Raw genomic sequence first — 288,358 nt, forward strand, 5'->3', positions numbered from 1 at the left:
CAAGGAAAGCTACCTTAGTGAGGTCAGAACATGTAGGGATAAAGTGAGAGAGGCTAAAAGCCAAGTAGAGTTGGACCTTGCAAAGGGGATTAAAACCAATAGTAAAAGGTTCTATAGCCATATAAATAAGAAGAAAACAAAGAAAGAAGAAGTGGGACCGCTAAACACTGAGGATGGAAAGGAGGTTAAGGATAACCTAGGCATGGCCCAATATCTAAATAAGTACTTTGCCTCAGTCTTTAATAAGGCTAATGAGGAGCTTAGGGATAATGGAAGGATGACAAACAGGAATGAGGATATGGAGGTGGATATTACCACATCTGAGGTAGAGGCCAAACTTGAACAGCTTAATGGGACAAAATCGGAGGGCCCAGACAGTCTTCATCCAAGAATGTTAAAGGAACTGGTGCATGAAATTGCAAGCCCGTTAGCGAGAATTTTTAATAAATCGGTAAACTCAGGGGTTGTACCGTACGACTGGAAAATTGCTAACGTAGTTCCTATCTTTAAGAAAGGGAGAAAGAGTGATCCGAGTAACTATAGGCCTGTTAGTTTGACATCTGTAGTATGTAAGGTCTTGGAAAAATTTTTGAAGGAGAAAGTTAGTTAAGGACATTGAGGTCAATGGTAATTGGGACAAATTACAACATGGTTTTACTAAAGGTAGATCGTGCCAAACCAACCTGATCTCCTTCTTTGAGAAGGTGACAGATTATTTAGACAAAGGAAATGCAGTAGACCTAATTTACCTCAATTTTAGTAAGGCATTTGACACAGTTCCACATGGGGAATTATTAGTTAAATTGGAAAAGAGGGGGATCAATATGAAAATTGAAAAGTGGATAAGGAACTGGTTAAAGGGGAGACTACAACGGGTAGTGTTGAAGGGTGAACTGTCAGGCTGGAAGGAGGTTACTAGTGGAGTTCCTCAAGGATCGGTTTTGGGACCAATCTTATCTAACCTTTTTATTACTGACCTTGGCACAAAAAGCGGGAATGTGCTAATAAAGTTTGCAGATGACACAAAGCTGGGGGGTATTGCTAACACAGAGAAGGACTGGGATATCATACAGGAAGATCTGGATGACCTTGTAAACTGGAGTAATAGTAATAGGATGAAATTTAATAGTGAAAAGTGCAAGATCATGCACTTAGGGATTAATAATAAGAATTTTAGATATACATTGGGGACGCATCAGTTGGAAGCAACAGAGGAGGAGAAGGACCTTGGAGTATTGGTTGATCGCAGGATGACTATGAGCTGCCAATGTGATATGGCCGTTAAAAAAGCTAATGCGGTTTTAGGATGCATCAGGCGAGGTATTTCCAGCAAAGATAAGGAGGTGTTAGTACCGTTATATAACGCGCTGGTGAGACCTCACCTGGAATACTGTGTGCAGTTCTGGTCTCCCATGTTTAAGGAGGATGAATTCAAACTGGAACAGGTTCAGAGACGGGCTACTAGGATGATCCGAGGAATGGAAAACCTGTCATATGAAAGGAGACTCAAAGAGCTTGGCTTGTTTAGTCTAGCCAAAAGAAGGCTATGGGGGGATATGCTTGCTCTTTATAAATATATCAGAGGGATTAATATTAGGTAGGGAGAGGAATTATTTAAGCTTAGTACCAATGTAGACACAAGAACAAATGGGTATAAACTGGGCACTAAGAAGTTTAGACTTGAAATTAGATGAAGGTTTCTAACCATTAGAGGATGAAGGTTTCTAACCATTAGAGGAGTGAAGTTCTGGAACAGCCTTCCAAGGGGAGTAGTGGGGGCAAAAGACATATCTGGCTTTAAGACTAAGCTTGATAAGTTTATGGAAGGGATGGTATGATGGGATAGCTTAATTTTGGCAATTGATCTTTGATTATCAGCAGATAAGTATGCCATGTGCACGGTGATGGGATGTTGGATGGGATGGGATCTGAGTTACTGCAGAGAATTCTTTCCTGAGTGCTGGCTGGTGAGTCTTGCCCACATGCTCAGGGTTTAGCTGATCGCCATATTTAGGGTCGGGAAGGAATTTTCCTCCAGGGCAGATTGGCAGAGGCCCTGGAGGTTTTTCGCCTTCCCCTGCAGCGTGAGGCATGGGTCACTTGCTGGTGGATTCTCTGCAGCTTGTGGTCTTCAAACCACAATTTGAGGACTTCAATAACTCGGACATAGGTTAGGGGTTTGTTATAGAAGTGGATGGGTAGGGTTCTGTGGTCTGCTTTGTGCAGGAGGTCAGACTAGATGATCACATTGGTCCCTTCTGACCTTAAAGTCTATGAGTCTATAAGTGGAGTTCAGTCCCTCACTCCTTTTGTTTAGAATGAGAAAGGAATGGTGGTTTAGCTGACCACATCTGCTGTATTGTTGAGCAAATTCCTTGTCTCAGAGGAAATGCAGTAGGAACTGAGGAACTGTTGGGATTTTGATCATCTAGATCAGGCGTAGGCAAACTATGGCACGGGTGCTGAAGGCGGAACGCAAGCTGATTTTCAGTGGCACTCAAGCTGCCCGGGTCCTGGCCACCGGTCCAGGGGGCTCTGCATTTTAATTTAATTTTAAATGAAGCTTCTTAAACTTTTTAAAGACCTTATTTACTTTACATACAAGAATAGTTTAGTTATATATTATAGACTTATAGAAAGAGACCTTCTAAAAAAGTTAAAATGTATTAATGACACGCAAAACTTTAAATCAGAGTGAATAAATGAAGACTCGGCACACCATTCTGAAAGGTTGCCGACCCCTGATCTAGATTTTGACCTTTGAGTTTGTGGTGCACATTAAATAATAAAATATCAAATCATGTAGATTTCCCTTTCTAGCTACTGAGTAAAGTTTGCAGAAAAATCAATAACTTGTTCTTGGAAGACTCTCTATTTGGTTGTTGGTTTTTTTGTTTGTTTTTTGCTGTCTGTTGGATAGATTGTGAAAAAGCTATGTGGTAACAAACTGTCATATAATGATAAGGATCTTTCCCATTCTGGTTACGGTTTTAAATGGAAATTTCTTTCAAAAGTTATTGCATTCCAGTTTACAACATAACTGTTTTTTTGCTCTATGCTGCTTAATGTCCCTTCTAGAAACCAAAAATATGTTTCCCAACTTGTAGGACAGCAGCTGGGGTAGGTGGTCTTTCCATTTCAATTAATTGAATTAACTGTGAAGATTTTTTGCTTCCTCATGACCCAATATAATGGAAGTTAGCCCAGCACCCTGGATAAAGGGGCTTCCAGTTGAGACAGAAGAAACCATGAATGTGTTTTGTATACTTTAAATCCACTACTTTTTTTTTTCAAACATCCTGTATGTATCTAATTATATCAATTTTAAGGCAGATGAAATCAGAGTGCAAGCTACTTAACAGTGTACTCTCCTTCTAAATTCTCCATATATTCAGTTTCTAGTCTTCTTCTTGTCTGTTCTCTTGCAAAGACCTGTTGCTAAGGAAGGGGGAATAGTACACGAGGTTAGTGCACTAGCTTCAGGTCAAATCCTGACTTACACCTCAGGTGATCTCAGTCTGGTACCTATTTTGTGTGTATTGCACAATTTTAGTCTTAAAAGCAGAGATGTTGCTGGTCAAAATCAAGATATATTGGGGAAAATTCTGAGGGAAGCAAGAGTGTACATCCTTCATGTAGTTTTACATTAGGGACACTAGGGTAATCACTGATGAGGTAAACCTGTGAGTCAACTTGCTTATCTTAGTTCCTGGCTGCTGTCAGGTGGCAGGGGAAAATTAAAGTTATTCAATGAAGGTCACCCAAATATTTGCATATTGTAATGATATGGTGATCTTGTAAAGTGGAACCTTAACATGGTCTTCTTATCACTTAACTTTTTTCAGAGAGAAAATCCATTTCTGAGAGATTTTTCAATTGAAGGAAGTGTCAGATTCTTTCACCATTAATTCTAGGTTATCTAAGTGTTGGGTGTGTGTGGTTTCTTGTTTGCTTAGGAATTTCATTATATGGTTAACTCTCCAGTACTTAGAGGTAATACAGTGAATAAGGGTGAATCACCACACCCAATGCTAAATCCAACTGGCTATTGGATGACGATAATGTGGACAAAGGAGCTGTGCCAGTTAGTTAGTCTTCCCAAGAACCATTACCCAAAGTGTTAGGTTTTTTTTTGTTTTGTTTTGTTTTTTTGTATAAGATCTATATACAGTATCTTAACATAATGGAACCTTTGTCAATAGTGTGAGTTTGCATGCAGCTTTTATCATGCCAAACTGTGCATATTTTGCTATCAGACTCCAGTTAATAGCTTTGATAGAGCTACAATGCACTGTGCTGCTTAGAAACTGATTCCATTTAACTTCAGAGGAAAGGGTGAACATTTTAGTCAACTACTTATGATGGACCCTGCCCTTCCTCACTTCTAACAACTCTTCATCCGCTTCCCCTCATGATGGCTCAAGTTCATGCTCCTCCACAGACTTCCTGTGAGACTTTTTGCAAGTCACTTAACCTTTTTGTGCCTGTGTAAAATGAAAATAATGGTACTTCCCTACCTCACAGGATAATTACATTGTGAGGATAATAGCATTAAAAGAATGAGGCACCCAAATTCGGCAGCAACAGGGGCTTTATAAGTACCTTAGATAGATATATGCAAAATTGACAAATACAAGTGTGACTTGGTAACTTCTGCTTCTCAGGTTGGCAGAGACTAAGAATGTTTTGAAGATGACTGGCCTGATTCTTCACTGCCTTGCACCTCTGTATGAGCATTTAAACATGTGCAATGTGAGTGCAGAACACTACCAAATCAAATGATTTCTTTGCACAGAGATAAATGCTTACATAAGATGTAAGACTGTGAAGAATCTGGCCTGATACTTTTAGGCTTTGGAGATGGAGTATCAATTTGTGCTATGACAACTGTAATTTTAACATGCCTATTGCCAAACACTTTAGTGATTTTTTTTAAAAAGAGGAGAAAATCGTGATACTCCAGGCAGTTTAATTGTTTCTTTTCGGGGTGGGCGCCTTTTGTGATTCTCTATTGGATTCAGAAGAAGCAGTAAGCAGAGGAAGCATTTGATAGCTAGGGTAGATTGAATAATTAATTTATATATTTTCTTTCTATTTTTAGGTGTACAGATTCTGGACTCGCAGCTTGCAAATTACAACTCAAATGGAAACTCTCTTTCTTCACAAGCAGCTCGCTTTGACCTTCCTAATCAGACAGGTCACCTGAATCATACGGTTGCTTTGCAGAAATCTATTACTTCTCAGATGTCTGAACTCATTGACCATATAGAAGAACATTTAGATAAGATTGAATTGCACATACAGTTTCCTGAAGACCAAGAGAAAAAACATCCTGAGACCTTAGATTCTTTCCCAAAACAAAAAATAACCAAGCTATTGCCTACAAGGGCTGCTCGAACGTCTCAGCTTAGCACCTCCACTCCACCACCACCTGCCATGCTTCCTACCACTATCAGTAGTGCTGTACTCAAAAACACGAACACTAGCACTCAGATTCCTACCAGCAATGCTTTTACCACAACTAACCACATGAGCTTGAATTCCAGAACTGCTACAGAATTTGCAAGGCTAAGAACATCTGCCACCACTATCAAACCAATAGCCACCTCTACAGACAGTACTAGCAGCATCGGCCTCTTTTCTTTGTCAGTTGTTGCTTTGCTTAGTAAGGATTCCTCTGCTCCTTTTCAAAATATGCACCAGGATAATAGGCAGCGTGATTCAGAAGCCTACCTATTAGATGATGTTCCAAAAAGCAAGCATGCCCCTCAATCTGGTGACAAAAGTGGTCTCGTAGCAGCTTTACTTTTTGGGATAGTATTTTTGCTATTAGTTATTGTGCTAATAGGCAGAAGAATGTCTCAATCTCTTAAAAGAAGACGTTATAATAGGCTAGACTACTTGATCAATGGAATGTATGCTGATGTATGATGGGAGGGGAAAATGAAACAATACATTGGTAAGAAGTGCAGTCTTTGTTAGAAGCTGTAGCCTGCAACTGAACTGCAGTGCTGAAATCTTTGAGGAGGGTGTGTTCTCTCTTAGGGAAACAGGTGGGAAAGGGGCAAGCAGCTGTGGATGTGTTCTTTTCCCCTCTCCCCACCCCCCAAAAAGTACACTCTGAATTGTGTAGTAAAATTCATTTAACTGCTAAATCATAAAATATACAAACACCGTCTAAGTTAAGCAAGGTCGTTTTTAGATTTAAAATAAAAAATCAAGATCCTAACATAATATTTTGCACCTTGATTAGGTTGTGAACAAAACTTATTGTGTGCATCTGTACAGCCCATCCCTGTATTCTGTTAATATTTTGCATAAAAATATCTGTTAACCAGTGTGTAAACACTACTGTTTTACCTGACAGTCCTATTTAATACATTGCCTCATGACTTAGAGCAGGGGTCTCAAACTTGAATGACAACGAGGGCCACATGAGGACTAGTACATTGGCCTGAGGGCCGCATTACTACACCTCCCCGCAACTGCCCTCGGCCCTGCCCCCACTCCACTCCTTCCATGAGGCCCCGCCCCTGCCCTGCCTCTTCCCACCCCTTCCCTGCCCCCATTCCAAACCCTTCCCTGAAATCCCCACCCCAACTCTGCCCCCTCCCTGCCCCCAGGGGGCACAGGAGGGATGTGGGGTAGAGCGGGGTGTGGGGTGCAGGAGGGGTGAGGGGTGTGGCAGGGAGTCAGGTGCAGGAGGGGTGGGGCAGAGGCTCAGGGAAGGGAGTGGGGTGTGGGGTGCAGGAGGGGTGAGGGGTGTGGCAGGGAGTCAGGGCAAGGGATTGGGGTGTGGCAGGGGGCTCAGGGCAGTGGGTTGAGGTGTGGGGTGCAGGAGGAGAGAGGGGTGTGGCAGGGAGTCAGGGCAGGGGATCAGTGCAGGAGGGGTGCAGCAGGTGGCTCAGGGAAGGAGGCTGGGGTGCAGAAGGAGGCTCAGGGCAGGGGGTCAGGGTGCGGGGTATGGCAGGGGATCGCGGTGCAGCGGGGGTCAGGGCAGTGGGCTGGAGTGCAGGAGGGGTGTGGTAGGGGTCGGGTTGCAGGGTGCGGAAAGGGGCTCGGGGCAGGGGGTTCGACTGCCAGCCCTGCCCCTGTGCCTCTCCGGGAAGCAGCTGGAACGTTGGGGAGCAGGGGCACAGGGGTGTGTGTGTGTTGCTGTTGCTTCAGGCACCGCCCCCAGCATCTCCCATTGGCCAGGAATGGGGAACCAGAGCCAATGGGAGCTGCTAGGGGTGGTGCCTGAAGCAATATCAACACACACCCCTGCACCTCTCCTTCCCCAGGTTCCCTGGGCTTCCCAGAACGGCATGGGGGCAAGGCAGGAAGGGAGCCTGCCCTCCTCCCGGTGCACATCGGGCCGGAGCCACTCTAGGTAAATGCTGAGGGAGGCCGCAAGGAGCTTACTAGCCACAGAAAATAACCTCATGGGCCACGTGTTTGAGACCCCTGACTTAGAGGGACACTTCAAACTTTACAAAGAAATCATTCATATGAAAATCTTCATGGTGTAAGAGTAAAGGTTGCTACACACATAAACATACCAGATATAAAATCAAGGAAATGAAAGGCTAAGTCACCTAACACCATATATCTTCTATTCAACTGCTTGCAGGCATGGGTCTTGCCACTGCCGCTAATTCTCCATCACGCACAACAAATTTCACTCTGCCCCTTCCATAGGGATACTAATCTCTGACTTCTGTTCTTTGCCGTGTCAGAGAGAGAACCTGCTTTGTCATTGCAAAGTAAAGCAAGCTGCATTCAAGTTTCTTCGGGACAAAAGCATGACCTAGTGTGCCTGTAAAAGATTCTGCTCTATCCCTAAGTTGGTATGACTAAACATCTAATCAAAGAGCATGCACAGGCTTCTGATGGAGTTCACAGCAACAGGGTTGCTATCAATAAAGAGGACAATGGGAGATAGGCAATCTTCAGTTTCATAACTATTGCTGGTAAATAAGAACATTTAAAGGACAGCTATGACTACATCACACAGATCTGTCCAGCTGTCAGAAATGCCTCCTCCAATCAATAGAAACGTCTCAGCAAGCCCATATATCTTTTGAGTTTAGCAGAAGAAGCTCTAAGCTGTCTCAGCACACTAGGGAACCCAGGCAGCACTGCTGTCCCAGTGCTGAGCTCACATTTCATTCCAGGCCCACTGCACAACCCTGTCCCCTCATTCCCAGCACTCTTATACCCCCCTCCACACACGTATTTTCATTCGCATAGAGTTGTCACTTCTGAGGTACAAAAACCTGGAACATCCGAAAGGATCGTGAGCCCATAAAACTAGACAGCTGGCAGTGTGTACTGAGCATTCTTGCAGATTTCCCAGGATAGCTACTTCAAAATAGGGATGATCCTGGGAAAACCTGATCAGGTGGCAACCCTCCTCTCATGCCTCTACTACATGACTGTTAACACCCACAGGCATTCAACACATGGACTTTGTGGGAGTGAACAGCCACATTCAGGAGGCATAGCTGTGAGACGCAACGGTGAGTGGGATGGGATGACAGGGTTTGTAGCATCCAATTCTTGTTTTTAAGGCTTGTCACAACCATGAAGTCTAGAATCATTTTTTTTTTAAATAAAAGCCTAGATCCTAGAGCATCCATTTGACAGCCAGTATAATCAACAACAGAAAAATGGGATTATCATCAATAAGGGGAAATAATTCATTTTTAAATTTAAAAAGTAACCTATATCCAATTAGTTCTTAGGCTGTGTGTGAAATTTGGTGCTTGAGATGAGGTTTTTTTGGATGGGATTAAACGAGTACAAAAATAATTTTCTTAGAATAAATTTCTTAAAGCATCCATCTTTAATTTTAACTCAAACTAACAGATTTATGAAGAAAAATTAATTTATGCAAAACAAAGAAGTTGAAAACTTGCTCTAAGTGAACTTCATTGTATGGAGGCAAGACCAGCTTCTTCATGATGCTTAAATCTGCACGTGTCACTGTAACTTTAGGTAACACCTTAGATCTGTGGTTTTCAAACTGTTTTTCTGGTGACTCAGTTGAACAAAATTGTTGATGTCCACGACCCAGCGGAGCTGGGGATGAGGGGTTTGGGGTGTGGGAGGGGGCTCAGGGCTGGGGCAGAGGGTTGGGGTGTGGGGGTGAGGGCTGCAGGGTAAGCCAGGAATTGGGGGTTCAGGGTGTGGGAGGGGGCTCTGGGCTGGGGCAGGGGGTTGGTGTGGGGGGGTGTCAGAGCTCTGGGCTGGGGGTGCAGGCTCTGGGATTGGGCTGAGGATGAAGGGTTTGAGATGCAGGAGGGGGCTCTGGGTTTGGGGGTGGCTCAGGGTTGGTGCAGGGGATTGGGGCATGGGGTTGGGGCACGGGCTTACCTCCAGTGGCTCCCAGTCAGCAGCACAGACAGGGTGCAGAGGTACGCTTCCTGCCTGTCCTGGCACCATGAACCATGCTGAGCCCCGGAAGCAGCCAACAGCAGGTCCGGCTCCTAGGCGGAGGCGCGAAAGTGGCTCTCGCCTGCAGGCACACACCCCCAGCTCCTATTGGCTGGTTCCCGGCCAATGGGAGTGCAGAGCCAGTGCTCGGAGTGGGGGCAGCGCGCAGAGCCCCGTGGCCTCCCTACCTAGAAGCCGGACCTGCTGCTGGCTGCTTCCAGGGTGCAGCACAGTATCCGAACAGGTAGGAACTACTAGTTTTTACTGGCCGACTGCCAGGGTCCCTGGATGCTGAACAGGGTGACCCAATGCCTTGCATTTGTCGCAGCCTGAAGTTTGAAAACCACTGCCTTAGATTATGGTAAATGAAAAACATTATAGAGAGAACAGCATTTCCATTTTATCAGCTCACTTTGTGTAGTTGACAACACTATGTCTGCAATCAGTTTATTTTTTTCCACTATTTATATGAGGCTCTTAGCAAGGAATATGGGTGAAAAACATTTTTCGAAAATCTGTTTGTGAAGTGATAAATATAGTCAGAGAGACATGGGAGCAGCAGAGCCTGAAACTACTTCTAACTTTCTTCTTAAGATGGCTGACTAGATTTGAAGTTGACTATGTTCCTTTTAAAAGGACAGTGAGTATTTATTTGAAGTCTTGAATATGGTCTGTGACAGCAGACCTTGTTAATACATCATATGTGCTTAATAATAATCCCTATTTGCATATCTCTTCGTGACAGACAATTTACTCATACACATGCTGTGGAAAGAGCTTAGCTTTTACTGTCTGGGCCAGAAGGAGGCTCCCTTTTAGCTCACTTGCTGGAGCAGCTGTCCAAAGCAGGGGTTCTCAAACTGGAGATTGGGACCCCTCAGGGGGTCATGAGGTTATTACATAGGGGGTCGCGAGCTGTCAACCTCCACCCCAAACCTCGCTTTGCCTCCAGCATTTATAATGGTGTTAAATATAAATATTTTTAATGTATAAGGGGGGGTCGCACTCAGAGGTTTGCTATGTGAAAGGGGTCACCAGTAAAAACAGTTTGAGAGCCAATGGTTTAAAGCCATGAAGTTCCCAGTGTGAATCTTTATTGTAGTAAGGAGGTTGTTGGAGGCAGGTGGGGAAGGGGTATTAATTGGGATAGCCTTCTCTTTGGAAGAAGCTGATAGTTGGCAGACACAGTATGTATTGTCCAAGGCTGGCTCTGGCCCAAGTGGTAAGTTAATGTAACTAAAAATACAATCTTAAAACATTGCATCTAAATGAGATAGTAAACAGACATTTGACATTTTAACAGTACACGCATGGAAATTAGCTGCATGTTGGCAGTGACCAATATGGTAAGGAAACAGAGTTGAGATTTGAGCTTCTACAAGAAGTGGAACAAGTTATTTTAAAAATTCTTAGTTTCTAAAAACTGCTTGCAGTCTATGAGATTCATTTTGTTCCAGGTACAAAAGAGAAGCCATTGCATAACTTGTATGGATCATTCTTCTATTTAAACTAGGTTCGACGGGGACAGGTGAGCAAAGCCCACAGGTAAGTGGGGAACAAGACCTGGGAGATGGGTTGGAAACAGGAGGGAGCACGGGCTATAATGGCAGAGAGGAAGGAGGGTCAGGGCGAAGCTGGGAGGCAAGATCAAACCAGTATCTTAGATGCCTTTATACAAATGCAAGAAGTATGGGTAATAAGCAGGAAGAACTGGAAGTGCTAATAAATAAATACAACTATGACATTATTGGCATTACTGAAACTTGGTGGGATAATACACACGACTGGAATGTTGGTGTGGATGGGTATAGTTTGCTCAGAAAGGATAGACAGGGGAAAAAGGGAGGAGGTGTTGCCTTATATATTAAAAATGTACACACTTGGACTGAGGTGGAGATGGACATAGGAGACGGAAGGGTGGAGAGTCTCTGGGTTAGGCTAAAAGGGGTAAAAAACACAGGTGATGTTGTGCTGGGAGTCTACTACAGGCCACCTAATCAGGCGGAAGAGGTGGATGAGGCTTTTTTCAAACAACTAACAAAATCATCCAAAGCCCAAGATTTGGTGGTGATGGGGGACTTCAACTATCCAGATATATGTTGGGAAAATAACACCGCGGGGCACAGACTATCCAATAAGTTCCTGGACTGCATTGCAGACAACTTTTTATTTCAGAAAGTTGAAAAAGCTACTAGGGGGGAAGCTGTTCTAGACTTGATTTTAACCAATAGGGAGGAACTTGTTGAGAATGTAAAAGTAGAAGAAAGCTTGGGTGAAAGTGATCATGAAATCATAGAATTTGCAATTCTAAGGAAGGGTAGAAAGGAGTACAGCAGAATAGAGACAATGGATTTCAGGAAGGCGGATTTTGGTAAGCTCAGAGAGCTGATAGGCAAGGTCCCATGGGAATTAAGACTGAGGGGAAAAACAACTGAGGAAAGTTGGCAGTTTTTCAAAGGGACGCTATTAAGGGCCCAAAAGCAAGTTATTCCGATGGTTAGGAAAGATAGAAAATGTGGCAAAAGACCACCTTGGCTTACCCTTGAGATCTTGCGTGACCTACAAAATAAAAAGGCGGCATATAAAAAATGGAAACTAGGTCAGATCACGAAGGATGAATATAGGCAAATAACACAGGAATGCAGAGGCAAGATTAGAAAAGCAAAGGCACAAAATGAACTCAAACTAGCTATGGGAATAAAGGGAAACAAGAAAGACTTTTTATCAATACATTAGAAGCAAGAGGAAGACTAAGGACAGGGTAGGCCCACTGCTCAATGAGGAGGGGGTAACAGTAACGGGAGACTTGGAAATGGCAGAGATGCTTAATGACTTCTTTGTTTCGGTCTTCACTGAGAAGTCTGAAGGAATGTCTAGTATAGTGAATGCTTACGGGAAGAGGGTAGGTTTAGAAGAGAAAATAAGGAAAGAGCAAGTAAAAAATCACTTAGAAAAGTTAGATGCCTGCAAGTCACCAGGGCCTGATGGAATGCATCCTAGAATACTCAAGGAGTTAATGGAAGAGGTATCTGAGCCTCTAGCTATTATCTTTGGGAAATCATGGGAGACGGGGGAGATTCCAGAAGACTGGAAGGGGGCAAATATAGTGCCCATCTATAAAAAGGGAAATAAAAACAACCTAGGAAACTACAGACCAGTTAGTTTAACTTCTGTGCCAGGGAAGATAATGGAGCAGGTAATCAAAGAAATCATCTGCAAACACTTGGAAGGTGGTAAGGTGATAGGGAATAGCCAGCATGGATTTGTAAAGAACAAATCGTGTCAAACTAATCAGATAGCGTTCTTTGATAGGATAACGAGCCTTGTGGATAAGGGAGAAGCGGTGGATGTGATATACCTAGACTTTAGTAAGGCATTTGATACAGTTTCGCATGATATTCTTATAGATAAGCTAGGAAAGTACAATTTAGATGGGGCTACTATAAGGTGGGTGCATAACTGGCTGGATAACCGTACTCAGAGAGTAGTTGTTAATGGCTCCCAATCCTGCTGGAAAGGTATAACAAGTGGGGTTCCGCAGGGGTCTGTTTTGGGACCGGTTCTGTTCAATATCTTCATCAACGATTTAGATGTTGGCATAGAAAGTAGGCTTATTAAGTTTGCGGACGATACCAAACTGGGAGGGATTGCAACTGCTCTGGAGGACGGTCAAAATTCAAAATGATCTGGACAAATTGGAGAAATGGTCTGAGGTAAACAGGATGAAGTTCAATAAAGATAAATGCAAAGTGCTCCACTTAGGAAGGAACAATCAGTTTCACACATACAGAATGGGAAGAGACTGTCTAGGAAGGAGTATGGCTGAAAGAGATCTAGGGGTCATAGTGGACCACAAGCTTAATATGAGTGAACAGTGTGATACTGTTGCAAAAAAAAGCAAACATGATTCTGGGATGCATTAACAGGTGTGTTGTAAACAAGACATGAGAAGTCATTCTTCCGCTTTACTCTGCGCTGGTTAGGCCTCAACCGGAGTATTGTGTCCAGTTCTGGGCACCACATTTCAAGAAAGATGTGGAGAAATTGGAGAGGGTCCAGAGAAGAGCAACAAGAATGATTAAAGGTCTTGAGAACATGACCTATGAAGGAAGGCTGAAGGAATTGGGTTTATTTAGTTTGGAAAAGAGAAGACTGAGAGGGGACCTGATATCAGTTTTCAGGTATCTAAAAGGGTGTCATCAGGAGGAGGGAGAAAACTTGTTCACCTTAGCCTCCAATGATAGAACAAGAAGCAATGGGCTTAAACTGCAGCAAGGGAGATTTAGGTTGGACATTAGGAAAAAGTTCCTAACTGTCAGGGTAGTTAAACACTGGAATAGATTGCCTAGGGAAGTTGTGGAATCTCCATCGCTGGAGATATTTAAGAGTAGGTTAGATAAATGTCTATCAGGGATGGTCTAGACAGTATTTGGTCCTGCCATGAGGGCAGGGGACTGGACTCGATGACCTCTCGAGGTCCCTTCCAGTCCTAGAGTCTATGAGTCTATTTCTAAAGTATTTTGAAACTACACTTGAACACTAGAGGGCAACATAAGTTTATTAAATAGTTTAATAAACTGAAAAATGTTAATACTTCAAGGGTGAGAGAGGATTTGCTTTAACCACATTTTAATTGCATAAATAACTTATTCCTCTTAGTAATATGCATTTTTCATACTTAAACTTAATTTATTTTCCTGGACATCAAAAAGAGTAAATGTGTGAGACAGAGCAGCTGTTAAAAAAAGTAAAAATCCATTATATTTATCTTGTGCTTTTTCATCATAGGTTTTTATGGACTACTTTCTTTTTGCACTGCATGCTCATAAAATATGACATGTTCCGTGCCCCCTCCTCCCTTCTTGTTATGAAATTGCCAACCTGTAACACACTTCAACAGACAGGTCAAGCAATGAACAGATCAGGTAGCAGTAGAAGTCCATGAGAAAGTAAGTTGGGTTTGTCTGCAATACATTAATTTTAATATAGGAAAACAATACCAGAGCCATATGAAGAGTTATCAGCCAATATGACATGATATTTTGTGTCCTTCTGGGACTCTTTAGCACATCTCAGGTTATGTTGCAGTGCAAAGTCAAAAACTGATTGGCTTGAATCACATGAGAAATGTAGTAATTACTCTAGTCTCTAGGAGTGTTTCATATTATTATTATCTTTTATTATGCAGAACATAAAAAAGACATGTAAAAAATCCCCATCAAGTTATATAGACTGGCACACATAGATGTTGTAGGGTGCCATATAAAAAGGGAAATAGAAAACCTAGTTGTGTGATAACTAATGCAAATAATCATAAAAAGAAAATTACACTCTAGAACTCTGTTTGGGGGCAGGGAAACCACATGTCAAACTATTGGGAATTCGATATTGTATGTTTTCATAGGCTAGCAAATCAGATGCTTATGATTTCAATATGACCTTGTGCCAAGTATGAAACCTTGGTACTTTAGCAATATTGCTGTGTAATAAGAAACTTCCAATCACCAACTAAAAAAGAGTAGAATGACATGGAAAGGCAATTAGAAAACTCTCAGTTCACTTCATTTTTCTCTAATCTATAATTTTGAGCTTGGTGCAAACACCAGATGTCAGTGATATGAAGGATTTTCGCCCCGCAACTAGAAAAATTATTGATGGTATTAACACTTCAGCGTTCCTGACACTGGTGGTATCTCTTAGAGCATGGAATACAGGCCCTTCAAGCCACTTCTGTGACCCTGACACTGCCAGGTTCGTGGATACTTTCTGGTTATTCTTCCTCACATAAGAATAGTTTTTCTCATCTCCCAGTTTGTAGCCAGTTGCTGTGGGAAATCCGGCACTTTTTGTCTCCCCGAAGGTCTGCACCTACCTTGAAAGGCATGTTCCTCTATATGCAAGTTCATCTGTGTTGCATTCCCCTTGTAGTGTTGATCTCCCACTATATTGTCTTCTGTCTACATTCTTGGAGTATGCCTGAAGTTATTCTTTCTAGATGCCTCCTTTTTGGCCTTCAGGAAGTCATTGTCTATAGAAAATCTCTAACTCATGCTTGAGAGAGGAAGTTTTCTATCATATGTAATTCATAAGGATATTAATATGCAGACCATAAATTCAGGTGTAGCCATCCATCACAATGCTCACTACTGTGTTCTTCATTTATTATCTGGATTAAATATTCTTTTCCAGTTTCAGGACATCTATAATGTACTGTGTTATCCTCTGTAAAATAGTGTATTGGTTCAGTTAGAAAAAAGATTTTAAGCTAGCAAGTTAAAACCACTTGTTCTGCTTCTCCCTCCTTTAACCTTTTGTGATACCATTGACTTCAGTCGCATTATTCCATATTTACATTGGTGTAAATGAGTCAGGCACAGTGTGAACATAACAGCAGGATACTTTGATCACCCACCTTTTTTTTTGTTCTTTCATTTTATTCATAGAAAATTGACAACTGCATCTGATTGGCAGAAAAAAGTCCCTAAATAGTTATTGTTTAATCTTGTGCACTCAGTATTTCCTTAAAATGAAATGAGCAAGAAAATAAATTTTTTGCTGTTCAGCACAAATTCAGGAGATTGGGGGCTAGATTCTGTAATCCATTTGCTCATGCATAGAGAGACAAGTCCTCCGTGTTAAGGATAGGTACTTTTTAATAGGTCTGGGGTGATTCAGATGCTGAGGTACTCTGTTTAACCTGGCTGAAAGATCTGTTGAGATTGGCACAGGAAAGACGTTTGTTATTAGCTGCATGACTTTAAAGTCATTCCCAGTTTTACTCTGTCTCTACAGTAATTAATGACTGACTGATTTTTAGCAGATTGGGAGTGGTATCCTTAATGTTAGTGAGCAACCAAAGATGCAGTCTGCCTCTATCAAATACAACTCATTCCAGTATGTAATTTTGATATCTGCTACTTCACAGTGGCACTTGATCTTTATGGTGGAGGATCTAGTAGAGTGTTGAAGAGTAACAGGGAATAGGAACGGCTTTTTTCTGTGCCTACTCCAGCTACTCTGTGTTGAGCGAATTCTTTGATGGACACTGTCCAAACTTGTAGATCATGCATTTTACAGTGTTTTCTAATGCCTTCTAACTAACTACTTTCACACTCACAAGATTCTATCTGTTCTGGGGTTAGAGAGGTGTTAGAAGAAGCTTTATTTTGGACATTCCTGCATTAGGGAAGACATTTGGTGTGTGTTTTGAGTGAGTTTTCCTAGTTGCTCTTTCCAATGGACCTGTTGTTTCCATCTGCATCCAGCTCCCATTGACACTAAATTCTCTTCTTGCATCACGAGTAGTTAAGGATAAGATGGCCATTTTATTGAAATGGCCATGTGCTGCTCTGTCTTTGTGTATGCATCTTCCGTTTATGTCAGTTGGAGTCCCACATGCAGATAATTCATGGCCCTAAGCCAAGTCCCTCCATTGTGTGTCATAACTTTTCAAAACGATTGCCTTAAGGAGGACATGATTTCTCAATCCAGCAGTGAAATTTTTGGAAAACTCCAAAAACAATCTTCCCAACTGTTTCTGATTAGCCAGCTATGTCAGTGTTTCGCTTGTTTTGTTTCAAGGCATGAAATAAATAATACAGATGCATTTTATTTTTTCGTACTCCAATAACTCAATCACTGCTTTGGAAAATGTTCAGATTTATCACATGCTATTGTCATCCTTATTGAGGACTGTTTGTTTTGGAAAAGGTCAGAAATAATTGGCTGTGAAATATAGTTATAATGGCCAAATCTTGTCCGAACCTGAATTTCTTGTCTCAAATTCAGCTGAGCTGTAAATTTCCCCCCTTGTTCTTTGTATTCTCCCTATTGCCATCAATTTAAACACTGGTTAGGGGACACATTCACTCCTTTTTTCCTGCACCAGAATCCCATTTACACTGTTGTAAATGAGAGGATAGTCAGCCCAGCGTGAACATACAGCATGATACTTTGATCACACACCTTTTTTGTTTGTTTGTTTTATTCATGGAAAATTGACAACTGCATCTGATTGGCAGAAAAAAGTCCCTAAATAGTTATTGCATAATCTTGTGAATATGCCCTTAATTTGTGTTTGGTATTCTTTTTATGGTTTTATCTTGTTTTGAATATTGTACCAAAAGGAGAAGAAGGACTTGGATCACAGGGCTCTAAAATGTAGGTCTTCTGAGATGGCTTATATAAGTTATATTTAATGAAACTAGTTAATGGATAATTCACATGTAGGGGACCAGAGGGAAGGCTGTAAGGTGCTGAGCATCTTCCACTCCCACTGAAGGCAATGGAAGCGAAGGGTGTTTTGCCTCTCAATAATTGCGCTTGTAATTTTAATGTCCCAGTGTATTTGCAGCCAAACTCTGGGCCCACTGAAATTAAAGTTCCATTGACTTCAGTGAAATCAGGCTTAGTTCCTTATAGGCAGTGGTCCACCAACTATGTAGACTCAGACCTCATATGTTTTGTGCTCATTTAAGTATCCATAATGCAATTGTTCAAGAAAGAGACTTATCAGCTGCATAGTAGGTATGTAAATATTGCACTGAAACAGACTCATGGCAGTAGCTGGGTCTGTAACTACACAGGCTGCTAGTACAATGATCACCCAATCAGGAAGATCAGATATAGAAAAAAGGGAGCAAGTACACGCCTTAATTTTTTTTTAACAAAAGCAAATTGGGAGCATATATATATGTATATGTGAGGGGTAGGCTAGGGCAGTGACTGAATAAAATAGATTTTGTGTGACATTTCACTCATACTTCCTTTTCTCCATTAAAGAGGTCTGGGCCTGGGCCTTCCATTGTTTTTTAACATAATCCCATGGAACTTGACACATTTTGGTAAACAAGGTAATGGTTTATTGCCACAATGTGCCATAGGAAGCCCATAGGTTCATTAACAATTCTGGCAATTTAATGTGCCAAGATTCATAAACCACAAATGAATATGTGGCTCTAAATCTCTACCTTTTGTTTTTTTTCCTTTTGGAGCTTTGCTTAAAAAAATGTTTGAGGGGGAAAAATAGCATTTTAAATGTATTGTTCAAAGAAAAGATCTCTTAATATGCCAAGATTAAATGGGGATTTTGTTCTGTGTAAACTCTTTTCAGATCATTCTAAAGGTATTAGATTGTTCACAATTGTAGTAAGTTAAAAATAGTACAAGTTGCATCAACTGCAAAGTCCTGACACTGGAAAAGGCATTGGAAGGAACTTTACAAGTCAAGGCTATTCAGGCATAACTCAGTCTTTTGAATTAAAAGGAGGACTCGTGTGACCAAGTACTATTTATGGGCTAGGGGAGAAAGACCTAATGGATGTTCTTGCTGTAATAACTTATTTTTCCTTAAAAAAAGAAAACAGAATCTATTTATTCCAAAACTGAATGCACCAATTCTATATTACTACCTTTACAGCACGGGTGACTCTTATAATTAATACCTTTTGGGAGTCTCTTGTAGTGTCTCCCATGTTATTTGTCTTTGTTTTATCCCCAGCTGTACTTGAACAATCTTCATCAGTGCCCAAGGAAATTATTCAAAGAAACTAATGGACATGGAAAAACAGCAAATGAGTCTTCAACCATATATAATTGCATCTCCCGCCCTCTCATCTTACAAAGAATGAGTTACAGACTGTAAAACGGTGGAAATCATTATACACGCAATCAGTGCAAACTTAAGGGCCTAGCTTAATTCCTGTTGTAAGCAGTTGTAACTACCTTTGAAGTCAAAGTGCCAGTTTATACCAAGGCTGAATTTGTCTAACTTTTTGCTGTCCTCTGCCTACATGTCGGCTTTCCTTTATGGCATGGAAGAGATGTATGTTGTTATGGTACACCCTGCACTTAACACTGCTGCCAGTTGAGAGGGGAAAATACAGGCTCAGTTTCCATTTCACTCAGTCTCACAAAGGTCCAAAATTATATCAATTAAACAGGGGTTTTCATTAGTTACTCTTGGTTAAGATGTGGGCAACAGTAATTTTGAACTTTATCTTTATTATCGGCATTTTGAGTATGTGCTCTTCAGTATAAACAGGAAAAAAGGTTTTTTAAGGAATTTGCCTTAATGGAACAAATATGAGGTAGCATATAGCCACAATGTACACACTAGCATTTTATATGCCTAAAATAAACTGGGGACATATGTTTCCTATAAGCTGCCCTTACAGGACCTGGGACACACTAAAATAAAAACCTATGGTGTTCAGCAGTGGTGGCATCTGGGCATTGCCAAGTCTATAAACTTAGCTTACAAAAATCCCTGTTAACGCTAACGGGTTCATCGAGAATGCACCATAGTTCTTTCTTTGATTTTTATCACTGCATACAAAGCCCTCAGTGGAGGAAGAGCTTGGCATCTCTTTAAATACGAATGGCTCCAATATCTTCTCTTTATTGTGATCCTGCCTCACAATCTAAGCAGAGATGGACTGTGTGAGATGAGGCACTGCAAGTAATGGTGTTGAAGATCCAATAGGGGGCACACTTTCCTCCGGTGAATCTGGACTGAACCAAAGTCTCAGCTTGTTTTTAGGGGGTACTGTAATGCTTCTGTAAGGGGACTGTTGCCCCCTTACTAACATTCAGTGGGGGTGTTTTGGTTGCCTAGCTCCCAGCACTAAAAGGGGAAGGGTCGATGGGAAATCAGGACCCTGAGACTGACAGTCCCCAGGAACAATGGGGAGAGGCCAATGCTCCAGGTCAGCCTGATTGACAGAGCGGGCAGGCTAATCAGGGAGTCAGGAGGCCAGGGTGGGTCCCATCCTCCGTGTGAGTTGGAATTGCCTGGATCAGACAGAGTGGGGCTGAGCTAAGGAGAAAGCAGGGGCCCAAGCTGAGCTGGGGAGCAGAGCTGTTCCAGATCCAGAGGGGCCTGAAAAGCAGCCAGGGAGCCAGAGACACAGCCCAGGTAGAGCAGATCCTGTGCTGCGAGCAGAGCTGCAACCATAGAGCCAGGTGTGGTGAGCAACTGGGGTCAGCAAAGGGGAGACCTTGGGAAAAGAGCCCAGCGCAGAAAGACACCCCTAGCCAAGGGTCCTTGCAGGCCAGACTGGAAGGGGGATCATAACCCAATGTGGGGCTGAGGCTGGGAAGAAGGGTCCCACCACCCAAAGCCTGGAGGTGTGTGGCCACCACTATTGCAAGTGTCCAACCTGCAGCATCCCTGCAGCACAGCCAGGACCTGAGAAGGAGACCTGGGATCTACAAGGAACAGACTGCAAAGTGCCCTTATGTCCAGAGACACTGTTTGTAATGTTCCCTGCCACAGAGCAGGGTGATGTTTTTCTTTAACCTTTCCCATTTTTCCTTATTTTTTTTAATTAATTGTTAATTGAACAACTTGTATTTGCTTTAAATTGTATGATGTGATCAGTGGGTCAGGGAGGTACCAGTGCAGAGAGAGCACCCCGGAGTGGGGACATCCTAGCCCCTGTCCTATGTGACCACAGCAGGATTGGGGGTTGAGCCCCTCAGGAATCCTGGGCTCAGCCTTGTTGGGGTTACGAGGACTCTGCCAGACAGAAGTGTGGAAGGGGAGCCCTCAAGGTCAGGCAGACCTCTTGGTAAAGGAAGTGGGAGCGAGGACTCAGATCCTTTTGCTAGTCCACTTCACCAGGGTAGTGCAGAAGCCAGGAAAGTTCCACACAATAGCAGGACCATTCCCCCGTTTACACTACCCTGCAGGTGTCGAATGGATGTAAAAAGCCCAAGCCTCTGATGAGAAACTGCTACTGAAAATCTCATAATAATTTTCTTGAGAGGTAAGGTGTTAGCCCTGGTGTCCTGACTGAATTCCAGTTTGAGTGATTAGATTCTGATTAGCTACATTCCCTCTGCAATTTGAACTGGATAAAACAAGAGAGTGTTGCTGTGCACTGTTAACTATTGCATTTCATCCCAGAAGTGGCTGTGTTTCTAGGGTTCAATGAGACATCCCTGTGTAAAGCTTGTATTTCGTAGTTTTTAAGGCCCATCAGAAATAAAAGCCACCATATGAAAGTTGTTGTGTGTTTGTTAACTACTCCCTGAAATGGTGACCTCCCTTTTTTAACCATAGCCATAAACTTCAGCCACCAATCCCTGTGACTAAAATAGTGTGAACAACATGTACAATGTTTTACCAATAGCTAATTCTTAAGCTTCAAAGGATTCAATGCAACACTTAATTGGTAAATACTGAGGATATGTATTGCAAAATATTGAACTCCATAAAAGTGTTCTGAAAAGGAAGTATTTCAAAATTGTTGTTGCTTTAAAATGCATGCATGTTATACTTAATGGGGTCCATATGCTGACTGGGTTTGAAATTTTTTAGCAAATTAAAAGAAAACAATGCTTCAGTGCGTGTCAGTGTAAAATGTGATCCCTTTGAAATGGATGTTTTAACTCATCAATGCAGCATTAAAGTACTTAAACATACTAAAACTACAACTTTCCCAAATGAAATTTTCATAATTTGGCTTTGAAATTTAGGCATGTTAAACATTAATAAATATTGGGCCTGCCTGGTGGTCCAATGAGTAGTGTAAATCTGGAATCAGAATCCTGCATATGGGGAGCTGAAAGCACTACAACAGAAGCATGCTCTGAGGGCGTGGGACAGAGAATTTTCAGGCTTGAGAGTTAGAGGAGGAGAGGAAGGGAGCAGTGGGGGGCTGGTAAATCACATGATCTCAGATCCACCCTGGCCACCATTACAAATATGCTCCTCCTTCCCTCTCATGTCCCGCTGCAAGTAAGGTGATGGGCAGGTTCTTGAAGGCTTCCATACCTACTCTCAGGGTATCTCCATAGAATTTTTATTGAAGTGGCTTATATATATAGGGCTGCGATGGGCTCAGGCACAGCCCAAGCTATTGCTTTGGTTGCAGTGCTTGGCTGTGGGAGGGCACTCGTGGTCTGGTTATCTGGAGATGCAAATAAAGGCTGAGCAACCGGCCACCTCTTCTAGTAATAGGGAAGCATAGGTGCCGACTCCATGGGTGCTCCAGGGCTGGAGCACTCACGGAAAAAACAGGTGGGTGCTCTGCACCCACTGTCAGCCAAGTTCCCCATACCGCCCCACCTTCTCATCCTCCTCCTCCCCTGAGCGTGCTGCGCCCCAGCTCCTCCACCTACCTCCCAGCACTTGTCGCCGCCAAACAGGTGTAGCAAGTTCCGGGAGGGAGGGGGAAGGAGTGTGCTCAGGGGAGAAGGTGGGGAAGAGGCGGGGCCAGGGCAGGGATTTGGGGAAGGAGTCGAATAAGGGCAGGGAGGGGGTGGAGTTGGGTCTGGGACGAACCCCCACTGGCGCCGTTAGAGGTCGGCACCTATGTGGGGAAGAGTAAAAAAGAATCAGGGAAAAAAATAAGATGAGAACAAAAAGGATGGAAGGAGAAAGCGGAAACTTTGATTGCCCCTTCAAGTCCCCATTTGCCATATGATCTGCCACAAAGAATAGGTTCTGGAGATGAAGGGAACAATTACTTTGCTGTGTAAATGGCTTCCTCTGGTAACAGCAGTGGCACTGACGGGCTCTGGAGAGAGATCCTTCTAGTTTTTCCCATCTCAAGGTTTATTTGAAGAAGAGAGGAGATGAGGAGGATTGCTCTGAAAGGACCTCTGGGGATCACGGGTGGAGGTGGTGGCTTAGAAACAAAGAAAACCAAAATGTTCTCTCTCTCAATCCAAAGCAACCTATTTGTGAGCTTCCTATTTCCTGCTGAAAAGTTGAAGGCACCTCCCCATGGCACGGGAGAGTTGGTAAGCGACAAAATATCTCCTGTTAATGTTGACTCTAATTATGGACAAGATAATCTAACCCCTTTCTACCTGGTTGTTGATGTAGCTCCACTTTAAGGAGTCATTTTATTTCAGAAGAGAGCCTCATGGCAAACCTCTTCCCAAAGATTTGTCATTAAATGATGGTAAATGCACTTATACTTGAACTGGGGTTGGGCTCAGAGTTAGGGAGGACAAGAATTAAGTCTGTTTCTTTTTAAACAGTGAGTTTAGGACTTGTGAAAAGTTACAGATTGACAGCGCTGAAACCCAGGGTCTTCTGTTAATGCCCTGAACAGTATTAGCTACAACACAGGCAATAGCAGTATAAGCCTTTGTACATAATGCTCTATCCCCCGCATAGTATTGTGCCTCAGCCTTGCTTCGTGGTCCTACTTCTAGGGGTGAGCTAGAGTCTTGGGGCAAAATCCTGGCCCAACTAAAGGGGATGGGAGTTTTGCCATAGACTTCAATGACGCAGGATTTCACCCAGCGTGCCCATTGAATTCTTGGACTCATTGAGACTATCAGCAAATAAATCAATTCTGATGGTGGTTTCTGTGATGTGGTAGACACAAACTCATTTGCTGAGCAGTCATAATCCATTAGTTGCTTTAGATCACTACTGACTTGGGCCCCAGTCTTACAAGGATCCCACTGATTTCATCAGGACCTTGTGTTGGTGTAAGAGCCTGCTAGCCTACACAGATCTCATTGCAGGATTGGGGTCTTGGACAGTTTTTGAATCTGTGACCCAGAAATTCTACTTTGAGGCAGAGATTAAATATTAATTAACATGAGGAATCCCTATTAAAATTCAAAATGTACCCTCTTTCCACGCCCCTTTATTTTATTCTGACTCAGCTTAAATCAAGTGACATACTACAAACAGTATGAAAGACCCGCAGGTGCTAGCGAGGCCATTTGTCTCACCTACTTCCTTTTGTGGTCCATCTTAAAACCTAATTTCTGTGCATATAAACTGCAAGTAAAGCAGAGAACTTGCCTTGGTTTTTTGTTTGTTTTACTGTCTTTACATTGTGTAGTAGCCATGTTGGTCCCGGGATATGAGAAAGACATGCTAGGTGAACCAATAACTTTTTCTGAACCAGTTTCCATTGGTCGAAGGGACAAGTTTCTGAGCTTCACTGAGCTCTTCCTGAAGAAGATTGGGAGCAACACCAACAGAAGTTAGTCCAATAAAAGATTTTACCTCACTCACCTTGCCTTTCTTATATTGTCCTCGTAAAATTGCACCTAGAATGTTGCACACAATTCTGGCCGCTGCATTATAAGAAAAAAAATGCAGAGGGTGGAGAGTAGGTTCAGGATAGGACTAGATATGATAGCATTGATGAAAGGAGATTGAAGGATCTGACTTGATACTTGTGGGAAAAGAGGGCTAAGCTGAGGTGGGGAAGCCAATAACATTACTTAAGTCTCTCCAAGGAAATAATATCAGGAAAGGAGAAGACTTGCATTACAATGACACGGTGAAGGGATGGAATGCTGTAATGTTCTAATGCTAAAAATAAAACTAGCCTGGACCTCAGAGAAGATGTCTTTAAGAGTGAGAGCAATTAGGGGCTCAGACTCCCAAGAGAAGTAGTCAAGACACTGGAGTTTCACCAGCAAATGATTAGATAACACACTAGAGAGAATAATGTAGGGAAATGTGTTGCATGCTTTAGGGGGTCAAGCTTGATAGCTCTCAGGATGAGGGTTTTCTCAGCTCTACTTTATGTGATTATGATAGGGAATTCACAGATTCCAGATACTTGTTTTAAAAGGCTAATCACTGTTATACAACATTGATTTTACAATGTACTTTATATTGTAAAATTATAGTCATTTTTCTGGAACAGTTTAAATAATATTGTGTTTCCCCTGCAGGCTGTTGCCTCAGTTAACTGTGCTGACTGGGGCTGGATTAAGGGAATTCAGTGCCTAGATACATCATGGCCTGTGGGCCCATCCCCTAGATGGAGTGGCAGAAGCAGGAAAGGCCATGTCTCTTAGATGAGAGTCAGGGAGAGCAACATTAGCCTTCCTTATTTCCCCAGGAGTAGTAATAGGGGCCTCCTCTCCAAGCCCCCGGTAGGCAGGGGACCTCCCAATATTTACACTGGCAGCTGGGGAAACCAACTTGGTGGCTGGGCAACACAAAGTCCACCACTAGGGGTGATGTTGGTGGGGTCACCCAGGCAGCGGGTCTTGAAGTTCCCTCACCATTCAGATGGATGAGGCAGTTCACAACTCAGAGCTAGTGTTGCAGATGCAGGGAGATATTATTGCTTTGATTTCATTCTTGTTTAAATGTTTAAGCTTTTCTTTGCAACCATATGGACAAGAAACTAAACAATGCATTTTTCTTTTCTTTTTTTTCCTGTTTTTTTTAAATGAAAGTGGAGATTCTGATGTAATCGCAAGACTCAAGAAACTGGGGCCCTAGGCAAGGATCTATAAGGCCTATACCCTAGTCTGTCTCCGGTGCTGACATCCTACTATAAATGATCACCAGGAAAGAACAAAGTAAACTATGAAATTAGAAGGGTTATTTTTCTTGTGTTTGTAGTAGATCTGAGAATAATACGACCCTTTAAATTTAATATGGTATTTCTCTCAACTTCTGCCCTAAGCTGTTGTGTATTGTGTCTGTGTGCTATTAAACAGCTGCTGCATTCCTTGGTGGGCAAAGTGGTATGTATGTCTCTTAGTACAAATCATTAAGTGGAGTTTGTAAAGTGGATGAAAGAAGCTATGCAAATGCAAGAAAACTTTCATTCACTGTTTCAAAGTAGGAAAGAGAAAAATATGTAGAGAAATAAACTTTTTAAAAAAGCGTCTAAGAATTAATTACTAAATATTTAAAAATCTGTTTATAGTAGTTGACAGAGAAAGGGGGGGTGCTTAAGTGGCTATCATTTGGGAAGTGTTTATTGTTACATTTAAATGTGAAATGTTTATTATGTGTTTTATGTTTGTGTTTTTTTAAATTTTTGTTCAAAACCGTTTATTGCATTGATTTGGTGAAGGGGACAAAAAACCAAAACCCAGTGACTTTTGGGAAATGAGACATGCATCATTGCAGCAATTAAGCAGCAAAGGTCTGTTAAAAAGAATAAATAGTCTTTTTGCACTGGGAAAGATTAAAAAAAATTCCTCTGCAATCCATAGTAACCTCACACTGTAGCTTCATTTTACAATGCTGCTCAACTTTTTCTAGTGATACTGATACTTTAATATAACATGACTCAGCCATTCCCCTAGGGGGTTTCTAATTCAATCAGGAGGCCAGCTCAGGAAAAGCGTATAGGAGACTGATAAATATTTAAATATCAATATTATTCCACCCTCTTGCATGACTGACTGGCAGAGATTTTATTTCGGGGGTTGGCTTATGTGGGATTGTAAGGATTTTTTTAAAGGATGCTGCAGTCTTTAGGCAAAACTCTCACTGAAGTCTGTGGAAGTTTTGCTGTTTAAGGAGTGCAGGCTTGGTCCCATAATTTATATTGGAGATCCCTGCATATCCAGCTGGTTCAAGGGCCATTAGTACTGATTCATTCACAGTGTGTGGTTAATGTACTGCTGCAATAGTTAGACAAAGGGGATTAGAAAGGAAAGAGGCATTGGCCCTTCTGCTTGTCTCCCTCAGCTTTTCCTTGGCTGCAAACACGTAGCCTTCCTGAGCAAAGGCTGCCTTCACCTGAAGCAGGAGCAGCAGCTCTGAGTTTCCTTTGTGCTGCTGCTCTTGCTCTGTGGCTGAAAGTAGGTCCGGCACTCCCAGGTCCAGTGGTATATCGACAACCGCATCGCACCCCCCTTTTCCCCCCAAAAAGAGGGAGGAGGGAAAGGGAAATAGTCCCATTGGAATGCGATAGTGGCTGCAGGAGTGTCCCTCCCCCTCGCTGGGGACGGTGCCTGTGCGAAGCGCTGCCTCCCTCCCCCCGGCCGCCGCGCTGCCTGGCTCGGCTCCCCCGCCCGTCTTTGTCGGGGAGGCGCGGCGGGCACCGGAGGAGGGCGCTGCATCCGGGCCTGGGGAGCCGTCTGGGGGAGGGCAGGGGGAGGAGGCTGCTGGTGAGCAGAGAGGGGGGGGGCGTGTATCCTTGCGCCGCTGTGCACGGGAGGCGGAGGCGGCGGCTGGCCGAGGAGTTGGATGGGGGAATTGCAGCCGCCTTTGCACGGCGGCGGTGGCGGCAGCATGAGCATGGAGGGGAGCGTTTGCGCGGCTGGTGCAAAGAGGCCAGGCGCCTGCTAGAGCCAGACAGCGGGAGGGGACGGACCTGCAGCTGCTCCCCCCCGCCTGGAAGTATGAACTGGCAGCAGAGCTGCTGCTGCTGCTCTCCCCCGCCAGCGCCGCCGCCGCCCCCCCGCCGGTGAGCGAGCAGAGACGGAAGATGGGGCCCGGGCTCCGGAGCCTACTTCTCTGCAGTTTCTGCGCCCTGATGCGAGGTGAGCGGGGAAGGGGGGAAGTTGCGGGGGTCGCTGCCCGTGGCCATGTTCCGCGCGGTGGGGGGAGCGGCCAGGCCTGGCCGCCGGGGATGGGGAGAGGGGCCCAGGAGAAGGGGCAGCAGCGCTCCTTGCAATGCCACGGAGCCAGCCTTTCCCCCCGAACTATCTTTCCGCAGCGCAGCGGGCGAGCCCCGCACTGGCCGGGGCGGGTGGGGGCATCGCACGCTCTTGTGCACCCCGCCGAGTCGCTTTCAGAGGCAGTCACCTGGTGGTGAAATATTCCCTGGGCTTCGTGATGCTTGTGTGGGGGTGGCTGGAGTTATTTTTGTTTATCCTGTGTGCTGAGGAGTCATCTTAAAAATACATATTTTTTTGTTTTTGCAAACTTAAAAAAAAGGAGAAAAAAAAACCGCTCAGGGTTTGCAGTCCTCGTTGCACATAATCCAGGATGGGAGGCAGAGGGGTGAGGAGACTCTGGGCAGCGTTTCAAGGAGCAAAGCATTAAAACATCGTGGTGGTGGTGGTGGTTGTTTTGGTAGCCCCCTGTATCTATCCACGTTTAGAGATAATTGAAGTCCTGTACACTTCACTGGAAAAAAGTGTATGTAATAATCTCGCGTTTCATTGGATTTTATATGTACCGGATTAAGTGCACACTTGGCAAGAAGAATCCATCCATCTGAAGTGGGGTTTTCACCCATGAAAGTTTATGCTCAAATCTGTTAGCCACAGGACTCCTCGTTGTTTTGGTAAAAAGAATAACACTCTTCTGATCTGTATTGGGTCCATTCTGGGACTTGAGAGAAGTTTGTGTTTTAGAGGGCTGATTGTAAAGGATGTTGATAGACTTAGCTAAAATATATTGAATGAATATTGATATCTTTTTCAAATAAGGGATTCAAAATAAAGAACTGCCAAATGACATTCAGTGTTTTTAACACAATATAATATAACATTTAATCCCCCCCCCCTCAATTTCCTGTACTGGAGAGAACAAAAAGATAACTGAAGGTTTTGTATGCAGTACATTTTGATTATAGTAACCATTTCTACTTGTTTAAAATCTTTTTTGGTGAGAAGAGACCTGTATTTATATCCATCACATCACTGTCCTTTTCCATATATCAGAAAAAAGCAATCATTTTCTGATTTAAAAATTGGCTTGCAACCATTAATTTGTTTTGATGGGAGCTTGGGGGAAGGGGATTTGGGTTGGAGGAAGAGCTTGATAGCCAGTTGCTCACTGCTCTGGAAGAGGAAAGATCCCCCCCACCCTTCCTTGCATCTGTTTGCCATATTGCATCCTGTTGGAGAAATGTAAGTATACTTATTTAAATGGGCTGCTTAACATTTCATACCCCACTTGTGGCTGTAAAGTTAAATTTTAAGGAACTAGTTTTCAGGCAAGGAGGAGAAGTAATGTATTTTGAGCAGTACACTTCATTATTTGATACCCAGAGATTTCCTTAATAAAAATTCATCTAGCACTGTAATTGTTGCCTTAAACCAGATATTCTTCAGTTTTTTCCCCCTTAAGTTGCAATTTGAGCAAGAGTATACAAGTCAGTGGGATATTGGCACCATGACTGTCATTTTTCCAAATCAATCAGCTCTTAGTTATATATGCTTTGCAAGTCTTCACAGACCTGCTGATGCTTTGTAGGGAACTTTGAAAGACATTCAGTTTATAAACCATTCTGGATTGTCACTTTTTTTTTCTCTCTTCTCTTTATCTTTTGCCAAGTATCTTTTTATCAAAACAGCATCTTTGTTTCTTTAGAGTTCATCTGCTCCTGTTGTTTGTTTCCCCCACCTGAAATCGTAATCTTCTATCTCTGACATTACAGTAATTTCCACCACAGTTAATTGTTACTTCAGGTAGGGATGAGCAGCAGGAGCAGCTGAACTTGGAGGAAACAAAGATCGTATTTTTATGCATATGTCTTTCATAATAAAAGAATGTACATGCTATGCAAGCAAAATTGGTTCCGAAGAGAATGTGTTCAATTTCCAGGAGGTGTCGGCAGCCCTTTAATGAGGCAAAGGCAAGCATTGCCCACAAATACTATTGTTCCAAGTAAGACTGTTTTTACATGAGTAAGAGTGAAGTTTTTTGTGCATTTGTTTACTACTTGGTTCGTGAATTTCGTGCTGTGAAAGGTGCCAGGCTGACAGGGTTGGAAACTGAAGCCCCTCCTTTAGACACAGGAATGCAACTGTAATGCATTCTTATTTTGCTATGTCAATTTGCGGCATTTGGTCTTCTAAGAGCATTACTTAGGGATGCCACGTTTTGATGCTAATCTTTGATTTGGATACTTGATCATGATAAACTGCACAGAGGCCGCTGATGTATCACAAAGGTTACCCAATAGCCAGGTGACAGTAGGAATTTTTGATAATTTGTTTCAGTCTTGGCTGAGTTAACACCTGGTAACATTTAAATACAAAATCTAGTTAATTAGCAAATTATACCTTCATGATCAGACCTTGGGAAGAGTATCCTAGGCACCTATTAGCTAGAGGTTGATGCATAATATGTGGGGCCTTTCCAGTGATGAAACCCTGGTCTCACTACCAGCGTGGGGGCGAATGTTGGTATTCATAAGGGGGAGAGCGGACCCCTGTCCCTGTCCCAGAACCTGTCACTGCTAATGTACGCCTCCTCCAGCTTCTGGTTTATTTTTGGGATTGGGGCTTCCTCTTTTCTGAACATCAACAATGCCTGCTGTTGCTGTTGCTTGGAGCTTTCCCCAAGGCACAGAGGAATGAGGTTGACCTGATTGGTGTCAGCTTCACTGTTGCCTGCAGTATTTTTAACAGTAGCAGTGAAACTGATCAGAATCTTGTTAGCTCTGCTAACTGTTTGAGGGCAAAGCGGTGGGTAATAGGTCTGTCTGTTAACTAAGGAAAATGACACCACACAGGTTTAAATTTGCAAAGTTACCTCAGTCATAAGTGCTAAAACTTAACTTTTCTTTTACAAAAGAACAGATTAGATTCTGCTGGAACTGATGACTTACCTCTTCTTCCCTTCTGGGGGAAAACTTCCTAACTGCATCTGATGAAATGGGTTCTAGCCAACGAAAGCTTATGCCCAAATAGATTCGTTAGTCTGTAAGGTACCACAAGGACTTCTCATTGTTTTTACTGATAAGTAAGAGTTACTCTTTTTTCAATCCTGCTCGTGCAAGGGGTGCATCAAGAATTGATATGACTAGGCAGCTTATAAATTATATTTGTGCAAATTTATCATGACATTGTGTTGGACAGACCTTCAGCTGTCCTGTGTTTAGAATCAGTTCTTGAAGGAATGGAAATGCCTGTTGGGTAATTGATGTTTTGACACTCCTAATGTGCTAAAAACACTTGTTTAAAAAAAAAATTTGTCCAGTGGTACCATTGTGTAAAGACTCTTGTTTTTAATTTAGAAAGGCTAGCAGGTTCCAGGCTCCTTGGACTAGTAGAGACTAAGGGTGCTGCTCAGACAACATGCTGGGAGCAGAGAGGGGGGAAGAGGCATGCTGTACCCTGTAATATTTTGAAACAACTAGGTGGGGTCTTATAGCAGCATAGAATTGTTCCAATAGGAGTGTCATGGAGTCTTCAGATAAAAGATTTCTTGAGACTCGGAGCCCCAGTTTTGGAGATCAGACCTTAGAGGATTGTCCCCCAAGTTATCACAATACATTTCCCCCTGTCCCTCAATCCCCGTATGTATAAAAGATAGCCCATTTTTTATTGGCTCTGTATCATTCCATTTGTTCATGCCATATTTTCCATTTGGTTTGCCTTGTCTTTGCCATATTTCAGCTGAGAGCTTTCAGAAACCAGCATGATCTAAGGTTTGGCAAATGCCATCATTAATACAGTATTTTCCACAGTTGTATCCCTCACCCTCATCAAATCATCACTGAAAGATTTTTTTAAATAAAGTATTAGGAAGGTGATTATAGCACCTGTGGCAGAGTTTAATGTGGCTGGGAGCAAATATAAAGTAGCTTTGTGGCACAGTGTGTTCAAATATGATGGAGTTTGCTGGTTATTTTATTTTTATTTATTTTGGTTATAGTTGTAATTTACTTTGTCAGTGGTTCATGAAGGTGATGCCGTACTTGTATCCCCCTGTTACTGTAAAACTATTCAACTGAAGAACTTATTGTAATCATCTTACAGAAATATTGTTCAGAGTGACATTAATAATTTTCTGGTTTCCCTCCTCTCCTACGTCCCAGTAAGTCTGCTCTTCATTTGTTAAGTTTTAGCTGGAAGTGACAATCTGACTGCAGGGATAGCAGGTTGGGCTGGGGGTTTTGTTGCAGTTGTGCAAATTTTTCAGCTGGAAGATAGCCACTCAGGAATGTGTTCCTCTGCTTGAGTTCCTACTTGCGTGCTTCTGGGAATCAGAGAATTTCCACCCTTTTTGACAAGTATTTCCACCCTTCTGGTAATATTGCATCCCATATGTGCCTGCTTCAAGCAGTCCACCTCAGTGCACTCATTGCTATATTTACTTCTTGATTTGAAGTCAAGTAGTGCATAGCACTGTGTGTGTGTGTGTGTGTGTGTGTGTGTGTGTGTGTGTGAGAGAGAGAGAGAGAGAGAGAGAGAGAGAGACACACACACACACACACAGACACTCATCTCCTGATCTGTCGCCATCCGTTTTCTCTGGCAGCCAGTGTTCAGACTTCAACACTGTCTTCTTTGTCCCCAGCATATTCATCCTCATTAGCTTCCTGGCAAATGTTAATTATGTGGGTTGGCTTGCTGGTGAGTTGTTTTCCAAGGGAGCCTTTTCTCATACATGGGAGAGATGATTTTGGAGTGGCACCAGAAATTCAGTTGTTATCCCTGGCCTTCTTGTACAGGACCACTCCCAATTTGGCAAACTGCCTTGATACCTTCACGTACAGAGGTGTACTGCACCTGAACAGACTGATAGTTCTAGTTCCCAACAGGGGCCCCTCATAGACCTTGGGCCAGCTTGAAGGATTCCACAAATACAGCTCTTGTAAACTGCGGATAACTTGCTAAATTTTATGCTACCATCCGTTTCTATGAGGTAGCGCATCAGGGACATGCTTTAATACCCAGCTATTGCTAGAGTGACCAGATGTCCTGATTTTATAGGGACAGTCCTGATACTCGGGGCTCTGCCTTATATAGGTGCCTATTACCCTCCACCCCCACCCTGATTTTTCACACTAGCTATGTGGTCACCCTAGCTATTGCTGCAAATAAAAATACTGGTAAGGGATTTCCTGTAGCCACAGATGTTTACCCCATGGTTGCCTGATGTAGGGTGCTTACTGTGAAATGAAGGAATGCTGCTGCACCAATGGTGGCTTCCTGTTTACATCAGGCAGACTACACTTATTCATCTAAAGCCCAGCTAAGCCACTTGTCCCAGCCATTGACTTAGGGCACGTCTTCACTGGCAATGTTAAAGCACTGCCATACCTCTCCCAGCTCTCTTAAAAAAAAACAAACACCTCCATGAGGGGCACAGCTACCAGCGCTGGTGCAGTGTCTACACTGGAACTCTACAGCGCTGAAACTTGCTGCGCTCAGGGGTGTGTTTTTTCACACCCCTGAGTGAAAAAGTGGCAGTGCTGTAAAGTGCCGGTGTAGACAGGCACCTTGGATGGCGGTTGGTGTGTAGGACACGATGATTTGTACAAGTGTGGCATGGTCCAGTTGTGGCATGTGATGGTTATTTATTATTCTTCTGTGCCAACTGTAGACAGGTCTTTTTGGGATTGTCTCTGTTCTTTACCTAGTTATTACTAATAGTTGATTTGGGTGAAAAGAGAGTATTCATTTTCTTCTTAAATAACTACCAGTATTTACACAGTTTGGGCAATTTACACAATTGGGCAGTTTAAGCAGAGTTGCATAATCATTTTCCAGTGTAAATGAAAATGCAGTATAGTTCTGTAAAAACACAATTTTCCAGCTTTTGGGAGGGGAAAGCATTGCATCTACAATTCTATAAAAGCTGGGTGATGACTGCCCTAAAAATTAAATAGGAAAAATCTATTTGTACTTGGCAGGCAAATTAACACACTAATAAAGACTTAATTTAACTGTCCAAATGTTCTTCTTGTTCATAAATATTTATGGAAAGGAATTCACAGTGTGAGAAGATTAGCTATTTGCTCCAATTGGGCAGAGCTCAGTTTGACTGAAATGATGGTATTTGCATTAGAAAGTAGCTTGTCATACTTGTTTTCTCCTTGCCATTATGTCCTTGTGTGTGTTGCTTACTAAAGTTGTTTGTTTCTTTTTATGGTGATTAATTAGCTACTGTTTAAAATATAAGCCTGTGCATTTCAAGTCAGTTGGCAAGACCCCTAAGCAACTTGGAAATTAAGTCAAACCTACAAATCTAAGGGTAGAGTGTGAATACTGTATCATTTTTTTCCAACTGGATTAATAATATGCATTTGGGATTATCCCACTTAAACTATAGTTTAATTATTAACATTCTTTTAGTTAAACTTATTGTATTAATTTTGGGAGAAGTCCCCAAAGTTTTAACATAGTTTATTATTATTTATTTTATTTTAAAGATAGAATATTCAGTGGCTTCTGATGTGCTAATAATGAATGCTTTTATATATAGGGGTATGGAAAATTGGCTACATCTGCAAAGATTTTTTTTTTGTTATGGGATTATGTTACCCAAATAGAATTACTTTGTATTACAATGAAATCAATGTAACAGAAACGATAATATCATTTTAATTCTGTTTGTGAGGGCCATGTGTAAGCACTGTGTGTCAAATTTGAAAATTAATCATCTCTGAGAGAGGAGAGAAGGGAAATCTACAGTCTTAACTAGCTACATGAATAATTCTGCTAATAATAATTCTGTCACTTAGCCAAACTATTTTTCCCACGACTCAAATAGAAATGTTAATTAATAAAAGGAAACACAGTTTTCCTCTTCAGCCTCTTCCCCCTCATTGCCTGCTGCCAAAAATAAATAAATTAAAAATAGAGGTGGGGGGAAAGAGATTTGCTTCATATTATTATCTTTACTTATTATACTTTGGTTGCTTTCCATCAGCAAACTTTTTCCCCAGCTGCCCTCAGTTGTCAAAGATTCAAAATACTTAGAGGGAGTGTCATGTATTTGCTGTAATCCTGGCCATTGTTGGCCAAATTCTGGAAACTTCATGTAAAAGTAGCAGAAACGTATGATTATTCTGAATTTCAGCTTCTCTCCTTTCACTGTGTAGATAGAACAATAACAAATAAAACAATTTGTACTCACAATTACTCTTAGTTCATTGAGGAAGTCCAAGAGTCCTCTTACTCACAAATGGATTAATGGAGAAAGTAACACATTCAATAAAGAAATAGAACATAGTTTAATTGGGAAGCCTTGTATCCACTTTATTAAGTCCATGTGGAAAATCAGTGATGTTATAATTAAGGCAGCAACTTAACTAAGGCTTAATAATCACACTGTATACCATGCAAAACAGCAAAGCTTATAAATAGATGTAATACTTAAAACTTCTGAAAACTGGGTTTGAACTGTAGTGATAATCTGAAAAGAGACAGATGTGAATTACATGCTTTACAAAATAGTTTTTATATGATTATTGCTTATCTGTAAAATTTTTTACATATTTTTGTCACATGATGTGTAAAATGATTTGTATGTGTGCACTGGAAATACAGTTGGATCTGCATTACATTACTTGATCAATAACTTAAAAAAAATAAATTAAGCTGCTAGTAATCATAATTGCTAAAGTAGATTCCTCCCTTCCCAGTTCCAAAACCTGTATCTGTTCATTTAGAGTAGAAATTCCGTTCCCTTAGTTAACGCCATAGCAAACTTAATGCTTTTGAGGCATTGAAATGTAATCTTTGGTAATTTACAGTTTTGATTTACTGAAAGCTAATTTTAAACGTGTACATTTAAAATGTACATTTTGTTTTGGCAGTGTTTTGTTAATCTACATACCAGGTTCTGGTGTGTGCTTCAGCAAGTGGTCAAAGATGGTTCTCCTGTGTTGCATAGAAAATATGTAACTGTTCAAAAACTAAGAATTGTGATGCTGTGAAAATGAATTTCAGTAGCAAAGGAAGTCCAATCTTTAAATTCGCAGCATTCAGTGTGGTGGACGAGCTGGCAAACTTAGGGCACAGCACCTTTTAACTGGGAAGTGTACTGAAAATGAAGTGACTTTGGATCATTGGGTGATTGATGCCTTTTTTTTTCTTTACTATTGAAGAGAATGCTGAGCTGCAGAGAAGTGAGGACGACAAGCCCTGTATTTTTTCTTTTCAGCAAAAGTCAGTTGCAGTCTTGTCGCTCTGAGTTTGCCTTGCAGTGGTCCAATCTATGCTGTCAAGTCAATGATATCTTTCTCTTCTGGGGGTCATTAGGAGAATAGCTGAACACCTGGGTTGCACATGCTAACTTCTGAATTTATAGCTCTTGACAGCGTCCTTCAAAATCGGAAAGAAGAGGAAACGACTTGGTTTCTTCTTTGCACTTGTGAAGACAAACTGTAAAGTTTTCTACTGTGTCCAACCTTAGCATTTAGGCTAAGCATGCCAGAATAAGTCAATGAAAGTGTCTGCAAAGGAAGAGAGCTAAAAATTGAGGGAAGTGTGCAGTTTTGTTCATGATTCAAATCTTGTAAGCATTTTTCCTCGTCATGTCAGTATGAAAGAGGAGTTAATGGTAAGGGAAAGCCATATCATCACTGAGCAGTGTACAGAAGCACAAATTCAGTGGCGAGCCTTTAATTAAATGCATTGCTTTTACAGCTTCATGAAGGATTAGGTGTGAGTTTTTAGTTACTTCCTTGCTGGCAAAAAGCTTATGTAAGAAACAGTGAAGCCATAAGGTGGTAGGTGTAATGATTTGCATTGATGTGATCGGACCACTATTCTTACCAATCATTGAATGGCTCCAGACAGGCAGATTGCAAAACTTGTGGTACTATGACAAACATTGTTTTTGCGCATTAGTTCTATTGAACGCTTGCTTCAGCTATCAGAAATGTAACTTGCAAATAATCAAAACATGCATGCATGCACACACATACACCGGCTGACTCATCAAGTTGAATTGCTAAGTAGTTGCTGCTATTTCTGTGTTCTGAAAGCAGTTCCTCTTGGATATCTTCCACCATGTCTCTAATAAAGCATAGAAGAGTTTTGTTTGAACAAAGGCATGCTTTTCAGTATGATAGCTTCTTCAGATTCTGTGTCCCTAAAAGAATCAACCAACCAAACCCCATGTCAGTTACACAGGGAAAGATGAATTTTTTTGCAACAGTTTTCCCTTTCTACTGCCATCTGATTTAAATGGGTACCCAATAAGATGCTTAAAGGGCATTTCCTATTGATGCTGCCAGTTTGAGTGATCAGGTTTTGTTGACTTATTCAAAGTTTCAAGTTTTCTCGAGGGGGGGGGGGAAATCCTCAGATTTATTGTTCACTGAGAGATGCATGGTTTCTAAATGTCACAGCAACTTGGAAGATTTAATACTCTCACCAGCCAGCCCTACAGAACGCACTACAAGTTGTGGTTTTGAATCAGTCTATGTTTAACTGTGTGTCATGCTTGTAATCAAATTTCATTCTGAAGCATAATTCGAATAACTTGTATGACTTTGCGAAAAGGACATATTTCAGAATCATTCCTCAGCCAGAACTGAGCTCCCCCAAAGAACAAACAACCTATGCAATACAGTTGTGTTAGACTCAGCAGTGCCTTCATGATTACCCTTGACATGCCTGTTGTTCCAATTTGGTGTGTGCTATGTGCCTTAGTACTCTCACTTCGTGTTGTACATAATAATGGAACTTGTACTTGTTTGTGCCTGGATTTGCCTTATTCAAACGCAGTGCATATTGTCTTATTAGAAACGGTTCTGTCAGTCTGCTGTATGCACTTATATACTGCACTGTACCACTAGCTGAATTTCTCAGTTTACGGTAGTATGGTAATCTTTCAGAGTACTGAATAACTTATTTGGAAAATGTGTATGTGTTTTTTGTGTTGGTTTTTTTTTGTGTGATTTCTTGTGACCTGCCCAAGCAACTTTAGACCTAAAGTTTGGGAAACTTTCTTTTAAATCGTTAAAATTAATTTTTTAGACTTTTTTGCGGGGGAGAGGAAGGTAGAAAGATAAGGTAACAAATTTGTTACTTAAAATGGGGTTCCCCTCATTCTGTAAAAATGCCGCCTCCTACTCCCATAGAAGTATTATGCCTGCACTAAATATTTTGCTGTAAATCAATAATGTGGGTAGATAAAGATGTTAAGTTTGAAATCTGACTTTGTTAGAAAAAACACTCAATGTTATGCAGAGATATGAATGACTGGGTGTGAGGGATATTTTTATGCAGTGTTTGCAAAATGAACCTAAGCAAAATTAACTGTTTAAATTTGATTAAATTTTTTTGGGAACACTTAAATATTCCCTGACACTGAATTAAAAATTTATTTTCTTTTCTGTCCCCTCCTTCTCTCCCCATATGAATTTCTGAAGGACATGGCATAGTACACATGCAATGAATAGTCTTGAGAGAGCTGAACTTCTGAGGTGACATTTTAAAGTGTAGATCGATTTAACAGGCACATGGATTTCTAGTCTCAGTGTAAGACTTTTTTATATAAGAACTGTTTCTTTTCTGGAAACAAAAGTGCTATCTTTTTGTAAGAATCTGCAGACCTATACAGACACAATGGCCATCATCAAACCATGTGCAATTTTTGACTCCATAAAAGCAGGCCTCTCTCTGGTGACTTAACAGGTTTCTTTAGCCTGTAGGGGAAACTTACAACTATAGGTAAGTCTACAGTTTTTTGTTGATAGCAATGTTATAATGGCATATATATGAATATATTTAGAGGGCCAACCTCAGTGCCTGGCTAGGTATTTTATGTGCCCTCAACACAGTAGTACCTGAGCAACCGTAGAGAAGGCTAGTTGCATTTTGTTATAGCAGTTTAAAAGGGGATTTCGTTTGTGGTGTTTCTGTTTTAAAAACCTTTTCTTACTAACTTCCATTGCAGTGCAAATGATGCTGGAAAGTTCATGATGTGTGATACCGGTGGTTGAGTATAATTAAATGGATATGTTACAATTTAAAATATCTCTTGGTTACTGCCTTTCAATAGTTTTATTCGTGGGTTACATATGAAAGTTATACCAACTGTGCAGAAACAAGTATGTGGTAGGCAAACTAGTCATGCAAAAAAAAAAAAAAAAAAAAAAGACATTAGATCAGATAACTAAACACGCCATGGTGTGGGCCTTAGTTTGAAAGAAGACTTCACACAGTTTTTGTAGCTCTGCTTTTTCCTCTCGCTTAAGTACTAATTAACATTTTATATAATAGCTTTCATTCCAAGCGGCTTCAGAGTGTGTATGTGCAACACTGTTAAAAAGGAGCCTATTTTAGATTGGAGGGCAGCAGCAGGAGAGCAAATGGTGCACATCACATTGGCCTCAGTTTCCCCTTCAGGTACTATTTGAACACTGCTCTCCTAGGAAAAGGTGTCCATGTGATCTTCAGTGAATGTATTGAGACCTGTTTTCTTTTTTGAACATCTTATCTGAACTGCACACACTGTAGGATAGTGAGTGGCATGTTTAGTAATTTATCTCCTTTGAAAGAGCTGAGAGGATCTTGCTGAGATTTAAATTCTGACTTCAGGTTATCTAGTTAACTTCCAAAGGGTGTCTTTTCTGGAGTCATTGAATTAGCCCTTTTGTACCATGTCTGTGAAACTACTGATGCCTTAAATTGTAATAGCCTGACTTACATTAACGTATGTCATTTTTCCCCTCCACCTAAAGCTGCACCGCTGCTGCTGTATGCAAACCGACGTGATCTGCGATTGGTGGATGCTGCAAATGGGAAAGAAAATGCTACAGTTGTAGTGGGTGGTTTGGAAGATGCAGCCGCAGTGGACTTTGTGTTTTTCCGGGGGTTGATATACTGGAGTGATGTAAGCGAAGAAGCCATTAAGCGAACAGAATTTAACAAAACTGGGAGTGTACAGAATGTGGTCATTTCTGGGCTTTTGTCACCTGACGGTTTGGCATGTGATTGGCTGGGAGAGAAACTATACTGGACGGATTCTGAAACAAATCGGATTGAAGTTTCCAATTTAGATGGATCTTTGAGAAAAGTTTTATTTTGGCAAGAATTGGATCAGCCCAGAGCAATAGCCTTAGATCCTGCAAGAGGGTAAGTCTTTGGTGTTTTTTTTTGTTTTTTGTTTTTATTTTTTGTCATGTCTTGGTCATTAGTTACTTAAATTGTGTGCTTATTAAAGAGATCTGAATATTCCCAGTTATGCATACCAGGTGGTGGTCTTGTTTTTCTTGCACTTAATGTGAGATGTGAAAATAATAATCTGCAGTATTGCTGATTTATTTTTGTGTATGTGTGAGGTAGCTTGCTCTCCGGACAACCAACTGTCTGTCTCTGTTTAAAAACATCAGATGTGCAAGCAAATATGTGAGAAGAAACTGTTCTTGTTCTAGTAGCAGTGCAGAGGATGATAATTCATTTGGTTCTGATTAACATGTGAAAACAGATGCAGTCTGTTTGTAAAGCCAACACCTACCTATGGAGCTATAATATACTGCATTGCTGCTGTGGACTGAGCAAAGACAAAAAAAGGTTATTCAGCATTTTTGTTACAATATAGTGTTAACATTGCAATAAGTGAGAGAAACCAAAAAAATAATGTTGAGAGAGAGGTTTCAGCACTCAGTTAGAAAATACATTTATTGGAAACATGTGATCCTAGTGCTGTTGGGAAATTCCATTGTAATAAAAACAATGATGCAGTAGAACTGGCTAAGGCTAGGCATAGTACAAGCTTTCTTCTTCTTAACTTCCATCTCAAGGTCTGGTAGTGGACCTTAATCATGACTTGCAGTACTCTGTGTTTATTCCCTTTTGAGGTCCTCTCCTGAACGGTGGCCATCAAGCATGCTGAATTCAGTGGTAGTTTTGTCATGTAGATGAATGTCCATTGAAATTTAGGATGAGTTCACGAAATGCATGGTTAGTTGTGATGTTCTTTCTAAAATCTGATGGTCTCCAGAAGTGAGACTGGTGCAATAACCTAGTGGCCCGCTTAACCCAACGTTCATTTTCTTAAAAATTGAATAGGGTCTATTACGCAGAATAGCTTACAAATTTAGAAAAGAAGTGTGTGTTTTTTGTCTGAGCAAGAACGTTCATCTGTATCTGCAGTATTAAGAAGACTGACAGAGTGGATGCTTTTATAGAAGGGTCTCTTCCGCACCTTTCTCAGTTTTAGATGTTTGGGGGTATTATTGGGTAGAATGTTGGATGCTTTGGTTGCAGGTTTTGAATTTGTTCTTATAGCCATACTACAATTTAAAGAGAAACAATCTCGTTTTTAGTTTATTTGATGGCATAGTTTGGTTTGCAAGTATAGGAATCTGTATAGTAAAATGTGCTGTCATATTTAATTACTAAACTTCATAGATAAATTGTAATAAAATGTTTTCAAGTTCTTTCCTCATATAATTTTGAGAGGCTTATAGACAAAATATAATAAAAGTACTTTCTCTACATTCCATGCACACACACACGAACAGGTTTTGAAATAAATGAACACAGTTGTAAACAGCAAAAAGAAGATGGAGTTCTCCTCCCTGTCCACTAATTGCTTCGAAAGTTTTTAAACTCTGACACTGAAATAATAAACTTAATACACTAGTTATCTACAACCCTCCAAACAATAAAAATACTGAAGGAAGCAAATAAAAATATAAAGCCCACTCGAAAACAAGAAGGGGGAAAAATAAGGCATATATGTTTGGGATAGGTTTGCCAACAGTTGGTTGCACTAGTGTTTTCTTTATAAAAATAGTTAGAATTCATATGCAGAACATCAGGAATGAAATTTGTATAAAAGCAGAATTGACAAGCCAAAAAAAGCTTCCTAAGGTTAGTGTGGTTTCTGTTGACTTAGTCAAAGAGTGTGTCCGTGCGGCAGTCACGTTTAGCAATTAGTTTTGCAGCAGAAGGGAAATTTCGTCCAAACGAATGGAAACCAAACTTTAGCAAACCATTTGGGCTTTGCAAGAGGCATACATATTGTCCAAGTATGCACAGTAACATTCTTGGTGGCTAGAATTGGATGAGTACGAGGATTATTTCTCACAAGGTTTCTGTGGGAGTAGAACTGTAAAAAAGAAAAATTGAAGGAGCCAAAGATACACTTTTTTGAGGGGGGGTCCATTAGACCAAAAATAAATATCAGGACAGGTCCACTATAGATGGGCAAAAGTGCTTTCCGTAACCTTTCCGAAAGTCTGACTCCTAAGGGCCTAATTAATAATTTATTCTCTGATCACAATTGTTCAGTTTTTAGTTTAAATCTTCATGTAATTGAAAGGCAAAAAAACATTTCCAGATCTTACTACAGTTCTTGTCAGTAAAAGTTCAAGACAAGAACCCTTTCAAAGACTGAGTTTTAAATATAAAGGAATATTCTCTTCTGACTCTCCAATAAAACTGTTCCTGGTGAGATTTATTGATATACTAGTAACTAAGTTGTGAAATAAAGGACATGTTTCATGGTGATTTATTTAATATTTTGCAGAGATTGATCAGTCTAAAAACCTGAAAAATGCTAGCAGTAATTTTATTCTTTAAAATCTGAAGAGATGCCATTTTTGCAAACTGATCATATGTCAAAACTTTCTCCTGAGCATGAGTGGCATCAGCACAGGGATGGGAATATAGCAAGTATGAAAACTATCTTTTCTGTTTCAGAAGCATTTATTAATTTATTACTGCATAGATAGAAATACCAGTGTGCTGTCTGAGAGTTTTATATTTGTGTCCATCAGCTGGTGTGTGGAACCAGCAGCGAAGAGGACTAAGAACAGCAGCCTAACAGTAAAATCTAGAACTTGAAAAACAAAGCATTCTCTTCTCCTTAGAATCCCAGCCTGTGACTTTTCTTTTTAAATTGCAAACATTTACAGATTATTTAATTTGGAGTAAGAAACACCTATCTATCTCATCTATCTCATCTATCTATCTATAAAAATAAAAAATGTCTTGGAATTACGTAGGGCTTAATGAAAAAATGAGTTTAATGCATAATGATCCTTTTCGTAACATTAATAAATCCATCTAATATAAAGTGGCACACATAACAAGTTTCTGATTTTAGCAAAACCTTTTTTTAAAATTTCTCTGGCAGAGTTGTGAACCTTCTTGTTAATACCTTGAACAGAAAAGTGATATTGACCATTCTGGCATTCTGATCAGGCTGAATTAGGTAGTGAAAGATGTTTGTTTTTATATACATATAAAAGGTAAAAAAGGACTAAATTGACTGTTTGTGTGCAGTTAAAGCAATTCAATTTTTTTTAGCTGTTTCATCATGACTTCCCATTTAATAGAAGTTAAATTGTAATAGGATTTTAGAGTTTTTAAACCACAGTTCTCAAAACAAATCATCCCTACCCCGAATTGCCCTAGTTTTTCAGGCTAAGAACTTTTGAATGATGCTCTTTGTAGTGTTGTCAGCCATTGGTCAACACAGCTTTGGGGAAGACAATCTGGGGAATGGCATGCTCTTGTAGGGAGTGTCACCGCAGTGGTAGAGATGGTGGGAAAATTAATGGTAATAATGTATATTATATAATATATATTTATAATATATATTATGGATTGGGTAGTAATGTATATTAACATTATTGGTAGTTTATACATGGGGACAAAGTCTGTTGTTTTTTTTTAAACTTGGGAATTTTTACTTAAAGCCAGCATAACTTAAAGTGTGTAGAGATCTTGCTAGCCAGTTGTGTGATCATTGGGGCATGGCTTAAGGTTTTCATTTCACATGCTGCAATTTACTGTTTGACAGTTATTTTTCATTCTGACAGTGGAATAAACTGTGTATGTGTGGTTTGGAGGAAGGGGAAAGGGATATTCTAGTCATTTAAAATCAGTGGGAGTTTTCAGTACTGTTTCAAAAGATTATCTTTGACCAAGTCCCAATCGCCCTTTCTGGAACTGTGTTTTCTCTCTGACCTCCATTAAAACTTACACTGTTCTTCATAGTGGTGCAGTTGATGATAACGTGTAAAAATGTTTTGGTTTAGACAGTTTTATAACACAAAAAAATCGACACCACAAAGTTGGTCGTATAGTCTCAAGAAAAGTGCTATTAAGACAGCTAACTTATCTCGCTTCCAGGTATACTGTGAGGTGAAAAGGAACTTTGAGTGTCCTCTGGAAGCTCTGACTAATGTCTTACATTTCAGTGGTATTTTTTTAATTCAACTAACTCTAGAGTTAAAATAATTGCTAGTGAATAAACTCTTAAGTAAAACTATGTAATCAGTTCACATTGTAAAGATTTTTCAATAAATGGAGGACATTAGAGTACAAAGATTAATAATATACTGTTTTTCATAACAATGTAGTTTGATTTCTAGATATAATGTGTTGGGGGAAGCTCTTAAGTTTAAACCTCCTCTGAAGGAAGGGAGTGATTTTTCTTATACTCCAATTTGCATATGATACTTCTCCAGTTATAACGTGTTCCTCTTTATTGACCCAAATTATGTTTGACTACAGTGTCTCTCTCTACATATGTTATAGATCATATGCCATAAAAGGTAGTGAGGACTATGGTTTTTACTAGTTTCCTTGGGATTGTGTCATTTTGTTAAGTGGCCATTGGTTATATTTTCTGGACTTGTTTTTTTGTATTGTATCTTCTTTATAACAGTCATTTTGGTGCTGTCACTGAGGTGACAGAACTTGCCAATGAACATGTATGCCTGGTTTACATTAGAGTTATTCCAAAATACACCTCTACCCTGATACAACGCTGTCCTTGGGAGCCAAAAAATCTTACCGCGTCATAGGTGAAACCTCATTATATCGAACTTGCTTTGATCCGCCGGAGTGCACAGCGCCTCCCCCTCCCCCCCAGGAGCGCTGCTTTACCGCGTTATATCTGAATTCGTGTTGTGTCAGGGCAGAGGTGTACCTATTCTGCTTTAAAGTCATACTCTCCCATATTCAGAATAACTTTAAAGGTTTCTCTACAAATTAATGTTTGTGAGATAAGGATCATAAATGTTACAATTTTTGTATGTGTTGTTTTTAGCAGTGCAGTAAATTTCATATAAGAGATCCTATCTGTAGGGGCATCGACACACAACCCAGCATTTATAAGTTTTAATTTGAAGGTGTACATTTTCAAATTAATTTTATAAAGCCTCCAGCTGATTTTAAATCAGTGATTTGTTTAAAAATCAAGTAATTTAAATCAATTATTTATATCTTATCTTACTGATTTGGTTATTGGAGTCTCTCCCCTGGGGAGAAAAGGGCTACATAAATTTACTGATATACCAATAGACAGAGAACAGAAGTCAAACCTGAAGAAGAGCTCTGTGTAAAATCAAAAATTTATCTCTTGCATCAACAGAAATTAATCCAATAAAAGGTATTACCTCACCTATCTGGTGTCTCGAATATCATGCGACCAACAAGGCTACAACAGCACTACATAATACAATACAGTACAGACCCGTGGCAAAGGACCCTGCAGCGCTTTGAGGTCCCTGCCCATTTTCCCCGCCCCCACTGACGGGGGGGGAAAGGGAGTAGCTGCTCCGGGGCCTGCGATTTTAAAGGGCCCGGGGCTCCAGACACCGCTACCGCAGCAGTGGAGTCTGGAGCCCTGGGCCCTTTAAATCACCACAGGAACCCCAGGCAGCGCGGACCAGGTGCCCTGGAAGGGCGGGCTGGCTGAGGGATGCTGACCCCTAGCCCTGCCCCTTCCATCCGAGGCCCAGCCCCTTCTGGGGGCCAGAGCTGCCCCCACACTGTACCAGTAAGTGTCCTGAGTTGCTTTTACCCCTGTGTAGTAGTGATAATGTTTTTATTAGATTACACATTTGAATTTATATTCTTGCAAAGTGTCATTAACAGATAGGCCTACAGTATTTGGGACACTGTGAATACGTATGTAATCCTAGATAATTATACGTGTGTGGGTGGGTGGATGGATGGATGGATAGATAGATAGATATCTTAAGATATTTCAGCATGGCCCTCTTAACCCACAGTCCGTTATTACACGGTCATGATGGCTTGACTCCCAACATCTGTGCCTAAATGGGTCTGTACTGTATATGATGTTTTGATGTAGTGCTTGCTCAATAAGTTAGAACTAAACATTTTAACTGAAGTAGTAATTTTTAGTTTGCAACTTTTGTATACCATTTGAGGCATTGGTATACATGAGCAAAGGGTTCTCTAAACCTTGTAATGGCTTTAACTGGATTATTTTTTCTAATGAAGACTAGGCATACATGTACATTTACAAGATATGTCAACTCAGTAACAGATGCAAAGTGACTGTTGTAAGAAGGTAGAAGTCAAATAAAGTGTAATAAGAGTACCTTTTTCTGATTTAGATTAATCCACTTCCAAGGTGGTAGAGTAAATTAATTTGGAAAAAAGGTGGCCTTAATCTGGAATAAGAATGTCCACATATGGATTTCATTCAGGAATAACTCCATGTGTAGACAAGCTCTTAAGCATATATGTAAATTTTGTTTGCATGACTAGTCTCATAGCCTATGTCCTTGAAGTTAAGCATGTATATAAACTTTTTACCTGAGTGGCATAACATTAAACAAATTTTTGTTTTCTAGTTTCAAAAATGTTAACAATGAAAAGTTATTTAGACCTTGAATACAATAACAAACAACTTTTTACACACACACACACACACACACACACACACACACACACACACACACACACACACACACACACACACACACACACACACACACGTTTTCTACAATAGGAGTGTAAAGTTAGGCTCCAATGTGCATATGAGAAACTGGAGGGAGGCTAAAGGGCACAGCAGCACTGAATGAAGGGGCAGGATGTCGTCTCAGGTGCCCCTCCACTCCACCCCTTATCTGTTGCACCCCTCCCCCACCCCTGTTACTCCTCCCCCCACTCTCTACCATCCCCCTCTCCCCAATTGCTACAGGCAGGAGAATTTCTGGCACCCCCTTCTGCTGTCAACACTATCAGTCAGCAGCTTTCTCTCTCTCTCTCTCACTGAGTGTGCAGTGGTCTGTGACTCTCTAGTTAGGCAAAGCTGCTAGGTATCTCAGAAACCCAAGTGTGGCCCAGTAGAAGCGCTTCACTTTTCTTGACTTGTGGAAGTTAAGTATTTCAGAAGGTGGTGTGAGTTGCCACTATAGCACAGGCTACCTGCTTGTCAGTTTTGTATTTGGGTGTGTGCTGTTTTCATAGAAATGTTTAATGAGGTGCTGGATTTGCCTTTTTTCAGTACAAATGAGCATTTTAAGTGTGAAACTTTTTGGAATTTCAAAGTTCAGAGATCCCCTCCCGCGCCCATGCTTGGGGGGAGGGATAGCTCAGTGGTTTGAACACTAAAGATTAGTGGTTTGGCCTATTAAACCCAGGGTTGTGAGTTCAATCTTTGAGGGGGCCACTGAGGATCTGGGGCAAAATCAGTACTTGGTCCTGCTAGTGAAGGCAGAGGGCTGGACTCAATGACTTTTCAGAGTCCCTTCCAGTTCTATGAGATAGGTATATCTCCATATATTATTAATTAGGAAACTAATTAAAGAAACAAGCACAAAGCATCCATGTAGCAATCTAACATGAATAAAGTGGAAAGAAAGTAAAGAAGTAGTAACATGTAAATAAAAATTTTGATTTAAATTAGGGTTGTCAATTGCAGTTAATGCCTGTGACTAACTGAAAACAAAATGTGTTAATTTTTTAACCACGTTAGTCACACACTTCTGGGCAGGGAAGGAGGTATTGGCTGTGGAGGGGACCTGATAGTGACCTTGCTGCAGTAACTCAGTATGCCTTGAGAAGGTGGGAAGAGGCTCCCATCCCAGGTCCGGCAGAGAAGTAGGGATCTTGACCCTGCTGTGCCCCATTGCCCCGGCCAGCCTCCCTACAGCGTGTCTCTCCTCCCTGCCACATGCCAAGATCCTGAGGTAAAATCCATCCTCCATTGCAAACACCTAGCTCAGTAAAAGGAGATGAGCCTGGCAAGCCCAGTACCAGAAACCACCCTTCCAGAAGCACCAGCAAGACACCTCCGTAACTCTCCTCCTGCACAAATCTTTGCTTGCTCCCTCCCCTGTCATCACTCCCTGTCCTCCTGGAACCTCCTCCTGCACTATAGTTCTACATTTGTAAATTTAACTTTCATGATAGAGATTGCACTGCAGAACTTATATGAGGTGAATTTAAATACTATTTCTTTTTTATCTTTTTTACCTTTTTTACAGTGCAAATATTTGTAATGAATAATCTAAAACGAGTGCTGTACACTTTATATTCTGCATTGTGATTGAAATCAGTATTTGAATATGTAGAAAACATCCAAAAATATTTAAATGATATTGTTATTTAACAGTGCAATTAATCACAATTAATTTTTTTAATCGTGTGATTAATAGTGATTAATTTTTAAAATCCCTTGACAGCCCTAATTTAAAATTAAGAAATGCATTTTATTTTGTAAATCATGATTGTTATCCACTGGTTAGAAAAGACTACTTTTTTTAACAGGCATAATAACTGATTAAAACTAAACTGGTTGAGTCTGAATTAATTTAGTGTTGGCATGGACACAGAGAAATTGAAATGGTTCAACTAGTGCTACCACTGCTGTCCTATGGCTCACCATTAGCTGGTAAAAATCCCAGAATGCATTGATTCTGGAAGCCAAGACAGGAACAATGAGATACATAGTGAGAATATCTTGTCATCAAAACTGTTAAGGACAGTTCTAATGTGGATATGCAGTGGTAAACCAGTTCCTCATGGCTGATGCAAGCACACTACTTGAACTGGTTGAATTACAAACTATTCAGTTCTCTAGTGTAGGCAAAGCCACATTAATTGTCTTGATAAACTGTATTGAGGGAAGTTGGGTCCTAACCATTCTATAAGTGGTAAAAACCCATTGATGTCGAACTTGAAAGCAATTTTTTCAGAAGACGCTGCATAGCACGGGATATGTAATATGTGAATTAGTATTTGCCTCTGATTTCTAGTCAATTGCCAGAATATTTCTAGGTAGCTGTGCGCTAAACTCGTAGAAGAAAGAAACCAATTCTATTGTTCAGACCTTTGAAAATGGCTTTTTAAAAAGTAACTTAATTTCCCAATATAAAGTACAAAGGCATGTAGATAACTTGCTTTTGTAGTTTGAAAAATTCTGACTTACTAGCAAATCGTTATACACAGTTACTATAAATCAGTACAATAATAGTCTAAAGTAGTATTAATTACATTACATTTTAAGATGAATTCCCTTCTTCATTACTCATTCAAATCAGTGCACATCCACACATCTCCTCCCAGAAAATGTGCAAGATGGTATAAAGCCCACTCATTTTGTTTCATGTGCGGGTTGGGTTTTGGTTCTAGAAGGCCTTTGGGCTAAGACATGTGGCAACTACCAAATAAAGTCACCTTCAAAATAACTTGTTTGTTTGAAATGTTTGCATTCAGTGCACCTAGTTGCTGTGGTGATAAGGCAATATAAATTAATAAAATAACTGTCAACTGAACATAAAAGTTAATACAAACTTGAGATGTTTACATACAATGTTTGCTCAATAACTTGGGTTAAATATTTAAACCAAAATAGTAATTTCTGTTCTGTATAAATTGCCCCTGGTGATGTTCTTATGCTCATGTTTTATTCCTGCTTTCAATCCCTACAATTAAAACTAACTTCTGTGGGAAGTCTAGACTATGAAGACAGGTTGAATTTTTAAATTGTGTTGGTGAACAAATTTTAACTAACATGATTTAGTAAAGAGTACTGACTGAATTAGCTGAAGAAATCTCTGCATCACTGGCATTAATATTCACAAACGTGTGGATGACAGGAGAGGTCCTGGAAGACTGAAGAAGGTAGTGCCCATGTTTAAAAAGGAGGAGCCAGGAAACTATAAACTAGTCAGGCTGACTTAGATACCTGGGAAGCTACTAGAGCAATGTATAAAACATTGAATTTGCGAATACCTGTAAGATGAAGGGATGATCACTAGCAGCCAGCAGGCTTTACCAGGAAAAAATCCTGCCAAGCCAGCTTGATTTCCTTCTTTGATAGGGTAATTGATTTGGTGGATAAAGGCAATGTGGTGGTCATATACTTGGACTTCAGCAAGCCTTTTGACACAATCCCACATGACATTCTGTTAAGTAAGCTGGAGAAATGCGTACTCAACAGAACTACCTTTAAGTGGCTACATAATTAATTAGTTAAACAACCACAAACGAAGAGTAACTATCAATGGAATGATGTTGAATTGGAGAGAAGTCTCAAGTTGCATTCCACAGGGATCTGTTCTGGGTCCAGTGTTGTTTTAACATCTTTATTAATGATCTGGATGTAGGTAAAGAGAGCATACTGATCAAGTTTGCAGATGTCACAAAGGTTGGGGAGGTTACCAATACTTTGAAGGGTAGAGCTAAATTTCAGAGGGATTTTGGTAAATTGGAGAACTGGGCTATAGACAACAAAATGAGATTCAACAAAGGCAAGCGTAAGGTGCTACTCTTAGGGAAGAAAAAACAAACGCACGAATACAGAATGGGGGAAACCTGGCTTGGCAGTAGCACTGCTGAGAAGGATCTGGGAGTTCAGGTGTCAGTTGCAAAAAAAACAAATGCAATTTTAGGTTGGATTAACAGAAACGTAGTATGCAGGTCACGGGAGGTGATGATAGTGCTCTGGTCGACACTGATTAGGCCTCAGCTGGAGTAGTGTGTCCAACTTCGGTCATTGATTGTATAGAAAAGATGTAGAGAACCTGGAAATGATCCAGAGGCAAGTAACAAAGATGATCAAAGGGATGGAATGCAAGCCCTCTGAGCAAAGGCTGAAGGAACTGAGTATGTTTCATTTGTAAAAGAGGAGATTAAGAGGGGGATATGATAGCAGTCTTCAGATATTTGAAAGGCTGCCACAACAACAACAAAAAAAATGATGAAGAGTTGTTCTCTTTGGCCCTGGAGGGCAGGACAAGAGGCAATGGGTTCAAACTGCAATATAGCAGATTTAGATTAAATCTCATGAAAAACTTCCTGTCTGTAAGAACAATAGGGGCATGTCTACACTAGAAAGCTAAGTAGACCTAACATAGTAATTACTGTAGTGTTTCATGTCCACACTGCCCTCTTATCTGTGGTGCGCATCCTCACTGGGAGGAGTTCCACTGACTTAAGAGGGACAATGAGTGGGGAGAGATGAGGTGGCTGAGAGCCTGCAACTCCCTGCCAGGAGCCTGGCTGCACCCCAGGTTTTCGGCTCCTTGGGAGCCTGGATTCTCTGCCTCTTTCTCCCCCCGCCCCCCCCCCCCCCCCACCCCCCCCGGCAAGCTCTCGGCTCCCTGCCCCTGGGAGTCTGGCTTCCCCTCCCCCCGGGGTCTTGGCTCCCAGCTGCCTTGGGGAAGCCAGGCTCCCAGCAGTGGGGAGCCAAGAACCCAGGGTGTCATTTAAAAAAAAAATCCCTGTGACCATTATTAGATTGTTCTGAATTAGCTTGGACAAGTCACTCCCTGGCCCCTTCTTTTTGTAAAAAGTTGTGGCCATGTTGCCATCTTTCCTTCCTCCTAAAACACATGGCACCTTTAGCAAGGCAAGAGGAGTAGCAGACAGGGATGTTTCAGAAGGAGAAGCTGCAGATCCTGTCCTGAACGGTAGAGGAACTTGTTGAGTGGTGGTTTTGGCCTGTTGCTTGTTCTCTGTGACAGTGGTGAGGCTGGACTGTGGGTCATGGACAGCCAGCCAGGTGAAGCAGGTCTGTTTTTTCCACTGAGGGCCATGTGTCTGTGACCTTTGGATATTTGAACAGAAGCAGTGTTTAAAGTCTGAGTGTTTAATCCTTCCCTTTAGTATGGGTGTGGAGCTGAGCAGCAAGTCTGATTAGTATATTAATCGGTTGCCAGATGAACAGGAGCAGCAAATGGGAGTTTTGGAGGGAGTTTAGAGAGAGACTGTAACTGCTGTTTTAGGTATGGCTGTACACCAGGTAACACACATGGACAACAAAGGAACAACTGCTGTGACTTACCTTCGATGTTCTATGTTGTCCTTTCTGCCAGAATATGGAAAAGATTTCTGATGTATGAAGTGCAAGCTGGTGGCCGTAGTGGAGGAGAAGATATGTGGTCTGGAAGCACAGGTTTCAATAGTGCTCTGCTTCTGAGAAAATAAAAGGCTTCTCAAGCAGCTAGCTTTGGAAATTCTTGCCATAGGCACTACAATGGGAAGGATCAGCAATAAGGGAATTAGAGTTGCTATCAAAGAAGTGGACTGGTAATTTGTGGCAGACGGGAAAGAGCGCCAGGAAAGGCAGTCAGCAAGACTAGAAGTATCAAAACATTATCAGATATTGAGTGAGCTGGGTTTTTCCATACTTATCCCTAGAGGAAGGGAACAGAAAACTACAGGGGACATACCTGACTGGTCATCCTTGGGGTGTGAAGCAACCAGCCACCGGGTCACTGTTGGCTGTGTGACTAGTATGAGGGGGGTTTGGGATTCTGGAATATTGGGCTGTACTAATGTATCAAACAGGTGAGGTGATGTGGGAAGTGATCTTCATTGGAGCAGGTAGGAGGGTTCAAGCTCAAATTCATCATGTCACAAATTGAATTAAAGCAGGGGTTCTCAAACTTCACTGCACCACAGCCCACTTCTGACAACAAAAGTGGCTACATGATGCCGGGAGGGGGACCAAAGCCTGAGCCCACCCAAGCCCTGCCAAAGCCCAAGGGCTTTAGTCCCAGATGTGGGGCCTGTAACCTGAACCCCACCACCCAGCACTGAAGCCCTCAGGCTTTGGCTTCAGCCCTGGGTGGTAGGGCTTGAGCTTCGGCTGTAGCCCTAGCAAGTCTAATGCCCGCCCTGGTGAACCCGTTAAAATGGTATTGCAATCCACTTTGGGGTCCCAATCCACACTTTGAGAATTGCTAAACTAAAGTAACAAAGCATGTGAAGAGAATAAGTTTCTCACTTGCTTATGCCACCAATGCTGGGAGTCTGGGTAACAAACAAGAGGACTTGGAAATTTTCAGTGAGGAGAAATTTGATGTAATTGTCATTACTGAAACCTGGTGGGATGACTCTCATAATTGGAATGTTAAAATTATTCGTTATAACTATGGGTGGCACATGAGCCTGCCCTTTGGGGAGGCTAGCCACAGGGCCCAGCCCCTTCCGCCCAAGCCCACCCACTGGAGCCCTGACCCCCATCCACTGCCCCCTCCCAGCCCCAAGGCCTCCCCATGGCTGGACAGCCCTGGGCTGCCAGCCAGGTCCTGGTATCCAGCCAACCCCACACCAGGCCATCTGCCAGCACCACCCACCTACTGGCCTCTGGCCAGAACTGACCTTTGGCCAACTTAGAGGAGATGGCGCAGTGTGGTGGAGCCAGGGCTTGGCTTAGGGGAAGCTTAGCCTTCCCTGGCCTATTACACCTGCCGCCCAGGTTTTATAACTTGTTTAGGAAGAACTGAGTGGGTAAAAGTAGGATGGTGGCACTCAGCATTAAAGACACCATTATCTGTTTTAGGGTTATTGATAACTCAGGATCTTGAATGCGTATAGATCAGTGTGCTAACTAACACCACCCAGGAGGGTATTGGTGAGTGTCTGTTACAGACCACTGAATCAAACTAGAGAACAGGATGAGTTACTCATTAAACACCTTGTCTCTAATGTGTGGAAAGAAAAATGATGGTGTCATATGGGAATTCAGTATGAAGAAGACATGCTGGAGGTCTCATGCAGCCAGCAATAAAACATCATTAGAGTTTCTAAAAGTTACAGATGATGATTCTCTAATCTAAAAGATATTGCACCCAACAGGAGGTAACTCTCTCTCTTTTGGACTTCATGAAGATGAATTAATCACTGGACTGGAAGTTGGTGGTTGACTACAGGCCAATGATCATGAGTCAGTAGGTGGAAACAGAGGACAGTCCAAACCAGTAACACATGTACTTTTACTTTAGAAGGGCTAATTTCCCAAAGCTGGCAAAATTTTGAGCAAAATTGATTGAGAGGGAAAACATTAGATAGAAAAATGTCAAGGAAGCTTGGGAAGACTTAGAGAAGAAATTATTAGATGGCCCCAATCGAGAAAGGGGACAACACTGGCTAAAATTGCGCCTTGGTTCAGTGGTGAAATGAAGGCAGTGATTAGAAATAATAATAATAAAGCAATATATAACATATGGAAAAGGAAATAGAATCCATATAGATTAGATATTATGATGTGGAAAATTGATAAGGGAATCTACAGTTGTAGGGAAAAAATCATGGCTAATAGGGCTAAGGACACCAAAAGTGTGTTTCATATTAGGAACAAAAGTAATGTTAGCAATGGTAAATGCCTTAATACTAGGTGGAGATGATAAAATTGAGAATAGCGATACAGAAAAGAAAATACCACATCCTGAAATTTTGGGAATGTTCTCGGCATTAGTGACCAAAATCCTGTTGATTTTGGGTAAAATTATCAAGCAGAAAGGGGGGAAAATGGGGGAGAGATTCTGCTTTGCCAGCTTTTTAACACAGCCACTGTTTTCAAGCAATTGTGTATAGATCAAAAAACTGATGGCACCAGTTAACACTTCCAGCACAACAATACTTCCATCTCCTCTCTGTTTGTTCTCGTAATACAGTTTATCATGTTGACACCCTCAGTGATTTATCTCCCAAACAAGAAGAAGAAATAGTTGTGGGGGAGGGAAAAGGGTGGGGTGGGGTGATGTGCACAGTCCCTAGCTGCATGGAGGGGGGAATCCTCTGCCATGGGGTGGGGATAGGGGAGAAAGGGGGACCTTGGATTGTGGAGGCACAGAGCCCCTGCCATGGGCAGAATGGAGAGTTTGGGAGAAGATGGGGGGTGCACACAGAATTGCTGAAATGAAGGGGAGAATGGGGAACCCTGGTTTGGGAGGAAAGGGGACACACACAACCCTGGTAAGTGGGAGAGTGAGGGGAAATAGAGGAGGAAGCGAGGGATCAGAGAGGGAGCTATGAAGGTGGGAATGCAGTGATGCAAAGAGCCCCTGGCAGGGTTGGCTTTAGGCCGATTCCCCTGAATTGGGCCTTGCGCCTAAGAGGGCCATGCACCCAGCCAGAGCACGGCAAGCCTGTGGCCCCACAACCCCAGCTGGAGTGCCGGCCAGGGCCCTGCAAGTCCCACGGCCCCGCTCCCCCATCCTGAGCGCGGCAAGTCTCGCGGCCCCGCTCCCCTGGCCTGAGGGCCGGGCAGTCAGCCCTAAGCATGCGGCCCCACTCCCCCCGGCGGCATGCCCCGTGGCCCCCCTCCCCCGGCCAGAGCGTGGCAATTCGAAGTGCCACCGAAGACTCGGAGCACCACCCGGTGAGTACAGGCCCCACGAATCGGGCCCCACACTTGCTAAAGTCGGCCCTGGTGCATGCAGTGAGCTCAACCTACTCAGCTAAGAAGCACGTGACCTCTTAGCTCAATAAAATTCATAGCAATTATATGTGTAAGCAGCAGTTTATTAAAGCACAGATGCTGCACATTACAGGGACTACATTGTTGGGATAAATACAACACAGTGAACCATTTTGTGTGTTTCCATAAACTTGGTCACTTGCATGTCCGTGATGGGGCTTTAGAATTAAAAAGGAAAGGATGGAAGTGGAGATACCCCAACCAGAGTTCTCCAAATTCTTTGAGAAGGGAGGCCTACTAAGCCACCTTGCTGCTGTTGCTCACAGCAACACTAAAGGCCCTGTCTGGTTCAAGCAATTGTAGCATGTGGGAACAGGCTCCTATCTCTTTAAGTCATTTGTAGCACATGTAGTGTGCTGTTTTTTTAGAAGCCGTCAGAAATGAGGAAAAGCAGCAGTATGCATTAAGCTAGACCTGGCATGTTTGTATATAATTATGTCGGCGCCAACTGTGCTCGTGCCATTTCTTTATTTTTGTTGTCTAATAAGCAAAAGGGTCGACACTAATAATAACTTTTATTGTTTGTAACACAGTTCTAAAAAAATGATAAATTTACCTATTTTCTTTATTTGTCCAAGAAGAAACTAGGGTTTCTACAGACATCTTAATTTCTAACCATTCATATAATTTCTCTGAAAATGTCACAGCTGGAGTTGCAACAGATTGGTTGAAGACTGTTATTGGTTGGTTTTTACATATATATTGTAGGTTTTGCAGAGTTTTGCCCAGAAATGAGGCTTCAGCTCTGGGAGTTGCATAGCCTCGTCTCTCCATAAAGGTCACTGGTTTGTCAGCTGGGGTCACCTGAGACACCATTTTCATTTACAGTCAGGGCAAATCCAGTTCCTTATTAAAATATCGTTTACGAACAAGAAATGGGGTACGACCATGTGGCTACATATTGCTCAAGAACCAAGCTTTGAGTCAAGAAGTGACACATCCTAGGTACCTCACACAGTCTCCTGGTTGTAGGGTCATGTCACTTGGGATGACCCCAAGACACATTTTCCTCATAGTCAAACCCCAGTTCCTTATTCAAGTGCCGCATGCAAAAGGGAAGTGGGGATGGGAGTGAGGTAGCAGTAAATTGTACAGGACTAAAGCTGTGGATTAGGGAGTGACTTCTCTCAGCTATTTCAGAACAGTCTGATTATAGGGTGACCCAAGAAGTATTTTGTCACAGCCAGTGAAAACCCAGGTCATTATTTGAAAATTAGTTATTTGAATAAACAATAATTTAATATAAAGTTATAAAATGCAGTCACTCATGTATGGTGAAATTTGTAAAAAAACAACAAAAACTTACTGTTTTATTAATATAGATCTAGGAATAAGGGACTCATTTCAGCCTCCTACATTTTCAGTCAAACAAAATTGTTTTGGTTAAAAAGCCAGGGTGTATGGGGAGCTTGGTGTTTTGTTTATTTGTTTGTTTGTTTTTGTAGGAGAGGAGGGGGAGAGTTTAAAAAAAAGTTTTGACCCAAAAGCTCTATTTTTACAGTTCTACCTAGTTGGCTACCTTATATATATCTCATCACAGTTCAGACAGTTTTGTAAATCAGTCCTGAAGTGTATGAGTGCAACCTGTTTTAAATTAGAAAATTAATTTTTAAAGGACAGCATCAACTAATTTTTTGATAGATTTGATGGTATTTTCTGTTCTTACTGTCCATAATATCCTTCTAGATGCTTGAGAATCAAATGTTAATTAAAAAAATTTTTTTTTTGTCCTCTCCTTTTCGTAAACATTTTCCCCATTCACCACTACTCTTTGGGTATGTCTATACTACCCGCCAATCTATTGGGGATCGATGTATCACATCTTGTCTAGATGCAATAAATCAATCCCCGAATGCTCTTCCTGTCGACTCCGGAACTGCACCAGGGCAAGAGGTGGAAGTGAAGTCGACGGGGGGAGCGGCGGCCATCGATCCTGCACCGCAAGGACGTGAGTTAAGTCGATCTAAGATACGTCGACTTCAGCTACGCTATTCTCGTAGCTGAAGTTGTGTATCTTAGGCCAGGTCCAGACTAGAGCTTTAAATCGATTTTAAGCTGTAACCGTCCACACTACAGAGTGCATAAAATCGATTTTAAGGGTCCCTAAAATCGATTTTGGAACTCCATCAAAACGAGAGGAGTAACCCCAAAATCGATTTTTTAAAATCGATTTTATGATAGTGTGGACGGCCATCGAAGTTAATGGCCGCCGGGACGTATCCCACAGTGCTCTAGTGGCCGCTCTACACAGGTAAAGGTACTCTTCTGCTGGCCAGGTAAACAGGAAAAGCCCCGGGAACTTTGAAATTCCATTTCCTGCTTGCACAGCGTGGAGCTCTCAGCAGCAGAGAGAACAATGCAGTCTCCTGAAAATAGGAAAAGAGCTCCAGCATGGAGCACACAGGAGTTACAGGATCTGATAGCTGTATGGGGAGAAGAGTCGGTGCTTTCAGAACTGCGCTCGAGCAGAAGAAATGAGAAAACCTTTGAAAAAATTTCTAATGCCATGCGGGAGAGGGGACATACCAGGGACTCGTTACAGTGCCGAGTGAAAGTGAAAGAGCTCAGACAGGCGTATCAGAAGACCAAAGCAGCAAAGGGCAGGTCAGGCTCTGCCCCCAAAACGTGCCGGTTCTACGACGAGCTTAACGCAATATTGGGGAACAGCGCAACGACGAACCCCCCCTTGTCTGTTGATTCAGAGGTGGGCGTCGTGATTCCTGCAACTACGGAAGATTTATTTGATGGCGATGATCAGGATGATGAGGACCAAGAGGAGGAGGCTCCAGCAGAGAGCACAGAGCATTTTATCCCCCCAAACAGCCAGGATCTTTTCCTCACCCTTACTGAGGTTCCCTGCCAGCCATCTCAAGGCAGTACTCCAGAAAATGAAGCTGAGGGACCGTCCTCTGGTGAGTGTAATTTTTTTTTACCTTTCCTAAAACACTGACCCATGAGGTGGTTTTTAGAAAAGTCTCCATCCTGCTTGTTGGGGGAACGCGAGAGCAAACCGGGGAAGGAGAGTAGCTTCGCCGCGGTTTGCTCTCCCGTTCCCCGAACCACCCAGCAAACCGCAGGCAAGGAGACCTGCTTGTTCGGGGAACGCGAGAGCAAAGCAGGGAAGGAGAGCAGCCTCGCCGCGGTTTGCTCTCCCGTTCCCCGAACCACCCAGCAAACCGCAGGCAAGGAGACCTGCTTGTTCGGGGAACGCGAGAGCAAACCAGGGAAGGAGACCAGCTTCGCCGCGGTTTGCTCTCCGGTTCCCCGAACCACCCAGCAAACCGCAGGCAAGGAGACCTGCTTGTTCGGGGAATGCGAGAGCAAAACAGGGAAGGAGAGCAGCCTCGCCGCGGTTTGCTCTCCCGTTCCCCGAACCACCCAGCAAACCGCAGGCAAGGAGACCTGCTTGTTCGGGGAACGCGAGAGCAAAGCAGGGAAGGACAGTAGCTTGATTACCAGTACAATCTACTACAGGGATTACTAGCCATTATTAACTTCCCATTTTCTCCGGACAAGGTCTGTGTGCTTCCCTGACCTGCGTCTGAGCAGAACTCTCTGTCCTCAGCCACAAGCAATAAGTATTAAAGGAATCCTAAGGTGACCTTGTGGTAAAGTAAAATGTTCAAGGTTCGGTAACAGGCACAGGTCAGTGAGGAGAAAGACTGTATGAATGGTTGTGTGAAATGTGTCTCATGATTCTTTTATCACTCTTTCCAAACCCCACCCCCCCACACACAGCTGCACATTTCTCCAGCCTCCCTCTCGCTTCTCATCCACGTGGGGGGGGTATCATAAGAAGACTGAGGAAAAGGAGGACGCGTGAGGACATGTTCACCGAAATTATGGCAGTGACCCGTACAGAGAGAGCTCAGCAGGGAGACTGGAAGCAATTGGTCGCAAAGTACAGGGAGGCTGCCAGTCAACGCGAAGACAGGAGGGACCAACGCGAAGACAGGAGGGACGCCAAAAATGATGTCAGGTGGCAGGAAGATCAGCGCTGGCGAGCAGCAACTCTGGATCTTCTTCGTGATCAGACTGACATCCTCCGTGATATGCTGCAAGAGCTCCGTGGTTTCAGAATGCCCCTACAGCCCGTGTATAACCTCCCTCAGTACTCACCCTGTCCCACACCTTCCAGAACCAGGCGTGTAAGAACGCGTGGGGGAAGGCTCTCTACACCAGCCCCCTCCACTGCTGCGGACACTCCAACCAGAAGGCTTTCATTAGATTGAAAAGCCCTTTGTGTCCTGTTTTTTCCCTCCTCTAATGATCCAAACTTCTCCCATGGCACCTTTGCCTATTTTTACTCTCAGGTCATGCTATTAAGGAAGTGTGACTGTAGTTTGGTAATGAACTGAAGCAAGCAGCTTTGGAAAGCTGCACGGAAGCTAGTTATCAGCATCAGGATTTGACAATTGGGGATATGGGTAATAAAGGGAAAACAAAGAAAGCAGCCATACCGTACCCTGGTCCATGAGAATTCTTGTTCTGTCTACTCTGATGCACTTTCTTCTTTCAAACCTCCCTCCCCCTTCCTCCAAACCTCCCTCGCTCCGTCCCCCATAGAACGCTGAGTTATGAAATTTCAAGCACAGTATTGTAACAACAAGCATGATGCTTGATTGATGAAAGGATCTGATTTTAAATAAAGAACACAATTCTTGTAACACATAGTAGTAACTTTATTTTCAATAAAAAAGCAGTTAAGGAAGGTTGCAGGTCCTGTGCCTAGCAGCAGACGGAAGCAGCTAATGGTGGAGGTAGGTAATAATTGGGAAATACAGAATTATTTGTTTTCCAATGGACAGCTCTCGCAAGTAACCTAAGCAAGCAATTGAGGAATGCTGCAGGCAAAGTATCTTGCAGCAGCAACACCGCATAGACGGGGAGGGCAGCAATCAATTGAAAGGAAAATCAGCAGTCAAACTGTACCCTGGCCCATGAGGAAGCTACTTTTCAGTGCTTCTCTGATGCGCACAGCATCCTGGTGAGATCTTCTAATTGCCCTGGTGTCCGGCTGCGCATAATCAGCGGCCAGGTGGTTTACCTCAGTCTCCCACCCCGCTATAAAGGCCTCCCCCTTGCTCTCACAGAGATTGTGGAGCACACAGCAAGCAGCAATGACAAAGGGGATATTGGTTTGGCTAAGATCTGAGCGAGTGAGAAGCGTTCGCCATCTCGCCTTAAGCCTGCCAAATGCACATTCTACCACCATTCTGCACTTGCTCAGCCTGTAATTAAACAACTCCTGAGCACTGTCAAGGCTGCCTGTGTATGGCTTCATTAGCCAGGGCATCAAGGGGTAGGCTGGGTCCCCAAGGATAACTATAGGCATTTGGACATCTCCAACTGTTATTCTCTGATCAGGGAAGTAGGTCCCTTGCTGCAGCCGTTTAAACAGTGTAGTGCTCCTGAAGACACGTGCGTCGTGAACCCTTCCTGGCCATCCCACGTGGATGTTGGTGAAACGTCCCTTGTGATCCACCAGGGCTTGCAGAACCATCGAAAAGTACCCCTTGCGGTTAATGTACTGGGCACCCTGGTGTTCCGGTGCCAAAATAGGGATGTGGGTTCCATCTATGGCCCCCCCACAGTTAGGGAATCCCATTGCAGCAAAGCCATCCACAATGGCCTGCACGTTTCCCAGAGTCACAACCTTTCGAAGCAGCAGCTTAATGATTGCTTTGGATACTTCCAGCACAGCAGCCCCCACAGTAGATTTGCCCACTCCAAATTGATTCCCGACTGACCGGTAGCTGTCTGGCGTTGCAAGCTTCCATATGGCTATTGCCACTCGCTTTTCCACTGTGAGGGCTGGTCTCATCCTGGTATTATGCCGCTTCAGGACAGGAGAAAGCGAGTCACAAAGTTCAAAGAAAGTGCTCTTACGCATGCGAAAGTTCCGCAGCCACTGCGAATCGTCCCACACCTGCAGGACTATGCGGTCCCACCAGTCAGTGCTTGTTTCCCGTGCCCAAAAGTGGCGCGGAACGGGTAGAACCTCACCCATAACCGTAAGGAGCTCCAACGTGCAGGGGCCCGGGGTGTCAGAAAACTCGTTCTCCAGTTCGTCATCGCTGTCGTCCCCGCATTCAAGCATTCTCTCTTGCATTTCTGCATCATGGGTCAGCAGTGATAGAACGAGAATGCGTGAATTATTTACAGCATTCGCGATCAAGGACAAGAGCAGACCTGGATCCATGCTTGCTGCAAAATGGCGTTTCCCTCACTGCAGCCAGTAAAAACAGCGCGAACTGACTGTGTGCCGTTTACAGGAAGGGGGGGGGGCTGTACCCAGAACCACCCAGGACGGGGACTTTGATCCCATCATGCACTGGGCTAGTAACCCATAATTCCAAAGGGCAGGGACCCGTGCAGGAACTGTGGGATAGGTACCCAGAGTGCAACGCTCAGGGAAAACATGGACGCCAGGGAACATGGACGCTCAACATCGATGTAAGTAGCCCTAGTGTGGACGCGCAAAATCGATTTTATAAAGCCTGCTTTATAAAATCGATTTTAATAACATCGATTTTACCCTGTAGTGTGGACGTGGGCTTAGATTGATTTCCACCCTTCTTCCCCCCTCCCGACTGTAGACCAGGCCTTTGTTTCCACTAATGTCCTGTTCCATCGAGATTCCCTTGTTTACCTCTTTGCCACCATTGTTATTAAGGATAACCAGACTATACACACTTATCTAAACCAGGTTCTAATACTGTGCCCATCGCCTTTAAAAACTTAGGAAGCATATATGTCTCTCTCCAACCTGACCCTATCTCTTCTCATCTCTCTCTCTTTTGGGGGGAGGTGGAGGGAATTATTGTGAGAAGTTGGTCTAAACTGAGTTTTGCATTTTGTTCATAGATATCCCTAACTCTTCTAGGAACGAACTGCTTTTTTTGTGAGCCATTTACTGTGGCCTGCTCTATGCTATAGTTAGGTCAAAGTAATGCAGCTTACATCAACTTAACTCTGTAAGCGTGTACATTAAAACGTTGCTCCCGATGATGTAAGTTTCCCACTACACTGACGTAATAATTCCACCTCCATGAGAGTTATAGCGCTTAGGTTGATGTAGTTAAGGTGATGCTCTGTCTATGTAGACACTGTGTTACTTACATCACCTGTTGGCTGTCAGCCCCACATGGGGCTGACAGCTGGAGCAGACAGTCTGGGGCAGCAGGGCTCTGGCTGTGAGCCTGTGTGGGGCTGACAGCTCAGCCTGTAAGTCCCTTACACTGTCCCACTTAAGTTGGTGCAAGTGTGCCTGGTGAGGACATGCAGAAGGAGATTAGCATGGACATGAAAAACTGCAGTAATTACTGTAGTGGCCACCAACCTAACTTAGGTGGAATTTTGTAGTGTAGACAAGGCCTAAGAGTATCTCTTCACTGCAGAGTTAGTGGTGCCCAGGTGAGCCAGCCCACGTGTGAGTGATCACACTTCAAAACTACTGTGTCCTCACTGGTGCTGCGCTCACCTGTGTCTCACTGGGAGCGCTGAGGCCATGTTCCATGGGTCTATGAGCTGCAGTAAGCTTCGATTCTTTCCCAGCTAATTGTGGAAAGCTTTGTCTGTTTTTCTGGGCATATGGGGGGTGGGGTGGGGGAATTTTGGGGTGGCAGTGGAGAACTGTCAGCACTCGAGTGATTTAGCTGTGTCCTCATTCCAAAGTGGAGGGTTACCAGCCTGAGTAAAAGTGGAACCTGGGGCTTTCACTCATATCTCTGGCCAGGGCAAGCTAGCCTGGATTGAAGGAACCACCGAACTTGTAGAAGTTTTCATGTGTGGACAGGAGGGAGATTAGGGGCAGCACACTGATGAGAGCTGCATTAACTCAGCAGTGAAGACACAGCGAGAAAATTCTGTTTCTTGCATATATGAGTCTCACATTTCAGTTTAATAAGTTCAGCTTTTTCCAGCGAGGAGTAGCTGTTGTGGGAGCTCATGATTACACAGTGTAAATTGGCTCTTTCACATAATCTAAACCATGATTGCACGGAGAAGTTGTAGATGAGGACAGAAATGTTCAGTCTGGCCTGATATTCAATAGGGAGGCAACAAAGAGAGCGAGCGCTGAAGTCTATGCTTTCCATGGCTGTGGAGTTAGGCTGTGGTGCTTTGGAGCAGTTGCAGGGTTGAGTCTGTTTTATTTATTTGTTTATAAAAGGTCAGCATTTCATTCCTAGGCACAGAGTGTTAGTCATCAAGCCTGGAGGTTGCACATGCCAACCTTGCTAAGAAAGTGTCTGATGTGAGAGGGCGAAGTATTCTTGTCAGCTGTGAATGGAAAGGGGCAACCCTTAAGAGTAGGATTTGTTTGGCCAGGGCTGCACTAGTAGCACTTTGCTAGTATATGCTGTGACAGACCCAGTGGGGTACAGTAGTCTGGTAGAGGGTAAATATGCTGGTCACTGGATGAGTAGTTTTCTGTTCCCTGAGTGACCAGAGCAGGGGCTTTAATAGAGTAATCAAGAACCTGCTAGAACCAATTAAGGCAGACAGGCTGATTAGATCACCTGCAGCCAATCAAGGCAGGCTAATCAGGGCACCTGAGTTTAAAAAGGAGCTCAGTTCAGTTTGTTGTGGGTGTGTGAGGAGCTGGGAGCAAGAGTCATAAGGAGCTGAGGCCATGTCTACATCTAAAATTTTGCAGCGCTGGTTGTTACAGCTGTATTAGTACAGCTGTATAGGGCCAGCGCTGCAGAGTGGCCACACTTACAGCAACCAGCGCTGCAAGTGGTGTTAGATGTGGCCACACTGCAGCGCTGTTGGGCGGCTTCAAGGGGGGTTCCGGGACGAGAGAGCAAACCGGGAAAGGAGACCAGCTTCCCCGCGGTTTGCTCTCTCGGTCCCGGAGCCACCCAGCAAACCGCAGGGAAGGAGACCTGCTTGCTCGGGGTTCCGGGACCGAGAGAGCAAACCGGGAACGCCGCGGTTTGCTCTCTCGGTCCCGGAGCCAGCCAGCAAACCGCAGGGAAGGAGACCTGCTTGCTCGGGGTTCCGGGACCGAGAGAGCAAACCGGGAACGCCGCGGTTTGCTCTCTCGGTCCCGGAGCCACCCAGCAAACCGCAGGGAAGGAGACCTGCTTGCTCGGGGTTCCGGGACCGAGAGAGCAAACCGGGAACGCCGCGGTTTGCTCTCTCGGTCCCGGAGCCACCCAGCAAACCGCAGGGAAGGAGACCTGCTTGCTCGGGGTTCCGGGACCGAGAGGACAAACCGGGAACGCCGCGGTTTGCTCTCGCGTTCCCGGAGCCACCCAGCAAACCGCAGGGAAGGAGACCTGCTTGCTCGGGGTTCCAGGACCGAGAGAGCAAACTGCGGCGAAGCTGGTTTCCTTTCCCGGGTTGGTATCTCGGTCCCGGAACCCCGAGCAAGCAGGTCTCCTTCCCTGCGGTTTGCTGGGTGGCTCCGGGACCGAGAGAGCAAACCGGGAAAGGAAACCAGCTTGATTACCAGAGGCTTCCTCCTTCCACGGAGGTCAAGAAAAGCGCTGGTAACTGTCTACATTGGATTACCAGCGCTGGATCACCAGCGCTGGATCCTCTACACCCGAGACAAAACGGGAGTACGGCCAGCGCTGCAAACAGGGAGTTGCAGCGCTGGTGGTGCCCTGCAGATGTGTACACCTTCAAAGTTGCAGCGCTGTAACTCCCTCACCAGCGCTGCAACTTTCTGATGTAGACAAGCCCTGAGAGTGAGAGGGTGTACTGCTGGAGGACTAAGGGTATGGCTACACTTGAAATTTCAAAGCGCTGCCGCTGCAGCGCTTTGAAGTGTGAGTGTGGTTGGAGTGCCCGCGCTGGGAGAGAGCTCTCCCAACGCTGCATGTAAACCACATCCTCTATGGGTGTAGTTTGCAGCACTGATTACACTGAGGCTTTACAGCGCTGTATCTTGCAGCGCTCAGGGGGGTGTTTTTTCACACCCCTGAGCGCGAAAGTTGCAGCTCTGTAAAGTGCTAGTGTAGCCAAGGCCTAAGGAATGCAAGCGTTATCAGACACCAAGAGGAAGGTCCTGTGGTGAGGATAAAGAAGGTGTTTGGAGGAGGCCATGGGGAAGTAGCCCAGGGAATTGTAGTTGTCATGCAGCTGTTACAGGAGGCACTATAGACAGCTGCAATCCACAGGTCCCTGGGCTGGAACCCAGAGTAGAAGGCAGGCCCGGGTTCCCCCCCAAACCTCCTAACTCCTGGTCAGATACAGGAGGAGTTGACCCAGACTCTGGGTTCTGCCAGAGGGGAAGATCACTAAGGCGTGCAAATCTGCCAATAAGCGCAGGACCACCAAGGTAGAGGAGGAACTTTATCACAATGTACTTTTTTGCTGGTATAGTTCATTCAGCTTTCCCCTCCTTCCAAGCATCATAATCTATCCCAGCAAAAGTGCTGTATTGATAGTATAACTATGCACTGGGAAGTTTTGTCAGCATAGCTATGTCGATCACACATCACATTTCATCGCAACCCTGCTGACATCTGTACCTGCAAAAGTTTGTAGTGTAGACCTGGCCTTACTTGCAGCGTGTGAGGGGAGTTCAGTCATTTCTGGTGTCACTTCTGGTGTCACAATAAAATGACCATTCCTGCCTTTGTTTCTCTTGTGTGTGTGTGTGGGGGGGGTAGGGGTGAGTAGGGCATAATTTGAGTAATGAGTTTTTAAATCTTCTCTGGATTTTAAACTAAAATTACAACTACCAACTAACACATTTAATAGGAGGTAACTGTTCTGCACTGGCCAAACACAAACCTAAACCACACTTTCGATATGTGCTGTAGAAAATGGACCAGAGAAGGATAACCAATTTTGTTTTTCTTTTGGGGGAAGTTCATTTGTTTTAAAGGTCTGATGTTGTATCCACTTCAGTAAAACCAATATGATGAAAATCCTAGTCTGCTGTCAAGCTCTTCGGGGTGGGATGTGTCCGTTACATACTTTCTGTAATGCACCTAGCACAGTTGTGGGTGTTCCAAAATAGCAAAAATCCACATGGTCCCTGGGAGAAGAGTTACTTCCGATAGATCAATAATTCTATTCTAGGTCAAAGCAGTACCCCAAAGCTTAAATTGTGAGGGCTTAAGTTAGCACTAATTCTAAAAAAAAATTGCGTCTTAAACCTAAAATATGCAAAGAACACAACCCGTGTGTAACCTTAAACCAGAAACATTAAACAATGGAAATGTTTTTCACTAGTATTGTTGAGTAATAACTTAAAACAATAGAGGCACGTTGTATGAACCTTAATGCTGCTGTTAGGGTATGGCTACACTTACATTTGTGCAGCGCTGGTAGTTACAGCTGTGTTCGTACAGCTGTGTAGGGACAGCGCTGCAGTGTGGCCACACTGACAGCTATCAGCGCTGCAGTGTGGCCACATTTGCAGCATTTGCAGCGCTGTTGGGAGTGGTGCTTTGTGGGCAGCTATCCTACAGAGCAGTTCGTCCCATTTTGGCGCTGAGAGTTGTGGGAAGGGGACGGAAGGGTGCAGGTCATTCCGCTTCCTGTCCCAACGCCTCGTGGTGCTTCGCTACACATTCCAAGCAGTTTGGCGCCATTGTGAGTCTGCAGCTCGATTTCTGTTACAAATGGAGCCCGAGCTGCTGAGGACCTTGCTGATGAATGTTGCCAGCACATCACGTTTGGCAGTGGAGCTATTCCTTCAGCTCCAAAGTGACAGTGAGGAGTCAGACGATGATATTGATTCGCCTGACGCGCAAGACACTAAATTGCTTGTGGCAGTAACGGACATGCTCAGCACCGTGGAACGCCGCCTTTGGGCTCGGGAAACAAGCACTGAGTGGTGGGATCACATCGTCCTGCAAGTCTGGGATGACGAGCAGTGGCTGCAGAACTTTCGGATGAGAAAAGCCACTTTCATGGGACTGTGTGCTGAGCTCAACCCCACCCTGCGGCGCAAGGACACGAGATTGAGAGCTGCCCTGCGAGTGGAGAAGTGGGTGGCTATTGCAATCTGGAAGCTGGCAACTCCAGACAGCTACCGATCGGTAGTGAACCAGTTTGGAGTGAGAAAGTCGACCGTTGGAATAGTGTTGATGCAAGTTTGCACGGCCATTAATCGCACCCTGCTAAGAAACACCGTGACTCTGGGGAACGTGCAGGACATTGTGGATGGCTTTGCACAAATGGGTTTCCCTAACTGTGGAGGGGCGATAAATGGGACACATATTCCTATTCTGGCACCACCCCGCCTGGCATCCGAGTACATTAATCGCAAGGGGTATTTCTCTGTGGTTCTCCAAGCGCCTTTGGATCACCGTGAGCGTTTCACTGACATTTACTCAGGATGGCCTGGAGAGGTGCATGATGCACGCATCTTTCGGAACAGTGCCCTGTTCAGGAAGCTGCAGGCCAGGACTTTTTTCTCAGACCGCAAGATCACAATGGGGACGTCGAAATGCCCATTGTGATCCTCGGAGACCCTGCTTACCCCTTAATGCCGTGGCTCATGAAACCGTATACAGGGAAGCTTGACAGGAGCAAGGACCATTTCAACTACAGGCTGAGCCGGTGCAGAATGACTGTGGAGCGTGCTTTCGGCCGTTTAAAGGGACGCTGGAGGTGTCTTTATGGGAAGCTAGATTTGGAGGAAAGCAGCATCCCAGCTGTTATATCCGCCTGCTGTACCCTCCATAATATTTGTGAAGGGAAGGGTGAAACGTTCAGTGAGGAATGGACCTCCAAGGTTCGATGCCTAGAGGCTGAATTTGCACAGCCAGAGAGCAGGGCTACTAGAGAGGCCCAGCACAGGGATTCAAGGATTAGGGATGCCTTAAGGGAGCAATTTGAGGCTGAAAGGCAACAGTAATGTTTGGTGCCTTGCACGGGTGTGAAGTGCAATGGTTACAATGACTTGCTGTGCCTGTTTTTCCTTTGGGGTACAGTATTTCTCACTTTCTGCAATAATAAAAAATGTTTTAAAAGCCAAGAAATCCTTTATTCAAAATACAGTACATAAAAGGGTAGGGGGGTAGGGTGCTGGACTGTACATTCAGAGGTTTGAATATGTCCTGCCTGGACTGCTGTGCAGTGCCTGCTGCACTTCAGGATTCATATGCTGCATGGTGATGAGGGTTGAGTGCATAGGGTAAGGGTTGTAGTTCTCAGGGCTGGTAGGTGAACGTACAGGTGTTGGGGGCAGCTGGTGGTGGTAAGAACCAGGCTGCTGGAGAAAGGTGTTTTGAGCAAACACTGGGGAACAAGGGAGAGAGCTTTGGGAGTGGTGGGGGGGGGGGGGGTTAGCATGGTACTGATCTGCCTGCATGGCTACGAGAGACTGCATACATTCTGTTTGGCGCGCCAGGAGGCTTATCAGCTGCTTTGTGCTTTTCTTGGTAGCCAATTTCTTTCTCCTGCTTTGTTTTTCCCTCCACTCATGCATTATCTCTCTCCAGTCCTGCAGCCTCTTGCTCTCTCTGGCATACTGATTCATAACTGCTTTCACCAAATCTTCTTTGCTTTTCCTTGGTTTACGCCTCAAGTTCTGTAGTCTTCGCACAGGCAGTGATAGGGCCAGAAGATTCAAGGACATTTAAAAAAACAGAAATAGAAACATTTAATACAGAGGCTGCATTGTTTATAATCATAGTGAAGGAGTTTGTAGACTATCTGTAGCATCATTTACACATACCAAACATAGCACAGAGAGGCCACGGCAGCGAAGACATGGTGAGTAATGGGGTGAGTGTTTCTGCCGCGACTCACCTGGGAACGGGAGCTGCTTGAGTCAGGGCTCACTGGGGTTTCTGTGCATTGGGGAAAGCAGAGATCAGCTGGGGGGGACCTGCACTGAACACGATCCTTAAATTTTCAACAGGATTTTCTACTGCCGGATATATCACTGCTGCGGGTCACCTGGGAAGAGAGGGAGGGTCTTCTACAGCAAGGTGGATTCCGCCCTGGTCCCTATGCAGCTTGCCTGTGTGCAGCCATGGTCCCCCCACCCCTTGCTGCACAGTGGCGCGGACGCGTTAGCCTGACTGGGACAAGGACCATGGTGGCTCTCCCTATAAACTTGCGCAAGCACATTGCCCACGCTCTGGCTGCAACTTTTGAAGAGATTACTGAGGCCAATTACAGAGACGTGATAGACCAAATCAATGGGCTATTCCACATCTAGGCATGCATGCATGCAGCCACAACACCCCCCCCCCTTCCTCCTCTCCCAAAACATTTCCGTCCTTAAAATAAAAGCTGCTTACCGGGAACACGCTCCTCTGCTGCTTCTTCACCAACAAGTTCCAGCTGCTGTGACTGGCTAGCCTCCTCCTGGCTTGAGAAGAGCTCCTGGCTGCATGCCTCCTGGGACTCCGAGGTGTCTCCCTCCACCTCAGTAGCCTCACTCTCGGCTTCCTCTACACCCTCCCCCACTTCTCCCTGCTCTGAACTCTCCATCGTGATCCTTGGATTGGTAGTGGGGTCACACCCAAATATGGCATCCAGCTCCTTGTAAAAATGGCAGGTTGTGGGGGCAGCTCCTGAGCGGCGGTTTCCCTCACGGGCTTTGCAATAGGCACTCCGCAGCTCCTTTACTTTAACCTTGCACTGCAACGCGTCCCGTTCATGGCCCCTTTGCAGCAAGGACTTTGATATCTGCCCATAGGTATCATAATTTCTACGGCTGGAGCACAGCTGTGACTGCACAGCTTTCTCACCCCAAACACTGATGAAGTCCTGCAGCTCGGAAGTGTTCCATGCTGGGGCTCGTTTGGGGCGTGGAGGCATGGTCACTGATTGATTGATTGATTGCACTCCACACCTGGCTGAGCAAACAGGAAGGGGATTTTTTAAATTCCCCGGGCATTTAAAGGGCGGGTCACTTGAGCCCAGGGCAGTGGAGTGCGAAAAGATGAGCAGAGTGGCTGAAAAGGTATGCTGGGATACCTCCTAATACCCTGGAGGCCAATAAAAGCACTTTTGGTGGCCACACTTGATGACCAGCGCTGCATCGCCAGCGCTGGAATCGCTACACCCCAAGCAGGCCAGGTGTACAGCCAGTGCTGCAGCCAGGGAGTTGTAGCGCTGGCCGTGCTTTGCAAGTATGGACACAGAGTGAGTTGCAGTGCTATAACCCCATCACCAGCGCTGCAACTCTCCAGTGTAGCCAAGCCCTTAGAAACCCTGTTTCTTAGTTTCCCATATTAAAAACTGTCAACAGCATTCTGTGGGACTATGTGATTTCTCCTCCTGCTCTCCCCCCACCCCCTTATTTAACACCTACTTTACATTTTCATTTCCCAGGGGTTTCTTCACACTTTTTACTTTTACGTCTTAATTTCTGTGCTTCAGCATAAAGTACCTTTTGTGTATTGGGGAGGAGGGGAAGAAAGCATTGAGGGTTTGGCTACACTTGCAGCTGTACAGCACTGGGAGTTAAAGCTGTCTCCGTACAGCTGTGTAGGGAAAGCGCTGCAATCTGGCCACACTGACAGCTGCCAGTGCTGCAGTGTGGCCATATTTGCAGCAGTGTTGGGAATGGTGCATTATGGGCAGCTATCCCAGCATTCAAGTGGCTGCAACGTGCTTTTCAAAAGAGGGGGGTGGGGTGGAGTGTGACAGGGAGCGTGGGGGAGACAGAGAGAGTGGATTTTTGGAGCTGACACTGTGTCAGCTCCCTGCCTTGCAAATTGTAAGGACTTGAAGATACACAGCACCAACCTTCAATCATTTTAAAAGTTTCGACCCCTTTCCCCACCCCTCTCTCATTCATTCACTAAATGCAAATAGCCTTCAGACCAGATAAGCAGCTGCTCCAAAACGGAGCCCCCCTCCCACCCCGGGTCCGGGCTGCTTCTGTCCTCAAGCAAACACTAGCTGTGGACATTCATCCCCTTGCCTGCCTCTGCTCGAGCAAACAGTGGCTGTGTTTGTTTTTTAGATAAGCAGCTCCAGAGCCCTGAGTTCACAACAAAACAGAGAGGCATCACAACAAAACAAACAGTGTTATCTTTACTTAAAAAGCATTATGGGAAGGTTCCGGAGGTTGGTTACAGCGTAGTAAGATTAATCACTGTTTTCACTGGCACCCCAGTGCTGCAAGAGCAGCACTGTTCTCTTTATTCCTCTTGTCGAGGCGGAGTACATGCAGCGCTGTAGCCAGGGAGATACAGCACTGTATGTGCCTTGCCAGTGTGGACGAGGAGAAAGTTACAGCACTGTAAAGCCACCGCCAGCGCTGTAACTCTCAAGTGTAGCCAAGCCCTAAGTTTTCTCTTACTGTAAGCAAGGAACAGTAAAGATGAGATTGTGCAGCTAAAAAGTTAAATCAATGCTAGTTTCCAAATGAAACTGTGTAAGTGTGAAATTACTTTTAAAATTTAACTTAAACGATAAGCATTATCTCAACTTTTGCATGTTGTTGTTAAAAGTGGTACTGAAATTAAAGGAAGGAACTGTCTCACTTTCTTGCAATGCATTCACCAGGCATGTTTTTTCCTGCTTTATTTTTATTGTATTGGTGTATTGAAAGATCTTCTCTCTGAAAACACAACAGCATAAGAAATTTCCATCTCTTCCTTTATCTCTTTCTGTTACTTAAAATCTATGGAGTGTTTTCTGGAGGGTACAGTTAGAATAAAAGATGCCATCCATCTGTCATAATTCTGACTGTTGTGATTTCACCTTGTTATTGACCTAGTTTCTTAAATGTGTGTTTCCAAAATCTTTATATTCTTCATTACATTTCATACTTCTCTTAATAGAAGATCACTCACAGAAGTTCCATAGTTGGGTAAAGCATACATTTTCTGTGTTGAGCTTCATCGTATGTAGTTGATTAAGCAATTTGCCATCTTACTGTGGCTGTTTGAGACCTTTAAAAACATTAGAAAAGGTGAAAACACATAAAGTCTCTCTTAAAATATGCCTCAGAGATCGTTGCCATGCTAGGTGTAGGTTGCTATGCTAGGTGTAGTTCTTCTTTGTAGGTTCTGAATGGGAATTTCCATTGGCCCCTAAATCATACAAGGGATTACAATTATATGGATGAGAAAAAAATATTGGCATATACAGGGTTCAAGCCAGCACGTCATCTTGCTGGCAGACTGAAAACTACTTGGCTAAACAGTCAATGGTGAAATAAGAGATTCGTTTAATTAAAGGTTTGGCCATTATTCATAGCCACTAAAAACACTAGTACTTTACAGATTACACAGTCCCAATCAATGGTTTATAACTGTAGACGGGATTTGTGTTGAAACAATCTATGGTACTATAAATATACAGTTTAATAGTGAGATGACAGGAATTCATTGTTGGGAAAACAAAAGATACATTTTTCACATAAAAATGAACCAATTAAACATTCCTGGACAGATCCTCAGTTGGTGCAAATTGGTGTAGCTCCATTAAGGTCAGTGTCGCTATGCCAGTTTACACAATGGAAGGATCTAGCCCACTGTAATTTCACCTCCTATAAGCAGGTGAAGGATGGCTTTATGGATAAAGCACAAGTGTGAAAGTAAAGAAAGTTGGGTTCTAGTCCCACCTCTACTTGCTGACCTTTGTAACTGCAGGCAGTTCTTACGTTCCCTGTTTTCCCAGCTATAAAACAGAGATGATATCTGCTCACCTCCTGCACATTGAGTTAATTACTGAAGTTTTTAAAGAGATCTGATCCTCTGACAGGTAATTTAAAAAAAAAAGGTTAAAAAATACTAGTAAATTTTGCTGCATCTGACATGGAGGCAGAAGATTGATGTGACAAGGGGACATTGGCAGCATTAAATTCTGACAGTGTTTGATACTTATCTGCACTAGGCATTAAACACCATAGAAGTCAACAGGAGTTGCGCCATTTCCTTCAATGAGAGTTGGATTCGGACTATGGAGGCAAAAGGGCAGTCCTTGGAATAGAGTTGGAATATTGACTTTGTAGAGCTCTGGTTCCTATTTAAGTTCTTTGCCTCTGTTAGTCTTCCCCTTTTTGAAGCCTGACCCTGTGCAAACAACTGGTAGTAATCTAAAGTTGAAACAGTTTAAGCTGGAATTCTCATCAGAGGCTGTGAAAAAAAATTGGTTATGTGTGTATGTCTCCAAAATATCAAAATGGGGGACAGATGCACGTATTGGCATACTTTTGGACCCCCTCCCTCCCTATTTCTTTTTTCTTTCCAGATGGTTGGTAAATCTCCTAAACCACCTCACCCATCTCCTTCATCTCTGTTACAAACAGCATTAGAAGAGCTTCCTCAAGAACTTAATGTGTTGACATTCCGAGCTTGGAGTAAGCAGTATAGTTGTAACCGTGTTGGAGCACAGACTGAGAGTATATCTACACCTGGCAAGTTTCTGAGCCACAAGTTACACTACTTTTATTAAACTGCTGAAATTAAACCGCTGTTGCGTGCCCACACTGTGTTCCTTGTGACGCTGGAGCGCATCCACATTAACAGCTCTTGCAGCGGCAAAGACAGCAGTGCGTTGTGGTAGCTATCCCACTGCGCAACTGGCCGCAGGGTGCTTTGGGAAGGTTTTGCAATGCCCCATGGGGCAGGCACAGCGTTATGTGAGGCAGGTTTCCCAATCCCGTTGTTCCATGGGCATCCGACTACATTGCCAGCTGCTTTTCAACTTAAGAGTGTGTGGCCTTGGCTACACTCACACTTTACAGTGCTGCAACTAGGGTGTGAAAAAACACCCCCCTGAGCGCTGCAAGATACAGCGCTGTAAAGCGTCAGTGTAAACAGGGCAGCAGCGCTCCCAGCGCTGCACGCCACACCCGTAAGGGATGTGGTTTACATGCAGCGCTGGGAGACCTCCTCTCTCCCAGCGCTGCCGCTCTGACTGCACTCACACTTCCGGCAGCGCTTTGAAATTCCAAATGTAGCCATACCCTGTGTGTGTGTGTGTGTGTGTGTGTGTGTGGAGTATGTAACGGAGTGTGTGTGTGTGTGTGTGTGTGTGTGTATGTATTGATGAGGGGAGAGAGACAGTATGTTTTGGGGGACAGAGAGTGTGCATGCTGTCTTGTAAGTTCAGACGGCGGCAGGAAGCAACCAGTCCTGGGGGAGGGAGTAACCCCTCATATCTCCCTCTCCAATGTGTTCAAGAACATGAGCATTCCACATTAATGATTTGTTTTGTATCCCGGAGCAGATCAGCACAGCACACAAGGGCTGTCAGAAACAGTACTTTGAAAGGGGAGGGGTGCTAGGGTGACCAGACAGCAAGCGTGAAAACTCAGGACGGAGGATGAGGGGGTTTATAGGGACCTATATAAGGTAAAACCCCAAATATTGGGACTCTCTCTATAAAATCGGGACATCTGGTCACCCTAAGGGGCGCATGTCTCCAGGGCTGCTGTGTTCAAAATAATGAGCTGAGCGGTCACTTGAGGCATTACGGGACTGCTGTGGAGGTGCAGAAAGCAATCAAGTCTACGCTGGCAATACAGCGCTGGAGCCTCTGTGCAAATAGCCTTATAACTCTCGTTGAAGTGGGTCTTTTTGAAGTGCTGCAGCTGAGGAGTTTCTGCGCACAAAGTGTCTGGGCAGTGTGTACACGGCTGAAGTTTGAGCGCAAAAAACTGCTTTACTGCGCAGGAACATGCCAGTGCATACAAGCCCTGAGCTAAGGTTTGGACTAGAGGAGTGACTGTATAAGGGTGCTGTGTTTAGTGCTTACCTCCTCTCATCCTATTCCTGCTTCTCTCTTCCTCTTTCCCTTCCTTTTCCTCTTTGGTTTCTGGGTGTTTTGAATTTTTGCTGACTCTTCTGTGGTTTTTAATGTTGATTTCAGAGATTTTTGTGTGTGTGGAGTTTACCAATGTAAGTAAAAGACCTCTTGTTCCTGCAGATACCTATAATAATATTGATTATTCTGAATACCCGTTACAGAAATAGTCTAGTTCTAAACCAAACCAACATTTTATACCTTTTTTTAAAAAAAAAAAGGGGGGGGGAGGGGAAATTTGATTCATTGCAGGATTGAGCCCATAATATTTAAGGCTCTCTGACCCAATCTAGCAAAGCACTTAAGCACATGCTTAAATTTGAGCACACACTTCATTGATTTATTCAGTGGAATTCTCACTTGCTTAAAGTTAAACATGTGCTTAAATGTTATGTCGGAATGAAGCTGGAGTGGTCAGCACCTCTCAGTGTTATAACTGCCTGCCATTTTAAAACAAACAACTGCTACTTAGATTTTTAATTTGGATGGGGAGAATCATCAAGGCAAAGATGTGAAAATTCTTGTCTAGATATGGTGAGCACCATACCTAGCATATTCAGAAAGGTATTGGCAAACAAGCAGGAATTTATAGAAAGACGACAAATCACTTGGGAGCAGGCTTAAGACTCTGGCAAGATTGATTGCATTTAATATAGATTGGTAAGCAATAATTAAGAGGGGAAATAAACTTTGAAGGGTGTAAACATGGAGGATGTGGAAAAAAAAATTGGTCTCTTATAAGGGAGTAGGTATAAGTAGGGAGAAATGAAATGAAACTAAGGGCTTGTCTACATCAGAAAGTTGCAGCGCTGGTGAGGGAGTTACAGCGCTGCAACTTAGGAGGTGTACACATCTGCAGGGCACCACCAGCGCTGCAACTCCCTGTTTGCAGCGCTGGCCGTACTCCCGTTTTGTCTCGGGTGTAGAGGATCCAGCGCTGGTGATCCAGCGCTGGTAATCAAGTATAGACACCAGCGCTTTTCTTGACCTCCGTGGAATAAGCAGGTATCCCAGCATACCTGAGGAAGCCTCTGGTAATCAAACTGGTCTCCTTCCCCAGCTTGCTCTCGCGTTCCCCGAACCCCAAGCAAGCAGGTCTCCTTCCCTGCGGTTTGCAGGGTGGTTCGGGGAACGCGAGAGCAAACCGGGAAAGGAGACCAGCTTCGCCGCGGTTTGCTCTCGCGTTCCCCGAACCACCCTGCAAACCGCAGGGAAGGAGACCTGCTTGCTCGGGGGTTCGGGGAACGAGAGAGCAAACCGGGAAAGGAGACCAGTTTCGCCGCGGTTTGCTCTCGCGTTCCCCGAACCACCCTGCAAACCGCAGGGAAGGAGACCTGCTTGCTCGGGGGTTCGGGGAACGCGAGAGCAAACCGGGAAAGGAGACCAGCTTCGCCGCAGTTTGCTCTCGCGTTCCCCGAACCACCCTGCAAACCGCAGGGAAGGAGACCTGCTTGTTCGGGGAACGCGAGAGCAAACCGCGGCGAAGCTGGTCTCCTTTCCCGGTTTGCTCTTGCGTTCCCCGAACCACCCTGCAAACCGCAGGGAAGGAGACCTGCTTGTTCGGGGAACGCGAGAGCAAACCGCAGCGAAGCTGGTCTCCTTTCCCGGTTTGCTCTCGCGTTCCCCGAACCCCCCTTGAAGCCGCCCAACAGCGCTGCAGTGTGGCCACATCTAACACCACTTGCAGCGCTGGTTGCTGTAAGTGTGGCCACTCTGCAGCGCTGGCCCTATACAGCTGTACTAATACAGCTGTAACAACCAGCGCTGCAAAATTTTAGATGTAGACATGGCCTAAGAAATGAAATGTATCATATTACAAAAAGTCCCAAGAGAGTGAGATCAGTTAAATAGTGGTGGAAGCACTACTGTGGTGGGATGCTTAAACTTGACTAGGAAAAAGTGCTAGAAAATATAGAGAGAATTTTTCTGAACTAATGAGAGTCTCAAAGATCAGGCTGTTTATTTAAGTGCCTTATTGTGGACAAAAGAATTTCACCATAGGGGCCTGTTCATGAAAAATTTGTCCTCAGTCGTCTCCATCTCTAAACCTAAACATGCTGTGTATGTGTGTGTTGCTAACCTTGCATTCCTAATGTAGGCTGGATGTTCATATAAGAATAGTGTCTGCTATGTTCACTCTACTTCGATGCCAGCTTCAGAATTTTATAGAGTCACTTCGTGTGAGAGGGAAAATTTGGAAGCTCCTTTTAAGTTTCCACTTGTCCTAAAGTTGTAAGCAAGGAATAGAAAAATTAGTTGTATTAACTGTTCACGGGCAGTGGCTTTAAAATATCCTTTCTCTTTTCCTAGGAAATATTTTTTTAAAGCTGCAAATGCTTATTTTTTCTTAGCTCTCCATTTAATATGCAGAAGCTTGTATTTTTCTTCTCCTTGAACTTGCATACACACCCCTTCCTTCTAGATAAGAATTTTAGATTCTGAAGTTGGCTTTACTCTGTTTTCCAAGGAAAAATTTTGTCAAAAACCTTGTTTGTGTTTTTTTAAAGTAAATTTGATTTTTAAGTCTGAAGTTCTGTTTTCCAAAGAAGATTAAAGATAATTTTTGGAATGTTGCATCTGAAATCCAGGTTTTTTTTTTTCCCTTTGAGTTTCATTGTGTCACACCATAAAGCCAAGGAGGACAAAATCACAGTAATAGAAGCAGTTATGTCATTAGCTTTGGGGTAACTGAAATTGTTTCCTTAACACAAGATCCAGCTGATTTTTAAAAAGTCCTCTTCAGATAGCCATCTGATGTTAATACTCCAGCAATGTCTAATCTTCAGCTGGTAAAGAGCATACAAGAGAATTTAACTTATATATATATATTCCCCCTGGTAAGTGTTTTTGGTATTAATGTATCTATCTAGATCAGTGGTCTCCAACCTTTTTATACACAAGATCACTTTTTGAATTTAAGATGAACTCAGGATCTGCCCCTTTCCTTCCCTGAGGCGCGGCGTAAGGGATGCAGGTTCTGGGAGGAAGTTTGGGTGCAGGACAGGGTGAAGGGTGCGGGCTGTGGAAGGGTGTTTGGGTGCGGGCTCAGGGCTGGTGTGGGAGGGGGGTTGGTGCAGGTGGGGGCTCTGCACTGGAGCACAAGAGGCAGTGCGAGATGCAGGCTCCAGATGGGAGGCACTTACCACATGCAGCTCTCAGTTGGTGGAGCAGTGGGGCTCAGGCAGGTTGCCTGCCTGCTGTGGCCCTACGCTTCTCCTGGAAGTGGGTGGCTGCTGGCATGTCTCAGCGGCCCCTTAGGGGGAGGGGGAAGCGGGTCTCCATGCACTGCCTGCGCCCGTAAGCACCGCCCTGCAGCCCCCAGCCAGTGGGAGCTGCAGGGGCAATGCTGGGGGCAGCATGCGGAACCATCTCACCACTTCCCCCCTCTTCCCAGGGGCCACAGAGAAGTGATTTGACTGCAGTCAAAAGGGTTACATGGAGGGAACAGAGAAAACAGCATGTCCAACACATGTGAAATGGCTGTCTGAAGTGACTAACATTTCTCTGGTGGAACAGCATGGGCTCCTTGGTAGAAAGTAGTATGGGAACAGTTGGCCTTTTTATGACTGACTTTGAAGGTACTCCATGACATGGTTCTTCCTTTTTAGACTCCCCCTCTGGAATTATTCTGGCACCTATATTCTGGTTTTGTTAATGTTGTTAGAGTTGTACTTTATTTTTACACACAGTTCAGGGTTTTAAATTGACTAGGTGACTGAACTATTGACAAGCTTTAAATCCACCTGCAGTTTTCATTCTCCCAAGCAGGAGAGTAGCATCCAGCATCTGGAATAAGATTTACTGAGTAGTGATGTCTGCTTTGCCTCAGCTCATTACTTTGGCCAATTAGCTAGTCACATGGAGCTGTGTCAGATCTGTTTCCCAACCCCATACTCTAGCAAGTGTGGCATAATTGGCTACAGAAATGAGTGGATTCTCTGACCCTCTGAAGCAATTCTAATTTCTCCCACTCTTCTCGTCTCTTCCACCCCCTGAGACTGGTGGCAGAATGTGTATGTATTGCTGCTTTGAATTCTGTGCATCTTCTAAAATTTTATTAATATCTTGCATTATGCTAGCATCTAGAGATCCTGGCCCCATTGTGCTGTACATTGTACAACCACAAAAACGGTAATCCAGTGATACAGCGTGCTTGAAGACAGGTTTTTTGGTGTCATTCAGATTTTGACACAAGCTCAAAGCTGCAAGAGATTTGCAGTCCAGTTGGAAGTCATTGGAGATATTCACTCAGTGTGATTACTCACTTCAGGAATCGGGATGGGTTGGTTTTAAATCAAAGGGACTCAAATCATGATTTATATCAGCAAGCAGGAAACTTGGATTTAAATAATCAACTTGTGCTTTTTAGTAATTTTCATAAAGAAAGGTTGATTGTTATTAGTTTATTGGTAACCATTAATGCCTGTTGATTTGCAACTGAATATAGCCTTTGCACTAAATTAGGTGCTTCTTTTTGCTAACTATGAGGATGCACTGTATATCTACGCATTTATTTAAGCAATTGTATAGCTTAATTTATACTTACTGAGATTCCTAATTTTAGCATTTTTATTAAGTTAGTAAATGATGAATGATGCATTTCTTATTTACTAGATTAATTTCTTCTTATGGTTTTTGTCAAGTTCTATTTGGATGGAAATTAAAAATGGACAAAGTATTATAAATTAGTTTATTCAGTACGTCTACCGAATGTGTGTGGGATACTTAAAAAGTTTTTCAAAAATGATTTTCATTGAAAACTAGCTAATTTATTAAAAAAAGGAAGTATTTTCTGTAGTTAGTGAATTGAACTAATTGTTTCTGGCCACCATGTACTCTGATTCCAGGTGCTTAGCCAGTGACTTCCACTAGTTCAGTGGATTGACTTTCTTTAAAATTTGGCAGCAGATATGTACTGCTTAATATTATTTTTTGTATTACATTTAAATTAATATAAGTTTAGGCCTTAACATAGGTTGTCCCTTTCAAATTTAATTTTAAATAGATTAATTAAAAAAACCCTATATTTAATTTAAACAACCCAATTTATTTAAATAAAACCCATCAATTTTTATCTGCTCTGTTGGGACATTTCACAGAAAAAAGCAAACAACCAAAGTAAACGTATTAATTTAGACAAATACCTACCTGGAAAACCTGACGACTTCCTACGGCTAAGTGTATTGCACAAATGACACAGCTGAACTGAAAAGAAATAGCAAGGGTGGGTGGTTGTTTTTTTTTTTAGCTGTACAAAAAAATCCCTGTGTACTGATGACTCTGGTGTGGCCAAAACAGTGCAGTGTGAACTAAAGACAGTACTTAGTCAAATTTTAAAGGCGCTTAAGACATTCCATGAAGTCTCTCTGTTCCTTAAGTGAAAAAATAAGGCAGAGTTCAGAGCTTGTGGTTACAAAGATGGCCTTTTCTAGGAAAGGTGTGTCTGTGGATTTATGGGCTGAGAGGAACTAATTGTGTTTTTTATGTTGGAAAAATCCACTTTGTTGCAATTTTTTTTTCTTTGGACATAAGTAGATATTTTTGTCCATCTGTATGCAGACATGTTAAGTATAAGCGATAACTTTTTTGATAACCAAAGACAAGCTATAAATGTTGAAATTTAGAAAGTTTAGCCTTGTTGAAGACACTAAGATTTCAGGAAACCAGATAGCGCCGATTAGCTGCTGAAGTGGAGCTGTATGGAGAAAAATTCAAGACTGAGCTCTTTAGGGTATGAAATGTCTTGCTGTATCCTGATTTGAGGCCTTTGGGCACTACTGGTTATGAATATAATAAACAGTGGTCACTTCTCAACGTTTGAATTTTGGTTTGGACTCTGTCATAGCGTGTAATAGGCCTTGAGTGTTAAGAGATCCCATTAATACATGAATTTATACAAGCTGTGATGAATTTACCCTTCAAGACACAATAATTAGTTGAGATAAACAAGAACCACATGCTAAATTATGCTGAACTGCTGTTGGAGAAGTTCTGGTTGTTTGGGGGGGGAGGTGTGAGTGGGAGGTGGAGCCTGCATGCCCAGATTGGCCAAGAATGTATTAATGTTGTCATTTCTAGCTACACTCTTGCACAAATTGAACTTTTAAACTGTGATAATACCAAAGCATTAGGGGAAAAAAAACACCCAAGTTGTGCTGTCAACCACTGGACTAAGCAGGTATGTTTTAAGTAGCAGGCTTGATTCTTCCACTGATTTTTTTTTTTTTAATTTAATAGAATCTGGTAACAGTGAGAGAGTAATTTCTAATACATTCGTTCTTTCATCTGGCATAATTCCTACTCTGGATGAATCATGGCCTTGCCACAGGCAAACTATCTTGATGTGAAGGAAAGATAGGAAGAGTAGCAAGAAGCCAATATGGCTCCAGCAGGAGCTTTTCAATTACCTGAAAATCAGAACAGACCCCCCGCCCCCCCCCAAAAAAAGTGGAAAAATGAAGAAATAGTTGAAGAGTACAAAAAATAGCACAAGCACATAGGGACAGCATGAGTTACACCTAGCAAGGGACATAAAAGGGAATAAGAGGTTCTGTAAATACATTAGGATCAAGAGTAAGATGAAGGGAAGTGTAGGTCCTCTGCTTAATGAGGAAGGAGAGATGTTAATGGATGACATCAGGAAAGCTGAGGTGTTTAATGCCTGTTTTGTTTCAGTTTTCACTAAAGAGGAAAATTGCGACCAGATACTTGACGCAATTAATATTAACAACAAGGTGGAAGGAATGCAAACCAAAATAGAGATTGTGTTAAAGAATATTTAGATAAGGTGGTTTTTATTCAAGTGAGCAGGGCCTGATAAAATTCACCCTACCGTACTTAAGGAACAGCTGAAGCAAGCTTGGAACCATTAGTGATTATCTTTGAGAACTCATGGAAGATGGGTGATGTCCCAAAGGACAGGAAGAAGGTACCGTGTTTGCCTAGCTTTCAAAGGAAGAACAAAGAGGACCCAGGAAGTTATAGTCCAGTCAGCCTAACTTTAATACTGGAAAGATTCTGGAACAAATGATTAAACAATGATTTTGTAAGAGCCTGGAGGGTAATAAGGCTATAAGGAATAGCTAGCATGGATTTGTCAAGACCAAATCATGCCAAACCAACGTAATTTCTTTGAGAGGATTGCTGGGCAAGGGGAGACCCTCTAGACATGATATATCTTGATTTTTAGTATGGCTTTTGACACAGTCCCCCATGACAGTCTCATAAGCGAACCAGGGAAATGTGGTCTATAATTTACTATTACTATATGTACTACTGGTTGAAAGATGGTACTCAGAGTTATCAATGGTTCGCTGTCCAACTGGGGAGGCTTATTTAGTGGGGTTCCTCAGTGAGTCTGTCGTGGGTCCAATACTAGTAAATATTTTTCATTAATGACTGGATAATGGAGCCAAGAATATGCTTATAAAATTTATGGATGACAGTATGTTGAGAACAAGCACTTTGGAGGATGGGATTAGAATTCAAAAGGACATATTGCAGCATTGGCCTAAAATAGGGGTCTCAAACACGCGGCCCATGGGGCTATTTCCTGCGGCCCGCGCCCGTCTCCCCGGCCTACCTCCAGGCGAGGGGTGGGCAAACTACACCCGTAAAGTACTTCACTCCAAAAGGAAAAATCAAATTCACACTACAAAATGAGGATTAACTGGCTAAGCAGTAGAGCTGCTCTAAAGGATCTGGGAGCTGTAGTGCATCACAGATTGAATGAGTCAACAATGTGATGCAGTTTGAAAAGCTAATAGAATGTGTTAACAGGAATGTTTGTATCTAAGACGCTAGTAATTGTTCTGCTCAAAGCGTTGGTGAGTCCTCAGCAGGAGCATTATGTCCAGTTTTGGGTGCCACAGTTTTAAGAAAAACGTGGACAGATTGGAGAGTATCCAGAGGATACCAACATGAATGATGATAGATTTAGTAAATATGACCTATGAAGAAACCCAAATTTTTTAAATGTATCTTTAGTTTTGAGAAAAGATGACTGGGGGGGACCTGATAAGTCTTCAAATATGTTAAGAGCTATTATGAAGAGAACAGTGATCAATTGTTTTCCATACCTGCTGAATTTAGGACAAAAAGATTTGAATGAGGTTAGATATTGGGAAAAACGTCTTAACTATAAGGACAGCTAAGCACTGGAATATGCTTCCAGGGGAGGTTTTGGAATCCGTGTCACAGAAAGTTTGCCTAACTTCTTGTTAAAAACATTTTTCAAGGAGGGTCTGGATGTATATATGGTCCTGCGTCAGTGCAGGTGACCTCTCATGGTCCCTTCTGTATTGTTGTGTTGGAGCAGCCAGGAAGCAGATTATGCCTTTGTAGTCATTCTCCTTCCCATTCTCTTGCTGTGAGAGGGAAGTACCCTTTCTTGGATCAATACATGGTTCAGTGTACTTTCCCAGCATACCTGTATAGCTGTGCTAGCTAGTGTGGGACACAGAGTTTCGCCCCTCTATCCTTGACAGGAGAATATAGCAGTTCTGCAGTGGCTTCTTTTCTTCCTAAACCGGGATCATGGTGTACTGGTGTGCAAGATGAGTCATGATTTCCCCCTCTGCAACTAAATTTAGCTAGCTATGCTTTTTGTATAATGTAATGTAGCTCTGTCTGCTTAACTCTTACTTGGGATTTTATTTGATTTAGCATTGGGTAGAAAAGAAAGAGATGCTGTGTTCCTGATAACCTCAACACAACCCATCCCTGGTTGTGGATACCTTAGAGAATTTGGATCTTTGAGGTGGCTGAGCTAGAAATGGAATACCAGCTTGAGGCCAGTGCGGGCATTAGATGAACCATCAGTGTGAAAGATTTCAGTCTTTGTTATATCAAAATACCAGTCTCTTGACACTAAAAACCTATATTCCCTTTCCCCCCACCCCTCCGGGATGTGCACACGCTTCCTCAGAATTATTCTTTTGGTGTGAAAAAAGACATTTGAAATCCTATTTTAAAGTATTTGTACTTCCATGCATTGACAAGAAATCATGTAAATTAATATTAATCTGACTTATAATTTACGATCCACTGTAATCTCCACCTATGCATTTGGAGGTTGAGTTTTGCAATGTATGTGCCCTGTTTTGGAGTCATTTTATTGCAACACCTTATTTCAATATTTTGGCAGTAGAAACTGTTGGCAAGAATAGCCATGCCCAGTGCTGTCTCTGTGCCTTTAATGTCTCCCTTTATTTACGTTGTGTACTTTAAAAATGACCCATGAAGGAAATGTTTCTAGTTAGAGTTTAGAATTTAAAACATTTGGAATTTATTTCATGAACTAACTTTTGTGTGCAATCAGAACAATTAATTCAGAAAGCAGCACAACTTTGTGTCTAAAATGGGTAACTTGTTTTTTAGCAGAAATAGGTCTGTGGGTCACGATCTTTCAAAAGCTCTTACCACCTGATTTCAGCTCCTCCTCTTAATATACATCTTACCATTTATTTTCATTTTTCACTGTAGTTGCATCCTGTACTATGTTAGCCATCCCCATGTGAACGGAGGGATAAGTATGATCTCATCTACACTAGAAAAGCTTTGCTGGAACAACTATTCTGGCAAACTCTTCTAGTGAATATAAAATGTATATTGGCTTAAAAAATGTTTTTGCTGGTATGGTTTATACCATTTCACCAAGAGACTTAAGCTATGCTGGTGTATGTTTTAAGTATAGTGCGTGGCCTTTGGTAAATATGACCTGAAAAGAGGAAAATGAGACTTCCAGGGTGCATCTTCTGGTGAAACATGGGAAGACCAGACTTCATAATCCTGATATATTCAGAGAAATAGAAAAGAAGTAGAATGCTGATTTTTTGTTGAAGAGGGCCAGAAAGGAAGATGATATAAACTTTATACATCATCAAAGGCATCAATCCGTTTCCCCTCACCCCACCCTCCCACTCCAATGTTGCAGGCCACTTAGAAATTTTTTTTTTCTATTTTGTATCCTGTAATGTAAATACTGAATATTTACTAAGTATTCTAATCTTGTGTCCCTGTGTCCCTTCCTCACTTGGCACACACTCCATAGTTTATTGAAGAGAAGTCCTATTTAGAGAAGTACTATTTTTTTTCCTGTACACATCCTGAAAACCTTATTCATGGAGGAGTACTTGCAAGAGTGGCCAAAACATAAATAGAAAGTGAACTGAATAGTCCCGTCAACATCGTTTTATTTGTGTCTTCAGAAAAATACCTTAAACAACTTCAATTTCCATGGTTATGATTAACATATTTGGTTATAAAACTGTTTTCTTTCTAATACTACAGTGCTTTTATAGGTGACTGTGAATGTGTTAATAAAAAAGTACTTAAATAAATTGTATCTTTTTTTTTAATAGACAGGGCCTCATGTATTTCTGCAGTACAACAAAGTTCACCCCTTGCTCCAGAATTTCAGCTTTTAAAAATTGCTGTTAGCCCTTCTGATTGTAGAGAGAATCTTGAAAATGTGAACAGAGGGTAGACCAACTACTGAGCCTGCAGATAGCTTGAAACAATAACTCTAGGAGATGCAAACTGATTCTCTCAGTCTGAATCTGGACCTCATAGACTCTGTGATTCTGGGGCTGTGAAACTTGCTTTTTTCTCATGTCCATTTGTGCAGTGGAATTTACCATTTTGCTGCAGCTAGACAGCCAGCATTTGGTTCGAATGAGATGACGTCACAGGAACTAAGGCTGAGGAAGGAGAGCTGGGCCACCTGGAGACCATAGTGGAAAAAGCTCTCCTAAAAATCATAAACCATTTAATTTTACAAAGCTGAGTATTTTCTGCAATGGGTTATGCTTGTCGGTGGGATTATAGGATATTTTATATTAATAGACATTATTGATGTTGCAGGATTTAGGGCTTGTTGCCATGGAGTACGCAGGACCCTGTTTATAGAGTATAGCATTTCTGTGTCTGTAAAGATTTTGCAGAATGGTGCTATGTCTAAAATGGACATTTGCACAGAAGAGGATTTAATAGATGGTTTGTCACCTGTAAGGTCATCAGATGTCAGGTTCTGTGTAATAAAGGTTTAAGTGCACCCTGGAACAGGGAGCTAGTTACTAGATAATTAAGTTCAGGGTCAAATGGTATTTTAATTTAAAGTAAAACCTGTCAAACCACTTTTAGGACCAGAATATAATTGCAAACAGGCAAGTTTCCCTGCGTGACCCTTGCTCCTGTGTTCAGAAGCAAATCAGACCATGACACCATGTATAGGCATATAGACTATACAGTCATTCTTAAAATGTCAATGAATGTTTAATACAGGTAAGATCAAAATGTGGAACAAAGTGCAATTAGGTTTCATTATTTGTATACTGTCTTAATATAATGTAATAAAGTTTGACTTTTCAGGCAGGCATTGAAAACAATAATTACATGCAGACTATATCAGAGAACTTTATACTAGTCCAGGGGTAGGCAACCTATGGCACGCATGCCGAAAGGGGCACACGAGCTGATTTTCAGCGTCACTCACACTGCCCGGGTCCTGGCCACCGGTCAAGGGGGCTCTGCATTTTAATTTAATTTTAAGTGAAGCTTCTTACACATTTTAAAAACATTTACTTTACATATAACAATAGTTTAGTTATACATTATAGATTTATTGAAAGAGTCCTTCTTAAAAACATTAAAATATATTACTGGCACACGGACCCTTAAATTAGAGCGAATAAATGAAGACTCGGCACACCACTTCTGAGAGGTTGCCAACCCCTGTATAGTCAGTTAAGAAATACTGATAGTTCTCTGGAGGTTAGTCTTACTGAACGATTGGTACAGTTTTGTATGTTGATAAGGCATTTGCTATAATATAGAGGTTTTTGTTTTGAGGCAGGCTACATTGTCACATTAGTTGAGTGGGATGCATGTTTTGTATATTACTGAGCAAACATTTGCTCTTGCCACAAGTTTTTTAAACGTAGGTGATTGAGGTTCTGTTACTGATTCCGCAACTTACTGTCTGGATTATCTTAGGGAAATCACTTAACCTGTCTGTTCCTTCCTTTATCGTAAAATGGAGATAACCACCAGTTCCCTTTTGTAAAACATGTAAAGGTCTGCTGATGTATAGTATGCAGTGTTGTTACATAAGCACAGAGCTATGTTTTTGTTTTGTTTTTATTCAACTACAAGCTGAGAGGGGGCCTGGAGTCTTTTCTTCTGTTTGAACAACACCTAAGATGGACCAATGCTGATCCTGCTTTGTTTTTGTGCTTAAAAGATCAAGTAGCAGTTGCTCTATCTCATGCTCACTTTAACAGTTTATATTGTCAAACATTTTAGATTACTCTTTTAGTGGGAAAGGGGACAAGTAAATTTTACAAACCCCAGTATGAATATTAAAGCTTTTAGGATAATTAAAACAACAAACAAACCCCCATTAATTTAGAGAATTTGGGACTTAGGCATTCTTCTGCAGTGCTGGAAGCCTAAATAAAAAAACATGGGGCTAATGAACCAGAAATTAAAATTATCTGTCAACAACAAGATAATCTGATCTGTTTTTTTAATTTCATCATCTGAGATGAATTAAATAAGCCACATAAAAGGTGAAAAATTTAAATTGAACTCTTAAAATGCTTTCAACTAAACTGGTATTCTAAAATCATAACTGGTATGGAGAAAGTAAATAAGGAAGTGTTATTTACTCCTTCCCATAACACAAGAACTAGGGGCCACCAAATGAAATTAATAGGAGCAGAGTTAAAACAAACAAAAGGAAGTATTTCTTCACACAACGCACAGTCAACCTATGGAACTCTTTGCCAGAGGATGTCATGAAGGCCAAGACTATAACAGGGTTCAAAAAAGAAATAGATAAATTCATGGAGGATAAGTCCATCAGTGGCTATTAGCCAGGTTGGGCAGGGATGGTGTCCCTAATCTCTGTTTGCCATAAACTGGGAATGGATCACTTGATGATTACCTGTTCTGTTCATTCCCTGTGGGGCACCTGGCATTGATCACTGTTGGAAGACAGGGTGCTGAGCTAGATGGACCTTTGATCTGATCTTATGCTCTTCTTGGTAACAGGGCAAGAAAACTTCCTGATGGAATAGGATTTTAGTTTTGAAAATGTTTGTCTAAGTTTTTATCCAGATATATCTCCCAATTCCAAAAGCAAAAGTCTCTTCCTGTCAACTCAATTTGAGAAAACCAGAAAGCAGTTCATATTTGTACTTTACATGCATTTTTCTTGCTTTCTTGTTCTTGATTACTTAAAATGTGTAATGTATTCTCTCACTTTGTGATGGGTGAAATATCATTGTTGGAACTTCGAGGATTATTTCATTTTGTATTTCCCTCTTCCTCCCTCCAAATATTTTCAGTCTGCAATGTTAAGCTTGCGGACCCTGGGTTTTTGCTGTTCTCAATTAACTGGATAGTACAGACTTCAAACTGTCTTTCCAGTGGAGGCTTAATCAAATGAACAGAGTGGAATACATTGTCTTCAGCAGTACTGCCGTGATTACTGCTTCAGTATACAAATAGCTTTAGCAAGATTGGTTAGTTATTCAGGGTATGTCTATACTGAAGATGCTATAGCTGTGCGACTGTAGCGCTTCAGCGTGGACACTACATATGCCAACAGGAGGGGTTCTCCCATGGGCGTAGGTAATCCACTCTCATGAAAGGTGGTAGCGAGGTCAGCTGAAGAATTCTTCTGCTTACCTAGTACAGTGGTTCCTAAAATTATTTGATCACACCCCCATTCTGTGTGTCTGTGGTAGTTTACGTCCATCCCCCTTTCCCCCCGTCATACAAGTGTATATATACCAATTTAAAAGATCTATATGCAACTCTCATTAAATATTAAAAACAGTAAGATATTGATTCAAACAGAACCATTTAAGTATATGTTATAGCTTTCCAGCCACCCAACTCTGAAGGCAGCGTTACCTCCAGCAGCAGTGCAGAGGTATGGGTGGCAATACCATACCATGCCACCCTTACTTCTGTGGTGCTGCTGGCAGTGATGTTGCCTTTGGATCTGGGTGCCCAGTCAGCAGCTGCCACTCTCTGCTCTGCCTTCTCACCTGCCCCCTCACCTCCCGAATACATTCCCTGCCTACCCAGGGGGTGCTGCCTGCCAGTCTGAGAACCTCTGACCTAGTGCTGTCTACACTGTGGTTTAGGTTGGCATAGCGAAGTTTATCAGGGGTGTGGATTTTTCATGCCCCTGAGTGACACAGCTGTGCCCATGTAAGTTCCCAATATAGACCAGTCCTCAGCCTTCCCCATATTTCTTGCCAGAGATGTTCCATATATTTTGCTACTCCTGCTGCCATGATTAAACGTGAAAATGTTTGAGTGCAGGGGACTTCGTGGTGGGTGGTGGCAACTTCTACTCTAGACCTTGGGTCACATGCACAAATGTTGAGGAAAGCGGCTGAGGATTTCACATGGGCCACAGCTCTGTGCTGATTGAGCTGCAGGTTGAGAACACTGATTTAAATGTTTTTTCGTTATTTATAATAACTTTCAATTTCAAGCTTATTAGTTTTTCTAGAAAAAAGGAAAAAACTTCCTCTTCATATGAAATTTTCATTTATATTTGCCCCTGTTCAGGCTAGTTTTGGAGAAGTAGAAAACTGGGTTGTGGCTGTCCCACAGAACAGGTTTTCTAGAGAAGCTGTGGTGGGCCTAAGATTGTGGCATTTGCAGTTCAGAAACCAAGAAGGAAGCAGTTGTCCTACTCAAAAGATTCTAATGTCTCTCAGTTAAATTCTTCTTGCTCCCAAAAAGAGAGAGCGGAACTCAAGCTGTCCTAATTCTGAGCCATGTTAAATCCACCATAAAGATCTTTGGAGCCATGTACCAGGGCTTCAGCACATCTGTGTTACATTGGAAACCTCTTGCTACCAGGTGCTAGAGAATATTCTGGGGCTACCCGGTAGTTTGTTTGCTGATGACATGGTGACAGGAGGATGAGGCCCTTATCTCTCATCCAGCTCAAAAATCAATATCCCTCTCTCTCATATTAGTACCCAAAAAGCTTATGTGCATAGCGCTCCTAACTTCAAAATAAATTGACTCAAACCAACAGAACAAGGAAATAAAGAATTAAGATTCCTAACAGTACATGCCCTCTACTTTTCCACCCCATATACGCACTATACCATTACCACAGCTATCCTAAATGACAAACTATGTAGTGCATCTTTGCCCTTCTCCATATGTCCCGTTAGCAGATTACCCCCTCACAATACAGCTAGTTGTCGGTGTTTGGTGTAGTAGTGTGTTGTATCGGGAAGGATTAATGTGGCAAAAGGGTGAAGAAAACTGGCATCCCTACTGCATCTCTCACTTTCCTGTACATGCGTTTTATGTAGACCTCTGGCTATTTTCCACTTACACTAACTGCATATTTCTGTCCAACTAGAATAAACCTCAGTATTAAGTCACTCCTATTTTTAAAGCAATTTACATAACTAGAGATCCATTCTATCACAGTTGTATTCAGTTCAGAGGAGGGTAATTTAATAGTAATTGTCAATAGATCAGTTAAAAGTCATGGCAAAATTGGATAACTACCATGAAGGGATTACTGTCCATGATTATAATAAAAGAAAATATTGTCGTCTGGAGCAGAACAGTGGAATGGACAGGCTAAATGTGACCTGATATGAAAGGAATATATTAAATTGAGAGCAAACTCAGTTAATTGAAAGTGTGTGTGTAATTTGCAGTAAATATGTTCCTCTTTAAGCTTTCATGATTCCTGTTTGGAAGTAATGTATGCAAACTCAAGTCATGTGTAATTCAATGTAAAAAATTATGTTAATGCAGAATTAGGGTTGTTTGGTGGTATGTTGTCTCTGCAGAATGTTTAACTGAGCAAAACTAAGTTTCTGAAACCCAGGAAATAGAATTAAGGTTTCCCATGCACCCTTAACTCTGCCCTCATTCAGCACTGCTCCAATATAGCCCATAACAGGTGGAATATGACAGGATTCTAATGCTTTAATGATAGTTAAGTGAATGTGTAGATTGAGGTAGGGTTCTGTGAGTAAGGGCACTGATGCAGCTGTGCTGCCGTAACACTTCAAGTGAAAATTCTACCTGTGCTGACAGGAGGACTTCTCCCGCTGGCGTAGTTATTTCAGCCTCCCCAAGAGGCAAGTAGCTAGGTTGATGGGAGAATTCCACACTGGGGATTAGGTCATTTAACTATATCACTCAGGAGTGTGGATTTTTCACACCCCTGAACAGCGTAGTTATAGTGATCTAATTTCCTAGTGTAGATCCGGCCCAAGTGTAAGGTGTTGTCAAATGATTCTTAAACTGTAGACATTTTGTATTCTTTTTGGGGATTTGGCTAAGTGTGAGTGTTTGTCTTTTGTCCATAGAAACCTGTGGGTGAGAGTAAATGGGTTGTAAAAGGAGGTGAACTATGGGGTTGGCACAGTGAAGCTGTGTGTGATAATGGGGCATATTGGGGCATTGCAACCTTAACTCTGCATTTCCTGCTTTTCCAATGTTTGAGTTTTGCCCAGCTCAGCATTCTGCAACACCACATGAATCTGCCCCAAAATCCGGAAGTAGCAGGTGCAATGCTGTCAGAATGTTCCCTCAAACTACCCAGGCAACATAAAGTGATTGCATAGAAACACACTCTTATGGGTTTTTCCTTAATTGGCGCATACATGCTGTAATCCAGATGGATATAAGAAAAGAAAGTGAACATGTTCTTAAATACTATTCTTAGTTTGGGTCCCCCAAAGACATAGTGCATGCTATTCACTACCTTGGGTAAAAATTGACCAACTGAGACCATTTTGATCCTCATCACAGCAATAGTATGATCTCTAGCTCTCTTCTCTTCCCACCCCAATAAGTTCTTTAAAATAAGGGCTATTTATTTCAGGGCTTATATCTCTGGAACCCCTGGCTCAAATGACCCCAAATGTGGATCATTAACCCTATTCTGCATAGCAAATTTCATACAAGGCATAACAAATTTCAAGAAAATCCTGGCAAGTGTGTAGATCTTACAGCACTTAGAAGTGATCATTAAATGGTAGGGTTCATGATTCTAAGGAATAGTAGGAGGGAAAACAACGCAATAAAAATAATGGATTTCAAGAAAGCAGACTTTACTAAACTCAGAGAGTTGGTAGGTAAAATCCCATGGGAAGAAAGTCTAAGAGGAAAAACAGTTTAAAAAAAAAGTTGACAGTTTTTCAGAGAGACATTTTTAAGGGCACAAGAGCAAACTATCCCACTGCATAGTAAAGATAGGAAGTATGGAAAGAGACCACTCTGGCTTAACCAGGAGAGCGCCAATGATCTGAAACTCAAGAGTTGTACAAAAAGTGTAAACTAGATCAAATTACACAGGATGAATATAAATAACACAAGTATATGGGGGCAGAATTAGAAAGGACAAGGCACAAAACGAGATGAAACTAGCTAGACACACACAGGGTAACAAGACGACATTCTATAAATACATTAGGAGCAAGAGGAAGACCAAGGACAGGATAGGCCCATTACTCAATGGGGGCAAGGGTGGGGAGGGGTGGGGGAACAATAACAGAAAATGTGGAAATGGCAGAGGGGCTAAATGACTTGTTTCAGTTTTCACCAAAAAGGTTAGTAGTGAGTAGTGAATGGCAATGAAAATGAGGTAGGATCAGAGGCAAAAATAGGGAATGAATGAGTTAAAAATTACTTAGACAAGATGGAAGTCTTCAAGTCACTAGGGTCTGATGAAATACATCCTAGAATACTCGAGGAGCTGACTGAGGAGATATCTGAGCCATTAGCGATCATCTTCGAAGTCATGGATGATGGGAGAGATTCCAGAGGACTGGAAAAGGGCAAATATAGTGCCAATCTATAAAAAGGGAAATAAGGATAGCCTGGGGAATTACAGACCAGTCAGCTTAACATCAGTACCTGGAAAGATAATGGAGCAAATACTTAAGTAATCAATTTACAAATACCTAGAAGACAATAAATTGATAACTGATAGCATAGATTAATCAAGAACAAATTGTGTCAAACCAACCTAATAGCTTTCTTTGACAGAGTAACAAGCCTTTTGGATAGAGGAGTTGCGGTAGATTGGGTATATCTGGGCTTTTGATACTGTCTAGCATAACTGTCTCTTGGACAAACTAGGAAAACACAGTCTACATGGAACTCCTACAAGATGTCTGCAAAACTGGTTGCAAAACGGTTCCCAGAGAGTAGGTTATCAGTGGTTTACAGTCAAGCTGGAAGGGCATATCAAGTGGGGTCTCATAGGGATCAGTTCTTGGTCTGGTTCTGTTCAATATTTTTAATTAATGATTTAGACAAAGGCAGAGAGAGTACACTTATAAAGTTTGTGGATGGTACCATGCTGGGAAGGGTTGCAAGTGCTTTGGAGGATAAGATTAAAATTCAAAACACTCTGAACAAATTGGGGAAATGGTCTGAAATAAATAGGATGAAATTCAATAAGGACAAATGCAAAGTACTCCACTTAGGAAGGAACAATCAGTTGCACACGTACAAAATGGGAAATGACTGCCTAGGAAGGAGTATTGCGGAAAGGAATCTAGGAGTTGTAGTGGATCACAAACTAAATATGAGTGAAAGTGTAATACTGTGGCCAAAAAAATAGCAAACATCATTCTGGGATGTATTAGCAGGAGTATTGTAAGCAAGACATGAGAAGTAGTAATTCTGCTCTACTCCACACTGATTAGGCCTCAACTGGAGTATTGTGTCCAGTTGTGGGCACCACATTTCAGGAAAGATGTGGACAAAATGGCGAAAGTTCAGAGAAGAGCAACAAAAATTATTGTCTAGAAAATCTTCCCTCATGGGTCATGTTGAAAAAATTGCATTTGTTCAGTCTGGAGAAGAGAATACCAAGGGAGGGACATACTAGTTTCCAAGTACCTAAAAAGTTGTTACAAGAAGGAGGGAGAAAAATTGTTTTCATTAATCCTGAGGATAGGACAAGAAGCAATGGTCATAAATTGCAGCAAGGCTGGTTTAGGTTGGACATTAGGAAAAACTTCCTAATTTTCAGGGTGATTAAGCACTGGAATAAACTGCCTAAGGAGATTGTGGAGATATTTAAGAGCAGGTTAGACAAACACCTGTCAGGGATGGTGTAGATAATACTTAGTTTTGCTATGAGTGCAGGGAACTGGACTAGATGACCTCTCGAGGTTCCTTCCAGACCTACAATTCTATGATTCTGTGTAGCAGTAATTGACAGGAAATGCTGCAGAAATGTCTTGTATCCTTCACCCTTAGCTTGGAATTTTCAGTGACCCAGATGTCTGATCTTGTGATTGGCATGTTATAATTCAGGACCGCATGTGCAAGCCACTTTACTTACTCAGCATCGAATGTGTTGATCTTTTGACTTAAAACTCACTGGTGGTGTTGCGTATGAGCACGAAACGTTTTCAGAGCAGGTTGCAGGCATCAGCATGAACATGGGTTCTTCTTCGAGTGATTGCTCACATCCATTCCAGTTAGGTGTGCGCGCCGTGCGTGCACGTTCGTCGGAAACTTTTTACCCTAGCAACTCCAGTGGGCCGGCAGGTCGCCCCCTGGAGTGGCGCCGCCATGGCGCCCAATATATATCCCTGCCGGCCCGCCCGCTCCTCAGTTCCTTCTTACCACCGTGTCGGTCGTTGGAACTGTGGAGCGCGGCATAGCTGTCCTCCACGTCCCTAGCTCTCCTAGTTTCTATCGCTTGTTTATCGCTTATCTCTAGTTCTATATATAGTTGTTAATTAGTATTGTTAAGTAGATAGTTTAGTAAATAGCTGTTAAGTAGTTTCTTGCCGGGGGCTTAGCCCTTCCCGGCACCGGGCGCCAGGCTCATGCCTGTTTCGCCAGGCTTCAAGCAGTGTGCGGCCTGCAAGAAGCCCATGCCTACCAGCGATCCCCACGAAGCGTGCCTGAAGTGCCTCGGGGAATCGCACAGATCTGACAAGTGCCGCATCTGTAAGGCTTTTAAGCCGAGGACAAAAAAGGAGAGGGATCAGAGGCTCCGAACTCTCCTAATGGAGGCGGCACTTGACCTGTCGACTTCGCAGACCGTGGTTTCGGCACCGGCACCGGATCGCTCCGGCACCGAGAAGACTCCTCGGCACCGACCTTCTCCGGCACCGGAATCAGAGCCTAGGCCGTCGAAGTCTAATACTCCGGCCAGGCAGACCCGGCTTGAACGCCCGGCCTCGACATCGGCCGCGGCGCCGCCGGCACCGTCAGCACCGTTGACTCCGGGCCCGGCGGGTCTGTTGAGTCCGGTGCCGCCGAGCTCCCCCATGAGATCTGGGGTTGAGATAATGGTCCCATCCACACCGGAGACCTTCGCCTCGGCTCGGGACCTTATTGCCCTGACGGAGCCTACTCGGCTGCCACCCCCGGTTCCTCCGGTGCGGGTCACGTCCAGAGGCAAGCCCATGATGTCGGCACCGCCCACGGACAGTCGTTCGCCATCCAGGCCCCGACGTCTTGGGCGCTCCAGATCCCGACGCCGCTCGCAGTCCCGGCACCGCTCCCCTCAGCGGTACCGGTCGCACTCGCGGCACCGGTCGGCATCGAGACGGTCGCGGTCAGGCTCCAGTCGACACCGGCACCGCGACTCCAGGAGCAGGTCCCGACGCTACTCGCCGCACCGGTCGACCTCCCGGCACCGAGCTGGTGGCAGGTCCCGGTCCCGATCTCGCTCGACCTCCCGGCACCGAGCTGGTGGCAGGTCCCGGTCCCGGTCGATCTCCCGGCACCGAGCTGGTAGTAGGTCCCGGCACCGAAGCGGCGCCCGGCACCGTGACAGATCCCGGTCCCGAAGCGGCGCCCGGCACCGTGACAGATCCTGGTCCCGAAGCAGCGCCCGGCACCGTGACAGATCCCGGTCCCGAAGCAGCGCCCGGCACCGTGACAGATCCCGGTCCCGATCCCGGCACCGTTATGACTCCCGGCACCGGTCCCCGGCACCGAGACGATCCTCCGTGCCGGCCCGCGCAGACCCGTACCATCCAGGGTCGGCCCCGCCGTGGCCCTCCAGGCAGCCGTCCGTGTCCTCCCAGACGGACAGCGGCTATGCGCTGGGCACCGACCGGCAGGCGGCGCTGTTTGCTGATCCGCCGCTGCAGGACCAAGGCCCCCCACAGTGGGGATTCTGGACACCCTGGGCGTACCATCAGGCCCAGGGCCCCCAGCAGCTCCCTGCTAGGCCGGCGACTGCGGAGCGTAGGGCCCCTGAAGCCTCCTTGTCTCGCCCCCCTCCCTCCCCGGAAGGGGACGAAGGGTCCAAACAGCAGGACTCCGCTGGGGCTCCGGAGACAGAGGCGAGGGCTGAGGAAGACCCTCAGTTGGACACTATTGTGCCTGGGGTCTCATCATCCTCCTCCCCGGATGAGGCGGTGGCGGGTACCTCCTCCAACAGTCCCCCCCGCTGGATCTCAGGGCGCACCAGGACCTCCTCAGGCGATTGGCTCAAAACCTGAGTCTGCAGGCAGAGGAGGTCTCGGAGATAGAGGACCCAATTGTCACCATCCTCTCTTCCGATGCTCCCACCAGGGTCGCCCTGCCGTTTATACGGACCATTCAGGCCAATGCCAATACTATCTGGCAGTCCCCGGCCTCCATCCCTCCGACAGCGAAAGGAGTCGAGAGGAAGTACATGGCCCCTTCTAAGGGGTACGAATATTTACATGTTCACCCGACTCCCGGTTCACTGGTAGTGCAATCGGTGAACGATAGGGAGCGTCACGGCCAGGAGGCTCCGGCCCCCAAATCCAGAGAAGCCAGGCGGATGGACCTCCTTGGCCGTAAGGTGTATTCGGCTGGGGCGCTGCAGCTCAGGGTCTCTAACCAACAGGCCCTGCTGAGCAGATACGCCTTTAACTCCTGGGTGGCAGTGGACAAATTTAAGGAGCTGCTGCCACAGGATGCTCGCCAAGAGTTCACGGCCATCTTGGACGAAGGCAAGAAGGTCGCGCGCACGGCCTTGCAAGCCTCCTTGGACGCTGCGGACTCGGCTGCCCGTACCCTCGCGTCAGGAGTTACGATGCGTCGCATCTCCTGGCTGCAGGTTTCCGGCCTTCCGCCAGAGCTCCAGCACACGATACAGGACCTTCCTTTCGAAGGCCAGGGCCTGTTTTCCGATAAGACAGACCCCAGACTTAAGAGTTTAAAGGACAACCGGGTCATTGCGCGGTCCCTCGGGATGCACACCCCCGTGACACAGCGTAGACCCTTTAGGCCGCAACAACAGCAGCACCGTCGGCCGTTTTCCCAGTTCCGCCAGCGGCAGGACCCTTACAGGCGCCGTGGCAGGAACGGGAGGCGCAGGCAGTCGGGGAACCAAGGGGGGCAGAACCAAGGCTCTTCAAAACCCCCGCCTGGTCCTAAGCCTTCATTTTGAAGGTGCGCTCGAGGGCGCAGTAACAGTTTCCCCTACGGATCCTTCCCCTCCGTTTTCCAACCGCCTTTCGTTTTTCCTCCCGGCGTGGTCCCAAATAACATCAGACCGCGGGGTCTTGAGCGTGGTGCAGACGGGGTACCGCCTGCAGTTTGTTTCGTTCCCTCCTTCCCGCCCTCCTTCCTCGTCCCTCTTCAGGGACCCCTCTCACGAGCAATTCCTTCGGCAGGAGGTGCAGACGCTCCTCAGCAAAGGAGCTATAGAGGCGGTTCCCGAAAACGAGAAAGGCAAGGGGTTTTATTCCCGCTATTTTCTGATCCCCAAGGCCAAGGGGGGCCTCAGGCCTATCCTCGACCTGCGAGAACTCAACAAATACCTCGTGAAGTTGAAGTTCCGCATGGTATCCCTGGGGACCATTATTCCATCCCTGGATCCGGGAGACTGGTACGCCGCCCTCGACATGCAGGACGCGTATTTCCACGTTGCCATTTGGCCACGCCACAGACGCTTCCTCCGCTTCGTTGTGGGGGCTCGTCATTATCAATTTGCGGTCCTCCCGTTTGGCCTGTCCACGGCCCCGAGGGTGTTTACAAAATGCATGGCAGTTGTCGTGGCGCATCTTCGGCGCAACCGTGTCCACGTGTTCCCTTATCTGGACGATTGGTTGATTCGGGGCACGTCGGAACAGCAGGTGTACAGCCATGTCCGCGTGATCACCGGCATGTTTGCGAGTCTGGGCCTCTTGATAAACACAGACAAGTCCACCCTGAGGCCCACTCAGAAGGTGGAATTTATCGGGGCCGTCCTGGACGCCACTGTGGGCAGGGCCTCGCTGCCTCGGCAGCGGTTCCAGACCATGGCGGCGATCGTTCAACGCTTGCGGTCAGCCCCGTTGACGTCAGTGAGGACATGTCTAACCCTGTTAGGCCACATGGCGGCGTGCACCTTTGTGACCGACTACGCTCGGCTCCGCATGAGGCCTCTCCAGCTGTGGCTTATCAGTCATTACAGACCAAGGCAACCGCTAGACATGTTAATCACAGTCCCCCAGAAGGTCTTAGATTCCCTCGGCTGGTGGGGGGACCAGTCCGTATTGTGTGCGGGTCTTCCCTTTCACCCGTCTCAGCCCTCGGTATCCCTGACAACGGATGCCTCAGATCTAGGCTGGGGGGCCCACCTAGGGACCCTGCGGACGCAGGGCCTATGGTCCGAGGAGGAGGTGGGGCTACATATCAACATGAGGGAGTTGAGAGCGGTCCGCCTTGCTTGCCAAACGTTTTGTCATCAGCTTCAGGGTCGTTGTGTAGCCGTGTTCACGGACAACACGACGACCATGTATTATATCAACAAGCAGGGCGGCACCAGGTCCTCCTCCCTGTGCCTCGAGGCGATACGACTCTGGGACTTTTGCGTAGCCCACTCCATTCACCTCAAGGCTTCCTTCCTTCCCGGAGTACGGAACACGCTGGCGGATCGATTGAGCAGATCCTTCCTGTCACACGAGTGGTCCCTTCGACCGGACGTCGCTCTCTCCATTTTCCGGAGGTGGGGTTATCCCCGGGTGGACCTCTTTGCGTCCAAGGGGAACAGGAAGTGCCAAGCGTTCTGCTCCTTTCAGGGCAGGGAGCCGGGGTCGATAGCGGATGCCTTCCTCATCCAGTGGTCGACCCACCTGTACTATGCGTTTCCTCCGTTCCCTCTGGTTCACAAGGTCCTCCTGAAGGTGCGCAGAGACAGGGCTCGTGTTATCATGGTGGCCCCGGCATGGCCCAGACAGCACTGGTACACCATGCTGCTAGACTTGGCCGTAGCCGACCCAGTTCCCCTGCCCCTTCATCCGGACCTGATTACCCAGGACCACGGGTCCCTCTGTCACCCAGACCTGCAGTCGCTGCACCTAGCGGCGTGGCTCCTGCGTGGCTAACTGGTTCCGAGCTGCGCTGCTCCACGCCTGTGAGAGAGGTGCTCTTGAGCAGCAGGAAACCATCCACAAGAGCCACATATTCGGCAAAATGGAAACGCTTCTCCTGTTGGTGCGTAGAGAGAAATCTCCGCCCTATGGAAGTTTCGGTATCCGAAATCTTAGATTATGTTTGGTCCCTCAAAGAACATGGTCTGGCCTTATCGTCGTTGCGAGTCCATCTGGCAGCTATCTCCACCTTTCACCCGGGTGCGGACGGTCGCTCCGTTTTTTCTCACCCGACGGTGTCGAGATTCCTTAAGGGGCTGGAACGGTTATTCCCTAACGTCCGTCCCCCTGCTCCAACCTGGGATCTTAACCTGGTGTTGTCCCGGCTCATGGGGCCCCCCTTTGAGCCGTTAGCTACTTGCTCCCTGCTTTACCTCTCTTGGAAGGCTGCCTTTCTAGTAGCTATCACCTCAGCTAGACGGGTGTCGGAACTCCGAGCCCTTGTGGTGGACCCCCCATACACGGTCTTCCACAAAGACAAGGTGCAGCTTAGACCACACCCTGCCTTTCTACCCAAGGTGGTCTCAGCCTTCCACGTCAACCAAGAGATTTTCCTCCAGGTTTTTTTCCCAAAACCTCACTCCTCAGGCAGGGAGCAGCAGCTCCACTCGCTGGATGTCCGTAGAGCTCTCGCGTTCTACATAGAGAGGACCAAACCCTTCCGCAAATCCCCCCAGCTTTTCGTGGCGGTAGCGGACCGTATGAAAGGGCTTCCTATCTCCTCCCAGAGGTTATCCTCGTGGGTTACGTCCTGTATCAGGACCTGTTATGACTTGGCCCATGTCCCTACGGGCCGTGTGACTGCGCATTCTACCAGGGCGCAGGCGTCGTCGCTGGCTTTCCTGGCCCGTGTGCCCATCCAGGAAATCTGTCGGGCAGCGACCTGGTCATCGGTCCACACCTTTGCTTCCCACTACGCCCTGGTACAGCAGTCGAGAGAGGATGCGGCCTTCGGAACTGCAGTGCTCCATGCCGCGACTTCTCACTCCGACCCCACCGCCTAGGTATGGCTTGGGAGTCACCTAACTGGAATGGATGTGAGCAATCACTCGAAGAAGAAAAGACGGTTACTCACCTTTGTAACTGTTGTTCTTCGAGATGTGTTGCTCACATCCATTCCACACCCGCCCTCCTTCCCCACTGTCGGAGTAGCCGGCAAGAAGGAACTGAGGAGCGGGCGGGCCGGCAGGGATATATATTGGGCGCCATGGCGGCGCCACTCCAGGGGGCGACCTGCCGGCCCACTGGAGTTGCTAGGGTAAAAAGTTTCCGACGAACGTGCACGCGCGGCGCGCACACCTAACTGGAATGGATGTGAGCAACACATCTCGAAGAACAACAGTTACAAAGGTGAGTAACCGTCTTTTTTCCTCACTTCTCCCGTCAAAGTGATATTGGGAAGAGTGGAGGAGACAAAGTATAATGGAAACATAAAGACAGCATGGGGGGGGGGAATCATCTTGGCACTAAAAAGTTTAAAAGAGGAAAGCCACCACCAGTCTACAGATCTAATAAAAGTGCTGTTCCCAGCTTCAGATGAGCGGTTACATCATTTGCTTTTTTGTGGCATGGTGCCTTGCAGATTTAAAGCATTGCAGGCCTGAACTTCTCAATCTTTCCTCTGAATGCTCTGTTCTTTTTCGTGAGAGGCTGGGAGAATATTGAAACATGTAAGTTGAACATTACTTCGAAGTTCTTCTGACTATATTGAATTGCAGTGAGTTAAACTGTTACATTGGCCCAAGAACAAAACCGAAGCTAAAAATAAATTCATGCTTATGAAAGCCACATACACAAAGTCAGCCCTAAGGAAACAGTTACAGCTTCAGATGCTTGGAACGTGTGTGTGTGCATGAGGAAGTGGGGGTTGGGTGCAAGAGAACAGGGGTACTCTGCAGTGCTGGTGAAAGGAAGGAGAACAAACCAGTAGGTCTAAGGAGGGGACAGGTCCAGCAATCGAAGTCCATATTTTCTAGCAAACTGTTCTGCATCTGTCAGATACCTGTTTTATCAAGGTAAATTCTAGGCTGGTGACAATGTTGTAGCCATTATATACTCAAAACATGGCAAAAGATTGCATACATTTGAACCAGTTTTATTTAGAAAAAGGATTATTGAGCTGGACACTGGGATTATTTTATTTTAAAAAGTAATCTCCATAAAACTGTATTTCTGCAGCTATGAAAGATGGACTGAACACATCCAGACCTCATGATTTAGCTGAAGATAACTGTTGAACCTTTAAGTCTTTATCCCTTTCAGGAAATTCCATGTGTGCATTGAATATGAGCACAGAGCAGGGACCTGCTGGCTCAGAGAGAAATATGCCACCAGCAGAACCATATTGACAGTATAATATACAAATATATTGTTTTCTAAATAGTTAAAAGGTCTAGATTGCTACCACCATGGAATTTCCCATCCGTTCTTCGCCATCAAATTCTTTGAAGATTTTATTCTTTAGTTAAATCTAGAAGACAAATTGAAAGCATTTTAAATGACTGTACATTGATGGTTGATTGGGATAGTGGAAGAACTCCTGGTAGTTCTGATTAATGTGAGGCTGAAGATTTTAAAGATGTGTAATCTGCAGGTGCCAACAATGTATATTTTTGTAGAAATCAGACTTTGGTATTGAAATAGTTCTTTACATTAGTGCTCTTTAAATTAACTCTTCTCATTCTTCAGCTATGCTTGATCTTAGGCCATATCTACATTACAAAATTATGGCGACCTAATTTATATCAATATACAGCCACCTCAGTTGTTAATTCCTTTGTGTGTGCACACTTAGCACCTTGTGTTGGTAGCAAGCATCCTCACCAGCAGCGCTTGTATTGATTTTATTATCTGTGTGGGTCATTATGGAATGGCTCCTGAAAGCTAGTAACAGTTGATGTTACTGCACTGACCTAATTACATCAACTGTGACTCTATGCCACTCAGGGAAGTAATGTCACTAAATCAGCACAGAGAGGCATTTACGTCAATGGGAGCCAAATGTAAGCGAAGACACTTCCATAGCTGGGTCGGTGCAAGCAGGGCTGACGAGGGGGCGAAGGGGGAAGCCGGTACAAATTATCGGAGCCCGGTTTCGTCGGCCCTGTTTAGCTGGTCTGCTCTTGCTGGGGGCCCCGAAATTTTTTTTCACTGGGGCCCGAACCTGTTCTCGACGGCCCTGGGTGCAAGGCAGCTTATGTTGTCTTAACCATGTAGAGTAGACAAGGCTTTACCTAGAGCCTTCATGCCTCTTTCTAGCATTTGTTTTTCTTCACAATTTGTGATCAAAATTTAAAATAAAGTGCTTTGCATTATTTTTGCTCAAATACCATGTATGTGTCTTGATTCTGTGTTTTATTTTCTAAAAGTAAAATATATTTAGTGAAGAAAAGGAGTTGTATGCTTTTTGCTAGTTTAGAAAATCACCTTTTTAAAAAATGAAACAGAATGGTTGTATCTAGCATAAGTTAGTAGCAAATGAGCAGCATTTTTCTAGCTATTGAGTAGCAAACTCAGATTTAAATTAACAGCATTTTTTGTTTACATGCCATTGCATGCATACTGAATTTTGTTTTCTTCTGTGTAGCTTCGTAGAGATTTTTCTTTGTTTCCTGTTAGAATGTGTCTTGTGAGTGGGGCCTTCCTGCCTGGGCTTGGGGAGTGGTGGAGATGAGAGTAGTAAGATTTGTTTCCCCTTCATTGCATCTGTCTTTTGAAGTGGATTTGTATGTAGTATGCTTGATTAGGTGGTATTGGAGCTTACTGGAAGAGTGGGTGACTGACCTGTGTGACGCTGACAGGGCACTATGATCATGGCTTGGTTTTCAGGTTGTCTGAATTGATTTTAACCTTTGACTCCCAGATGCACATAAATAATGGAAATGTAGCTGTAGTAGAATGTAGTGCCGTTCCTAATGTAAGCTTTTAGTATGTGTGCAGTGCCCAGTGCTGTTTGCTTTAAGCATTTAAAACAAGGAGCAGAAAAGCAAAGAAATTTCTGTTCCCTTTTTTTATTGCCAACTCCAAATAGTCAAAAATCATGTCTTTAAAATCATGATTTAAAAATAAAATTGACATTTCTATTTATATTTGCTTTCTAGTTTTTGAGCCTGGTGTGTGCATCTTGTCAGAGTTACATTTTCAAGCTTTTTATCTGCAACAAAGAGGACTAGAAACTTAATTTTATTTAAACAAAAGTTGAGATTATCACGTAACCGCATGTCTTCAGGAATAAGAGTTTTAAGTATAACAACAATCAGGAGTCTTGCAATAAAATCATGAATTGGCAGCACTGATTTTTCTCTGACTTTTCCTGTTCCTTTTTTTCTTGGATATCAGATGGCTTTGGATAAGTAATAACAGGGCCTTCCTTGTGCTATTATTATAATATGAAAGGAACCAACTTTCTAAGTCTCATTTCCTAGTGACTTGTGTGCTACATGATTAAAGGAGAAGAAAACTGTAGTTGAAGACGACAACCTTTTGATTGAAAAAGAGGATTTGGAGCCAGGTTATCTGGATTTTATTCTTGGCCCTGCCAAATATCTTCAGCAAATATTTTAAATCTTCTGTTATTCATTATCCTTTTTTACACTAATGGGATAAATACTTAACTTGTACCTGAGGAGCTTAATTAATTAGTGATATAAAGGGTTTGAATGGAAGTCAATTTTAGAAGAAGGATGTACAATTTTTCTTTATTGGTAACTAAACTACAAACCAAACCAAACCAAACTAGATGATCTCTTGCGTTACTGCTTCTCGTAAATCGGCTCTTCTTCCAACATTCCTTACATCTGGTTCAGCCTGGTGACCCAGATTTGGGAATGCAGAATTATACTCTGCATATTTCTCCTACTGATGTATAAGTAAATAGTTTCTCCCCAAAATATAGAAGGCTGTAGTCTCTTAAATTTGTGTACTTTGCATATGCACTTGATATTTTAATGTTGAATTTATCAACACAATTATTTAAGTATTTCCTCTGATTCATTATGAAGACCTTAGTTTTAGCTGGATTCAATGAGGGGAAAAAATACTGGAGGGGATGGAGGGTGGGATCTAGCCATGTTTGTGTTATGAGTTTTCTCTTGTTTAAACCTGTGTGCTGGTAAAAGCTAGATATTTTTTCCTTGTTAAGGCTTGATCTACACTACCAACTTATATCAGTATATATCAGGATTTTTCACACCCCTGAGCGACATAGTTGTACTGACCTAACTCTGTGTAGGCAATGCTATGAGTCAGTGTCTCAGCATCTCCGCTCTAGTATCGCCATGTTTTTCTAAACAAGGTATCTGTATGTGTGGTCCACCATTACAGATAAACCCCAGTTTGGAGAAGCAGTTTCTTTGGCAAAGGACCATGATTCTAGATCCTGACTAAGCTAGTGTGTTTGTGTTCTGATTGAAGTGCTGGGATAAACCAGATACATAGAGCACGAAAGAGAATCTTATTCTGATTCTGCTTTTTGAGGGCATTTGACTGGGCTCAACAATGTTGCAAACCAAAACTGAATCTTATTTTCCAGGGAACTAATTTTCCAAGGTTTTTCCAACACTGCATCATCAGTGCATTACCAATTCTTCCATGGATGCAGAAACTGAAAAGTTAAATCAAGACAAGATGTTGACACAGAGCTGGCTACTTTGTCAACTTCTGTTGCAAATGATCTCGGTTCTGCTCAAAAACACAAACTCTGATTCCAGAGTAGGGGGAGAGTCCATTAAACCATACAGCTGAATAATTGCTCAAAAAATCCTTTAAAGCGTTACAGTTTTCCTTGTAACCAGCCATATGTGATCGGCTCAGTAGACCTGTTAGTCTGGTAGTGACAGAAACTAGGGAAGTCTTTCTGCAAGTAGGGATGCTAATACAGAGTTAGTACAAATGTTGCTAAATGTTACCAATTCTTCACTTGCTTAATGAAGACACTAATTGAATTCTCCATTTGTATCATACCGTACTTCTTTTCAAGCAAGAAAAGACTCGTGATGTAAATGGTAGTTAGCTGACATGACATCCAAAGTTCAGCTCACCAGGCTGTACTTTATTGGAAAATTGTTATATGTAGAGAAAGTGGAGAGTGTGGAAGAAATACTACAGTCCTTTGAAAATGTCTAAAACCTAGAGTTTGTTCTATGACAAATACTTCTAGGGAATTCTGTGGCCTATCTTAGCAGTTCAGAACATGGTTGAGGGAAGGACAGTTCTGTCGCAGAGTCAAGAGTTCGAACACACAAGACCTAGGTTTGTCTAACAAAGGGTACGTCTACACTACGAGATTATTCTGATTTTACATAAACCAGTTTTGTAAAACAGATTGTATAAAGTCGAGTGCACGTGGCCACACTAAGCAGATTAATTCAGTGGTATGCTTCCATGTACCGAGGCTAGTGTCGATTTCTGGAGGGGTGCACTGTGGGTAGCTATCCCGTAGCTATCTGATAGTTCCCACAGTCTCCACTGCCCATTGGAATTCTGGGTTGAGATCCCAATGCATGATGGTGCAAAAACAGTGTCGCGGGTGATTCTGGGTAAATGTCGTCACTCATTCCTTCTTCCGTGAAAGCAATGGCAAACAATCATTTTGCTCCCTTTTTCCCTGGATTGCCCTGGCAGACGCCATAGCATGGCAACCATGGAGCCAGTTTTGCATTTTGTCGCTGTCACCGTATGTGTACTGGATGCCGCTGACAGAGGCGATAGTGCAGCACTACACAGCAGCGTTTATTTGCCTTTGCAAGACAGCAGAGACGGTTATCAGTTGTTCTGTACTGTCTGCTGCTGTCATGGGTGCTTCTGGCTGAGGTCAGCCGGGGGCGCAAAGACCCCTGGGTCATTCCCTTCTTTATGGTTTATCTAAAAATGGTCAATCCTGCCTAGAATATGGGGCAAGTGTGCTAGAGAACCAGTGTACCAGAGAGCACAGCCGCTCCATGTCAGATCCCACAGAAATGATGAGCTGCATGCCGTTCTAGGGAGTGCCCCTGCAACAACCCCACCCGTTGCCTCCCCAACCCTCCTGGGCTACCGTTGCAGTGTCCCCCCCCATTTGTGTGATGAAGTAATAAAGAATGCAGGAATAAGAAACACTGACTTGTTAGTGAGATAAAATGAGGGGGAGGCAACCTCTAGCTGCTATGATAGTCCAGGCAGGACATTAAATGGTGTGGGGGAAAGGAGCCCAACATCCCGCTGCTATGATAGTCCAGGCAGTACAGAATCTTTTCTTTAGACATGAAAGGGAGGGAGCTGATGGAGCTCAGCCCTCAGTTGCTATGATGAGGATGGTTACCAGCCGTTCTGTAGCATCTACTGGCTCCTTAGGCCAGCCAGGAGCACTCATGGGCTGATGATGACAATGGATAGCAGTCAGGGTGCTGCTGTTCAGTGCCACAGCATCACGTCTACCAGCAGCATTTAGTAGACATAGGGTGACATATAAAAAAAAGTCAAGAAACGATTTTTTTCCCTTTTCTTTCATGGGGAGGGAGGTGTGGTAAATTGACGAGCTATACCCTGAACCACCCCAGACAATGTGTTTGAACCCTACAGGCATTTGTAATTCAGCCAATAATGCAAATACTTTTCAGGGACTGTGGGATAGCTGGAGTCCTCAGTCCCCCCTCCCTCCCTCCATGAGCGTCCATTTGATTCTTTGGCTTTCCGTTACGCTTGTCACGCAGCACTATGCTGAGTCTCTGCTGTGGCCTCTGTCTGGAGATTTTTTCAAATGCTTTGGCATTTCGTCTTCTGGAACGGAGCTATGATAGAACAGATTTGTTTCCCCATACAGCGATCAGATCCAGTATCTCCTGTATGGTCCATGCTGGAGCTCTTTTTGGATTTGAGACTGCATCGCCACCCGTGCTGATCAGAGCTCCACGCTGGGCAAACAGGAAATGAAATTCAAAAGTTCGTGGGGCTTTTCCTGTCTACCTGGCCAGTGCCTCCAAGTTGAGATTGCTGTCCAGAGCGGTCACAATGGTGCACTGTGGGATAGTGCCCAGAGGCCAATACCGTCGATTTGCGGCCACACTAACCCTAATCCGATATGGTAATACCGATTTCAGCGCTACTCCTCTCGTCGGGGAGGAGTACAGAAACCGATTTAAAGAGCCCTTTATATTGATATAAAGGGCCTTGTTGTGTGGACGAGTGCAGCGTTAAATTGGTTTAACGCTTCTAAAATCGGTATAAACGCATAGTGTAGGCCAGGCCAAAGTAATCCCCCTGGAATATACAGAGGATTTAGCGGTAGCCAAGAACAACTTTACATTTCTATCAGCCCTTCTTCTAAATCAGCGGTCTCCAACCTTTTTACACCCAAGGTCGCTTTTTGAATTTAAGGGCAACGCAGGATCTACCTCACCTCTCCCCCAAAGCCCCACCTTCTCACTCCATCACCCCTCTCTCTGTCGCTCGTGCTCCTCTACCCTCACTCACTTTCACTGGGCTGGGACAGGAGATTGGGGTTCAAGAGGGCATGCGGGCTCTGGGCTGAGGCCAAGGGGTTTGCAGTATGGGAGGAGGTCTGGGCTGAGCCTGGGGAAGGGCGTTGGGGTGCAGGAGGGGATGAGGGGTGTCTCTGGGATGGGGGCAGGTCTGGGGCAGGGGGTTAGGGTGCAGGAGGCGGCACGGGGTGCTGGAGTGGGTTTGGGATTCTGGCTCTTGGAGGGGGCTCAGGGTGGGGGTTCTGGATGCAGGAGGAGGTATGAGATACTGGTTCTGGGAGGGGGATCAATGCTGGGGGTTGGGGTGTGGCCTCCTGCCGGGTGGCACTTACTGTAGGCGGCTCCTCATCTGCGGCACAGCGAGGCTCAAGGCAGGCTCACTACCTGCACCAACCCCATGCTGCTCCCAGAACGGGCCAGCGTGCCTCTGTTCTCTGTCCCCCTCTGCAGGCACTGCCCCCAAAGCTCCCATTGGCCACAGTTCCCCATTCCTGGCCAATAGGAACTGCGGGGGTGTGCTGGCCACTTCCGGCAGCGCTGTGTAGCCATGGCAGGCAGGGAGCCTGCCTTAGCGGCAGCCTTGTTACACTGCCGGAGATCGTGATTGACTGAGAGAGTCCCCAGGATCGATCAGTCGTTCGCGATCGACGGGTTGGTGACCACTGTTCTAAATGAACACAGGCGAAAGCTTGTATTCTGATAAAGGAAAAGACTGCATCTGCTCTTGCTGGAATAAACCAATACAACAACTACAAATTCAGAGAAGTGAGTTAAGCACTGGTTCCTCTTTGGAGGTTTCTCTACTGCTTTGGAAAATTTTGTATGTACTGGATATAAAATAATGTACCAGAGAACAGTAAAATTTCTTTCTTGATTTAGATTCGTGGTGATACCAGACTCCCTCAGGAGGTTTTTAAAATAAAGTTTAACAGGTATTTTAGATGTTCAGAACTGTAATTTGACATCTGTTATACTGTCTCCCTTGCCTGTCAGAGAGATGTCTGGGGTAAATTAGTACTGCAGGAAACCAAATTAACAACTAAGAATTGTTGCCCTCACCTACCTCTCTTTCTTTCCCCTTACTGTAGACCCCTGCTGTTCTAGCTCTGAATCTCCCCCAAGGAGATGTTGACCAACATGACAAGGAGATGGTAACACATGACAAAATGTGACGAAGTTGAAAGCAAATAATTCATTTGTGATCTTGAATTAAGATTTTAAGATGTTGAAATGTTGTTACAATTAGGCCAGGTCTACACAGAAACTTTTGCTGGTATAATAAAGCTAGTAATTAATGTGATTTTTTTTCTCTTTAAATATACAGTATTTCTCATTTGCTGTTAGTGTAAATGTAGAATTGTCTTTCTGGAATAGGTGATTTTATTTATACATCTGGTATAAGCTGTGTTTACACTAGGAGGGTTTGGCAATTGATTCTATATAGATTCTGATGCTGCACTCATTTCCATCATATCGGAGCACCTTCCAGTAGTTCATTAAGCAACATAAGCTTGCATCTGAAATGTGCGAAGGGTTCTCTCCTCCAAAGGGAGCAGCCTGTGCAGTGGAATGTCCTGGTTTGGTTGTTTGAATAAATGCACGTTTTGCTATATGTTTATGTTAGAGAAGGCAAAGTCAAGAAATGCACCTTGCACCTGGAATGGAAAGTGGTGAAGTTTGTGATGGTCCTGAGTTCTTGGGGAGTTCCATATTCTGGGACCACCCCGGATTAAGTTTTATCTCTTGCACAAATGAGCTTTAATTTTATTGTTTTATTCTTGTCAAACTGTCTTAAATGGGCTATCTTGATTATCACTACAGAAGTTATTTTTCTCCTGCTGACAACAGTTCATCTTAATTAGCCTCTTAGAGTTGGTTCGGCAACTCCCACCTTTTCGTGTTCTCTGTGTGTGTGTGTGTGTGTGTGTGTGTGTGTGTGTGTGTGTGTGTGTGTGTGTGTGTGTGTGTGTGTGTGTGTATAAAAATAAAAAAAAATCTCACTATATGTTTCATTCTATGCATCCAATGAAGTGGGCTGTAGCCCACGGAAGCTTATGCTCAAATAAATTTATTTGTCTCTAAGGTGCCACAAGTACTCCTGTTCTTTTTGCGGATACAGGCTTACATGGCTGCTGCTCTGAAACCATTTTTATTGGAGAGTTTTATTGTGCCAGAGGACCTGGTATAATTTATACTGGCAAACTCTTTCTAGTATAAACAAGGCCCATGGTAATTCTCACAGGATAAGTGTTATCAGTAACTTGAAATGCAATGTTGTGGTATAGGAAGGAAAGGCGAAAAGAGAAACACATCAATTTTTATGGCTTTTTTAATGCAGAACGCTCAGCTTCTGGCCCCTGAAGCAGAAGAAACAGATTTGATTATGATTAAATAATGAAGACGGTTTTCTATGGAGGAGAAGGATGGATAAGTTTTATGTTGGCTGCTGATTGTGTGCCTCATTCCGGCCCTGTACTATTTGAAATGGCAGAATTATATTCCTTTGTTTATAAAGGCGAGGTTTTTATATTGGAAATGTTGAAATACAATTTTAGTTTTTATTTGAAGGATTCGACCAAAATCTAAGCCTACTGTGGACAAAAGAGGAGGAAGGAAAGTGATTTAATTCTCAATTTCAGCTCGTATTTCTGTCTGTTTCCCAGACGCTTTCCATTTTATCTTCTGTGGGGAATGACTCTGAAAAGCTGGGCAAGCTTTCTCTTCAGCTCTATAAAGCATGTCTGTTGGCTTTTGTTCAGCTCTCAACCACTCACTTAGGAAGCCAACAATTCAGTCCTTTCTGTGTGGTTATTTCCCCCCCCTCAAATAAATATGCAGATTACTTGATTGGCAGTGTTGAATCGTAAGCATTTGTCAGAGTTTATAGATTATTTCACAAACTGACCTGCCCTCCTTCTCCTTTTTCACCTGTTGTGTCAGGTTATTGGCCACTTGTGTAGTGTAATTACTGTATAGATACTGATTTTTTTTAAAGAGTAATTTACTGCACGCTCTAAATTTGTTCTCATTACGGCCCAATTCAGGAGAAGACTTTAAATATATGCTTAAAGTTGACCAAATTCAGGAAAGGAATTGTTTATTACTGAAGAGCTGACCTTTCGTTATTTCAAAAATTACTTTTTTTTTAACTGATTGCAAAAGTGAACTTCATGTGTTTTGGGGGTAGAGATATCTAAAGATAACTTCGACATGACCGTGTATCCTCTCATCTTACAAAAATAAGGAGGCAGCAAATAAAATAGAAAGATAAATTTAAACTGATAATGCGTTGTTACATTACATATAATTCACCTATTGAACTTATTGTCGCATATCATTTTGTCCAAGAGCATAGCAGGATCCAGTTTTAGAGCATAAACTAACCACTAATAGATAGGAAGCAGGATGGACTGCAAAGAAACTCCTATGGGCAGAATTCCCAGGATTTTTACATATGATTTTGATCACTGTTTGAATTAGGAGAATGGACTAAATGGACCACTGTCTGGCAGTTAACATGTTAACCTGGTTTCACTTAGTGATGGGCAGTTGTAAAGGTGTACGCTATTTCAGGTAACTTATAGGGAGTTTCATCATGAACAGAAGTGTCTTGTATGTTTCAAAGTTGTGTTTCAACTCCACTATGTCTGTCTAATTTTGTTTATAAACCCATTAGGCAAGGCCTGCCTGTTGGTGGTGCTCAGAAAAAGCCAAACAGCAGCAGTATGTTAGAACTGATAAACACCTGTTTCTCCCTGCATTCCTTTGTCAGCTAATGCATTAATGGCAGCATATACTTTTTTAAAAAGTTGTACGTTCTGAACAAGATTTAAAAAGTAAAATATTTAACTAATGAATATGTTAAATACCAACCATCCTACTAGTCACCATTGGAGTTCTCCCAACTGTTATCATTTTCAGTTTATCAAAAGGTTCTTTTATTCCTACTGTTTCTGTCCATTATCTACTTCAAAAGAACTTCTTGGCCTGTGTAAGTTGTGCCTACTGATGAACATTTTCTGACTAGTCCAGGCCTTATAGATGTGAAATATCCTCTTTCCCATCGTCTTCTATACGTTGCTGGCCAAATCTTGTTGTCTTGGTACTACAGCTACAAAGACTGAAAATGGCAGCTGAAAGAAAAATCTAACATCTCCAACTGCATCACTTTGGATGACTGTCACATGGTAGGCATGTTAACATCTTCAGCCCTATATGAAATTTTAAGATGAACAGAAAGATGACTTGATTTGCCGGAAAATATCATAAACAATTTTTTTGGCTTTCATTTTGTCCAATATGTAAAAAACTGCATATTCAGTGTCCTTTTGTGTCCTGAAGGGACTGTTATTTCATTTTTATGGCAATAACTGGTGAAGGAGAAGATGTTGACCGTAAGTGCTTTTTGTTGGTTGTTTTTTTCATTTGGGAGCATAAAAAGGTTTCCCGAGTCTTTCAGTAAGTTGAGAAATTTCACACTGACAGTCTTTCTGATGTCTGAAAATAATTTATCCATTGCATATATGCATTTACCGCATTCTTTTGATGCTCTATTTCTGTGCCTTTTTAATATATGTTCTCAGGAAATGCAGATGGATCCTTAAGTTGTTTGGTTTTTTTTAATTTGATACTCTTGGGTTGTTAATACAATGGCAAATTCAGAATGATCCTTCCTTATTTATTTGTCAAAGCTTGCAGGTGGAAATTCCCTCTTCAAAGTCACTTACTTTACAGGAAAATTCCAGCGAGTCACTGCCATCCAGTATCTTAAATAGCCAACATATATTTACTATATGTAATTTTCATACTATTTTTTGGGAAATTCCTGTCTGCTTCAGTACATTTATCTGGATGGTCCCAGTGGATGGCATGTCATCTTGGCTTCAGATTGCTCCATTATTAGGTGAGCTACAGTTGTACCAGGGCTGGAACCAAATAGAGAGCACTTCTGAGTTTCCTGGGGACCACTCCAGAGTTGATAAGCTCCACAGGGGTTACTGCAGTTCAGCAGTCCCGGCAGAGTTTAGCAGTTCTTAGAGACTGAAACTAACATAATTGGAAAGCTGAAGCATTCACTGAGAAGGGCAATACCAAATAATCGGCTGTCCCAATCAAGCAGCTGTCTTTTGCATTGAATAACATTGGGGAAAGTAAATGGTTGCCTGGGAGGTATCCCAATTAACTGGCTTAAAATCAGTTAAGAATCTCCAATCACTGAGTGGGACTGTTGTATGTGTCACAGTGCGGACTATCATTTTAATGATACTCTGAACAGGGGGGCCTAGTTTCTGCATGGATAGTAGGGGGTGAAAGAATCTGCTGCACCATTGGAAGGCATTGCAGATCAGAGAGCTACAAAGCTGGTGGAGGATGGTGATGAATTTCCATCCTTATGTGTGCACTGTCACAAATAACTGTTTGTTTAATTACAGTATTTAATCTTGACATTTGTTTTCCGCATGCTTTCTTATGCATACCTGAAATATTTTCCCTATAGTATGTATGGTTTGTGAGCTTTTTGGAATAAAGACCCTGTTACCTATTTTTTCCACTCCTTCTACAGAGACTGAACTGAGAACATCAGTTGATTTTCTGTATCATTGATTAGTAACCTCTTTTGATCATTACCAGCTTGGGACATATTAAAACTGTTGGGCTGCAGCTGACTGGTTCCACACTCCCAACTTCTAGCCAGTCATACTACTTTATAAAGGGATTTCTATTTTCTAGGTTCACTTAATCCTGCCTAAGAGGCAATTATTAGTTAGGCTGCCATATTCCCTTAAGAACGACCTCCTCTGACCTTACTTCCTTTCAAATCTGCAATAGTTAAAACCCTGTGTTTTGACTTCATTTAGCTACCTGCAAATGTCATGAGGGTGACATCATGACTTCATTTTGAAATTCAATAGAGGAAAAAGGGCTGTGAGAGCAAAAGCTATTTTCATTAAAATAGGTTCAAAATGATCATTGTTATGAAAGAAAAAAAGAAACATAAAAGCACAAACATTAACTTTGTGTGGGGTAAGAGCTGCTTTGCATTTAGGGTTGCACAATGGAGCAATCATTTTTCCTTCTTTTATATTCAGAGACCAAGATTTGATGTGCAACTATAATTTAGTTTTATGTGTCATAATTAAAAAATGGCCAAGGAAATGATTCAGTCTTGATTTTTCTTCACTGAGGCTTCTTGGTTGAAACCACGCTTGTATTTGGGGATGAGGCTAACCCTAGTCTGGGTGAAAGCAGGCAAACCTTAGAGATTGTGTGTGTGTGGGGGGGGTGGGCGGGTGCGGGGGCGGGCTGTGCTTTAGCCATTTTTTATAAGTGGTTTACTATGTAAACAAGTTTGAGGGGAAGATTATGATGTTTTCATTACCATTGAATTGTGGTAGTTATGGCATTATCTATACCAGGGTAGGCAACCTATAGCACAGGTGCCGAAGGCGGCACGTGAGCTGATTTTCAGCGGCACTCACACTGTCTAGGTCCTGGCCAACGGTTCAGGGGCACTCTGCATTTTAATTTAATTTTAAATGAAGCTTCTTAAACATTTTAAAAACCTTATTTACTTTACATACAACAATAGTTTAGTTATATATTATAGACTTAGAGAAAGAGACCTTCTAAAAATGTTAAAATGCATTACTGGCACGTGAAACCTTAAATTAGAGTGAATAAATGAAGAATTGGCACACTGCTTCTGAAAGGTTGCCGACCCCTGATCTATACCATTCATCTGGCTGGCCCAATGCAAATATAGCAATTTATATCATGATTTAAACACACGGGCTCAATTCTTTATTCATAAGTGCCTAACTTTTTAGGTGTCTCAAATCCAGACTTGAGCACCTGAAAGGAAGTGGCCTGATTTTCAGAGTGTTAAGAATACTCTGCTCCCATTAACGTCAGCGGGAATTGAGTGCTCAGAACCTTTTGACAGCCAGGCCACTTTTACTGTTGCCCTCAACTTCAGACAGATAAATTGATCTTAAATTAATTTCTACCCAAGCCATTACTGCAAATTAGGCTAAGCGGAAGGTGTGCTTGGTCTCAGCCCCTTTGTGTCGGTTATTTATAGTAAAAGTAAGGAATAGGTCATGGGCTTCCATGAATTTTTGTTTTTTGCCTGTGACCTGTCTCTGACTTTTACTAAAAATAACCATGACAAAATCTTAGTCTTGCTATGAGTATTTGGGAAAAGGGATATTGTGTAATGGAAGTTAAGTAGCATATGATAACAAGCAGATGACATAATTTAACAGAAAATATTCCTTTTAGATTTCCTGTCAGTAGTAAAATAAAAAGCACCTGTCCTATACTGTAGTTGCCTTTTACAGAAATTAAAAAAAAAAAAAGTCCTAAAAAAGCCCACATAACCGTCTCACCTTCCCCCTATGGTTTGTTACCAACCACTGTTTAATCAAATAAAAATCTTGATCCTGTAAACATTCCAGAAGAATGGAAACGAAATAGTTAAGTATATAGCTTGACTGCACCTAGAGATGGAAAAACTGATTTCTGTTAAAGCAGCCATAGAAGATATTAGACTGTAGTCTTGTGAATCAACACACTTTCTTTTCTTTGCTTTTATGTAAGCAAAGTTATTGTGGATATTTCTTCATGGTAGAGTTAATTTGGGTGATGAGCACTGGAGTCTGAGCCATTGTGTTGGCCTAGTTTAGAGGTGAGCAGCCTCACTGCAAAGCTGTACACAAGTATTTCCACTCCACTGCATTCACGCTGGCACTGCACTCACTCATCTGAGGTGCCAGGACTTGTGGGGGCTCATCCCAGAGATCTTTGTGGTGCACTAAGCTGGACCACTCTGATTCTTTCCCAGTGAATTGTGGTAGAAATAGTCTGTCCTTCCTAACACACAGGGATTGTGGGAAGAAACTGGAGGACTGTCAGCACTTGACTGTGCAGAGTGAGTTACCAGCTCATGTGAATGCGGAACCTGGGCTGTAGCCCAGGTTGAAAGCACCACCACACTTGAGTGAGAGATTTTTGTGTGTAAACAGAAGGGGAGAGAGATCCTCAGCTAAGGGCTGGTCTACACTGTGCGGGAGAGGTCAATGCAAGATACACAACTTCAGCTATGCTATTCGCATAGCTGAAGTTGACGTATCTTATTTCAACTTACCTCCTGTCCTCATGGTGCGGGATCGACGGCCCCGGCTCCCCCATCGACTCCGCTTCCACCTCTCGCCCTGATGGAATTCCGGAGTCGATAAGCACGGCAGGGATCGATTTATCGCATCTAGATGGGACGCAATAAATTGATCCCCGATAGATCGATCGCTACTCGCCGATCCGGCAGATAGTGTGGACGTACCCTAACTTTTTAGTGAAGATAAGTCTCTTAATTTTCGCAGATGAAGCACAGCACTTACATGTATTCTTTCTGTATCATCATCTGGTGTGCTGGATTTGCTGGCTCCATAGAGTTTAACTGGGTCTAAAACCTGCAGGCTTCCAACCATAGAGAAGAAGAAAAACAGGTGACGGTAAAAAAAGCTATTGGAGAAACTGAACAAAGGTCAAGGGAATTGGTTTGAAATGGTCTAAAATCTTCTTCTGAATTTGTGCGTGCTTGGGTATGTATATATTCTGACAAATGAAATGGGCCTGTTCATGAAGTCTTGGAGGACTTTCCTTTTGTCACTGAGCTTTCCTTACCTAGTTTTGCTTGAATAATTACATTTTGTTTAAAAGATGAGAGAGAGGGAGAAAGAAACGAGCCTGTTATAGCAACTAATGAGCTATCTGTTTCAGCCTGAGGGATTGGTCAGGCAGGGTGGTCAATACCTTGGAACCTGTTAACCTTTGGAAAATATTTGATTCAGCTGCTGGAGAGGGAGGGGTTGTTTGTTTAAAAACTATTAAATCAACTTTTTCTCTTTGTAGAAGTACTGCTTGAGTTTCTTTTTCACGTTTCTAATTGCACCTTACTATGCAGTTTGACCAGATAACCTGCCAAAGGTTCAATTTAGCAATTTTGTCCTAAAGACTAGATTTATTTTCTTGACAGATAACTCATTCCCTCATGGTGTTCAATCATGTCTAGAGAAATTTCTGCATTTTTTCTAAACACCCCATGTAGTGTGTGAGTTTTTAAAGTAGAAAAATCCCTTTATAAAGAGTAAGTCACTTGATACTGAATTGGGCAATATTTGTATTGCTCGTGGTGCATGTCTGTCTGCAGATATAGCATTGTATTAAACACTCATTTGAGTGTGTAAACAGAGATTAAGGGAAAATATGACTTGGAATTTCCTGACTCTTTATATAAATAAATAAATAAAACAAACTTTGCCAAGAATAACTTCATCTGCAAATGTTTCTTAAATGTGTTGCATGTCTGTTTTTGTTTAAAGCATGGTGGCCAGGTCCTGTTCTTGCATGTGGGTACCATACAGCCTCTGGGTGCTACAAGTGTCCAAGAGCTGCAGTTTTCTCTTGTCGACGCAATGTTTTGCCTGGCTTTCTTATCCACCTGCTTTAAATTCTTGCCCCATATGTTGTTCCTTCAGGTGCAAAATAGTGTTTGTTTCTAAATCCTTTTGCCAATCCAGAAGGGTAGAGTTAGTTCCTCCTACCATCAGTAAAAGAGCAGAATTTTCTGATTATACTCTTTCCCATATCTAACTTCCATATGTTTCCTCTTAGGGTTAACTATGACCAGGTAACATACTTTTACATGTCTTTGTTTACACCAGGGTTCTCAAAGTGAGGGTTGGGACCTCTCGGGGGTCGCACAGTTATTACCTGGGGAGTCACAAGCTGTCTGCTTCCACCCCAAACCCTGCTTTGCCTCCAGCTTTTATAATGGTGTTAAATATATAAAAATGTGCTTTAAATTTATAAGGGGGAGGGTCGCATCCAGAGGCTTGCTATGTGAAAGGGGTCACCGGTACAAAAGTTTGAGAACCGCTAATTTACACGATTTCGTAAGTAGTGTTTTTAAAATGTAGTAATTAACGTGTTAATGTATGTTAAAACAGTTTCCCAGCCTAGACTGTCCCTTCAGTGTGTAGACAGGGCAGATTGTGTTTAAAAACATGTCAGCTGGTTGTCTCTCTCTAAATCCATTCTTTCACAAAAGCAGTGTCCCTGCCAGAAGTACTCTCCCAGCACAAAAAACAAACAAAAACTCCAAAGAAAACAATCATTCATTATATCTATTTTTCTGGCACTGCATACAATTACTGTCCCCCACAATCCCTGCACTAACACAAACTCTTCTCCTGTGATCCATATTTTGTGAAAGCGCACATTGTCTGTCTAATTTCCCTGATTAATTTTGATGCTGATAGGTTATTGGCAATGTGTGTAGAATTTCTCCAAATGTCTCATGCAGAATAGACCCTGAAAAGAGTAATATCAAGTTATATGACTGACTGATGTTTGAGAGATTTTAGTTAAAAACAGAAGCAAAACCTAGATACGCTTGTTCTGTTTCATAGAAGGTAGATACATTGCCCTGTAGAATATAGCCTCAGAGAAAGAGAACTCCATCTCTTCCAGAAAAATACCAGCGAAGCTTCGTCTTGACTGGAATATAACTCCAGTGATTCGAGTGTAGATTCGAACATAATCTGTATCCTTCTCTCTTTTTTTTTTTTTTTTTTTTTTAATTATAGGTTCATGTATTGGACAGATTGGGGAGAAGTGCCAAAGATAGAACGTGCTGGGATGGATGGTTCAAGCCGCTCCGTTATAATAAACACAGACATTTACTGGCCAAATGGATTGACTTTGGATTATGAGGAATGGAAGCTTTATTGGGCAGATGCTAAACTGAACTTCATCCACAAATCAAACTTGGATGGAACTCATCGGTAAGAAATTTTACTGTGACTTACATACAAATCCAATGGTTTTTTTAATAGACTCTGTTTAATAAATACATAAGCTCTATAGCGGCTGATTCTGACCGGTCAAACTGCCATGTTAGCACTCGTGAAGCTCCAAACAAACTGATAGTAAAATAAAAACAAACTATAGGTGGGGTTTGAATGGATACTCAAATTGGCGGATGGTCCTTAATCCGTTGTATTCAGAAGAAAGGCTTTTGTAGCTTTTCTAAGAAGTGATCCTTAAAGGGCCCCCTGTTAATTTATGTGGCTTTACAGTAACAGTTCCCTGTTCTTTTTAAATGGATTTTCTGTCCCTGCTTGCTCTAAGAATTACTTCTTAATGACAGTACTGTCAGCTCCTGCAATTTTATTGCAAGCCTCACACTATTTGGTCTTTTTCTGATAGTCCCAGGTCCTTGCATCAGGTAAATGTGGCAGAATCTCAACTTGCATTTTTCTAAAAACAAACATGTATAGCCCTTCTGGTTGTGTCTCTAAGTAGAGGCCTGTCAAATGCAGAAAATAAACAACATGGGGAAAAATATATCTGTCTTTTCTTCTCTTTCAGTCAGATAAGGTGTTATTTATGACAGGAGGATAGAGCATTTTCAGAGATATATGTGTGAGCGCTAAATTGATTGTGTTACTCCAACAGTGTTGTTAAGGGGGTTATAGATTTAGCTGTGTCTGGTACGTTCAGGAGTACCTTTCAAGTAGAGGCCTTCTTGGTACTACCTGAATGCACTCTTATCTTGCTTGCAGGATGTTGCTTTTCTTTACCAAATGAGACGGTCTGTGCACTAATACGTTTTCATGGAGGGTATCCCATGTAGCTTATTTCTGAGTTGTTATACGGAAATATTTCATATTGTCCAACATTGAGTCTTGGTGTTTTCTTTTGCAATCTTCTGTGATAGCTTTTAATTGGTTTATTTATCAGTAAGGTGGTCTTTGTTACTCTCTCTCCTCAGACTCCCAGTGACTTAGCAATTGTTCTTGTGTCAGCATAGATTCATGGTTAAATAATTGGGCTCTTTCAAGAGCCTCGGTATCTGCTATCTAGGCCTTTCATTTTAATTTGTGGCTAGGTACAGAGGCAGCATTTATAAAACACATCCACTGTCTTAATATGGTATTAATTTGTAATCCATGGTTTCCTGCTATAAAGCAGAGGATAAAACCACAACATGGCTGGCTTGGCGGCTTATGCCGCATATATCCTGAAGTCTGCCTCTTAACAGACACAAAACTTTGTTTCAGTGTTTTCATCCAGAATTTTTGTATTAGCATTTGTCTGAGGGATCACAACAGCTGGGTGTAATATTTTTTTCAATTATTATAAATAATTTAACTACTATAGATAATTCCAGGATGGGTATGAGGTTTGTAGTTTAAGTGGATTTTGAAATGGCTCTGAAATTGTTGCCTGGAAAAAAGGGAACCTAAATAGAGCCAAAAGAATAATTGGAAGCTGATGATACTGCTGCCTCTCAGAATACATGACTGCCCAATGTCTCCAAAGTGGTGGGCAAAGGGGCAGAAATGACATTATCAGGTAAAATGCTTTAAAATGAAAAATAACTGATGTATAAAATTATTTGGGTCTGTGATATATCATTTTGTCTGTCTTATATAAATCTGATTAACGAAGAAGGGAACAGAGGATATTCCCGTTGGAGTCTAATTGGGGCTAAGAAAAATTGGCGTTAAAGCTCTCTTCTAATGAAAAAGGAGAGCTATTAAATCCAGTTAAGTAACGGGTGCTTAAAAATCTTCATCTTGACTGAAACTGACCACATGAAGGGCACAAAATGACAGCTTGCCCCTGTCAAACTGCATGCCAAAGGTGGATTTCTCATCCAATTTTTAAATGACCAAGGTTTGTATAATTGTCAGAAGACTCACAAATGACAGTTGATTTGATCACACTTGAAACCCAGCTTGTAGTTTTTGCCCAACAGAGTAAATATGTAGCTTGCATTATTTTTTTGAATCACCTGTTTTACGCTCTCCTATTTGGCTGAAAGGAAGAGGAGAAGCTTGTTAACTATACTAAAATAAGGGGATGGTGGTGGTGGGAGTCATTGGGTTTGAATAGATAGTCTGGGTAGGGCCCATTGGAAATTATGCATAATATAGACATCTGGTGATGGTAAGTGTTCATTGTTAAAGCACCCAGTGATCAAAATCAGTGCTAACCTCTATCCAGTTAGATGTATGTATGTGCTTTCCTAACATGCAAACACAAGTTTCCCTGTGTCTTATCTATCATTCCCAGTCCTTCCAGTGCCACAGATACCTCACTGTTCCTGCAGGCACTTGTGCATTTTTAATATTTCTTTGCTGCAGGCTTGTTTTCAGCATCTCTCTTCTTAATAGTTTACTGTGCAGCAACACATGTGAACTTCAGATTGTAAGTGAGCTGATCCCTTATTTGCCTTTGGCTAATCTTAAAACGATAGTTGGAATTAGGAGAAAATTAGTATTTATTTGAAGAAAAATAAAAAACAAACAAAAAAACCTCTTTCTGAACCAGGTGCTTATAACCTGCCTTAAGCAGTAACAAGCGTACACCTTTCTGTAGCACCTGGTTTTCCCTGGGCACATAAGGGAGCCATAAACATTTAGAATATAGTCAGCATCTGTGTCTTGTGTGCTGCGTTTTTTACAGTTCCCGTTCATCATGAAAAAAGAGGAAGATTTATTCAAGTAGCAAAGCAGCACTTTCTAATTTATTTTTTCTCTGTCTTTACTTCCTAGGCCTTTGTGTACACTAGCTAACGCATTTAAAAATCATAATATAGATGCAGTACATTGTAGTTCCAATGTGTTAACTGGTCAAGGTTTTCCTTACTTACTTTCCTTCCCAGAGTTAATCTTGACCAACTAATGTGTTAAAACCACAGTTTGGCCTGTCTACGTTAGTGGTTTTTTTTTTTTAATGTTATTAGTCATGTTTTTAAAAACACACCTTTTTCCTAGTGTTCACATACCATTCGTTTGTTCAGTTTTCAGTGGCTTGGCTCATTTTCTTAGTTTCCTCAGTCAAGATCTGAATATGTAATGTTTAAAAAAAAAAAGGGGGGCGGGGCAGGAAATAAAATGAAAAAACAACTTTGGAAAGTAAACAGAGTTGAGGCCTTATTTAAATGCACACAGACCTAAAAAAGGGCACAAATCCAAATTTTTCCTCTTTTGTAGGCCACCTTTTAAAATCCATGCACATACAAAACAAACCAAGACATTGCAAAAGTAGAGAGTAGAAGAATGAGAGGGCAAGGACAGCATCACTCTGTGACGGTGTATTATTTACTTTAAAATAAATGTTAGCTTATTTCTAAATTACTGTTGTTAGTGAGGACTCATAGTATAATATGAAGGGGTGTAGAGATGAAGGAGATGGCCCTTTAAAAAATGGAACTTGTATAACATGTAACTAATTGCTGTGTAACCAGGAGTCAGACACTTTAGTAGAAATGACCTCAGTGTTCAGATCCTTAACTAGCCATCACACACAATATATTTCGTATATAATTTTTAATAGTCTAATTTTTTCCTCCTTGAATTAGAACCTGTGATCGCTAGAAAATGCTGCTAGTTGCTTTACTACTTTTAGAACGCAGATATTGCATAGGGAAAAACATTTGCTCATGTGGAAGCTATAGAGCCATTGAAGCAATAAACAGAAGCAACAGGCTTTACAAAAAATTGTGTAGTTTGGCAAAGATAATGTCCTAAATCTGTTTAGATTTGGTCAGTTTTGCAAAGGAGGCAGATGAGAGTACAAAAGATCTGCCTCTAGCCTTTCTAGTCTTGCATAATATAAGGAAAAAGACAAAGTTAATAGCAAATAAATGTGTTGTAGCAAAGAATCTACCAAGACAGGCGGATCAAATATAAAATTTCATAGGAGAGAGAGTTTAGTAATAATACCAAATACTATTAATCCAGAAAAGAGTTTCAAACAAGCTAAAGGAAATGGAGGTTTGGTTTGGCATGAATTTAGAAAGCGATATAATCTAAATTGGATGTGAAAAGCCAGCGTCTCTGATAGATAAAGCTCAAAGTATTAGAGGTTCAGACACAGCTCAAATTAATATACTGTGTGTGTGCATTACATATATAGAAAATCAATTTCTTTGATTTTTCAAAAGGAATTTGACAGTTTGCATAGACATACATTGTGGAATATTCTTCAGTTCTATGGAATCCCATCTAAAGTTGCCAATATTACAATTACGTATAGAGAGGTGAAGCACTCTAAAAGAGTGAACAATCAGGCAGCACAGTGATTGGAGGGGACACTATCATGAAACACAGTTCTGGTTGATCTTCTGGTTAGCATTGCCATACATCGGATAATGAAGGAATATATTAGCAACATAAACACTGGTAAATCATGGGTATATGGCAAATGCCTTGAAGATCTAGACTTGGCAGATGATATTGCGCTGTTGAGTGATGCCCTCAAACAAGCTACAAAGATAATCTGGAAAAAGAGCATGCAAACAGGGCTCAGAATTAGTAATGCTATGACACATTGTCCTCAAAACCCAGAGATCAAGCAACAACATCACATTAGAAGGCAAAAATATCAAGAAAGTTGAACAGTTCATCCACCTGGGCAGGACTATACTAGCTAGCGAAGACCTCAAGAAGGAAGTGACATCAAGGGAAGGAAGGGCATCCACAGCATTCATTAAACTCACAGCATATGGAAATCAAACATATACAGCATCAGAAAAAAACTTCAGAATTTTCAACCCAGACATAATCTCAGGATTAACATAAGGCCACAAATGCTGGAGATTTATCAAAATGTTAGTCAGAAAACTAGACACTGTTGAAAATGTGTCTACAAAAGATTCTGGGCATTAGATGGAAAGATTTAATTGCTAATGAAGAGATCTGAGAAATCACCAACCAGCAGCTCTTATCCACTGAAATTGGAAGGAAGTGCTGGATATATTTGGGGCATTTGCTCTGGATGCCAGTGCATAGACTTCCATGTGGAAACCAACTGCTGTGAAAAAATGAGGGAGCTGAAGAGAAACCTTAAGAAGAACCCCTAATAGGGAGGAGCACATAACAGTTGATCTCAACACCATGGAGTAGATGGAAGCAACAGCAAATGGCAGAGAGGAATAAAGTAGATGAGTTTCTGCCCTGTGCGCCAGCAGTGGTGCGAGAAGGATGTAGTAATATGTGAAAGAGAGAAAAATCTTGGTGGTGTTGAACATACCAGAAATTATAGGAAATATGCAGTTTTGTTTTTATTCTTCTAGTCTAACTACTGTGTCTGTTTCTTGCACTATATAGCTATCAGAATACATGGATTTAAATTAAACTGGTTACTGTGCTTGTCAGCAATGAAAGACAATAAATAGTATGGTGCCTCCATGACATCTTATTTTCTTGGCTCCTCCTTCAGGGATAGGGAGAAGTGAGGGTTGGAGAGGAAAAGGCAAGAAACCAACAGATTCATATTGCTTACTAGAAAGGGGGATAGAGGAGTTCCCTCTAAAGTCTGCAAGCTTCTGAATAAAAAGTGATTATTAGGCCCTGTGACAACGTTAGCAATATTACTTCTCTTCCATTTATCCAAATAGTAAAACTCACCCACTGGATTTGTGATATGAGATTAAATTTGTAAGAAAACCCAAACAGCAAATTTCAAGTCGTCATATATAGCTGTCGTCTGGCCCCTGGGCTTATTGGCCTGACTGCTTCACTGATAGGTTTGTTAGAATTAAGGTTCGTAGTGCAGAAGTTATTATTCAATGTCCTTGGCTTGCAAGCGAGAGAGAGGAATGTACAATCTTCTTAAAACAGCAGTTTCTCACACTGGAAAAATAATAGTTTAAAAATGAAATTGGCCTATGGAAGGCATGTTTTTGTTTTTTTGAGGCTCTTACCCTCCTTATCAGAGTGAACCAGTTGCTTTTTGAGGGACTAATTAAACAAAACTGAATTGCAGACAACTCTCCTGTGAGTAGAGTACAGAGATAGGTTGGCCTGCTAAGGCAGCTCTTGAATTAATTTTGTCTTGTTTTACCCTGCAGCAGCAGTTCTAATTAATAAGTTAACACATTATTGGCTGAAGGGAAATGCACTTACATGGTCCCTCAGGACGCGTTTGTGCTAATGAGATGGGTTTAGAGGCCATTGTAAGAAAACATAGTTTCAGCAACTGTCAGACATTCACTGCCTTTCAAATGTTTCCCGGATTTCTAATTTTGAATTTGAGTATTGTGGGTCTGCTTTCAAGCATGAAATTGTGTGTCAGTCAGATGATTAGTTGCTGTGGATTTGATGAGAAGTTAAAAATATGAAGTTTTAAATTTATAATAGAAACTTTTATCCTTGTGTATATATAGTTTGTGTATACAATATAATTATGTGCTGTATCACATAGTTGTGTGAGTGTGTATATATATTTATATATCTTTAAAAACCTAAAAAAAAGAAAAAGTCAGCCACCGAAATGGAGCCATCTCTGGGGTGAAAAGTCAATAGCTGTGTTAACACTGCATGACAACTCAGAAGAGGAAGGGAAGAATACCATGGCTAATTGAAATTGTAGGAGAGGGGGTAGGTGGGCATGAATTGGAGTTAATTCCCCAACTCTTGCTAGAAGTACCCATGGCACTTTATTTCAGAAAGTTGCAGCAGAGATGTAATTTCCAAACGTCTGGACTTGTGAACATTTACATGCTAATGATTGTAGTTAAGCAGTAAATCACAACAGGGAGCATATTTTTGTGGCCTTTGTGCATTGTCAGGCACCAGGCTGAACGGACAGTGCTTTCACCCACCTAAGCGGTGTACCAGTAGTTAGAAAATAATATTTACAAAGAATAATACATTTATAAAGAATATTTAGAAGGAAACAGTGGTTACTGCAGTGGTTTTAAAGTAAAACCATACAAATAAAGAATACGGAATTGTAATCAGTCAGATTTTTTTTAGATTCAAATAAAATTAAATTTTAAAAATATTGCTATTTTCTTGTGGAATGCTTTTTTTAAGAAGTCCCATTACGTTTTTTTAAAACACTGCTGAATTGTATCCATAATATTTCCTTAGAACAAGCTTAATGAGCTTTTTAAAGAGTAATTATGCAAGAAGAATAGACCTTTCAGTGCCTCAAATGAAAGTTTGTAAAAATATAGCAGAAACTCTAACCTTAGTGACTTATAAATGAATATACATGATTAAAATATCTCTTGTATTAAAATATTTAGTACTCCTAAAAGTGAGGAAATAGCAAAACAAAATGGAGTTAAACACATGGGACTTCCACTATGATACCTGCTTCTAGCTGTAGTTCTTTCAGCATCCCTCGTTCCTGAGCACAACATCCAGTGCTATTTTCATCCCAAATTCCTCTTTAGCAGAGTCCTTTGACTCAGACTGAACTTTGAGGCAATTTTATGATGTGCACTGAAATGAGACCAGCAGAATCATTTCACTTTCAACCACTATTTCACCTTTGGTTTCCAAGGGTAAGACTTTCATGTCCTGATTCCAGGTCAGCTACAAAATTATACATTTTTAAAATACATAATAAACTTAAGATACTGCATATTCAAAATATTAAGACTCTTTTTACCATGGAGACTTTAAGGAAGTATCACATAGCAGATGCAGTTTTAAAAACAGGCAAAAGTAATGGAAATTCTGCATATTTATTTTTTATATCCCCAGAATAACCTTTGCTTTCCCTCTTTGTCAGGTAATTAGAACTGTGCTTGAGCTATATTGGGGAAGACTTCTGCAAAACACCTTTAACTTTCTAAATTATTTTTAAAAAGTGTTTGTTACCTTTGCAGAAGAAGGAACCACACGATCCCTTGAGGAATTAGGGTATACTGGGCTGGTTTTTGGTGTTACCACTGTGTTGTTACTGAGTGCCTTGCTCTCTATTAGCTAGAGTGACCTGGTGTCCCGTTTTCAAACGGAACACCCGGTCAAAATGGGATCCTGGAGGTTCCAGTCAGCACTGCTGACTAGGCCGTTGACTGTCTGGTTGGTGGTGCCATGCAGCTCCCTGCTAGCCTCCATGCCACGCAGATCCTGGGAAGCAGCTGGCATGTCCGGTTCCTAACCTATAGGGCGGCTGGCCAGAGGAGTGCGTGTGATGCCCCGCCTGCAGGTGCAGCTCCCATTGGGCAGGGCAGGGGATAAACTAGCACGCCTAGCAGGCAGCTGTTGAGGGGTCGTGACATATGCCTCTCCCACTGCTGCTGGCCCTCTTCTCCACCTCACACTCCTCCGTGGCTGGGCTCAAGCTGCAGTGTGTGCCTTGCGGCAAACTGCTCTCTGTTGCCAGCAACCAGAAGTTTAAGATATGTATCCCCATCTCTGAGTGCTGGGTATGGGGCTTCACCTCCATCCCACTCACTGCATCCCTCCCCATCCCAACCTTCCCACACCCCATCCCCTGTCATTGCATCCTTCCCTGTCCTGACCCCTCCGCACCTCCATCCTTCACTGTCCCATCCCAGCCCTGTATCCCTTACAGCACTCTCCCAGCCATCCTCTCCACCTTCCAGAGCTGCCACCCCCAGTCTTACCCCCCACAGCCCTGCATCCTATTCACCTCCATACACTGCTGCCACTCCCATTATGTCCCTATACGCTCCTGTGCCCCTCACATCCTCATGTACCTGTATCCTTCTGCCTCCCCCTGCATCCCCATCCATCCCACATACCCCTGCCCCCCTTCTCCTTCACTACCACCTCTCACCGCTGCCCTGCTCTTGGCCTCTTTCCCTCCCCATCCTCTCTCCTCCACACACCCCCCATCTTTCCCCCTCCAGACCACCCTCCTCCCATTCCGGCTGGGTGTCTCTGCGCAAGTGTATGCATGCATGCATTGTATGTGTGTAAGAGGCTGTGTCTTTGTGTAGGAAGGTGCGTGTATTGCCACATATGTGTATACCTGTGTGAATAAAATTTGCAGCCTAACTCTTTGCTTTTGCTGGCTTGCGCACAAAAAAATTGATGACATAAAATGTGTGTATTCATTTCATAACAAGTTTTTTAAAGAGAAGGGCACTCTACAAGAAAGTTTTCTTAGAAAGTGAATGTTGTTGACTAGTAATTGCAGAAGAGACAATGTATCATACATTTCTCCCCACCTTTGTCTAGCTACATTATAAACCCTTGGTTGCAGACTCTCTTTTTATGTGGGTATGTCCAGCTCCTTCCACCCTGGAGCCCTGATCTTAGTTGGGGTCTCTAGGCACTGAACAATTGAAATAGTAAATAATGTGGAAGTGTATGTGTTAGTGCATGCTAGATTTGTACACATGACTACATGTATGTATCTGCTTGTAGGTGTGGGAGTCAGTTTCTACAGATTTATATATACATAGGTATCTGGACAGGTGTGCATTTTTGTGGTTGTGCTCTATGGATTTGTGTTTGGGCTTCAGAAGTGGGCCTTTAATGGCTCCATTGCACTTGTGATAATGTGTGGTCCTAATTCTACAGGTAAAATTACAATAATTTTTTAGTGAACAAAAAACATGGAGCTGGTTACGAAAAATGGGAAAAGGAGAGGGAAACAATCATGAAAACCTTCATTAAATTTCACTTTTTTAAACATTACCCTTTTTGACTATTTTGCTGCCAGCTCTAGCATCCTGTAACAAATTAAACTTGAAATTAGTATAATACATCTGTCAAAACAATAAATATGCCTGTTTGGGCCTTGCAGTGAAAATGAGTATGTGAGCCAGGGTGGGGGAGAGCAAGCGATGGAAGGAGGGGGAATGGAGTGAACAAGGGGTGGGGTCTGGGGGAAGAGGCAGGGCAGTGGGCAAGGCAAGGATGTACTGGCATTAGAAAGTTGGCAACCCTACTATTATCTTCCCATATTCTGTAGAGCAATGGTACATAAACTCTTCCAGTCACACCTTTCTCTCCCCCCAGTCAATGGAATCTGTCTGTGCCCCCCCCCCAATTATTGCACAATTATTGCACAGCCAAGCAGCAGAGCTTGAGTTAAAGGCAGAACTAGGGATAGAGGAGGAGCTGGGGATAGAGGCTGAGCTGGTCTGAGAGGGAATGTGGGCAGAGCTGGGCTGGGGATGGAGCTGGTCTGGGGGCAGAGTGGGGCTGGAAGTTTGGCGCTCCTTCCCCACCCACCCCCACCTCATGGGAGCTGGCCCTTATCTGGGTCCAGAGCGGGGTTGGGGGTGGAGTGGGGTTGGAAGCATGGCACTCTCTTCCCACCATGGGTTTAGGTTGGGGATAGAAGGGACGGGGGGCGTGTTTGCACCCCTCCCCCAAACTGCAAAGCACGGGCAGGCACTGAATTTGGCCCTCCACATGTGGCCTCGGAGGCCTGACTGGAGCTGCCCACCCAATATAGAGGTCAAACTACTCCTATGCTTCTCACCTCCCATGGGGGATGGCCCAGGGCCGGAGGCAGAACAAGACTGTGGGATTAAATGGGGAAGCTGGTCTCGGGGGCAGAGTGGGGCTGGAAGTGTGGCTCTTCCTGCCTGCTCCCTGTGGAGGGCTGGTCCAAAACTTACCAAGTGATGCCCGCACCCCCTTCCCCTGAACATTCCTCCCCAATAATTTGTGGACCACTGTCATAGGATTTAGCTTGACAGGGCCTGGGATTTTCATTTAAACTGTTTAACAGGACACCCACCTGCAAGCAAATAGCCCAAAATGTCAAGAGTCATGGATATATAACTGACATTTTTTAAAGATTATGGTATAATTAATTTACTTTGTAGACAGATACTAGGGAGACAAGATGAGTGAGGTAATACTTCTATTGGACCAACTTCTGTTGGTGAAAGAGACAAACTTTTGAGTTTACAAAGAGCTTCTTTTTAGGTCTGTAGACAGATAGAAATAGTCTCTACAAGACAGAGTTTAACTTGTATTATACAAGTCTGTTGCTGTTCTGTTTTTTCTATTATTCTTTTCATGTACTGAAAATAATGACATTTTGGCATCTTCCCATCTGTCACTGATATAGTAAAATACCTGTACAAACACTTTTTTGTAGAGATAACCCCCCCCCCCCGAAAATAATGGAATCTGTGACAAAAATGTAACCCATGAGCATTTATTCCGAACAGATCCAGTATGTAGTATCAGAGATGTAATCAGTAGGCTAATAACCAGCAAATGTAGATGTGGGCCAGTAGTAACCCTTAAGGACTGTGTTCTTGATTATATGACTAATCAGAAAACTTTTACCTCCAGATTGTAAATTGGATTTCTATTTCTCTAATATTCCACCGTCACTTTAGAGTAATATGGCAAATTTGCCTCTTAGCTGTCCAAGAAACTTATCTTGTTTCAGGCAAGGCCTGACCTGCCTGAAAGGGGTTGGTGTGGGAAAGCCAAACTGTGGCAGTGTGGGATTATGGAGGCCCTGTGGTACAAAGGAAGGTGCCACATCCACACTACGAAACAAGTGAAGCGAAACATTGCAGACTGCTGTTAGCATTTTGAACTGATAGGGTTTTTTCCCCTGTGCGCACGTTTGTGTGCTTGTACATGGTTTAATTGGAATACTGCTGAGAGGTTTTTAAGGAAGTGTAGCTATGCTGAAATAGTGGAGATTTTTTTTGTTTAAATCATTACCTATGATTTCCTAGTTAGCAGGTCATCAATTTCGTTACTTAAATTCCTGGTGTGGAATCCTTTGAGTGGGTAATGAATACTCAGATAAAAGTGGAATGTCCCTGTATGGTGTAAACGAACTAAAATGTTCAACTTAATTGGCCCATTTTGCCCACTGTTGGATAATTGGGTAGGTTATTAAGGGTTTGGCAAGGCAGTTCAGTTCAGTGGAAATGCTCAAGCATCCAATTGGGATTTCTACACCATCAGATCAACCCATCTGGACAGAAGATTGCACCCTCTTCACTCAGTTGACAAACGAAAGGTCAAGTGTTGTGCATGAAGAACTATTTCTCACATAAATTGTATTGTAAGATTACTTGTTCTATATGCTATTTTGTTAGAATGTGGCAGTGGTGTGGATAACTTCATTTTTCCTCCCTTTCGCTTTTGAAATTCAGTTGCAAAAAACAAAACAATGATAGTTTTACTATCCTGGAACAGCTGGGAGCTGGTAATATATACAAAATCTTCATTTGAAAGGTGGAATTAAATGTACATAGAAAAAGTTCTTACTCTGTACCTCTGAGATTGGCCCCTACAACATGGAACATGAAGAGAAGAGACTGTAGGGATAAAGACCCTCCATGACTAGTGGACCCAACTACTTTCTGTCCATGTGCTTTGTCTGCTGATACAGAAATGTTGACCAAGATTTTTAAAAAAGATTATTGATCATGGGTACCTCAGTTTTGGATGCTCCATCATGCAAGTTATCCTCTTATTATCTCAGTCTGCAGTTCCATTGTTCAGTTTTTGAGACCTATAATTTTAGCTCAGAACAGTTTTGACTCTGTCAGTAGTGTTACTAGACAGCTCCTTAAGTTCTGTATTGTGGAAATGATGAACTGAAACAAAATGTTGCTTTAGCTGACTGAAAATTTTTAAACTTTTTCAGTGTCTATTGTACCATGCTGGAAGCCATTAGTGTATATTAGTAAATTCTGTATATAATATGGATAAAAGAATGAAGTTCTTGGTGCTGTGGAGATGGAATATAAACAGCTGAGAGAAATACAGTGGCTGAAAGCACCCCATCTGTTCTGAATTTATTGAAATACAGTTTTCAGGTAGAGTTTCCTCATTTAATGTAAAGAGGAAATAATGAATTTACTGAGGCATGAAAGCTTAATTAAAATAAGGAGGTGTGGATGACCCACAGTGTTAGATTTAGTATAATGCAGCATCCTTTAGTCTGTTTGCCCTTTTAAGTTTTGGAAAAATACCATCTTCATTCTCTGTTTTAGTTTGTGCATTTAAAAAAAAAAAAGGGAAAGGCTGTAAATGTTTTTCATCTTAAATTGGATGCATGTAGTTTTGTTCTTGGATTTGGGGGTTGGCAGCAAGTTGTACAGGATTTTAGGAAAATACCACCCTATCAAGAAAAAGGTTGTATAACCAGCCTCTTCCTACACATTTACAGTCTGGATTTATTTTATCATCAGTAGGAAAAATGTTTGTACTCAATATGTTGTCCTTAAAACAAAACAAAACAAAACAAAAAAATCATTCCACAACAGAGCAAGATTTTTGGTTGCTCTTCATATACAATACATAAATGCTTGGCCATCAATCTTTTTTTATTTATCCAATTTGTTTTAAATTTCTGTAGCTACATATAGTAATTTTTTACTCCTTTCTCTTCCTGCTTCCTCACAAAGTATTATATGGGCATCTTAAACTATAGTATAAATGCAAATACATTTAACTTGAACTAAATTTTCTTCATGCAATAGCAATCGTCTTGGCAAAATCTGTTTTTAATTTTATAGTCTCTGATTACCATGGTGATAATATAACTGGGTATAGTCAGGAAACAGTGATACATATCACGAGAGAGTCATCTTGGTAGAAGTGCACTTTCTCTTCTCCCACCACTAAAACAGTATATATGGTTTGTCAGTGTTTTTAAAGGAAGCTTCCCAGGCTGGATTAAAAAGGTGATTTAAAAAAAGTTTTTAATTGGACTTTTAAACATTTTAAATTAAATACAAACTTTTTTTTTAAAAAAAAATAAGCCTATTTACAATTAAATTGGAGAACCTATGTTACGGCATAAGCTTACTATAATCTATTACAGTAATTTTAAAATTTAAATTTAAAAAAATATTAAGTTGTACATATATGCTGCCAAGTCACTGGCTGAGCACTTGGAACCAGAGTTAGTTGAAGTGCTGAAATGGCTTTTAGTAGCAACAGCCTCTTCTGCAGGTTCAGAGAGAATATTTTCTTCATTTCTGCTTATTCAGCTATTTCAGTGCAGTGATTAGACCATTCAAAATTAAGAAACAAATGAGAGTTGGAAAAAACAGAAAAGTTTATTTCCTCTTCCAATCTGTGAATAAAAACTAGGTTTTAGAAGATGAGATCTAGTTCTAAAATTTTGAAGGACAGTGGTGACCAGGAAAAGTCAGTTCAGCTCTTTAACTAGAGATTGATTGGTTTTAAATACATTGATTGGTTTTAAAAGCAAAACATGTTTTGGTAAACCTCCTTTATTTACCCAATTAAAATAATTTTAAAATGCTGGTTTTGTGCATTTTTAATTGTTTGAATTTCCCTCCAAATAAAGCTTGTCACAAATTATAAGTAAAAAAAATAAATCACGTTGTAAATAATAAATGCATCACACCATTTTCTGACAAAATAAAAATGTAAACATTAAGAATTAGGAAAAATTAAGAATCTGAATATGTGTAAGTTAGACTATATAATTACTTCAAATAAATGTCTATAGATGTGGTAGAACCTTCTGGTTAAAAAAGAGAGACCAGATTTACTGTAATGGCTATATTTAATTGAGGATCATCATGTTTTAATGATCACCAACCAATGAAAATTAACCTTTAGGAAAATAACCAAGTAATACAAATACAAAGCAAGCTTCAAATCAGTGATTCAGATCAGAGTTTCCTGCTTGCTGATTTTTAAATCATGATTAAAATAGGTGATTTTAATTAATCCACCTTGAAACTACCTCCAGCTTTTGAAGTTTAATTGTGTGGTTACATTTTTCATGTTAATTTTGGCTGAACCTCCAGTTATTCTCTTAGTGCCATTAAATATTTTTATCTGATGATTATGTGTTGATAGAGAAACTTCCGTGAGGTTTACAGGGCTAATAAAACTGCCCTCTTATCTCCAACTCTCCTGCTCTTATTTCTGTTCATACCTGTGATTAGAAGTAGTAATTTGACTATGACACTTAAACTGTAAGCCTTTGAGGGAACTGAATAGCTTGGTAGAATGATAATGGGATATACAGTATCTTACCTTCACATCACTTGTTCAAATCGAGCATGGGCTGATAATTTAATGATTGAAAGTAGTTGCCACCAGCCAGCTGTCAGATCTTGTCAATCCAGTTAGACACCATCTACCTCATAATTGGTGCCCTTGTTGGCAGTCTCACTATAGAGTTGGAGGCCCAATTCCCCTTTTACCCTTAAGTGGGATTGGTTTGCATCAGTGGTTAAGCACATTACCAGGACTGTTGTGGGAAACTTGCACTGCTGTTAACAGTAGTTAAATATACAACATCACTCTCAAGTACTGACACTCTGGAATCTTTCATAATTAGTGAATCAAGGTAAAAATTATTTCCTTCCAGTTTTTCCCCTTCTCCCACCAAAACCTTGCAGCCTTTAATGCAGATCATACTTAACAAAATTGCATTATAGCAACCAGAGAAGGAGTATTGCTTGTTTTATTTCACCTCTCTTCCTTTTCCTGCTTTCTGTGGTTCCACTCTCCCCCCACCCCACGCTTTCCACACTCTTTCCCCCCCTTCCCCCCCCCAAAAAAAAAAACACCCCAACAACCTCCAATCTAGGGCTGGCAAGGTCTGTTTAGTGGAGCTCAACTTCATTGTTGATCCAAATTGTCTAGCTACTCATCAGCAAACTTGCTAATATGGCCCATATTAGAATAAAATGCCATTTAGATTAGGTGACTGAGAATGAACTATCACCACATCTCCTAATTACAGTCCAGAAAACTACATGAATTGGATCATAGCGTTATATTATTACTTAGCTTAATGAAGTACCAGAAACCAGTACCTGTGTACTTAGGTTGAAAGACTTTTTCACCATGATCTGTGTTTTTATCTACAGAAAAAATAACAAACACTTAAGTATAACCACATAACTGATAGAACAATCAAGTGAAGTAGCTTCCTACTCTTTATGAACCTTTCCATATAGGGTCAGGCTTAGATAAGGATCACAATTCATTTTATGCACTGCATGTTAACGGTTAAATTTTCAAAAGTGCTCTGCACCCAGCATCTTCCATTGTTCTCAATGACATGTTCTCTTTGAGGGCTCTTGGGGCTGGAGGATGTTTAAAAATCTGGGCACTTTATTTAAATTCAACCACGGGGTATGTGGGGGGGGCGCGGGGAGAGGGGATGGGAGGCGGGGCAGTGAGAGGGTTGGTAATCAGTGAGACCTTGGAATTCTGCTGTTTTTAATTATTATGTGATATGTTAAAAGACTTGGACAAAATCTGGTCCTGTTGTTATAACCTGTGACTAATTATGCAAACTTGAAAGCTTTTTAATGGCTATTTGGCATATATTTTTTAAAACTCCATTATTCTGGGAGTACTAGTAGGTCAAGCTTCATTGTCAAAATGTTGGATTTTAGCTGAAAGCCACATTATAATAGTCTCTCACAATGTGTGAACTTGAGTTTCCTCATTTTAATTAGGTGCTAATATATACCTGTCTGACTCAGATGGAGGCATGTAAAAGAGCAGTTATGATTTGATATCCGAGATCCTATTGCAAAATATAAGGAAAGATTTTATTTAGTGTGGTGTTGGAACATAAAAATGACCATTAAATGAATCAGCATGTTTTTCTAGCAAATTGAAGAGTAGCAGTTTTTAAAAGACAATTATTCATTAATAATTAAATGTGCTAGAGTGAAAGTACTAGAAATTGCAACGTCCTTTATCCAAAGAGCTACTGGTCCAGTACATGTTCATACTTCAAAGTACTGTCCTGCTGCTATTCTTTTAATGCTGATCAGAGAAGTTAAGAGTATTGTCCCTCATTCAGTTATTGACTCCTTGGTTTGAGGGAGTCTATGGATATTTCTCCAACAACTTATGCAACCAGCAACTCCTTTCCACTCAAGAAAAGACTTTGAAATGAGGCTGGCTGCTCATTGTATATCTTACAAATCCTGATCCTAAAGAAACTGAGCCTATACCTCAAGCCCTAATCTTTGGTCAGGAATGTGTCTCCAGAATTCATGGGAAGTGATGTTTAATAACTATCTTTTAGAATGTCTGCCTTACTTTAGTAGTCCTCTTAAGTAAATGCAGTTTGCCAAACTGAGTTTGACCTGTGCCAGCAACTGAATGTCTAGTGGAAATGTATGTACATTTTTGTTAAGTCCTACTTCATGTATTTTCTAAGCAGAAGCTAGGTAGTGACTGCAAGGAATGGCAAAAACATAGAGGTATTAAAAAAAAATAACATTCAGAACAGAACAATGGGTAAAGGGGTGTTTGGAAGTCAGCTACAGTGTTTCATACGTGTGAGGTGAAGTAGAACAAGCTGCTGTTAAAACAAAACAAAAAACAAACAAACAACCACACGCACAAATTACTCAGTTTGAATCTCATGAGGCCAGATTCATAATGACTGATTTCAACATAGCAGAAACTCGAACACGTTGCCTTCAACAATGTTTGTATTACATTTTAGGGATAGGTAAGGATCACATAAAAGGGGACCCTGGGATGAGAAGAGATATCATAGCAATGTGGCCAAAGAATGAGTTTCTTAATGGTCCTGCTTTTAATAAATATTAGAACAATCTAGTGTAATGAATGATAAGAACAACTCTGGTGTTTAAACACTTGGTAATATTTAAATTTTTGATACTATATCTATTCTTCAAGTGATTGAAAATAATAGTAAAGCTGGAAGAGATGGTGGCCTAGAGGCTTGGTAATGGATCACAAACCCTTTCAGTTCTAAATTTGTGTCAAGGTTGGAAGTAACTTGAATTATTTATCAGTAGTTTGGCATGTGTGAAATGAATTGGTAATCTCAGTATGACTCTGTGCAGCATTTTGAAAAGGTAACTACTCCTTGTCACTTTTATAGTGCTTTGTTAGTGGAGCTATATACCCCTCACAGCTAGCATCTGTTGGCATTCTGGCATCAACGGATTGGCCAATAGAAAGTGAATTGCCCTCCGTTGCTAATGCGCTGTTCCATGAATAAACAGAAGGCTTTGTTCAGCAGTGCTATCACTGTAACACCTTTTCATAAATACTACACTACTTAAACATAAAATTCAGAACAAAAGCGTATTTTTAATTATGTTTGAGCATGTATTTTCTTCCTCGTACCCTATTAGGCAAGCAGTGGTTAAAGGATCCCTTCCACACCCTTTTGCTTTGACATTGTTTGGGGACACATTGTACTGGACTGACTGGAACACTCATTCTGTCTTGGCCTGCAACAAGTACTCTGGGGAGGACCTGCGTGAAATACATTCCAACATTTTCTCTCCCATGGATATCCATGTTTTCAGCCAACGGAGGCAGCCAAATGGTAAGGAGTCTTGCTTTCTTTTCTAGCTGCAAGTTGGAACTGATCTGTAAAAGTCTGTTTTGCCTTTCTGTTTGGGGACAGGAGGAAATTGCGAGGGAGCCGGATAGCTTCATTTGTTTTGATGCAACAGTTTCCAAAGAAGGGAATTGGGGAATAAACCCAAAGGGACACTGAATATTCTTTACGTTCTTTAACCTTAATAAAACATCTCACCCCTCCTCCTCTTGCCTGCCGTAGTGATGCTGTGCAGCTTTCCTTTTTATTTATTTATTTTTAAGGGGGCCATGTGCTGGAGATTTAAACAATAGGGGACTTGTATTTTTTCTCTCTTTTGAGCATTACCTGAGAAGTCCATGTTCCTGAATGGAAACTATTGTTGATGCAGCTAATGGTGTTAAATAGGACTAGCTCTGTAGTCTTAACCTTTTAGTGAATTTATCTTGCTTGCATTTTGTATTTTTGTACATGCTGCTTTTTTTTGCTGCTGAGCTGTTTGTGAAACTGATAAGAGCACAGATGAAACAAAGAATCCTATGTAGAGCCAAATGCCACATTTTCAAGAAAGGAAATATGCAATGTCTTTGCAGTTGGGAGCAATAATTATCCACTCTTAATGCTTTGAATTAACTTTTACTTGTTCTGTGTTTATTATTTCCTCCTTTATCCACTTTCCTATCACAAACTCTTACAACTCAAAAAGGCTTATGCCTCCTGACACATGAGATGAGGTCATTTATTATCAGAAACATTAATCTGTGATTTATATTCAACAGCTACAAACCCATGTGGAAGTAATAATGGTGGCTGCTCCCACTTGTGTTTGATGTCTCCTATCAAGCCTTCTTATCAGTGTGCTTGTCCCACTGGTGTGAAACTCCTTGAGAATGGAAAGACCTGCAAAGATGGTAGGCTTTGTTTTTGAAAGATTATTTTGGAATAAACTTTATGTAGTTTCTGCAAGAAAGGTGTTTGTCCATTTCATTTGATAATGCATATGAAGGGGCTCATGGGTTGGAAATATTATTGTGGGAAAAAAGTATGATGGAATAACTTATGCTTTTCCAGTACAGATGTAAATTATAGGGAATATTCCCTGAAGACTTGCATATGCCTGGAAAATTTCTAATTGTGTTCTGTTAATAGGCTTGTGTCTCTATTTTTTTTAAAAGAGAAGGCATGGTCTCATGGCTAAAGAGTAGGTACCGGAGACAAAATATTTGGGGTGTACTCCCACCACTGATTGACTGACTGTGTGGCATTGGACTAGCATTTTAAGCTTTGGTTTTTCTCATCTCTAAAAAGAGAGGTAACAGCTACCTCATATATTGCTTTTTAAGGCAGGTCTACACCTAAAATACTGCATAGGTGCAGCTGCACCACTGTAGCGCTTAAGTGCAGATGCTCCTCTGCTGATGGGAGAGCTTCTCCCATTGGTGTAGTTAATCCACCTCCCTGAGAGGTGGCAGCTGTATTGACGGAGAAGCTCTCCCACTAACATAGCCCTGTTTACATTGGGTGTTAGGTTGAAATAACTCTGTCGCTCAGGGATGTGGGCTTTTCACACCCCTGAGCAACATAGTTATACCAATATAAGCCTGTAATGTAGACCTGGCCTCAGTGAATTAATGTCTGTAAAGCACTTCTGTTGTTGTACATTAAATATTTTCATCCTTTCTTGATTAGTGAGATCCAACAAATTAAAGTGTCTCTATAATGCTGCTACTTATCCTACCCATGCATACCTAACATCGGCATGCATCCGGCGAAGTGGGTATTCACCCACAGAAGCTCATGCTCCAAACGTCTGTTAGTCTATAAGGTGCCACAAGATTCTTTGCTGCTTCTATCATAGGTTGAAACTTTCACACTCACGTGCTGGAAGTTAGGCACTTGAATCTATATTTAGGCACTAAAATAAAAGTGGCATTATTTCCAGAAGTGTTGAGCACCCAGAGGTCTAGCTTACTTGTTTGAGGAAATATGACTGATCAACATCCCTTCCTGAAAATTAAGCGATGTTTACTGAAGTGCCTGAATATAGATTCAGGTGTCTAACTTTAGGCACTCATATTTGAAAATCTAAATAATTTTTAACATTGGATCAGATTGCTATGATGATCCTGATGTCAAACACCTGGAGAATAAGTATCAGAATCAAATTAACTCTTGTAAAACAAAGAGCCTTTTTTCATGCAGACTCTCTCCCCACTGAAAAGGTAGCAAGAGGGAGGGAAAAACCATGAAATGATACAGCAGAATTAATATTAATAGAATAATTTGAAAAAAATTTTTTATTAATGTACTTTATATGAATACCCTTTTATATTTAATTTGACATTTTGTAGGACTTGTCAGCTGATCCTTCAGTGTTTCCTCTTATCTCATCCTATTTCACTCCTTCTCCTGATTGTTTAACATGGCTAGATGTGTCTGAGAACCCTATTAAATTAAATTGCTTCTTTTACATAGAGCAAAAAAGCGTAAAGATTCCAAAGCAGCCTTGCAAAATTGTCATGAGGAATTGCCAGCCCATGCAAAAAATGTACTTTCCCACCCTTACCATGATGAACAAGCTAATGATGTTTTTATTGCCTGTCAGAATAAATTATCTGAGGCAAGTGGATGAAGAGAATTTATTTTCTTAAATAAAAATCTCATATAATGATTTAAACTCTGATATTGGAATCTGGTATTCACAGCCATAAATGTATCAGCTTATTTCTTTGCCTGGTTCATAATGAGTCAATTTTTACTCCATTCTCTCCATAAGAACATGACACTGAACCATTAGTGTGCTCCTGTTCAGACATACAGCGTAGCTCTTCATGTTGGTGGTTTTATTTATTAAGAATCACTTTAAAGCATTGTGCTAGTGAAATGTAGAATATGTGCAGCAGACACACTTGGATGATCGTATCAGTATCAAGTTGTGTGACCCTCCTTTTCTCTGCCTGTGGCACACTATAATTTAGTCTCCTGAGGGCTATAATACTTCGGTCTAATTATGGTTGTTTGGTATGGAGGTGGCTGGATGGTGTTTTGTGGCCTCTGATATACAGGAGAGCAGATAAGATGATCTGGTGGTCACTCTGGTCTTAAACTCTGACTCTGCCTGTTTATGCTCTCTGAATCATCCAAAATAACGGGCCCACCTTTTAAGAGGTGGAATGGAAATTAAAAATGGAAAATCCATTTCATTGGTCAATACGTGCTGTATACCCTTCTGCTAAACAGGATTAGAGTAGTCAGTGCAAAACAAAGTAAAAATGTATACACCTCAAGCCTTGTGTCGCCTTCTAGGATGTCCCACTGTGCTGAGCTAATGCCCCAGTATGCATCATACTGATAAATCACGGCTGCTAGGGGAGGATAGGATCAAAGGGAACCAGGCAAGGCCTGTGTGTTGCGTATGGTCCAGCTTTCAAAGTTGTTATGCTTTGCCCAGAGGCTATATAATAATAAAAAGGTATCTTTGACAATCGTGCTCTTTCTTTGAGGTGGGGAAGGTGACAGAGACTTGGGGCTGCTGTGGGTGAGGGAGATAGGACTTTTCTGAGCCCTACAGAGCCAGCTCCAAGTGGCCTCTAATTGCTTTTGGTAGTTGTGAAATGTCAAAACTGTGAATTTTTGGGGGTATCACAGTTAAAAAGAGCAGGCCAGCAGGATTCCCAAGAATCTAAAAAGTAAATCTGTTCTTGTTTATGTGTAGACTTCCTCTTTGTGGAATTGTGTCCCGTTCGGGGCACTGCATTTCAGGAAAGATGTGGAGAAATTGGAGAGGGTCCAGAGAAGAGCAACAAGAATGATTAAAGGTCTAGAGAACATGACCTATGAAGGAAGGCTGAAAGAATTGGGTTTGTTTAGTTTGGAAAAGAGAAGACTGAGAGGGGACATGATAGCAGTTTTCAGGTATCTAAAAGGATGTCATGAGGAGGGAGAAAACTGCTTCACATTAGCAACGAAGGATAGATCAAGAAGCAATGGGCTTAAACTGTGGCAAGGGAGGTTTAGGTTGGACATTAGGAAAAAGTTCCCAACTGTCAGAGTGGTTAAACACTGGAATAAATTACCTAGGGAGGTTGTGGAATCTCCATTTCTGGAGATACTTAAGAGTAGGTTAGATAAATGTCTATCAGGGATGCCCTTCCAGTCCTAGAATCTATTAATCTTTTAGGCTGCTTACTGATATTAGTGAAATAAATTGTCTTTCCATTTTTACTCTGCAGTTGGCCTGTTAAATGTGTCTGTCACGGAAAGAGTGAAACTGAACACAGTGAATTACAAAAAAAAATCAAATTTTCCCTGTGAGCCAGATCCATTCAGTAAATTTCAGTTGTGCTGAAAAAAACAAAAAAAGCTGAATAATTAAAGTTTCAGCCGAGGTTTTGAAATGTAACATTTTTTACTTTGCTGGGAAAAAAGATGATTTCCCGTCAAAGAGTAGTGAAGATGAGGGGAGAGACAATGCTTCTTTCTTTCAAGGCAATTTTATCTTCTAGTGATGATCTGAGCAAGAATCATGATAGTTCTGAAACTAAATAGTAAATTGTTTCATACTGAAAGTAATACCTCTGAGAAGCAGAGATCCTTATTTTTCTGGAATGTTAAATTAGCGCACTGGCCAGAACGGAAAAGATTTGGAGGGTGAGTATTGTGTGCATGTTTGCAATGGTTTGGCATTGACAGATGATCCTTGCAGCCAAAGGTGAGGCTGGCTGACCCTCATTGAGCAGTTTCCATGACAACTAACATTTTTGAATAGTCCCAGTTTATAGCAAAATGTTTTTTCTAGTGTTGATTTTTTTTTTTAAGTCGCACGTTAGAGGAACTTCATTTTTTCTGACTGTTCAGAACAATACCTTTTCTTTTTTTCCCCTTCCCTGTTTTGGGTGGATTCCATAAACTTCTCTCCAGAGTATTTTAAGAAGGGTTGATGTATGAGCTGAGATAAAGTTAGTTATTCTCCTCATGACTAATAATACTGACTGATCAGTCACTTTTAATTTCCACTCCCCTTCCAAAAGAAAACAATTATCTAATTGGGACTTTGGCTTACTTCCAATGCTAACACTCCTCCAACATGTGGGTGAAAGTTCAAAAATCCCCATTACTCAAAGAAAAGAGAGGGAGAATGACCAGTTTGCCAGTCAGCAGTTCCTCAATTGATATGTCTAAGGCCTACTGAGCTATTTTGAGCATGCAGCTGCTATAGCCGGTATACTGGGGTAGGCAACCTATGGCACGCGTGTCGAAGGCGGTATGTGAGCTGATTTTCAATGGCACATACTGCCTGGTCTTGGCCACCGGTCCTGGGGGCTCTGCATTTTAATTTAGTTTTAAATGAAGCTTCTTAAACGTTTTAAAAACCTTATTTACTTTACATACAACAATAGTTTATTTATATATTATAGACTTACAGAAAGAGACCTTCTAAAAACGTTAATGTATTAGTGACACTCAAAACCTTAAATCAGAGTGAATAAATGAAGACTCAGCACACCACTTCTGAAAGGTTACCGACCCCTGCAGTAAATTTTCCTACGCTGTCATTGTACTACTGATACTTTAGCTTGCTGTTCTGTAAAGCACTTTGGGGTGTTTTTCAGTATGACATGGATCATATGAACCTAATTCTGTTGACACTCTGGCTATATATATGCTGTTTATACAAGCTGTTTGACATTTCATTTTTTTAATGGTAAAATTTGGGTTTGTTTTAGAGGCCTACTGCATTCTTGTTGATCTTGGGAAGATGCCCTTGTTCATTCGCTTGCACTCGGTGTCCTTATGTGCACTAGATTTTCTTATAATTTCCCACTTTTTCTTCCACCGATATAGTTTAACTGTTGGCCCTTGGAAAGGAACACTGCAGTAGTTGCCTTCACTTAGTGAGGAGATGCCATATTTTTCTACTGTAGCATTGTGTGTAAAAAAAAAAAAAAAAAAAAAAAGTGTGAACCTTGCTTTGGTCTTCCTGTTCACTGTCAAGAAGAGACATTGTTTTTCCCATCCATATCTAGCAACTCTTACACTAGGTTGGTTTCTTTCTGTCTTGGCTTGAGGACAGCTACTAGAACTCTGTATTTCCTGTTTCAGTTTAAGACTACCGCTTGGGGAAAAAACTTCTAAATTCTCTGCCTCCACAGCCTGTAAACCCTGAATCCAAATTTCCTTATACATATCAAGAATCTTAACTTTAAAATTGTTCCTCTTCCCACCTCCCTTTAAACGAGAGAGAAAATTGGCCATTAATTTCTGGACACTTGTCCTTTTCCTCTGCAAATTCAAGGCTCTTGTCATCTAGAAGAGAAATCTTGCTGAAGTCCTCTCTCGTCTCTCCTTCTGTAGTAGCAGGGGCAGACTGACAGCAACTGGTACAACAATGGGTGGGATAAAAATCAAGGGAAAGTGGGGTTTTTTTTGTTTAGGAGCAGAAAGTTTACTCAAATACGTAATAATTGTATTGAGAATTTATTCATTACTTATGCGTGATAAGCCACAGTGAGACAATTAGACTTGTGATAGGCCTGGGTCTTGTTATTTATATAGGCCTGGACCAATACCAAGAAAATACTGTTAGCCTGAGGGACCAACAATGGTTTTAAAGTAAAATAATGTACAGATCACCAGGGCAAGAAGCAGATGCTTTTTTTATACCGTTGTAAAGCTGGAATTCATTGTAAAGCTTGGCAGGTCATGACACACTTGACTTTAAAGTTATGTCATTGCAAGTATCAGCTTGCTTCTTCCCATTCTTTCCCAGATCTCTCCTCCACCCCATGTGTTTAAATTAGACTTGATTATCAGTAGCGACTTTCTAGAGAAATATTAGGCGTAGTAGAGCTTACAATGCACTGCAAGCTTGCAAAGCCCAACTTCAAAACTGCTTAAGAAAAATAGGCTAAAGTTTTCAAACATAGGTGCCCTAGAGTAATCATATTTAGACACCTAAATAAATGGCTTGACTTTTCAAAAAGTACTGAGCACCCAGTGACCTAATGAGTACCTAACTTGTATTTATATAATTTTTTTTTTTTGAAATCATAGAATATCAGGGTGGAAGGGACCTCAAGAGGTCATTTAGTCCAACCCCCTGCTCAGAGCAGGACTAATCCCCAGACAGATTTTTGCCCCAGATCCCCAAATGGCCCCCCTCAAGGATTGAACTCTCAACCCTGGGTTTAGCAAGCCAATGCTCAAACCACTGAGCTAGCCCTCGCCCTCCCAGTGTTTTTGTCTTGGTCACCAACTTTAATCACATATAAACTCTTGGGTGCTAAAATTCTCATAAATTGTGTGAGAGATCAGCAGGATGGTAATCAGAGGACCTGATTTTAAGAACCTGCCCGTTTAATTTATAGCACTACTTCAGTATTTTTGGGGTACTGGTAAATGCCAACTCTAAATATAGCTTCGTAACACTTGAATTAAAAAAGTACATTACATTTTGTAGCTCCTGGGTGTTCTCCTCTCCCACTGAAGTCTGAGAGGTATTTGAATCCATTGGTGGTGGTGGGGTTATGAACCATTTTGTATATTCATAAAGAGTTAAGTGTCCCAATAAATGATAACTTGAAACCCTGTACACTGGCATGCACAAACCCAGTGCATTTCTGCATTTTTCCCTCTTAAGTATGCACACACGGTAAGATTTTTCCTGTATTGTTCACCAGTGGAGGCAGAAGCTTCTTGGTTTTGTTTTTGTTTTTAATCTTGTACCAAAGCGAAACAAAAACACACAAATTTTAAGTTAAACTTCATTACTGTGGAGGTCAAAGGACAAAAGTTACAAGCTGCCGCTATCCTGAGTAGTTACCTTGGAAAATTGATAGTGTACGTACTGAGTCTTGAAGCTGAACTTCAGGTGTGTGTGTGTGTGTTTAAATGACCTCTGGAATTGAAATCAACAAAATACTGAGATTTAAAAACCTCATGTCTTAAGCAATCTACATGTTGTGCATATTCCTTTGAACATAATCATCACAATCCAATGTTATGAGACTTTTCAACTGATGTTTTGTACAAGTTTGTCTAGGTTTTAGTTTTGAGTCCTCCCTTGTTTGTTCCTTGATGATGATCAAGGTGGTGATGTGTGGCCCATGGTCATTCTATAGACATTCCAACGTCAAGATTTACTACTTTGGGTATTGATCAGGACAAGGAGAGTCTGCTGAGGTCATCTGAAGTGATGTCGCTTCAGTCTAAACTTCTGATGAGGTGCTTCTCTGCTAATCAATTCCCATTTTCCTAACAGAGTGGCTTTCAAAGGCGATATAACTAGCTAGATAAGTTGTCTACTTACAGAGGTGTGGATAATCACTTTAAAGTACGTTTTAAACTTTTTATTGCTTGATTGGCCATATTTTTGCAGGGTTAGTTTTGTCTGAGGAATGGAATGTTTGCTACGCTCCTAGATAAAGACCATGAAATTCTTAGCTCAAAGATCTGGTGTGCAACACAGGTTAACTGAAAGCCAGTAATTTTCTGATATTGAATGAGGTCGTAAAGACAGGAGTCCTAGAGATACAGGTATGTCTACACTTAAAATGCCATGGCAGCACATCTGCAACTCTCAGTGTAGACAATACTTCCATTGATGGGAGGGGTGGTTCTGTCGGCGTTGGTAATTCTCCTCCCCAAAAAGCAGTAGCTTGGCCAACAGACACATTCTTCCATAGACATAGCACTGTCTACACTAGGGGTTAGATTGGTATGTTTACATCACTCAGAGGTGTGGTTTTTTCATGCTCCTGAGAGTTGCAGCTATACCATTGTATGTTCTCCAGTGGAGTCCAGCCTGCAGTCTGTTTTGTTTAGTCAAATCCTTTTGTTTTCTTTTGTCAATGCTCTGTTGAAATGGAGCTTATTTAGGAACAATCAGGTGATCAGTCTGTCAATTTTAAGCGTGAATTTCAGCACAGACAGTACTTTACTCAGCTGAAGTCTTTCTGGCAAACTGGCAATAGTTCTTCAAAGTGATCATAACTTTCAGCCATGTGCAAGAAAGTTTTTTAAAGTTACATATTAAAATTACTGTCTGAAATACTTCATATGACCTCTTTTGATCATCTACAAACCTAATGGTAATGCATTCCTTCCACTTTAACTGCAATAGATGATGATGATGATGATGAAGATAAAGATTAATCAGTGATTCCAAAATCATATTATTTCTACTGTTTAGGTCAAATGGAAGCTTGGATAAAAGGTAATGCAGATTCTGATGAGGATGTATTGGAGAATCTTTTGTTAACTGACTATGAATAGTTGAGGTAGTTGGTGGCAAATTGATTACTTGTGAATCTGTTACTGTATATGTGATAATTCAGTGTGAGTATGTTTTGACCTTGACATTGAATCAAGGTTTTATTTATTTATTCATTTATTTATATTTGTGGATATGGTATGTTAATAGACTTCTGTGACACAGTTGCTTGGTTTTTTTTGAACTTTTGTAACCATGGGACTCATAGTGTCTGTCTACACACCAATTAAACACTTGCAGCTGGCCTATGTTAGCTGACTTGGGCTCATGCTTTCGAGCTGTTTAATTGCAGTGTAGACGTTTGGGCTCAGGCTGGAGCCTGGGTTCCTGATCCTGTGATGGGGAAGGATCCCTGAGACCGGACATCTACACTACACTTTTACATAGCCTCACAACCCAGGTTTGAGTCAGCTGTCATGGGCCAGCTACGAGTGTTTAATTGCTCTGTAGCATACCCTTGTAACCCTGGTCTGTTTTTCTTTTGTTTAAGTTGCATGTTAAAGTTTAAAGAATGCATAAAAATATAGTTGCAGGATGGTGAAAACTTGCATTGGATAATGCATAAAAAGAGTTTTTTCACTAGCTAAATAGCTGAAAAATGTATACATATATTTCTAAATCAGAACGCGATGGTTTAGAATGGAGAATAATGCAGGTCTTTTTAGTCCATTTTTAAGAAAGAACACTTGTATTAATGTTCTAAACTTTGCTTGTTCAAAATCACCATCTTTAGCAGTGTTTCTCAACCATTTTGTGCTGGTAGCCCTCTTTGGACTTAAAGAGGAAAAAAAAAGTGTGACTCCCCCTCCCCCACTAGAAAAACTTGCAGCCCCCTGCCTTAAGCTCAGGGCTTTGGGCTTCAGACGCTGCTCGTGGCTGAAACATACACATTCGCTTTCTGGGGCCTTAAGCAGTTCCTCTGCTTTCTACCCCCTAAAGCCATCCCTGATTGTGATCCTTTTGAACCCATCCAGTGACTCCTTACCAGATAGGTAAACCAACATAACTGAAATTGATGAGGTGATTTATCTTAAATAAAAATGAAATTTATTGGCATAGGATAAAAAAATCTGTAAAACCCTGCAAAATAAATTATAATTGAAAATAAAAGTCTTTTCAGATACAATGACAAATTTACCACTAGGTGGACACGCAGCTTGTGCTGTGCTCTATGGAAATACACCTCCACCCCGATATAATGCAGTCTTCAGGCGCCAAAAAAATCTCACCGTGTTATATCAGGGTAGGAAGAGGAACTGCTCTCCACCCCAGCTCACCTCTGATCTGCCTCCTCCTCCTCCCTGAGTGCGCTGCCACCGCTCTGCTTCTCCTTCCCTCCCTCCCTTCCAGGCTTGCTGTACCAATCAACTCAGGGGAGGAGGTGGAGATAAGCAGGGAGCAGTTCCTCTGCACCTCCTATTACTTGCTGTGGCCGTCCCTGGCCCCCTCCACCCCCCGAGCTCACCTCCGTTCCTCCGCCTGCCACGAGTGCACTGCAGCTCCGCTTCTCCCCTGGCCCTTCCAGGCTTTCCACACCAATCAGCTGTTTGGCGTGGCAGCTCTGGGAGGGAGGGGAAGTGGAACTGAGCCGCTTGCTCATGGAGGGAGGAGGAGGAGGAGGAGGAGGCAGCGGAGCAGAGGTGAGCTGGAGTGGGGAGGTAACACGAATTCGGATATAACGTGGTAAAGCAGCCCCGTCCCCCGGAGTGCTGCTTTACTGCGTTATATCTGAATTCGCATTATATCGGACCGCATTATATCAGGGTAGAGGTATATCATCTACAGCATAAATGAACAGATGTTGTTTTTTCCCCTCTATAAATCTAAAGATTGTAAAGGCATTAGTACATTTTATTTCAGCATGACTTTGTAAGCCTATATAGTAGTGGTCTTCGCATGTTGATATCGACTTCTTTCATTAGATGTGTTAATGAAGAGTTTATCCAGCTTAATGAGTGAATCCCGGCAATATAATGCATTTCCCCCCGTTAAGCAAGCAAGGTTGATTGACACAGGAATTTTTCACAGGAAGGTGACTCTCATTGTTTTATATTAACTTCTTGTTTCATAGGTATTTCACTGTTTAAATGCACATTTTTTTAATGAGAGGTTTTTTCCCTATTTCCACCAGATATTTTATCTAGGAGAGGGTAGCCAACTGTTGGTTCCAATACAGTCACAACAGATTTGTTGATTTGCTTTCACAGCTTTCTTTTAATCTGTACGTTAAACACACACACACAAACACAATCAGTCTTGGAAGGATTCAGTTTTTATTGGTAAATATTTATTTCACCATACACACACACCCCGATGAAAAAGTATTTCCATTTATATTGAAAATTTACAGATAGAATAAGAAAAATATTGCCTGAGAGTTTATTAATTTGATTTAAGGATATTTTACCTTGTATATTTTGACATGTGAGGTTGACAATTTGTATTGTAACAGTTGTAAAGCTTTTATGTTTTGAATCTCAGCATCTGCTGTCATTAAATAATTGTGATCCTCCCTTAATTTTCCACAGCTTTGAAAATGTAGATCGATAACAATCTTTAAAAAAATCTTAAAAGTAAACAGATATTAGCCATTGAAATTATATGTACAAAAATCTAATTCTGCCAAGTCTATATATCTATAGCATACTGTAATATATTAAACTTTGCAAAATTTACATACTATGTACAATTCAAGTTGGACCAAAAGAGTAGTATTCATCAACATTTTCTTAATGTCATGCAGATTTTAATGGTCCTTTTCTACAGAAAGGAACTTCAAGTGTCCTGGGAATCATTCAGCATTGGATCCAAAATTCACACTGAAGAACTTTGAGCCAGATTCTCAAGTGGTGCAAATCAATCTTCATAGTACCACTGAAGTCAATGGGGCCACACTAATTTGCAGCAGCTGAGAATCCTGCTCAGAATCTACATATTTATCATGTGCAATTTTTGAGTTAAAGTTTTTTTTTGTTTGTTTGGTTTTGATATATTCAGGTGCCACCGAGTTACTGCTCCTAGCCCGCAGGACGGACTTGAGGCGCATTTCCTTGGATACCCCAGATTTTACAGACATTGTCTTGCAGCTGGAGGACATCCGCCATGCCATTGCTATTGACTATGATCCCGTGGAAGGATACATCTATTGGACTGATGATGAGGTGAGGGCCATTCGCCGCTCTTTCATAGATGGCTCAGCTAGTCAGTTCATTGTCACAGCACAGATTGCGCATCCTGATGGCATTGCTGTGGACTGGGTTGCCCGAAACCTTTATTGGACGGACACCGGTACTGACCGCATAGAGGTGACAAGACTTAACGGGACTATGAGAAAGATCTTGATATCAGAAGACTTGGAAGAACCGAGAGCAATCGTATTGGATCCCATGGTTGGGTAAGGAACTATTTATAAATGTTTAGAAAGTTGTAAAAAGAACAGGAGTACTTGTGGCACCTTAGAGACTAACAAATTTATTTGAGCATAAATAAATTTGTTAGTCTCTAAGGTGCCACAAGTATTCCTTTTCTTTTTGCACATACAGACTAATACAACTGCTACTCTGAAATCTGTCATTAGAAAGTTGTATCATTCAGAAATGTAATGGCAGAGATTCATTGTAGCACGCTGATGCCAAATACACTATGATCTCTTTAAAAGGCAAACAAAAAATACAAACCCTAGTGAGCTTTCTAGTGGCATTCAAGCCTGTCTGTATTAGAGTATAAATAATACCAATTTTTTTTATCATGCTGTTAACTCTAACTTTCACTCATCTGACTTTTAACTGTAACATTATTTGGGCTATGCAGATGTATATACACTGATTTGAAAATTTAAGAACACGTGATTTTTAATACCATTTGATTTGCGGAAGGTCTTACATTTCCAAATTTATTTTTTTTTAACCTCTTCCTCCTATTCTTTTCCTGTTTCTCATTTTGCAGTTTTTCAAAATTGCTAAATAAATTACATCAGAACTGTTTAGTGTCAGTTCTGGTTTAACGCTGTGTTTGTACATCTCAAGCTGAAGAAGATTTTAAAAAAGTCAACCTTGTCCCCAAATATAAAACACAAACAAAAATTTAGCAAAATAGGAACTGATGTCTATATGTACATGTGCGCAGGTAGTGGAACATGAATACTACATATACTCTTTTTGCTTGAAATTAAAAAATCTGGATTATCTGAAAATTACCAAGTGGGGATGAATAAACTACTTCTGCTTATTGACTCGTCCTCTTTATTTCTTTCTGGTCTTTGCCCGTGTTTCCAGATTTGAGTAACTAAGTAGAATTGGCTATTATTTCAACCTCAAAAAAATGGCTGTACAATTATGAAAAATGCAGTGAATTATTATGGAAATTCTGTTAAACTGACCAGTGCATTTACACATATCAGCACCATTGAGGACATATTGCACGAGTTTAATTTTACCACCTCGGTGATAGAAATCATGTCCATTTGTCCTAGAAATGCATTGGTCTTTTGTTGTATGTCTTCTGATCACACAGTTTTGGTTTGGGGGTATGAGAGATGAGCTGCATGAATGTTGAAAGCTTTGGTTTTAAAGTATTTGTAAACTTCTCTTCTGTTCTCCATTGCAGATACATGTATTGGACTGACTGGGGAGAAATTCCAAAGATTGAGAGGGCTGCATTAGATGGGTCAGACAGAGTTGTGCTGGTGAATACTTCACTTGGCTGGCCAAATGGGCTGGCCCTGGATTATGCAGAAAGCAAAATATATTGGGGAGATGCGAAAACAGACAAAATTGAGGTTTGTTAATTGCATTTTTAATTAATTCTACACAGTTAAAACAATAGAGCCACTTCCATTTTTCTAGATATAGGCACTGATATATTTGCCGTGAAGGTCTTCAGGAGGCAGCATGGGTGTGGAGGATTTACTCTGAATAAGGAACTCCTTAATTCTTATCCAAGTGACTTCCTATGTGGCCTTGGACAAGTCACTTCACTACTCTTCTTCAGTTTCTCTATTTATAAATGGGGAATAATAACCAGATAATAGATTTGGGGAGTGGGGATGAGTTGCTATTGGGAGGATTTGTTTAAAAAGGACACCTTTTAAAAAAAGGAGCTAGATAAATTCATGGAGGATAGGTCCGTCAATGGCTATTAGCCAGGATGGGCAGGAATGGTGTCCCTAGCCTCTGTTTGCCAGAAGCTGGGATTGGGTGACAGGGCATGGGTCACGTGATGATCACCTGTCTGTTCATTCCCTTTGGGGCACCTGCCATTGGTCACTGTCAGATACAGGATACTGGGCTTGATGAACCTTTGGCTGACCCAGTATGGCCCTTCTTATGTTCCTATATGTTTGAAAAAACAGATGTCCTTACTTACGCTGGTAATAATACATTAGGAAAAAATTATGTAAACGTGCATTTTACTGCTTGTGCCCTTTTCAATTCAGACCATTTTAAGAGTCATTTTCATATATTTCTAGTCAATTTCGTTTCCAGGTTCTTATATGCTTAGCACAATGTTGTTAGGGTTTCAGATATTGCAGGGGGAATAGGTTTCGCTCCTTCCCCCTTTCATTTCTTTCCATTATAATGTTTATGTAAAAAAGAAATGGGGAAGGGCAAAATAAGCAAAGAGGGAGGACAGGAAACATTTCTATTTGCCATAGGTCAATTTTCATAATTTTCAATTTTGGGCTAAATTTGATCTCTCATTGTGTCTAATTTACAGTCTCAAAGGCTTGTACACAACTGAGAACCAAATATCATTATCACCAAAATAGTACATGTGCTAAGAAGATTACTAGATCTCTGCTGTTTAAAACAAAAAAAAAGTTCACTTTTTGTGTAGCCTTAGTATAAGTTGGTCCTTTAACCTTGGAGAGAAAAAAGGAGCTCAGAATTTAATTTAATTTAATTTGAGATGTTGTGTAGCCTGCTGTTTTCGGTATTTATTGATTTTTCTCCAAAAAAAAAAAGTCCTGGATTTTGAAAAAGTCAGTATTCGTTTTTTACCCAATTTGAGCTTTTTCAGGACCCAGGAATTTTTTGTGGAGGAAGTGGATGGGGCCAGGCACAGAACGGCAGTGGAAGGCTGCATCCCCTCTTGGCCCCTGCCTGTCAGTTCAGCCCCATCTGCTTCCTGGGATCAGACTGAATGATCGGGGCAGAGTAGGGGGCTCTGTCCTGCAGGGGAAGTAGATGGCATTTTGTGCATGTGGTTTCGACTGCTGGGACCCAGCTGCCTCCCCATCTCGCTCCCCCACTGTGTACGAGCCAGCAGTTAGACTCTGTGAGTACTGAGCTCCCTGCTGGCAAAGCCCTATCCTGACCCATACCCTTCAGCTTGGCCCCAGGAAGTGGATGGGGCCATTCTGAAAGTCTGGTTTCAGGAGAGGGCCATGCCTGGCGGGAGGGGGGGGTCAGTACTCCCAGGGTGTAGCCTAGTATTGTCTTGGCTGTGCTGAAGTGCCAGAGTCCCGTCTGCTTCCTCTGTGCAGCTAGGGAGGAAGAAAGGCAAGAAGCCAGATCCTAGGAGACAAGGCTACATCACAAATACTGCCAACGCCTGTGAGTAGTAAGCATACCTTCTGTCCTATAAGGTGACCACCCATCCTGACAGTCATGAAATGCAGAGTCCAAATCCTGGGTTCAGTGACTCTAGGACAGCATTTGTCTTGGATTCACTGCGGCACTAGTCTGTGCCTGTCTGAGGCTCAGGGGTGACACCTGTGTCTTCCTGGTGTGGGGGGAGGGGATGAGGCTGAGGTGGGCCTTAGTCTCCTCTTGCCATGAGGGGCCCCCCCATGCCTCTGCCAGGCCAGAAACCAGAGCCGGGCATGCCGCAGTGGGGAGTCCTGGAGTCCCAGACCTTCCACTTGCCCTAGGTTGGCTCATCCCAGAGGCTGGGGACACAGGGCAGAGGCTGCTCTAGGACAAATAGAGGGTCTGCGGTTCTCCACAGCTGCCTGGACTCCCTGAGCTCTTACCACAGCCCTGCTCCAGTTTCCAGCCTAGCCATGGGGCTGGGCCTTGGGGGAAAGGGGAGGAGCAGGAGGCAGGGCCTCGGGAAAAGAGAAGGGGTAGGGGTTGAGGACTTGGGAGGAAGAGAAGGAGCAGGATCACACAGGTGGCAGGGTACCTGCATATGTCCTGCTTTTGTCTTTTGAAAAGTTGGTCTCCCTACTGCCCTGCCTTGCCCACTGCCCTTCATTTTTTATTTTTAATTAGTTTTCACTCATTTTAAAATTTTTAGAATAAATACTGAAATTCCTGTGAAGTTCTTTTAAAAAATAAAAACTGAAAATGAAAGGCCTTATACATGGTCTAATCATAGAACTTGGAACTGGTAGTCAGGAAAACTCAGCCTGCTGCTCATGGCTTGATAAGTGACCTAGTATATGGACAAAGATAGAGACATTTCAGTGTGCTTATGCATTATTGTATACAAATAGTTTTTCCATACAAAATCATTAAATAGTGCTTGCTTTTTTGTTTTTCAATGTGTGGCATTACTCAAATAGTAATCTTACTGCATTACTAAAGAAGTCAGTGTCTCCTGCAAGCCAGATTTCTGGTTTGTTTGTGCCACATATGTGCTTTATTATTTATTTTTACACACTGATTCATGCTACGCTTTTCTGGAGCCCCCAGACGATAATAAAACATCAGCAGGGGTTAATGGAGACTGGTAGGGGGTGCAGCAGGGAGCTTTTGTTCCCATTTTATCTGGCAGCCTGCAGCAGGCAGAAGCAGGCTGTGGCTCAAAAGCTTCCTCATTTATCTCGGTCAGGTTTCACTGCTGATAAACTTCTATTGAAATGGATGGCTGTTATTGTGCTTACCAGTGGGGAAGATTTCTCATTGACTTGCTACAAGTTTAAAGCATTTTCCTGCCGTGCTATGAGGTTAAAAATGTATGATCTGCTCTGCTGAATTGGTTTTATGTTTTCCTGCTCAAGTGAATATTCGTCTTCTGGACACGTATGCTACCTGTTTTAAGACATAGGCTGGATTTAAAATGGCCAGCAAAACCTGTATTGATATAGTACGCGTGTGTGTGTCTTTGTGTTTAGAGGAAGCACATTGATACAGCTGATTTCCTCGCAATTTTTCAGTGTGTTTTTGCTTCAGCTATCCTTTATCCATCCTCTTTCCTTTTCTCCATTTTTCTCAAATCCAGTGGTGAAACAGACATACATCTACTGGAGTGGGCTTTGAGCAGGACTGTGTGCTTCCCATACAGATCCAACCATTATCTAATGATTTTGAGTGCAGTTCTAACTTGGAGTGTTTCTGTATGCCCAATTCCATTTATCATGCCTAGCATTACTTTCCCTAACCCTGATGATTAATGGGGAACATCTTTTATATCTTGCTTCTTTTCAGAATAAGAACACGCATGCTTTCAGAACACTGCTTCATCAGGAACAGAAAATGGAAGCTATTAAGATTTTTTTGGGTACAAAGGTCTTGAACAGAGAAGACCTTATTGTGTATGACCAGGGAATTAAAAGCTTAGCATCTGGCAAATGCTCCATTCTGCATTCTAATCCTGAAATTGTAGGGCTACATTTTCCTCTGATGACAGCACCCTCTATTGCATCAGTACCCTAATAAGGAAATTTTGTTCTCCTAGCATTCAAAAAATAAATTGAGAAATTCTGTGTCTCCTATGTCTGTATATTGTGAAATACTGATGTATAGACAAGCTTGATTGCTTTTGTTCAATCCCCACTTTTTAATAAAGCACTGAAAATTGAGAGGTAGGAAAGTTGACTCCCTGCCAAGTTGAAATACACACGTTTTTGTATAGTTACGTTTAGAGTGAACCAATATCTCTTGTAGATATTAGAAGTACATGCAGATGAAGCATACATCTGAAACTGCTTTGCCTCAATTCTGGCCCTTGTATATTACACAAATGTGATATGTACAGTAACTCCTTGCTTAATGTTGTAGTTATGTTCCTGAAAAATACTACTTTAAGCGAAACGATGGTAAGCGAATCCAATTTTAAACAATTGAATACTGTACACAACAATGATGATTGTGAAGCTTGGTTGAAGTGGTGAACTCAGAGGGTGGGATATTTCCCGGGGAATGCCTTACTTCTACATGATGAACTAGCACTCAACTGAGCCCTCAAGGGTTAACACGTTGTTAATGCAGCCTCACACTCTACAAGGCAGCATGAATGGAGGGAGGGGAGACAGAGACACACGCTGTGTGTGTGTGAGAGAGAGACGCACATTGCTTGTTTAAGTACTGTGACCCCACTCTAAGTACATTGCCTTTTTAAGTAGATCAGCAAGTTGAGACAGCAGCAGCTACCAGCAAGCTTTCTCTATCCTGAGCCCTTTTGTGTCCCCTCACTGCTCTGTGGAGATAAGGTACAGGATTAGGGGCAGGGGAAAATCCTGATGTTGGCACTCCTCTTCCCCCTCCCCCCTCCCTTGCACAGCAAGCAGGAGGCTCCCAGGAGCAGCTCCAAGGTAGAGGGCAGGAGCATCACAGCAGTGGGGAGAGGGACACCTGAACTGCCCAGCAATTGGTAGCCTGCTGAGCGGTGGCTGCATAGGGAACTTAGGGGGGCTGCTGGTCCACCCTGGTTCCAAGCCCCCACCACTAGCTCCAACGGGCTGCTCTTTCTGCAAGCAGTGGACAAAGCAGGCGGCTGCCAAACAAGGTTATAAGGGAGCATTGCACAACTTTAAACAAGCATGTTCTCTAATTGAGCAGCAACGAAACAGCGTGAACTGTGATGACTTTAAGCAAGGAGTTACTGTACACTGATTCAGCAAAGCACTTCTAGCATGTGCATAATAAGTACTTTGCTGAAGGAGGGCCTCAAAGTTCATTCTGGTTTGAGCCAGTGTTCAGGTTTTGTAGATATTCCATATTTTAAAATGAGGGGAAGGGATGCTGCAAGCTCTACTATTGATATAACTTACCAAAGTGAGGAGCTTGTCATGTGAGGCTCTGTAGCGGGTCACTTAGAGGCCAGTAGGTCTCCGAGGTCCTGAATGCGCGTGGGGGCCTTGTCTGATGGCCAAGTTACTGTGCTGCTCCGGGTTGCTCACAGTTGGACTGGGGCAGAAGGAAGGGTAGGAGGACTCAAGCCCTCATTCTTCACTGGGTCCCGGCATTTGACACAAGGGGTGAAGGGTGTTTTCATCCCCTTTAGCTGACACCCCAGAGAAGCCTCCCCAGGACACTTCCAAATCTCCACCCCGCTCTCTTCAATTTGGGATGCGGTCACACCCCTCTGCTTCCCTCCTTGTGGAAGGTTGTTCAGACAGTCTCAGTGATTTGCGCAGTCTGTCAGGACTTCTAAGTGTATGTCTACACTACAGTTAGACATCCGCAGCTGGTCCATGCTTGCTGACTCGGGTTTGGGATTAAGAGGCTGTTTAATTGGAGTGCAGACTTTCAGGCTTGGCTGCACCCCTATCTCTGGGGCCCTCCCACCCAAGCCCCAATGTCTGCACTGCAGTTAAACAGCCCTAAGCCCAGAGAGACTGAGTCAGCTGGCATGGGCCAGCTGCGGGTGTCTAACTGAAACATAAACATACCCTCAATGTCCGTTTCTTCCCCCTTGTCAGAGAAAGGGAGAGGAAAAGGGTCAGATGCCTGGCTGCCCACTCGGGCTTTCCCCTGTGAATTCCTGTGTCTCAGAAGGTACTAACTGGCTTTCTTCCTGCAGACAGCCTCTCCATTCTCCTCAGCTTGACTTCCAGACTCCAATTTTAAGCTGGTCCTCCATTTCAAACGTTCTCTGTAGCTGCCATGGGGCAGGGTGTTCTTGGCCCAGCATTGCTCCTTCACCTTTTTAGTCTTAGTGAGGGGTTTATATATCCCTCCAAGAACCATCACAGGTTCTCATGGACTTTTACAGTCAGTGAAGAATTAGATCTCAAAACACAGACTGAGGCAGAAAAATGGCAGGTTATGTCCATTTTATTGCTGAGAGGAAACTCAGGCATAGAAAGAGGTTTAAGTGGCTTTCTCAAAACCACACATAAATCAGGTCTTCTGACTTCCAGAATAATGGATAATTTAAAAAGAAATTATATATTTTAAAGAAAGTACTGTTAAGTGTGTGGGGGAGTCACTTTCGTGGGACCGTTCAAAGTGTTTTTATTTTGAAACCAAAAAGAGGAAATATAGCTCAAGTACAAATGTTGCCTCTTAGGTGTGAGAATATTAAGTGCTAGATTTTGTTATTTTTGATAACTTGGATATATAATAAATGTAAAATATAGTGGGACACCTATTAAAAATATCTTCTGTAGGTTAGTGCTCAAAGAACTCTTGAGTGGTGTCCCACCAGTAAGACTTCCTTCATTGTGATCTACATTGTCGCAGGTAGGTTGTTGATGCTTTAAAAACAAACAAAAAGACAGTGAAAATTTCCCTCTTCCTTGTTTGTAGACTCCACTATGTGCAGTAAGAATACTGCCTGTCATCAGCCTGACTTTGCAGACATGGTACCATTTTACTGTTTTAAAAATAATTTTGAGACAGCAAAAGGCTTTGTGATATTGATTTGTAAAAGATTTTTCCTAGGTGTGGGTTTTGTAGACTCTGCCTGGGCTCTAAGGCCATGTCTACATCTAAAATTTTGCAGCGCTGGTTGTTACAGCTGTATTAGTACAGCTGTATAGGGCCAGCGCTGCAGAGTGGCCACACACAGCAACCAGCGCTGCAAGTGGTGTTAGATGTGGCCACACTGCAGCGCTGTTGGGCGGCTTCAAGGTGGGTTCGGGGAACGAGAGAGCAAACCGGGAAAGGAGACCAGCTTCGCCGCGGTTTGCTCTCGCGTTCCCCGAACCACCCAGCAAACCTCAGGGAAGGAGACCTGCTTGCTCGGGGTTCGGGGAACGAGAGAGCAAACCGGGAAAGGAGACCAGCTTCGCTGCGGTTTGCTCTCGCGTTCCCCGAACCACCCGGCAAACCTCAGGGAAGGAGACCTGCTTGCTCGGGGTTCGGGGAACGCGAGAGCAAACCGGGAAAGGAGACCAGCTTCGCCGCGGTTTGCTCTCGCGTTCCCTCCTGCAAACTGCAGGGAAGGAGACCTGCTGGTTCGGGGAACGCGAGAGCAAACCGGGAAAGGAGACCAGCTTCGCCGCGGTTTGCTCTCGCGTTCCCCGAACCACCCTGCAAACCGCAGGGAAGGAGACCTGCTTGCTCGGGGTTCGGGGAACGAGAGAGCAAACCGGGAAAGGAGACCAGCTTCGCCGTGGTTTGCTCTCGCGTTCCCCGAACCACCCTGCAAACCGCAGGGAAGGAGACCTGCTGGTTCGGGGAACGAGAGAGCAAACCGGGAAAGGAGACCAGCTTCGCCGCGGTTTGCTCTCGCGTTCCCCGAACCACCCTGCAAACCGCAGGGAAGGAGACCTGCTTGCTCGGGGAACGAGAGAGCAAACCGGGAAAGGAGACCAGCTTCGCCGCGGTTTGCTCTCGCGTTCCCCGAACCACCCTGCAAACCGCAGGGAAGGAGACCTGCTTGCTCGGGGAACGAGAGAGCAAACCGGGAAAGGAGACCAGCTTCGCCGCGGTTTGCTCTCGCGTTCCCCGAACCACCCAGCAAACCTCAGGGAAGGAGACCTGCTTGCTCGGGGTTCGGGGAACGAGAGAGCAAACCGGGAAAGGAGACCAACTTCGCTGCGGTTTGCTCTCGCGTTCCCCGAACCACCCGGCAAACCTCAGGGAAGGAGACCTGCTTGCTCGGGGTTCGGGGAACGAGAGAGCAAACCGGGAAAGGAGACCAGCTTCGCCGCGGTTTGCTCTCGCGTTCCCCGAACCACCCTGCAAACCGCAGGGAAGGAGACCTGCTGGTTCGGGGAACGCGAGAGCAAACCGGGAAAGGAGACCAGCTTCGCCGCGGTTTGCTCTCGCGTTCCCCGAACCACCCTGCAAACCGCAGGGAAGGAGACTTGCTTGCACGGGGGTTCGGGGAACGAGAGAGCAAACCGGGGAAGGAGACCAGCTTCGCCGCGGTTTGCTCTCGCGTTCCCCGAACCCCCCTGCAAACCGCAGGGAAGGAGACCTGCTTACTCGGGGGTTCGGGGAACGAGAGAGCAAACCGGGAAAGGAGACCAGCTTCGCCGCGGTTTGCTCTCGCGTTCCCGGAACCACCCAGCAAACCTCAGGGAAGGAGACCTGCTTGCTCGGGGTTCGGGGAACGCGAGAGCAAGCCGGGGAAGGAGACCAGCTTGATTACCAGAGGCTTCCTCAGGTATGCTGGGATACCTGCTTATTCCACGGAGGTCAAGAAAAGCGCTGGTAAGTGTCTATACTTGATTACTAGCGCTGGATCACCAGCGCTGGATCCTCTACACCCGAGACAAAACGGGAGTACGGCCAGCGCTGCAAACAGGGAGTTGCAGCGCTGGTGGTGCCCTGCAGATGTGTACACCTCCTAAGTTGCAGCGCTGTAACTCCCTCACCAGCGCTGCAACTTTCTGATGTAGACAAGCCCTAAAAGTCAGACTAGATTCTTTCCTTCTCACACAGTATCACCAATAATAAAGGAATTTATTAGGCCACATTGGATCCTTACCTACATTTGTTTAACTCCAATCTCTTTGAATTATATCCTGAGACAATTATGCACAGGTGTGATAGTAAGGTAGTAAGTACCAGCCCACTTCCACCTCTGCCTATGCATACCCACTGCCTTTAATAGACTTACACCTGAGTAACGGATTGGAACATAAGCTCAGATCCTACTGTTCTGCCCTGTACACTTGTTGTTTTCTTGTCTCATAGTAGTTGGGAAGTGAAGTATTAGATTAGGCCTGTGGTCATTATCCAGTCACCAGCAATGGCCAGGACTAGATACTTTAAATAGAAGTGCTAAACTTGCTCTAATGAAAAATTGTGGAATAACTATTAATCTTCTCCCCTCTAAACTGCCACATCCTACTTTTTCAAGCTTCCTTCATGTGAAAAAATCTCTCTGATTCTGAACTTTCTGTTGTTCTTGTATCTTTTTTGAGATGGATTGACCAGAACAGAATACAGTATTCCAGGTGAAGGTTTACCATTTAGTTATATAATGAATGGCATCATAGTATTTTTTTTCCATTATTTTTTCCACATTCTTTAAACATCCTAACACTTTATTTGTTTTTATGAGCATGGCTGTACATTGAGCTGAGATGGATGTTGGATTTAGGATTAAATCCAGAGTAACTTCTCCTCTTGTGTGCTCTGGAAGTAGCTGTTCCATGAGCTCTGAACCATATGACCGGTTTATATGTGGGTAGTTGAAATCACCCATATTTATTTCCTCATTAACTTTAAACTGTCTCTCTGATCAACCTCAACACTACAGAGCTAATATATTTCATTCTCTGAATTGTAGTGATACAACCCTAGTAGTATATTCCTGTTCTTATTATTTGGGATTTATATCCAACCTTTATGGTCCCCTCCATTCTGATGTGGTGTTTTCATGGAATCTTCAAGTTGTTGTGCTCACCCTCCACCTCTACAATCTAATCTATCCTTCTTGTATAGTTTGTGCCCATTTAATACAGTACCCCTTTGATGTCATTCCACCATGTTTTAGAAGTGTAGAATGCATGATGTTTTTCTTCCATTATTAGGAATACTTATTTGCCTGTTTAAAACTTTTTATTTGTGTATAGCTGTTGCCTCTCTCTGACATTTTTTAGGTTAACTCTGTGCTCTCAACCCTGTTTATCCTTCATTTCAACTGTAATTTCTGTCCGATCCTTTACTACCAAATGTAGTTTCTTTTTTATTACTGAGACTTCCTAGAGGATGTCATTGTTGATTGTCAAGATGTTTGTAAACAGAAGCTGTTTTTTTCCCTATTTATTTGGGTATCTTTGGCCTGAGTCAATCCCAACGATAATATAATCCATTGTTTCTGAAATCAATTTATCACTATGAAAGTAATTAGGGTGTTAGAAATGCTAGATTTGAGAGGTTGCTTAATTGATGCATTGGGTGAAGCTGTCTCACGGGAAATGAGTGAGTTTATTCAATATCTGCAATAACAGAAGTGGAACAAAATGTTTATGATGTCTGCAGTAATAGAAAAGGAAATGCAGAAAAGATATATATTTTTAGATAGTGTATAATAAGGATATCACCAAAAAACTTAGTGTTTTGTCTGAGAGCAACAGTAGGTTTTGTAACACCTAACATGGAAAGAACAATTACATCTTGAGTAGAATTATTACAAATCTGCCTTCTTTGCCATCAGATCATAAGTATTATCCATACAAAGTAATATTAGTTTTGCATACTGTTGTGTATATACATGTACAGATCCCATGCTAGACCAACTGATAACTCCCTCAACAATTAAAATCGCTGAACTAGAGGGTCACACTTTGTTGCTTGTGTAAGATGGGAACATTGCATACACTAGAGGCTCCTTGGATTCCTGCATTCCCTCCCTGTGTGCCACCTTTCTGGACCACTGTATTTCCTGAAACTCCCATGCTCCCCATGGCAGGGGCCCTGTGTGCTCTCCATGTCACTTTCTCACCCATACCAGGCTTCCCTATTCTCCCTTCCATGCTAGAGGCTCTTTGTGTGCCCCCATTTTCCCCTTTACCTCCACCATTCTTATTTATGTTCTTTCTTTGTGGGAGATAAGTAATTCAGGGTGTCGACATTTTAAACCATATTGCGAGGAAGGGCATAGCTGAGATGGGTGTGTTATGCTGGAAGGTGATAATGGCTGCCATCTGCTGGTTCTTTGATCTATAGACAGTTACAGAGGTGATTGGAGTTGCTAAGTTTGCTAACCAGATGCCAGGGGCTTTGTGTGTCCCCCGTTGTCCTTTTCCTGTCTTCTAAATTTCACCCATATCAATAGGGTTGTGCCCATTGATGGCTAGAACATTCCCTGACATTTTGGAGTTGATCAGATGTGGCATTCAAAAGTTACTGTGTTTTGAAATGCCGTCAAGTTGAATGACAAGGTGGATGAGGTAATATCTTCAGAAGCTAGTCCAATAAGACATTACCTTACCCACCTAGTCTCTCTAATATCCTGGGACCAGCATGGCTACAACTACACAACATCAAGTTGAGTGTAAGCCCTTGCAGACTTGGCCAAAACTGAATTAAGAATGGTCATACTGGGACAGACCAATGATCCATCCAGCTCAGTATGCTGCTTATGACAGTGCTAGAGTTTCCAGAGGAGTGTTTAGCATATTGATTATTTGGAGTGTGGGTTTTTTGTTGTTTTTTTGTGGGTGGGAGGGTGGCATTTTTGAGGAGGGACAACTTGATATGAAATGTTATAGGGGTGTCTTGCATTCTTTTGAATTATTTTTAAAGTTGTTATTCTTACAACAACAAGGTGCCTATTAAATAGTTTTTTTTAATTTCATGAAGTGACCACAATACATAGTATTAAAACCATTGTCCTTTCTTCAGAAATAATAAAACAAAAATCTCCCATAATCAGGTAAGCTGAACCGAACACCAACAGTGTTTTCAGTCATGTCCTGAAATGATGCAAAGGTGTAATCATCAGAATGATAATAGAGATAATACTGAAAATGCTGAAAGGTCACATCACTGGGGTCCCCCCATATAACTCTGCCAATACACCACAGTAATGATTTGTCAAACCTGCCTGTTGTTCTAATTGTGACTGAATGGAATTTTTACTGATGAAATGGTCAGGGTGTTTTGACTAGACTGAGACCACCAGTCAAATGTCAGCTAATGCCGCCGGAAGTGGAATGTCTCTGCATTGGCCCACTTATATCACTTAGTTGTTGTAGGTATTTAGAAGTGAATTACATCTAGAATATTTGACACAATTTGAGACATCAAACAAATTGCTCTGGTGCAGAATTCCACTCTGCAGTTTTTTGGTTTCAGATGGAAACAATACTATGAGATATTAAGTTGTCTGTATTATTATTCACATTGTTTGGTCATCAGCATCTTAAGATATGGCCACTATTTTTTGTTTTAATTCATTTTATTTTCAACATGCTGTATTTTTTTTGAAGTCTTTCATTGATATTGTTTGACTGACTTGCAAGACCCTTTCCTATAGGAAAGACCATTAGCATTTCTTGTGTGTGATTTCCTCTCCCCCCCCCCCTTTCCATAGAACTACTCGCTCTTTCAGTAAAGGTAGCATTTGTGGTTAAGCCACATCTGTTTCCTGTTGTAGCCTATATTCTCACTGTTGTCTGAAGTATTTAGAACGGCCTCAGAATGTGAAACCCACACCACACTGTGGTTAAAGCAGCACAAACCACAGGAGACACTAGCTCAGATTATAAGGCAGGTTTCTTAAGCAGGGATTCGAAGGGCCTGCTTATCAATTTGGCTGAATAATCCAGTTTGGGATCCTTCAGAGGAGTACACATGCAAGGAAGATCAGCTTGTGACCTGATTGTTCCCTGAATTTCGCCATCTGAAGAGTTTGAGTGATAGCCGTGTTAGTCCTTAAAAACAACGAAGAGTCCTTGTATTTATACCTGCTACTGTATTTTCCACTCCATGCATCTGATGAAGTGGGTTATAGCCCATGAAAGCTTATGCCCAAATAAATTTGTTAGTCTCTGAGGTGCCACAGAGTCTGAAGAGTGTATGTTGAAATCCTCTAGAATGAGTTGATTTGTGACTTTTTTTCTCTTTTGTATAGAATGTATGCATCACCACCGTGTCACTTCTTGCTTTCCCTCCTATGTCACTCTGGTTCTTTTTTGTTTTGTGAACCACAAATTGGGATCCTTTTTAAAACCTTTTGAAATCCAGCCAAGGTCAGTAGGAACTAAATGTTGCTGTGTTTGGTCATAATGGCATGAATGCTGCTCTAACTCCATCTCTTAGTAGACAGATATTCACTTTAAGAAACTTCTTCACCACAGTTGTCACTAATTGACAACACTTCTTTCCAGTCTCTGCCAAATGGTTATGGTTTGAATGGGCATGGAACCTGATTTATGCCTTCACCCTTCCAGGTGAGGATTGGGGCATATGTGAGCAAGGTTGCATGGCCATAGTTTGTGCTGTACCTGGACTGCCAATCCAGCAACTTTCACCAGTGTTAAATAACCAAGTTTAAATAATCATTTAAATAACCAGGTTTTCTTGTTGCCCACCTAGGACTTGGGAGACCTGGGTTCTATTCCCTGCTCCACTACAGACTTTCTGAGTGATCTCGGGCAAGTTACTTAGGCCTGATCTACACTACAAAGTTAAGTTGACGCAAGTCTCCTTGTGTCAATCTGCGTATGTGTGTCTATGTTCAAATTTGTCCCCAGCTGACAGAAGCGCCCATTTACAGCGGTATAGTAAAACCACCTCCCTGAATGACGTAGAGCCATGGTTAACCCACAGAGGGCAACATAGTGTGAGTGTAGACTGCATGACCTGACTCGATTCTAACAGTCTTCCAGCAGCTGTCCCACATTGCCCCATTTCCTGCAACAGTGATCATTCTGGGTACAGTTTTAAACTCCATTGTCCAGGATTCACAGAGACCAGAAGCCACATCCACCCCTTAAGCCTCCCACATGTTTTTTGAATGCCTCTTCCTGATTGCACACCTAGGAGCTCGCCCTTGTATGCAACTGCCCAACAGACCATGTAGGACTAGGCGTGCTTCTGCCTGGAATACACAGGTATTGGATCTCCTTGGCCCGTGGGGAGAAGAGGCTGTGAAAGCGCAGCTACGGACCAACCATAGAAACTTGGACATCTACGAGCATGTTGCACAGGGGATGCGGGCAAAGATGTGCCACAGAGAGGAGCAGCAGTGCCATGTGACAGTGAAGGAACTTTGTCAGGGATACCAGGCTTGGGAGCATAACAGCAGATCAGGTACTGAGCTGCAGACCTGCATAGCATACTTGGCAGAGACCCCACCAGCACTCTGCAAACCGCTATGGGTACCCAAAATAGCGGCCCCTGTTGTGAACAGTGGGGGGGACAGGGGACTCCAGCACTGCCGCAAGCCAGGAGCTGTTTGAGATTCCTCCACAGCCTAGCCAGTCTGAGCCAGTAGTTGAATCTTTTCTTGGTGTTGTCAAGGTGGCCAATGCACAGCTTCATGAGCCATAGAGCGAGGAGTAGGCTAAGTCCCCCAGGATCAGCATGGGCATTTCAACATCACTGATGGTAATCTGCCGGTTGGGAAAGAGTGTCTCTACTTGCAGCTTTCTGAGCTTTCTAAGTCCTCTGTTCTTCCGGTACCAGTTTGCATTGATATCAATGAAGAATTCTCGGTGATCTATCATTGCTTGTACAACTATAGAAAAGTAACCTTTCTGTTGAAGTACTCAGTAGCAAGGTGGGCTGGTGCCAAAATAGGGATGAGCATACTGTCTGTCACCCCACCACAGTTTGGGAACCCACTGCTGCAGATCCATCCACTATGTCCTGCGTGGTGGTTAGAATCACAGTCCTGTGCATCAGGAGATGATGAATGGTCCTACACACTTGCTAAATGGAAGGATAAACAAAAATAGTTCTGCAGCCAGGGTCCTTGATTTCAAAAGGGCAACCTTTACAAAATTAAGGGAATTGGGGAAGTGGACCGGGCTGAAGAACTCCAGTATCTGAATGTGGAGGAGGCTTGGAATGATTTGAAGGTAAAGATGCAGAAAGTATCGAAGGCCTGAGCAAATGGAAAAATTGGTGAGGAAAGATTACAGACCAAACTGGATGAACAAGCATTCAAACAGATTATTAAGAGAAGGCAGAACGCCTACAAGGAATGGAAGAAAGGATGGAGCAGCAAGAAACGCTAGCTGCTGGAGGTCAGAAAATGTAGAGGGAAAAGTGAGAAAACTGCCAAAAGCCAAGCAAAGTTGAACCTTCCAATGTTGTTCCAAATTAAAACAATAGTAAAAAATTCTTTAGCCATGTAAATAAAAAGAGAACAAGGAAAGAAGTGGGACTGCTAAACACAGAGAATGGGAGTTGAGATTAAAGATAATCTATGTATGGGCCATACTTAAACAAATACTTTACCCTTATTATAAACTGAGGCAATGAGAAGTTTGGGGAATGGTGGCCAGCTGGTTAATGGGAACAAGGATGTGGTAGTAGAAATTACCATATCTAAGGTGGAAGCCAAACTGAAACAGTTTAATGGGACAGAATCTGGGGGCCCAGATAATCTCCATCCAAGAGTGTCAAAGGAACTGGCACATGAAATTGCAAGCCCAGTAGCGAAGATTTTCAATGACTCTGGAAACTTAGGGGTCGTACCCTATGACTGGAGAATTGCAAATATGTTACTTATATTTATGAAAGGTGGGAAAAAGTGATCTGGGAAGTGACAGACCTCTTAGTTTGACATCAGTTGGATACAAGAACAAAGAACAAATATTGGAAGAGTAGTTAAGGACATAGAGGTAAACAGTAATTGGGATAAAATACATGGTTTTACGAAAGATAGATCATGTCAGAGTAACTTGATCTGTCTTTGAGAAGATAACCAATTTTCAAAACAAAGGACGTGCTGTAGATCTAATCTACGTGGATTTCAGTAAAGTCTTTGATACAGTTACACATTGTAAATTATTAGTTAAATTGGAGAAGATGGGGATTAATAGGAGAATTGAAAGGTGGGTAAGGAACTGGTTAAAGAGAAGACAACAACGGATCATACTGAAAGGTGTACTGCTAGGATGGAGGGAGGTTACTAGTAGAGTTCCTCAAGGATCAGTCTTGGGATCAGTGTTTAACATTTTCATTAATGATCTTGACAGAAGAAGCAGGAGTATGGTGGTAAAATTTGTGGATTACACAAAGTTGGGAAGTAGTGCCAATATGGAAGAGGACTGGAATATCATACAAGAAGATTTGGACAACCTTGAAAACTGGAGTAACAGAAGTGGGATGAAATTAAAGTACAAAGTGAAAGGTCATGCAACAAGAATTTTGGCTATAAACTGGGGACTGATCAGTTGGATGTAACAGAGGAGGAGAAAAACCTGGGTTTTAATAGTTCTTAATAATGTTTAGAGATTTAGTAATTTTAATAGTTTTTTAACATCTTTTAGAATTACATTAAGCTACGGAGGAACCCATCATATTCTGGGTATCAGACTGTGCCCAGAATGCTGGGTTTCAAACTCTGTGCCTGCTGTTGTGATAGTTTTATGTTATGAATCTGCCTGAGGCGTCAGATGATTAGGCTGAGGCTGCAGGATTGTTAGGGGAGGAGATGAAAGAGCACACCAAGGGTCTAAGTTTTAAAGTTTTATTAATAAAATAGCAGCGGAGAGTGCTGAGGGTTTCCCGTGTCACTTAGAGGAAGGAAGAAAGCGTTAGTGCCGCAGGCCCTAACCCGCTTTCATACTATCACGCACTACCCGAGGCTGGCCAAGCCCGGGTGTAAAGTGAGGGGAAGAGATGGACAGGAGTTCTGTCCTGTGCACAGGTCGTCCAGGGTTCGCTGTCAATCTCCAACTTGCTTCACCTCTTAGGAGGGTTTTAAATCCTAGGTTTTTGAGGGGGCATTTTGTTTAGGGATCTGGTTTTTGTGCTTTTTGTACCAGTTCAAACCAGCTTTCTGCGGCGTCCTCAGCTTTCCCAAAACACACTGACTTCAGGGATGCGAGACGGTTGTTTTTCCCCTTGCTGGCTTCTACTATCTCGCTAGGTTTTGCAACTTTTGCAGTCCTGCTCAGCGTAATTCTCCTTTCTTATGGCTGCCTGGGGTTGGGTAAGATATGAACGCAGCTGCAGACTTCTAGTCAAGCGCCGTAACCGTAGACTGGGGCCAGCATTTTATTTTTGGACTGAACTAGCTGAAGCATTGAGTTAACCTGTTTTTTGCTCTTTCTCTCCCTCTTCGGCCTTGTCATGGTATAAACCCCCACTCTGAACGTTAGCGTCCAAAAGATGGGGTACCAGCATGAATTCCTGTAAGCTCAATTACCAGCTTAGTACTTGTAGCGCTGCCAACAACCAGGAATTCCAGTGCCTGGTACACTCTGGTCCCCCCAAAACCTTGCCCGGGGACCCCCAAGACCCAGTCCCTCTGGCTCTTAACACAAGGAAAGTAAACCATTTCCCTCACCATTGCCTCTCTCAGGCTTCCCCTCCCTGGGTTACCCTGGAAGATCACTGTGATTCAAACTCCTTGAATCTTAAAACAGAGAGGAAAATTCCCCTTCCTCCCTCCTCTCTCCCCCTCCCAGACTCTCCCTAAGAGAGAAAGTAATCCTAATACAGAGAGAGAATTAACCTTTCTCTCGCCCTTCCCTCCTTTCTCCCCACCAATTCCCTGGTGAATCCAGACCCAGTCCCCTGGGGTCTCACCAGAATAAAAAAACAATCAGGGTCTTAAACAAGAAAAGCTTTTAATTAAAGAAAGAAAACAGTAAAAATTATCTTTGTACATTTAAGATGGAATATGTTACAGGGTCTTGCAGCTATAGATACTGGGAATACCCTCCCAGCCTAAGTATACAAGTACAAATTAAAATTCTTCCAGCCAAATACACATTTGAACTCCTTCCAGCCAAATACACATTTGCAAATAAAGAAAACAAACATAAGCCTAACTCGCCTTATCTACCTAGTACTCGCTATTCTGAACTTATAAGAACCTGTATCAGGGAGATTGGAGAGAAACCTGGTTGCGCATCTGGTCCCTCTCAGAACCCAGAGAGAACAACAACCAAAATCTAACAGCACACACAAAAACTTCCCTCCCTCAAGATTTGAAAGTATCCTGTCCCCTGATTGGTCCTCTGGTCAGGTGACAGCCAGGCTCACTGATCTTGTTAACCGTTTACAGGCAAAAGAGATATGAAGTACTTCTGTTCTATTAACTCTTACTTATCTGTTTACGACAGGCCTTTTCAACCTTCAAAGGAATCTTCCACTCCACACTCACACCTTTAACCCTTTAACCCTTCCCAAAATGCCTTGCAGTGATTTCAACACTGTTAGCAACATACAGTGCTGATCTGCCTCCCCAGGGGACGCACTGAGGGAGGGGACCATTCGGGTGTGACGCTGTCCACAGTCCTTCTCAGGACTACCAGTGCTGCCTCTGCTGCTTGGGAGAAGCTCATATCATGGCTTGGTGCAGAATTTGCCAGTCCTTCCCCAGCCGTACCCAAGAAAGGTGGGTATTTCGTCTCCGCAAGTATCTCATGGAGAAGGCAATGAGACCGTAATTGGGAACCCTCCATATGTTGGCCTGAATCAGCAAGTAGCATGCCTCCTGCTCCAAAATCCGACCCCAGTGTCAGGAAATCGAGCCCCACACACCCCATGGCACAGCCTACTTGGAAGGTTAGGAAGCACTCTCATAAGCATGGGAATAAGACTTCCTCTAAGTCCACTTCAAAGAAATCAGCTGTGCCTGCAAGCAAATCCACCAGTTCAGCCCATCAGGACTTAGGATGTTGTAAGGCCCACAGGTAAGACAAGAAGGCCAGGAACATTGGGCTCTGCTCGCTCCGAACACTGCTCCATTGGTACTGCTGTCCCTTTCACGTCAATATTTATCCCACCACAGACTATTTCTCAGATTTATGGGCTCCAGACATTTCCAATAGATATTTTCAGTGGTAGCAGCTCATGTCAGACATTGTTTTCCCATACTTTGGTGGCTCTTCATCACCAAATCATGCCAAGAAGCCTATACATCAACCTCTATAATGCTTTGTCTCCTTTCCTCACTGGGAGTCAGAGTAAACATTGAAAAATCTGTTCTTAACCCCATGCAATCTTTGGATTTCATTGGAGCAACTTTGAACTCTGTCACTGCAAGGGTGTACTTGCCCAGAGACAAGTTCCAGACCATGAATGATATCCTAGCTCACATCTTGAACAACACTCAAGTAACAGTCAAAACATGCCTGTCCCTACTTGGCCACATGACCTCAAGCATGTACATCACTCTATTTGCAAGTCTCCACCTTCATTGCCTTCAGACATGGCTACAGTTAGTTTATTCCCCAAACGATCATTCCACAAACCTCACGCTGACCATTCCCACCAAGGACAAATCCTCTCTCCCCTCTTTGCTGAACATTACAGATGTGTCCCTACTAGGTTGGGAAGCCCATGTGGGCAACCACACGGTGCAAGGAACATGGACAACTTGAGAGTCCAGAATGCACATCAATTCCCTGGAATTAAGGGCAAGAAAGAAGGCATGTGAATCTTTTCTTCCATTCATCCACTCTCACCATATCCTGATAATGTCAGACAACACCATGACAGTCTTCTACATCAACAAGCAAGGCGGAGCAAGATCTACCTCTCTGTGTGCAGAAGCAGTCAACCTCTGGAACTGGTGCATCAGCAGTCAGATCACTCTATTTGCAGCCTAGATTCTGGGGACGCAGAATGTACTCTCTTGCTCCCTCAGCAGTCACTTTGCTATCAACTGCAAGTGGGAAAATCACGACACAGTGCTGCATGCCATTTTCATGTGTCTCCTGGCGCATGGCGTGCATGCATAACCCACAGTAGAATACAGATATGGACCCCACATCACAAAGAACCTCCAGTTGCAGGTAAGTAAGCTCCTTATACAGTCCAAACCAGAAACTCACAAATGGCTAGGTAATGATTTCTTTTCTTTTCTCCTCCCTTTCCCCTCCCGTACTTTCCTTTTGTGGCAAGTAGATGGTTGATTGCGCTGTTTTAGTAGCCTAGCTTGCCATTTAAAGCTTATGTGAGCTTCCATTTAGTTTACAGTGCACGCTTTTTAAATAATCCTTTTACCAGCAGTTCCTATGACACTGTCTCTGATACCACAGTTGTGTTCTATTGTTAAGTACATGGTGAAAGTGTGGTAGCTTAGCTAATGCAGTGTGGTGGTTACTTTTGGTAACTGGTGACATTTTAATGATAACTACTGTTTATTTTATTTGGTCACTTCCACTTATAGGATCTGTTTATGTCTAGGCATGCCCGATAGCTAGCTGTTCTGCTTAGCAAGCACTAATTATTGTGAATTAATTAGTTACAGACAAGTGGCTTATCTTTATGACTTAGGGAGGAAAAAAAATGCAGTCAGCTCGGAGAATTAGAACAACTGTGAAAGTCAGTAAGATGCTGATAAGATAAAATGTGGATGATTTTCACTTAAGGGTGGAGATGTTTTCTTTACCAGTGAAAACTTTTGTAAAAAGGGGCTCTGCACACTGATTAGAGAGACAGGTGGATTGAGCAAAAGGAGTTAGTCACAGCTTGCCTTATAGACATTTTTAGAACAGTTTCATGGTTCTTCAGTTAGGCCTCCACGCTTTGTTCAGGCACCGCATTTGTCAAAAAAAAAAAAAAAAAAGTATGTTGGGGAGCCATGCAGCTAGAAAAAAATGGGAGAAGTGAGCAGACGTTGAAAGTTTCTGAAGTAGAATAACCAGCACAGGTTTAATGCCTGTAGCAATATAAATTTCACAAAGTAAAATGTAATGCCCACCTTATTTTTGTGAAAAGTGTGTGTGGGGGAGGGGGCTAAAACTTTTTGATGTGACCATTTCCTGGAGTAATTTTGAATTTACTTTTAAGACAAATTTAGAGCCCATTCATCCAAGCGAGCAAACATACAAATCTTCTATTGTTTTCAGAAGGATTTCTGTTGAAGGAGGGAAGGCTCGCAGGATTGGGTTCCCAATGTGGGATGGGGAAAATTGAGCAATACCAGACAGTTTTGCGACATAATCACTTCTGATCATAAAGAAAATGTGTTTGGAGACTATGGTGGTATTCCATGTTTATTTTTTTTCCCAGCCACCACTGTAGCAAAGTATTTGGAAGAAACTAGAAATTACTTATTCAAACACAAACAAACAAACAAAAAACTAGCAGGCTCTGCTTTATGCCAAGGAAGACTTGGGGTTTCATTTTCTTCCTCATTCCCCCTTCACCCTGACGCCCACTGCCCTGAGGATTGCAAGTGCGGGGTGTGTGCTCTAGAGACAGGCTGCTCATCCCATAGTGGTAGGAAGTTTTTCTAACCACAAAACAGTGGACCCCCTGGCTAATGCATTGGTGTTGACTGACTCTGAAGGTTGTCTTTGCACACAGATCTTTGGAGTGGGTCATGGAGAGAATAGGAAGCCCTCAGGGCTCTTCTAGTGGTGCACAGGACTCATTTAAAATAATATGTGAATGTGATTCAAAAGTTTTTGCTTTCCCCAATCCAGTGTTCCAAAATAAGGAGGTTGTGTCAGATGATCTTGGGTAACCCTGTAGGTTCTAGAAGAGCGTGCTTTTTGAGATGTTGCAGGGATGAGAATGCTGTCTGGATACTTCATAAAGTTTTTCCAAAAAGTGAATGAATTTTACTAGTTTGTACAATATTTTGGCATGCAAGTAAAAGGAAAAGTCTGTCTTGAAATGTTTGTTTATTGAAAACCAATGGAAAAATGTTTAAAGTAAATGCAGTATATTTCAGTAGTGATTTCTTTTTGCACACAATTCAGTAATCATATCAAATCATGTTGTAATATGATTGTTACGTTGGCATAGAAAGATATCTTTTAAAATATTAGTTTCCTTCCAGCTCCATCACTATGTATTAACTAGTAATATTTAGCACTTACCCAGTGCTTTAACATGGTCAAATGCTGTACAAAGATTAGTTAATCCTCTCAATGCCCCTTTGAGGAAGGCAAGTATTACCCAGTTTTAGCAACAGGGAAACTGAGGTAGAGAACGTGTCTTGACCAAAGCCACCAAGTGATTTACATGATTCTTATTGTTCAGAAATGTAGAACTTAGTTGTAAAAAATACAAAAATGGTTTGTTCAAAATGATGGCTACAGTTTGTTCTCTCAAACCATCTAATTTGCAGAACCTGCTGTGTGCAACATTATCATCTGGCCTGAGCTGGACTAAGCTGTCATAGACGGGACTGCTAACTGACCTATATGCTGAGCCAGGACTTCCTGACATTCTAAACTTGTATTCATCCTCCAGATCACAGTGCCCCTCCCATTAAAAACTAAAAGCAATAAAGATACCGTAGAAAGCAGTTACGAAGTATAGGACTGGATGTGTGACTGATATGCCTGACATGGGATCACAAAATAAATAGTAGCTAATATCTTGATTTTTAAAATGTCTCCAAAGGCAATCCTGGCAGTTGGAGGCTGGTAAGCCTAACTTGACTATTGGACACATTGGTTTTAAAAAACAAACAAACAAAAAACTATATTAAAGAAGAGAACGATCAGGCAAATATGTAAACACAGTATGTTCAGAAAGAGTCAGCACAGTTTTTGTAAAGGGAAGTCATGCCTCACCAATCTATTGGAATTTTTTGAGGGTATCTATAAGCATGTGGATAAGGGTTATCCAGGCAATATAGTATAGTTGAATTTTCAGAAAGCATTTGACAAGGTCCCTCACAAAAAGCTTTTAAGGAAACTAAGTAGTCGTGGGATAAGAGAGATGGTGTTCTTATGGATCAGAAAGTGGTTTAAAAGATAGGAAGCAAAGGATTTGAATAAAAGGTCAGTTTTCACAACAGAGAGTAGTAAACATCAGAGTCCCTCAAGGATCTGTACTGGGACCTGTGCTGTTCAACACATTCATTAGTGATCTGGAAAAGGGAGTGAAAACTGAGAAGGCAGAGTTTGAAAATGATACAAAATTATTCAAGGTAGTTAAGTACAAACAAAACTGAGTGACTGGGCCAAAAAAAAGAGAAGATATGAAATTCAACATAAGTAATGCAAAGTAATGCACATTGGGAAAAAATAATCCCAACCACACAGGGATAATGATGGGTCCGAAAATAGCTGTTACCACTCAAGAAAGATCTTGGAGTCACCATAGATAGATCTCTGAAAACTTCAGGTCAATATGCATCAGCAGTCAAAAAGTTTAACTGAATGTTAGGAACTATTAGAAAAAGGGTGGAAAATAAGATGGAAAATATCACCATGCAACTATACAAATCCATGGTGCACCCATATGTTGTATACTATGTCCAGTTCTGGTTGCCACATCTCAAAAAAGTATAGTGGAACTGGAAAAAGGGTTCAGATAAGGCAGCAAAGATAATGAGGGTATAGAATGACTTCATTACAAAAAGGAATTAAAAAGATTAGGGCTGTTCAATGAGAAGACACATGACTAAGTGGGGTGGGGGGATATGCTAGAGCAGCTCCTGGCCCCTGGCCTAGCCATGACTCTGCTCCAAGCCCAGGGTGTGGACGCATTCCTTTACTGTTAAGGGGAGAGGGGGATGAGAGGAAAAGTTTGGGCATCACTGTAATAGAGGTTTGTGTAATCATGAATGGTGTGGAAAAAATAAATAGAGAAGTGTTATTTACTCTTTCAACACAATACAAAAACCAAGGGTCATCTGATTAAATTAACAGGCAGTAAGCTTAATACAAACAAGAAAAAAAGTACTTTTTCACATAACACATAATTAACCTGTGGAACTCATTGCCAGAGGATGTTGTGAAGGTCAAAAGTATAACAAGGTTTGAGAAAGGACTAGATAAGTTAATGGAGGATAACCAAGATGATTAAAGATGTAACCCTGTTTCTGGGATGACCCTAAACCTCTGGCTGCCAGAAGTTAGGAGGGGGGAAGATGGCGTGGATCATTCCAACTGCCCAGTTCTGTTTATTCCCCATGAAACTCTAGTACTGACTACTCTTGGAGACAAAATACAGGGCTAGATGGACCATTGGTCTGAACCAGCATAGAAGTTCTTGCATGGTCTTACTATAGGATTGCTGAGTCATAACCTTCCTTTAGGATCTGTTTATCTGGATTTTGCTTATAAGGATATAGCCTTAAATGGACAGGTCTTGCATGTATTTGTGGATGGAGGATTTGCCAAAAGCATTTCTGATAGTTTAGTTAGGGTTTGTTTGTTTTTATTTTGTGTTGAAAATTTTAGTATTAATTGTGGGCTGTCTGGAGAAATTATTCTGCATATTGGCAGGGTTTCTCTCATTCAGTTTTTTTTTGTGTCTATGCAGGTCATGAATGCAGATGGCAGTAGCAGGAGAGTTCTGGTGGAGGACAAGCTGCCTCACATCTTTGGATTCACTTTGCTGGGAGATTACATCTATTGGACCGACTGGCAAAGGCGTAGCATTGAGCGAGTGCATAAGCGTACAGCAGAAAGAGAAATCATCATAGACCAACTTCCTGACCTCATGGGCCTGAAAGCCACTAATGTCCATCAGATCACTGGTGAGTGACTGAAAATCAGGCCTGGACAAAAAGTGTGAAAAGCAATTTCATAAGCAGCTGAATAGGATAAGTGGTTTCTTTCACACTGTAAAGAGACTACCCCAAAGTGTTAGCAAGAACACAGATTTTCTCTGTGGTTGTATTTAACTGGGATAGTGAGAGTGGGGAAGGGTGTTAACAATGCCCTTCTGCAGGCTTTGAGGGCTCTATAGCCTGGTTGTCATCTTAGAGCTTGTCTGCTCTTAAAACACTATAGCTGTAGTGCTTCAGTGTAACCACTGCCTACCCTGACAGAAGGGGTTCTTCCATTGGCATGGGTAATCCACCTCAAGAGGTTGTAGAAGAATTCTTCCATCGACCTAGTACTGTCTGCACATGGACTTAGGTGAGCTTAACTACCCTGAACAACATTGTTAGGCTGACTTAATTTTCTAGTGTAGACTGGGCCCTATTAGAACATGTACAGAATTCAGTTTAGTTATGTGATATGTATTTCTTTAACACCAAAGGTTAATGAAACGAAGACTGTTTTGTATGCCTTCATCTCGTAATCTGTCTACAAACTGTGCTCCCTGTGTCTTCATGAAAACTAGGAGCGACACAGGTTTTGCATGTGCACTGATTGGTCTAAATGGGCACTTAGTTACATGTGTCAAATGCAGGCCTCTTCCCAGCTGTTTGCCTGTGTGAAGTGAGTGAGTGTTTGGTGGTGTCAGTGCAGCTCTTAATAGACAGACTTCCATAACATACACAGATCACTATCACAATAATATTCTTTATTAGTGGTCTGAATGGCTGTGAAGTCTGCAACTATTTTCATTCTTAAGGTAATTGCTATAGGACAAGGCTGAGGTAGGTTGCAGGGCAATGTACTGTGGAGAAAGTTAGCACTGCTGTCTGAGGATAATTATCTGGAAAAGGAAGGCAATGTCAAATAATTCTTTTTGCTTCTACTGAATGTGTAGGTGCAAACCCTTGTGCAGAGGACAATGGTGGTTGCAGCCATCTCTGTCTGTACAGACCTCAGGGTCCTCGCTGTGCCTGTCCCATAGGCTTGGAGCTGATCAGTGATATGAGGACTTGCATTGTCCCAGAAGCTTTCCTGCTCTTTTCTCGGAGAGCAGATATCAGGCGAATCTCTTTGGAAACCAACAACAACAATGTTGCCATCCCACTTACGGGAGTCAAAGAAGCGTCTGCTCTGGATTTTGATGTGACAGACAATCGGATTTACTGGACAGATATCTCGCTGAAGGTAAAGGAGAGAGTTGTCTCTATCTAGAGTTCAGTCCCACATGGGCAGCTGTGCCTCCCCAAGCAGCCCTGTGTGGTCCTGCTGGGGCTCTGCGGCTCTTCCCCCATGGCCAGAACCCTGGCCTGGGACCAGCAAGTGACTACAGGTGGCTGGAACCGGTGCTCATACTGCCTGGTGTTTGGGGGTGGGGAGAAGCGCACCACCAGCCCAGTGCTCCTGGGGGGGGAAGTCTCTAGGTGCTAGTGGGGGAAGGAGGGCGGGAGGGGCGGGGCCTCATGCAGAAGGGGCAGGCTGGGCAAGGGGATGGTTAGCCTCCTCGAGCCCAGGGTTCACTCTCCGCCCATGCAGTCCAATATTGCTCCATTCTCAAAACACTTAAACTCAAGAACTGACCAAGAAATAAATTTTACATAATTCTGGTTCAGAGGGAAAAGCTTGACCCAGCACAAAATGTCTTCATATCCTGGCTAAATTCGGATGTGTGCTTTTTAAATCAGTAGATCTATGTTTTCTCACGCTATGAATTTGCAAGGATAAAAGTGAGCATTTTGTGGAAAACTGAAACTGAGGGGGGGAAGCGCCACTTTGAGGGAGATTTGGGGGACTTAACATGGCTATCTTGCCAAATACATTGTGAGAGGGAACTTTGTCTTGGGCCTGAAGTGAAAGCTGATGTTAATCTTACTCCAGTAGGCATTAGTTATGAAGATTCCATACATTAGGTGAAATATGGTATGAATTATAAATTATACTGAAATAGCTAGATTATTCAGTTGAGACTGAAGTGTTGGGGAGTGTTGCATATCAGAAACAGGCATAAGGCAGACAAATGGTGTATAAGTTTCAGCATCGATATTCACTGGTCCAGTTTCACTCTCATTTTCAGGAGCAGTAAATTTACTCAGAAATGGAAATATCAGGATTTTTTTAAATAAAGGAAGAATTCTGTAATTGCGGCGAGGCTTACACAACAGGTTACTGTGTTCTGCACTCAGTAATTTAGGAGCTGGGCACACAAGGGCTCAACACATAGCTTGTAGATGAGTTTCCGAGAGGGAAGCTGGCCAAACTGTTGTAGAAACTGGTTTAACTTGAACTGTGGTTGAAATTGATTAAACGTGGTTCCCAAAGTTTGTTTGAAAGGACGTTGTAGATAGGGATTAAGGGACGCTGAACTCCTAATTGTGTACACGCTTGTGACATCACTGGTTCTAGCGCACAAGCTGTAAGCAAACAAAATTGAACTTTGACTTCTGCAGTGTTAGGAACATGAGGAGTGAGGGATGGGAGGAAACTAGTGTTCGCATACCATTGTTGTCCTTGGCAAAAATACGTTATCTTCGGGCTTCTTGGTCATGACTGTATACCAGTGAATGGCTAAGCTATGAAATATTATACAATTATGACTGCCTCTATCGTCATAGGAAGGGTTATGAAGTTGAGAGTTAAAAGAGAAATCTTTTGGACAAAAGAGAGATCAGAAACTCTTCTTAATGGGGAATTAACTTAGTTGCTTACCATCCGTCCATAAATACTGGCACTTCAGAGCTAACTGACTTCTTGGTCATTGATTGTTTTCATCTATATGGTGGTTTGTGCTGAACTTTTTAAATGAGGAGGATGATTAAAAAAAAAATGCACTGACACAAGACATTTGTCACCATCACAGTGTTCACAGTGCTTGTATGTTCTGCCCCCCTTCCCCCAACCTGTGTTCTGTCTTGTGTATTTAGATTGTAAGCTCTTTGGAGAAGGGACTTTCTACTAATCTGTATTGTGCCTGCCTCAGTGGCCCCCGCTGTTGATTGATCCTTGGGCACTACCATAATAAACATCATGAATTAATAATGTGGTATGGGTGGTTGGGTGGTGAGTGAGCTGTGAAATACAGGAGGTTGGATGAGATTGTCTGGTGGTCCCTTCTTGCCTTTAAATGCTGTCTCTGTGACTAAAATATCGCTCCTCGCTGTAGCAGAGAAGCTTCGGCATGAGCCTGAGAATTCCAAAATGTTTCCTCCTCAAAGCTGGCTGTCAGTTGTTAAGGTCAGTGTAGCATACAGACTGCTTAATGGAACCCAACTGAAGTCAACCTATTTTTCTTCAGTGACCACAGTAAATCATCACTCTTGAATAGGCCTTATTGTTAATTATATGTGTGAGTAGCATATTGTAGGAACTACTTTTCTACAAGATGTCTGAAATCTCAAAGTTTTTTAAATGCAAACCCCAATGACAGACTGGTAAAGTTCCTAATTTACCTGTGTATCATTGTATCCCTGAAGACTATCAGCAGGGCATTTATGAACGGCAGTGCACTCGAACATGTGGTGGAGTTTGGCTTGGATTACCCAGAAGGCATGGCAGTAGACTGGCTAGGGAAGAACCTGTATTGGGCCGATACTGGAACAAATCGTATTGAAGTGTCAAAGCTGGATGGACAACATCGTCAAGTATTGGTGTGGAAGGATCTGGACAGCCCCCGAGCATTGGCATTAGACCCTGCTGAAGGGTAACGTGCTGATTTAATTTTATGTTTACAAACTTCTTAAAAGTAACACATGCATATTTTCTGTAGGGCATGTTAATGAGGCACCAGTGTATAAATCCTGAGAGAACTCAGCTTGGGGAATATAACCTAGTAATTTAGAATACAAAGGCTGGAGGAATGTGCTCTTAATATTCTGAATAATCATTAGGAATACTACACAAAAATCAGAGAAGCTCATTTAAAAAGGATTTATATTTAGTTTTTTAATTAATCATAAAATCAAAGTAGCTTTAGTTTTATGGAATTCATTAATTAGAAAAGGTCCATCACACTGAAAAGAAAGTATTTGTCCTTTTAAAATGGAGCTCCCTTTCATCAGGGGTTAGGGTGTTGTGAAGGTATTTTGTGCTCTGCCTCCGAAGGGAAGGTTTCAGAGTAGCAGCCGTGTTAGTCTGTATCCACAAAAAGAACAGAAGTACTTGTTGCATCTTAGAGACTAACAAATTTATTTCAGCATGAACTTTCGTTAGTTACAGCTCACTTCTTTCCATTCTGTGCATCCGAAGAAGTGAGCTGTAGCTCACGCTGAAATAAATGTGTTAGTCTCTAAGGTGCCACAAGTACTCCTGTTCTTTTTGAAGGGAAGGTGAAGCTCACTGTGTGAGAATAAGGAGAGAGATTATTTTGGAGGGAAAGAACAACTTTGGTAGGTGGGGGAGGGAAATAAAGCATCCAAGAAAACTGCTCTATCTTCCTATCCAAAATATAAGATTTTTGTAATGAGAGAAGTCTTTTCTCTAGGAAAATGGACTCAATCACATTATAATGCAATAGCATTTTATGTCATAAGAAAAGAACTGTCATAATACTTAACATCTACATAGCACTTTATAACCTTGAAATGCTTTACAAACATTTACTCATTTATTCCTTGCAAAATCCACGTGAGAGACACTAGTTGTGAATTACCCCTATTTTACAGATGAGGAGACTGATTTTCAAACATCCTGAATTCTCTCAGTCTATATTGACTTCAGTTGGAACTGGAGGAGTTTAGGAACTCTGAAAATCAGGCACTGAGTGATGTATCCAAGGCCAGACTGAGTCACTGCGTAGAACTGGAAAGTCTCAGGATTTCCAGGCTCCCATTCACTGCCTCTCTAAACCATCTTTCTCTTGAAAAATAACAGTTAAAGTTTGCTAAATATCAAAAATGTTCATCCAAAGTAGGAGAGAACTAAATTTACTGATGTGATACGCAAATCTGAACCAGATGTTCTGGGAGTATGCAATGTCCACGTAGTTCCTCAAAGCTACTCAAGGCCTGGAATTGCAGATTAGTGCTGTAATGTTACCACTTACCTTGAGGCGACTCATTTTCATCACTGGTATTCACAAGAGCTAGTATTTCTCACTTACTGCAAAGTTGCTCAGTATCCCTTGCTCTAATACAGGAGTCTCAAACACGCGTGGCCCACGAGGTTATTTTCTGCTGCCCGTCAGCTCCTCATGGCCCCACCGCCCTCCTCCAGGGTTTACCTAGAGTGGCTCCAGCCCGATGTGCACCGGGGGCAGGGCAGGCTCCCTGCCTGCCTTGCCCCCGTGCCGCTCCGGGAAGCAGACGGAACCTGGGGGAGGAGAGGTGCCAGAGGTATGTGTTTGATGTTGCTTCAGGCACCGCCCCCAACATCTGCCATTGGCCACGGTTCCCCATTCCCAGCCAATGGGAGATGCTGGGGGTGGTGCCTGAAGCAACAGCAACACACACACACACCCCTGTGCCCCTGCTCTTCCATGTTCCAGCTGCTTTCCAGAGTGGCGCATGGACAGGGTAGGCAGACAGGGAGCCTGCCCTGCCCCCGGTGCACACTGGGCCAGTGCCCTCCCCCCCGAACCCGTTCTGCAGTCGAACCCCCTGCCCTGAGCTCCATCTGCACCCCTCATCACTCCTGCACCTCACATCCCAACTCCCTGCCCTGAGCCCCTCCTGCACCCCCTGGGGGCAGGGAAGGAGTGGAGCTGGGGTGGGGATTTTGGGGAAGGGGTTGGAATGAGGGCAGGGAAGGGGTGAGAAGAGGCAGGGCAGGGGCCTCATGGAAGGGGTGGAGTGAGGGGGCTGAGGGCGACGGAGGAGAGATGTCAATAATGTGGCCCTCAGGCCAATGTACTAGTCCTCATTTGGCCCTCGTGGTCATTTGAGTTTGAGACCCCTGCTCTAAAAGCTGTCTGGCCAGAAATAGCTTGAAAACACACGTAGACCAGAGTGGTTCTCAATTCCTCATCTTAAATTCACACTGGGACCCCAATAGCAACGTTGCTTTACTTGCATTATGTCCTTTTTTAGTTTGTTTTTAAAACAATAAATGATCACCAAGATTTTCAGAAGTGGGTTTTCTTCTTAAGCCCATGTTTGGGCACCTAAATAAGTGGCCTAATTTTTCTAAAGTCCTGATAATTAAGCAGCTCCCGTTGAATAATGAGCCTACATATTTAGGAACCTATCCATTATCTATCAGTTTCTTTACAAGCTTGGCCAGTACATATTCTGTCAGATCACTTCACACTCAGTGATCTTATTCCTATTTAGTTTAGCTTACCTATCTAACCTATATGGGTGTTGTGTTCCAAATATTAGGGTCAGCATAGTCCGTGGCAGACAATACAAAGAATTTGGTATCATACATATGGAAACGCATCTCCCTGCTGCAATCCAATGATGCCAGAGAACAATAGCATATGCTTATGTGTTGACCACTGTTGCAGTACTTAGATGATCTGTATTCTATACGTAGTAGAGTGAGAACATTACCTTGGCTCAGCAGTACGCGAGATGAAGTGTATTGTTACCCAACTGCAGTGGAAAGTCTCTGAGATCTGTTTGCAAGACTTTCCAATGTGCTGGAGGTGCTCACTACTCAACCTCTGGCTGTGCCACAGGCCCTACCCCCACTCCACCTGAGCCTGCCATGCCCTTGCTCCTCCGCCTTCCCTCTCCCCCAGAGTCTCCTGCATGTCACAAAACAGCTGATTGGGAGGTGCGGGGAGGGAGGGGGAGGCACTGATCAGCGGGGCTGCTGGTGAGTGGGAGGAGTAGGGGCTGATGAGGGGCAGCTGACGTATTACTGTGGCTCTTTGGCAATGTACATTGGTAAATTCTGACTCCTGCTCAGGTTGGCAACCCCTGGTCTAGTCCATTGCTACCTGTAAGACCAATCTCTGGTGTGGAAACTGGTGGAGAAAGGCACTTCAAGGAAATATCCTCAAGAAACATTTAGTTCAGAGTTCAGTAGAGGATTGAATAGAAGCAGAAGGCAATTTTTGTTGCTCATGCAATGTGCTTTGGATCAATTCTTGATAAAGAACAATGTGCAATCTAATGTACCCAGATGCCATCCTGTTTATTATTAGCTAACACACATGAACTAGTTAAAGACTGAAGGGCTCTAGTAAAGAAGTCCTTGGTAAGGGTCCAGCTTTGGATGGAGCAAATAAGGAAATCGGACTCATTTCCTAGCTTTTATTTTGAGAAAAGTATTTAATGTGTTTTAATAAACACTTAAATTTATAACTCTGGTTTTCTGTTACCGTTCTTCTTGCTTTTGTGTTGTTTTTTCCTTTCATGTACTGGCAAGAAATTTTAAGAGTCTGCATTAGCACAAAACTTCTATATCAGATAAATGAGAAATTTCTGACATTTTTATACAGGTTTATGTACTGGACTGAGTGGGGTGGGAAGCCCAAGATTGACCGAGCTGCCATGGATGGAAGTGAACGTACTACTTTGGTACCAAACGTGGGACGAGCTAATGGGCTAACAATTGATTATGCTAAAAGAAGACTTTACTGGACAGATCTGGATACCAACTTAATAGAATCTTCAAATATGCTAGGTAAGTTGCTGTTGCTTTTTCTATGCAAGCTGTGTATTTTTAGTTATACGTAGGACAAAGCTCTCAACTGGTAGCTTTTGGAGTGTCCTCTCTGACAAAAAATATAACCAGTATTTCATTTGTTATGGAGAGGTGGTGGGAAAACCAAACTGCAAAAGCTCATAGATTTAATACACTTAGAACAGATTTTTTTTTTAAAGTAGATGCACTCCATTGTATATATCAGGCATGAGAGTAGGGTGGGTGGTTGTGTGTATGTGTGTGAGAGAAAGAGAGAGAGACAAGGAAGGGGCCTCATGCTGCAGATGGGTTGTTACAGAAGACTGGCAATCCTGGTGGAGGCTGTTATTAAACTGTAAATTTATTTTTTATGTTTTTTAACCTCTCCATGAAGGAGCAATGTCTAGCACATTGTTATAAAAACCCAGTATGTCCCCAGTAATTCCTCTTGTTTTTCTCTCTCCCTTTTTTGAAAACAGGCCTTGACCGTGAGGTTATAGCAGATGACTTGCCTCACCCGTTTGGCTTGACTCAATACCAGGATTACATCTATTGGACAGATTGGAGCCGGCGCAGCATTGAGCGAGCCAACAAGACCAGTGGCCAGAACCGGACCATCATCCAAGGCCACTTGGATTATGTGATGGATATCCTGGTCTTCCATTCTTCAAGGCAGGCAGGCTGGAATGAATGGTGCATCTAGCAAACGGGCACTGCTCCCATCTCTGCTTGGCAGTGCCAGTTGATGGTTTTGTGTGTGGATGCCCAGCTCACTATTCCTTGAATTCTGATAACAGGACCTGTAGTGGTAAGCCCTAAGCACAAATGACAAATTAGAGGCATGAGAATGCCATGTTTGTTGTTCCAATGGGAATAAATTATGAAAGCAAATGCATTTGGTAACAGATAAAAGTATTTTGCTAGAAAAAAGAAACATTTTCATTTATTTCTTCTCTATTTATTTTTAATAGCAACGAAGAGGAGACAGTTTGCTTTGGTGACAGGAACATGATATACCAAGTCATGGCTCATTTCTACCTTGATACTGAAAGGTTATTAAAAACCTTTCCAGTTCCAATATAAAGTTCTAAATCAGGATGTGTTGGCGGAGGGGGTGTGTGTGTTTGAAGATGATAATAAAACTGGCTGGATTTTGTTTTCTAACCATATTAAAATCCTACCAGGCAATTGAGTAAAAGTTAGCATATTTTTAAAAAGTTTCCAGGCCAACAGCTTGGCAATGGGATTAATTTCAATTAACATTTTCTTCATTCTGCCAACCAGAATAGGCTGGGTAAAAGAGAAGCTGGAAACACTTCTACTTTTGTGCCAGCCCATGAAAGTTACTTCATGTCCCCTTTTATTTTTTTGAGATTTACCAGGCATAGAGGATTTTGGTGTGTTTTGGAATATTGGATGAGTTTTAGGTTGTGATCTATATTCCAGCATGAAGGGGTGTTGGACAGACCTTCCTCTAGAGCTCACCCCAGTGTGGCTAAAGGCATTGCTTTTGAGTGAGAACATTGGCCCCAGAGTGCTGCCTTCACAGCACTTTCAGTTCCTGATCACAGTAGAGGCAGCAAGCAGCCAAACCCCAGGTTTTTTCATTGTTGTGCAGTGTGTCAACCACAAGGCCCTTAGGCTGGCCACAGTTAGTTTCTAGCCAAATAATTCATCTTTCTTTCAATAACTGGCTGCCAGTGCAGCACTCATAATTCTTCATAGGATAGTCCCTACATGTATTCCACACATTGGATACACATGAGTACCATGTGTTTGAATCCAGAATATTTTTGCAAGCAGTGGCCGTTGGTCTGTACATGTGCTGTAGCTTTTCTCATGCGCCAAACTCAGGGCATGAAAAGTGGTGCAGGCCTATACCTTTCCAGTTCCTGCTTATTTCTGCATGATCTGAATCGAGATCTTTGGTGTCCTAATCTTTTTTTTTTAAACAGTGTCATTGCTGTAAAATGTTGTACACAATTAATTTTAGTCGTTTTTATAGTATACAGTAGAACCTCAGCGTTATGATGCTTCTGAAATGGAGGTTGTTCTGAACTGAAGTGTTCGTAACTGAATAAAATGTTATGGTTATTCTTTCAAAAGTTTATAGCTGAACATTGACTTAATACAGCTTTGAAACTTTACCTCACAGAAGAAAAATGCTGCTTTTAACTATCTTAAATTAAATTAAACATGCACAAGAAACGGTTTCCTTACCTTGTCAAATCTTTTTTAACTTTTCCCTTTATTTTTTAGTAGTTTGTTTGAGGACTATGCTGTACAGTATTTGATTTAGGTAGGTAGGTGTCTCTGCTGCCTGATTGTGTACTTCTGGTTCCAAAAGAGATGTGTTGTTGACAGGTCAGTTTGTAACTCTGAGGTTCTTCTGTAGTTAGTATTTCCTCCCATTTTCTTCCCCACCCATTTCTTTTCCCAGAGAAGTCTGGGATTATGCCAGAGTTCAAAAATTGTGTTTCCTGCCTTCACTCCTTTTCGGTGAATGACAAACATCAGCACTGCCTCTGTTGCCTGGTTGAGACTCCTATTTCTGCCAGCATCTGCTGGTCTTTTCCCCCCAGAATTCATGAGGGTTTGGAGCTGAGACTCAGAAAATATTTTATCTAGAAAGTGATGAAGCCTTAATCCATTTGGCTCGGGATAAACAGCTCCTGATGCTCCAATCCACTTCTAGAATCAAAGCAGTACCAGTAGAAACACGTACCACAATGACCAGGAAAGCTCTGGTTCTGACTGCTCTGCCAGTGGACTCTCCTCATACCCCAGGACAATCAGACTTAGTCTCCCTGAAGAGGACATCTTTGCTCTTCCCTATCCACATTCAGCCCTCCTATCAGTACTGTCTTTATTCTGGGACATTGATACACCAGAAGATGACTCTGTCCTGATGAGACAGTGTCATTCTCCATCCCATATTGGTACCATTGGTTCTGCTGGAGATAAGGATTCAGCTTTATGTTGGGATGAGTCATAGCCCCTGCAAGAGTCTCTGCAGCATCAGGAAAAGATGGCACAAGACAGGAGCCCCAGAAGATCATGGTTCTGACCCCCAGGCAGATACAGTTGGTCGAGAAGAACAGGCTCCCCACCCCATGCCATGGGGTTTTCCTTGCAGTTGATCCATCCTACTGGCAATATTGGGAATCATGGGAGCCCTACCCTAAACTCAGGATCAGTGCAGGAATCCTATTTGCCACTTCCCAGACACCCACAGCATATTCAGAAAGGGAAGGTGAGCCTATTCCAGTAGCAATCTCGTCATCTTCACCAGATGAGGCAGTTACTCCATCTTTTCCATCCCTGCCAGATGACTAAACAATATCAAGAGCTCATGCCCAGGGTGGCTGCAGAGTTATAGATTCAGCTTGAGGGAGATCAGGCGCCTCAACATAGTTTACTAGATGTTCTGCAGCCGTCTGTTCTCTGTCAGGTGGCCATTGTTATGAGGAGAGATTTGTGGTTACGATCCTCATGTTTTCCTAGACATGCAGAGTACCATCCAATATCTGCCCTTCGATACTATCAACCTATTCCACAAGAAGACAGATGAGTGTCTCCACTCCCTCAAAGACTTGAGGACAAACTGGATTCACTGGCATTTATATCCTTGCCCCTAAAAGAAAGCACCATAGATGGGGCTAATAGGGCAAGACCACCTCCTCAGCCATTTTACCACCAATGTTCTCAAGAGCTAACTCTCAAAAGACAGAGGGTTTATAGACCCAGGAACCCAGCCTCTGCAACATTCACCACCACATCATACTCTAACCCCAAGCAAAGAGGGTTTTTTTTCTGTGGTACTGTTGAGGCCTATGTCCCTTTATTGATGCCACTTCTTTTCCCATCTCTGATATCAAAGGCTTCCCCACCTCATTTGGCAAAAACTGCCCTAACTACAGACAAATAGGTATTGGAGATTATTTATGGCATCTAGCTGATCGAGTCTCTGGTACCTTCCTACCCACAAAACCCCCTTCTTCATTCTTTTCACGGACCACTCTCATGGGGTGATTCTGCAACAAGAGGTGAGCTCCCTTCTCAGGGGAGCCATAGAAAGGGTTCCATCTCAACATCGAGGGCAGGGATTCTATCCCCCTTACTTCTCCATCCACAAGAAGAATGGGGGATGGAGGCCAATTCTGATCTGAGACAGCTGAACAGGTTCATTTGAAAACTAAAATTCCACATGCTCTCCTTGGCATCCGTAATTCCCTCATTAGAGGAGGACACATGGTTTGCGGCTCTCAACATTAGACGCACATTTTCACATAGGCGTCCACCCAGCCCACAAGAGGTTCCTTAGGTTCCTCTTCGATGAAGAGCATTACTAATTTAGAGTCCCTCCCACTTTGGGCTAGCTACTGCACCCAGGGTCTTTACAAAAGTCTTATCAGTAGTGGCTGCTTGTATGAGAAGAGAGGGATTTACAGTCTTCCCCTACCTTGATGACTGGCTACTGATGGGCGGTTCCTTCAAGGAAGTCTAGCAAGCAACCAGTGTTCTGCTCAGCCTTCTGCCTTCCCTGGGTTTCTGCATCAGTCATGAAAATCCATGTTGACCCCCATGAGTCCCATAAATTTTATAGGGGGGATGTTGGACTCGACTGCAGCAAGAGCGTATTTGCCTCCCAAGATATTTCAGTCCATGAGCGTGCACATACATCAGGTCAGTGTCAAAACCAGGACATCAGTCAGAACTTGCCTTTTCCCTCTTCAGCCATGTGGCTTCATGCACGTGACATTGTTTGCCAAGCTTTATTTTCACTGCATAGAAGCCTGGCGTCTCTCTATGTACTCACCAGAGAAAGGCAACATAAACAGAGGTGACAGTTCTGCCTGAAGTTTTAGACTTTTGTCTGGTGGGCAAAAGTGGAGAAGGTTTGGATGGGGAATCCCTTTCATCACACTGACCCCTGAGGCAATCCTCATTACTGATGCTTTCCTCTTGGGTTGGGATGCTCTCATGGGTGAATACATGTCACAAAGCATCTGGACCCTTTTGGAGTATCAGTTTAGTAGAATTCCAGGTGGTCCATTGAACCTGTGACTCCTTCCTCCCTCATCCAATCCAGACATGTCTAAATAACGTGGACAACGTGTACAACAGTATTTATGTAAACAAGCAGGGAGAGTGAGATCTGTCCCTTTGAGCATAGATGCAGTCACCCTTTGGAACTGGTGCATCAGCCATCGCATGTTCCTATCAACAGTTTCTTTACCAGGCATGCAAAACTCCCTAATGGGCTGCTTGAGCAGACATTTTTCCACAAATCACAAATTGGAGATTCATAATTTGGTTCTTGATGACATCTTCACCAATGGGGAATGCCGACATGGGAGGACAGGAAATTTCCTCAGTACCTCTCCAGAATAGCCCTGGGCAAGGGCTTGACAGAAGTGCTACAGAAGATCCATCAAGACAGAGTTCAAGTTTTCCTGTTCGTAAACCGAACTGTCTCAACCAGTTGGGTGCAGTCTGCTAAAGGCCTCAGTTCACCCACCCAAGAACATCCGCACGTTGCCAGACTTTGAGTGGATAAGTGCAAGTCCTAACATCCCAAACCTGGGACTGTTGCAACTCAGGGCCTGGTATTTGGATAGGCATCAGAAATAGAATGCTCATGTTCTAAAAGGGTGCAATTCATCCTTAACCAAAGCAGAAAGAGTCTGTGAGAAGCTACTGTTAAGCAGAATGAAGCATTTCTCCCCTGGGCTCACCAATGCAACTTGTGTCCAATATCTGCTGGGATCCTTCCTATCTTTTATTCTTCAGTCTTCAGGTCTCATGCTCAATTCTCTGCGAGTACATTTAGTAGCGATCAGCAATTTTCATTCTCTGGTGGATAACCATACAGTATTCACTCATCCTGTCACAACTAGATTTCTAAAGAGGAGTCTCAGATCCTTTCCACCGTTGGTGAAGTTTGCACCTTAGTGGAACCATAATTTTGTTTTGTCGTTGCTTGCTAGCTCCCCTTTCAGCTTCTAGCCACATGTTCTATGACCCACCTGTCTACTAGATGTAATGTCAGCTAGAAGCGTTAGTGAGCTGGGAGTGCTCATGGTGGACCCACTGTATACTACATTCTATAAAGAAAGGGTTTTGTTATAACCCCACCCTAGATTCATTCCTAAAATAGTTTGAGTTTCATATGAGTCAGGTAGTCCATTTAGCTAGCATCTTTTCCAAAACTGCATACCTCAGATGAAGGGAGCTGACTGCATTCTCTAGATGCTCAAATGCTTTGGCCTTTTATCTGCAAAGAACAAATGATGTAAAGACACCTGAATGATTTGTTTTCATAGCAGAGTGATCAAGGGTCAAGCTGCATAGACACAAAGACATTCAAAGTGGATCTCGAATTGTGTTACCCTTTGTACCAACTAGTTTATATTCCCCCTCCAGAGCAGGTGAGGGCTAATTCTACTAGAGGGCAAGTTATTTTGGCAGCATTGCTGAGACATTACCCTTCCCAGTGTTATGGAGGGCAACTGCTAATTAGAGCTCTTTGCATACCATCACAAGACATAATGCTCTGGTCCAGTCAAATGCAGACACAGCTGTGGGGACAGCAGTACTACAGTCAGCGCTGGCCTTCTTGCACCTGCGTCTGGTCTTACCACTGCTTGTTAATCTCCCACATGAGGAATACACATAGAGACCATCACTCGAGGAAGAAATGCGGGCTACTTACTGTTAACTGCATGCTCTTCGAGATGTGTGATCTCTCTACCTTCCATCCGTCCCTTCTCCTGTGGATTGTTTGAACTGCAGTAAGAATGGAAACTGGAAAGACATCGGCCCGCATCGCCTTTTATGCTCTTGGTTTAGAGCGTGAGGAAAGCTACGGCACCTGTGTGGGTCATTGGACACTGCTTGCAAGAACTTCTGGACTGGGACACACAGTGCACACGCGTACCTAATGTGTGGAATACAGATAGGGAACACACATCTTGAAGTAACCTCCATTTTTGACTGCCAAGATGCTTGGATGGTTTCTCTGGTGTCATTCAGATTATCAGTGAGTTAAGAGAGTCAGGTATTATCTCATCTGCATTATGCATGAGTAAAGAGATCTAACTGCTGCATTGAGCCCAAATCAGGTGTCACTTATTCTGAGACTGTCACCTCCATGGAATACTGTGAAAATCGTTCTTGGAAACATTTCTGCTTTGCACACCCCACGTTTTCGGTATTTTTCTGTTTATTACAAGGGACCACTTGCATGCAAACAAAATCTTTGTACCATTCCCTTCTTCCTCCTTTACTGCATGTCAAAAGAATAATTGACATAGTTGTGGTGATAACTATGATATCATAAGTGGGGGATTTTGTCTTTGGGCGAGAAATAAGTAATACAGTCACGTAAAGATCCTGTTTTCATGGAAATATTTAGTTACAAAGCAAAGAGAAAAATACAGGAAACATGTTACGCTATAAAGATATAGAACTGTTTCTAAACAGTATGGTTCAAAGTCTCTCATTAGGCGTTAACACCTTTTCAGCCATGTTCAACCCTGGTAGATTTCCCACTTCTCATTTGTAGGTAATTGGAGACTTAGGGCTTGTCTACATCAGAAAGTTGCAGCGCTGGTGAGGGAGTTACAGCGCTGCAACTTTGAAGGTGTACACATCTGCAGGGCATCACCAGCGCTGCAACTCCCTGTTTGCAGCGCTGGCCGTACTCCCGTTTTGTCTCGGGTGTAGAGGATCCAGCGCTGGTGATCCAGCGCTGGTAATCCAATGTAGACACTTACCAGCGCTTTTCTTGACCTCCGTGGAAGGAGGAAGCCTCTGGTAATCAAGCTGGTCTCCTTTCCCGGTTTGCTCTCTCGTTCCCGGAACCCCGAGCAAGCAGGTCTCCTTCCCTGCGGTTTTGCTGGGTGGCTCCGGGAACGCAAGAGCAAACCGCGGCGAAGCGGGTCTCCTTTCCCGGTTTGCTCTCGCGTTCCCGGAACCCCGAGCAAGCAGGTCTCCTTCCCTGCGGTTTGCTGGGGGGCTCCGGGAACGCGAGAGCAAACCGCGGCGAAGCTGGTCTCCTTTCCCGGTTTGCTCTCGCGTTCCCGGAACCCCGAGCAAGCAGGTCTCCTTCCCTGCGGTTTGCTGGGTGGCTCCGGGAACGCGAGAGCAAACCGCGGCGAAGCTGGTCTCCTTTCCCGGTTTGCTCTCGCGTTCCCGGAACCCCCCTTGAAGCCGCCCAACAGCGCTGCAGTGTGGCCACATCTAACACCACTTGCAGCGCTGGTTGCTGTAAGTGTGGCCACTCTGCAGCGCTGGCCCTATACAGCTGTACTAATACAGCTGTAACAACCAGCGCTGCAAAATTTTAGATGTAGACATGGCCTTAGATTTTTCTGCTTGTAATTTAATTTTTCTCTTGGCCTCTGTAATTGGCTAATGGATCGTTTTAACTTTCTCTTACCTAATTTACTTGGTTATGTGTTTCTGAGCATTATTCTAGCAGAAGTCCTAGAGGCCAGTTCCTCCCTTTGTTGACCACAATGCACATGTGTGCACATATTCTTTTAATTATGGGAAGGAGATGCTGCTGTGACTAGATCTGGGAACTCAGACTTTCAGAGCCAACACTGCATTGTTGAGCTTGAAGAGCAGTTCTCCAGCTGGGATGCTGCTGTGTTTCACCCACAGTTCCTTCCAGAAATATAGTTAAAATATTGACTGTTGGAGAAATTACGTTGGAGAATGGAAAATGCTTTCCAAAACCCAAACTGAGTTCCAGAGAATGGGGGGACTTAAAATGGGAAATTTGCCCTACCACGACATACAATGAGCCATCTATTTGGATAATACTAATGCTAGAGAAGTCAGAGTTTACAGATATCAAGACGACAATTATTTGGTAACTTTCCTTTTGAAGTTCTTACCGAGTGGATCTATGAGAATGACAGAGTGTCTCTGGAAGGAAGGAGCAGAAGGATTTGACTGTTTGTAACTGACAGCATGAAAGCCTCCTTTCACAACTTCCTTTGTTTTGGTCTAAACCATCCTCTTTTTTTGCATATTTCCCTTAACATGCGGGTTTATCTAATGAATAAGGGATTTGACCTTTCCAAATGTGGTGTTTTGCTGTTTGTACTACATGCGTACAACAAACTGTTTGTGTCTGGTTTGCTTTTGTCTTATCTTCTATTAATTAGTGATTAAATATAGAAAAAAGTCACTGGTGAAATGCTTGGGATTTTTCAAAAAGCAAAAATAACTTGCATCTAGGTCAGAATTTTGAACAGTGTGAAAAGTATATTTTTATGCCAATGAGACTTTTTTCTTAGCAGCAGCCAGAAAAAACTACTTAAAGTATATGCCTAAAATAATAAAGATAGAGGATGTTCTCTGGAACCTCACTCCGCCCGCCAGGTGTTACCTTGCGTGTTTTATAGGTCGGAATGGGTGAAATGTCCCCCTGCTGATCTTTCCAGGCATGAGCTCTACTTTACTGAAGCTGCTGGGACTTGGGCTACAGTGCGCTATAACTTTATTGCAGGCAGACTACTGAGCTAAAAGGATTCTGAAAAGAGACTTGGAGAAAGTGTTTTAAATTGATAACCTGGATCTTGTGATAATTTCAACGTGTCCATATTCTTTCTTCTCTTTGTGTTTGAAATTATCCTTCCTTTTTACGTCCCCACACATACGAATTTATTTTAAAAGATAGATGCCTTTAAAACCTCCCCCCCCCCAAAAAAAAAAAAGCTCTGTGCAGATGTGTGTATGTGTGGGAAGGAGTAAAGGGGTAGTTTCTGGGGGAAAGTAAGGTATTAATAGCTTTTGTGTAGTAATGCTAGTACTGGGTATATAGATAACCAGTGTTTCTGCTCTGTATGTGTTCCCCCCCCCCCTTTTTTTTAAAGCTCCTACGACTTTCCTGTTGTTCAGTCAGAAGAATGCAATTAATCGCATGGTGATAGATGAGCAACAGAGTCCAGACATCATACTCCCTATCCACAGTCTCAGGAACGTCCGGGCCATCGATTATGACCCCCTAGATAAGCAGCTTTATTGGATTGACTCTCGGCAGAACATTATCCGGAAGGCACAAGAAGATGGCAGCCAGGTATGCAGTGAGAGGAATTGCAAAGAGATGAGGCACCATTTATGTGAAGCAATGATTACATTTTAAATAATAAATCTCCTGCTAGCTCCAGGTTTGCTGTAGCTGGTCTGAGCTGGTGGTGATGAGAACCTCAATAAAAACAGGTAGCAGGATTCATGTAGGAAATACAGAGGGAGGAATAGTCTGTGCAGGGGAATAGAGATGACTGGAGAAGGTACACTGACTTGAGGGTAAGAGATTTGGGACTGCCTGCCTATGTACTATACAGCTGCTGTCTAGGAATTTGGGAGTTCTGGTGTAGGCATGAGGAGAGGCAAATGGAGTGGGGTAGTAGACCAGTGGGACTCTGGATGAGAGGCATGAAACAGAGTTGCAAGAGTCCCAGCACCATGGAAAGGGAGCACATGACGGGGGAGCAGAGAGGAGGCCTGGATGGGGCCAGAGACACAGGGTGGTGCAAGATGGGTGAGGTAACAGTAATTGATTAAGGCTTATATACGTGTTCATTCTCAGACTTTTATAATCGTTTATTTATTTTTGGTGGTGGGGGATTTTAGATGTAAATGTTTTTTGTCAAAAGAAAGTGCAGTTTCTTAAGGAGGGTGTGGGAAGTGTGAGTTGGATTCCATTGAAATGCTCCATCATTCACTCTTGTGTTTTTTGTGAACTTCTAAATAATTTAACATCCAAAACTAGTCAAAAGTGCCAGATCTCTCCAGGACCAGCAGCGCAAAACAAGTATGCAGTTTCTAGGACAAGTGCTTTGGAAGATGTGACAAGCCAAAAAAAAGTTAGGCAAATTTTCCAAAAGTGCATGACAAAGTACTTTACAAAGCACCTCTATCCCCAGAATGTCACTTTGAATTTACTCCAGGCTTTCTAGAGAGACTGTCAGAGACTAAGATGTGGTACATGGAACTTCAGTTGGATTGACATGTCTCTAATAAAGTGCCTGAGTGGGGTAAATTGGGTTTGTCACAGAGAAGACTACTTCGATCTTATCTGTGAAGAGATTTTGATTTCTTCATAATTTTCTATACACTGAAGAGGGCCAGAAAGGGGGATTACTTGTAGTTGAAACACTTAAGTAGATGGAACCAGGAAAACTCAAAAGGGAGTAAAATGAGAATATTCCAAATTGCTAAATTTCATACCTAGACCAAGGGCTACTGCTAGCAGATGTTCCCTCTAACCAATTATCAGGGTTCCCTAATGTGATTTTGCTTCTCCCATATGTGAGGAAAATGATGTAGGAAGATTGATGCACGAGCTGTTGTCCAAGCCATCTGCTGGCCGCCTGAACATTTCTTTTCCTGCTCATCTGTCCTATAGACTGCTCAGGTTTAGGGATTATTGATGACATGGACTTTCTGTTGTAGAGAGCTGCGTGTTCTGTATTCACGTTAGTCTATGTACTGAGGAACTGGACTGTCTGATTTTAGTTTATTAAGAAAAAGAGAATGAGGAGAGTGCCTTTCCCAGTGGAAACCTTGACTTCAGTGATCTAGCTGTCTTTTTTCTTAGAGTGGTTGGGATTTAACCAACATAATCTGTTTTGGATGGTGAATATGAGAGAAATTTTCAGCAGACAAGAATTGTCCTTTAAGGCATAGTACAGCCATTTGTACGGCATCCACAGCCTCTCAAATCTCTTGGCACTGGTGAGTGTCGGTGCCACTCCTTCATCCACCTTGATACTCCCACAAGCCCAACAACATCATCAGTTCTTCTGAGCTGCAACCAAATGCTATGATTTCCATCCCCCTAAATCTGCCGGGGGTAAGTGTTTTGTGTCCACTGCTCACTCTGCTGTTGCTCACAAAGGCCGAGAGAGAGAGAAACAACTGAACATGTGTTCCCTGGTTTAGGATTATATTTTGGAGGCTTCCTTCTAACTTTGAACAATTTCACATACAGCAGATATAGCAAATACAATCCTCGGTGACACCCTGAATGTAATATCCTTCTGGTGATTTCCCAGAGCCTTACGGTGTGACGAGTCCGGTTCCCAATCGAACCTGGACATGCAGCCCTATGATCTGAGCATTGATATCTACAGCCGCTACATCTACTGGACTTGTGAAGCCACTAATGTGATTAATGTGACACGCTTGGATGGGAGACCAATAGGCGTGGTGCTAAAAGGAGAAGACGACAGGCCCCGGGCCATTGTGGTGAATCCAGAGAAAGGGTATGTAATTGTAATGTGGAATAGTAGGGAAAATCCAGCCCACAGATCCTATTAATAAATCTTCTAGCTGCTGGCTACCCTTCTTCAAAATAAAGATATCTTTGGAACTCTTGTATTGATGCTAAAAGTTGAGACTTCTGTAATTCTTCGTGTACAATACTGGCCCATTGAAGTCAATGGGAATTCTTCCACTGACTGGTAAAGGTTAGCAGGGTTCAGTTATGGCCCTCCTGAGGCTGAGCCTTGTTGGGGAGGAGAGGAGGTTCCCTTAGAGGGTGGTAGTGTTGTGTTATAGAAGGGGAGAAGCCCAATACAGAGCAGGTCTTGATACATCTTTAAAATGAGTGCAGCGGGGGGCTCCGAGGCTCACTCTACCCCCCTCCTCCACCCCACTTGGCCCTGGACTGGAGCTAGAAATTTAGCACTGCCACCCCTCTGTCATGAGGGAGAGGCAGCCAGGCTAAATTTGAATGACACTGCGACCCCATGCACCAGGTCACAACACCACAAACTCAAACTTGGCTCAGCTGCCCCATAGATTTGAGGGGTGTTGTGACTCCATGTTCTCCTCCACCCCACCTTTACAGTGCTTTGGGCATTCATGGGCACTGGGCACTCCAACCTCTGGGAAGAAGTGGAGCAAGCAGCACCTCTAGTCCCCGGGAACAGGGGAGGATTGGATCCAAGCTCTTGGGGCTTCCCAGGAAGCCCTGAGATGCAGAAGGAGGATGGGGCGTGAGCTCCCAAAACCACCTGGCTCCTGCTGGGGATGATGCTTTTCAGCTTGACAGCCTCTCTGGATGAGAGCTCAGGGCTGGGTGTAAGGAGACCATGGGAATGGGTGCAGTGGGGAAAGCTCAGAAACTGAGTGTGGGGAAGCTGGAGAGGAGTATGTGTGGAGCTGGGTTCAGGACTGGGTATCGGGAGCAACAGGGGGAGTGTGTGGGGCTGGGTGCAGGGAGCTCTGGGCCCCAGCCATAGGAGAATTCTGGTTACGTCCCTGCCCTCTCCTCTTCCTCTCTCTCCTCTCTCTCTCTCTCTCTCTCACACACTCACACTGCATCCTGGTGAAATTCAGGGCAAGAGACATGGCCCCATCCTGCCTAGAAACACCTCCTGTACAGCTGGTTAGTTCCACAGGCAGTGCTAGCTGACTACTCCCCTTGCACTCCCGAGCACTGAGAGATAGAGCAGGCCGGTTTCCTGCATGTGTACTAGGCCCAGGTAGCCTGTTTCCCCTTCTTCCTGCCCCTGCAGAGCCATCTGCAAAGGGGAAGGGACAGTTTAGCCCCGACATTGAAAATGTTTGTTTTTCCCCAAATCAGTCATTGTCTTAATAGGTGCCTTCCTGCCTCCCTCCCTCTCCTCACAGTTAGTGAGGAGGGATGTTTGTCTCTCTCAGACGTTAGAGGAGAAAAAGTTAATAAAAACCTGCATAATTTACAAATCTGTTTGACTTTAACTATTCCTGTTATAGGTACATGTATTTCACTAATCTGCATAGAAAGGTCACCCAAAATCGAGAGGCAGCACTGGATGGAACTGAACGGGAGATTCTCTTTTTCAGTGCTTGAGTAAACCTATAGCCCTGGCCCTTGACAGCCAACGAGCAAAGTTATTCTGGGCTGATTCAGAGCTCCGAGAATTGAGAGCAGTGCCCTTTCAGGTAAAATAGAACTTGCATTTAAGAGATTCATTTGCACTATTAGTTTGCTCAATATTAGAGCTGTTGACTTCAGTTCTAGCTTCAAAACCGTGCTTAGCTTCTCCCTCAAAGCCAGTTCACAAATAATTACTGCTATTTTTCACGAACATCACTTTTTTTGGAGTACTAGTATCTGTCAAGCAAATCAGGAAGTGCTCAGATTGATGAAAAGTGTGTGATATAGTGTTAAGTCAGCATGCACTGGCCATTTCTGTGCCTATGGCATATAAACTATATAATACACCACTAACCTCGATATAACGCCTCCCGATATGACATGAATTTGGATATAATGCTGTAAAGCAGTGCTCCGGGGGGTGGGGCTGCGCGCTCCAGTGGATCAAAGCAAGTTTAATATAACACGATTCACCTATAGCGCGGTAAGATTTTTTGGCTCCCAAGGACAGCGTTATATCGAGGTAGAGGTGTACCTGAAAATGTCTATGCCCTTGTACTGCGATGCATGTCTGTTCCCACATCTGCATGCATATATGAGAGTAAGAGTAGAGAATTGGTGATGGAAATAAATGAATTTGGTAGTAAAGTATTGCATTAATACATGCTCATTAATGATATAATAATGCTTTAGAATTCTGTAGTGCATTCCATCCAACGACACCAATTTGCTTTCAGTTTTCTATTTAAGTTTCATAGCATGTCTGTATAATACGACAAGTGATATTATTTCAGTTTTACAGATGATTGGGTCTGAGGGCATGGCTACACTTGCAGATGTAGAGCGCTGTGAGTTAAATCAGCCCTTGGAGAGTGCAGTAGGGGAAGTGCTGCAGTGTGTTCACATTGTCAGATTCAAGCACACTGGCATGGCCACATTAGCAACTCTTGTAATGCCACAGAGAGCAGTGCCTTGTGGTAGCTATCCCAGCATGCACGTGTCTGCAATATGCTTTTCAAATGGGGAGGGGGTGGAGTATGACAGGGAGTGTGTTGCGTGTATGTAAGGGGGAGAGTGGATGTTTGGGGGGCTGAGAGCATGTCAGCATGCTGTCTTGTAAGTTCAAACAGCAGCAGACCCCCCTACTTCCTGTCTGTCTCTCACTCACAGCAAGCAGCATTCCACACTAATTGTTGCTTTGTGCCGGAGCAGATAAGCTTGCCAGCTGTCAGAAATGGAGTTTTGAAAGGGCATATCCGCATTCCTGCAGCCAGTTCCAAAACAATGACAAGAGTGGCCACTTGACTTAAGGGGATTATGGGACATTTCTGGAGGCCAATCAGAGCACAGTAATGCAACACTTCAGTCACACTGACACTGGGGTGTTTCAGCCGAGGCACAGCAAGCGTTATGCTTCTCGTGAAGATAGAGTACCAGGAGCGCTCCTGCTTCAGAGTCCAGGCACTCTAAGTGCCTTGCCAGTGTGGATGGATTGTGAGTTAGGACGCCTGGGGCTGCTTTAATGCGCTCTAACTCACAAGTGTGGTCATGCCCTGCGACACTGCAAGTATAAGCAGTTTGTCCAGTGACATACAGTAAGTTAATGGAAGATCCAGAAAAAGAACTCTGACTCTTAATCAGGTGTTATAACCAGTAGACCACACTTAATGCATTAAAACATTGAAATTTTGGTATGATGTATCCTTGGATGACTTCAGCCACCACAGATTCAGCATCTGCATGATTTAACTGACATCTGAAACTTACTCATTCCTTGTTTCTTCTTTTGCATCTCTTATGACAATTTTTAGAACACCAAAGTCAAAGGCTGGTGTTAATTATAAACCCACTCTTTTGTTTAAAATTATCTTACTTTAAAAAAAAAAGGCAGCTATCAGATTTTATGTATTGTTTATTAAAACCTCACCATTCTTTCCATAAGCATGGAGACATTTTTTCCATACACTCATCATTCAACATTTGCACTGCAAGATAAGTTACAGCAATTATTAGTGTAAATCCTAACTGCTGAAACAGATTGCTAGTTAAAGAATGCTGATTAATAAGCTTTTTTTTTTTTTCTTTTTTAAACTGAGAGCATAATTTTTCTGCATGTGTGTCTTTAAAAACTCTTGCTTCCTAGGTCTGCAGATGCTGCTACTCTTACAAAGAGGGACAGCATGCTTCATATGCGATAGGATAGGAGAGAGGACAATGCTCCCAACAGATACCTGGGGCCCAGTTATGTTCTCCTAATACTAGAAATCCCATTGAAGTCAATTGGACTTCTCACATGAGTGAAGGCTCGTCTACACATGGAAATAGACTGGAATAGCTCATCATGTGGACACTGGTTGGAATAAAAGGTCAATATATTCCAGAATAATTAGTTTATCTTGGAAACACGCTAATTATTCTGGAATACATTTATAGATTCATAGACTCTAGGACTGGAAGGGACCTCGAGAGGTCATTGAGTCCAGTCCCCTGCCCTCATGGCAGGACCAAATACTGTCTAGACCATCCCTGATAGACATTTATCTCTAACATACTCTTAAATATCTCCAGAGATGGAGATTCCACAACCTCCCTAATTTATTCCAGTGTTTAACTACCCTGACACTTAGGAACTTTTTCCTAATGTCCAACCTAAATCTCCCTTGCTGCAGTTTAAGCCCATTGCTTCTTGTTCTGTCATTAGAGGCTAAGGTGAACAAGTTTTCTCCCTCCTCCTGATGACACCCTTTTAGATACCTGAAAACTGCTATCAGGTCCCCTCTCAGTCTTCTCTTTTCCAAACTAAATAAACCCAATTCTTTCAGCCTTCCTTCATAGGTCATGTTCTCAAGACCTTTAATCATTCTTGTTGCTCTTCTCTGGACCCTCTCCAATTTCTCCACATCTTTCTTGAAATGCGGTGCCCAGAACTGGACACAATACTCCTTTTAAATTTACTTTTAATCTGGAATTGTTCCCACACAGGCAGCTAGTCTGGCACAGCTATTCCAGTCAGTTTCCCCCTGTGTAGAAGGGAAGTAATGGCAGGAGAAAAGCCCTGTTAGTCATGTTTCATTCTTGAGCAAACATGGACTTTTAAACCTTTAGGATCTTTCTTTATTACGTTCCTGATGGGACTAGTGGGGGCTTTGTGAACTTTGTGATCCCCACTTTAGGATTTCTTGTTTATATGAAGGATAAATATCACGGTCTTGGTTTAGTCACAAATAGTAAATTAAGCTTGGTCATAAATATGGGTGAAAAACTGAGGTACTTTAAGAGACTGAGATTTTTAAACTAAAAGTTTTTGCAATATGTTGAGAAATGTCACGTAGATGCATCTAGCTCCTCACTGGATCATAAAAGAATTCTGTCTAAAAAAGTGAAACATTAATTTTTGTAAAGGTCGACTTCAACACTCACACTTCCCTTTCTCAAGTCCTCTTTCTGCGCATCTCTACCTCCTTGCCCCTTCTTGGCATCTCACAGCTAGTGTTCCTGCAACAAATGACTTATACTCATAGATTTTAAGACCAGAAGGGACCATTACAGCCATCTAGCTGACCTCTTGCATTAGTCATTCCTGCATCAAGCTGGATATGTCCCTCTACGTAATCCATCAACATCTTTCCTAGGGCCAAATCCATTACTGGTGTAGCTCCAGATCATGGAGTGAAAGTGCTGTCTGTAGTTTAAAGCCACGGGTGGAGGATTCCTAGGTGCTGTGTCAGAGCGAAGTCTACACTACAGGCACTGTACAGTATAGCTATGGCACCATAGCTATGCCAGCATAACCCCACAGTATAAACATAGACCTGGTCTACACTACGCGTTTAAACCGATTTTAGCAGCGTTAAACTGATTTAACGCTGTACCCGTCCACACAACAAGGCTCTTTATATCGTATAAAGGGCTCTTTAAATCGGTTTCTGTACTCCTCCCCAACGAGAGGAGTAGCGCTAAAAGCGGTATTACCATATCGGATTAGGGTTAGTGTGGCCGCAAATTGACGGTATTGGCCTCTGGGCACTATCCCACAGTGCACCATTGTGACCGCTCTGGACAGCAATCCGAACTTGGATGCACTGGCCAGGTTGACAGGAAAAGCCTCGCAAACTTTTGAATTTCATTTCCTGTTTGTCCAGCGTGGAGCTCTGATCAGCACAGGTGGCGATGCAGTTCCAAATCCAAAAATCGCTCTAGCATGGACCGTACGGGAGATACTGGATCTGATCGCTGTATGGGGAGACAAATCTGTTCTATCAGAGCTCCATTACAGAAGACGAAAATGCCAAAGCATTTGAAAAAAATCTCCAGGCTGTGATTCAGAGTCCTGAGTGACAAGCGTACGGAAAGCCAAAGAATCAAATGGACGCTCGTGGAGGGAGGGAGGGGGAACTCATAGATTCTAGACTGGAAGGGACCTCGAGAGGTCATCGAGTCCAGTCCCGTGCCTTCATGGACTGAGGACTCCAGCTATCCCACAGTCCCCAACAGTCTCCGAAAAGCATTTGCATTCTTGGCTGAGCTCCCAATGCCTGTAGGGTCAAACACATTGTCCGGGGTGGTTCAGGGTATAGCTCGTCAATGTACCCCCTCCCCCCCACCCCGTGAAAGAAAAGGGGAAAAAAATCGTTTCTTGACTTTTTTCAATGTCACCCTATGTCTACTAAATGCTGCTGGTAGACACGATGCTGCGGCAGTGAAGAGCAATATCCACTCCGCTCCCTTCCCCTCCCCGGTGGCAGCCGGTACAATCTGACTGCTATCCGTTGTCGTCATCAGCCCATGAGTGCTCCTGGCTGGCCTCAGGTGAGGTCGGCCAGGGGCACCTGGGTGACAATAGGAATGATTCCCGGTCATTCCCAGTAGATGGTACAGAACGGCTGGTAACCGTCCTCATCATAGCAACTGGGGGCTGAGCTCCATCAGCCCCTCCCCCCCTTTTCATGTGTAAAGAAAAGATTCTGTAGTGCCTGGACTATCATAGCAGCGGGATGCTGGGCTCCTCTCCCCCACAACGCTTAATGTCCTGCCTGGACTATCATAGCAGCTGGAGGCTGCCTCCCCCTCATTTTATCTCAGTAACAAGTCAGTGTTTCTTATTCCTGCATTCTTTATTACTTCATCACACAAATAGGGAGGACACTGCCACGGTAGCCCAGAAAGGTTGGGGGAGAAGGGAATCAACAGGTGGGGTTGTTGCAGGGGCACCCCCGTGAATGGCATGCAGCTCATCATTTCTGCGGGATCTGACACAGAGCGGCTGTGCTCTCTGGTTCTCTGATACACTGGTTTTCTAGTACACTTGCCCTATATTCTAGGCAGGACTGACTCTATTTTTAGATACCATAAAGGAGGGATTGACTCGGGGAGTCATTCCCATTTTTGTCTTTGCACCCCCGGCTGACCTCAGCCAGGGGCAGACGGTACAGAATGACAGATAACCGTCATCCCATCACCAATTTACAATGGTGCAGCAGACGGTACAGAACGACTGATAACCGTCTCTGCTGTCATGCAAAGGCAAATGAATGCTGCTGTGTAGCGCTGCAGTATTGCCTCTGTCAGCAGCATCCAGTACACATAATGGTGACAGTAAAAAAAAAAAAAAAAAAAAAAAAAGCTGAATGGGCTCTATGGTTGCCGTGCTATGGCGTCTGCCAGGGGAAAAGGGCGCAAAATGATTGTCTGCCGTTGCTTTCCCGGAGGAAGGAATGACTGACGACATTTACCCAGAACCACCCGCGACAATGATTTTTGCCCCATCAGGCACTGGGATCTCAACCCAGAATTCCAAGGGGCAGGGGAGACTGCAGGAACTATGGGATAGCTACAGAATAGCTACCTACAGTGCAGTGCTCCAGAAAACAACGCTAGCCTCGGACCATGGACGCACACCGCCGAATTAATGTGCTTAGTGTGGCCGCGTGCACTCGACTTTATACAATCTGTTTTACAAAACCGGTTTATGTAAAATTGGAATAATCCCGTAGTGTAGACATACCCATAGACTACAGCGAAAGATGGAGGCGTTTCTGTTGCTGTAGGAATTCCTACTGTCTGAGCAGCGGTAGCTAGGTTGATGGAAGCGTTCTTCCATTGACCTAGCTGTGTCTGTGCTGGGGGTTAAGGGTCAGCATAGTTGCGGAATCATGGATGTGGATTTTTCACACCACTGTGGGCTGTAGGAAAGTCACTCTCTAGGTTTTAAGTGTAGACCAGTCAAAATCTAGCAGACACACCAGGCAAGCTACTTAACGTATCTGTGTCTCACTTTCTCCATCTTAAAATAGAGATGATAATTAGTTTAACTTATTGTAAAGCACTGTGAGAGCATCTAATGAAAGACTATAAAAATGCAAAACAGTTATTTATATTAATAAACATAGACTGAAGGGTAGAAAAATTGAGATTATGAAATAAAAAAACGTTCAGGCATTATAATAACGAATAGATAACTTTTTGATCCCAAAAGCAAATCTTGACAACTCATTCCTTGAAAAAAAAAAAATAATAAAAAAAAAATGGTAGCCTTTTATATGTGGTGGTTCACTGTCCTAGTGTCTTTTTTTTTTTTTTTAAATGTCAGTTACTTTTCTTGGAAAGCATAGTGTAGTTGAACATGTTCACAAACTATTGCCTGCTGTAGTGGTGTTGTTTTGGGGGTTTTTTAAGTTTCAGATAGAAATGACCTGAAAACCCCAAAAGGTTTGGTAGTGTTTGGATTTAGATCCAAACATTCCAGCTGTGGGTTCTCTATACTTTTAATTCCTGTGTTGAGTGTGTGTGAGAGTAAAAATAAGCATAAGTGCAGGGCATAATAAATTCATTGAATCTGTTTACAGGTCACCGAATTCAGTGTAATTGTGTAGTGTAATATAAGCGTTCAGAGGTGGTGGTGAGGGTTAAATATAAGTTTCTAGCCCAAGAGTTGTGAAGAAAATAAATGTAAAATGTCAGTGTAAAGTGGTGCAGAGTAAGTTTGCAGGCCGTCTTCAGCAAGTATGAGACAAGTCTGAACTGTGCTCCCTTTCATCTGAATGGAATTTTAACTCTGAAATCTAACAATGACCATTTAAAAGTTAGTGCTGTTAAATAATTAAGTGCCTATCACTCTAGATTATAAACGTTCAGCTAATGTGCTGCTTCTGATCGCTGCCGAGGGTTGCTGATATACAGAACTGAGAGGGGGTCTTCACTGGGAAAAAAGATATATTCCTAACTTAAATTAACTAACACAAAATAAAAACCTAGTGAAGGCAAGGCAGTTTATAGTTTTCACACGAGTTTTCAGGTTGAGTTAAAGACTATGGGGGGATTGAGGTTTTTCGTTTTCCTACTAACCAGTGTGAAAACTACAAAGTGCCTTGCCTTCACTAGGATTTTACATCAGATTAGTGAACTCAAATCAGCAACACCCCTCTTTTCCCTGATGAAGACAAATCCGAAGAGTTCAAGCCCATGCACAAAACTTAAAATTGCTGTTGATCCACAAAGGATGGGGGGGAAAAAGTACTTCCCCTCCTCTTTGCCAAAAGTCTTAATCACATCATGAGAGCCAAAACCCCAAACTGCCTTATAGCTGAACCACTTGGTAATAACGACCATAATGTAATTAAATTTATCATTCTTGTGGGAGAGAAAACACCAAAGAAGCCCACCACAGTAGCATTTAACTTCGGAAAGGGGAACTACACAAAAATGAGGATGCTAGTTAAATGGAAATTGAAAAGGTATAGTCACAAAAGTGAAATGCTTGCAAGATGCATGGAAACTTTTAAAAAACACCATAATAGACTCAAATTAAATGAAACATATTTTAAAATTTTTAAAACATAGTGAGCAAATCAAAAATGTGTTACCATGGCTAAACAACAAAGTAAAAGTAGTGGTTAGAGGCAAAAATGCATCCTTTAAAATTGCAAGTTAAATCCTACCGAGGAAAATAGAAATGAGCATAAATTCCAACAAGGCAAATGTAAAAATATAATTAGGCAAGTCAAAAAAGAATGTGAAGACCATCTACCCAAAAACTCAAAAAGTAACAGCAAAAAAATGTTACGTACATTAGATGCAGGCAGCCTGCCAAACAATCAGTGGGGCCACTGGACAATTGAGGTGTGTAAGGGGTGCTCCAGGAAAATTTGGCGGAAAAGCTAATTGAATTCTTTCACATCCTCTGCCATGAAGACTGATGCAGGGAGATTCCCACACCTGAGCCATTCTTATTAGAGGACAAATCTGAGGAACTGACCCAGATTAAGGTGTCAGTAGAGGAGATTTTAGAACAAATTGATTAATTTAACAGTAATAATTCACCAGGACCAGATGGCATTCACCCAAGAGTTCTGAAGGGACTCAGATATGAAATTGCAGAACTGCTAACTCTGGTGTGCAACTTATCATTTAAATCAGCTTCTGTACCAGATAACTGGCAGATAGCTAATGTGACACCCAATTTAAAATAAGGCTCCAGAGGCGATCCTGGCAATTACAGGCCAGTAAGCCTAACTTCAGTACCAGGTAAATTGGTTGAAACTATAATAAAGAACAGAATTATTAGACACTTCAATGAACACGATTTGTTGGGGGAAGAGTCAAGATGGCTTTTGTAAAAGGAAATCATGCCTCACCAATCTATTAGAATTCTTTGAGGGAGTCAAAAAACAAGGGTGATCCAGTGGATATGGTGTATCAGCATCTGACAAGATCCTTCACCGACGTCTTAAGCAACCTAAGCAGTCATAGGATAAGGGGGAAGGTCCTCTCCTGGATCAGTAACTGGTTAAAAGATGGGAAACAAAGGGTAGAAATAAATTCAGTTTTCAGAATGAAGAGAGGTAAATAGTAGTGTCCCGTGGGAATCTGTACTGGAACCAGTGCTGTTCAACATGTTCATAAAGGGTCTGGAAAAATGGGTAAACAGTCAGGTGGCAAAATTAGCAGATAATACAAAATTACTGAAAATAGTTAAATCCAAAGCAGATTGTGAAGACTTACGAAGAGATCTCACAAAACTGGGTCACTGGGCAGCAAAATGGCAGATCAAGTTCAGTGTTGATAAGTGCTAAGAAATGCACATTGGAAAACCTAATCTCAACGGTGATGAGGTCTAAATTAGCTGTTACCACTCAAGAAAGAGATCTTGGAGTCCTTGTGGATAGTTCTCTGAAAACATCCATTTAATGTGCAGCAGCAGTCAAAAAAGCTAACAGAACATTAGGAACCATTAGAAAAGAGAGAGATAAGACAGAAAATATCATATTGCCTCTATATAAATCCATGGTATGCTCACATATTGAATACTGTGTGCAGTTCTAGTCACCCCATTTCAAAAAATATGTATTAGAATTGGAAAAGATACACAGAAGAGCCTAGAGATGCCGGTCAGCCCAGGCAAGCCCGGGTACAAAGTAAGCATGGAATGCAGTCTACTTGTGGAACTCATTGCCAGGGGATGTTATGAAGGCCAAAACTATAATGGGCTTAAAAAAAAATTAGATAAGTTAACGGGCACAGATCCATCAATGGCTATTAGCTAAGATGATAAGGGATGTGATCCCATGCTCCGGGTATCCCTCGCCTCTGATTGCCAGAAGCTGGAAGTAGACGATGGGATGGATCCCTCAGTGATTGCCGGTTCTGTTCATTCCCTCTGAAGCAGCTGGCATGGTCAGAAAACAGGATCCTGGACTAGATTAACTATTGGTCTGGCCCTGTTTGGCCATTCTTGTGCCTTATACCCACTTTTTCTTTACCCTTCCAGCAGTTGGAACATCTAACTACTTCTGGAATACAGTTATACCTCATCAGTACAGTACAATTTGCAGTACAAAATGAAAAAGTTGAATCAGTGTACAGCTGAATTTAATATCAAAATAACACGTCGTACTATGGTCACTGTACTACTTGCTATAATATAAAATTAAAAAGCACCTTCCATTTTTTTGGATTACCCTGAAGCTACCTTGGAGCTTTCACTCCCTGCGCAGGTGTGCTGTGTGTATTGGGTATCTGGCTGCAGAATTTAAATCCAGACAGCTACTGAGGACATTGGAGTGTGTGTGTGTGTGTGTGTGTAAAATACGCATTTATATCTATTTAAAATATGTTTTATGATATCTTGGTCTCTTCCAATTGTTAAACCACAACCTCCTTTCCAAAGGGGCGAATCGAATAGTTTTAGAAGACTCCAATATCTTGCAACCCGTTGGGCTGACAGTATTTGAAAACTGGCTGTACTGGATTGACAAGCAACAGCAAATGATTGAAAAAATTGACATGACTGGTCGAGAAAGACGTACAAAAGTCCAGGCTCGTATTGCACAGCTCAGCGACATACATGCAGTTAAAGAACTAAACATCCAGGAATACAGTAAGTACCATCCCCATTACCAAGAAACAATGGGGAGGGTGGGGTTAGGGGTGGGAAGTGGCACAACAGAGGATTATTAATTGGAGAGACATTTCTTCCTACATCACTGATTTAAATCCACCCCAGATCAATAGTGGCCAAAAGGCTGACAAGGGGCCTGTGTGGAGTTTTCTCAGTACAACTCCTGGTGGACAAGAGGCCATCACAAAAACCACTATCATGGTTTGTCACTCAAGGTGTGTCTACACTGGAGCTGGAAGGTGTGGTTCCCAGCTTGAGGAGACCATATGCACTTTAGCTCTGATTGAGCTGGCACACTAAAGAGAAGGAAAGCCTGGTGGTGTGAGCAGCTGGAGGGGATAGTTGCCCTGAGTTATGATCCTGTCCAAGAACCTCGGTACATACTTGGGGCGGCTAGTCCCTCCCACTACTGCAAGTGCGCTTTGATTTTTAGCACACTAGCTTGATCAGAAGGAAATAGTGCAGGTCTTCGTGAGCTAGAAATTACACCTTCCAGCTCCAATGTAGACATACCTTAATGGGCAACCTTATAGGTAGTCCTAGGACAGACACCAAGGATTGAATGAATATAGAGACTAAAATACCATCTTGGTCCTGGAGGAGGTTCCTTTGGATCAGAGCTGTGGCTCATTCACGGGAAGGAGTAGTGAAGCTTAGCTTGCCACATGCTTTGTCTGTTTAGAGGACTTCATCCTCTTTCACCAGGAGTAAATATACTCAAATAGTTTTCAAGCATTTTTTTTCAAGGGCACAAACTTTTCCTAACTTGAAATGAAGGGGGGATTGGCTGGGGATGAGTGCAGCCAAGTGGAGCCACAGCCATCGTAGAGGAAGCAATCACGTTAACATAAGTATGATGTGTGCTTTGAACTGGAGAATTTTTTTAGGAAACTGTCTGGGGATATTAATTAAAGCAGACGACTACTAGCTTTGTTTGCCATTAATCACAGTAAATCTGTCAAGAATTTCAAGAAGAAACAAGGCATCCTTATTAAACATTAAAATAAAAAGACATATTTATCTAGAGCATATTCATTTGAGTTTTGTAGGCAGTGCAAGTACTTCAGACTTCGTAAATCAGAAAAATTTGCTCTTTTTTAATGGCTTAGAGAGAGAGAGAGAATGCAGTATTAAATTCTAGGTACCTTTGTTGTATTCCTCCAGAACTAATTCCATCATTCCCAAGAAACAAACCTTTAAGTTTTGTTTACTGTTTTTAAAAGGTTGCACTATGTGATTTTTTTTATAATGCTTCAGATCACAAATAATTATAAATGCCTGTGGAGGAAAAAAGATACACTCTGGAGCTGCTTGTCCAGAAAGTTTTCCATTTGGGAAGGGAGAAAGGGATAGGCCATTGTCATAATGGACTCTATGCCGGTGAACCTCCTGCGTCCATGCAGAGCCCCACCGAAGCAAGTGAGGTTCTGCAGAAATGCACAGGATTTACCCCATCTGAGCTCATTATGGGATCAGGGCCTGAGCAAGTAAATCTGGATTATTTTTTCTCCAAGCTTTACCGGTTGATTTCTTTTCTCTAAATAATCTAAACCAGACGTGTGGGTTTGGATTTATATTGCATAAAGATCTTGTTTATAAATTTCAGGACAGCATCCTTGTTCTCAAGATAATGGCGGGTGTTCACACATTTGTATTGTGAAGGGTGATGGTACAACCAGGTGTTCTTGTCCAGTGCACCTTGTTCTGCTTCAGGATGAGCTATCCTGTGGGGGTAAGTCCTTCCAGTTGTCTGCATTTCCTTCGTCGAACCCCTAACGTGGTAGGATGGCCTTCATGTTAGCCATATGCTTCAATCTGGGAGCAGTTCTGGAGGGGGAAAAGCCAGTGCCGTGAGAGGACAAACTTTTCTGCTTAAGATGTCTTGAACAATACTTTTCCACACTGAATATCTGGATACCATTTTGGTCTCTTCATATAGCTCCACAACTGAACCTGTCCCAGTGAGTATTGTTAATTAAACTCTGAGGTGAGAAGGCTTTTCAATATACAGATTTCCATTTTCCCTTAGTAAATAAAAGGACACTGAGTTATTTCAGGTTATTTTTATTCAATGGTCTGTAATACCATCTGAGAAAGCTGAGAGGTTCCCCCCTCCCTGCCTTTGTTGGTGTGACATTTTCTATTTGACACACAGGTGGCTTTGAAAACAGCTGAAATTAATAGAGCTGGTTTTATTTATCCAACAGTATGTTCTCTACTACTTTAAAGCATACCACAACGTGTTTGTGTGGCTTCCCCAGGACCACCAATGCTAAACACATAGCTCTTGGTGAGAGGTATTTTTAAGTTAGCTGCTGCCAAAGAGCCAGCAGAGGGAGCGCAGAGCACTGTTTTTATGAACCTTGCCTAAGTGGCTCGTAAAAAATGAAAAAATCTTGTTGGGTATAGTAAGACTCCAAAAGTCCTGATAAACATTTGATAGAAAATACTGTTGGAACTACCTCAGGCAGGTTCAATTTAGGGGCTCATAATTCTGCAATAAGTATACATAGTAAGTACAAATGAGTTTTTCAGTCTACTCCTTGGCACCACCCCAGGGATGGGTAATTAGCAAGAGAGGTCAAGGACTGACTAACCCATGGGGCTTGGAGGTGGCTCTTCGAGATGATAATGTAAGCAGAATACTGTGAAGGGAACTGGAACTTCTCTTGCCTTTGTTGTACCTGGTCTGTGGCTAAACAGAGGACTTCAGTCTCTAAGGTGTTGATTTGTCAACTTCTTGCCTCTGCTAAATTCACGCACACACAGATTGAAAGCAAGAGGCAGAGGATCAACAGTTCTTGCACTGAATTATTAAAATAACAAATTGCCTCCCCAAATTGTTGTAGATTTATTCTGATTCTGGGATCTTCTGCTTTGTGTACCATCTATCCTTCCTTCTTCCTCTTCATTTCCGCCTTCAGAATCATCCCATGCACACCACTCCAAACTGCAGCTGCGGGGGAGTCATTATAGAGCAATGCAAGATGCTGCCTCTCTGGCCAGGCCCTGCTGGCTCAAGAAGGGAGAGGAGAGCTCAGGAGCTTCGTTCTCTTTCTGTTGACATTTTGAGTGGATTTGTTGCGCAATTCTGTAGCCAGCAAGGCGACATGTGGTCACACAGTGGAAAAAGAACTAACATAATCCAGATATTTTCTGAGTGCAAACTTAAAGTTAGGCCAAAAAAGGGCCTCTTAGTTTAAAAAAAAAAAATGCACGCTTACTACATAAGATTAACAGTTACTGTAGTAAATGTTAAATAACTGCTAACAGCTGTGTGGAGATAGCAGGAGTTGACTTGATGGAGCAATTTTTTTGTCTTTTTAAAACAAGTTTGAGTGAACACAGTTATAGAGGGCACATAACTAGACATTGAGTCACAGCGCGTCCATCTGCAGCACATTATATCCTTTTAATGTTTTCTATACAATTATTGTTGAACATTAAAAAGAAAGCGAGCCATTTTTTGTGTACACAGTGGGATTGCGGGAAAGGGGGGAAAGAGGAAGAGAAACACTCTTGGTGTTTTGACTTCAAGTGAAAACCTTTGAAGACTTAATGAAGTACAAGGGAAGGGTATATTGTGCTGTTGGAAAGGGCGGAGAGGGTGGAGTATTGTCCTTTGAATTTTGCATGCATATGTTTGTTCATCCTCTCTTCATTCCAGATTGTACTTCAGTTACATGAGCCTGCACTCTGGCATATGATGCTCAGAGCTGTTCATATCACTGAGGGGGTGGGAAATACCTTGCATGGGTTATGTTTGTCAAATAGAGAGGTAGGAGAACCCAACTCCTTTAGGATGTGCTGCTTGTAGACATGGATTATTGATGTGTTCCTTTGGGTTTGTTTTTGCTTTCTTTTCTTTTTTTTTTTTTTAAGAACCCCCAACATGCTCCCCTCAGCAGTTCACCTGTTTCACGGGGGAGATTGACTGCATCCCAGTGGCCTGGCGCTGTGATGGATTCACTGAATGCGAAGACCATAGTGATGAAAAGAACTGCCCTGTCTGTTCAGACTCCCAGTTCCAGTGTGAAAGTGGACAGTGCATAGACAGCACCCTCCGGTGCAATGGAGAGGCAAATTGCCAGGACAACTCAGATGAGAAGAACTGTGAAGGTATAGTGGATGCCTGGGAGTTAGGCACCTAAATACCTGGCCCCTGGTTGATAGAGCACTAGATTAGGAGCCAGAGGAACTTGATGTGATTCCCAGCTCTGCCACTTGTTTGTTGTGTGAGCTTGGGCAAGTCATTTCACCTCTGGCTCAGTTTCTCCAGCTGTAAAATGGGGATAATAGACTCATAGACTCATAGACTCATAGACTCTAGGACTGGAAGGGACCTCGAGAGGTCATCGAGTCCAGTCCCCTGCCCTCATGGCAGGACCAAATACTGTCTAGACCATCCCTGATAGACATTTATCTAACCTACTCTTAAATATCTCCAGCGATGGAGATTCCACAACTTCCCTAGGCAATCTATTCCAGTGTTTAACTACCCTGACAGTTAGGAACTTTTTCCTAATGTCCAACCTAAATCTCCCTTGCTGCAGTTTAAGCCCATTGTTTCTTGTTCTATCATTAGAGGCTAACGTGAACAAGTTTTCTCCCTCCTCCTGATGACACCCTTTTAGATACCTGAAAACTGCTATCAGGTCCCCTCTCAGTCTTCTCTTTTCCAAACTAAACAAACCCAATTCCTTCAGCCTTCCTTCATAGGTCATGTTCTCAAGACCTTTAATCATTCTTGTTGCTCTTCTCTGGACCCTCTCCAATTTCTCCACATCTTTCTTGAAATGCGGTGCCCAGAACTGGACACAATACTCCAGTTGAGGCCTAACCAGCGCAGAGTAAAGCGGAAGAATGACTTCTCGTGTCTTGCTTACAACACACCTGTTTATGCATCCCAGAATCACGTTTGCTTTTTTTGCAACAGTATCACACTGTTGACTCATATTAAGCTTGTGGTCCACTATGACCCCTAGATCTCTTTCTGCCATACTTCTTCCTAGACAGTCTCTTCCCATTCTGTATGTGTGAAACTGATTGTTCCTTCCTAAGTGGAGCACTTTGCATTTATCTTTATTGAACTTCATCCTGTTTACCTCAGACCATTTCTCCAACTTGTCCAGAATGAAACTGATCTCGTTTGTAAAGCACTTTTGAGATCTACTGATGCTATTTAAGAATGAGATATTGTTTTATTTCAAGCTCTAAGAATCTCAAAGCATTGGTCTTAGTTTCGTGTTTAATTGTATGCTGAGATAGCTGTTTGAATACCTCTTACTGACTAATGGAAACTGGGAAAATTAGATTTGTATTCATTTATTATGTAATATCTGACTACAGTGGAATTTAAAGTAGATGTGGGCGTGGATGGGTGAGAATGCAGACGGATGAGTGTGTTTTGGAGATGTCCTCCACCTGCAAACTCCAACAAAAGGCAGCATGCAGAGCTGGTTATGGGGAGAAGTGATACGACCGTGCCAAATGTGAACAGCCTCCGATTTTTGTGGTCTTAGAGGTTTTCTCTCTAAATTAAATGAATTTTCATGTTGGTTGGAAGTTGCTTGGAGTCTGAAGTCCTATGTCAGCAAAACAAGTGCAACATAGGCAAGCTGTCCTCCTCCATCTGACTGCCCTGCCAGTATGTCTCAGCCTTGGCCTGGAGGGGCTACTTCTGAGCATGAGGGGATAGCTATTTTTCCACATCCATTCAATCAGTTTCCTCTTCTGAGGCCTTAAAAACTTCTGAATCTAAAGGAACTGCTTTTAAAGTCAGTTGCTATGACGAGGGCTGAGAATACAGGCCCCAAGCCAGCATTCAGTTGGGAATGATTTAGGAAACTAATGACCTAGGCCAGATTTCAACAAGCTGACTGATTTGGAATGAAAGTCTTCATATCCATTACCAGTACTGCCAAGCGATTCAGTCTTTCACATCATTAAATTCTGATTCTGTTCATAACTTGTTTCTAGGATGAGAAACTTCTGGCTGCAAAGTTTCAGGTGGTTTAAAAAAGTCATACTGCTATGGCGTTGTCCTGTCTGATTAGTGTAAGAAAGATAGCTCACCGGTTACTAATGAAAATAAGTATTTTATTTCCGATATATCACTATTTAGAGCAGCTGTACCTGTATTTCCCCTCAGTGGTTCAGCAAGGGCACCCAACTCTTAGCTTCCAGCTCCCGAGATGTTGCCTTTCTGGGCAGAGACTCGCATCTTACTCCATTTTGCCTGGTGTGTTTTCAGGCTGCACAGTTCCCTACCTTCACTATATCATTTCCAGCAAGGACAATCTGCTTGCTTCCTCTTCAGAGACAGAGTGATTGCTGCAGATTTAAGTTATCACACAGCTGTTTCTAAGCGGGCCTACTTTATTCTTAAGATAAAAAGTGTTACAGAGAAATCCTATTAAAAACAATAAAAGAGCCTGCATACCTGCTTACCAGGCATCACCCTACCCTAGGAGGTTTCCTTGTGGTTACAAGTTCATCAAAGCTTCTGTCAAGGTTTCTTTCCCCACTCTGAACTTTAGGGTACAGATATCGGGGACCTGCATGGACACTTCTAAGCTCAATTATTAGCTTAGATCTGGTAACTCTGCCACCACCCAGAATTTCAGTGTCTGGGGCACTCTCTGTTTCCCCCTGGGTTGCCTTGGGGGACTTCACCAGTTCCCTGGTGAACACAGATCCAAACCCCTTGGATCTTAAAACAAGGAGAAATTAACCATCCCCTTCCTTTCCCCCCACCAGTCCCTGGTGAGTCCAGATCCAAACCCCTTGGATCTTAAAACAAGGAGAAATTAACCATCCCCTTCCTTCCCCCCCACCAGTCCCTGGTGAGTCCAGATCCAATCCCCTTGGATCTTAAAACAAGGAAAAATCAATCAGGTTCTTAAAAAGAAAGCTTTTAATTAAAGAAAAGGTAAATTATCTCTGTAAAATCAGGATGGGAAATGCTTTACAGGGTAATCAGATTCCTATAGACCAGAGGGCCCGCCCCCCTAGCCTTAGGTTCAAAGTTACAGCAAACGGAGGTAAAATCCTTCCAGCAAAAAGAATCATTTACAAGTTGAGAAAACAAACATAAGACTAACACGCCTTGCCTGGCTAATTACTTACAAGTTTGAAACATGAGAGACTGATTCAGGCAGATTTGGAGAGCCTGGATTGATGTCCCATCCCTCTCAGTCCTGAGAGCGAACAACAACAAAAACAAAAAGCACAAAGACTTCCCTCCACCAAGATTTGAAAGTATCTTGTCCCCCTATTGGTCCTCTGGTCAGGTGTCAGCCAGGTTTACTGAGCTTCTTGACCCTTTATAGGTAAAAGAGACATTAACCTTTAACTATCTGTTTGACAGCTTCATTTCAGAACAACCACACAAATTTATGAGGCCTCAGTAGGCCACGGCCTGCCAATCCTCCCTTGAGGATTGGGGCTCTCCGTGAACCAGGAGTCCTGTCCATTTGCTGGATCAGGAAGAAGGCCCCTGAGTCAGCCGTTTTGGGGGTTTTTTAATCCAGAAGTCTCTTTTCTTTGTCTTTTGGTCCTGAGAGTCCAGTATGAACTAGTGTATGCATATCTCCCCAACGGCTTTCAAAGCTGATAACAGAGGACGTTCGCTAGTATCCCCCCTCCCTACTAGAGAAGATACATTCAGTTCTACAATAGCACATTCATCATTGCACTTTTAATACTATGTACCCCAAAGGTATTAACTCTAATTCAGTAAAGTTTAACTTTTTATTGAATTAAGTTTATCTTAATTCTATCAGGTTTGTTTGGGATATGCCAAGATATTGTCACTCTGTCACCCTAGTCCTACAATTCCTTACACTCTTATTGATTGTTGTTTACATAATCACTGTACAGTGTTTTCACAACCATACCATATTTGAAATGTACTCTTATCAGTTGACAGCCATTATTACCTAGAGGGCAGGTATTTGGATAATTACTGTTCAGTTCTGTTTTCTGGATAACCATACAATGACTATACACAGTAGAAAGATATGTTAGGAAGAGTAAGGGTCTGTTGAGAGTGTTGGAAGGAATTTGTGACCTCTTTGAAAAGAAATAACTATCTTTTAGCAGCTTGATAAGTTTTTGTAACTTAATTCTTTTCTCTCATTCAAAATTCAGATTTTTAATGGATAACGTTAATAGTAATTATAAATTGTGTACTTCCTTTTAATTGTATCCTGGGTTTATTTCTTGTAAACGCCATGGCCTTCTGCCTCTGAGTTCATTCAGCCCAGTATACCATATTTATTCCCCTGCAAATAGGAAATAACATTCTCAGGTAATCACTGTGTTACCCTCCTACAGAACCTGATCACCTGTCTTTGTTTTCTTGAGTATCTGACATTGAACGTTTCTGGACATTTTTCCCCCCTCCAGTGCTTTGTTTAACCGATCAGTTCCGCTGCACCAGTGGCCAGTGCATTGGGAAAAACAAGAAATGTGATCACAACTTGGACTGCAGTGACAGCTCAGATGAGCAAGGATGCTGTAAGTGTAAAATCTGAGATCAGAGACATGGTTGCAGCAAGTGAAGATGGTTGTTTCATTCCTCAGTGAGTTAGGATTCGCTCTCAATATTAAAGCCACATGCATTAATTTTAAGGTGGGTGTTCCTGCCTCACCTATTGCCCAGTAATTAATGCATGGGGATCATGGGAAGGTAATTGACATGTAGCCCTTTTTGGAGTGAAAAATCTATTATTCTGATAAGTCTTTCATATTCAAAACAGTTAAATTCTGTCCCTTATATTTTAAACATTTTTTAATTTTTTTGGAAATCTTGATTAATAATATGTTTGTATGCTTGGATGGAAGCATTCTTCTGTACTATAAGAATCTCTTCAAAATGTCCTGAGGCTGTGGTAACCAATCTGCTCTGCTTCAGCCATAGAATTCGCCAGAGGTACTTTAAGAGCTCCTATCTCTGCACATGGAAATATGCTAAAAAGTTTCCTTTGTGCCTAAAGACTATGTAATTCTCTGCTTGGTTTATAGTTGCAGATTATGGTTTATGGAATATAATATCCTTTGTGCCTGCCTGCCTTGAAAGGCTCCAGGTCCCTAGGAAAAAAAGCTACAGCCAAACAGAGTAGATTTCAGCCTTGAAGTTCACCTGCATCATTGTTATGTTAGAAATTTTAAATGGGAAATCTCCTCACCTAGTATAACCAATTGATGTACTGCACATGACAGACACAGTTAATGAATAAAAACACGCAAATGTAAAGCCAGAATTGACCCCTAATTCTTTAGCTCCTAAATCTACTTCAGAGATAAGTGAGATCTCCCTTTGTTGGCAGTAATAGCAGGTGCCTTATCCTCCCTTTGGGCCAGACGCCACAAGACACTATCACAAATGTGCATATAACAGCTTGTTACACTGACCTGAGCCCATTTTCTATCTTCTCTACTGTTTGTAATGAGGGAGGAGGGCAGTTAGGTCAATGTATTCACTGGGATAAGGTTGTAGCTAGTTCTGTTCTGCTTCCAATGTGGACAGGTTCTTACTTTCTCATCTTTGTAGATTTGTTAGATATGGGAGCCAAAGAGATTGGCTAAAGGGTTGGCGCAGACTTCAGGGAACAAGAATATGTGGGTTGAAGAGTAGCTACTTAGATACCATGGAGATGAGTGTAATATAAGACCCTGAATAGAGCAGGTAAATGCTTTGATACCTGCTTGTCTTCCCAGATTCTCAAGGCATAGTCAGGTTGTTGTCCATTGTTCTGAGAAATATCACTGCTTACAGTTCAGTGCCTTCAGGAATGGCATCCATGTCTGACTGCTGATGGGCTTATAACAATAATTCAGGGTGGCACTGCCTTGCGGAGATGATACTTCTAGGACAGATGATCAGGTGTAGCTGTTACCATCAGTTGGAAGTGCACATGGGGCAGGTTAGGTGTCTTTGGAAATGCCACCAGACAGTTAATCATTGCTTCCATGGTTCTCCTATTTAGCATCAGTGTATGCTAGGCCATGAATAATAAACCTCTAAACAGCAGAGGAGATGGAGTTAATGGTATTAATTTGAACACTGGCTTTTGCCCAAGGTTCATATGCTACTTAGGTCAAATGTGAAAAATAACTGTCTTTAACTGCAGGTAAAAATGCCATCGGAGTGCCTAGTAGGCGTTTGTTCACACTGCATGTTTAATTAGAAGGCTGTTGTAAGTGGCTTGGAAGCTCAGTAGCATAGACTTCCAGTTTTTCTTTTGGGGACAGTGGCGTGAATGTTACAGAATCTGATTTCCCTCTCCTCATTTAGACACAACAGAGGAGCCAGCTCCACAAGCCAACAATACCATAGGTTCGATCATTGGAGTGATCCTCACCGTTTTTGTGGTTGGAGCAATGTACTTTATCTGCCAGAGGGTGCTGTGCCCACGCATGAAGGGGGATGGGGAAACAATGACTAATGACTATGTGGTGCATGGACCAGCTTCCGTACCACTTGGTTATGTGCCTCACCCAAGCTCTCTGTCAGGGTCTCTCCCAGGTAAGTAAGAAGATGTCTAAGCATTTTGAAACTACATTGGTTTCCTTATCCTGCCTCTTAATGGCACTATATAGTTATAATGCAAGCTCCTGTGCATGCTCACCAGCAAAGTAGGTGTTCATACATACATAATTCTGGGCACTTGCCCCTCGGAAGACAGGATTGAACCCTCTAAATTGTATTACTCAATTGTTGTTTGATATCTAACAGTGTCATCCACAAGCAGCAGAACTACCAGTAACTGTATATACACATACCTAGGGATCACTTCTTTTACTACTGAAATTCATCCTCTTCTGGGGCCAGTGTAATGACACCAGCAATTCTACACAGCACTGTATGCTCAGGAAATAGAGAATTAAATCAACGGGAACTTAGACAGAATATAGTCACTCATGTTGATTGAGAATTGCCCTGTCTTGGGGTCAAATGCCCTGTATTGTGTGCTTGTGGAGAATTCGATGGGATCTTTAATGACCAGGAGTAATTATAGCCTCATTTCTGTAAACCCTCTTAAACAGCATTGTGCAAACATTAGCCAAAGTTGTAACCTTATCTATCCGATGAGATACGAAACTAAGGTTAGTTCACAAATGTGCACTTAGTCTTAATTAATGTGCATGACTCCTGTATCTGTTTCTTTACAAATAATGAGCTTTCATTAGTCAGTGCCAAGTCTTTTTTAATAAAATCCATATTCTTGCTGCTTTATTCTGATCCAACTGGAACAAAAGAGGTGCCTGTAAATGCTTTTTGCAGGCCTGTTATGGCGATATATCAGTGCATCAGCCCCTTTTGCCTTCCTGTGATAAGCTGCTTTTCGTAAGAGGGAGCTTTGAGCAGAATTTTCACTGTAGTCCAGAATGCATTCACATGCGTCTTCTGCCAGGCTTCCCTCCTAGTCTCCTTTCACTTTGTTGCAAAAACTCACTGTGTGGAAAAGAGAGAACAAAACCTCTTTCCTCTCGCACGCATGAGACAGGCAAAATCAGTTTAACGTTTTATTCTTGAGTATAGAGAGAGTGCTGAAGTACCTTGTCTCTTAAACTTTTCAAAGCCATTCAAGTGAAAGGAATTCGTTTCTCTTTGCACAAGCTTTTGTGCAGCCCCATGCCAGGTTCCCGAACTCAGTGGCTAGAATGTTAAGCCAGCATGTTTATCCTCTGAGTAACTTCATTTCGTTTTTTTCATCAAGGAGACTAGGATTGTTCAATGCAGACAGCTTTTTTTTTTGGGGGGGGGGGGGTCGTGTTTATAGTGCCTCTATCCTGTAGAGAGATTTTAGCCTTAACCCTCATCCCTTCTTCAGTTTTGCTTTAAAGATTTTAATATTGATAAACATAGTGTCTGTCGTCTTCTTTAGGAATGTCTCGTAAATCTGTGATCAGCTCCCTCAGCATTATGGCCGGAAGTAGCGGGCCTCCCTACGACAGAGCCCATGTCACGGGGGCATCCTCCAGTAGTTCTTCGAGTACCAAGGGCACTTACTTCCCTCCAGTAAGTCACACTTCTAGGTGTGGGTATCTTTCAGTCCAGTAGCAGGGCGCATGTCTTGGGTTATCTGTTTGGCAAGGGCTTTGTTTTAGATTTCTAGTCTAGCAAATCTGTTTGGTTGAATATGGAGTGGGTGAATTGGAAGGAAATGTGTGTGAACAGCATGCCGTCTTCCAAAGCTGCAGAGGAATGTCTTGCCAAACTAAAAAAGTTAATGGATTTAGTGCTGGTGAATGATGTTGGTCTCATTGTCCTAGAGACTGTAAAAGCTCCAAACTATAGAACAGGTACAGCACAGGCAGAGAAAACTTCTCCCCTTTGACCCCACTGAGGCACCTCCAACTTGGCATGCAGGGATCATCACTAAAGGGGAGTCTACTATCCACAGTCCTTGCAGGAGAACCAATTGCAGTGGTGGCTTTCATGCTATTACACATGTTGTTGTTATTTATGTTAACATAGCGCCTAGGAGCTGCAGTCATGGACCAGGACCGCATTGCGTTAGTGGCTGTACAAACACAAAACAAAAAGACAATGCCCAAAAGAGTTTACAGGCTAGATTCTAAGTCATCTTGCCTCCATTAGCAACTAATACTGCCAACTTCTTTATCTATAACCCACAAAACAAGGTGATGATAAACTGAATTATCAGTGTGGGCTGAATTTGAACTGCTGACCGTGATGTCAGAGGCCTCATAACATACTCCCTCTAGTATGTTTATTTCATTACAGTTGAAATATCCTCTTTCCTCTAAGAGCCAGAATCTGTTCAGTCATATAAAGAGCAAAGGGCAGCAAAATAACAATACTGGAAACAGCACAGTATCTAGTGACTGTGAGCTGGTTATGGCAGTTATCAGCCAGTTTGCCTAGGATAGCGGTGTGTGTACCTGATGACAATCTAGTATTGAATTGCCTAGTTTGGGTTTACCTTTCAGCATTAAGTGCTTCAAAATAGCAACAGTTGTCAGCTCCTTAGGAGGAAAGCTTAGTGATAGCCTAGATGGCAATGGGTACAAGCGAGGTTCACAGGATGTTGAGATTATAGAGAGGAATTTACGCTGGAGAAGGGGCCATGGCTTTGTCTGGGTGCAGCATTGAACTTTGCCTTAACAAGAAGAAAAAGTGTAAACTACAAACTAGCGTTTTCTTTAATATTGGGTAGGAATATCATCATGGCTGTATTTAATTTTTTCTTCCTCTTTAATTTTGTTGTGGCTGTTTAAAAAGATGCCTCTTCTTAATTTTTTTAGATTTTGAACCCTCCACCATCACCAGCTACTGAACGCTCACATTACACCATGGAATTTGGTTATTCTTCAAATAGTCCTTCCACTCATAGATCCTACAGGTAATTTATTAGTACAGTAGCCTCAGTCTGGATCAAAGCCTCATTGTACTAACTGTTGTACAAACATAGAATAAAAGACCATCCTCGCTCTAGAGTTTACAATCTAAGGCCCTGATCCTGCAAACAGTTATGCAGATACTTAATTTTAATCACATGCATAGTTCCACACTGTCTTGCACATGCCATCTGCAGAGCAACGTGCTGTAGATGCAATTGTAGGTCCCTAAGCCATTTCAACCGCTCCATCCCCATGATGTTATGGCTATCATCCAGTTTACCTTTGAATCCATATTGCGGGGGCTGCGCTATGATGTGGTGGATGGTTTGGATGTTCTCAGCACAGTCACATGATGGAGAGTCTTTGTTAATCAAGTAGCCATGTCTTCCGTGGGTTTTAGGTTGCAGGTCAGTGTGGTCCAAAGTTTGCAAGGTGGGTCAAAACTGAGAGGGCAGCTTGTTGGGTCAATATGACTGTGTGTGTTTGGAATGGTAGATGAGGTCCAGACATGTTGCCATTCGGTGGCTGGATCCAGAGACATGAGATGGTTACGTGTGGTCCACAGTGGTTTTCGCGATTTCAGGTGGTGTTAGGGTATGTTATCCATAACCTTTTGGATGGGAAGTTCTGGGTAGTCTTTGGTGCATTTAAGTTCACATGCCATGGCTGTGTATCGATGGATAGCTGGAAGCTCCACATTTGCTAATACAGGAAGTCACAATAGAGGCTTTAGGAAATGACCATGGCTTCTCTCCACGCTCGGGGGATTTCATCGGTCTCCAGGATGTTGGTGAAAAGCTGCATCATCCATTTCCATTGCAGTAGATCCACGTTATACAAGAACACAGGATAGATACCCTCTTTTCCTGCTGCTTTTCCTAGTTTTTTTGCTGCACTGGCTGTATCGATCTCCTTACTTCTGAATGGCCCAGACCATTGGAACAGTGGCGTGCCTGTGGACATCACCTGCTGAAGCTGATGCTGGACTTGTCTGTTTGCTGGCTATTTTGAAGTCCACAAACATTTAGCAGCAATGGCATTGTATTTCACCTGTGGCCTAATAGCGTGTGTGGGATTTGTAGCCCGCAAGTGTTACAGACATGTCTGCTCCAGTGTGTGAAGTTTAGACCTTCTACATATTCAGGCCACCATTTCTGCCTTGCTGCAGCCTGTGACACCAGGAGGGCTTTTCCGATTTTTGGATCTTTACGCTCATTGTATTTGTGGAGGAGCTTGTGGCTTTTTGCAGTCCAGCCAGGGGTATACCTGTGTCCCTGGAGAATGTTGTTTTTCGTGACAGAGATTAGGAGCACAGTAAAATGGTCAGAAGTGGGGAATGCGGGAGATGGTGTTTTCCACAACCATAGTGAAATTGGCCCTGTCTGCTTTTTTGAAGTTCCAGCCTGGCGCTGGTTTTGAGTAGAGAACTGGGATTTGAATTCCATTATGGGTCTGTCCTGAGTGTTCAGGAAGTCATTGAGGATGATCCATGGCATGGGTGTTGGTGTGCCCTGTATCATCTTTAGAGATAAACATCAGGTCAGGGCAATATTGAAACTTAGCTCAGTGGTTTGAGCATTGGCCTGCTAAATCCAGGGTTGTCAGTTCAATCCTGGAGGAGGCCACTTAGGAATCTAGGGCGAAAATCAGTACTTGGTCAAGGTCCCTTCCAGTTCTAGGAGATAGGTATATCTCCTATTATTGGATTGGTTTGTTTGTTTTTCTGGATCTAGACTGTTCTCAGTGGTACCTGATGACAACAAGGAGTAATGGTCTCAAGTTGCAGTGGGGGAGATTTAGGTTGGATATTAGGAAAAACTTTTTCACTCAGAAAGTGGTGAAACACTGGAATGGGTTACCTAGGGAGGTGGTAGAATCGCCTTCCTTTGAGGTTTTTAAGGCCCAGCTTCACAAAGCCCTGGCTGGGATGATTTAGTTGGGGATTGGTCCTGCTTTGAGCAGGGGGTTGGACTAGATGACCTCCTGAGGTCCCTTCCAACGCTGATACTCGATGATTCTATGATTCTAATATCCTCTGCCCCATCTTGCAGACTGGAAAGTGACCTGCTCTTTCGTATAAAAGAGGAGGCGTATATCATTTGCTGAAGTCCGGTTTGTCAGTTCTTCACCTGGAAGGTTGTTTGCAGCATAGCCTCATTGTGTGTAGTGACGGTTAAAGTTGCCCACAAATAAGCAGGGTCCTGCACATTCTGCAGAGCTGGCTGAGGCATGGTGTACCAGGTTGTTTATATACATTAATGACGGTTAGCTTGCTGATGCTCATAGAGATGGTAATTGTTCCTTTGTGCTGTAGGAGGTGGAACCATGTATTTGTTGATCTCCTGCTTGATGTAAATTGCCAGACCCCATTTTGGGTGGTAATTGCTGGCTTTGAGTTTATAGCCTTGGATTTTGTAGCAACGGGTCTCTTCTTCATTTGTGACATGGGTGAGAACAGCGATGTTGGTCTTTGCCATTTTCTCCAGGAAGTCATACTTGGACTGTGAGATGCCTTCAGCATTTAGTTAGCAGTTCTTTACCCCAGGTCTGATCTGCCTATTATGTTGGCCCTGAAAAGGTAGTCCCATTAAAGCATGTGCATAAGTGTCTGAAGGATTGGGGCCAAAAATTTAAGACAGAATGCAACAAACATGTTAGCAGCATTCCTCTCAAACGTGTATCATTGAGGGACATCACTCAGCTTTTGTCCAAAGCTTATTTAAGTTTTGCATAAGCTTGGTGTGTAATTACTTTTATTACTAAAAATCATTTACACCAGAAAGATAGCGAGAGAGCCATTCACTGTAGAAGAATGTCTTATGCTATTTTAAATTTCCTGCATGAATAATTTGTTTGGCACATAATGTATCATTTGGGCCTTGCCATCTTGAGAAAGATGACAGGCAAATCATAGGAAAGGAAAAAGAAAGAAGTGTCTCTAATGTTGCATAGATAACGTGGATACATAGCCTAGCTAGGGCACAACATAATCATTTCTGATTCCACAATGAGGAGTTTCCGATTTTCTTTACATGTATCTATATTTAAATTTTTAAATCCTTTTTTTACTCCTTTTCCTATTTGTTTTCTTTTGAGGGGAGGGCTAAAGGGGGGCTTCATTGTTAAACTTTTACATATTTCCTTTTTTAAAGGCCTATTTCACTGTTGTTTATAGGCTTGTAAGCTTTTGCCCACTGTTTTTATTTAATGTAATAATTCCCGAAGATGAATGTTTAGTCTCTTTGCTGTAATGATTGTTTTGTTTTATCTGGGTTTTTACCACAAATGAAAGAGAAGGAGCACCTTTCCAAGGCTATAGGATGTGCCCCCCACCCAACCCGAGACACAGAAGCAGCACTGGTCAGCTACCAGAGGGAGTTGTTTTTGATAGAGATGCACAAGTTCTTCCTAATGGGCTTGTGGATAATGAAGTTATTGGGGCTCACAAATCATCCATTGTCCTTTAACAGAAGATATGGCCAGTGTTCTATGGAAGGTCAGACTAGATGTTCATAGTGGTCTCTTTTGGCCTTATGAAAAGTCTATGAAAGGGACTGGCGGCTTAGAAAGAAAACCAACATCAAAGCTTGGCACTGGCTTGGCTAATCCTGATCATTGTTAGCTGATGTGACATTTGAATCTCATTAATGATACTGAGCGTGTAGTGCTGGGTTTGATATTTCTAGAACTCTCTCCCAGTCAAAAATAGTTCCTATTGCTGCTTCTGGTCTTTTCTCACATTCTAACTGTGGCAACTTGCCAGTACTGTTATGCTGGGTCTCGCGCTTTCTCTTCTTTGGGGAAGGTTTCAGGGCACCATTGCTTGCCTCTGAACCGGTATTTTAATTACCCCACTAGTGTCCTTGAGGAGGGGAGTGGAGAGGGAGGGACCTGGGCCCGCCCTGTTCTCCAGGTCCCAACCCAGGGGACCTGAGGTTTGTGGTGAACCACTTGAACTAGCAGTTCCTTCCCCTGGGCTACTTCCCTCTCCTGCCCTTCAGCTTGTGAAGGGCTTCTTGCCCTCCTTTTACACAAGCCAGGTGCCCCTTATCTAGGGTTTCTTTTGGATTTCTCAGCCCACCACAGCACTCCTCCAAACTTTCCTTTTGTCTCTCTTCAATACTGTTCTCTTCTCCAACTCCTTCAAACTGCTCTCTGCTCCAGCCAAACCTTCCTGCTCCAACTCCCACACTGTCTGACTGAAGCAGGGGTTTTTATCACATGACTGACTGCTGGTGCTCTAATTGGCTTCAGATGCTCTAATTAATCTATAACAAACCTTCCTCCCCTTGCAGGGAATAAGGATCCCTGCTAACACTCTCCTGCTGGCCTCTGGCCATTCTATATCACATAACATTGACCTAGAGCAGTGGTTCTCAACCAGGGGTATGAGTACCACTGGGGGTGCGCAAAGAGCTTCCAGCGAATACATCAACTCAGCTAGTTGCCTAGCTTTACAACAGACTACATAAAATGCACTAGCAAAGTCAGTACAAACTTAAATTTCAGACAGACAATATGAGAAATGAAGCAATTTTTCAGTAGTACTGTGCTGTCACACTTTTTTGTATTTTTACGTCTGTTTTTAAGTGAGGTGCAACTTGGGAGTACGCAAGACCAATCAGACTCCTGAAAGGGGTACAATCATCTGGAAAGGTTGAGAACCACTGACCTAGTGGAATTGGTATTCCAATTTTGGGGCAGAGGCACTGGCAATTGTGGCTGCTACAGCCTCAGTGTCTTGGGCAGTAGAAGTTGCTCTCCTCTATATGTTCAACTTGATTTTTTTCTTGCACCCACCACAGAACTACTTTCTGATAGCAACACATGAGAACTGCATCAATGTTAGCTGCCCAGGGAGATGTTTCTCCTGGCTGCATTAAAACAGTCACATGAGCTAGCTTTTGTGTCTGTGGATTCTGATCCAGTGCCAAATTAATCTGCAGAGGATACTGGAAACAGAACATCTACTCCACACACTCTGTTTTCCCCCAACCTCTAAAATTCCCCAAATCCCACCCGTTTTGTACCAGTTTGACCAGAGTTGAGGCTTCGTGATGGCTAATTAGTAGAGCTGGGCAACATATTTTAGCTGAAATTGTTTTTACTGAGAAATGCAGACTCGGGTCAACTGAAACATTTAACAAATTGATGCTGATTTTGGCAAATGGTTTCAGTTGAAGAAAAAAATTAAGACATGTCAAAACTGTTTATTTTGACATTTCTGACAAGAAACATTTCAATTTTGTTGCCTGGATTCACTAGGGGACTTAGACACCATTCACAAAAACAAGGAGCTGGTGGAGGGGAGACATGGGTTCCAGTCCCTGCTCCAGAGCAGGGATTGGAACCTGGCTCTTCCACACCCCAGGTGATTGCCCTAATCACTAGGCTACTGGGTATAAAGTAGGGCGCCACCTCCTTGGTTTTGTGAATGGAACATTAAATCCCCTTGATAATGTAGCTTTGCGAGAAAAGTAAAGACCTCCAAAAGTGAAACAAAACATTTCTTTTGACATGAAATGAATTAATTTCCAACTTCTCCATTTGCGAAAATTCTGAAAAATTTTGGGGTGGTTGTCCCCAGACAGACAGAGTTGAGGTTTTGGGGTGGTTTTTTTGGTCTTGTTTTGGAGCTACCAGCACTCTGACAAATCACAGCTCTGCTAATGAGTATTCCCTTCATGAGGCAATGTATCTGGCCTGTGTTCCATTATCTGAGTCTTTGGCTTATAGTTTCTCTTTAAGCGCTGACATCTGTCCTATGAATTCCCTTACATAGCTACAGACCATACAGCTACCGGCATTTTGCACCTCCCACCACACCCTGCAGCACAGATGTTTGTGACAGCGACTACGCCCCCAGCCGGCGGGTCACGACAGCAGTGACTAAGGGCTACACCAGTGACTTGAACTATGATTCCGAGCCTGTGCCCCCTCCACCGACGCCAAGGAGCCAGTACCTCTCGGCGGAGGAGAACTATGAAAGCTGTCCGCCCTCCCCGTACACAGAACGGAGCTATTCCCATCACCTCTACCCACCGCCTCCGTCCCCCTGCACGGACTCCTCATGAGGGCCCCTCCACCCCCTTCCTTAACTGCCTCCACTACAAAAGTGTAAATATAAATTGTCCGTACCAGGGAGGGGGGAGGGAGCTATTGGAGAGGGAGGAGGCAGGACAGTGTACAGTTAAAAGTTATGAAATGGGGTGGGGAATACTGGAGATATTTGTACAGAAGAAAAAAGGATATTTATATATTTTCTTAAACAGCATCTGCTGCTTGTGCCATAAGAAGAAATTTTTGTATAAAAGAATAGAAATTTGTACAAAATTTTTATTTTTGCAAATGGAACAAAAAATCATGCCTTAATCCAGTGAAGTGACCGAGCACATGAGAAAATGGAAGGACCAGGACGCGTCACTGTCCAGTGAGGCAAAATGTGGGGTTCATCAATACCAAAAAATTTTTAAAATAATAAAAAAAGAAGTCCGTCTCAGAGCAGCATACCATAGATACTTGGAAGTAGCCAAATAACCTCTACTTTAACTATGGAGGGCCAGCAGTGAAAGTTAAACTTGAAGAAACAGTCAGGACAGATATTAACCATACACAAAGGGCTTTATGTTTTCTACAGGAATACAGTAATCATAGCAGTGAATATATATGTTATGATATTTTATTATATATATGTGTGTGTGTACAAATATAATGAAATATTAGAATATATTGTCACACACTTTTTAAAAATTAAAATCATCTACATTTTTTTGCGTACATTTGCATCACTCCCCCCATTTTTAAACTTTCTCCATTGCTGTAAGTTCAATACTTTTGTTGGGTACACTTCTAAAAATGTCTTTAATTTTTTTTTCATTTTCCACCCCTGCTTTTCCCCCAGAGCCATTTTGTTAAATCAGATTTCCTTGTTTAAAGTACTTCTTGAATTGAGTTAATGAAAATTCATCCTCTGCTTTTTTTATTAGCCTTGTCTTGCAGTGCCATGTTATGTTTTGGGTTTCTTTATTCAGCTAATGTTGTGGGATTCCATTTTGTACTAAGTCAGCCCAATTCTCATGTAATTGACAATGGTAATATACATATACCTGAATCATTTTAGTCCCTTAAAAATTGTTTTGATTTAGTGCCCACAAAATGTCAAATATTTTTATACCACATATAATATAGACAACATATTTATAAACTATAAATTTAACCATAAATTGCTAGTTTTACTGTAAATGAATCCTGTATCCTTGCAATACTTTCAGTGTATAGTTAATATCGCAGTATACAAATCATTTATATATATATTTATATTATTTGCTAGTAAGAAAGCATTTAAACATTGTCAAGGGGGGATTGGGACACAATCTATAAGAAATGGAATTTTGATCATTAGAAATGTTTCCCCTGCTGTATTAACTGTTCATACTGTGTTCGTGTTAGGTAAGCCGGTCTTCTCAGTATGATTTCTACATACCTCCTCTTTTGCGTGGCATGCATTTAATACTTTAGTATTAACCACTGTGAATGTCAAATTTTAAGATATTCTTAACCAAATCATTTTATAGTAGCATCCTATATTTTATCTCCTTAGCTCCTTTGGCAATTAGAAAGGGATAGTATGCATTCATTTTAAAAACAGTTTGCATGAACTAAAGGGCAACGTACGATCTTCTTAACTCTTCCTGACTCCTGTGCAGTGTTTGAGTTCAACAGTCTGAACTAGCGGAGCTCACAGTGGATCTGATCTTGGGATGTGTTACCAGTCTGCTATTCCCATTGACTTTAAATGGAGTTCCAGGAGCCACTCCAAAGATCAGATCCTAAATCTTACCTCTCCTCACAAAGGATACTGAGGGACTCCTGCATTGAAGTACTAGGGCTCAGCATTGGTGTGATAACTCTTCATAAGGGACAGAGGGGTTTACTGCTCTGTTACAGTCAGTTTCTACCAAGAGATGCAGGCTAAAAATATTCTAGTTTTAAATCCCCTACTTTTCATGAAGTTTTGAGTGATTCTTGCCCATGCTGCATTTCAGCTTGACTATTGGAGCCTCTCTCAGTTTCAGCTCTAAGGGAAACCATGAAGTTTGGAGTTCTCGCTGTACCTTTCTAATAATTGAAGATACTCAAGAAAGCTTTCGAGCAAAGTATTTTAAAAAAATTCTAAATGATCCTCAGACGATTGGAATTGACCATTGGGTCAGGTGCACTAACTTTTGCATAAATATTAACCCAGCTGATACCTTGAGCTTTATTCTAGGTACCTAGGAATTTTGGTAGCTATTCCTTTGGCTCTTCCTGTTGGTGAAGAAACTTGCTTGTGGTCTCCAGTAGGATGGATATTGGAAGGTATTGTGAGCTATAAAGGGAAATCCAATCCATTTATATGAAGAGCGGGAGAGTGTGAGCAGAGGCTGGGGTGCTGATCAGAATTGAGACTTCTACATTGTTTACATTTTTAAATGTGCAGCATTCCGTGTGGGGTTCACATGTGGAAACTTGCATTAATGAACTCAGAAGAATATTGCATTGTTGTATCTCAGTCCAAGTGCTTGTACTGCGATGTCAATGGTCTCTACTTGCAGAACGCTTCAGTGTGCCAATTTGTTTGTTTGAAAAACTCTGAGGTGGTTCAACTTAAGCTGTGGTATCCTCTTACGGGGAGAGTCAGACTGTCTTTTTACAAGGACTTTCTGCAGATAATATATGCTTGTTTAAACTAGACTACTGGAGGGATTTGTTTCAGAAGAATTAGATCTCTGTCTTTGGACAGTAATGCCCAGATTTTGTACTCACACCCAGATACAACTCCACTGAAGTCAATGGCGGGGTGGGGTGCAGGGGAGAACATAAGGCAATGTGGAATTTGACCAAATATATTAGAACTGTGTATCTAATTGTGCGCAGCATGTACTTAAATAAGCTGCTGCTGCTTTTATTTTAAGGATGGGAGGAAAACTGTCAGATGGTGAAGACCAGTTGGGGAGGTGAGCTCTTTTCTTGTTCTGATTTACCAAAGAATTTTGGTGGGAAAGTTGAGACCTACATTTGCAATCATTTACATGAATCTAAAGTGGAAATCTTAAATTGATTTAAGATTAAGGAAGTTCCCATTTAAGTAGCTGTCCATGTACTTAACATCACCACAACTAGCATCCTTGTTGGAAGATTCCTGGTGGATAAGCCAAGGACTGAATTGACAGAGAGACTGAACAATCTCTCTCCTCCTTTCCCATCAAACCAGACCTGGCTTGTGCTGTCTCTATCCCGCATAAGGAAGTATGCGCTTCGCTACTTTGAAATTGACTGAGAAATGAAGTTTTAAGTCCACTGCACATTGGCTTCAAGTCAGCAAGGTACTTCAATGCTGAAAGTTAAGCATGCACATAAGTAGTGCCATTGACATGCACGCTTAAAATTAGGCACTCTTGAGTACCTTCCTGAATCAGAGCCATATACAGTGAGACATTTTTCTCAAGTGCCCCAGGTGTAATTTATCCTGTCTATGCATCAGAATGTCTGTAGCTGAATATCTGCACATGGAAATAAATCCACCTTGTTGAATTGGAGGCAGCAGGGAAAGGCATAGCTTTTTAAAAACCACATAGCCCATTTCAGTAAACATGAGTATAGGTTTCCCTAGGTGTACATTCTGGTCACTAGACTTATATCTGTAGCTTTGCATGTTTGAATTACACAGTGATTCAAACAGAAATGTGGTTCTCCAGATGTGCACCCACCATATCCTTTTGCACGTTAAAAGGAACATGCATGGAGTTTTTTTTCATATTTTTAAATGCCAGGAGATTTATATGCAAAGAACTATTTTGATGGAACTTTTTAATTTTATTTTCTAAAGGTAGCATTTAAAAATCTTAAAATTCTAGTTTCCATGAATCCAAAATTCAGCCAAGCTGCCTACTTACATACATATTAAAGCATTAAATGAAACTCGGTAATACAGAATTTGCAGTTGAACCAATTTATACCAAAGGATTAGATTTGCTGGGGGAACTGTAATTTACAGTTTCATGTGTTCTAAATCCCAAACACACGGAGCTTTGCTAATGTGAAGATGCCTGATCTATAGAGCCAATAGAGAGTTCTTCTCCACTCCCACCAATAATAATTAATAATCCAGAAGGCTCACCCCGCCTCTCTGAACAGAGGTAATGGCAGCTTGTAGTGTTCTCATATTACCTAGACTTCATTGCATCTACAAAACACATTGCAGAACATTAACTACTATATCTACAAGAAACTATAGGAAAAATATCCATTATGTGATATATTATCATTAGTTTGATAATTAATGCATATTAGTAAGAATTTTCTATGTATTTTACAGCTACATGGAAATCAGTCTGTCAGATCTCGCTTACTGATAAATGAAAGTATACTTTTAAGCTGCTTGGTGCCAGCAGATATTACACTCTATTGCTGGCACATGAAGGGAAATGGAGAATATCTCATTTCCTGCATTGTTGGGCTTTGGTGATGATCTGGTTTCCAAGTTGTACATTACCGCTACCTTTATGATGAATGCTTTCTATCAATGCCTCCATTGCATTAATTACACACCCAAACTGAGTTCTGCCTTATGGCCTTTTTGCCCCCCTTCTTTGAATGTGTCCAAATTTTGTTGAAAGGCAACTATCATGAGTATTTCCAGTCTTATCAGCGTGATAAACATTACCTCAATGAATTTTAAGTTTTCCTAAAATTCCTGGGTCAGGAATTTTAGGAAAAAAACTTCAGGACCAGACTTCAAAGAGAAACTGCTGAGCTTCAGTTCATCTGCAAATTTGACACCATCAGCTCAGGACTGAACAAAGACTGTGAATGGCTTGCCAATTACAGAACCAGTTTCTCCTCTCTTGGTTTTCACACCTCAACTGCTAGAACAGGGCCTCATCCTCCCTGATTGAACTGATCTCGTTATCTCTAGCTTGCTTGCTAGCATATATATACCTGCCCCTGGAAATTTCCATTACATGCATCTGACAAAGTGGGTATTCACCCACGAAAGCTCATGCTCCAAAACGTCTGTTAGTCTATAAGGTGCCACAGGATTCTTTGCTGCTTTTACAGATCCAGACTAACACGGCTACCCCTCTGATACTGGGTCAGTTTGTGCTGTTCAAAAATTTCATTCTGAAAAGTAATCAGTTACTTTCCGTGTCACATTTGTCCCTAGTGTGAAGGTCACATGGTGTAGTTATGGGCAGAATCTCTGTTTTCTGCACACACCATGCAAAAATAGCTGATTTTTTCTGGTAGAAGCAAGTGGTAATCAGTAAATACGTTACTGATTATTGAATGCAAAAGTAATTATTGTCCAAAGCAGCTTTTCTAACCCTGGAGTTTTCTTGCTTTTTGGAGGGGTTTCACTCGAAATGTAAGCCTCAATTTATTTGCCATGTGGAGTATGCATGAAGAAAATTAATTAGGAATTGTGCTTGTAGCTCGTAAGTACAGGGCAGGCACACAATATTGCAACTTGTTTTTAAGCAATAATGCTTCAAATGCTGTAGGAAATTGTAGAATGTTGGGCAAATTTCTGTAGTAATTTTTTAAATAAGGGAAGAAGACCTTGATGGACTCTCTGAATTATGCTAAAGGAAAATTAATTGGAGCTGGGAAATCCAGCTCCAAAGTTTTATGGGGCATAACTGGCAAACTAGATTCCATCCAGAAATTATCTTAATAAAGGACCCTGGTGGGATTGTTGAAGAGCTGTCCTGCATCCTTCCCCATCTTTTTTAAATGAAGAAAAGCTGGGAAAGGCTCACTAGGTCAGCTGTAGCCTTAAGCCAAACAGTTAAGAGTCAAGAAGGGAAAACAGACGTGTCTTTTGTAAACAGGATACCACCAGGCTTAAGCTGAACTAGCCTTGTTTGCAAGTGAAGGATCTGGTGCTGCTTTCAGATTTTTATTGTTTTATTTTTATTTGTTTTTATCCTTTTTTGTAAGCTTTAATCACTGTTTGTCATTGTCTTAAAGCCAGCTGGTGTCTTTTGTTCATCAACTTTGGTACGATGGTGCTTTGCAAGGATGTATTTATATTATAATGGCCAACATTTGGTCAGCCCTATCCACTCATTCACTAACTTTTTTTTTTGTAAAATAAAGTGCTTTACTTTTAAGCTGTATATAAACCTTGTACAAAAATCCCTTTTCAATTATTACTATAAACTGAGTTGTAACAAATGAAATGTTGATTTTTATAATAAAACTGAGTGGAAAAAAATAGAGTAACTTCAGTTTTGTTGTGTTCTGTGGGAGAAGGGGAAGGAATGTAACTGCTGAGGTAGGTTTGGCCTCCAGTAAATGTCAGAATGTTATTTAACTCTCTGATTATACAGGCCCAGATTTTGCAAATGCTAATGCATATGCTTAATTTAAAGCCCATAAAGGACTGCCTTGACATCAAGTCATTCTACTGACTTCCATTGCAATCAGTCTCCATCTCTCTCAGGTACCTATCTGTTCTCACCATAATATCGGATCACCTCACAGTGTTTAATGTATGTATCTTCACAGCTCCCCTGTGAGGTAGGACAGTGCTGTTATCCCAGATTGGGAACTGACACACAGAGAACCTATGTGACTTGCCCAAGTTCACACGGGAAGTGTGTGGTCAAGCAGTGAATTGACCCAGAGCTCCAAGTCCTGGGCTAGCATCCTAACCACTGGACCATCCTTCCTCTTTCTTCCTGGGGACTACTTGTGCTTAGAGTTCATAGATTTTAAGGCAAGAAGAGGAGGTTATGATCATGTAGTCAGGACTCCTGCCTAACAGGGGCCATAGAATTTGACCCAGTGATTCCTGGATCAAGCTTATAACTTCTGGCTGAGCTAGTGCATCTCTTTTTCTGACACTAAGTGTCTGTAGGGTCGAGGTCATCGGCAGATTTGATATTTTACTGTTAATTTTAAAACAAAACAAAGAACCCCTGCTACCATGCCAAGGAAGTGGGTTTGGAGAGGACTGCTAAGTGTGGGGACAGTCGTAGTTTAGTGAGCTTTTAAAACCCAGCTTAGGAATCCCCTTCCCAATCCCCTCATGAGTCCAACAAGACGAGGCAGTGTGGCCTAGCATGACTAGTGTGGAATTAGCTATAGTAGGACTCCACAGTTCTAGTCCCAGTTCTTCCACATTAGGTGATCTCAAGCAAGTCACTGCCTCTATTTGTGCCTCAGTTTTCCCACGTGTAAAATGGTGATAATATATACGAAGCTCATAGGAATACTGTAAAAGTGAATATTTATAAAATGCTGTTAGATCCTGGGATAAGACATTGCAAAGTTATTTTATTTGGCGGAGAGTTACATAACAAACTTCTGTGCTCTGTTGGTAACCCAAGTCTTCAATTTGTGGAGCCAGATGGGTATGGTGCTTCTCTGTAGCGGCTAGTAAATCACTACTACAGCTTGAGTAGAGACTGTGCCCTCTTTTCCCTGTGAAGAGTGACAGTCCTGTTGTGCTGAGTCAGTGCTACTGCAGGGTGATGGAAGACACTTTATAATCTTCACATCCTGTTGGGGTTAGTGAGCCCTCATCTATGCTAGTGTACACAATAGTTGTGCTGTGCTTTGATGCACAAATTTAGCTGCCTTCCCATAAGTAATTTCTTACAGAGAAACAAGACAGGGAGGCATGGCAGGCTGCAGATCCCAGAATAACTGATCTGCGTTTCCTCTGGGCCATTTCTGAGTTGCCTTTTTTTTTTTTTTTAAGCCACCCTCTGCCCCTTCTTCAGGCCAACAGACTAGCTGAAGTTGTGGATCTGCTGCAGCCCTACCATGGCTCTTCGTTTCATCAGTTATCATGGCCTCCAAAAGTATAGCAGGAGTGATGAACTGCTGTTCACTAGGCACACTGGAGATGGCTAATGTAAAAAATAACTTCCAAAAATATTCCCGCCTCTCCAATACGACCCATGGGAAGCCTGAAATGTATCCATTTCCTTAGCGCAATTATGATTCTTGCATTGCACATAGCTGAGATGTGTGAGTGCTGAAATGCTGCATCTGATTTTATATCAGAGGAGAGGGGAGAAAACCACATTGAATCATTCTGGCTGGTGAGAGGGAGGGGAAGCAGAAGAGGCCTGGGCTGCTGTGAAAGGGTAAGAGATGAGATTTTGGGATCCACCAATCTTGCTAGTGCTTCTTTAAGAAGCTGGGAATGTGAAATCCTGTGTTCTGTGCTGCAGTTGCTGTTGAACTTGTTCAACCTGTTTTAGATACAGCAGGGGAATTCTGTACCTAGCTGGCAGGAGTTTGCATGGGAATCACAGCATGCCCAGGAGAGCGAGGTAAGGGAAACTCAAGCTAGTTTTTGAATGACACTTTGTACATTTCTAACACAAATGTGCTCCTTTGAATGCCTGGCTTTTCCTGGTGTGGCCAACATGGGGGCCTATGCAAGATACATGTTTGACTCAGCGACTTTAAAACCAAGCGAAGCAGCTGCAGGCCTCTGTATGTGAGCCCTGCCTTGCCCTGCCCACATACCCATGCATAAGAAGACATCTGTGGTGGCAGCGGAAGTAATCTTGCCAAAATTTTAGGGGCGGGTTTGCATCCCTACAGACTCCATCTCATGGAAGAACATAAAATATTTGAACTGGAAAGTTCCATGCTGGGGTCTAGCTTTGTCAAGGTTTCTTTCCCCACTCTGAACTTTAAGGTACAGATGTGGGGGACCTGCATGGACACTTCTAAGCTTAATTACTAGCTTAGATCTGGTAACCCTGCCACCACCCAGAATTTCAGTGTCTGGGGCACTCTCTGTTTCCCCCTGGGTTGCCTTGAGGGACTTCACCAATTCCCTGGTGAGTCCAGATCCAATCCCCTTGGATCTTAAAACAAGAAAAATCAATCAGGTTCTTAAAAAGAAAGCTTTTAATTAAAGAAAGAAAAGGTAAAAATTATCTGTAAAATCAGGATGGAAAATGCTTTACAGGGTAATCAGATTCCTATAGACCAGAGGGACCCCCACCTCTAGCCTTAGGTTCAAAGTTACAGCAAACAGAGGTAAAATCCTTCCAGCAAAAAGAAAACAAACATAAGACTAACACGCCTTGCCTGGCTAATTACTTAATAAGTCTGAAACATGAGAGACTGATTCAGACAGATTTGGAGAGCCTGGATTGATGTCCCGTCCCTCTCAGTCCCGAGAGTGAACAACAAAAACAAAAAGCACAAACAAAGACTTCCCTCCACCAAGATTTGAAAGTATCTTGTCCCCCTATTGGTCCTCTGGTCAGGTGTCAGCCAGGTTTACTGAGCTTCTTAACCCTTTACAGGTAAAAGAGACATTAATCCTTAACTATTTGTTTATGACAAGCTTAGATTCAGCTGAAATCCAAGCTGCGCTCTTAGGGATGCAAGTGAGTGGAGGCACTGTAGTAAAACAGGACCGCCTGGTTGTCTGGAGGCTGGAAAGGATCTTAAAGTTGGTGTAGGTGGGAGGATCCCATAAATTGTGCTCGCGCACACACACGCATCTGCCAATATTGCCAAAACTTTTCCTCCCTCCCCCAACTAATAAGCGCCGTGTCCCATCTCTCCCCATTCAGTGGCCAACCCCCCCCGCCCCCTCATTTCCCCAGGCCAAGTCCACTTTCTTTCCCTATTTATTCTATTGGCAGCGCCCACCAGTGTGCTAGGAGTCGCACAACAGGACGCTTGGTTTCAGCCCCAGAGAATGTCCAGTCTAATTGTAGCTGTGCTGCAGCAAGTCAGAGCAACAAACGGTGTAGAAGGGATAGGATGAGAGAGGCTCTGGGTTATAATAATTAGACCTCCCAGCTACTCATTCAGGCTCTTCCTTTTATTCCTTTATATAATTCCTAGGCACTATGATAGAGTGAGACTTGATTGTGGATAGGATGGAAGAAAACTGGATAGGAGGGGGTTTGGGGTATAGAGGGCCTGGAGAAGGTGATGTTAGCTGACCAAGGGGAGGAACGTAACAGGAGATAAGGCAGAGCTACGGGTCCGGACAGAGTGGGTGCAGAGCCTTGCAATAGGACAGGCAGTTGGAGGGACTCAGAGAAGAGAGTGACAGAGTGAAACGCAGGTGAGGAAGATGATGGCGAGATATCCTAGCGAGTGCATAGGGCACTGGACTGTGACTGCAGAGATATTAGTTCAGGTCAATGGCTCTACGATTGGACTGTTGTGTGACCTTGGGCAAGTCATTTCACCTCTCTGTGCCTCAGTTTCCCCTTCTAACCTTTGTCTTTCACGTTTGTTTAAAGTGCAGAAACAGTGGTGGGCACCCTAGAAATAGGTGGTAGCATTGCCGCCACCTTTTCTCAGCTGGAAGGACAGATGTTGGCAAGGTAGGGGGCCTTAAAAGTCTGGGGAGAAAAGGTGCTTAAAAGAAAGGAGCTGTTCTGAAAGGAGTTCTAAGAACTGTTCACCCCCCATTGGGAAACAGTGGTGCCCAATTCTGCTGTATTCCATAAGTCAGTGCACCTGTGCACAGGAGAGCTGAACAGGGCCTTTCCTTTCAACGTGTGGGACCCAGTGAGAGAAGCTGGTCTCTAGTCAGTAACTTCTCCTGCGCTATTTTTCTTTTTCAAAAGAAATCAGCCAAGTTTCTTGTATAACCTGATGGGCACTACTGTATGGCAAATAACTACAAATACTAATAGTGGCAGCATTTTGGACACACTGGAGAGGAGATCTGGCTGTGAAGGAGGACAGAGAGGAGGAGATAATTAAAGGGATATAAGCAAGCTATGAGGGAAAAAATCTTAGTTGTAAGCCTTGTACCTCAACAGAGGAGCAATTTGGTCCATGTCCTGCTAAGCACAGGTCAGTCTGATGTTGAGTCTCACTTAGACTGAGGGACAGCATCGAATAATCCCCTGAAAGCTGGGCCTACGTACTCTCTCTTTCCTGTATTTTATTCCCCTTGATTCTTATTACTTGGGGTACTTAGTGAAAACCAGATCTTTGCTTCCTGAGAAATTTAATATGCGTTTGTGGCTCATTCTTCAACTGCAGCAATCATTGCCCTGTCTGGGAAATCACAATTGGTTGCTGTGGAAATGTGCATGATGTCACAAACAGAGTTATTTGACTTCAGGTGAGGAGTGAGCAACAGGTCACGGTCTGGAGATTAATATCCAGCTTTTATGCAAATATCCCAAGAATTAAAGAGTAAAGGCAGAAAAGATCAGAAAGTGACAACTACTGTGGGTAAGACGGCTGTCTGCAAGTGAAATGTGTTAATGTCTCATGAGGCATCAAATGCTTTGACATCTATTGATGTACTTTTCCTAATTTCCACCTTCACAAGCACACTTTCTTCTATTGTATGTGGACACAGGGTAGTGGTGATTGTTGCTGGGCTGGGCTTGTTCTTATGGCAGAGGAGAGCACCAAGACACTTCTAACAGGAACACTAATCTCTCTGCAACTCAGTCTGGCTCTTGGGTCTCCTGCCTTTAAATGTTCCTTTTTAGGCTGTGGAAAGTGACCAACTTTGGGTGATGACACCTGGAAGCTGATTCCAACCAGAAGAACACACTGAGAAATCAGAGGTCAGGACAAGGTGCCTAAGGAGTTTCCAAGTGAGATTTGCAGAGAGGAAAGAAGCAGAGTGGTTTGTGGGGAGGAGACAGCAGAGGTCTAACTGCTGAGGGGATGGAAAGGGAAACGAGGGTTTTTTGCAGCTGGGAAGAAAGACATGACCGAGTATTTGGGGGAAAAGGAATGTGGAGGGGGATGAGAAGGGCTCTGCTATCAGTCAGGAGGAGCAGGTTTTGATGGTTGTGTGTATGAGGTGGTCAGGGCACTAGTTAGGTGGGCGGGTGGAAAAAGGGTTTATGGGTTCGAAGGGGCCCAGGCTGATCTAGGTGCAGGGCGCAGGGATGGAGGGGAGTGGTTGTAAATGCTGCACAGCAAAGGGGGTGATTTGAGACATGCGTCTGGCGGCAGGACACCTATGGCACAGTGAAAAGCCTGAGAGAAGTCTCTAAACGCACCTACCTCTCTACATCCTGGGGTTTCTCTGCTATTAGAACAAAAGAACTGACCCCAGCTAAACATGAGTAGCTAACTAAAACCCAAGAGCATAACCCAGACATGAGCTTCATGAATCAGAACAATGCTTGGACTCAGGAAGGCAACGTTTCTGCATGTTCTGCCAGGGCTTTCTCTTTTCCTCACCAGCACTTGTCAAGGGCTCAGTGAGTAGGGCTGCTGTGGGGCCACCATCCTAAGCCCTCAGATTCTAGAGCAGAGTCCTGCCTACTTTCTTCCCCGCTGCCTCCAGAACCCCTTCCCTTCTATAAATGCCCCCACAGCCTTCGGTTAGACAAGGAAATGTATTTAGTAAACGGCACTGAGGGGAAAGGTAAGCTCTTGCTTTTCAGCTGGAGTAGAATGTAGACTTTAAACCTTCCCCTCTGTGTATGCCCAGCTTGGAGGGGGACTAATGAAAGGGATTTCGCTTTTTCCTACAGCCCTGATAACATTTTGCTCCTTGTTCTTTGGGGTTGATTTCCCCCCACCCCCTGTTGATGTTTGAATCATCCTGCACTTTAGATCACTCCTAAAAGATGAACAAAGATGAAGTGGGGAGGGGGAATCCTTGTGCCCTCATTGTTAATTTCCCTAAATTAATTTTAAATCCGCACTCAAACCCACCTCTGACTATGGCTGTAAAAAGCAATGGGCAAAGCACCTGCAGAACTATGATAGCCAGAGAGGCAAGATACATGGCTTACTGAACACCCAGAAAGGCCCTTGACAGTTGTTTTTCATTATCTGGCATTTGTCTTGTTGTTTCACATGATTAGCTGCTGTTGCTTTAACTGGGTACTGGCAAAATCTCTCTCTGACTGCAGTGCTGCTGACAGCCACTTTTAAGTAACGAAAAACTATCCTGTTTTAGTGGTCGGAGGGTTTTTGGCATGTTAATGTTCTTTGTTGCACGGGACCATTTCAGGTCTGGAATGATTTCTGGACAATTCTATTCCTGCTCCACACACTTTTTTTTTTTTTTTTAAAGGCTTTTGTGCCAGATAAGAGTGAAAATACTACCCAGGTTAGGGAACATGTATATGCAAAATGGGAGGAGCATTATAAAAATCAAATCCAGAAAAGATGCTGTGCTACTCACAAGCCCAAAACACTTTAAAATGAACTGAATTTCATGCTATATTAACAGTAAAAGTGTACCTTGGCCCTAACACTCCATGTGTTGCTGATACCACAGTAGTCACGATCTTAGCCTTGCAATGTATCAGTTTAATGCAGCGGTTTTCAAACTTTTTGAGCCGAGCCCCACTTTTGAGTTACAATCTATGGTTGCACCCACCCGACCCAGACAAAAATAGACACAATGCCTGCCCCTCCCCCCCCTTGGGTTGCCAGGATGGGGATGGAGCCAGCACTGGGCGCAGAGGCTGCTGGGAGTGGAAATCAGCATGTAGTGACAGATGTTGACACTGAGCCACAGTCTGGGTGGCCCATGGAGGTGAGCTGGGATGCAGAAGGCACGCCCTGCGATCATTCCTGGCTACGCCCCACAGTTTGAAAATGTATGTTGACTCCTATGTCTTGTTCTTCCAAGGAGTCTGGGTTTAATGATCTGATGGTTTTTTCCCCATCTATAACTTATGTCATTTTATACAACTTCAACAAGAGCTACAGATGCCCCAATTTGTACCTAAGTCTGCCTCTTAGTGTTTCAGCGTAGGTGTTTGTGTTAATTTCTATTGCAGTTTTTTCAAAGGATAGAGTTAGTGGGTTTATATGATTTTTATCTATTGCTCTATTTCCATATGTATGCAAAGAAACTGACAAATGGTTACCCCCATCTTCCGGGAAACAATTACAGCAAAAACACACCATTGCAATATCTAAGACCTGTATATCTACACTGAAAAAAAAAACCCAGCTCCCCAACCCCAGCAGCACTGAGTCTCAGAGCCTGGGGCTACAGACTGCAGCTTGCACTCCAGAGATCAAATGAGTGGTGTCAGTGTCAGGGCCAGCTCTAGGTTTTTTGCCACCCCAAGTAAAAAAAAAAAAAAGGGGCGGGGGGCAGAGTGCTGCTGCTGAAGCGCCAAAAAAAAAAGGCTGGAGTGTCACCCCTTGAAAAAGGCCGCCCCAAGCACATGCTTGGAACGCTAGTGCCTAGAGCCGGCCCTGGTCAGTGTTCATGCCTGTGCTCTGAAACCCAGCCAGAGGGAGAGTCTTAGAGCCTTTGTGGGAATGTCTACAGTGCTATTTTTTGTGCCATAGCATGAGCCTTGCAAGCCCAAATCTGTAGACCCTGGGATCTCAGACTTGTTGCCAAATTTCTTGTTGGTTTGTTTTTGCAATGAAGACTTACCCTTTGAGTCTTCCAAACTTCACAAGTTAATAGCTACACTAGAGACCAACCCTAGGCCATGCAATAATTAGCTATGCTTCCTTTCATGTGGAGCACTTTAGCTACAAACCGGATTGCATATTGGACAATAGCAGACATGTTGACTAATAATACTGCACATGGGTAGATCTATGGCCCATTGTGCTCTATTTTTAATGTGGTCCCAACCCCTGATTGCCCAATCAGTCTTCCTACTGCTAGGGACACAGGGCACTTGGGGAGCTAGGGAGTGCTTAGTGTCATTCTTGAATGGCCCAGCTTCTAAGCTACAAGGAAAAGTTGTCTCTATGGCCTTTGAGGTAGTGATAAAGGGGGAGCCTGCCAACTAGGATCCCCACCCAGAGAAAAATCGGGTGTGGGACTCTTAAAACCCGTTTCATAAGTGGAAAGAAAGAAGAAAACTGAATCTTCAAAGTGACCATGAGTCACACTTCTTCAAAGCCTTTCCATGGATTTCTGAAGTGTCTTTCCACTGTGTATTCCAAAGTTTTTGTGGAGAGGATAAATTCTTCCTGTCGCCCATTGAATTTTGGTCCATGAAACTGGCTCACAGTTTGGTTTTCCTTTTGACACTAGGGCCTAATTTGCCGCCTCTAACTGAATGCAGAAACTGCGTCCAACATGACAAAGACTATGGGCCCCGCGCAATAATGGGATATTGTCTTTCCTGACATGCATTTGCCTTAATTAAAACCACAGGCTATACTTTTATGCCTCATTTCACACTTGGGCTTGGGTTGCACACATACAAATTCCTATTTGCTAAAATTGTTTTTTTAAGTGGGTTTCACTTAGTGAAAACACATTTCCCAGAGCCACGGGAGCTCTTTGTGCTTAAATAAAGCTTGCGTGACAAGTAGGCTTGACCTTACTCTGCATAAAGACTGGTGAGAATGGGGAAGAGGTGCTGGGTTTTCTACTGTGTTGGTACAGTTGCTGGAGTCAAGAGGAGATCAGAGCTGGATGATACCATTGCAGCTGGAAACTATTTCATAGCCCTCCTCTATGTTGCTCACCCAAGCCATGTGGAGTCCCACTTTTAAAAGTGAAGTAGGCCCAGAACCTCAAAGGCATATAGGTGCCTTACTGCATTTAAATCAATGGGAGTTAAGTGCCTAAATACCATTGAGAATGTGGGCCTCGGTGCTTAAATCTCAGGAAAAGTCATTGAGATTTAGACTCCTAAGTCACTTAGGTACTTTTTTTTGAAAGTTTGATCCAAGATCTTTACGGTCACACATAAAAACCAAACATGGGACTTTCTGCTTCAAATACATAAGCCCTTATTACTTCAGCAATCATCCATTATAATAATTACTATTTTGTTTGGCCATTGGACAACCTCCCGATGGTAAGCTGCTCCCACATAGCGTCCAGTAGAGGGTAGTGCTTCACATACACAGTCACTGCTACAGTGTAGGGCTAACATGAATGTGATACACACAATGTCCCATATTTCAGTAATAATCATACAAGGATCTTACATTGGTATTAATCCATACATTTGTATCCCATTAATGAAACTCGGGGGGAAAAGGTTGAAGATAAATGTAGCATAAGGTGTCCTTTTCATAAAGCTGTCTTTTGCCCTTGAAATGTAGGTGGCTGCTCCAGGACATGAGAAGTTGGTAAGTGCTTCCCTATGCTCTGGAAGAGCCACTATCCTGTCTGATCTGTTCTTGGTAGATTATCTTTGCTGACTTTTGTCCTGTTCCTGTCAGCAGTCGCTATGACCCAGAACTTCTTTGTGCCGCTGGCAGAAGGTACAGTGGGACAAGGAGTTTTACAGGGATCCCCTGGGCCAAGTATATGCACAGTAACTCAGCAAAGGGTGAGTTACTGAGAGCCGGTAGCCCACTGGTGGTCATCATCATTGGGAAATGTATATAGGGATAATATTAAAGAAGTTACACATCAATAGTGGAAATTATGTTCTTAAAGTTTTGAAGTTGAAGGCAGCTCACCAGGAGGTGATGTACCTTGGAGAGGTTGCATTCAAGCAGGGGGTATTAAATGCTTATCTCTATGTCTGGTCATTGTGTTTTGTGTGGCTTCCAAGGTAAGCATGTTTGCATATTGAGCCACCAGGTAATCAAGACTGTGAAATCGACAAGAGAGGCCAAAATCTACAGGAGGAGGGAACAAGATCAAATGATTGGTCCAGTATATCAGAAAAATGCAAGGAGACAAAGTGATAGCATGGCTTGTCTCATGTTGAAGGGATCACAGGCTGCCTGGATGAAAAGTGCTGGTGAGCAATACCTGATTAGAGATGAGACTATCTTGTTAATTGTCTAGGCTCTAGAATGCATGTTAGGGTTTTGTTTTATATGTAGCCATTAGTTTCCAGCATTTCTACTTGCTCTCGCTTGCATCTCTGTTCTTTGTTAAATAGATATTGAAGTGCTGTGTGCTAAGCAGAGCAGTGATCTGAGGTATAGCTAGGAAGCTGGAGGGTACAGGTCCTACCAGAGCAGAGACTCTGGGAATACAGCAACTGCCCCATGGAACAGATGGTGGACATTCCAGGGAGATTCTTGGAGGTTGGAGGGTGCCTATCTTTAACCTGCAAAGGGACAGCAGAGCCTACCTAGGCTGAGAGGGGAGGGCTTGTGTTGCCTATGGCTGGTGGAATTGGGGAGCTGATCCTTGTCAGGCATAGACAAGGCTCTCTCATGCTGAGGGCAAGTGGTAGCGAGGTGCCTCATAACCCTGGGCTTCTCTGGAAAGCATCAGAATCCCTGCGTGTGTAGTGTGTTTGTTTTATAGCTGTTTATATACAGCTGGAGTACTGTTCCAAATATTCTGAGAAGCCAGCCAGCTCCAAACTGTAATGGATTGGCGTGGTCTAAACTCAAACACTGGGTCTTTATTGAACAAGAAAATCATAGCCAAGTAAACATTGCTAGCTGGCCATGGATTGATTAAAAAAAAAAATCACATCCCTCCAGGAGTTTGCACAGATCCTTTAGCAAAGGCTACTCTGTGGGTTTGGGATAGAACTAGAGATCAGTTCTTTTCCCTCAGCGAAGACACCCGTTGTAAATAATCCACTTCTTAAGCCAAAGCATGAACCAGGGAGCTTCAAAGATTGGGAGATCCTTGGAATACACACAGTTGGCCAGCTATTCAGTAAAGAAACCTTTCTAACTTATTGAGAGATCAAAATTAACTTAAACCTGGCCCACTCTACCCTGGTACCAGGACTTTCAAGTCAGGCACAATGATTCTCAACTTTCTAGAAAACCTGTTTTAGACAGACAGATTACTTTAATAGAAGCATGGTATCAGGTCAACTAGGAAACAAAATAAGTTACAACTAATTTATATTAGTCTATATATGACACACTAGGAAAAGGATGGGATAGACAAATTACCCAGAGAAATGGGGATTGATTTGGAAAAAAAACCAGTAATGTCTGCCTGTAGCACAATAAAAGAAAATGTCTTTAAGATACTGTTTCCAATAGCACCTCACACCAGTCAGGTTAAAATATAGAGAGAGATGGAATGGTGATAAATGCTGGAGAAATGGTGATGGAAGAGGAGATTTTATGCATATATGGTGGACAGCTCCAGTCATTTGAGAGTATTAGGATGCAATCCCTACCCAAAGATCACAAATGGTTGGATATTTATTACCAAATGATCCCTTGGTAACCCTCGGGGGGCTTCCTAGTGGAAATGGTCACACAAAAGGGATTTGAGAGATTAATCTCTCATCTCCTAGTAGCTGCTTGGCTATTGGCAGCCTCTCATTTGAAAAAGAAAAATAGCCCAACCATTGAGAAATTGTTCCAGAAAAATGGGAGTTTGTGGTTATGGAAAAATTAGCACATCGGTTGTGGACCCAGCAAAGTAGACAGAAGATGGATGGATAGATATTTGCTTACATTTTATTCCCTTTTATGTAGTCAAAATACATTAACCTGTCAACCTCCGCCCACCCCCAGCACACTCATCCAATTTATTTGAATATTAACATTTGATAGACATACTGGTCTCTTAAATGTGCATAGAGATTTCATTCAATTTAATAGTCACTAGAAATGACATGGGTTGACATTGTAATGATGCGTATTCTGTAATATGGTGACACCTCGTTAAACAGAAAGATCTGATGACTATATTTCGGTATAATGTCTGTTTAAATGAAAGCTAACTGTTGTCACGATTGTTTTGTTTGATATGTATATGGCAAGGATGTGGAAACCTGTTAAAAATAAGTAGTTCAAAAAATATTGCTGGCATAATGAAACCCTCTCCCCAGCTCCATGGTTACATCACCCCTAAAAACACTACAGCACATTTACTACAGCCTAGGAGTCAGTGTTACGAACTGTTGCGATTTTTATCATGAGTCTCACAATATTTGCCCCCAGCTCCTGCAGTCTTGCGGTTGCATAAGAATCGCAGTGCTCTCATTAAAAGAGTTCCTAGCCCTTATGGTTGGGTCTCACAGCTGCACACTTTTTTCTACAAGTGCACCCTAGAGGATCAAGACCCAGAAGGCAAATACAAAGAACTGAACTTTTAAAAAATAACTACAACAAAAAAAATCCTGTGATTTTTTTTGTGGGATGGGAGGAGCGTTAACATGTTTTTTATTTGGGGGTTGGCATCACTGAGTGAAAAATCAGTCAGTCTATCACGGGGACTGGAGTAGAACTGGAGTCCTGACAGAGGATTCCAGGGGAACATCACTGCTCTCCTCCCAGCCCCTCTAGGACTCTAGATGCCACATCTCAGGCATGGACATTACTGCTTCATTCAAATTTTAGTCGCTTATTTTCTTCTTGTCTCGTATTGCAGCTGAATTTTTCATCCTGGGTTTTGAAGCTGCAGGAACTGGTCACAGCCATTTCTCTCCTGTAAGAAAAGCTATAACATTGCCCAGGAGCTCTAAACTTTCAGAGCCAAAGAAGAGGTGAGCTTCACCATTTAGTGGCCTGGGACGTTCATGTGACGCCCCACCCCCAGCACATTCTTTGCTTTCCCAGCTGCTGACAGGTCTCCAACACACAGTCTGTCCCTGCTTTCCCTGTGTTTTGGACATAGACCCCCTCAGGCTCTGGGGCTTTCATCCCAGCCATAAAGTCGCAAGTTTAACTAAAAAACAATGATAAAGGCCACAGCCAAACAGACTTGGGGTGTGTCTACATTACAGCAACTGCTGCAGCTGTGTCACTCAAGCCTGCTAGTAGAAATGCTTCCTACGTGGACTGAAGGGGTTCTTCCATTGCTGTAGATAATCTTCCTTTCAGAGAGGCAGTAGCTTGATTGACAGATGAATTCTTACCTTGACATAGTGGTATCTACATGGGGGGTTTGGGTTAAGTCGACCTACCTATGCACTAGGGGAGTGAAATTTTTCATAGCCCTGAGCACTACAGGTAGGTGATGCTAAGTTTTAAGTGCAGACCAGGCCTTGGCTTTGTGAAATCTCCAGGGAGTTTTTTAACCACATTAAATACAGCCAGAGAACAGTGGGCACCTGAGTTCATTTAATGCTAAACATGATGTCTCAGGCACTTGTTTTCCCTGGGAACAGTCAGTCAGCAGAAAAAGAAATCCATTTTCTCACACACTCCACCTCCCTGTGTGCCCTGCCTGTAGTGGCTGGAGCAGCATCCCCTTATGGACTGTGATGTGACCATGGGGAGCAAAATCTGCCAAATGTCCACTGAGGTGGTCTTCAGCCCTATCCTCTTCTGGGTGGGAGGTGGAAAAGGTGGGGAGTGGCTTAGCACCAAAATGTTCTAAAACAAAAAGCAAATCCACCTTAATACTAGGCTGCCTACTAGTCCTCCCAGGGGATCTTCCTGCCTTTTCCTTCAGGCTTTGGAACCGCTTCTCTTCCACTGGCTAAAATGCTACAGGCAAAGCTCCTTCCTGGCCTATCAGCCTCTCCTTTTATTCCACCTCCAGAATTGGCATTGGTTGCAGGCACAGGGGATGGGGCTTGTTGAGCACTTTGCTGGTGTGGGGCCTCATCACCCTGCCTCTAAGCTAGGTGACACTTGCTGAGGGGAGGCTTTGGTTTTTGGTATGAGCAGAGGAGCAGGACAATGGCAAATTCCAGTCACCTAGAGCCACTTGCAATCCAGCCCTTTCCTCATAACTGCATCCTCACCCCTTTCGGTGCTATCCAATTTGCCAGAACAACATTTGTGATATTTCCCACCACTCCTGGGGCTGGGGCATAGCAGGGCCATTAGAGGAGATGGCGCTGGGTCAAGTGGGAATGCAATTCTTCAGCATCAATGCTGCCACTAACACCCTTTAGTGCAGAAGTGGGCAAACTTTTTGGCCTGAGGGCCACATCGGGGAATAAAAATTGTATGGCAGACCATAAATGCTCACAAAATTGGAGTTGGGGTGTGGGAGAGAGTGAGAGCTCTGGAGATGAGTTTGGGGTGCAGGAAGGTGCTCTGGGTTGGGACCAAGGGGTTAGAGGGCAGGGGGTTGGGGTGCAGGAAGGGGTGCAGGTTCCAGCTGGGGGTGTGGGTTCTGGGGTGGGGCTGGGGATGAGGAGTTTGGGGTGTCGGAGGCTGCTCCAGGCTGAGATTGAGAGGTTTGGAGAGCAGGAGGGGGTTGGGGCATGGGGAGAGGCTCAGGGGTGCAGAGTCTGAGTGGCATTTACCTCAAGTAGCTCCCAGAAGCAGCGGCGGCATGGCCAGGTGGCTCTACACGCAGCCCCATCTGCAGGCACTGCCCCTGTAGCTCCCACTGGAGCACCTAGGAGCCAGAGCGGGGCCCTGCTGCAGCTGGTACAGCCCTGACCCAGGATCCTGGCCGCAGTGGGGCCAAGCCATGCAGTTTGCCCACCCCTGGCTTTAGGGGCATTAAACACCACAGAAAATGAGACACTTCATGGGCGACCGTCCAGAGCTGAGTAGTGAAATTCCTTCAGTTCTGGCTGCAGCTTGTGCCCACTGTGAGAAAATCGTCAGACGTGGCAGAAAGCTGCACTGTCGCTCGACTGGGAGAGACCTTTGGTTGATTAGTATTTAATATTTTTATTACAGTAACCCCAGTCAGGATAAGGGTTCTCACCCTCGTGCTTTTGATGTAATTGCAATGTATAGCACATCACATACACAAAGCAGCTTTAATGCTCACAGCTGGATTGATGCAGGTGTGGGAAGTTGTTTCTCACACTCACTCACTCTCTCTTGAATTAGCTGTGAACTTTTAACACTTGTTCCAGCTCATGAGCCTTTCTATGAAACTAGGTCTAGCCAAAAAGAACAGGAGTACTTGTGGCACCTTAAAGAATAACACATTTATTTGAGCATAAGCTTTTGTGGGCTACAGCCTACTTCATTGGATGCATGTAGTGGAAGATATATGTATACACAGAGAACAATGAGCGCTATCATACACACTATAAGGAGAGTGATCAGTTAAGGTGAGCTATTATCAGCAGGAGAGAAAAAGAACTGTTTGTAGTGGTAATGTGTATGTATGAAAGCTTATGCTCAAATAAATTTGTTAGTCTCTAAGGTGGCCTAAGTACTCCTGTTCTTTTTGTGGATACAGACTAACACAGCTGCTACTCTGAAATAGGTCTAGCCAGTACAGCCCCTTTTCAGGCAATGGTGTCTTTTGAGTTTCTTCCCCCTGCCCTCCCCAAACTCAATATCATTTTCTTATTTTGCTGAATTACCAATCGCTGAAACATGCAGAGAGCTCTCTGCCCATAAAGGAGGAGATGGGTAGGTAGGAGAGGTGTGATCAGATGATATGCAGATACCAAATTTTGGAGCACAGGGCCCCAGGTTGCATAGCTAGCACCTCAAGAGCCTAATCGCATGTTTTTCAGAGATATTTAGTGCCTATGGCTCCCATTGCTCTCATAACTGGGCACGCTTAGGGCCTCTGAAAATTATAGTGGTACATAATGGAGAGGTGAAATGCTTGTTCTCAGGTGACAGTACTGAGGTACCTCTTCAGCACCTCCTATTGACCCTAGGCTGGTGCAGCAGTCACCAGAGCCACTGAGCAGGCCTAGCACCTGCATGCAGATTGCACAGCAGTATAGTAGAAAATCCAACACAGTGGGCAAGTTGGCAAACTAAGTCCACTTTCCCTGTGTGTCACCTGCCCAGCAAGCTAGGGCAAACAGAGCTAGGAGATGTCAGCTTCAGGGACTGGAGATAATGGAAGGTTTCATTTGCTGAGGGTGGTTCAGTCCACATAGACTCACCTAGGGTGATCACAAGCACTCAAGTTATTATTCTGTAGGGTTTGGGAAGCCAGGGTCACCCAGAGGATTCAGGGGGCCTGGTGCAAAGCAATTTTTGGGGCCCCTTCCATAAAAAGAAGTTGCAATACTATATTCTTGTGGGGGCCCCTGCGGGACCTGGGGCAAATTGCCCCACTTGCTCCTCCCCCCCCCCCCGGCAGCCCTGTGGGAAGCCATTTGATGATGTAGCCCCTTGAGGGAGACCTACAGGCTGTTTCTTAAACAAAAATAATCCTGGAACCAGCTGTGCTCATTTCTAAACCTGGCTTTTGCACCTTGAACACCTCAGAGCTCAGCCCCAGTTTACAGCTGGATTTGTTGCTATAACAAGTAGCATAATCCTGCTCTAGTTAAACCCACACCAGCAACCATCCCACAAGGGACAGTTGGATGCAACAAAACCCCCTCAGCCCCTGTACAAAATATCAGTGGTAAGATCCAAAAAGATCCCGCCTCTATAAAGATGGAATATAGGTCTTTGGGTGGGGTTAGAGGTGGTGGTGAAAAACAGGGTGATTGTCAGCTGCTTCACTCCAAAAAACACAAGTAGATTTATTGCACTCTTTTCCTCATCATGGATAACTAATGTTTCACCCAGCAATGAGATTTTCAATGAATGCAATTAATTGCCGTTACAAGCGTGGTGGACAAGTGTGCACACTCACCTACAGCACACCAAAGCCCTCAGCTCAGGCCAAGGTTCTGACTGAGCTCTGCTGTAGAAGAAGTAGGTTGCACTTGAAGAGTAACTGCACCATGTATGAAAAATGAAAGAGTGTTTAAATCAGAAACAAACAGCTCACTTGAGGGAGATGCTGCATTGACCCCACCTGCTGCTGGAGAAAAAAATCCCTCTCATCCCAGTCCACTCACACTGAGCAAAATAAAAAGCAGCTGCTTATTTTTGGATGGCTAATTTTCACTGTTACATTCAAGCCAACTTCCATCTCTCTGTCCTTCTTGGTGAACAATTAACTCACTAGCAGCAGCACCACAACACAAGAGGGCTGTGGATCCAGCACTGCTACTCCATTTGCAGCCTGTTAAAAACAGCACCGGCTGGACCCTGCTCAATGGTGCACTGTGATTCAAGCCAGGGAATATAAATACAGCTTCCCCCAGGCAGAATCCACCTTATTTCATAAATTGGTCTTTGATTGGCTGAAACACACTAGGTCAACTACAGTGCTAGCATAACCTCACTGAGGGCAATGGAGTGGTGCATGCTTGCTTGAGTGTGGAATTTAACCCCATCAGCTCATTGCCTGAATCAAGCAACTACCTCACTTTGCACCACCAATGTCTCCCAGACCACATGGGAGTAACAGAGGCCACCCTCTTGCAGTCCAAAACAGCAGAGTTGTTATAGTCCAGCACAGGGGGACCTGCTCTTCAACTGGTGTAGATGGGCAAATATGGCCCATTCATGGCAGATGAGGAGCTAGCCCTGTAACAGGCGCAGTGATTCTTGCTTTGAAACTGTCATGGCTCTTCTCTGACATTTATGATCCAAGCTGTGCCTCAGCATGTAGCATCAGGGGTGCCATATACTGTAACATGTTAGGCATAATCTAATCTTTTCTGTATAAGACACCTTTGAATGTGTGGGGTGGGGATGGAGGGGTGTAGAATGGAAGCTAGAAGGAAAGAGGGAAATATGGGTGGATATTTGTCAAGCATACACCAGATATTAGGTGATCTATGTCTATGGCCTGTCTTATCAGAAGTGACTAATGAGTGAGTGTGTCTAATCTGAGATGCCACAAAGGCAGGGGTAGGGGGACTGATTGTAAGAAAAATAGCAAAACCCTCTGCCAGATCCCTTTAAGATGTGTCAAATTAAGCACACAGTCATTTTGGGAAAACTGAGGCCACATGTAGCCAAGGCTAGAGCCAGAGTTTGTTACACACCATCTCCAAGATTATTAGAAAGATACTTGATCCCTGCTGATTCCTAGTTATTGCTCAAAGACTGGCATATTTTAAATGGAGAATTAAAACTCTTCTTGTGCCTTTAATTCAGATTAATTGGATTTGTAGAAGTTAGCATGTTCTTTCCTCCACTCAACATTTACAGCATCTCCTGTGACTACACTGAACAGAGAAGAAGGAGATATAATGCAAGGACAGCTCAGAAAAGAAGGTAAAGACTTTTAATGAAGTGTAACCATTTGCCCATGGAGAGTCATGCCCGGAACTCCAGGATTTTGCAGCTTCTGCCAGTGTTCCAAATTCTCTCTCTTTCCAGTTAAAAGAATATCAGCCATGTGGGCTATAGCTCAAGGAACAGTATTGGGAATGGTTTCACTGGCAGTTGTAGTCTAAATGCTCCACCCATGTAATTTATTCTTTCCAGTACAATGGTTGGAGGCAGGAGGCATAATTGCTCATTCTCAGTGGTCAAAGTTCCAATTCAGGTTACTGAATGTTTCATCAGAAGTTTTTCTAATCTACCTTTTAAACAGGGAGCATCTCTCTTTCTCCAGGCTAATTATCCTTACTACTCAAAAGACAAGTTAATTTTCTGAAGCCTTCACAATACTAGTATTTTCTGGACTACTAGCCAAATTAATGCTTAGGAGGACAACATGGCTCCAGAGAATTAAAAATATAGTAGAGCTAGGCCAAATTAAAAATATCTCTGCAAAGGGGTCAGTGGTTGGTCTATGTAGAGAAGACAATGAAAGTAAAGAACTAAGAGTCAAACAAGAGTAGCCTTCCTCACCTCCTAGTCCTCCCCTTCTCCCTAAACAACCCCAAACCCTTCTACTGAAATCGTTCATTCATAGGATCCAACTGGATAGGGAGATGGAGAGAGAGTTGACAGCACTGTATACTGCGTGAGCAGGAGCCAATATGATTGTAAGTGGTGAGATGATAGCATTAAGGGCCAGCTTCTGAAAAGCACTTGTGGCACTTAACATGCTGAGCTCTGTGGGAAAAATCTGGCCCCATCGGTGGGTTCAGAGCACATGAAAATCTGGCCTTGAAGCTGTAGCTCAGTTACACTCAGGTATTTCTTGGCATGGATTACACACTGTGGTATTTGAACCTTAAGATAAATCCAGTCAAATGTTTAAAAAGGCATCTGAAGTCATGTTAGCCATGAGCCACAAGGTGGCATTCTATGGCCAGTGAGGTGTGTGCTCACTGAGAAAAGTAGCTCGTCTTGTTCTCCTACATATTGATTAACATTTCCACCTTAACAGAAGGCTTCAAAAAGAGTGATCACACTTCCTTCCCTTGGGGACCTTCAAGTCACAGCATTCTTCTCTTCTACCCTCCCCTCTCAAAATCACTCTGGCATTGGATTGTTGTCAAGCTACAGCATGCCCTGGAGAGTGGATCCGCTCAAGTTTATTCTACTTCTTCCTCGTCCAATAATCCCAAGGCATTTTCCTGCAAGAGAAGGAGAGAAGAACTTGGTAAAATAGGAGGTGTGACCATAACCCCTTTTCAAATGCTGTCAATGGGTGCATCACAATAATGGATTCCTCCACTGCTGACCTGTGAGACCATCAACCATACGTCCCCACATGCTAGCAATCTGAATTGATGTAGAGCAGTGGTGGGCAACCTGCAGCTCCCATTGGCTGGAAATGGTGAACTGTGGCTCCTGGTAGCTGCAGGCAGCCATGCCTGTGGACAGTCAGTCAATGTAAACAAACTGTCTTCCGGCCTGCCAGCTGATTACCCTGACAGGCCACAGGTTGCCCACCACTGATGTAGAGTCTAGAGCTGCAGTATATTTATACAGCATTACAGTGAACCACACTGCTTTGCAGAACACAGAATGCCAACGTCCTTTGCCTGAGGAGTTTTCAGTCAAATTCAGACAAATGAAATGTGTGGATCAGCAGCTTGGGAGTGCACAGAGGCATTGCTGGGGAAGGAATCGGCCTAGGAGGACTTTTCAAAAGTGGGCTCTAAGGAGGCAGCTGAAAGAGGAGACATGCTGTTGGGGGCACAGAAGTGGGAATGCATTCCCTAAGGGACAGCATGGAAGAGGGCATACCCTGGAGACCTAAAATAGACTAAGGATGCATTCAGGACAGAAGATGTAGAGAACTGGGACTCTACAGGGTCAGAGGGCCATGCTAGTAGGTCACATTACAGGGTTAAAGGACTGTGTCCCAAATCCTCAAAAGGTATATAGGCTCCTAACTTCCACAAATTTCAGTGAGGATCTGGACCCCTATGTGCAAAGACTGAGATGTCTTGTGTCAGGGGATCACAAATAAGAGTCTGTCAGGCCATGTAATATTAGTTCCTGACCACTCACATCCTCTAAAAGAGGTATTTAAGTAGTACAATTTTCTAACATCTGTTTTCAGTCCAAAAGGATGTTCGTTGCACATAGTTGTGCTAGCCTATCATTCTAAGGAAACATATCTCATACCCATCCACCATGGTTCTGAATCCAAGGGCTAAAATGTTCTTTGAGGTACTTTACTCCAAACCCCAGGACCATGTTCATAGGATGGTTGTCCACAGCTGTAAGTCTGGTCGTAACTTCCATCACAAAGGCAGCTTTAGTGCACTGTATTTTGCCTTCTGTCTCCCTGGTAGAATCTCCTGGGATTTCCTTCAGGTACTGATCAGTGAGTTTCTTGAAGAAGGCATAGGAGAGCATCTTCGTGATGCAGTGATAGAAAGTTCTGTCCTCTTTTATCTGAAAGAGGAGGATAACTATTAATCCATTAAAGCCATTGTCAAATACAGAGTTTTACTAAGGGGAATCTAGTGCTTAGAAAAGTGAAATACACCCTAGTGTCTCCAAGGAGTCTGCATTCAACATATTCTTTATTAGACCACACAAGAGCACATCTCTCTAGAAGTCTGCATTTTTTTGGCTTAGAGCCTGATCCTGCAAACTTACCCATGAGAGTTATCAAACTTTACTTTAGTCACATAGTCCCATTGACTTCAGTGAGGATTACTTGCATGAATAAAGTGTGTGCAGGATTGTACTTTCAGGTTCAGGGTCTAACATGTCCTCCCTCTAGTGATTGGTTTATGTAGAGTACAAGAATCTACCACCACCACCAGCTCCAGGAGTTAAAGTGGTAGAGACCTAAGCTTTCAGTGCTGAAAATCCCAGCCTCAGCTCCAACTAATGAATTCATGCGGGGGCAATTTATACAAGCTCAGGCTAGAATTTTCAAACATTAACTCTTAATTTAAAAGATTTCCCCATCACCCCTATAAAGTTATAGAGAGAGTTTAACCTCCCTGGGCAGGGCCAGATTTAGGGACAGGCAACCCAGGTGACCACTTAGAGCACCAGAAGCCTGGCGCCCCTTTTGTTGTTCGCAACAAAAGGGAAAATAGAATGTTTGAAGTAAAATGGTTCAAATTTTGATGTTAGTACATTTCAGTTCTTCTTAAAATTAAGAAGTTTCTATAAGCTAAGAGGAAACACAATTTTTTCTTTGCTTTTATACAGAATGAACAGATAGAGATTTACAGATCTATCATGAAAATGTATCATTTTATATGATGGGGATAAATCATGCATGCAAATTGTGCACCAGAGTCATGAAATGGGATACAAAGGCAATTAAAAAACAAGGCATTCAAAAGTTTAACAATTGGAAGGAAGGGGGCACTGAAGATGCTCCTTATCTGGGGCACCTTTTGGTCTAGGGCTGTCCCTGAGAACTACTCGTGTGCCAAGCTTAATGCTGAAAGGGGAGATTTTCAAAAGCACAAAAGGTGGTTAGATGTCCAACTCCCACTGAAATTCAATAGGAACCAGGCAACTACTTTCTTTTGTGCCTTTGAAAATCTTAAAGCCCAAATCTTAAGATGTGAGGCCTCACACAGAAAAGCCTCAGTCCAAATCATGGAAGTTTTTCATGAAATCATGAAACAGTTTTGCAACCTTAATTATAGCATTCACTACCGGCAAACATATAATGAAACATACACATAGCTGAATGCCCATTAAAAATGTGTGTATATTATTACCGTTTCTTCCAGTTTATCCCCTGATTGTCTTAACAATGCAACTATCGTTTCTATTATCCTCTCTTCTTCATCTGGAGTGGGGGGGGAAAAAACAATTACTTTCTCCTAGCAGGATCCAGGTGGCAGACTTAAAGGAACTAGCTCATTGTCCATACCACATAGAGAATGATCAGCTTTGTAAGAAAACAACTCCCATTTTGTGGCTTGAACAGGTAAAATTATATGACAGACCTGTATGTAGGTTTTGGGCGGAGGTTTATAGCACAGTCTGGAATAGGAGACGTTCTTTGTCCGATATGAGTTCCAGCCATTTATTATGCTGTATAGAGTTTTGCTCCAGTCAGGGAGTGGGGCTGGGGTTTAATCCCTCAGTTATTCTTGCTTTCTTCAAGGAGCATCTGCTATTGGAGGCAAGAGCCTGAGGTGGCTAGTGGGACTACAAGGCTCCACCCCCCAAGTCAGGGGCCCTCCTCTGAATGAAGAGAGAGCTCTGAAAACCTCCCACCAAAAGAGAGAGAGAACCCCACTGAGACTGTGAAAAACAAATGATCCAGATATATAGTGTAGCCAGTGGATCATGCAGTCAGTGCAGTCACCTTGCAGAAGGAGACAGCAACCCTCATAAAGGCAGCGTGGTCCAGTGAATAAGGCACTGGGCTTGGCATTAGAAGACTATGGATTTATTCCTGGCCCTGCCTTCAGCATGATCCTCGGCAAGTCACTTCTACCACCTGTGCCTCTGTTTCCCCACCCAGGCTCTCTGTCACATTCGATTCACACTTCAAAACGTTCAAGAGCTTTATTAATTTGTATTACAGTAGCACCCAGAGGCCCCAACTGAGAGCAGGGCTCTACTGTATGCTACTAAGGGTTTGTGCAGGAGCCAGCACGTGGGTGCCTGATTTCAGCCGGTGTCCCTAAGCGCTAATGTAATACAAATACATCAAACAACAACAGTGGTAGGAGGGGTCCCTGGAACTTGAATAACCAGAAAATGAGCTCGTTTCTTCAGCACAAGCCTTCCCCAATTACAGTTATACAGTATCCAGACTGTAGCTTGAAGCATAGGATCATGCACTGAGTAGTTGATGCAGCTGACAGTGGGGGGGTTTTTTACCCACAAAAGCTTATGCCCAAATAAACCTATTAATCTTTCAGGTGCCACCAGACTCCTTGTTGTTTTTGATAGTTTCACTGCACTACCTCAGTCAATCAATCTTACCTTTTTCACCTCCCTCTTGCTGAGGGAATTTGAGCTGTCCACCATCTGCCTCTAGACTTGGAGTGCGCTCTAGTGCTCTGAAACCCACTTTCCGGGGAGCTGAGTGTGACCTGGCATTAACTATCTTAGCAAGTTGGTCTGCAACGTGGAGGAAATCCTTTGCCTCACCTGGAAAAAAGAAATTCTGCTGGTTAGTCCCTCAATCAAGCTCAGCTCATTAGCATTCACAGAACCCTGAGGAGGAAGAACAGAACAAGATCAAGAGGCACATTTCCCTATCACAGAGTCTTGCTGCTCTTCAGGGTCAGGTGGCTGTAATTAGGAGTGGAGGGGAATGCTAGACACCCATGATACACCACACACTTTTTCCATTATCTGAACAGTAGCTCTCCCAGCAGAAGATAGTATGTGATATTCACTGGTTACTGCGCGCCTTTGTACCTCTGGAGACTACTGCACATTAGAAGATGAGATTGCTTTGCTCTTTAGGTAGGGTGACCAGACAGCAAGTGTGAAAAATCAGGATGGGGCATGGGGTGATAAGCACCTGTATAAGATAAAGCTCCAAATATTGGGATTGTCCCTATAAAAATCAGGATATCTGGTCACCCTATCCTTAGGATAGTGGTTTTTAGAGCTGGTTGTATTGCGATATTGTAAATGGCTGGTTCATCTATGCCCAATCGTATAAAACACTGTGGTGATGGGGTTTAATAAAAGACAATCTCTCTCTCTCTCCCCCACGCTGGGAGTTCTGTGTTTTGTCTTGTATGCGAAGAGGCTGGAGTGGACAGGACCATTAACAGAGCCCTTTATTCAGTGGCCGGGCTTGCTGTATGCTACACACACACTGCTGCAGCTGTGAGACTCTATCCAGGACCTTTGTGATCTATAAAGATCAGTGTGGGCAGTCAGCCCAACAAGGGCTCTCTCATACCAACCGAGTGGGAAGTTGCTGCTGAGCTTGTCCAAGCTGGAAGTTGCTCTTTCCTGCACTCAGTCCCTGGGAGCTTGGGACCTGAACTCTGATCCCGCAAGGGACACTTCCTGTGCGACCAGCAGACAGCCAGACCAGCTCCTGGATGATCCAGCTCTGAAAAGAGCTCCTTTTATATCATTTTGCAAAGCTTGTCTGGGAGCTACTGAGTGCTCAGACCTTGGGGGGTATGCATGTGTGTGTGTGTGCAGGACAGAAATCAGGCCATTTATTCCAGTGCCTAAACATGAATTTAGAAGCCCAACATTAGGTACTCAGGTTTGGAAATGTTGGCCCCAGAGTTCAGACATCAGCTCAGCTATGATCTAGGATAGCGGTCCCCAACCTTTTTGGCTGGTGGGTGCCAGACAAAGGACTGTGGCACAGCGCTGGGGACCGCTGATCTAGGAAGACAATCTGGGACTGACATACAGATGATCACAGCAAGCACCCCGCTTTCCTGCGGGATGCCTGCATCCCGCATTGCTACAAGTAGCAGGTTCTCCTGCAAAAAGTGCATTCAGTATTTTGGGGCTTGGTACAGTAATCTGCTACCGTATTGGTAAAGCCTGGTTTTAGGACCAAACCCTACCTCTTAAGGTACTGATGGGGGAAACATGAAGAAAACAGCATTTGTAGTTGAGCTCACACTGCCATCTGCTGGTTGATTTCTGGTACCTTGAAAGGAATGTCAGATTACTAAAACAGGCCAACATGACCTTTCTTAATGTCTGGGCAGGAAATTAAAAAAAAAAAAACAAAAACGCATGTGGTGGGAGATAGCATCTGGAGGTGGGCAAATTATTTTTGCCAATGGAAGAGTCGGGTTAGGCCCACTTATCCACAAGGGTAGGAGGAGTAGGCAGAGAGCTTGTATCGATAGATGTAACCAGCTCTGACAGCTGGGTGACTGGTTGGGTGGCTTGTCCTAGATGCTTGGGAGGGGGTTTAGGAGCTGGTGGGGAGATTGGATTGGAGATGTGAGATGGGTTGTTTTAGGAGGCCCAGTATATATAGCAAAGGGGGAGAGGGCAGTGACTATAATCACAGGAGGTAATTTGGCCAATAATACTGAAACTGGGACAAAAGTCTTACTCTGAGTAGAACACGGGGGGTCACCTTGCAAGAGGTGGATGTACCTGGTAAACCAGGCCATCCTATCACCTAGCTTGACCCTTGTGCTCTAGGGCATGAGCTAGTTGCCCATGGAAACCCGGTGGAGTCTCATCAGCCATGACACAGCACCTTATCTAAGGGATGGCCTTTGGATACTTGGTGTACGATAAACAACTGATCATGGGCCAGAGAGTGGCCCTCTAAATCTGAGCATAGAGCTAGGCACCCTCCACATGCAGCATTCCTACCTGCTGCACAGAGGAGGGTAGGCTCAGCCACTTCTGTGGCATTGTTCCCTCTTCTCAAGACCCTAATGGAGAGCTCTCTGTAGGGTTGGGATCCCTAGGCCAGGTGGTAGACCTGCACTGGATGGGGGTGGGGCTGGGAATGTGACCCATACCTTTCAGGGGTCCCATGGAGATTCCTCAGGAGAAGGCACCTAACCAGTGGCTGTTTTACCTTGCCCTCTCTCTTCAGCAGGGGACCCCTTTTAAGAGGGATTCTGCAGTAATGGTGCTGCTGTGGGAGAAGTTAGAAAAGCCTTGGTACAGTGTTTCCATTTCAGCTATGATGCCAGGGAGCAGAGGATACTGGGGGTGCAGAGCCAGCACATGACCTTCTCAAACAAATTAGGGAAGTACAACCTAGATGCAGCTACAACAAGATGTGTGCATAACTGGTTGGAAAACCATTCCCAGAGAGTAGTTATCAGTGGTCAGTCAAGCTAGGAGGGCATATCGAATGGGGTCCTGCAGGGATCAGTTCTGGGTCCAGTTCTATTTAGATAATGGCATAGAGAGTACACTTACAAATTTTGCAGATGATACCAAACTGGAAGGGGTTGCAAGTGCTTTGAGGGATAGGATTAAGATTCAAAATTATCTGAACAACCTGGAGAAATGGTCTGAAGAAAACAGGATTAAATTCAAAGTACTCCACTTTATAGGAACGAACAATCAGTTGCACACATAGGAAATGGGAAATGACTGCCTAAGATGGATACTGCAGAAGATCTGGGGGTCATAGTGGATCACAAACTAAATATGAGTGAACAGTGTAACACTTGCAAAAAAAAAAAAAGCAAACATTCTGGGAGGTATTAGCAGGAGTGCTGTAAGCAAAACATGAGAAGAAATTCTTCCTCTTGACTCAGCACTGATTAGGCCCCAGCTAGAGTATTGTGTCCAGTTCTAGGCACCACATTTGAGGAAAGATGTGCACAAACTGGAGAAAGTCCAGAGAAGAGGAACAAAAATTATTAAAGGTCTAGAAAACAGTCTGAGGGAAGATTAAACAAACCCAATATTTTCAGTCTGGAGAAGAGAAGACTCCGAGGAGACATAACAGTTTTCAAGTACAGAAAAGTCTGTTAGAAGGAGGAGGGATAAAAATTGTTCTCCTGAACCTCTGAGGATAGGACAAGAAGCAATGGGCTTAAATTGCAGCAAGGGTGGTTTAGGCTGGAGATTAACCACACTGACAGTTAGGAAAATTTTCCTAAACATAAATTGCCCAGGGAGGTTGTGGAATCGCCATCACTGGAGATTTTTAAGTGCAGGTTAGACAAACACCTGGCAGGGAAGGCCTACTAATACTTAGTCCTGCCTTGAGTGCAGGGGACTGGACTAGATGACCTCTCCAGGTCCCTTCCAATCCTATGAGTCTATGAGGAAAACTGCTTGAGTAGACTCCATGGATGGATGCCCTCTCAGCCCTCTCTTTGCTGATTTTACCATAGGAGACTGCAGTCTGGCCCACATCAATTGTTTTTTCAAAAACTACTCTTCATTATATTCTCTAGCCAAGTTCAGGGAACAATAAGCTAGTGTTTGGAAATGCAAATCTGTGCAATTGTATAATTATGGGAGGATATTTATGGCCAGTGTATAGGTTCAGAGTGTGGAGACTAAAAAGTATATTACCAGTGTGAATCTACTTGTTTAGGGAGCAGGACTGGCAATTTTTTCCCCCACAGCTGGCATGAAAGAATATATTAACAAGTAAAAGGAGAAGGGCAGTATTAGCAGCGATCAATAAGCTATTTAAGAGAGAAATAGAAACTAGCATGAAGAAGGGACTAGAGACAGAAAGAGAAACTATTCAGGCTCCCACCTTCTGATATCTGGAGTGCCAATGGCATTTTTATGCCATACCCATTCACAGTGTCTTGGTTCGTGGCTAGCACCTCTGGGCCCTCCTCCCTCTCTCCTCTGGCACAAGAAAGCAGCAGGCGTCGCCAGATGAACTTTTTCTTCTTTTGCTTTTTACGTTGGGCAGTGGGCCCTTTGTCCTGGATTGACAGTTCTTGGTGTCTCTCACCCTTCCCGGCTTGAGGGATCCCTTCCCTTTCCTCTCTCTCTGTAGATGATCCTTTCAAGGTCTTCGCTTCCCTTTTCAGAAGTTGCCCATATTTACTCACGGACAGTCGTCGCTGGGCATATGCCATAAGAACTTTGTATTCCACAGTATCTTTATCCTCATCCTCCAGAGAGATCTCTTCCATGTTGGCGTCACTGGTTGAATTCATCTTGCCCCCTACAAGGGCAGATTCCTTGTTAGTCTTAATGGCTTAGGGAACACATCATTTTTCTTAATTCTGAATAATACTTCACATTGCTATAGAGCCTTTCACCAAAGCACCTTACAAACTTCAATGACTAAAGCCTCACAGTGCCCCAAAGCCAGAAAGGTTGAGTGGCTTGTCCAAGCAACTTTACAGATCTGGAAGAATGAGTGTCAGGGGGCAAGGAGCCACTACAGCATGCTCCCTCTCTCCCATTATTTTTTGTTGGCTTGAATTGGATTTGGCTACCCTAACATGGTTTTTGAAATATCATTCGGGCAAGGGGATGGTTTTTGCCAGAAACTTTCCATGTTATTGTTTCTAGGTTGATGCAAATGTACACGGTGCTTTACAGGAGGTAACCTTTGCCGCATTTCTGGGATAGCATTCCAATGGGGGCAAAGAACCTTGCTAGTTTTGACACAGAGCTTGATAAGTTTATTTAACGGGCTTAAAAAGATAGAGTTGTCTGGGATAGCATTGGATTGGACTTAGTGACCCAGGAAGCCCCCAAGCCATATTCCTATGCTAAGCAGAGTCCCTGATGCAAAGATCTTACAATCTAAAGGCACAAATAAATAGTTACAGTATAGTGAACAAGCAAAGTGGCACATGGTCACTGTTGAGGTGATGTTCCTGGGAACTGCTGAATTTTCAGAACTATTATGAAGGAGGACAGAAAGGAACTTGGTGGATGTCAAACTGGGCAGCAATTCCTAGCATGGGAGGCTTGGAGATCGGTGCGCAGGGGCGGCTCCAGGCCCTAGCATGCCAAGCACGTGGTTGGGGCAGCATGCCACAGGGGGCATTCTGCCGTAGCTGGGAGGGCGGCAAGCAGGCTGCCTACGGCAGCATGCCTGCGGAGGGTCCGCTGGTCCCTCGGCTCCACCGAAGCCGCGGAACCAGCGGACCCTCCGCAGACACGCCTGTGGGAGGTCCACCGAAGCCACGGGACCAGCGACCGGCAGAGCGCCCCCCGTGGCATGCTGCCGTGCTTGGGGTGGCTAAATGTCTAGAGCCACCTCTGTCGGTGCAAGAGATACCAGACAATTGGGAAGCTGTTAACTTTGGGAAGAATGCAGGGAACAGGAAAGGTTGTTATATTAATACTGATTCTCAAAAGGATGTGATGGAAGAAAAGATTTCAATTAACTAAAGCACATCCTGTGTGCAAATTTCACTAAATTCACATTTACCTCTGCTAGGTTCTATCAGCACCCCCCACCCCCAACTATAAAAAACTTCGTAAGAGTTGCCAACTCTTACTATGTTAAATGTGAGCCTCATGATCAAAAAATTAATCGCGATTAATCAGTTTTAATCACACTGTTAAATAAAATACCAATTAAAATTTATCAAATATTTTGGATTTTTTCTAGATGTTCATATAGATTGTATTCTGTGTTGTAACTGAAATCAAAGTGTATATTACTTTTTATTACAAATATTTGTACTGTAAAATGATAAACAAAAGAAATAGTAATTTTGAATTCACCTCATACAAGTACTATAATGCAATCTGTCGTGAAAGTGCAACTTACAAATGTAGATTTTTTTTTATGTAACTGCACTAAAAAAAAAAAAATACAGAACTTCAGAGCCTACAAGTCCCACTCAGTCCTACTTCTTGTTCAGCCAATTGCTAAGATAAATAAGTTTGTTTCCATTTAGGGGATATACTGCTGTCTGCTTCTTATTTACAATGTTACCAGAAAGTGAGAACAGGCATTTGCATGGCACTTTTGTAACTGGCATTGCAAGGTATTTACGTGCCAGATATGCTAAACATTTGATGCCCCTTCATGCTTCCACCACCATTACAGAGAACATGCTTCCATGCTGATGACGCTCATTAAAAAAATAATGTATTAAATTTGTGACTGAACTCCTTGGGAGAACTGCACGTCCCCTGCTCCATTTTAACTGTATACTGCCATATATTTCATGTTATAGTAGCCTTGGATGATGATCCAGCACATTTTGTTCATTTTAAGAACATTCACTGCAGATTTCACAGAACACAAAGAAGGTCCCAATGTGAGATTTCTAAAGATAGCTACAGCATTCAACCCAAGGTTCAAGAATCTAAAGTGCCTTCCAAAATCTGAGAGGGATGAGGTGTGGAACATGATTTCAGAAGTCTTAAAAGAGCAATGCTCCAATGCGGAAACTACAGAACCCAAAAGACCAAAAAAGAAAAAAAATCAACCTTCTGCTGGTCGCATCTGACTCAGATGATGAAAATGTACATGCATTGGTATGCACTGCTTTGGATTGTTATTGAGCAGAACCTGTCATCAGCATGGATGCATGTCCCCTGGAATGGCAGTTGAAGCATGAAGGGACATATGAATCTTTAGCACATCTGGCACATAAATATCTTGTGATACTGGCTACAACAGTGCCCTGAGAATGCCTGTTCTCACTTTCAGATGACATCGTAAGCAAGAAGCAGGCAGCATTATCTCCTGCAAATGTAAACAAACCTGTTTGTCTGAGCAATTGGCTGAACGAGAAGTAGGACTGAGTGGATTTGTAGGCTCTAAAATTGTAGATTGTCATGAAAGTTGAACTTACAAATGTAGAATTATGTACAAAAAACTGCATTCAAAAATAAAACAGAGACTGCACTTTGTACAAGTACTTTTAGTAGGTGAATTGAAAAAACTGTTTTTTTACAGTGCATGATACTTGTAATAAAAATATAAAGTAAGCACTGTATACTTTGTATTCTGTGTTGTACTTGAAATCAATATATTTGAAAAAGTTGAAAACACCATAATATTTAAATAAATGGTATTATATTATTGTTTAACAGTGCGATTAATTGCGCAATTAATCACAATTTTTTTAATCGCTTGACAACCTTAGTTTGTAGAGAAAGGTTTGAAAATGTGAACTCTAAAGGCTCCAACCAGGAAAGCAAATAAAAATGAACCCCATATTTGTTAGTTTTTAAAATCATGGTTTTTGAATGCTTGTGCTGGACACTACTGGCTGATACAGTGGTGCCTAGTTATTGTATCCTCTCCTCTGTTGGGGAACTGGTGCAGCTAGACACACACACTGTCTGCTGTATTTCAGCTACCCTACCCATTGTTGTTTATCATGCTGTGGTCCCTTTCAGCATGAAACACTCCATTACGCATGCTTGTCACTGGGCTTGTTTCCCTTCTGACCTCTATTAAATGCAGAGCAACAGGAACGAATGGAAGCAAATGACTGAACAGCAGCCCCGCAGAGGCCATGTGAAAATTTCTAACATAGTCCCAATTATTTGGCTAGGGTAGTCAGCTGGAACAATGGAGGGGAAGTTATAAGAAGTGAACCTCTTGCTTGCACAGGTACTATTATGGCTGGGTCATACAATGGCCCAGTTACACAGAATCTTGCAAGTCCTCAGTGTACAAGCAAGTTTTTAGATTTGGAAAAATGCTGCATTGCTGTTGGTTTATTCTTGTGGTTTCCATGTGGCTGCTGTAGGCAAGCAGCAAAGAAGTTTGCTTCCTGTTTTAATCTCTCTAACTAAAGTCAAATCTTGAGGAAAAGATGTTCCTTGGGAGGTGGGCAATGGTTACTGGGATGATTTCCTTGGAAAAGAGGGCTGGCCTCATGCTGATTGGGCCACCTCTGTTCAAGGACTGCTGCATATAGCATTAATTACACAAGTTATACATACACTATACCCTGACTCCATATCACAGATTTCCCCTCCCCTGGAAAGCTGATATGCAAAGGCCTCAGACTTCTGCTACTTCTTAGCAGGGACTGTGGGGGAGCAGGCAGGGGGAAGACGTGCATTGCCCCTTTAAGTACGCTGACCCGAGTTTAAGTACACTACTTTTTTAAGTAGATCAGCAAGTTGAGACAGCAGCTGCTGCCAGAAAGTTCCCTCCATCCTGATCCCTGTTGTGTTCTCCTCGCCCCTCACCCCATGGAAATGGGGATACAGGAGTGGGAGTAGGGGGACACCACCACAGAGAAACAGGAGCCTGATGGGAAACTTAGGGGAGCTGCCGGTCCACCCTGGTTCCAAGGCCCCATCCGCTAGCTCCAACAAGCTGCTCTTTCTGCAAGCAGTGGACAAAGCAGGCGGCTGCCAAACAACATTATAAAGGAGCATTGTGCAACTTTAAACGGGCATGTTCTCTAACAGATCAACGACATAACAACGAAACAACGTTAACCAGGACAAGGTTAAGTGAGGAGTTACTGTATTGTGTACTGAGGGCCAGATCTCCATTGGTGTAAAACCAGCATAGCTCCTTGGGCCAGGGGGTAATAGGAGCCTATATAAGAAAAAGACCCAAAAATCGGGACTCTCTCTATAAAATCGAGACGTCTGGTCACCCTAGTGGAGCTGTGTTCATTTACATCAGCTGAATTTCTAAATCTTCAACACCTCCATTGGGAACAGACACAGCAACATCGCTATGCGGGGGGGAGGGACTCAGTGGCTGGATTGCAGGCCAGAATGCTGTGCTACAAACAGAGGCCACAGTGGACCTGCTTCCAAAGCCAGTTCTGGCAGACACCAATCCTTTCTCCCTCGTGTATGGGAAAAGACCCTAGCCTCCTCATCTTTCCACTCAGTAATGGCAGATGGGGGCAGGTGCTGCCTGGGACACATGCTTAGAAAAGGTCCTGAAAGCATTTGTATTAGTCTGTCAATGTGCTTCTCTGCCCTGATAAGTCACAAAACACGATGTCTTACAGCAAGCTTGTCACCTAACATACTGCATTACTTTTTTCACCCAATACTTTTATCATTGACCTTTAACTAACTAAAAATGTAGCAAAGAAAAGTTAGTAGCTTAACTTTAATATCTCGTCTGTTATAACCTCTCCCAGGAAAAATGTCTGATACACTGTTTGAATTCCACACTGCTGCTGACATGCTAATAATTTCCTATTTCCCACATTCAGAGGTCCTACAATTGCCCACTGAAGTTAGACAAGCTTCCTTGTCTTTCTTCATCTTCCTCTGTACAACTTTGGTGGTTGACTCCTCACTGGCATGCAAAGTGTCCTTGAAAAGCCATGAGTCCCAGCTGTCCAATGGCCTATAACAGCCACCTCGGCGGCTAATGGCTTGCAAAAATGCAGGCTATTTACCATGTCGGCCAGGATATTGCCAGAGTCCCAAGGAACTCGAAGCATTTCACTGCTGCCCACTGTTGCCTTGGAGTTCTGTCTATGCAAGAGACGTGCAGAGTCCTCACAGTGAAATGACTCCATTAGGATAAAACACACAGGCAACTACCCTCCATGTATTGCTCTGTTTTAGCTTTATGCATGTGCCAATGTCTTGAGCAAGGATGTCAGGCTACAGTCACTAGTCAGATATGAACGAGGAGCAGCTTAGAAAGTACTCTGATGTTGCATTGGAGTTTAAGGGTTTTGCATAACCTTCCCAACCACCTCCGAGGACTGCAAATACCTAAATATTAACAACAGAGCTCCGCCTAAACCAAAACCACACATCCAAACAACCAGGAATTTCAGAAAAATGAGGGCGTAAACTTCAACTTGGGGCCAGTTCTAGCTTACAAACCTACAGTCCCCGTTACCTTACCCGGCTGTGGGAAGATGTTACAGCTCAAAATCATATTTCATTTTAGACCTTATGCTTTTCATCAGAGGGGAAAGACCCATTCCAGCCACTGCTTTGGGAAATTCCGAGCGTCTGGGAAGCCTTTAGAGTCTTTAAAGCAAGGGAAAGAGAGGTCAGTGCTGGGTCCTAAAACATTTAAATAATAATGCAAACCACAGAGAAAAAGAATCATAAAAGTTGGGGGGTGCGGGGGGGAGAGTGAGGGAAGAGGGATCAGATAAAACGTTTCTAGCCATAGTGTGTGTCTTGTGTGTGCACATGCATGATTTCCCAGGCTTCTGTGAACTAGTAAGTCATTTATATGCCACCTGCCCCAATTCTTCATGAACACCAAACACAAGAGAGAGAGTCACAGAAAAAGCCTCAATTGAATCTGTAATGTCTATGGGCTCAGGGTGGACCGTAACTTTGTGTTTGTGTGGGGGGAGGGGTGTTAAGATTAAAATCAGTTTCCTTTTTCAGCAGTGGTATGTTGCAATTTTAGGCAATATCTACTAGTACATTTGAAAATATACTACAATGAAATCAATACAGAAGAAATCTTGCTGTCCTCGACAGGCTTTTTTGGTAAAGTTGATTTCAATAAAGCATGCACTTGAGTGAGATCAAGCGGAAGACTCTGAACTATTTACTGGACAGAGATGAGGCAGTGGGATATAGGAGAAGAGAGGACACTAGTCCCTATCTGCACCACATTACAATGCCTACAAATGCTGCACCATGTCCCCCTGCGCACTGGCTGGGCTGTTTAGAAATGGGCTCTGAAGGCAGCTCTGAAGGACAGGAGTCGCTGAGTTTACAATAGAAACCGATCTGAAAACGCATCAGGAAAGAGGCAGAAAGACATCATCAGATAAGGAGCAATTAAAGCGGATGGAGAGGAGGTGAGAATTGCAAACACAAGTAAGAAACAGGAATGAAAGAAGGAATTCTAACTGTTGTAAGAGACTCTGAAGATGGGAGAGGAATGGGGTAGTCACAAGGGCCTGGTTCTCAGTTATCCCATCCCTGCGTGTGGGACAGGTATGCACACATGGCTGTAAAAATACCTTTGTAACTCCTGAATCCAGGGCTGGTTCTGAGTCCTGCCTGGCCACCAGTATAAGCAGCAAGATAATTTACACTGCTTCTCAAGGCTTCCAGGCAGCAAGGTGTGGTTGTAGGTCAATATTCTCCAGCCACATTACTTCCCTGCACCCCTTCCCACCCACTTCCCCTCTTATCCCCATTCCTGACACCTGCTGGAGGCAGGGATGACAAAAAGAGCCTTTGTGCCAGCAGGGGAGCATTAGGGGTCATTCCTGACCCTTTCAAAACTCCTTGCCATTACTAGTAAATGAGAACCAGGCACAAGTTCTGAAAAGAAATACTGAAGTGACAGTAATAATGTATCACAACCCCCTTTTATGGATGAGCCAGAAGGCTCTCCATAAGACTGTAATGCAAGGTTAATATGCCTATGCATTAGGATATCCTAGCAACTAAAGGCTCAGATTCAGGAAGCCATTAAAGGCTGCTATTGCCAAGTTGTCATAGCTACGACAGAGTCAGACAGAAGTGTCTGCAGAAGGGGAGATCACTGGGCCCTTAATGGAATGGATATTTTGTAGGGAAGCATTCACCTACTGTCAAACTCATATCATAGAACAACATTAAAGGGCTTTGCATATGCATCCTCCTACTTTTACAGCTGCCTCAGGGTTCCCAGGCTAAAACTCTGTATATGTTGAAATTCAATTTCTTTGGAGGAAGGGAATATTGACAGGGTCATCAGGAAGCCTGATCCTCAACTGGAGGGATGTGTCCTGGCTTCTGAGAATGACTGGAGCAATAAGATATGGTTAAAATGGGAGACAAGATTGCTCCCCAAGATTTGACAAGATGGCGGAGTTTCCTCCAGGGAAAAACCTAGTTACAAAATAATATATTATAAATAACCCTGCTGTCAGCAGAATCACAAGAGAAGCACATGGCAACTTCATTAACATGAGATGGCCAGGACCTCTGTTTCACATCCCTTTCAAAGTTGGATGATATATAATAGGCTATTTCTCCCCATTAGGGGAGGAGGGTCTAGAGAGGACTTCACCCTTTCAAATTCCTGCAAACAAGCTCTTATGCGCTTAGCAACTTTCATCCTGGAAGAACCTAATGTGCAAAAGAATCAGGACATTCACTAGCTCTAGGCCTGATGCAGCAGCTTTGCTTATGAGAGTAGCCCCTCTGAAGTCAACAAGACTATTTATGCCCTCTTGGCATAAAGGAAGTGAGAGTTTGGGGGACTCTTCAGGATTATCACCATCTCACAAGGTCAGAAACAGGAGAGATCTAAGGGCTATGGAAAGGATTGCAAGAGAAGTAGCATCTTGCATTACTTCTGGCCTAACACTAGGTTTCAGCACTTGGTTTCCTGAAGACAGACTCTCAGACTTTAAGGCCAGAAGGGACCATCATGATCTGGTCTCACTGCCTGCACATCACAGAACCTCACCCATCCCTATAATAGGCAAATAACCACTGGCTGAGTTACTGAAGTCCTCAAATCTTGATTTAAAGATGTAGAGTTACAGTGAGTACACCATTTACTCTAGCTGAAACCAGCAAGCAACTCATTCCCCATGCTGCAGAGGAAGGCAAAAAAAACCCTTAGGGCCTCTGCCAATCTGACTTGAGAATGTATTCCTTCATGACATGTCCTAGCACCTAGGGTATGTCTTCACTGCAGAGTTAACCTGAGTTATCTATGCTTGAGTTACTCCTCTTGAGTCAGCCTTGCTTGAGTCAGACCAGACATACTGCAAGATAACACATGAGGTGAGTCTATGCTGGTGCTATACTCACTCCTATATGTTGCTAGGACTTCTGAGAGGCACATCCCATAGATCTCTGTACTGCACTAAGATGTACTGCTCCATGAATTCTTTCCCAGTGAACTGTGCAAAAACTGGTCTGTTCTTTCTGTGCACATAGGGGGAAATACGGCAAAGTACTGGAGAGCTAGCAATGCTTGCTTGTGTCCACCCTACAGAGTAGCTGTGTAAGCAGCCAACTAATAGTGCTCCCTCGTGTAGTAGCTTATATCTCCCCCCAGTTGGCCAACCCACCTGAGTTAAAAACACCATGTCACCCCACTGTTTTGTGTGTGGACAGGACTGGAGTTAGGGGCAACTCTAATTATAACTCATCTTAAAACAGTGAAGCCAACCCCCTGAAGTGAGATGCCATATTCTCTAAATTGCTTTAGGCATCAGAAAAGTCACTACTGCAGATGGCAGGAAGAGCACCTAAATCCAGGTCTTGGAAGGTAAGTAAAGGAGGAAAAAATCCATAATTAGTTTATTACACTGTTTAGCTAAAAGTTTTAAATCTGAATTTGTGGTTTAGAATTGTTGTTTACAGAATACTTTCCTCTTCATTACCATGTCACTCTTAGACCATCACAGGTGGGCTCTGAACAGAGACTCACTCGGCCTGTTACATGAGAGAGCTCATTTCCCCAGGGACTGCTTTTAGATGAGAGTTTCTGAAAAGACGGCTTTTTAGTGTGTGTATTTGTCTTTACTCATGCTCAGGAATCCCTGATGGAAGCTGAAACCAGAACTAGTATATTATTCTCTAGGCTTTGCTGAAATTTAAGTATCTTGGAGGAAACGTTTGTATTGAGGATGATTTGGAGAGACCTGATATTGGCTCATTCTCAGTTTGCCTGGCCTTGTTTTCAAAGTTTCTGGAGTTCACAGGCAACTGAGCTGACACAATGTTCATCTCCCTCCTTTATTTTCCTGTAGCCTTTGTTTTTTATTTTACTGAAAAAGTGTCATGGCATTGTGGTGCTTCCCATGAACTGGCTGACATATTGTCAACCAGTGATATTGGGTAAGCATTGTTTCAAACCCCATGTGAATCTCAGCTGTTTTTTGTTTTTTTAAAAGTAAAAAGTTTCTAGCCATCACGATTACAGAGAAGCTTGGAAGCGTGAAACAAGTGCGTATTAGAGTCTGAAAGACAAAGGAAAAAGACAAAGAAAAAACAAACACAAAAAATCCCACCCATCAAATACTCCCCGCCCCCAGACTAAGATGTGTGTTATTTATAATTATTTTGGTATGCTTGAGTTTGGCAACAGTATGGGTAAAATTCATAGATTCTAAAGCCAGAAGGCACCATTAAATCATCTGTGTTGACCACCTGCATAACTCTGGCCATAGATGTCACCTAGTTCCTCCTGTATTGAGCTCAACAACATGTGTTTGGCTAACACGTTTTCCAGAAAGGCATCCAGTCTTAATCTGAAGACACCAAGAGACAGAAGATTCACCACTTCCATTGGTGTTTTGTTCCAGTGGTTAATCACCCTCACTGTTAAAAATTTGAGCCTTTTTAAAATTTTAATTGTTCTGGTTAACTTTGCGCCATTGGTTCTCGTTATATTGTTCTCTGCAAGATTTAATAGCTCTTTATTATCCAGTATTTTCTCTGCATGAAGATATTTGTGCACTTTAAACAAGTCACCTCTTGATCTTCCTTTAGATAAAGCTTAACAAATTAAGCTCATTAAATCTCTTGCTCCAACACATTTTTCCTAGACCTCAAATAATTTCTGTGTCTCGTCTCTGTATCTTCTCCAGTTTCTCAATATAGCTTTCAAAATGTGGACACCAGAACTGGACACAGTATTCCAGTATCACTCTCTCCAGTGCTGTACTCAGAAGTTTTAAAAAAAACAAAAACACCACCACCACACACCTTCATTTTCCTTCTCACTGCGCTCCCCTCTATGTCATGTTCCTTGGTAGCAGATATGGACTGGCCACAGAGCTTGCTTATAGCCACACCAGATGTGTTCATCACAAGATCCTGTGCCAGGTATGGCTTTTGGTATTTTACACATTTCCATCTATCCTGTAGATAAACAGTATAATCCACTCTAGCATCCATTACATAATCCATGTTGTTTGAATGGACCTAGTTCCAAAATGATCTACGCTGCTCTGTAGGATTACCTTCTCCTCATTGTTCTTGATGTGGAAATGATGTGTAGGCTTTGAGTCGTGCCCTGTTGCTGCACTGAAGTGTCAGGACAGGATAACAATATTTTGATTTGCCTTTCCTTTTATGGTGGTATGGTTGTGACTGTTTGGATCACAGAAACCCCCTTGGCAGCTGCCAAGCAATGTGCCAAGATTACTTCTATCCCTGTTTTCCCTGCCAGCTTAAGACTTCAGCACCCTGTCTTGTTGAGCCAGATGCTCTTGTCTACTTCAACAAAGACCCAGAGTCTGAATTACCTGCCCCAAAGCTGCAGGTTTACCTGAAAACAGCTCACAGAAGTGTGTTTGTTTTTAGCACCCAGATGCCCAACTCCCAATGGGGTCTAAACCCAAATAAATCCATTTTACCCTGTATAAATCTTATGCAGGGTAAACTCATAAATTGTTCACCCTCTATAACACTGATAGAGAGATATGCACAGCTGTTTGCTCCCCCAGGTATTAATACCTACTCTGAGTTAACTAATAAGTAAAAAATGATTTTATATAATACAGAAAGTAGGATTTAAGTGGGTCCAAGTAGTAACAAACAGAGAACAAAGTAAGTCACCAAGCAAAATAAAATAAAATGTGCAAATCTATGTCTAATCAAACTGAATACAGATAAGATCCTCACCAGTTCCAGAATACTCCCTTTTTACAGGCTAGCCTGGGTCCACAATCACTCACACCCCCTGCAGTTACTGTTCTTTGTTTCAGTTTCCTTTAAGTATCCTGGGGTGGTGGAGAGGCTCCTTGTTTAGCCAGCTGAAGACAAAATGGAGGGGTCTCCCAGGAGTTTAAATAGACTCTCTCTTATGGGTGGAGACCACCTCCTCACCCTGTGTAGAATCCAGTCACAAAATGGAGATTTGGAATCACATGGGCAAGTGTCATAAACAGATAGTAAGGGTTAATAGAACGGGAGTACTTCATGTCTCTTTTTCCTGTAAAGGGTTAGCAAGTTCAGTGAGCCTGGCTGTCACCTGACCAGAGGACCGATCAGGGGACAGGATACTTTCAAATCTTGAGGGAGGGAAGTTTTTGTGTGTGCTGTTAGTTTTTGGTGGTTGTTCTCTCTGGGGGCTCAGAGGGACCAGACGTGCAACCAGGTTTCTCTCCAATCTCTTTGATACAGTCTCTTATATGTCCAGAATAGTGAGTACTAGGTAGATAAGGCGAGTTAGGCTTATGTTTGTTTTCTTTATTTGCAAATGTGTATTTGGCTGGAAGGAGTTCAAATTTGTATTTTGCTGAAAGGATTTTTATTTGTACTTGTATACTTAGGCTGGGAGGGTATTCCCAGTGTCTATAGCTGAAAGACCCTGTAACATATTCCATCTTAAATTTACAAAGATAATTTTTACTGTTTTTTTCTTTCTTTAATTAAAAGCTTTTCTTGTTTAAGAACCTGATTGTTTTTTTATTCTGGTGAGACCCCAGGGGACTGGGTCTGGATCTACCAGGGAATTGGTGGGGAGAAAGGAGGGAAGGGGGAGAGAAAGGTTAATTCTCTCTCTGTGTTAGGATTACTTTCTCTCTCAGAGAGAGTCGGGGAAGGGGAGGGAGAAGGAGGGGGGAAGGTGAATTTTCCTTTCTGTTTTAAGATTCAAGGAGTCTGAATCACAGTGATCTTCCAGGGTAACCGGGGAGGGGAAGCCTGGGAGAGGCAATGCTGAGGGAAAGGGTTTACTTTCCTTGTGTTAAGATCCAGAGAGTCTGGGTCTTGCTGGGTCCCTGGGCAAGGTTTTGGGGGGACCAGAGTGTACCAGGCACTGGAATTCCTGGTTGGTGGCAGCGCTACAAGTACTAAGCTGGTAATTGAGCTTAGAGGAATTCATGCTGGTACCTCATCTTTTGGATGCTAACGTTCAGAGTGGGGAATTATACCATGACAGCAAGTCACATGTCCATGCATGACTCAGGACCTGCAGGCAGCAGTCATTACCCACATGCTACCTTGAATGTCCTCAGGTAGACTTCTTATGTGGATTGGAGTCTTCCAAGATCTTTTGTCTGTTAAGTGCTTCTGGACTGAGCACTTCATTTGCACATTCCTTTCCCAGGAAGTGACCAAAAGGGCTACTTGAAATCAAGCAATTATACAGCCAATGTTCATAACTCTGAACACACAAATGGTGCCTGCATACAATAGGATGAACATAACCAGTAGATCATAACTTTTACATGTAGCAAAACCCTATTCCAGTTATATCATACATACATTTATGAGCACCCCCACCCCATAAAGCATTATGGGGTACACTGTCACAATGGTGCTGTGCTGCCTTTCCTTTAGGACAGAACAGGTCTGTTTGGGAATGAAGGGTTTGTTTGTTTTTCCAGAGAAAGATAAATGCAAGAAATAGAGATTGTTATTGTATCCTTATGTAGCTGAATTACAGTAGCCCGTTGGGGCCCCGTTGTGCTAGGTGCTGTACACAGAGTTATCAATAGTCCCTAACCCAGATAAAGATAGATTAAAAAGTCCAGCTTGGATTTCTAGTCTGTATCTTATTGCTTCACTTCTCAGGTTATACAAGAAGCTTGGATAATTTACTGTAAAACCTGTTTTGAAAAACATACATAAGGCAGCGCAGGAAAAACTGACTAGATAACAGCCTCTCACTGAATTATCACATGCTCACACGTGCTTTTTTCTTTCAGTTCTGCCCCTGTTTACATGCAGATGCACTGTCTAATGTGACTGAAAGCAGAACTGGGCACCAGAGTTTTTGTTTTGTTTTTAAAGGGGAGGGCAGTTCTTAGATTTCTTTCAGGACACTCTCTCACTTATAAGCCCCTCCTCTGCCACCTTAAAAGCCCCCATAACATGCCAACCTTGGTCCTGCCAGTAAAGGAGAACTGGAAGCAATGCCACTGTGTATTCCTAGTGCGCCCACTGCTGTGGTATCTGAGCATTGCTTTTACAGTACCCTTCATCCAAGAATCTCAACCCAGTTTACAACCCAACATTAAGTCAGCTATAACATCCCTATGGAGGTTGGCAAGCATCAGCTTCCCCTACTACTGACACATAGTTGCTTCAGGATAGAACACAGCAGCTTTTTAGGGCAGGAAGTTAAGGACATCTTATCTAACCCCCAACTGAAGGGGTTATTTATAATTAACAAAAATTGAATTTCACCAGGACACTAAAGTTAAACACTCCTATTCTTATGCAAACCTCCACTGTCTCTTCAATGAGTCAGGAGAGAAATTGACATACAACAAATCCAGGCTACAGGACCACGCTTTCAGGTACTGTATATTCCTCACAGAAGAGGAGAAATTCCCTGCCTAGTTTATGGCTGTCCAGGAGGAACTTCCTGTACTCAGAGCTGAAGGGAAGGTAATAGGAAGGTCAGGGACTCTACAGGAGACTGACAGCTTAAACAGAACATATAAATTGACTTTCAATGCACTCACAAATGGCTAAGAGTTCATATTTATGCCACAACCAATACATCAAATCTTCAGCTTCACAGTGATTGTTAATTCCATTTTGGGGCCTGGTTTAGTGATTATTACTCAGAGAGAAGAATGAATCACCACTACTACTAAGGGGCAGGATTTAAAAGATTATTTTGGTTAGAGATGGAGAAATCTCTCATGCAATTATTGACCCAGCTGCAACCTGCGTAGCCTTTGAGATCTAAGCTGGTCTCACAGAACAAGGAGGTAAAGATGCACATTCTGGGTGAATCTTCCATTTACGTGAATTAAAGTCCTACACACAACAGGTAAACACAGCATGGATTGTAGAGGAGAACTTTGCCCTGTTTAGCTAGACAAACAAAACTTTCTTTTAAAGCACACTGAGTAATCTTTTCACAAGTTTTGTAAGCCAGCTGTGTAAGAGCTCTGAATATTTTGGTTCTAAAGATCCCAAGGGACTCCAGCTTTTTCCATTTCTAGCCCAATCATTTTTTTGAAGTATTGAATTAAAAGAACAAAATGGAACAGCTGTTTCACTAATATATTATAAACATGAATGAAGTTCACATATACAGCCCTTGACTGTTCAAACAGTGAGCAGTGGCCTAGCATAGTCTAACAGAAAACCAAGTGGAAGGGGACAAAAAGATCAGCATAAATTATTATTTTAGTTTTGTTTTTACCTTCCACTGAAGTTGCACCAACAGGCCTTAAAGTCTCTTGAGCTGAGCACTTCCTTATGTTTTTCCAGTCACTATTTCTTTTCCATTAAAACCAGTTGAGTCTTGTAATCTTCCTGGCTTTCCTTCAAAGAAAAGGGGGTAATATTTTTATTTTAAAATTTCAGCCTTTTGTTAAAACATTTGCTTATGTGCTACAAATAAGGGCAGAGCTGCACTTTAGAGAGTGTCCTTCACTTCCTTATCAGAGTGACTGTAGAAACTTGCCAATCTATATTAAGAGCAGCTAAGGGGTGGGGCTGATGTGCCCATGTGACTTTCCTTACATTAGGGAAGCAAAAAGTCTGTGGCAGCTACTGTGCTTTGGGGCAAACATTTGCACTCTTCTCCAGATGAAACACCCGTCTAATTCAATGGCCATGTCTCATCAATGTAGGTCAGATTGCACCACCATTTTGATAAAGTACTTCTTTTCATAATAATTTTGGGGATATTCCTACAAACTAAGAAAGAAGTGAAATAATTTTTTTCTTTTTCACTTACATTTATTCAAAGGCCACAGAAGATATTGATTAATCACTCTTAACAGTGACACACCATATTTCTCTACAGGTCTACACTGCTGCTGTAGCTCTCAGCCCAAAGTTCTAACCCAGTTCTCAGAAGTGGTTAGGTCCCCTGGACACAGAAATGTTTAACTGTGGTTATCATCATGTCAGGGATCTGTTGTGTTGTAACTGGGCCCCCTTACTCTATTGTGGAGTAGATGTGGGCCTAGTGCTTGTGAAAGGTGCTAACTTGACAGCCAAGGAGAATGAAATTCTGCATTTATCCACAGGACAGGTATAGTGGCAGTACAAGCTTTTCCTGCAGCTTTTGTGCCTCAGTTCTGATGGGGGAGGGGAGGCTGCTTTTAGAAGTAAGAGATTGCAGACTGAATTTCTCAGCTGAGACTAGAGTTGCCAACCCTCCAGGATTGCCCTGGAGTATCCCAGAATTAACATTGATCCCCCAGTGACAATTGAAAGCAATCCGGGAGATTTTAATAGGATATTTTAAGAAAACAACATATGTTGGGGGGTGGGGAGGGCAGGAAATCTCCCAGAATAACTTCAGGCAGAGTTGACAACCCTTTGAGACAGTCATAAGGAAGCCAGTTGTGAGGGTGGATTTTTGTGAGGTGGTGTCTTAGGTAATAGAGACTGGACTATGAACCCCGCCAATTCATTTCACATGTTTCGAGGGAATAAAATAGCTGTTGGGAGCACATTTCAAAATGCTGCTTTGCATTTGTACTGAATAGTACCTTCCAGTCAAATAACTCAAAGCCATTTACAAACATTCATTAAGTGGGTTGCACAATATGTATCGTAGATATTTACATATAGGTAAACTAAGGCACAGAGGATAGCTGATTTGACTAAGGTCACAAAGTAAGTCAGAGCTTGTCTACACTTAAAACACCACAGCTGCAGCAGTGCCACTGTAGGGCCTCAGTGTAGACACTACCTACGCTGATGGGAGGAGTTCTTCCATTGCCGTGGGTAATCCATTTCTCTGAGAGGTGGTAGCAGAAGTTCTGTGTACACAGGGACTTAGGTTGACTTAACAACATTGCTCGGGGGTGTGGATTTTTCACACACCTGACTGACATAGTTAAACTGACCTAATTTTTTTTAGGACAGGCCTGGCCTCAGCAACAGATCTGAGAATAGAACCTACTTTTCCTGACTTCTGCTTTTCTAACCACTTCATTAACCTGCTTCCTTAAGAAATAAAACTCACCATTTTTTAACCCTGCAATCTCTTAATCACACTTTATATCACCGCAAGACAAGAACATTCATGTGCTAATGTGTTTAGTAAGCTGTGCTAGCAAAACATTCCATATGCTGTGGCTATTATAATCTGTTGACTACATTGGTCTCAGGGCCAGCCTTTGCTTATTGGATCGTATGTTGCCATTATTACATGGGATTTATCGAAAATACTTTAAATGCCCCTCATCACTGTAATATGAACACTTCACAGTGGGGTGTTTTTTCTTCAGTCTAAGAATTTGACCTTTTCCATATTGCTCTTAACAATAAAACAATCTCTCTCCCCCCACACCTTACAACAGACTCACTTTGAACTTCTTGTCCACGTTCTCTCTCCCTGAGTTCTTATTCCTCAGACTGAAATCAGACTAAGTTCTTTGTAGACGTTCCATCTTGTGTTTGTCATGCCAGGTAGCTACTCTCCCTCCTGCACTTTACCTTGGCGTATGCCTGTTGGGTTTCTTGCATTTTCTATTTGCCTTTCATCTGAGCTGACTGTTTGCTCCAGCTGGCGCTGCCCCGTTCTTAAATGTATCCTGTGTCTTCAGCTCAGCCAGCCAAAGAACTCCTGAGGCTGCCTCACCCACAAATCTTTAAAAGGGAGCAGCTGGTGTAAATCAGGGTAGCTCTCTTCAGTTTGTGTGTTTCTCTTGGTGCCTTACCTTGATTTGCTAGGATTGCAAGGGAATGTTTACTTGTATAAAAACAGTGGTTTCTGTTGCCATTAAAAAAAAAGGCCTGAAAATATTCTGTTGTTGTGTTTTTATTTATACATGTCATACACAAGGTGGGTTTTCTGTGGTGGCTTGGAGGAGTTTGGGTGCAGGTGCCTCTTGTATAACAAAGGGTATTAAATAACTGTTCTCCTTTGTCCAGGGCGACGCTTAGGAGCACTGGCTGGGCTGTAGCACATGGAGGTTGTTAGGTGAAAGGGGGGTTTCTCCTTGGTCAGGGGTTATTCAGATACTTGGACAGCTTAAGGTGGGGAAGAAATCTGTCTAGGGTCCTTGGTTGGGGTGGTGTCAGGATGGCTTTTCCAGCAGCTAGCAGAGGATCAAAGTCTATATAATTCCTTCACTTAAGTGAAATGTTTGCCTAAGAAAAATTCAGTTAAAGCCACACCTGGTGAACTCATAACAAAACTCAGTTGACAGTGAGCTCATAAAACAGTGGCAGGTTGTTTCAAAGCATTGCAATATGCAAGATGCAGGTTCAATTATAGTGAAGTCCTGCTTAGGTTTAAATGAAATCACACCGCGAAAATAATTTTACTTAAAAAATGGTCCGTTCTATATAATTAAAGACACAAAAACCTTTGTCTGAGGAGAACAGAAAAGTTGTACAGGTAGAACAATTCTGGTTAGGGCATTGAGATCTTCATTGAAATAGTTTTACTAGCATAAAGTCCTAGTGTGGATGAAGTTATAAAGGTAATCTATAGAAGTATAGCTGTATCCACACTAGCTTTGTTTATTTGGTTTTTTTGGTTTGTTTTGCTGCTTCAACTATACCACTCTACCTGTGTAGTTAATGTAGCAAAAACCAAAACACCCATTAAACAAACCAAAAATCACATATCAACTATACAACCATGGCACAAAACAAAACACCCTAGGGTGGACCAGGCCTTAGTTTTACAATTTGATAGAAACAGATCAGTAATAGATTTGGATTAGCTGTGATACCTAGTGGGCAGATAGATCTAATACTGGTATACTGCAGACCCTGCTTCTGAGGGTATCGGTTATGTAATTGCTACTACTTCATCACTTCCTACTCATGTTTTCTGGCTCCAAGTCTGATGAGCAGACAGATGGACAACCGAAAGTTTTGTATTAAAAATACAAGCCTCTCTCTTCATAAATAGCTTACATAAATTAACCAGTATAGCCATATCTCCATGACAACCAAACTCATAAGACAAGAATGAGATTTGGTTCAGTCAGCCATTGGGAAAGAATGAAACCAATCAGACATTCAGTAGAACATCAAGAAATATTGCAATTTTATAGATGTAAGTAATAGAGAGGAGAAAGAATATTTTATACCAGTGATCACAATGACTCTCCTTGGCTTTTCTTAGGTGTGTGGAGTGGGGGCAGGGCAGAGTGGTGGCATCAGCTTTGGAGGGACAGAAAAATAACAGACATATTTAGTTAAAGTTTAACTGACACAGCCTGATTACAAATACACATTCCTACACAAGTCAGGAAAAAGTGATTTGTAAATGGGTGGGAGCATGGATGAGACTGAGTTTAGGTTCTGTTCCTGACTTTTGCCTCATCTGACATTTTTCATTTGATTTCTAAATGAAATTTTCATTTAGGTTTTCAAAACTGCAATTTTTTTCACAAATTCAAGTTTTTGTCATCCCTTTCTCCCTCACCTCCTCCCATTTTTGGCCACTGAATGATATCTGGGGTTAGGGAGAAGCTCTACTGTTTTGTCTTTTCTCTTTTCCTTTTTCCACTCTAACTTTTCAAAATTTCTCCACAGAGGGACATATGGAAAAATTAAGCTCTAACTTTGCCACTCTAACTTTTCAAAATTCCCTCAACTTTTCAAAAGTTACAGAGTGTGAGAAGGGGGAAGAAAGCAAGAGAAAAAGGGAGGAAAAGCAATCCTGGGCATTATTCATTTTACTGCATGCAGGGTAGTGGTTGTGGTGGGGAGAGAATACCTCAAAGAAACAAACAAACCGCAAAGCTTAATTTTTTGGCTTTTTGGGGTGGAGAGTGTGTGTGGGGTCAGCTCTGTACATCATTGTCTTTGGATCAGGTCCCTGGGCTGCAGCACATCTTAGGAGTGGTGAGGCAAAAGTGGCTGTTCCTCAGACAATCTGTATCAGGATAGACGTCTGACACCAGCTGCCCTTTACCCCAAGGGGTTGTTCTATTCGTTGGGAATCACTCTCCCATCCCCCATCCCAGGATCCCTCTAAGCAAGATGATTCTCCAGAGGCCTGGTGAAATGGCTTTTATTTTTAAGAAATTGAAAAAGTATTTTCTTTAAAAAAATGTTCAAGACCCCAGGTCACTAATGAAATACAGGCATGAGCTTCCAAGCACAAATAACTGCCTTTTGAAAGTAATTTCCTGCTTTACCCTGGGGCCACCAGAGCCAACCACAAAGCTGCTGTGGCACAGGATAAAGCCCTACATCTGCCAAAACCTGATGTCAGCGCCCTTGGAGTTAGCCCTGATTTTAGCCACTGGACTAGCTGCACCTGTGCAATGCCCTAGTGGCGTTAGAGTAAGCTGGGGTGGGTACCAGTTAGGGTGGCCAGGTGTCCGGTTTTCAACTGGAATGCCTGGTTGAAAAGGGACCCTGGCGGCTCCAGTCAGCACCACTGACGGGGCCACTAAAAGTCCAGTTGGCGGCACAGTGGGTTTAAGGGAAGCATGGCCAATGGGAGCTCTGGGGGCAGTGCCTGCAGGCAGGTGCAGCACACAGAGCCCCTGGCCCCTCAATCTTGGGAGCCAGACATGCTGGCTGCTTCCAGGAGTCTCCTGAGGTAAGCACCACCCAACTGGAACCCTCACCCCCTCCTGTACCCCAACCCTGAGCCCCCTCCCACACACAAACTCCTTCCTGGAGCCTGCACCCCACATCCCAAACCCCTGCCCCAGCCCTGACCCCCTCCTGCACCCCAAGCCCCTCATTCCTGGCCCACCCCAGAGTCCACCCCCCTAGCAGGAGCCCTCACCCCTTCCCACACCCCAACCCTCTGCCCCAGCCTGTGGAAAGTGAGTGAGGGTGGGGGAGAGTGAGAGAAGGAGGGAGGGGGATGGAGTGAGTGGGGGGTGGGACCTCAGGGAAGGGATGGGGCAGGGGTGAGGCCTTGGGACAGGGCATGGGGCAAGGGTGTTCAGTTTTGTGTGATTAGAAAGTTGGCAACCCTAGTACCAGTGAAGCTGATCCCAATTTCATGCAGTGATAAACACCATTCATGCAAATCCCAGCTTGCCTTGTCTATTCTAAGGTTATCCTTTGGTGCAGCTACACTGAGGGCTGAAATTCAATTATGTAGAAAGAATAGCACCAAGGGCTTACTTGATGTATAAGACTTGTGCTGGTCCCTCTGCCCACAGAGGTTTTTCATTTTGCTGAGCAACACTGATCTACACTGAGTCTGAGTCCTACCCTTGCCAGTTTTCAGACAGCATGTGTTGTGCATGTTATTTGCTCTCTGCCTAAATAAATGATAAATCTCTCACCCATAGCAAAGCTTTTTCCTATGCTCCCTGCATTGCTTTAGGTGCTCATGGCATCAGCATCCATGTTTTCCTTTTGTAAACTCTCATTTTGTGCATAATATTTTACTTCCTCCTGTTAGAACAATGGCACAAACTGAGATATATTTTTTTTTAATTGAACTTTTTGTACAGTCATTGGGTAGGAGAGATGAGTAATAATAAAAAGATATTCTTATGCACTTGACTTATTGTAGTTGATGGCTGTAAAGGCAAAATGTTATAAAATGGGATTATAGAATTGGAGACCACAAGCTGAATGAAACCATATGAATCAAGGGGATCAGAGATGGATGCAGTACAGTTCCAGTCTGTGATGGTTATTGTATATGTATGGGTTGGCGACAATACTGACTTCGGTTTGGATTTCTGCAGACAAGCTCTATTGTAGCATATTCTAATAAGAGAAATATACTAATCTTCAGACCAAAGATGCTGCTCCAAGAATGAGCTGACCTGTTGCTCTTTGTGCAGTGAATAGAAGGTGAAAGCCTAAATGCATGCCACAGATGGCAGACAACATCATTAAAATAGTCAAACTTGAGTGTCAATTTGTACTAAATGAGAAAGGAGCATGGCTGTGAAACTTTGAGATTTCTATTCTCTGCATTCCTTTGGCATAATTCCCATAGGGTTGTTGTTTTTTAAGTGGACAATAAAAGTTGCTTTTTCCATTTAAGCTAAAGCCTAACATCTGTGTGCATCAGGGCTTTTCCTTTTGAGATGGATTTCCAATCTTCCTGATTCTTTGGCATTTCTTATTCAATTAATCATAAGACTTAGCACCTATATAAAACCTTAAATCTTCAGAGCACCAAGAAGGCCTCACTCCTGCAAGTTACTCGAAGTGTGAGGACTCTTGTGCTCCTGTAGAACCCCTTGCAGACTAACTTGCAGGAGTGAAACCTAATGTCCTCTTCTTCACAACAGAAACTTTATTATCTACATTTTAGAGCTGAGAAAACTGAGGCACAGAAGTTGTTAGTGGTAGAACAAGGATCAGATTCGTTGTGTTACCACAGATATAACGAACTGTGCAAGGGAACTCATTTGCAGTGCACAACAACAGGTTTTATGGGTCTTATAAAAGCCAGGAGCAGTGCTAACTACTCTGGAGTGCCATCTACTGACACTGTACATAGATAAACATAGTAGCGAGCACTGTTGTGATGCCGTGCTCTGACTGAGAGCTGGTCGGGAAAATCATTCTAATGCAAAGTGTAATTACCACATAATGACAGTTCTCAGTGGGAAAATTCTAATTTTGCTGGAAATTTTTCTATTTTCCATCAGGCAAGCCAAATTGGAATATTTTGTTTCGTTGAACTGACCTGAAATGTTTCATTTCAAATCATCTCAACATAAAACTGCATTACCCTATTATATGTTATCAGTGTTGTTCTAGCCAGTCTTGGTCCCAGGATATGAGAGAGACAAGGTATTCTTCAGCTCAAAAGCTCCTCTCTTTCAACTAAAGAAGCTGGTCCAATGAAAGATACCACCTCCCCCATCTTGATTTCCTATTATAGCACATTGCCTCATGGGATTTGTAGTTCTGCCCCTTTTTCTTTCATCATGGGAGATGTAGTCAGAACAGGGAGACCGGCCTATAGGGGAGAATGGGGACATCAGGCTCCTGAACTACAACTCCCATAAGGCAATGTGTTCCAATGGGGACAAAACATGTCTGTTTCAGGAATGTTGAAATGTTACATTTTGATCCAGTTTTTTTCCATGAAAAATTTAAATATTTCAATGTTTCTTTCTGATTGGGGATAAAAACAAATGTTGAAATATCAGAATTCCCCATGGGACAGAAATTCTGAATTTTGCCCAGCTCTGCTCCCAGTCCTGTGCACTATGTACTAAAACATGCTGTCCCTCATTACTTTATACACTATTCTTCTGTTTAAAAAAAATAATAATAATAATTTACATTTGTATTACCTAGCCAACAGCTGTGTATGGGTAAGTGCACTGTCTTATCAGAGACTTCATTCTTTGGCAAAACTCTGGTAAATGACAACCCTTTGCTAGCTCAGTGACTTAGGATAAAATTTTCACAAATGCCCAAGTAATTTGTGAACCTAAGTCCTATTTTCAAAAAGGACTTAAACTCCTAAGTCACTTTCGAAAATGGAACTTGGCTCATAAGTCAGTTAGGCATTTTTAAAAGTGTTACCCCTAGTGGTTCCCTCAAAATTGCTTATGTGATGTTTCAACAGGTGTAAGGCAATGCAGAATTCAGACCTTTTCTCTATTCACAAAGGTGGTCAAAGCCATTTGAGTTTTTTCATGAAGTTAATGGATTTCCACACCATACAGCTAAATTCAGTGCCTTGCTGCTACTCTGAAAGCTATTTGAGTTTCCCCCAAAGAATTTCAAAACTGTTTAAAAAGATAAATGCCATTCTTTTTTAAAATGTGCGCCCAGTGCTTTCTGACGGAGTCTGAATTTTCCAGTCAAATTCAAGCAACTCTGGGCTTCTTGCTGGAACATGCAGTGCTGTATCTTTAAAATGGCAGCCAAGTGAGAGACACAATAGCCCCCTTTGCTGGATGCAGATATTGAAACACTGGAAGGCATTTCGGAAAGCTGCTGTGAAAATGCCCTTTTATACAGAGTGTATAATTTTTTGTTTAGTAAATATCTATCTAGTTAAGGTCTAACTAGAGTGGAGTCAGCAACCTCTCAGAAGTGGTGTGCCGAGTTCTCATTTATTCACTCTAATTTAAGGTTTCACGTGCCGGTAATACATGTTAACGTTTTTAGAAGATCTCATTCTGTAAGTCTATAACTAAATTATTGTTGTATGTAAAGTAAATAAGATTTTTAAAATGTTTAAGAAGCTTAATTTAAAATTAAATTAAAGTGCAGAACTCCCCGGACCAGTGGCCAGGACCTGGGCAGTGTGAGTGCCACAGAAAATCAGCTCGCATGCCGCCTTCGGTACACATGCCATAGGTTGCCTACCCCTGAACTAGACACTGCTATTTTCCTTTAAAGACAACAACTTCTCTTGTTTCATACTTGTTTTCCAGTCTGATTTGGATTTAAATAAAAACATGAGAAATTCAAAGCACTGTTATTAAATGCATGGAAACAATTTATCTCCTGGAACCTGCAGTGTCCTGAATCTGACATTGAGGCAACCTGTCGGCAGCCCTTGGGCTTGAATATCAGCTCTTTGTATTCCAGTAACACCTGCCACAGACTCGGCACTGCCTACATACAGTCCCTGCCTGGAAGAGCTTGCAATCTCAAAAGAAGAGTGATAGATTGAGGCAAGGAGAGAGAGATAAAACATACAACTTTCTGGTTTAAAAATATATATCCTCTCCCCTTCAATCACATCACTCAGCCGTTCATTATCACCAGTTCTCATTTTAAATTGACCTCCTTTTCTCTTTAGCTAACCATTTGACTTCGTTTTTCCCTTTCTCTAGCCCAGCAGAAAAAATGGCAGGTTGTTAATGGCTCACATTGGACCACAGCTGCCTTTATCCCGAAAGGAATCTTCCATTGCATTTCTTCAACTGTGAATGAGGTGGAACTCCTGGCTGTGCACATGCAAGCTCAGTTCCAGTTCCTGCTCTATCAATTTTTGTGCCAACAGGGCAGACAAGCAATGGGTTGCTCATGAAAACATTTCTCCTAGTGCCTGATACGTTCTGCCTAGAAAATGGTTTTGAAATAAAGGATTTTTAAGTAATAAGATACATGTGGAGTGGGCCCCATGCACAGTAACATAGCTGGAAATGCATTAAGGCCCACTGTAAACATCAACTTCATTTAGATGCTGCTGACAATCCCTCTTGTGCTGTTATCCTGCCATTATTATTTATTTGTATTGCAATTGTGCCCAGACTTCCCCACCACAATGAAAGCCCTCTTGTGCTACCCAAACACATAATAACAGGCAGTCCCTGCCCCCAGAATTTTACAGCCTAAATAGACAAGACAGGCAAAGAGCAGGAGGGGGGAAACAGAGAGTGAGGTGAAGTACCTTATTCAAGGTCACTCAGCAGGAGAAAGTTCTGCTCCTGGCGTCCAGCCTGGAGCCCTACCCACAGGACACACTGCTCTCACTCCAGTGCTCCCAGACTAAGCAGGGTTGAGTAATAGATGAAGCAGAATGGCCAGGAAATATACCTGGGTGCTGCAGAAGGTAACTCATTAGGATGCTCTTTTCCCTCTTAGACAGCACTGAATCAGAGTCTTAGGCTGGCGCTAGGAAGCCTGGTCCTGCTGCAAGTTTGATGATCACCATCCCTTTTTTCACATAACCAGTGAGACGCTCTTCAAACAAGAGCAACTAGCTATTTTCCTCTCAGCCCATTGGTTGGTTGAACCAGAGTCAACAAAGCAACTCACATTTTCATTCCCTGCCAGAGAATTTGTGAAGAATTTTTCCACTGTTTAACCAGCTCTAACTCTTCCCGTTTGCAGTCACTGAAGCTCCCCATGGCACTTATCATAACGACAAGGTTGGTCAAATTACAACTCAGGTAATTATCTTCCCCTTATCTTAGCCTTTCAGCTGTTTCAGTGGGTAGGCTACTCATCTTCACTTTGTCCTAAAATTGTTGCATGGAGTTCACTGGGGCTATTAGCAGCTGTGTTTCCTTGCAGAGATGGTTGCATTTGCTGGGGGTGAAATGATCTCCTATCTGGTGGCAAGTAACTAGTGTTTTTAAAGGACTTTGAGAACCTTGGATGAAAAGTTAGAGAGTGACCCAGCAACAAGAGAATTCCACTCAGCAGCTCCCTGCAGACTGATTCAGGGTTGGGATACCAGGGCTTTGACTCCTGGGCAGGCCCGCAGTCTGGAAGCCCTGGTATCCTTGGCAGTATGCATGGTGGGGCTCTCTCAGAGCTGCAAACTCTGGGAGCCCCCAAGAGCTCCAGACTCCTTTGTCCATGACAGTGAGCCTGGACGCCCTGAAAGCCCCAGCTCAAGTCAGGGTTCTCAGGGCTTCCACGCTCCCTCATGTGGATCCAGAAACCAAGCCCCAGTTGGAGTTGGGGCTTTCAGGCTCCCGATCCATAACAGGGAGCCTGGAAACTCTGGAAGCCCTGGCATGGCAGACTGTCCCGAAACAGTGACACTAGAATCACTGGGTTCCCCCGTGCTCAGGCAATCTCCTAGTGGGCCTCTGCCCATGAGCTGTGGATCTTAGAAACACTGGGGTGCCCAGCAGTTCATCAGGAATCCAAGTTGGGCTCTGGGGGATACCTGCCTTGGATTCACTGAATGTTCATTCAACCCAGATGTTTTGGGCAAAATTTTTCAGGCTCAACAAACAGGTATTTTAATTGGAAAATTTCTGACTAGCCCTAGTCTGAATGTCTTCAAGGTGAGTGGTGTCTCATTTTGGCATCTCAGGCAAGTGGAGTTTTGCCTGTGGGCAGACCCTGGGAGACAAGCTTTCTTCACAATACCTCAAGGTATTCCACAGCCCTTTGAAAAGCCACATGTTAGATACTATCAGGGCAGTCATTGTAAGGATTGCTCAGCAGCAGTTCACAGCAACCTTGGGGAGGAGGAATCTTGGCCGGGCCGGCCTTATGGGTGGGCAACCACCCAGGTGCCATGGTGAAGGGGGTGCCATGGTCAAGAGGCAAAGAGCAGGATGAGCCTGGGTGTGAGGCCACATAAGGGAGCTCAGGGAATGGGGGAGGCAACGGGGGCGAGGAGGGATGGAAGGGGAGACAGCAGGAGCCAGGGGTGATTAGGGGATGGCCGGGGGGGGGGTCAAGGGAGGCAGCAGGGTCCAGGGGTGATGCAGGGTGTGGGTGGGGATCCAGGGGAGGCAGCAGGGGCCAGGGTGATGGGAGGGGGTAGGGTGGGTGGGAAGACTGGCGAGGCAGTGGGGGTCAGGGGAACAAAAATGCAAGTTCACCCAGGGCACCACTTTCCCTAAGACTAGCCCTGAATCTTGGCCAAGAATTTCGTGATTTCTGGGAGCCTTGACTGATACACTGATGAAAAAAAATGTTGGACAAATTTGGGTGGGAGCTCTAAGTGTCCAGCCCCTCAAGCTCAGGTCACTTATTTAAATGCCTAATGTTAGATAACAAGTTTGAAAAATGTGACCTAAAACTCAGAACTGAGTAACGCTTAGGTCTGGTCTTAGGTTGGTCAGGAGTGTGAAAAATCCACATCCACAAGCAACGTAGTTAAGCCAACCTAAGTCTCTGTAGAAGAATTCTGTTAACCTAGGTACCGTCTCTTGGGGAGGTGGATTACCTATGCTGATGGGAAACCCCCTACTGTCAGTGTAGATAGTGTCTACACTGAAGCACTACAGCAGCATAGCTGTGCTGGTATAGCATTTTAAGTATAGACAAGTCCTTGGAATTTACATAACACTTAGGCTGTTCAAAACGTGACATATATAGACATCAACTAATTTATCCTTTCCATGCCCTGACCATCATGGATGGGAATAATAAAACT

General features: G+C 42.9%; 3 protein-coding genes across 5 annotated transcripts in view; 2 read left to right on the top strand and 1 right to left on the bottom strand.

Moving 5' to 3' along the window:
• Nucleotides 1-6,305, top strand: part of MANSC1 (MANSC domain containing 1) — an 18,790-nt gene extending 12,485 nt beyond the window's left edge. Inside the window, exon 4 of the mRNA XM_030553284.1 lies at nt 5,102-6,305. Coding sequence (XP_030409144.1) covers nt 5,102-5,931 — 830 coding nt within the window. The 3' untranslated portion in view covers nt 5,932-6,305. The remainder of the gene's footprint in view (nt 1-5,101) is intronic.
• A 20,975-nt stretch (nt 6,306-27,280) lies between these two features.
• Nucleotides 27,281-231,372, top strand: LRP6 (LDL receptor related protein 6). Its single transcript, XM_030539350.1, is given in 27 exon segments — nt 27,281-27,639; nt 39,483-39,876; nt 118,400-118,597; nt 136,654-136,850; nt 137,624-137,755; nt 149,113-149,509; nt 150,721-150,892; nt 175,050-175,266; nt 176,232-176,521; nt 178,804-179,030; nt 182,715-182,899; nt 183,379-183,597; nt 183,600-183,707; nt 192,790-192,992; nt 194,976-195,003; nt 195,006-195,183; nt 196,661-196,749; nt 196,752-196,820; nt 196,823-196,849; nt 206,950-207,159; nt 208,787-208,912; nt 211,063-211,299; nt 215,590-215,700; nt 217,481-217,711; nt 219,075-219,208; nt 220,459-220,556; nt 226,337-231,372. Coding segments are annotated over 27 exon segments (4,824 nt in total). The 5' UTR covers nt 27,281-27,584; the 3' UTR covers nt 226,629-231,372.
• A 19,979-nt stretch (nt 231,373-251,351) lies between these two features.
• Nucleotides 251,352-276,086, bottom strand: BCL2L14 (BCL2 like 14). Of its 3 annotated transcripts, XM_030539360.1 has the most exons (7): nt 275,828-276,086; nt 266,638-266,766; nt 260,612-261,034; nt 256,408-256,575; nt 255,186-255,256; nt 253,615-253,887; nt 251,352-252,614 (listed from the first exon to the last, which is right to left on the bottom strand). In XM_030539360.1, exons 2-7 carry the CDS (start codon nt 266,669-266,671, stop codon nt 252,573-252,575), a joined length of 1,011 nt encoding a protein of 336 aa, XP_030395220.1. In that variant the 5' UTR covers nt 266,672-266,766; nt 275,828-276,086; the 3' UTR covers nt 251,352-252,572. The 3 variants fall into 3 exon arrangements, with proteins under 3 accessions (XP_030395220.1, XP_030395228.1, XP_030395236.1); XM_030539368.1 differs by lacking the exon at nt 266,638-266,766 and having other exon boundaries at nt 275,828-276,085; XM_030539376.1 differs by lacking the exons at nt 266,638-266,766; nt 275,828-276,086 and adding an exon at nt 272,344-272,367.
• Between the last annotated feature and the right edge of the window lie 12,272 nt (nt 276,087-288,358).

This window comes from Gopherus evgoodei, chromosome 1 (assembly GCF_007399415.2).
Source record: "Gopherus evgoodei ecotype Sinaloan lineage chromosome 1, rGopEvg1_v1.p, whole genome shotgun sequence".
NCBI classification, from domain to species: domain Eukaryota; kingdom Metazoa; phylum Chordata; order Testudines; family Testudinidae; genus Gopherus; species Gopherus evgoodei.

Coding starts and splice junctions, on each gene's coding strand:
- BCL2L14 (XM_030539360.1), bottom strand. CDS start 266,671: ATGATTTTGAGCTGTAACATCTTCCCACAGCCGG. Junction 261,035..266,637: donor TAACATCTTCCCACAGCCGG/GTAAGGTAACGG, acceptor CTGCCCTTGTAG/GGGGCAAGATGAATTCAACC. Junction 253,888..255,185: donor GGGATAAACTGGAAGAAACG/GTAATAATATAC, acceptor CTCCTCTTTCAG/ATAAAAGAGGACAGAACTTT.